Source organism: Emys orbicularis, chromosome 2 (genome assembly GCF_028017835.1).
Source record: "Emys orbicularis isolate rEmyOrb1 chromosome 2, rEmyOrb1.hap1, whole genome shotgun sequence".
Lineage (NCBI taxonomy): Eukaryota > Metazoa > Chordata > Testudines > Emydidae > Emys > Emys orbicularis.
The window spans coordinates 241,550,767-241,839,124 of record NC_088684.1 but is presented as its reverse complement, the minus strand read 5'-3'; the positions used below and the strand labels follow the sequence as shown (position 1 = coordinate 241,839,124).

The 288,358-nt window shown below is 42.2% G+C and overlaps 1 protein-coding gene across 2 annotated transcripts; it reads right to left on the bottom strand.

Moving 5' to 3' along the window:
• Positions 1-134,139: 134,139 nt before the first annotated feature.
• On the bottom strand, positions 134,140-287,162 carry SNX13 (sorting nexin 13). Of its 2 annotated transcripts, XM_065398804.1 has the most exons (27): positions 287,134-287,162; positions 243,769-243,881; positions 232,481-232,583; positions 227,627-227,716; positions 216,274-216,395; positions 213,155-213,276; positions 212,887-212,988; positions 207,978-208,066; positions 207,079-207,162; positions 199,450-199,588; positions 198,666-198,754; positions 196,841-196,940; positions 195,306-195,499; positions 185,733-185,837; positions 183,581-183,713; positions 179,871-179,908; positions 174,595-174,664; positions 167,689-167,828; positions 162,018-162,125; positions 160,163-160,273; positions 158,122-158,283; positions 149,175-149,246; positions 145,324-145,469; positions 139,932-140,000; positions 137,523-137,635; positions 136,059-136,302; positions 134,140-134,254 (listed from the first exon to the last, which is right to left on the bottom strand). In XM_065398804.1, exons 1-27 carry the CDS (start codon positions 287,143-287,145, stop codon positions 134,140-134,142), a joined length of 2,985 nt encoding a protein of 994 aa, XP_065254876.1. In that variant the 5' UTR covers positions 287,146-287,162. The 2 variants fall into 2 exon arrangements, with proteins under 2 accessions (XP_065254876.1, XP_065254875.1); XM_065398803.1 differs by lacking the exon at positions 287,134-287,162 and having other exon boundaries at positions 167,689-167,861.
• Positions 287,163-288,358: the final 1,196 nt, after the last annotated feature.

The window sequence follows — 288,358 nt, the reverse complement described above, 5'->3', positions numbered from 1 at the left end:
GAGGAAGTATCTGGAGTAGAACCCTTTCCCCCTTAGGTCCGGAGGAACCTCTTCCACTGCTCCTACTGTGAGGAGGGTCCGCGCCTCCTGCATGAGGAGTTGCTCGTGAGAGGGGTCCCTGAGGAGGGACGGGGAAGGGGGGTGGGAGGGAGGGGGCGAGGAGAACTGAAGGGTGTAGCCCGCCTCCACCGTGCGCAGGACCCAGCGGTCCGATGTTATATGTGACCAAGCACGGTAAAAATGGGACAGGCGGTCCCTGAAACACAGAGGTGGATCCGGAATAGAGTTTGGTACGCTGTCCTCGATCGCAGCTCCAAAACCCTTGCTTGTTTCCCGGCTGCGGCTTGCCTTGGCCATGATTCTGGCCCCGGTTAGGCGTGTTGTTGCATCTACGCCTGTTATCCCTGCCCCTTCGGCGGTACGGTTCCTGCCTAGGACGAGGGTGGTACTGCCTCTGTGGAGGTTGGGGCTTAAAGGGTTTCCTCTGTGTCACTGGGGTATGCATCCCCAACGACTTGAGGGTAGCTCAAGAGTCTTTGAGGCTATGTAGTCTGGCATCCGTCTGATCCGAAAACAAGCCTGACCCCTCGAACAGAAGGTCTTGGAGGGTGTTTTGCACCTCTGGGGGAAGGCCGGAAGCCTGTAGCCACGCCGAGCGTCTCATTACCACTCCTGACGCGATTGTCCTAGCAGCTGCGTCCGCGAAGTCAAGGGAGGCCTGTAGAGAGGTTTTGGCTACTGCCTTCCCTTCGTCTACTATAGCCGCGAACTCGGGTTGTGAGCCCTGAGGCAGGGATTCCTTAAACTTGGAGACTGATGCCCAAGAATTGAAGTTGTGTCTGTTCAGAATCGCTTGCTGGTTAGCGATCCTCAACTGGAGGCCCCCGGACGAATAGACCTTTCTCCCAAATAAGTCCAAGCGTTTCGCCTCCTTGGCCTTGGGGGCCGGGGCTTGCTGGCCATGTCGCTCTCGTTCGTTGACCGCAGAGACGACCAGCGAACATGGTGTTGGGTGAGAGAAGAGGAAATCAAACCCTTTGGATGGGGCGAAGTATTTCCTCTCCACGCCTTTTGCAGTTGGTGCACTGGAGGCCGGTGTTTGCCATACTGTCTTGTAGTTGGACTGGACCGTTTTTATGAGAGGGAGCACAATCCTGGAGGGGCCCTCCGGGCTTAGAATGTCGACCATGGGGTCCTCCTGCTCAACCGTGTCCTCTGCCTGCAACCCCAAATTGAGGGCTACTTGGCGGAGCAGTTCCTGGTGCGCCCGATGGTCAATCGGGGGAGGGCCGGACACTGTTGTGCCCGCCACAGCTTCGTCTGGCGAGGAGGAAGAGGTCAGGGCCTTTTGCGCGTCTTCCTCCTCCAGCAACTCCTCATCAGGTGGGCACTCCTCTGGAGTGCGTTCCCTGACGTGGGTCTGAGACGGTGCCGGGCTCGGTGCCGAGTCAGCCCTTTCTCGCTCCGGTGGCCTGGAGACCGTGGCCTCTTTGCGAGAGGGTGGGCACCACTGCAGAGAGCGGGACCGGTGTCCTGAGGGGCCAGATCTCAAGGTCCTGGACGGGGGGCCTTGCTGGTGGTAGGCCCAAGGGGTCCAGAATGGCCATTGTCCTGGCTGGCCCCACTGTGGGTGCCAAGTGGCTTCGTGCTCCCTACTGGCCTGTGCCCTGTGGGCATATCTGTTGGACCGGCCCGAGTCTGCATCCAAAACCACGGACGGTGATCTGGAAGGCCACGGCGGTGCCGTGGAACGGTGCCGGTCCGGAGTCGGAGAGTAGTGTTTCCGTGACCGGGACCAGGAGTAGCGTCTTGCTGACCTGGACCTGGATCGGGACCGGTGACCTCGGGACCGGGAACGACTGCGGGTGGTCGGTCTCAGGGATCACGTAACTGACGCGTCCCGGTGCCTACTCGAGCAGGGCTGCTGGGTCGGTGCCGTGCGCTTATTGGGGCCCGACGGTTGTGCGGCTCTCTGCGCGGAGGGAAGCCGGGAGTCCACCGAGGCGGAGCTCGACAGGGACCGGCGCCGTGAACGGTGCCGAGATGGTGACCGTGATGGGCGCACCATTGCCGGCTTGCCTCTGGATGGCAGTTTCGGCGGATTGTCCTTATCGCGGAGGGTGTCCTCAGCGGACAATTCAGTGAGGTCCTTTGCTGCCTCAAATGTGTCCGGGGTGGAGGGCTGTTCCAAAAGCTCCTCCAGCCCTTCGTCCTCACTCGACGCGCCAATCCCGGGGCTCGACGGGCCTTTCGGCACCGGAGCCACTGACACCGGGATCTGTGCTGGGGCCGCAACGGCCGTAGGCGCGCTTGAGGTCTTCGCGGGCGCTACCCTCTTATGCGGGGAACGTCCTAGGGTTGGCCCTTCGATTTTGCCGGCGAAGACGACCGGTGCCGGAGGTGTTCCCGCTGATTCGGTGCCGTGGGCTTAGGCTGCCCCGCCGGCGTCGGATCACGGACCAATGCCGGGGCACTCCGCACCGAGGTTGATGGTGCCGTCGAAGTGGAGGGATGTAACGCCGTCTCCATGAGTAGCTGCTTAAGGCGAAAGTCTCTCTCTTTCTTAGTCCTGGGCTTGAAAGCCTTACAGATCTTGCAGCGCTCCTTTTGGTGTGCTTCCCCCAGGCAACGGAGACACGAGTCGTGTGGATCGCTTAATGGCATAGGCTTGCGGCACGTGGCACAAGCCTTGAAGCCTTGGGCGTGCGGCATGCCCCGCCGCCCAGGGCCGGTGCCGGGGTTGACCAAACACCCGACACAAAGAAGTTTAAGTCTTTCTAAATAGCCAGGGGTTGCAGTTTAACACTAGCTACTAAAGAACTGATAACTGTAAGATAACACTAAGTACTATGCTAAGGGACACTCTCAGACGAGAGATAGAGTTGTTCCAACGTCGCCACGGACGGTAAGAAGGAACTGAGGGAGGGTCGGGCCGACAGGGATATATATATGCTAGAGCGGGGTGCCGCTCTGGCGGGAAGGGGACCCTGCCGGCCCGACGGGAGCCGCTGAGGGAAAAAGTTTCCGACGTTCGTGCACGCGGCGCGCGCACACCTAATGTGTAATGGACGTGAACAATCACTCGAAGAAGAATAAACATTTGCAGGAGGGTACCGTAATTTATGTCCTTTCCTTCTTCCTCTTTTTTGATCAAGATTACATTAGCACCTATATTTTTACCCCCATCTTGTGAAAAGTGACATACTATAAGATTCCTTGAACAACCCAATAAGTGAGACTATTGCTTTTGTTGAGTTTGTTCTTGCTGCTTGTCATCATTTCAGATAGCAAATATTAAATTAAGCCCAAAACAGAGGCAAAATAGTATGCTGGGACACAAATGCAAAGCCTGCTTGGGGGCCAGAATCTACCAGGGGGGACTGTAGGCATTGCAAATCTACTAACATGGGCTTTACACAGAGTAACTGAGACATGCCCCCTACCCCAAGAAGCTTACAAATGAATGACCCAATCCTGGATACATGCTGTGATGGATTGATATATGTATGTATATGTCTGTACCAAACTGTGATCTTCAATTGACATTCTAACCACTGTTTTGAAGAATGTGACCTACACATTCAGAATGTAGCTGTAACTGCTTAGAGATGTAAAGGACAGACCAAGACCAGTTTACTGTAACGCGTAACAACAACCTGAAGGTCTGACAGAAGAGTCATCACTGTGCTTATCTTCCAGTCAAGGGGGCCTAGAACACTAGTTTTTCTAAAGAGAAGAGCCAGGCTGAAGAGAATTAGTTTTCACAGTCTGAACTCCAGGAAGGCTGGGACTACCCAGCTAATCACTTGACCAGAACTCTCCCTCTCTCTTGCTAGGTGACCATTGCCTGACACAGAATGACTGAAGGAGGGGCCTAGCTACCTGACACACCAACTGGCCTAGGACTTTCAAGGGTGAGCATAGTCTTGCGGAGACAGCATATAGACTTTTGTTGTTTTGCCCAAAGATCTGGAATTCTGGTATGTTTTCAGGATAACATTTATTGTGGTTAAGAAACTCCTGTGCAAATCCTGTGTTCCTCTTTTTTACTTGCCATGTGGTCCCCAAAGAGTTAAACTATAAACCAGTGCACATAGGGAACTGGGGAGGTTGTGGGGTCTCGGCACTGGTTTCAGAACCAAGGGCAGTTGGACTGCAGAGTCCCACATCCCAAGGAATGGTGCTAGACAAGGAGTTTGCACCCAGGAGTATACTATGGGTACATCTACACTGGAATAAAAGACCTGTAGCACAGCTGCAACTGACCCAGATCAGCTGACTTGGGCTCAGGCTACAGGGTTAAAAATTGCTGTGTAGACATTTGGGTTTAGGCTGGAGCCTGGGCTCTGGGACCAGCCCCCTTATGGGGTCCCAGCCCTTAGGCTCCATCCCGAGCCTGAATATCTATGCTGCAATTTTACAGTCCGGCAGCCCGTGCACCGTGAGCCTGAGTCAGCTGACCTGGGGCAGCTGCAGATGTTTAATTGATGTGTAGATGTACCCTTAGCTGCTCAGATCTAGAAACAGTGACTAGATTCTGCCCAGACCAAGCTGGCTTGGAAGCAGGTGGGATCCAAAGGTTGGATCCAATTACGACAGACTAGTGACCATCAGCTAGGGGAACTCAGCCGGGTCTGTAACACATGCATGTGAGGAACTCTACTCATGGGAGTAGACCCACTAAGCACACATTCAGTAAAGCCATGTGCATGTGTTAGGGTTTCAAGGACAAGGCACTACCTGGAGTACAAGACAGGGGCAAGATGGAGGGAGGAAAGAAAGTACAAAATAAGGGTGTGCAGTGGCTGGTCTGGCACAATATGCATCTTAGTGCTTAGATACGATGGCAACAGACACCCTCGGAAAAAACCCAATAGCTGAGAGGAGAAATCAGTAGAAAATGTTTTCACCCCTCAGCTCACAGAGAGTATTGCATGTAATGTAAGATGTCATATAGATGACTGTATCTGGGGTGGGGGCTGGTCCTATCATTTGATATTTTAACATTCCTTCTCCTCTCTCAGGGACAGAGACACAGAGCAAATCAGCTGGAGAATTTCACAGAGAGAGAGAATTCCAGAGGAGAACCTGCCGGCCCCCTGGGAAGCAGTGATGCCCTGACAGGCCTGGTTTCCTTAACCCTATGCTGCCCTTTGACTGTGTGCTTGGGCGTGTGAGCATGTGCCAGTGTACTCGTGCATGCATGAGAGTTTTTGTGTAAGTGTGCATGCACATGGATGAGCGTGCGAGGGTGCCTGAGTGCGTGCAGAGACGTATACACTGTGACTCTGGAAGTCTGTCTCTTTCTCTGCTGTATAATAAGCCAGGGAAAAGAGGCTTCCAGTTGTTAGGCATTTCCCGCTGGAACCCGCTGTCCCTGGGCTGTGGCAGGTCCGGGCCGAGGCTCAGTTGGGCCTGGGGGAAGTTCCAAAGAGCTTACACTTGAAATCATGGGGGAAGGGATGCTCAACACCTCATAGCATTGGGCTCCTGCATCATTCATTCTAACCTTTAATGATCTGCTTTCATTGACTATTAAGGGCAAGATCTTGCAACCTCTTACTCACACAAGCAGTTCTATTGAAGTCAGTGGAGCTGGTCACACACACCAAGACTACTTATGTTAGTAAGAGTTTGCAGGATCAATCTTTTACTTTCTTCTGCCACTCTCAGGAGGATTCATGTAAATATTTAGTGTGGCTTCCTCCCTGATCATACAACGAAAACATTCCAAGGCTAGAACTAACTGGTATGTCTTTATTTTTTTTCTCCTTGCTCCTAATACAGTTTAAATTTACTCTGAACAGAGTAAGGCAGTTTGGTTTCTAATGGTTTAAAGGGAAACTTTTTGTTTTCTGTTTCCCAGAGAGGTGAGCAAGCACCCGTTTTGTGACCTACACCTGAGGTGAAAGGAGTGCCTGGACTGGGGGACTTGTCTTTCTGTCCATCACCTAGGACAGGCTAATTTATTTGGAAATATTTTGGCAGGCATAAGCACTTTCCCAAGAGTTGTACTTTTCAAACTGATAAGATCAAAATGTACATAGCAAAGAGCTAGATGAGTTTTCCCCAAGGCAGGACAAGACACAGGCCAACTGCAGTGGCCTTTGCCCTTCCTTAAACTAAATCTGACTGCTGCTAACAAGGAGTTCTTTTCCCCACCTGTGTGAAGTCTACTGTAATCTCATATTTTTGGCCTGTAAGTAACTTCAGAGTGTCTGGCTTGTCTAGCCCCATTTTTTCTTCAAGAAATCTGTGATATGGAAAGACAGATTATAGGCATTATTGCCAAACTGGGGCATCTGATTACAGTTATGTAGCCACGGGCTAGGATTTTCCATTTTATGTTCATGAGCAGAGTTGGGCACGTTATTTATTACGAACAACTTACTCAGCAAACTTTGGGGTTTCTTCAGATTGTGAATTGTTCAAAAACTGATCTGGATTTCTATGAACGTGTTTGCTCTATTTAAGTATTTTGCAACTGTATCGAACTTCAACCTGGGGGTTGTTTGCAAACAGTTGACTGACCTTGATTCTCCTCCCATGGAAGTTAATGATAAGGCTGCGACTGACTTTAGTGGAGCAGGATTGTGTTCTTCGGCTGTTCACTATTCATAGTGTGTGAATGGTCACCTACATCACATGGTGTTGGTTCTGTTTCCAGGACTGGCCAACTTTTTTAAACAGGAGAATGACTAATTAATGAACCATGACAAGTGATTAATGAACAATGAACTATAGCATGTGGTTTAGCTGGATAGTAATTTGTGATAAAACTCAAACTTTCAGGTTTTGCTGACTTTTTCATGAACAGACCAGCAGTTGTCTGATTACTTGTTGACTACAAATAACCGAGGACCACATATAATGAACTCATATTTATGTGAAACTATTTGTGACCTACCTTTTGACCCCTTCTGCTAGTCATTCAAAATCAAAGCTGGACTAGGATATTCTCAAATTTAAGACCAATCTAACAGCCAAACCTTGATTTTTGAAGGAACTGCAATTCCAGCAGTTTTTTTTCAAAGAACTGTACTTTTAAAATTACTGCAATTTTTAAATCCCTGTCAAATGGGTATTGCCAGGGGTGAAGAGAACCATGTTGCCAAATGAAATTAATATATTGGAATTTCAATATTTATTTTGAGTTTAAAGAGTCATTTCCAAATTACACCTTGTGGACCATGCAACCAGACTATGGAGTTCTTCCTGATGGTGTCCAGGCCCATCAGAACAAACAGAGAATGCTGGGGGGGAGGAGGAAGGGGAGGGGTGTTGTGAAGTTGGAACAGCATGTGTTTCTGAGAAATTCCCTTTCCTGCAGCATGTTCCAAAGAATGAAAAAAGCACTGAATCAACACACACAAATGGACTATAATGCAATACTCAATAGAAAGCAATCAATCCCTCAACATTTCCAGCAGGCTCTAAATTATAGCAGAATGAAATCCACTGGAACTTTCCCCAGTTTTCCAGGACTCTTTCTCCCCATTGTGGATTGCTGTCAAATGCTAAAATGAACTATTTGCAAAGGCAGTTATTTATACATGGTTTTAGGGGGTGAAAATCTGTAATTTTAAATATTAAAAATAAATATTTACTTTGGTTAAGTTGCTCTAACAATAGCTGCCTTTCATGAAAGATTCGGCTGATCACTGTGCTATAATTGACCTGGACATCCAATAAACACAGTTGCCTTCAGTTCAGCATGTGACGCATCTTTCATAATGTTTGATCAGCAGGCAGTAGAGCTGAAGGTGATAGTGACCTTTGCTAAAAAACATTTTGAGACTGCTTCGTTTACAAGATGGAAACTGAAACCTTGCTATACATTTCTCCACTTGAAAATTGAGGGAGAGCCATTGCTTCCAGACAGGATGTCATGGGTTTATCTAAATTATGTTCATAACATTCCTCAACAAAGATTCTTGCTTGAAGAAAGCAGTAAAAGTCAAAGTTAAATAGCTTTCATTTTTAATATAGTTGATCAGTTTAAGTTTATGGCTCAAAAAGTCCACTCCGGCCCCTACCATAAAATAGCCATATGGTTAGAGGCCCTCACTAAATAGTAGATTGTTGAAAGCTAAGAGGGAAGAAGTGTATGTATGATTGGGGTGGAGGGTGGATCAGCTGGCATAAATCAGCTTCACTCTACTGACATCATGAGAGTACTCCAGTTTGCACCAACTCAGGACCTGGTCCAAATACTGAGAAGCAAAAACTAGTATAGGAAGTGTCACCCTTAGGAATCAAGATAATGATCAAGGTAACTCGCACAAGCAACTCTTACTCTCACAGTTAGTGTCAGTGATTTTGATGGGACTGCTCACTAATATTAAATGAGAGGATCGGGACTAATGTGATCGAGATTTATAATTTCTATGCTGATTGCTAGAGTCAGTCTCCTGAGCTTTATAGTTACATTTGCCTAACGCTACATAAATGAATGAAGTCAGAAAAATCCTATTCACTAGCTAATACAAAGAAGAGGTAAAACCACAGGTCACATGCAAGGACCAAAGTGTAAGGAAACAATTATACATTTAAAAGAAAAGAAGAGAAACACTTGAGTTTGCAAAATAGTACGTCTTCCAGGGATAACTGAGAGAAACAAAATATAGTTCCAAATAAAGGCCAGTCCTCTGGCCTGAAGCATGGAATAATATTTAAACAGAGAGACAAAGATTGGATTATCATAAACTTTGCGGGTTTCTGGATTTTTCTGCAAAAGATACATCATCAGAATCAGTCATTAGTCACAAAGGAGATATTTTAAAATGCCATGCCTTAGGATTTCACTTTTGTAACCTTTGATTAACAGTGTGTTTGTCCCTATTTTCACCAAGATAAATAGTTTAAACAGAAGTGCAAGCTTTTCTACATCACATGTGGATTATGGCTCTAGCAACGAGGTTGTACTCATTTACAACAGCAGTGAACATGAGCCCTGGAGTTTTACTTTGATAAATAACATTTCTTCCTTTTCATTAACACTGGGCCTCATCTTGCCCTCAGTTTGTATCAAACAACTCTGGTGTGCCTTTTTGTCTGACCCGCAATTAAAGCCAGCACCAAGCCATCTAACCCCTAATGTGGGGGTTGGATTCAATGTGTATGTGCAACCTGAATATTACTGCAGCTGAGACTCAAATCAGAATCCTTAAGTCAGCAGCTCTACCATATGTACCAAAAGAGAGCAATGCTAAACTTGTCTCCGTTGAGAATCATCCTTTGTGTTTGCTACTGGCAGAAGACACACAGTCCTACCATTGCTATATTAGTCCAAATACTAATGGTTACACCAGTGTAAATGGGGAGTAATAGCTTTAAAATAGTTTAAAATGGAAATGGACAAAAATTGGGATGCCTCTAACGAATCTGCACTCCATTTTAAATTAGCCACCATAGTTCCAGATGGATTGGAGACCTCACATAAAAGGTTCCAGGGTTGTCCAATCTCTAAACAAGCGTGTTTGCTTTGGTCCTTCTAAACTAATGGACGCAAATTACATTTTATCTGAATCGGGGAAGGAGAAGGGTAGATAAAATTTGAGGTTTGAATCATCTCTTAACTAAAAGCTTCTTGGACATTGAACAGTAAATTACATCACTTTGCATTTATATAGTGCTTTACATCTTCAAGGCCTATATACCATTTATATAACTAGAAGGCCAAATTCTGATCTCAGGCCAGTGCTGTCACACTGATGTGAATGAGGAATACGAAGAAATAAATGTGGGAAGAATTTGGTCTAAAGTTATTCATTACAGCCTCCCAGTGAAGGTAAGGGGAGTCTTTCCACTGAATTCATTAACCGTTTAATCAAGTCCTTAAAGTTGTAGTTAGAGCCCTTCACTGATATTACGACTAGAGCATCTTGCTGAAAAATGACATGTGACAGTTCCTTATAGGAGATCAGTGTCAAATAATGCAAACCACTTTCCATCTTGATTTAACCAGCTTTCAAAATCAAAAATGAAACTACATTGATCATTTTGCCTGGTCGGGAGAGGTGCTGAGAACTCATCTCTCTCATTGACTTCAATAAGAAGCCCTTAAGCAGTAAATTTCTGCTTATTGGTAAATCAGTTTTAAAGCTGTATGGAAATTCATAGATTCATACATTTTAAGGCCAAAAGAGACTATTAGGATCATCTAGTCTGACCTCCTGCAGAACACAAGCCATAGATTTCTCCTGCTAGTTTGCAATGACATATAATTTATCATCTCACAGGCAGTGAGATGCTAACCTCCAGGAATAAAGCTCAGAAACTGCAATTTTTATAAATGGCCAGAGATGTTTCTCTTAATGTGAGCTATCTAAATATTTTCCTTAGTACAATGGGCCTAGCTTTCTTTTATGTCTCTCATGGTGGTCTGATTATGTGTGACCACAAACTCATTTAATCCTCTTACCTCATTGCTGCAAGAGCCAAGTAAATCCTGTTTGTAGATCTTCTGGCATGGATATCCCATTTATTGCTGGACTGTATAGCTATTTAACAATTAAATATACCTAGTGAGGCTCAGTAAACTTGGTTTGGCTGCCAGGAGTGGCTAGAGGGGAAGGAGGTAGGCTGAGGTGCTTAAAATTGGAGTGGCCCATAGCAGTTAAGGGGAGATTGTATACATCCAGGAATAGATCTAGGAATATGGGGGAAATGTTACAGTTATGGAAGAAGATTAAAGAGTTCAAGGGCAGCCAGAGGTTGGAAGAGGATTTTACTGCAAAAGGGCAGTAGAAGCCTGAAGAAACTGAGATGCTCACCTGACCTTACATTATAGTTTTTGATAGAAGAAAATCAGAAAAGCCCTAAACACTTGAAAAGAATATCTGAATGGCCTGTAGTGGATGCAGTTTTCACATTACAAAGGCCCACAGCGTTTGAGAAGGAGGAATGGAAAAAGTGCAGAGCAGCCAGACAATCAGAGATGTCCAGAATAGTTGAAGAGGAGACTCTCAAAATGATGATTAGCTGTGGAAAGAAGGAAATGGAATGTTCCAAAACAGGTGTGGGTGGAGGGAAATGGAATCCCACAAATAGTGGAGGGCAGGGGCAGCATAAAGAGACACTGAAGAAAACTTCTGAATAAAGATGGTTGAAATTTTTAGACAGAAAAACATTTCCTTAAAAAAAAAAAAAAAAAAGCAAAAAGAAGAGCAAGCAAAAAGAAAGGGAAATTAAAATTTTGACTGTTCAAATTTTTTAGAAAAAATATTTTGAGAACAAAGTAAAAAAATGTTCTAATTCTAATCCTGTGAAATGGAAGCAAGTTCAAATGGTATTTTTTTCACTAAGCTTCTTTTCCAACCTCTGAATGATCCAAGAGGGCTCAAAGGAGCAGCTAGAAAGGTCTGAAGCAGTAGAACATAGACTTGAAAGATCTGTATTTCTATGGCTGAGTGGATAAAATGGTTTAATACATAACACAAAGCAACAATAGTACCACATATTGTAAAATGTTTTTCCATGCAGCAGCAGTTACCAGCATCCCACCCACAAGGCTTAAAAGTTTATATGAGACATTCATAACCTGAGACAAAGGGGAATTGTTCTCTGTTAATGTTGGAAAGTGAGTCTTGTAAATTTTTCCAAGATTTATAAGTACCACTAAGAAAAAACTAAGGATGAACTCTTGTGCTTCTGGCTTACTGGTAGAACAATGATATTTTAATATGACTCTTCCATGTTTATTAGTCTTGGTCTCGATTATCAGCTTAATGGCACATTTATAGGCTCTGATTTAGCAGTCCATCGCTATTCACCAAAGCTCATCAGCATGTGTTGGTGTCAATGGGATGGAAGTACATGCTGAAAGTTATGCATATGCTCAAATTCTTTTCTGAACTGGAGCCATCAGGCTGTTCTACTTTTCAGTTGGTTATTGTATCAGTCTTTAGCTGCAAGGAAAAGATTGGCATGTGTTGTGTCCACAGCATACACACAGAATCATTAGATAAAAAATACTTTTGCCAGACTGTTGCAACATAACACTGCTTTTGTTTGTTAGGGTTCAGGTCGATAACACACAAGAATCCCAAAATAGAGCGAGACAAGCAGGCTGCTTCCTCAAACAGAAAGGCACAACTCACCCCCACCTTACTCTAGGTCAGGGGTGGCCAACCTGTGGCTCCGGAGCCACATGCGGCTCTTCAGAGGTTAATATGCAGCTCCTTGTTTAGGCACCGACTCCGGGACTAGAGCTACAGGTACCAACTTTCCAATGTGCTCAACCGCTGGCTCAACCACAGGCCCTGCCCCCACTCCACCCCTTCCTGCCCCCTCCCCTGAGCCTGCAGTGCCCTTGCTCCTCCCCCGCCGCCCCCCCTGAGCCTCCTGCACGCCATGAAACAGCTGATCGGGAGGTGCGGGAGGGAGGGAGAGGTGCTGATCGGCTGAGCTGCCGGTGGGTGTGAGGCCCTGGGAACGGGGTGGGGGAGCTGATGGCGGGCTGCTGACGTATTACTGTGGCTCTTTGGCAATGTACACTGGTAAATTCTGGCTCCTTCTCAGGCTCAGGTTGGCCACTCCTGCTCTAGGTGATCTGTCTATCTGCTGCTAGGCCCAGATCTTCCGCTTCCCTATAGAGCCCCCTAACCTACAAGCTGAACCAGGAAACCCTGAAATGTAAAGTGACAAGTTTATAATTTGAATAGTTTTCAATAAACCAAAGCATAGAAACTGTGTGATTTAACCTCTAGTTTTCCAGCACTGTAAGAGTAAACATTTATATTTTTTTCTTCACTAACTATATTTTTTATAATAGCAATAATTACCTCTGGACTGGGTATTTCCTAGCCATTAATGAAAATCTGGATTAAGAGCAATGAGGTTCACCTGGGACCCTGAACCTTCTTTCCTGGTCATGAATTGTGAGGCAATACCCTCTACACAAATCATTATTCCTTAAAGTGCAGTTCTACCCTGAGAAGTGATTGTAAAATTGGCATCACAGTGGGTTCCATGTTTATTGTCACTCAGTGACTCCAGATCAACTATTCTCAGTTTACAAGCACTATAAAGAGTGTGGAGGGGGTGGGGAGTTTGGGGGTCTAACCAGCAGCTCTGCAAAGCCAATCAGATAAGATATGAGAATAAAAAAGTTCTCTCTCATGCATCATCACTGGTAATAAAGATTCTGTAGGCCAGTTTATGCCCTCATCTATATCTGTGCAAACTCACTGGCTTCAGATTATGCCTTCTGTGACAACTGTACAATTCTAATGTTGTCAGGTGTAACTGATCGTCACTGTAGAGCAGACATGATTCTGAATAGACACAAAAACAACAAGGAGTCTGGTGACACATTAAAGACTAACAGATTTATTTGGGCATAAGCTTTTGTGGGTAAAAACCCCCACTTCTTCATATGCATGGAGTGAAAATTACAGATACAGTCACAAATATATATTGGCACATGAAGAGAAGGGAGTTACCTTACAAGTGGAGAACCAATGTTGAAGACCAATTTAGTCAGGGTGGATGTTGTCCACTCCCAATAATTGATGAGGAGGTGTCAATAACAAGAGAGGGAAAATTGCTTTTGTAGTGAGCCAGCCACTCCCAGTCCCTATTCAAGCCCAAATTGATGGTGTTAAGTTTGCAAATGAATTGTAGCTCAGCAGTTTCTCTTTGAAGTCTGTTTTTGAAGTTTTTTTTGTTGAAGAATGGCTACTTTTAAATCTGTTATTGAGTGTCCAGGGAGACTGAAGTGTTCTCCTACTGGCTTTTGTACGTTACCATTCCTGATGTCCGATTTGTGTCCATTTATCCTTTTACATAAAGACTGTCCGGTTTGGCCAATGTACATGGCAGAGGGGCATTGCTGGCACATGATGGCATATATCACATTAGTAGATGTGCAGGTGAATGAGCCTCTGATGGTGTGGCTAGTGTGGTTGGGTCCTATGATGGTGTCGCTAGAGTAGATATGGGGCAAATAATTGCCACCAACTATACACCACACCACAGAAACACTAACCCAGGAACCAATCCCTGTAACAAACCCTGTTGCCTTCTCTGTCCCCATATCTATATTCATTCTATGAATTCTCATTTCAAAGGGATACAGGTACACAATACAATAGGTAGATCATGGGTCTGATCTCTGGAAGTGCTGAATAAATGTATCTCCTATTGACTTCAACTGAAGTTTTGGGTGCTCAAACTTTCTCAAAATCAGGCCCCTGTTCAGGTCTGTGATATAAGGGAAGTACAATCTTCCAGGATGTTAGGACAAGCCTTGGGTAAGTATTCTAGAGACCTATGATGGTCCCCATTAACCTCCTCATGTTGTTGCTGCTCTACAAATGGCTTCTGGGGTTTAGCTCTTAACAGTTTTTAACTTATTAGTCATCTTACATAAAGCCATGATTCTGTGCTAAAGTTCCAAGTGCATGGATCAATCACACATGAACACACATGCATTGCACACTTTCGTTAATAGCTGAGAAGTCTAGCAGAACTTCTACTGACCCACCTGGAGGAGGAACTTCAGATATTCACCACCTTCACAATTTAAGCAGGCAGCAACACTCCAAAGTTGCTCTCAAACCTTAATTTTTCAGTGATTTAACACATCAAAGCCAGTTGACTGGCTCTCACTCACTATGATTGTAGTAGTTAGTCTTCTCATGCATCTATTGCTTTAGGGCATATCTACACAGGGGCACAAATTAATCTGAATTAATTAAAGATGAGAATTTAAAAAGTGGATTAGTTAAATTGCATTAAACCCCTGTGTGGATGCTCTTATTCAGAATTAAAGTGGCCTTAATGCAGTTTATTTTAACTCATTTCCAAAGTGAATTAAACTAAACCAAAGTAAGGCCACTTTAATTCTGAATGAGTGTGTCCACACAGAGATTTTATGCAGTTTAACTAATCCACTTTAACAATTAATTTGGATTAATTTTCCTGAGTGTCCCTGTGTAGACAAGCCCTTAGAAATCAGGCCAGATAAGGATCTCTGATACTGAGGGACATCTCAGCATCTGTGACTGAGCATCACACTCACGTGAGCCTATGTATATATGAGCCTAATTCTCCAGTACAGGAGCTGAAGCTGTACACATCTGAATAAAATATTGAATCTAGACAGGGTTTTCCTTTTGTTCACCACTTTCCACAAATTTCAGGAAGGTTACTTGGATGTCTTGATTGTTTTCTTTTCCTGTTTCCAATCTCTTTTTAAAGTGCTGTCATTGTTGACTCTCCAAGTCCAAACACTTACTCAATGATCTTCTCATTTAGCCTTACAATACCAGTTTTTCCATCAGCAACTATGCGTAAGATAAGTAGATATTTATTTGATTGAAAATGTATTTTGGCAAAGATGTCTTTACTGTTAAATACTGTCAGCTTTTCTGCTGAATGTTAGTGTTCTAACTGTCCTTTAAACTAACTCCAGAATGACTTTGTTCTTTGAACAGGTCCTTCTAATGCCAAGCTGTAAAAACAAATTAAATAAAAAACTAATTAAATAATATAGGCCCCCAGCAGATATGCAGAGGCCATAAAGTGAAAAGGCGGCTTTCTTTGAAGAGAGCTTGTGTTTTTCATCTTGCTGCTGGCTTCTACCACTTGCATGCGCTCCCTAAAGACAGACCAAGTGATGCGGAGCTATAATTAATGCCTGTTAGATAATAATGTAAAAATAAACAAGACCAGATTTCCTGAAGAGAAGCACAGGGCTGGGGAGGTGGAGGAGAAAAGAGAGCAGAAAAGTTTGAAGAACAAGAAATTGTGTGTATTAATTAGTAGTAGAACAGAAAGTTCACCTCATGGAATCTAAGCCAATAGTAAAACATTTTGGGTCATAGTCGCTGGTGAATTTATAGTCCCTTTACATTACTCATGTGGCATCATGGGGACATCATCTGGCTGCAAATGACCATCAGAAAGTTCACCTGGATAGGGAACGCTCTGCTGGGCAATGCTGAGCCATATCCCACTCTGTGGCTCTTCATCCCCATCCCACTCGCAGCATGGTAGGCTTGTTGGGAGCAGGGTGTACTGGCATAACTACAGCTACACTAGATAACTACATACATAACTACAGCTACACTACAGCTTAGCTATGTCAGTTACCCTTAAGTAACTGCACCACTGACATATGGCCCTTAATGAACCCAATGCCAATGGAGGATTTGTGGAGTGTTCCCCTCTCACACCTACCCTTTCCCTACCCTGCAGGACACAGCAGTAGCAGCTATACTTTAAAGGAGCCCACTCTGGTAGCCAAGGCCACAAAAACACCACTCCTGATCAAGTGTTACACTTGATTTTAATCAGATATTCTCTGATTACTGGATCACACCTTGGAAATGTTACTGGCCATGTGCAAAGTGGCTTACCAAACATGCAGTCCCCAGATGCTGCTGTCAGTTCCTCAGATATTGTCAATAGGTTGTTCCATTGTTCTTTCCTGTACCATCTAGAAGCAGCTTCCGAATGATGCTGATTTGCTGTAAAATAAATACAGGTGCCTGGAAAATTAATTTCATGTTCCCATAATCCGCATGAAAAGTTTGAGCAGTGAGACTCCTCACCTGGGTTTTTTATTTTTAGATGGTGCCACATGCTCTTCTAATCTAAATCAATGTGAAAGAAGCTAGATTGATAGCACCAAATCCTCTCTTTTCACAGAAGAGGTATAATAAGCACAGGCAGTGCACATTCCCTAGCTTGTATCCCATTCTCTATCAGGAAGAAACACTATTACAGGTTCTCTGTGACTCCCCAGCCACTCAGTCCTTAGCCTTTCTGCTGAGACTACCAGCAAAAGTGCTGATGGTCATTACGTGCAGACACCTGCTGATCAAGAATTAAATAGAGATCATTAACTCATGTTATATAGGCCACCAAAACAGTCACAATAAAGATGTTTGGTTACTACTAACCTGTACTGGATAAACCTGTCTGTAGGCTGTCACCAAAACCCTGCTAGGATGTAAACAGCCTAATTTAATTCAACACCCCTGGATGGGCCATTGGCAGAAGGGTTTGGACCTGGTATTTCCAGATCTGAAAGCATGAACCTCTGCTGACTGAGCTAAAAGATTCAGCTGTTAGCTCAAAGCCAGCAACTCAAACATCGGTGGTGCAACCACTAAAGGAGGACAAAAAAGCCGTCCTGTGTAAGTGTGGGTTAACCTAAGATACAACACTGCAATTTAAAGTATTCTAGAACATTTTTGTAATGCTGTTATGCATGGGTAAGATACAGTGCAGCCCATCCTCCTCTTTCTAGAAAGAAATGTGCATGTTCTGGTCCATGAAATAATTAACGTTTCTTCTTTTCTTCCTTTCAATTTTCCATACCAGTACACAAAGCAGAATACAATCATGTCATTGATTTGCTACTGGAGACCTAGAGTAAAAGCTATGATCCCAGCTTTAACAGGATTTCTCCCTCTCTCTCACACTATTCTATATAGCCATGCATTATAAGGACAGAAAGGACCAATGTGATCATCTTGTCTGACCTCCTGTATAACACAGGCCATAGGAGTTCCCTGAATTAATTCCCATTTGAACTAGAGCATAAATTTCAGAAAAACATCCAATCATGATTTAAACATTGCCAGTGATGGACATCACAGTGAGCCAATGAATTTATTCTTTTGAACACTTCCTGTATTTTCTCATTTTACAAGCAAATATTTGCTCTGGCCACAGAGTCAGAGTTAGTACCACAACATGAGGGGTGTGGGGGTAGATGCGAGTCCTTCTCCTTTTGCCAGCTAATACAAGACATACACTCATTTCTTTGGCTATCTACATTGTGCAAATCCCAAAAAAGGAAGTGAATCATGAACTTGTGGTTACTGCTTCAGCCTCTGAAGGCTAAAACTAGTGAAAGTGGACCGGCAGTTTTCAGGCAGAAGTGATCGTTATAACAACGTGTAACCCTCTCTCCAGTTCTCTTTTCAAACAGGCTAACTTCTCCTTTCATATAAGCATTTTATAACCAGACTTTCTCAAGTCAGATGCTGAGAAAAGAATCTCCAGGGAAAATCTTAAATAATTTTCCTTTTATTAAACAACTAGTTTAGTAGCAAAGTGTTGGCACTAAATCTGTAGCTTCAAGACAAACTAAATAATGTCCTCAACTAAACAAAAAGAGAGAAAATAGCATTTGGATATCCTCACAGCTGTCATTGCATTGCAATTTGGAACCTTTAACTAAACAGGATAATAAATAATGACTCTTCCTTTCAGTGTTGATCCAGTGCGGTTGATCTTTAATATCACTAGCCAAAACAGACTTGAGGACATAAGTACTAGCACTGGCTACTGGGGTCAATTGTGTAATGGATGAAGTACAGTACATGTGTGATGGAGGAGGTGGGATTTAGCCAGCAAACAAAAGATACACTCTTTTGTAATCATTCTGACCAGGAGGCATTAATAAAAAAATCCTCCATCCTGCAAAGTTTTAACTGTGGAAGCTTTACACACGCCAGCGGTAACACCGTGTGTTCAGTGGGAATACTTGCATGGATAAGGAATATTCACATGAGTAAAGGTCTGTGGGTTTGGGCCCAAATGTGTTCAGACAGAAGGGATCATGGATGAAGCATTTCAGATACTTTCAGATAAACTGTTAAAACAAATGTGAGGAATGGGTAGGATGTTAACTGCATTATTTTTGCAACAAGCATCAGTCTGCAAGCTAAACATATGTACATTTTACCCCAGATTGTGTTGATGGCTACTGACCTGTCTTTGGGTCAGTGGGAAAGCACACACTCCAGGAGAAGTTCTGGGAGGTATTGTGCCAAAGGGAAGCATAATAACTCGCTGAGATCCCTAGAGGAGCACTATGGGCATATCTACTGCACCTTGTATTAGGTGGGCGCAGCATATTTCCCCCTCCACAGTCACCCTGCTCCATTGACTAGTGCAGACATGGCCCTGCAGTCTCCTCAGCCATCCTCATCCTACTGGGGTAGTTAGTGCCTCAGAGGATGCTAGCAGAGACCAGTCCCTGTGCTTAGGAGAGAGACCAGACTGAAACGGTGTCTGGTATGTATGGAGAGGTCAGCCAAGGGTGGAGGAAGACTCCTCACCCTCCTCTGCTTTTGCACAGAAGGTCGAGGTACAGTCTGATTTCTTTCTGGCATTTGCTCCCCTGATCATATCATCAGTCACCACACAGCAGACCTGATTCTGTTACCTGGTGACATCTCATGAAACACCACTTAGTAACTCCATTTCACTCAAGGAAGCTACAGCAGGGGATTTCTCCCATAGTATATCTTCAGCCTAAGTAACTTATTGTACAGCAATATGACAGCAACTATTTATCTTTCACAATATCATATTATATTCTTTTGGGAGTTGCTGTGACTGAAGCAATAAAGTACCGTTGTGGCAATAGTCAACAAATGGTGCCATTAAACATAGTTCTACAAGTTTTGTTTCTTAGCTTATGAGCACCATTCAGTCTTTCAAGTACTGCTTCATTGTTGTTAGTCTTGTGATGCCAGAGCTTTGGGGACGCAAGCAGAAGGAGTGTTTGTTCTCTAAGTTAAGGTCTCCTGGGGCCCTGGGCCAGATCAAGTGAAGGGGGCCCCCCTGCGATGGAACCCGTGGCCCTGCCCCACCCCTTCCACCCACAGCCCTGCCCTGTGCCCCCACACTGTCCCCCCTCCCAGTACAGCCCCAGGACCGGAGAAGCTCTGTCCCCCCCAGCCACGGCCCTGCAATGGGGAGTGAGAGCTCCTCCAGCCCTGACTCTGCTGCCGGGGACCGTGATCCGGGTGCTGGGGTTTTCCCCATCCCGCCCACCCGGCGCTGCTGCCGGGGACCACGGTTGGGGCGCTGGGCCACCCCATGGCTTCTGCCAGGGCTCCGGGCTTCTGGTGCCCCACGGTGGATTTCTGCTGGGGTGCCCATTTTCCAGGGGCCCCGGGCACGGGCCCCGTGGGCCCACTGGATAATCCATCACTGATTACGCCAGCACCTTGAAGTCCCAAATGAGATTGATGCCTCAGTGTGCTAGGCATGGTACAGACACAGAGTGCAGTGACAGACGATCCCTGCCCCAAAAAACTTACGATCTAAATAGACAAGATAGACAAAGGCTGGGAGAGGAAATAGAGAGGTAAGTTACTTGCCTGAAGTCACACGGCTGGTCAGTGAGAGAGCCAGGAATAGCACTGAAGTCACTTAATGACCAATCCAGTGCCCTGTCTGTTAGACCGCACTGCCTCTCCTTTAACCAATTTTGAAAAATTAGGCTGGGAACAAACTCACTCTCATTGCATTAGTGGAAGTCCATGTTTGCAGGACTGAGCTCTATGATGGCATGGATTGGGTGGGCAGAAGGATACAGACAAATTATGAATACATTTCTACAGTCCTCAGTAATCAAAGAATACAGATCATCGGTACCTCATGCCAGGCTCTCTTCCCCTTCCCTATGAAAAATCCACTTCACCAAAACAATGGTTATTTATTATAGGGGTATAAGGCAAGGGGCTGCTGGCAGAGCTTTTTCCCGAAGGGCCACTCTCCTTTGGAAGGCTGTCCCCAACAAATCTCAATTTGTTGACCTTCCATGTAGGCTGCAAAGCCCATCTGTTTGAGTGGGCATTGATGGAGAGGGGGAGATTGCTGTCTGGTGGGGAAGAGCAGTGGGGTTTTAAATGACAGTGATCCCTTAATTTGGGTGCAACAATATGTGGGAGGGAGGGAAGAAGAGGGCTGAGTTTTTGTCTGGCATTATGTATGGAATTCCTATGTTACTGTATTTCAAAATGCAAGTCAAGGGTGCTCTTCGATTTCAATGGCACCCTTTGGAGAGGAGCTTCTTTTAGACTGAAATCAAAAGAAATGGATACAATTTATTACTACCACTACTACTACATTTTTCACAGTTGCAAAATTACCCCCAAATGTGGCAAGTCTTTGTAAAAATGCCATGGAAAAAAATTTTTTTTACTACATTTACACAGATCTAATCCAGAGGAAGTTTCATTTGCTTGTTAAAGATGATTTGCTTTTGAAAACCATGCCAGTTATGCTATTTGGGCTACGGGGAATGTTAAATGATGGTTTAAATTTTGGGAAAATACTTTGTTTCCCTTTAGAGAGCAAAATACAAGTATTGAATGTAAGAGGCCCCAAGTCCATCTGGATATACTGTACAGAAGCCTGAGATTCCTGTGAGGCTGCACTAATGGGATTCACTTGTGGTGGGGGTTTGTGTGACTAGGACACAAAACAACAAAGCTGCCGTGTTTTATTAAACATCTTCAAGATACCACAATGTCCCTTCCCTGCCCGGCCAGAAGGGAAAAGAAAAACTCTTGGCCCCTATTAAGATTAATACATCCCCCTCTCCTGCCTTCATGGGCTTGAGGAGAAGAAATTGGGGGAGCTCTGTGACTAAGACATGTAACTGAAAGCATTTCGAGGAAGACTCTTAGTTTAAATGATTAGACACTAACATTTGGTATACAAAGGAAAGATAACTAATGTTCACATGGGTACAACTTACAAAACCAAGAATGTTAGATTTGAATTGATCTTCACTTTTGCCCCGTGACAATTAACAATCAGGTAGATTAAGGGCAATGTGTTTCTCTCTGTAGCAAGCAGCATCTCACATGTTCATTGTAATGGTAGGACAGAGAGTTTTACGTTGGCAGTAACTAAGCCACGTTGAGATGTGTCCAGCTTTAGATTATGGACATTTGCCATGTAGTGATGAACCTAGAGAGCTCAGGTTATTATAGTCACATTTGGATCGGATACACAGCACCATTCCTGCTCTGATATGTTGTGCATACCCATGGCTCTTGGAAGTTATCCTGAGCTGTCATTTTGAAGAGAAATGGAAAATGCGTAGATGGTCCAGAAACTCTTGTTGTGGGCAATCTTTGTTTATTTTGGGCTCTTCACCCCAAAGGTTGTTTTGGAAAGTGCTTGCATTGGCTTTGTGGTTTTTCAGAAGAACAACCCTGATTTATGTTTATGTTCCTTTTAGGAGAAAGAGCAAAACCATTCATTTTGTTTTGAATATTTATCCTAGATACACTTTGTTTTCTGTCCTTTGTCATAATGTGCTATATCTTTTTGTTTAAACTTTATGCTAAAAAATGCAATGTGGATTACTAAGAGGTTTTATCTAGTTTGATTAATTTATTTTTTCTACTTGAAAGTAAAGAGTAAAAATTATGTTACCTTTAGTAGAATGGTTTTTCTGTTCCACAATAAACTTTATTTTTGTACAACAACAAAAAATGATATGGCTCCAGATATTCACAGAATTGGAAAGGATCAGAAAACACTGGAAAATAGTTGAAGCATGAATAGAAATCATTTTCTTAAAGAAAACAATCTGTCTTAAATATAGTGAAACTGTCTGAGCTCCTTGCCCGTCTATTTTCTGGAAAATATTGTGGACTATCTTCAAGAAGTTGCTCATATGCCCCAATAACATAGGAAGTACTTACATTCTACTTACTGTGCCCAGATCCCTGGGTTAGTTACACAAAGCCAGATCCAAAGCCCATGAAAGTCAAATGCCTTTGGATTGGGGCCACAGCTAGTTATTGTGTGGCAATAATCAATATAAGGCAACATTTTTTACCACTCTCAGTCTGGCCTCTAAATCTGTGCAAACTAATTGTGCATATGAATAAACCACGCTTACCCATGCACACAGGCTTTTAACCCTGACAGTCAGGAAATTATACATCTAATTACCAAATCTGCACATACAAATGTGTGTTTTGCATCTGAAAATGGATGCTCACACATTATTGCTTGAGCAAAATTAATGGTGATAGCTCAAATTTTGCCTGAAGTCCTATACTTGGTGCATTCATACTGTATGTGGTTGTCCAGCTCACAAGTAATAACTAACTTCAACTAACATACAGAAATATAACTTTGAAAAGCTGCGGGTAAATAATCTCATTGATTTAAACTGTAGATTGGTGACATGACAAACCTATACAAAAAGGACTGTAGCCTGGAGATTACTGGTCCCAACTCTCTTATGCTGCAGTCCCTTTATCCCACTCTGGCAGCATAAAATGGTGGAATCCCATGACAGAGACCTGGCGTAATAGCTTTATGCTGCCCTTCTCACAGTCCCAAGCACAGAAGACAAACAGGATCATGGTTGGAAGACAGTATGTGTCACTCTGCTACAGTTACTCAGGGCCTGGTGTGCTGGAACAATTTGTACAGTGGAGATGCTGAGAGCCATTGAACCAAACTGTAAACCCTGGATATACTGGAAACCCCTTCAAGCCTGGGGGTGCAATAGCACCCCCAACACCCCTAGTTCCAGCACCTATGCTTAGGGCTGCCACAACCATTTCTAGAGTCATTATAGCTGAGTGTGAATTAGAGCCACCCTAAGGCTGCTCCACCCTGTTCACTGAAAACAGTGAGAGTGAAAAAGTGCCTTAAAGCTACTTTTTTCTCTACTTCCCCACCATTTGTAGATTGAGTATGGCTTGGCCAGAACAGAGAGTCAGTGTCCACTTTTATTTTGACACAAGACAACACAGGTCATTTGGAGTTTGAAGAGGAGACATTAAAATCAAATGGATTTTTAGCACACGCTACAGGGAAATTATTCTTTAGTTAACATTGACAAGAATATGCATTCCCAGTTGAACAGTATTGGGCTCTGGAGAAGAAAGAGGTTTGTTAGTCTCACAATAAGGGCTTTTGAAATATTTTAATAAAACAATAAGGCTTTGTCTGAAAAGAGTCTTGACAGCCAGTATGCAATACTCCGATATATGCACAGTACAACTGTACTGCACTGCCATTGTATTCTGAAAAATCCCTGGAAAGGACTAGTGGGTGGAATTCTTATTTGCACAACTACACTGTATTCCAGGGGCTTTCCCCCGATACTTACCAAACGGGGTCAAGCTTCACACTTATCAGGCCCTTTTCTGTCTGCTCTCCATCGGATTATTTTTCACCCTGTAAATAACAAAAAGGACATGCAGCCTACAGTGTGTGAGAAAATGCCTCTGTGTTATACTTTGTATTAAAGAGATTAAAGAAAGGAAAGCTGACTGTAAGAAAGACATTAACAGCTGTTAGTTAACTGCTCTGATCCCAGTCTTAAAACATGTTTATCTCATAGAGTGCCATCAAAACTGTGTTTCATTTAATCCTTCTGTGTTCAGATTACACAGAGAAACCATTCATAGAAAGATACCTGCAATATACAATCTGTAAGATTAGCTTCTGTCTAATTCTTCTGACTACAAAAGACATATGTGTTAGACAAGCATAAATGATCCATATCAGATCCCTGCATTGGAAGAAAAGCCAAGTCTTTAGTCTAGCCTGTATATCAGAGGCAAGATACAAAATGGTGATGTCTTAGCCTATAGAAGATGGTGGATAATAGAGCCAGAGCTGTGGACAAAACAGTGCTTGATTGGTGGTTCACAAGCCAAAATGTTTCGTGTTGGAGGAAATACTCCATGTAGATGAGGTAGAATAGGTCAAAGTAGTAGATTTCTGGCCTTCAGTTAGGCGGAGGCTCAGCAGTAGGAGAGGAGCGGGTAAGTAGTTCAACTTGAGTGTTTACTCATGCAATTAGTCTAATGGAGCTTGTTGTGTAAATACCTCTCGCTGTGAGTAAGGCTTGTAAAATCAGACCATCTTTTTTAGCAGGAAGCAAACAGTCTAATTAAACATGAAAAAATCCTATGCCAAAAAGTCTGAATTTTTAAACAGACTACGTTCAGGAAATCACTACCAAAGTAATTAAATTTATTGGCAAAAATCAAGCTTGTTAACGTAATATCAATCATTTTTTCTAACTGTAGTATTTGTTCATTTAAAATGAACACGGAAATAAAGGCTTTTTATCTACCTTTGGAACAGCAGTGATTATTTTAATGGAAACATTATATTTCTGATTCAACAAAAAAACTTCAAAAACAGACTCCAACAAGAAACTGCATAACTGGAATTAATTTGCAAAATGGACACCATTAAATTAGGCTTGAATAAAGACTGGGAGTGGATGAGTCATTACACAAACTAAACTATTTCCCCATGCTAATTTCTCCCCTACTGTTACTCACACCTTCTTGTCAACTGTTTGAAATGGGCCATCCTGATTATCACTACAAACGCTTTTTTTCTCCTGCTAATACCCCACCTTAATCGATTAGTCTCATTAGAGTTGGTATGGCAGCCCCCATTTTTCCATGTTCTGTGTGTGTGTGTGTGTGTGTGTGTGTGTGTATGTATATCTTCCTACTGTATTTTCCACTGCATGCATCCGATGAAGTGGGCTTTAGCCCACTAAAGCTTATGCTCAAATAAATGTGTTAGTCTCTAAGGCCTGGTCTACACTAGGAGTTTATGTCAAATTTAGCACCGTTACATCGGATTAACTCTGCACCCGTCCACACCACGAAGCTATTTAGTTCGACATAGAGGTCTCTTAAATTCGACTTCTGTACTCCTCCCCAACGAGGGGAGTAGCGCTAAATTCGACATGGCCATGTCGAATTAGGCTAGGTGTGGATGGAAATCGACGGTAATAGCTCCGGGAGCTATCCCACAGTGCACCACTCTGTTGACGCTCTGGACAGCAGTCCGAGCTCGGATGCTCTGACCAACCACACAGGAAAAGCCCCGGGAAAATTTGAATTCCTTTTCCTGTCTGGGCAGTTTGAATCTCATTTCCTGTGTTTGGACATCGTGGCGAGCTCAGCAGCACTGGCAACGATGCAGAGCTCTCCAGCAGAGATGGCCATGCAATCTCAGAATAGAAAGAGGGCCCCAGCATGGACTGATCGGGAAGTCTTGGATCTGATCGCTGTGTGGGGCGATGAGTCCGTGCTTTCCGAGCTGCGATCGAAAAGACGGAATGCAAAGATCTACGAGAAGATCTCTAAAGCCATGGCAGAGAGAGGATACAGCCAGGATGCAACGCAGTGCCGCGTGAAAATCAAGGAGCTGAGACAAGGCTACCAGAAGACCAAAGAGGCAAACGGACGCTCCGGATCCCAGCCCCAGACATCCCGTTTCTACGAGGCACTGCATTCCATCCTAGGTGCGGCCGCCACCACTACCCCACCACTGACCGTGGACTCTGAGGATGGGATATCGTCGACGGCCGGTTCCTCGGACATGTTAGCGGACGGGGAAGATGAGGAAGGAGATGAGGAGGACGAGGCAGTCGACAGCGCTTACAATGCTGATTTCCCCGACAGCCAGGATCTCTTCATCACTCTTACAGAGATCCCCTAACCAACCGTCCCCAGGCGTTAACCCGGACACAGAATCAGGGGAAGGATCAGTCGGTAAGTGTTTTAAACATGTAAACATTTATTTTTAACAGAACAGGAATATTAACAATATTAACAATGGGTTTTTCATGATTACTTTGCCCTAGGCGCTTAACGTTTCAGTCCTTGGCAGTGCAACTACTGAAAAAAAATCTAACAATGTCCGGTTTAGCATGATTGTTTTGCCCTAGGCGCTCTACTGTTTAGTCCCTGCCAGTGCAGCTACAGTAAAATCTGGTCTATATGTCCGGGGATAGAGCAGAAATCCTCCTGGGACATCTCCACGAAGCTCTCCTGGAGGTAATTGGAAAGCCTTTGCATCAGGTTCCTGGGGAGAGCGGCCTTATTGGGTCCTCCATGGTAGGAAACGTTTCCGTGCCAGGAGACAATCAAGTACTCGGGTATCATTGCCTTGCAGAGCATGGCGGCATACGGCCCTGGTCTTTGCAGGCTTTCCCGAAGCATCCGTTCTTTCTCCGTCTCTGAAATCCTCATCAGAGTGATGTCGCTCATGGTGACCTGCTTTGAATTAGGTACGGGAATGTTAGTATTGGGACTGCTTGCTTGTTCCTTTACAGAACTGTAACCGGCGGTTTACAGCCACGCGGTGGAGGCGGGAGAGGAGCAGCATACAGGGATCTTTCCCTGGGACAGCCGCGAGGGGGTGGGACAGGGGCAGAGTTCATGCTTGCCGGATTGCTGGCAGCAGGGACTGGCATTGCTTTGAACGTGAAAGGAGGCCAGTGCTATTATTAAAGTTTTAAGCAGCCACAAGTCTACGGCTTACCATGTCAGCCTGTTACCCAAATTCCGCTGTCCTGTCCCGCTTGTCTGATCTGCACTGCAAGACCCCAGGCACTGAATGCGAAGGCCGAAAATTCGACCTTGTCCTGAGTGCGCATGTGATAGGTGCTGTGCATGGTCTTGTTCACAGAGAAAGACTATGTTCTTTGTTCACCCAAAAATTTATCTTTCTGAGGAATTCACTCCCTTTTTCCCATCCCACAGCTGCGACTGTCTCCCGAACTACCCTGGCAACACACTCCCAGAGGCTAGCGCAGATTAGGCGTAGGAAGAAGAGGACACGGGAGGACATGTTCTCGGAACTTATGGGCTGCTCCCGAGCCCAGGCAGCCCAGCAGACCCAGTGGAGGGAGAACTTGTCCCAAATCCACCGATCACACATGGAACGGGAGGAGAGGTGGCGGCAGGAAGACCAGCAGGCGACTCAAATGCTGCTTGGACTAATGAGGGAGCAAACGGACACGCTCCGGCGCCTTGTGGATGTTCTGCAGGACCGAAGGCAGGAGGACAGAGCCCCACTGCAGTCTCTCTCTAACCGCCCTCCCCCGCCACAAAGTCCCATACCCCCCTCACCCAAAGTCCCAAGAAGGAGGGGCGGCAGAGTCCGTGAAAACTCTCACTCCACCCCTGCAGACTGCTCAAGTACCAGAAGGCTCTCATTCCCCAAAATTTGATAAGTCCTTTCCTTCCCGCCTCACCCAAGCCCCCGTCCCAGTTTCATCCCCCAGTTTCATGTGTAGTTGCTAATAAAAAATACGTTTCTGTTAATTACTGTTTCCATCATGTTCTTTTAGAGGAGAGTCTGTTTGAAGGGGGGGAAGGGAGTTGGTAATTGGACAGGACAGTCACCTTTACCAGGGTACAGACACGGGGTCAGGTTCAGCAGCAGGGCACACACACATTGCATTCACTAGTTACCCTGGTCAGTCTGGGAGGTGGTTTTCATGTTCTGTGTGTGTGTGGGGAGGGGCTATGTGACTTTGTGGCGGGGGAGGGCGGTTAAGGATCTTATGCAGCGGTCCTTATCCTGGATCACAGAGCCACACAGCAGGGGATCTGTAACCGTCCTCCCCCTGCCACAAAGTCACATAGCCCCCACACACAGAGTCCCGAACAGGAGGGGTGTCAGGCTCTGTTGAAACAACCAGTCCACCAGTGCGGAGCCTGTCATTCCTGGAGTTTAGAAGCGTCCTTTGTATCACTACACTACACCCGCTCCCCACCACAGTCTGCGTCCCAGGTTCAACACTTTCCCGCGAAAACAGTAATAAAGAAAACGGTGTTCATTAACAAATTTCAAGTGATTTTATTTTTAAACGTGTGTTGGAAGGGGGGGGAACGGGATGAACGGGGTATGTAACTGGAGAGGATAGTGAACATTTACTGGGTAAAGAAACGGGGGCAGGTTCAGCTTCTCTGTAAACAAACTTAATAGTCACAGGTTACCCTGCTCACTCAGGAACCTAGCTTTCAAAGTCTCCCGGATGCACAGCGCGTCCCGCTGGGCTCTTCTAATCGCCCGGCTGTCTGGCTGGGCGTAATCAGCAGCCAGGCTATTTGCCTCAACCTCCCACCCCGCCATAAAGGTCTCCCCCTTGCTCTCACACAGATTGTGGAGCACACAGCAAGCTGCAATAACAATGGGGATATTGGTTTCGCTGAGATCAGAGTGAGTCAGTAAGGTTCTCCATCTCCCCTTGAGACGTCCAAAAGCACACTCCACCACCATTCTGCACTTGCTCAGCCGGTAGTTGAAGAGTTCTTTTTCAGTGTCCAGGGCGCCTGTATAGGGCTTCATGAGCCAGGGCATTAGCGGGTAGGCTGGGTCCCCGAGGATGACTATAGGCATCTCCACATCCCCAAGAGTTATTTTGTGGTCCGGGAAGTAAATACCTTCCTGCAGCCGTCTAAACAGACCAGAGTTCCTGAAAACACGAGTGTCATGAACCTTGCCCGGCCATCCGACGTTGATGTTTGTAAAACGTCCCCTATGGTCCACCAGTGCTTGCAGCACCATTGAAAAGTAGCCCTTTCGGTTAATGTACTGGCTGGCCTGGTGGTCCGGTCCCAGGATAGGGATGTGAGTTCCATCTATAGCCCCACCGCAGTTTGGGAATCCCATCGCGGCGAAGCCATCTATGATGACCTCCACGTTTCCCAGGGTCACTACCTGTGAGAGCAGTAGCTCAACGATTGCGTTGGCTACTTGCATCACAACAACCCCCACGGTAGATTTGCCCACGCCAAAGTGGTTCGCGACTGACCGGTAGCTGTCCGGCGTTGCAAGCTTCCAGAGGGCTATGGCCACTTGCTTCTGGACACTCAGGGCTGCTCGCATCCGGGTGTCCTTGCGCTTCAGGGCAGGGGACAGCAACTCACAAAGTTCCAGGAAAGTCCCCTTCCGCATGCGAAAGTTTCGCAGCCACTGGGATTCATCCCAGACCTGCAGCACTATGCGGTCCCACCAGTCCGTGCTTGTTTCCCGGGCCCAGAATCGCCGTTCCACAACATCAACATGACCCATTGCCACCATGATGTCCTCGGCACGGGGTCCTGTGCTTTGTGACAGGTCTGTGCCACTCTCAGACTTCAGGTCCTCACCGCGCTGCCGTAGCCTCCTCGCCCGATTTCTCAGCATCTGCCTCTGGGAAAGGTGGATGATAAGGTGCGAGGTGTTGATAACGGCCATAACTGCAGCGATGGTCGCAGCGGGCTCCATGCTCGCAGTGTTGTGGCGTCCGCGCTGTCACTGACCAGAAAAGTGCGCGAACTGATTTCCCGCCGGCGCTTTCAGGGAGGGAGGGCGGGAGTGACGGTTGGATGACGACAGTTACCCAAAACCACCCTCGACACATTTTTTCCCCCAGAAGGCATTGGGGGCTCGACCCAGAATTCCAATGGGCAGCGGGGACTGCGGGAACTGTGGGATAGCTGCCCACAGTGCACCGCTTCTAATGTCGACGCTTGCCCCGTTAGTGTGGACTCACAAAGTCGAATTACTGTCCTTAGTGTGGACACACACGTTCGACTTTGTAATATCAATTCCACATATTCGATTTAAGTAAAATCGAACTACTCTCGTAGTGTAGACATACCCTAAGGTGCCACAAGTACTCTTGTTCTTTTTGCTGACACAGACTAACATGGCTACCACTCTGAAACATGATTTCTGGTTATGTTCCCCACATATTCACATATCAGCATTACCCACATTTTCTTTTTGGATGCAAAAAAATAACTCACTGGGTGATTGGTATCATTTTAAATTATGTGTGTGTGGCAGACATTTTAGCACATCAGCCATCTCTATAGTAGGGTTTTATGGCAAAACACTTTAATCAGAAACCACCACTTCAGCTTCACTAGTAATAGCAGCTATGGGAGCAGTAGTGTAGAACAAAGCCCTACAAACCACATTATATAGACCTCCTTAAAATTCTGGCAGCCACCTGGACTCAGATGTTAGCAACAGTGGGAAATTTTTGCCAAAAACAGCCTAATGCAGACACCTCCATTGCCTGATTCTGCTCTAAATTGCTCCAGTAACAACTCTCCCCTACACCAGTTTAATTGAGAATGCAATTTGACCTATAATCTCTAAGTGGCACTATTACAGGGTCATCTGGTCATGACTGCTGCCTCAGCTCCCCCAAAATGCATGTAACCTCACCAGTTTCAACAACAGACCAGACTCCAAGAATGGGATATTTAACAAAACAGAACCATTCTACTCTACTCACCACAAAACTTCCAACTGGGTTTCACAGTCCTTTCAAAGCCAGGCTTCCTGCCTGGCCTTTTCTACTCCTGGGATCTTCCACCAGCCCTTCTGCCTAACTAGTGTAGATAGCCCTTTCCCCAGGTCTCCACTAAAAAAAATTGACAAAAGTGAAACATTTTGGGGCAGAACCAGAGATCGGAGAGGAGCTGGGGCTAGAGGTGGAGCTGGCCTGGGTGTGGAGTGGGAATGAGGACAGAGCTAGGCTGAAGGGCAGAGTGGAGCTGAGGCCAGGACTGGAGCTGGGCTGAGGGCGGAGTGGAGCTGAGGCCAACTCTCTGCTGCCGGCCCTAGGATACTGTCCGGCTGCCAGCCCCAGGGTACCATCCAGCTGCTGGCCCCTCGCCCGGGGGCTCTGCTGCCGGCCCCAGGGTCCCAGCCACTGCCCTCCCCTCCAGCCCCGCATGCAGGGTCCTGGCCGCCAGCCTGGGATCACGCCCGGCTGCTGGCCCTGCAGCTGCCCGCCCCACGCCCACGATCTGCACCCATCCCTAGCTGTGGCCCCAGCCTCCGCCGTCTGACCCCTGTCCGCACCCCCCCCTCCTCCTGGAGCCATGGCCCTGCTCCCAGCCCCAGCTCTAGGGGGCGGTGACGGGCACGGACAGGGGTGCAGCTCAGCACCCCCACTCCAAAAAACTGTTCCAGCACCACTGATCTAGCTATCTTTCCCTAGTTTAAGAAAAGGTCATGTGAGATAGTATCAAAAGCCTTACTAAAGTCGAGATATATCACATTGGTTGCTTCCCCCCCATCAACAAGGCTTGTTACCCTGTCAAAGAAGGCTGTTAGGTTGGTTTGACATAATTTGTGCGTGACAAATCCATGTGGACTGTTACTTATTGCCTTATTATCTTTTAGGTGCCTACAAATTGATTGATTGTTTATTTATTCCATTAACTTTCTGGGTACCAAAGTTAAGCTTTATACCATTATGGCCTGCTGCAATTTCCTGTTAATATGAATTCACTCATTGTTTTATATATTTTTGCTCATATCCTAATGAGCAAGTTTTATAAAGGGAAATTTGTTTCGCTGAGACCAGAGCTCTGCTTTGTGCATCTCAGATAAGGCTTTGTCTTACTTCTGGTTCTGGTAAACCAGAGAACTCTGCCACAATTTGAGAGTTCACACAGGCACTGGGGAAGTTGGGTCCATTCTTTTTAACTACAAAGCATACAATCACTTCAGGAAACAGATCTTATGCAAAAATTCACAACCCTTTCCAAACTGAACTTGGAAGGGTTAACACTATTCTGGCTCAGGAAGAAGCCAGGCACCAAAATACTAATAAAATATTGTATTGTATGGCATGTCACTCAATATTATATGCAATAGAAAATGGTAAGATTTACTACTACAGTCCACAAGCAACCTCTTGGCTGCTTCTAAACAATTCATCATTTCACATTAAAACCTGTTACTTCAGCCTTTAAGCACATTTTTTTTCTGTGTCAAGAAATATTTTGCGCCAAAGTGGACATTTTAATTAATAAAAAGTGCCCAACATAAATTGAAGCATGTTTTTAAAAGAAATGTGACCTCACTACATTGTTCGAATCTTAAGAGGAAGGGAGATCGCTTTTAATGTGCCTTAAGGTAGCTTTTCATCAAAGTAGATTTTTCAGTTTTACAGAGGCATGCATGGCAGCACCACTATAGTAAAGGTTGCATCACAACTTCTGTTTAAAGGCCAAACTTTTAAAGTCCTCTAAAATTGACATGCTTAGTCGGAGTCCTTGGAATATGGTGTGCCTCAAGAGTGTGCAGGGTAAGGTTAGTGACCCAAATTTGGGGTCATTTGAGCTAGGGGTTGTAGAGATATAAGCCCTGGGGGGAAAAAATTGCCATTTCTCTCAAACATAAAACTGCCAGTATTTTGGAACAGAAACCTTGTCTGTGTTTTCTCTCACCAGTCCTGCCACAAACTCATCTTCCAACCATTCTGAAACACAACCAGCAATACCATTCTTTTGCAGGTGTCTGAATGGTGGGTCTCACCAAGGCTCAGGATTGAACCGATCACCATATTTGAGCTCAGGAAGGAATTTTCCCCCAGGTCCGATTGGCAGAGACCCTGGGGGTTGGGGGGGGGGGGGGGAAAGAGTTGTCTTGCTCTGCAGTCTGGGGCACAGGTCACTTGCTGGTTTGATCTAGAATAAATGGTGGATTCTCTGTAACTTGAAGTCTTTAAATCATGATTTGAGGACTTCAGTAACTCAGACAGAGATTATGGGGGTGGGTGGGTGAGGTTCTGTGGCCTGTGATGTGCAGGAGGTCAGACTAGATGATCATGATGGTCCCCTCTGGCCTTAAAGTTTTTGAGTTGTCCTTTGCTCCAAGCACTGCATGTGAGTTGGATTATAAGGCAGGGGGCGGGGGGAGGGAGTAACAGCAATAGAAACATTTGTATATCAGCGAGTGAAGACTTCCAAGAGATGTGTTCCCTGCTGGAGGGTTTGGGGGGTGCTGCCTGGGTGCAGTAATAGGGAGGGGGTCAGGTTGGAGCAGGGAATTTAGTGAATGGGTCCGAGACATGGCTGTTGAGGGTACATGCTGAAGCAGAGCTGGTGCAGCCCAGCTGATATGTTTGTGGGAGGGAGGCTGGCTGGCTGGGTATGTAAATTACAGAACATTATATGTACAACTGCCTAAATGACTACTAACTTCTCCCAGCAACACATCTTTTCCTATTCAAAAAGCTAGGAAATTCAGTGGCAAAAAAACCTACATGAATGCAGAGTTATGATTACTTGGGGGTAGGTCAGCCCAGAGCCGTAACTAGGTATTTTTGCGCCCGAGGCAAGAATATAAAATTGCGCCCCCCCCCCAGGGCCGGCTCTTTGGCGGCAATTCGGCGGCGGGTCCCTCAGTCCCTCTTGGAGGGAGGGGCCTGCAGCCAAATTGCCACCGAAGAATGAATGAAGCGGCGGCGGTAGAGCCTGTGATTTTGGGGGGTCTAACTCATGATTTTTGACTGCTTGGGCTGGTAATGTTGCTTCCAAGATAGTCTTTGGTTCCAGTCCAGTTCCAATCCAGAGAGGGACTCACAGGTTAAGAGAGGAGGGAGGTGCTGGATATCAGCAGTGGCCACTAGGGATCAGCATGTGTCCTGAGAATGCTGGGAGTTCAGGTTTGCAGGGCAGGATCAAAGGTGGCAGGTTTGTAGAAATTTTGGTGGTGCTCAGAACCCGCCCCCACCCAAACTCCGCCCCCCCCCACCCGCCCAAGGCTCTGGGAGGGAGTTTGGGTGAGGGAGGAGGTCTGGTGTGCAGGCCCTAGGCTGGGGCATGGGATTGGGGTGCAGGCTCTGGGAGGGAGTTTGGGGATGGGAGGGGGTGCAGGTTCTGGGCGGGGTGCAGAGGGATGGGGTGCAGGGGTGAGGGCTGTGGGGTTTGGAGTGTGGGAGGGGCTCAGGGCGAGAGTAGGGGTGTAGGGGGTGAGGGCTCTGGTTGAGGCTGGAAATGGGAGGGTTGGGGTGTGAGAGGGGCTCAGGACTGGGGCAGAAGGTTGGGGTGTGGGGGTGAGGGCTCTGGCTGGGACTGGGGATAAGGTGTTTGGGGTGCTGGAGGGGCTCGGGCAGAGGGTTGAGGGTGCGGTGGGGGGGTGAAAGCTCTGACTGGGGGTGTGGGCTCTGGGGTGGAGCAGGGCTGGGGATGAGTTTGGGGTGCAGACAGGCTGCTCCGGGACAGGGGCCAGAGAGGAGGACTCCCCCCAGCCCTTTCCCTGCTGGCAGCAGCAAGTTCTGGGGGAGGAGCCCCCCTTTCGTGCCCCCCCAGCAGCACACTCACCCCACCACTGTCACTGCAGGTGCTCCTAGGGCCCCTCTCAGGTCCAGGAATCTCCCTCGCCTCCCCGTGGTGGGTGCCAGGGGGTGCTGCGTGCGCCTCCTCCCCTGCTGTTGCCCCTGACTGTAGCCTCACTGGAGGTGGGGGATGGGGCTGCCTCCTTGCCCAGCATGGGGCAGGAGCGGTGACTGCAGGCGGGGGCCCCCCCTGTGCTGCTGGAGGGTCCCATTGGAAAAGGGAAGGGCAGCCTCAGAGTCAGTCTGCCCTGGCAGTGGAGTTGGGGGCACTAGGACCCAGGCAGCATGGAACTGCTCTGATCCGGGGCCAGGAAGTGGCGGGGAGCAAGTCGTGGCCAGGGGACACTCGGGGGAGGCACGGGGGGGGGGCGCAGCAGGTGGGGCTGGGGAGGAGATCACCTGGGTTATAAATATCTCCGTGCCGGCAGCTTTTTTTCTTCTTTTCTCCACCGCTTTCTGCGCCCACCCCCCTCACCCCCGGCTTTGTGTGCCCGAGGCAAGTGCCTCACTTGCCTCGCCCTTGTTAGGGCACTGGGTCGGCCCCTTGCAGAATGCTCAGTTGAGCAAGACAAACTTCTGAAAACCAGGAAATGCACAGTTAAGGTTGCCCGTGCAAGCTTAACCCTGCCTTCTTTCAGCAATGCCCCAATATGCCCCATTAAGACACATACCTTTACTCTGCCACCCCCACAGCTGTTGAAATGTACAGGCTCTTCACCTCCTTTTACAATCCATTCACTCTCACTCACAGGATTCCACCAACCACTATGAAAGGGCAAAAAGTTAAAAAGAAAAGGTTGCCCACACCACCCTCCCTCTACCCTCTTCGAGCAATGCTTCAATATGCACATACTTACACTGGCCCTCAGCTCTGTAAGAGGCAGGAGGTTCCAGATCCTGGCATACCATCACACAAGTAGCAATTGAACTCAATAGGAATAGCAGGGGTTGAGAACTTCTGAAGATCAGGCACTTTTACTTCAGTGCCTAACTTTACACATTTCTCTCTCAATCCTTTGGTCCAAATTCAGTAGCAGTATTGTAAATGACACATTTTGAAGAATACCCAAAGCAGTCTTTATACTCTATAGTGTACTACAGATTCCTCAGTGTAATAGCCATAGAGACCCATTATGGTTTGTTTTCTAGTGAACTGCTCAGTAATCAGGAGAGAGGGGAAGGGGTGGAAAAGGAGGGAATAAAGATATAGCCCATTTCTTAGATACCATTTTATTTCTGAACGTTTTCTCACCGTGCAAGCGAACCAATTATACCCTTTATCCTTCTATATAGATTGTGATGCCCCTTTTCATTATGTGACTGCCTTTGCATCTCTGATTCCAATGACCTTTCCTGACCCTTTTTGTTTCCAAAAGAAGAATGTGCAAAGCATGTAATTATTTGAATTTCCATGACCATATTTAGGTGGAAATTAACAAGTGATCTAAGCTGCTGTCAGCAAGTCTGGAAGGAAAAATATTAGAGGACCTGTGGTTTGAGATACACACTTCAGCAACAGTATGTTTGACATGATTCTGAGAAAGAAATAATGCAGTATAAAACATCCAAAGAAAACAGATGAGAGTTTAGGCATGGTGTCATGGAGTATTAGTATCAAGTGGAGGCTCAGAGCACAGATTATTGCAGTACCCATGAACCTATGGTATCACAGTATCAAGATGCAATTTTTAATGAATCAGAACAAGTAAAAATAGATTAAAAAAATACAGTGGACAACTTACTGAGATATACCACTCACTATATCAATAACTTTATTATCACACTATCAATAACTCTCTTTAAATAGTTCTTTTTGAAGCAGCATCAGGGCAAAATATTGTTAAGTGCTAACACCACTGATGTCTTCTCTATGCTGGGAAAATGCAGAATATTAAAAACTTTATAACTAGCACAATGTTAAACACTACTTTGCCCTTAGCTGGGCCAAATGGTCGTGTTTAATGCACTAACCCTGTTTTCTAACACAATGCATTTTCCCATCATAGACAAACCCTGGAAGAAATCCAGGAGATCTTGCTGAAGGATACTTTACACCAGGGGTCGGCAACGTTCGGCACGCGGCTCGCCAGGGTAAGCACCCTGGCGGGCCGGGCCAGTTTTATTTACCTGCTGACGCGGCAGGTTCGGCCGATCGCGGCCCCCACTGGCCGCGGTTCGCCGTCCCGGGCCAATGGGGGCGGCGAGAAGCGGCACGGGCGAGCGATGTGCTGGCCGCGGCTTCTCGCCGCCCCCATTGGCCCGGGACGGCGAACCGCAGCCAATGGGGGCTGCGATCGGCCGAACCTGCCGCGTCAGCAGGTAAATAAAACTGGCCCAGCCCGCCAGGGTGCTTACCCTGGCGAGCCGCATGCCAAACGTTGCCGACCCCTGCTTTACACTTTTATATTGAGCCATTCAAATTATCCATGAAGCTTAAAAAAAAGAATGGGTGACCTTCTTTGGATACACTACGAATCGACCTAAACCTTCACCCAAAACTCTGTCCAAACCCAAACTAAGATTTTGATGTTCAAAAAAATTCATGTGTGCTGCTTTACAACAACAACAACAAAATCAGTATTTCTTAGTTTTCACCAGAAATAAGAAGTCAGAATTTCTTAGTTTTCACTAGTAATAAAATTACAACTGAGGCTAATAGAATGGGTCATGGATAATGAATTGAGAAAACTGCTTTAACTGGGTAGACATCAAAGAACTCTAAAATTCCATGTGTGTTCTGTCACTCTAACAGGATGATCATAATTGTTCAAACTGTTCTGTTAGGATTTTTTTGCCTAATTCTCCTAGATGTCAGTTACAATTAGAAGTGCTATTACCCTGGTTCAAGGTTACAACAGGCTTCCATTGCATGAATTGGAGCAGAAAAATGTGTGGTTACATGTTGAGTAACGCTTACAAAACGTTAAAATGAGATAGCCTTTTAATTTGGATGTCCCAATTAAGCAGCTTCTACTACACAAAATTATCACAGGATCATGTTCTAGTGAGTTTTTCAGCATAGTTTTAAGAGCAGGAGAGACAGTACATTATATACAGTTACATACCAGGACATAGCTGGACAAGTTTCAGGTAAACAAATGTTTCAATGCACATCTGAACTAAAATAAACTTCCACACCACAGAGAGAAGTTTACGGACATTTCCACAGGGAGGAAATGATGCTATAACAACTAGTGATGGATCACTGGCTTGAATAAAATAACCAACCAGAGCCTTCAGCCAAATCTTCAAACCAAAATGGATCCCAACCTTTTGAATTTGAAAAAGGTTATTTTTTCTCTTTAACTTTCACATTCCTGTTCACTGCTTGATTCCAGAGGGAATCACAAAGCTGATATGATTACAAGAAAGGCTTTGCTTATGGCATTCCCTACCCAGCCTGGAGCAGGAGTATTGCGAATCTCATGGGAAAGCTTATTCACACAAGCTTCCAAAGGCTAGAATAATTCAGATCCATGTTGGAGCATGTTGGTGCTGCATATGCACAGTGAACTAAACATCTAAGCCTGCTTGAAATTCACCCTGCATTAATAATAGTGAAGGTAACACTGGGGAAGGAATCAACATTGTCAGTGGTTTCAGGGTTTGTACTTCCCCCTGATTTTAGAAGATGCCCTTTGTTTGCCTTCCATATTCTTGTTCCAGACAAATGTTGATATTTAATTGTGAGACAGTATGACCTAGTGCTTGGCAGATGTGGGGTCAATTCCTGACTCTGGCACTGGTCTGCTGGGTGACCTTGGGCAAGTCATTTCCCCCACCCATGCCTCAGTTTCCCCATCTGTAAAACAGGGGTAATGATACTGACCTTCTTTGTAAAGTGCTTATTACCCCTTATTGTGAAAGCTGATCATCTTGGGCCTCGGCAATTTTCTCTGGATTCCTAGAGCTGTGTCCTAATTTATCCTTTACAAGCTGACCATTCTAAGGGTATGTCTACACTACGAGAGTAGTTCGATTTTAGTTAAATCGAATATGTGGAATCGATATTACAAAGTCGAACGTGTGTGTCCACACTAAGGACAGTAATTCGACTTTGTCAGTCCACACTAACGGGGCAAGCGTCGACATTGGAAGCGGTGCACTGTGGGCAGCTATCCCACAGTTCCCGCAGTCCCCGCTGCCCATTGGAATTCTGGGTCAAGCCGCCATTGCCTTCTGGGTAAAAAAATGTGTCGAGGGTGCTTTTGGGTAACTGTCGTCATCCAACCGTCACTCCCGCCCTCCCTCCCTGAAAGCGCCGGCGGGAAATCAGTTCGCGCACTTTTCTGGTCAGTGACAGCGCGGACGCCACAGCACTGCGAGCATGGATCCCGCTGTGACCATCGCTGCAGTTGTGGCCGTTGTCAACGCATCGCAGCTCATCATCGACCTTTCACTGAGGCAGATAGAGAGAAATCAGGCGAGGAGGCTACGGCACCAGGGTCAGGACCTGAACTCCGAGAGTAGCACACGCCTGTCTGAAACCACGACACCCAGTGCCGAGGACATCACGGTGGCAATGGGTCTTGTGGATACTGTGGAACGGCGATTCTGGGCCCGTGAAACAAGCACGGACTGGTGGGACCGCATAGTGCTTCAGGTCTGGGATGAATCCCAGTGGCTGCGAAACTTTCGCATGCGGAAGGGGACTTTCCTCGAACTTTGTGAGTTGCTGTCCCCTGCCCTGAAGCGCAAGGACACCCGGATGCGAGCAGCCCTGACTGTCCAGAAGCGAGTGGCCATAGCCCTCTGGAAGCTTGCAACGCCGGACAGCTACCGGTCAGTCGCGAACCAGTTTGGCGTGGGCAAGTCTACCGTGGGGGTTGTTGTCATGCAAGTAGCCAAGGCAATCGTGAAGGTACTGCTGTCAAAGGTAGTGACCCTGGGAAACGCGCAGGCCATCATAGATGGCTTCGCCGCGATGGGATTCCCAAACTGCGGTGGGGCTATAGATGGGACTCACATCCCTATCCTGGGACCGGACCACCAGGCCAGCCAGTACATCAACCGAAAGGGCTACTTTTCAATGGTGCTGCAAGCACTGGTGGACCATAAGGGACGTTTTACTAACATCAACGTTGGATGGCCGGGCAAGGTTCATGACGCTCGCGTGTTCAGGAACTCTGGTCTGTTTAGAAGGCTGCAGGAAGGTATTTACTTCCCGGACCACAAAATAACTCTTGGGGATGTGGAGATGCCTACAGTGATCCTCGGGGACCCAGCATACCCGCTAATGCCCTGGCTCATGAAGCCCTATACTGGCGCCCTGGACACAGAAAAAGAACTGTTCAACTACCGGCTCAGCAAGTGCAGAATGGTGGTGGAGTGTGCTTTTGGCCGTCTCAAGGGGAGATGGAGAAGCTTACTGACTCGCTGTGATCTCAGCGAAATCAATATCCCCATTGTTATTGCAGCTTGCTGTGTGCTCCACAATCTCTGTGAGAGCAAGGGGGAGACCTTTATGGTGGGGTGGGAGGTTGAGGCAAATCGCCTGGCTGCTGATTACTCCCAGCCAGACAGCCGGGAGATTAAAAGAGCCCAGCGGGACGCACTGTGCATCCGGGAGGCTTTGAAAGACAGTTTCCAGACTGAGCAGGGTCACCAGTGAATTTTAAGTTTGTGGACTCAGAACCTGAACTTGCCACCGTTTCTTTACCCAGTTACCGTTGACTATCCTCTCCAGTTACATACCCCCTTCACCCCCTTCCCAAAAAATAAAATCTGTTCTGTTTTGTTAATGAACACCGTTGTCTTTATTACTGTTTTCGCGGGAATGTTTTAAACCTGGGACGCAGACTGTGGCGGGGTGCGGGTTTAGTGTTGTGATGCAAATGATGCTTCTAAACTCCAGGAATGACGGGTTCCGCAGTGGTGGACTGGTTGTTTCAACAGAGCCTGCCAGCCCTCCTGGGCGGGACAGCGTGTATGTGTCGGCTATGTGACTGTCTGGCAGGGGGAGGAGGGTTACAGCTCCCCTGCTGCGGGGCTCTGTGATGCATTAGATCTGTAACTGCCCTCCCCCGCCACAAAGTCACAGAGCAACCCCCCCCCCCCCCCCCCCAGAACATGAAAACCACCTCCCAGATTGAACAGGGTCACTAGTCACTGCACTGGGTATGTGTCCTGATCCTGGACCTGACCCAGCCTCTGTACCCTGGTAAAGGTGACTGTCCTGTCCAATTACCATGCCCCTTCCCCTCGTTCAGACAGACTCTACTCCAAAATAAAATCATGGAAACAGTAATTAACAGAAACGAATATTTTATTATGAACCAGACATGAAACGTGGGGGTTGAAACTTGCACGGGGGCTTCTGTGAGGTGTGTAGGAAAGGACTTTTAAAATTTTGGAGAATGAGAGCCTTCTAGTGCTAGAGCAGTCTGCAGGGGTTGACTGAAAGTTTTAACGGCCCTTGCCGCCCCTTCTTCTTTGTACTTTGGGTGAGGGGGGTGTGGGACTTGGTGGCGGGGGAGGGCGGTTAGAGAGAGACTGCAGCGGGGCTCTGTCCTCCTGCCTCCGGTCTTGCAGAACATCCACAAGGCGCCGGAGCGTGTCCGTTTGCTCCCTCATTAGTCCAAGCAGCTTTTCAGTAGCCTGCTGGTCCTCCTGACGCCACCTCTCCTCCCGTTCCATGACTGCTCGGTGCATTTGGGACAAGTTCTCCCTCCACTGTGTCTGCTGGGCTGCCTGGGCTCGGGAGCAGCTCATTAGTTCTGAGAACATGTCCTCCCGCGTCTTCTTCTTCCTCCTCCTAATCTGCGCTAGCCTCTGGGAGTGTGCTGACAGGCTGGGTTGGGAGACAGTCGCAGATGTGTCTGTGTGAATGAGAAAAATGGAGTGAATTCCTGAGACAGATAAATGAAGTTGTGTACAAAGAACCTAGTCTTTCTCTGTGAACAAGACCATGCACTGCACCTCTCACATGCGCACTCAGGACAAGGTCGAATTTTCGGCCATCGCCTTCAGTGCCTGGGGTCCTGCAGTGGTCTTGCAGTTATCTGAGAAGCGTGGCAGGACACCTGAACTTCTGTAGCGTGCAATCATGGTAAGCCGTAGACTTCTGGCTGCTTAAAACTGTACTAGTAGCACTGGCCTCCTTTCACATTGAAAGCAATGCCAGTCTCTGCTGCCAGCAATCAGGACAGCATGAACTCTGCCCCTGTCCCACCCCCTCGCGGCTGTTCCAGGGAAAGATCCCTGTATGCTGCCCCTCTCCCTCCACCGCGTGGCTGTAAAGCAGTCCCAATACTAACATTCCCCTCCCTAATTCAAAGCAGGGCGTAATGAGCGACATCACCCTGCTGAGGATCTCGGAGTCCCAGAGGGAAAGGATGTTTCGAGAAAGCCTTCAGAAACCAGGGCCGTTTGCCGCTATGCTCTGCAGGGCGATGATACCAGAGTATCTGATGGTGTCGTGGCGCGGTAACGTGTCCTACCACGGAGGGCCCACTAAGATCGCCCTACCCAGGAACCTGATGAACAGGCTGGAAATGTACCTTCATGAGACCTACGAGGAGTTCTCCTATGAGGATTTCGCCTCCATCCCCGGCCATATTGACCGGATTTTCGCGTAGGTGCACTGGGACTAAAGAGTGGAGCGTCTTGGGCAGCATAATCATGACTTACCGGACATTGTAAAAAAAAATTTAAATACTTGGGACTAAATTGTGAAGAGCCTAAGGCAGACAAATCATGAAAAACCCTTTGTTACTATTGTAAATATTCCAGTTTTTTTGCAGATAATTGTTTACATGTTTAAGCACTTTAATAAACAGCCATTGTTAATATTATAAATATTCCAGTTCTTGTAAAAATAAATGTTTAGATATTTAAAGCACTCACTGCTTGATCCTTCCCCTGATTCTGTCTCCGGGGTAAGGGATGGGGACGGTTGGTAGGGGATCTCGGTAAGGGTGATGAAGAGCTCCTGGCTGTCGGGGAAATCAGCGGTGCCAGCGCTGTCGACTGCCTCGTCCTCCTCATCTCCTTCTTCATCTTCCCCGTCCGCTAACATGTCCGACGAGGAACCTGCCGCGGACAATATCCCATCCTCAGAGTCCACGGTCAGTGGTGGGGTAGTGGTGGCGGCCGCACCTAGGATGGAATGCAGTGCCTCGTAGAAACGGGATGTGTGGGGATGGGATCCGGAGCGTCCGTTTGCCTCTTTGGTCTTCTGGTAGCCTTGTCTCAGCTCCTTGATTTTCACGCGGCACTGCGTTGCATCCCGGCTGTATCCTCTCTCTGCCATGGCTTTAGAGATCTTCTCGTAGATCTTTGCATTCCGTCTTTTGGAGCGCAGCTCTGAAAGCACGGACTCATCGCCCCACACAGCGATGAGATCCAAGACTTCCCGATCAGTCCATGCTGGGGCCCTCCTTCTATTAGATTGCACGGCCATCTCTGCTGGAGAGCTCTGCATCGTTGCCAGTGCTGCTGAGCTCGCCACGCTGTCCAAACAGGGAATGAGATTCAAACTGCTCAGACAGGAAAAGGAATTCAAATTTTCCCTGGGCTTTTCCTGTGTGGCTGATCAGAGCATCCGAGCTCGGACTGCTGTCCAGAGCGTCAACAGAGTGGTGCACTGTGGGATAGCTCCCGGAGCTATTACCGTCGATTTCCATCCACACCTAGCCTAATTCGATATGGCCATTTCGAATTTAGCGCTACTCCTCTCGTTTTGGAGGAGTACAGAAGTCGAATTTAAGAGAGCTCTATGTCGAACTAAATAGCTTCGTGGTGTGGACGGGTGCAGGGTTAATTCGATGTAACAGCGCTAAATTCGACATAAAAGCCTAGTGTAGACCAGGCCTAAGTTTCCCTGTTGAGCTCAGACAAGAGTGCATGGTGACTGTATCTAATTGCCATTCACAGAAACCAGCCCTACCAGAGACAATCATGAGATTTCAGAAGAGACCCTGTGCATAACTACAGAACAATACCAAGTAATCCTGTGGATAAGTTTTGCCTGTCCTCCAACAGCCTTGAAACGCAAAATATAGCAACTCCATCCACATAAAATACCAGATTTGTGCTATTAAGTCACAACAAGAGATTTTCTTTCTGTGATCTTAGGGGGAGGTATCATGTTCTCCTCTCTGTATCTCCATCTGGCCCCCTCCATCTCTTTGTGTGGCCTTTGGCCCTCTAGCACTAATAGTCCCTGAGTTTGTCCAGGAGAGCTTGGGGTCAAGAAGTGAGGCAGGCCCTATGAGGAGGACACAAAAGGAAGGGAAAACTCCTTGCACCCGCCTACATGTGGGCCAAGCACAATCTGGTCCAGAACTGTGATCCAGAACTCTTTTTGGCCAGGAGAAGGCAGGGACCTCAGGGAACTGCTCCCAGTTCCCTGAGTCTCAGGACCAGTCCCAGTGCTTATCATACTTACAACTGCTTCCAGGCAGCTCTAAGTTCTGCTACTAACATAGGGTCCTTAACGGACCCTACAGCAGTGGTGGACAGATGGAGTGGAGTGGACCTTCATCACACCCCTCTCTCATTCCCACCCCTGCACAGAGTATGGAACAGATATGGAGCCCACAGAAATTGCAGCCAGCATATGGAGCCAGCATCCTTGCAGCAGCAGGGAGGTGCCTTTCAACAGGGGAATTCTCCATTGGGTGTTGGTCAGTTCCAGCCAATTTCCGGCTCTTTTGCCTCTCCTGAGTAGCAAACTGGCCTATGGTATTTTCTTAGTGCTAGGCCTGGTGTTTGCTTGCTGCCTCACTATAACAGGGAAGAATTGGTAGGGGAAGTAGAAGTGGGTGGCAACCTGGGCAGCAATGACCATGAGATGGTTGAGTTCAGGATCCTCACAAAAGGAAGAAAGGAGAGTAGCAAAATACGAACCCTGGACAGCAGAAAAGCAGACTTTGACTCCCTGAGGGAATTAATGGGCAGGATCCCCAAGGAGCAAGTTCGCAGATGACACTAAGCCGGTGGGAGAGGTAGATACACTGGAGGGCAGGGTCCAGAGGGACCTAGACAAATTGGAGGATTGGGCCAAAAGAAATCTGATGAGGTTCAACAAGGACAAGTGCAGAGTCCTGCACTTAGGATGGAAGAATCCCATGCACTGCTACAGACTAGGGATCGAATGGCTAGGCAGCAGTTCTGCAGAAAAGGACCTGGGGATTACAGTGGATGAGAAGCTGGATATTGCGCCCAGTTTTGGGCCCCCCGCTACAGAAAGGATGTGGACAAACTGGAGAGAGTCCAGTGGAGGGCAACGAAAATGATCAGGGGGCTGGGGCACATGACTTATGAGGAGAGGCTGAGGGAACTGGGCTTGTTTAGTCTGCAGAAGAGAAGAGTGAGGGGGTGAGGGTTGATAGCAGCCTTCAACTTCCTGAAGGGGGGTTCCAAAGAGGATGGAGCTCGGCTGTTCTCAGTGGTGGCAGATGACAGAACAAGGATCAATGGTCTCAAGTTGCAGTGGGGGAGGTCTAGGTTGGATATTAGGAAAAACTATTTCACTAGGAGGGTGGTGAAGCACTGGAATGGGTTACCTAGGGAGGTGGTGGAATCTCCATCCTTAGAGGTTTTTAAGGCCCGGTTGGGATGATTTAGTTGGGGTTGGTCCTTCTTTGAACAGGGGGTTGGACTAGATGACCTCCTGAGGTCTCTTCCAACCCTAATCTTCTGTGATTCTATGACTGCCTCTGTAGGTTATTAACCAGTAGCAGTAGCCAACCACAACAACATTTCACCCTTGGACCTTTTGTAGCAGATTAAATCTGTGTCCTTTCTGCTTGTTTAACTGGAAAGTCACCAAATCATACCATGGCAACTTCCAAAAAGAGCTGCAAATCACTCTTGATTGTCCTGATCAACATTCATTCAATAAAACATACTCTGAAGTCCATGTGAGAAGAGCGAATAAGGACATCTGTTTCCCTATATAATGACTGCATTATCAGTATCCATTTTGTAGTGAGATTTAAAACCTTGAATATGAAAGGTACTATGTGAAAACAAATTGGATCCTGTTCTCAGAAGTATTGCCAGGGACAATACTTCCATGAATGTTCCAGTGCTGGTAGATGGCCTTATAGAAACTCCTATAAAAATTAATAGGAATGGAATCAACAGCATTCTATAGAAAATTAATAAGGTTCTAATTCTATGATTAATGGAGGAAGAGGATATTCTTACAGGGTTTTTTGGTCATCATTTCCTATCAAATTCTATATGATTGGTCAAAAAATAATGCACGGTTCAATATTTCTATTAAATTCTATTCATAAGGGAGGGACCTATGGCAGTGGCAAAGAGTGGAGTTTTCTGTCCATTTAGAAAAATGTCTAAAATACCACTGTACATTTCATCTGTTCCAATAAGGCAGCAGAATGATTTAACTGTCAACTATGCACAAATGTAGATGTGGGATCCCCTGCGCAGTGGGGATTACTTCAGCATATGGAAGATTGAACAATGGAAGGAAATAGTGGAAACCAACACCAGGATTTCCTTTGACAATTCACTTATTCCTTCTCCCATAAAATCCTTAGACTCACCTAGTAAAATATTGTGTTCATCAATGGCAGCTGGAAGGAATGCAACTTCAGCCCTGAAAACACTTTAATCAGTCAGTGCATAGGTGTGGCAGCTGATTGCTATGTTGTCACAAAGGAAAAGAATTCATGGCCTTTGTTTCCAGAGTCAGTAAGAAGCAAGGAGGGAAATAGCTGTGGTTAGATAGAGGGGAAAGGAGAAGTCAGGTTTTGGAGGAAAGATTTGTGAGTAGAAAAATAGACGTTACTTAAAGTTTACAATTACCCATAAAGATTTGAGTAGGGCTTATGCTGAGAAATCAGGACACAGAGGCAGTTTTTCCTCTTATCATTCTGCTGCTGTTCAGCTCTTCAGATAATGGATATGCCCTGAGTCAACATCCTGAAAACAAGCATAAAGTCTCCAACTCGGACATTAATACCATGATATAAGTAGTGCACAAAATATCTATATCTGTTCATATGTTTAAGCCTTACTAGTAAAATTAATCTTTTACATAGGATAGGTCAGGGGTCAGCAACCTTTCAGAAGTGGTGTGCTGAGTCTTCATTTATTCACTCTATGTTAAGGTTTCGTGTGCCAGTAATACATTTTAATGTTTTTAGAAGGTCTCTTTCTATAAGTCTATAATATATAACTAAACTATTGTTGTATGTAAAGTAAATAAGGTTTTAAAAATGTTTAAGAAGCTTCATTTAAAATTAAATTAAAATGCAGAGCCCCCCGGACTGGTGGCCAGGACCCGGGCAGTGTGAGTGCCACTGAAATTCAGCTCGCATGCCGCCTTCGGCACACGTGCCATAGGTTACCTACCCCTGGGATAGGTAGTGCTGGGAGCTCCTCTGATGGAGTGAGACCATATGTACTTGTGAGTATGTGCATCTTACAGCTCCCCTCTGCCAGAATGAATCAGAACAGCTCAACTGGATGTCATAACCCTAATTCTGGTACAGCTAAAGGAGATTGTCCTTCAGCTGATGTGGTAAGAACCTCTACTTTTGGAGAGAGAGGATCTGAATTCAATTCCCCAGTGTCACTGTGAAATATTGAGTGGTGATGGCCTGGCATGGAATGACAGAGCTGTGAAGTCCTAGGTAACTGTGGTTCTGCTAAATTATTGCCATGACATCACTGTGACAAAGTCCTAATTCCATTGGGGGGGAAAAGAGCGGAAGAGAGCTTCTTTCTTGCATATGCTCTGCAGCTACTTTCTAAAGTTAAGCTTCTCAGACATCTTAAAATAACCTGCAGTGTGTTGTGTGAGGCCATTGCTTCTTCACTTATGTGTGGCTCTGGTCTTGATGGGAAAATTTTAGCTCTCGCTCTTATGTGAAATGTCAAGTTAAGAGTTTGAGAAAACTAATGCCCACTTTCCTTTCTGGTTTACTGCTCAGTGTTTATAATGCATCAGGATAGTACAAGCACATTACATGGTCTGCTTATGCAAAAACCAGGTCTTTGCAACTCCCCAGCAATTGGCTGTGCAACGTGATTTAAGGTATACTGTATCAGCTGTTGTTTGGACTGCTGGCTGGCTGTGAGTTAGCATTGAGCTCCAAAGAAAACATGTCCAAGAGAGCAGAGTGCTGTGAGGGAAAAGAGCAAACTTCATGTCATAGAGTTTTCTACCTGCTGCCAACCAGTAATGGAATCCAACCATAAGGCACTTTCCATCTGTTTCTTTGGAAGATCCCATTATTAAGAGGATCCTTACTGAATTAAGTCCTCTCTCTTTACGTTACCACAGTCATATGTACTTATAATTGACAGGAAAGTTTGACATTTTACTACCATCATATTTCTTTCACAGCATTAGACCTTCTAAAATCTTCCAAAATGGAAATATTTAATTGTCAGTAATACAGATTCTATGGTCCTGAGGCCTTCATATCTGCCAGAGATGATATCCTGAGCATTGTCATTTTAAATTCTTTTTCCAAACCACACTGAACTGGGATTGAAAAAAACAACAGCATAGGGAACTAGACCTATCACCCTCTAGCATTTGTGCGCGCGCACACATACACACCCTCTCTTTATTGCCCAGTCATTCTCTAAATCTGATAACTGAAAGCTTTTTTCTTCCATCCGTGACCAAAGCTTTCATCAAAACTAAATGGCTTATGTCAAATCAGATGAAATGGCAATCCAAAGCCACAAGGAAAACAAGCTCCAGAAACAAAGTACACACACCAGTAGCTTTGGAAATTTGCTAGTTGACTGAACTCATAGCAGTCTGGTGGATATATTTAACCTGACATCCCTGTACTGCAACTGTAAACTTCTTAATGGAACAACTAGAACTGGGCACGTGGGGCCCATCTCTCCTCTCACACTTATGCAAATCAAAGGCAACTCTGCCAAGTTCTGTGGTCTCTTATTACATCAGTCTGACACTGATGTAACCCCAATGTTGAGTAAATATTTCAGTCAATTGCTCAAGCCCATCCAACATGAACTAGATATAAGGAAAGCGATGCAGCCTTTCCTCTGGGATAATATTTCTGTTTAAATTATAAACCCTAAAATCAATTAGTTTTCCTGAATGATTCCTCGTTAGATATTGGAAAACATCTTCAGCAAATTGGATAAAGTATTTAAAGATTGCTTGTGCATGTGTAAGGGGACTGTTGCCCCTTACTAACATTCAGTGGGGGGGGGGGGGGGTTGGTTGCTAGCTCCCAGCACTAAAAGGGGAGGGGTCGATGGCAAATCAGGAGCCTGAGACTGACAGTCCCCAGGAACAATGGCGAGAGGCCAATGCTCCAGGTCAGCCTGATTGACGGGGCGGGCAGGCTAATCAGCATGACAGGAGGCCAGGGTGGGTCCCGTCCTCCGTGTGAGTTGGAATTGCCTGGGTCAGACTGAGTGGGGCCGAGCTAAGGAGAAAGCAGGGGCCCAAGCTGAGCTGGAGAGCAGAACCGTGCCAGATCCAGAGGGGCCAGAGCTGCAGCCACAGAGCCAGAGACGCAGCCCAGGGAGAGCAGATCCTGTGCTGGGAGCAGAGCTGCAGCCACAGAGCCAGAGACGCAGCCCAGGGAGAGCAGATCGTGTGCTGGGAGCAGAGCCGCAGCCACAGAGCCAGAGACGCAGCCCAGGGAGAGCAGATCCTGTGCTGGGAGCAGAGCTGCAGCCACAGAGCCAGGTGTGGTGAGCAAGTGGGGCCAGCCAAGGGGGGACCTTGGGCAAAGGGCCCAGCACAGAAAGACACCCCCAGACAAGGGCCCTTGCAGGCCAGACCAGGACGGGGGGGACCTTAACCTGACGGGGGGCTGACGCTGGGAAGAAGGGTCCCACCACTCAAAGCCCGGAGGTGTGTGGCCACCACCATTGCAAGTGTCCAACCCGCAGCATCCCTGCAGCACAGCCAGGGCCTGCGAAGGAGCCTGGGACCTACAAGGAACAGCCTGTGAAGTGCCCTGATGTCCAGAGACACTGTTTGTGATGTTCCCTGCCACAGAGCGGTGTGATGTGTTTTCCTTTAACCTTTCCCATTTTTCCTTGTTCTTTTCTTTAGATTAATTGTTAATTAAACAACTTGTATTTGCTTTAAATTGTATGGAATAATCAGTGGGTCAGGGAGGTGCCCAGTGCAGAGAGGGTACCCCGGAGTGGGGATACCCTAGCCCCTGTCCTAGGTGACCACAGCAGGGTTGGGGGTTGAGTCCCCCAGGAGTCCTGGGCCCAGCCTTGTTGGGGTTACGAGGACTCTGCCAGACAGGAGAGTGGAAGGGGAGTCCTCAAGGGCAGGGAGGCCTCTGGGTAAAGGAAGTGGGAGCGAGGACTCAGATCCTTTCGCTAGCCCACTTCACCGGGGTAGTGCAGAAGCCAGGAAAGTTCCCCACAATAGCGGGACCATTCCCCCGCTTAGACATGGAGAAAATATATTAAAATTAGCTTTACAGAAGCTCCAGACACTCACTTGGAAAGGAGAAATGGGTCTTTCTGATTAAACATATAGCATAGCTAGGCAGGCCAAAAAAAGAATTTGAAGAGCAACTATCAAAAGACTCCAAAAGTAACAGCAATATTTTTTAAGTACTTCAGAAACAGGAAGCCTGCTAAACAATCATTGGGGCCACTGGCCATTGGCAGAGGATGTGAGGAAAATTTCCACACCTGAGCCATTCTTTTTAGATGACATATCTGAAGCTAGGTCTATACTACCCGCCTGAATCGGCGGGTAGAAATCGATCTCTCGGAGATCGAATTATCGCGTCTCGTCGGGACGCGACAATCGATCCCCGAATCGACGCTCTTACTCCACCAGCGGAGGTGGGAGTAAGCGCCGTCGACTCGGAGCCGCAGAGGTTGATTTTGCCGCCGTCCTCACAGCGGGGTAAGTCGGCTCCAATACGTCAAATTCAGCTACGCTATTCGCGTAGCTGAATTTGCGTATCTTAAATCGACCCCCCCCCCCCCCCCGTAGTGAAGACCTGCCCTGAGAAACAGTCCCAGATTCAAGTGTCATGAGAGGTGGTTTTGGAACAAATAGATAAATTAAACAGTAATAAGTCACCAGGACCAGATGGTATTCACCCAAGAGTTCTGAAGGAACTCAAATATGATATTGCAGAACTAACAACAGTGGTATGTAACCTATCATTTAAATCAGCTTCTGTACCAAATGACTGCAGGATAGCTAATGTGACAATTTTTAAAAGGGATCTAGAAGTGATCCCGGCAATTACAGGACGGTAAGCCTGACTTCGGTACCAGGCAAATTGGTTGATGATCTTAACCAGATTTGGGATCGATACAATGCCCAATGATCTGGACATAGCCATAGTTTTTGAAGATGGTTGTTAGAATAATTTCCTTGGATTCTAGAATAAGAGGAACTGTAATGAATAGTAATTCTATTGGCAGAAGTAACTGAAGCAGAGAGAGGGGGCTTTCTTGGCCAAATGAAACTTTTCCAAGTGCACACAATTAAAAGTATAACTGGGTTCAAAAAAGAAGTACATAAGTTCATGGAGGCTAAGTCCACCAATGGCTATTACCCAAGATGGTCAGGGATCCAACCCCATCCTCTGGGTGTCCCTAGCCTCTGGCTGCCAGATGCTGCGACTGGACTACCTGATAATAGCCCTGTTCTATTCATTCTCTTTGAAGCACCTGGCATAGGTCACTGTCAAAAGACAGGATACTGGGCTAGATGGACTACTGATCTGACCCAGTATGGCCATTCTTATGTTCTTCTTATGTAGGCAATATTAATACCATTAGTCCTCTTACAGTAACTGTTTTTACACTCTGATGTGCTCCCCAAAGATAAATTTCTCCAGCATTTGAAAGAGATACTTCCAAATGTACTCAGTTTTTTTTTTCCCCGTGAAGAAAGCCACAACTAGAGCATCCAATACATCAGCTTTTATATCAGAACAGAGATGCTGGCTTATGATGTATGCTGTTTATTCTTTAGGAAACCTGACTGATGTGGGTGAACTAAGCAAGGAAAGTAGGTTTTCAGAGCACCGTTCTAAGAACCTGATACAGTATCCATCAAAGTCAATGGAAAGTTTCCCTTGACTCCAAGGGCAATGTATCAGGCCTCTAGCCAACAACTTGTAGTCTTGGTTGATGAGAGTGATGGGTCAATAATCATAAGCAATGTTTGAATTTTTTCTCAATTAACGGAAAAAACCCCAACCAAACCCTATATTTAACAAATGAGTAATATGTAAAATATTGATTATGTATATCATCAACTTATCACTAAATAAGGATGTTGCATTCTTCCTCTTCTGGGCTATGTACGTAAGTGTTATGACATTTAAGGATCATGGATTCCTTCATATGTGGGCTTGCACAACTGTATCTCTTGTAAACTAAACAATCAGCCTTGTGTTATGTCTAGAAGCTGAGTTTTAAAATATATAAGGGAAAAGGTGCCAGCATGTTCCATGGCAGGAATGGACCTAAAGTTCGAATTTAGAAATTTATAAAGTCTTAGCAGAACAAGGGACTAAATTGCTCAGGCTGGGTCTACACTACAAGTGCTACAGTGATGCTGCAGCTATGCTGCTGTAGAGTTGTAGCGTAGACACTTATTACAGCGATGGAAGGGGTTTTCCATTGCTGTAGTAAATCCACCTCCAAGAGAGCCTGTAGCTAGTCTGACAGAAGACTTCTCCTGTAGACCTAGCAGTGTCCACAGTGCAGGTTAGGTTGACCAAACTACATTGCACAGCTAATGAAATTTTTCATAGCCCTGAGCATTGTAGCCAGTCCCACTTAAATTTTAGGTGCAGACAAGGCCTCGCTGGAAAGAGGATTGGATGCAGAATCTTTTAAGTTGGTGACATAGAGGTGAATCAGCCTTTGACTGGTAAATTCTGGAAGTCACGTGAAATGAGTTGACCACTTAGTAGTTCAGTTCCTGCTCAGGAAGTTCACATCACAAAGGCTGCCATCACAGTCGGCACTAATTCTCAGCAATCTCAGCTGAGGCACCGAAGTTTGTGCCAGATTGTATAGAGTCATTTACCCTTGTATCTTGAGAGGTCTCCAGGTTAGGTTTGAAACACATTAGCTGATTTGTGTGTGTGTCGTCACAGCCCATATGGTTCCTGCTGTGTGACTGGAAAAAGGACTTCAGTCCTGAAGGCTTTCAATCCAGCACCTCTTACGAGTACTTAAAAAAAATCACGTACTATTTAAAGAAAAATAAAGTTTTGTTCGAGCTGCAGTACATTTCTCTCACAAAGATGAACCAGGAAACGGAAGTACAAGGAAATTAGAGGAGAAATGTGAAGGAATGGAAAGCTCCCCTGGATCTTAACTAGACACTGTGAAAGATTTCTCTTTCCTTTCTCCTTAAAAAGCCAAATAAAACCAAGCTGTGTAGTTGGCCGAAAGGTACTAAATCCTCCCTGGATGTACCCAGCTCTAGTCAAAGTACAAATTATTCACATTTGGATGTGATTACCTGAGTTCTTACCCCACAGGCAAAGAGTCTGAAACACCCTAGCAACCTGCCAGCAAGAAGGAGAAAAAAAGATTATAAAAATTGATCTTAATTTACCTATCTATAATTTATTTTAATGGAGTTTCAAAATGCTCTAATCATTTCCAAAATCATCTGAAAAAGACTTTGCTTCAGTCTCTTTCTGTTCTCCTTCCTTCTGAACAAAAAGCATTTGCCCTCGCTATGTCTGAAATTATTATTATTTCTATTCCATCCTAGTCACCTAATGAAAACTGTAATGAGTCTGAAGTTAGATCATGTCAAAGCTTCCATTGACTTAAACGGGCTTTGGATTGGGCGTCCCAGAAGGAAAAACAGAACAGTTTGTCAAGCTTTCACATTTACCAATTCTTTTCACAGCTACAGGGTATAGGGAAGATCAGACATTTTTAATTCCTCTCATTCCAACTCTATTTAAATGCTAAGACATACTTTTCACCCTTAAATCCATATGGACATGGTGTTAAGAGGTTTTTCTCCATGCCCCCCAAAACTGAGGTTATGTAAAAATAGAAAGGGGATGAGTTATATGATTACAAGGGAGTTTAAAGGTTTTTTTTTTTTTTTTTTTTTTTCCCCCCCATGTAAACCCTTTTGGGAGGAATTTAACACTTCCCTGCAGTATTAGGTATCCAAACACAACTGGCCTGATTCTCATTTACACTAAGGCCCCTTTTATACCTCTGTAGCAGTGCACAAGGGACCTTAATGTAAATAAGAATTAGGCCCAACTTCACTGGACTAATGCATGAGGACAAGAAATTGAAAGTGACTGCAAAGCAAAAGTGAAATTAAGGCCTGACCTGCTCTTACAGAACCCAGTAGAAAAACTACTATTGAGTGCAGTTGTGACAATTGGGCTTACAAATTTACCTGAATTGTGAGCTCAACCGTAAAAAGTATGTAAAAGTTTTTGCAATATTAACTTATAATAACAAATGTTTATGAGAAAGTACAAAAGGAAGACAGAATAACTGAATTAATCTAAACAAAAAGGCTACATTAATATACTTTAAGTACTGTGCTGAAATTATGCTTGTTAAAAACAAGGAATGTAAAGCCGGAAGTTAATAAGCCAAAACTGGTATACTGGATATTAGGCCTAGTTAGTAGACAAAATAATGAGGGAATGAGCTATCCCATCCATCACTCCCTTTAATTTTGTGGGGAAAATATGAAAAAACACCACCACTGCCACCAACAGGAAGGACAGAAGCAAGCTTCACCATCAAGGCTCCAACTCTCACTGTTTCCTAGGACCTGGGACTTAATCATCCTGATCCTGAGAGGTGTCCTGACCAGAATGGGCCAGAGAGAGAGACCCAGATGACACTGCCACTCCTACCAGCTCCAGCTGAGTCCCAAGCATAGGCACCGACCTCCCCTCTTTGCCGTGGGTGCGCGATCCCCACCTCTGCCCTCCCCCCACTCCACCCCTTCCATGAGGCCCTGCCCCAGCCCCGCCTCTTCCTGCCCCTTCCCCACCCCCATTCCAACCCCTTCCCCAAAGTTCCTGCCCCAACTTGGCCCCCTCCCAGCCCCTATTCCAACTCCTTCCCCAAATCCCCGCCCCGCCTTTTCCCCGCCTCCGCACACCACGTTCCCGCTCCTCCCTCCCCCAGTGAGGGGAAGCACTGGGAGGTAGGCGGAGGAGCGGGGACGCAGTACGCTCAGAGGGGGAGGAGGAGGAGGAGGTGTGGCTGGGGGTGAGGAGAGGTTGGCTGCCGGTGGGTGCAGAGCACCACTAATATTTCCCCGTGGATGCTCTAGCCCGGGAGCACCCATGGAGTCGGCACCTATGGTCCCAAGCACCACCTGGAATGACCCGTTACTACCACCTAAGAGACTGTCAAACAAGGGGGCTTTTCCTTCTAACGTTAGACTTTAACAGCAGCAGCAACATCCCCAGGCTATCTGATCTACTAACTTCTTATATTTTCCCCAAAAGGACAGTTATTACCATCTTTGATGCCCTCTAAAAGACTGTCAAATAAGGGGAGTTTTCCTAAACCCTAAAATTTTCTCACAGCTCAAAGGAAAGGGAACAAAAAATGTGGTTAAAATAAAAACCTTATTTAATACTTTATATTTCAAATGTTTCCACTGTTTTCCCTTCTTTTCTTTATCTTTAATAAACATTTCAAAGAATTTTTAATGTGTTTGACATGGTTCTAAGCAGGCTGAAGTCTCTCTATACCAAGCCCTGGACCTTGTTTAATATTAGATAGTAACTAAGTTATGGTAACAACTTTAGCCTATATATCCCATCTAAATTAATACAACAATGCAGCGGGACAAGATCAAGCCCAGGATCAGATATTTTCACTACATAAGCCGTTAAATAATGTTAAAAAACTAAGCAACATAAATGATGAAATGTAAATTGCATTTTTTAGAATTCCTTCAGTGTTAGTTATCTAATGTGTTATTAGTAACTAAGGGAAGGATGGATCTTCTAGAGTAATTTTTTTTCTTCAGAGTATTCCTTTGTATGCAGTATAAATGCATATGCATGTGTATATATATCTCTGCCATTTGTGTCTATGCAGAAGGGAGGAGCTTAGATGTAAATGGTCAGGAAACAGAAAGTGTTCTGTTTTCCAAGTTTATCTCTGCCTCCAACCACTACTCCGCCAGATTTTATCAGGAGCACTTGTTTAAAAAAAAAAAAAAAAAAATTTAAGTTGCAGCATTTAAATCCCAGATGCACACTACAGTGATTGCTATAAAGTTTGTATAAGGAACAGAAAGTGTAACCATATGTGCCATTTTTGCAGTGATGGGTTAAATTAGAGTAAAACTCTCCATATGCTCTGAAAGTTGTAACATGGGCAGCAGTGTTTTCAGACCTGGATAGATATTTTCCCATACCTTGTGAGTTTCCTGATTTTTACTTCCACTTCCATAGATTCATAGATTACATGACCAAAAGGAACCATTGTCAACATCTAGTCTGGCCTCCTGTATAACACAGTCCAGGGAACTTCCCCAAAATAATTACTGTTAGAACTAAGAGCATATCTTTTAGAGAAACATCTAATCATAATTTTAAAACTTCCAGTGATGGAAAATCAACCACAACTCTTAGTAAATTGTTCCAATGGTTAATTACCCTCACTATTAAAAATGTGTGTCTTATGCAGCTAGCCTGAATTTGTCTAGCTTCAGTTTTCAGCCAGTGGCTCGTTATAGCTTTGTCTGCTAGACCAAAGAGCCCTCTTATCAAATTTCTGTTCCCTGTGTAGCTACTTATAGACTGTGATCAAGTCAACCCTTAACCTTCTTCTGGATAAGCCAATAATATGTGCCATATTGATTTTGTATCATTCTAGTTTTCTTAATCAAAATATCATGAAGTACCAGGTCAAATGCCTTATAGAAGTTTACATATATTACACTAACATTATTACCTTTATCAACCAAACTTTTAATCTCACCCCCAAAAATCTATTTTCTATAAATTCATGCTCTTGGGCCATCTCTTTGTAGCCTTAGATAACAACAGATTCTTTACTCAGGCAGCTATGTCAGAAATTATATTGAGTTGAGATCGGTGGAGCACACACAGAGACTTTGTGATGTTTTAGGTAATAGAAACAAATATATTTGAAATAATAGAATAAGATAAGAAATCAAGGTAAGTATAAGTACAGTGAAATGATCTCCTGCATACTTACAGCCTTAGGCTGGCACAAGATAAAGCAATCCCCCAATGTTGACATATTTACAAACCTGTGCATAGTTACAAGTTTATGGAGACTGGTAACAACAAAGATAGAAGGAAAAGTAAGTGGAGCTCATCACAAGAGGGCTAATTCATACTCAGACTCCCAGGTCTCAGGCTTCGGTCATCCCTGACATCCCAATTAGGCCATCTTTTACACACCTTTTTTTCATTCCACGCATATGCATTTGATCAGATATGGTCCCAAGTCTCAGTCCCCTATTCATATTTGGTATTTCAGGAGACCAGTTTTAGGGTTTCCAGTTGGTCATAACTACATTTTTGACAGTCCAGTCATTCATGTCAGTCCTTTTCCAATATTTTTGGTATGTCAAAGCAGTTAGCTGTTAATGCAAAAAGCCCCTAAGATGCTACCATCTATCAATTCGTGGTTTACCTATTTATCAGAAGATGCAATGCTAAACTATCACAAGATACATATTGCTAACTTCTAGGCCTCACTCTAAACTCTTAATGCTTAATGCTTAAGACCTATAGCCAAACCTATTTTTAATACATACATTTTGGTTCTTCTACTTGCTGTTACATCTTCAATACCTTTCATTATTATTTTACCCAAAACTATAGACCCTTCAAGAGCAATTCAAGTGTCAACATATTTTTAAAACTCTTGGAATCATTATAACCTACTGATTTAACAAAGTCTAGCTTGAGTAGCTGCTGTTTAACACACTCCTGAGTTACTGTCAGACTGAAAAGTATTTCATGATCATCATATGATATGAATACATCTTCTGGCATTTTTCCAAATACAGAAGTATTTATTGAACACTCCTGCCTTTTCTGCATTATTATTGACAACTCTATCATTTCCATTTAGTAATGGAACAATGTCATTGTTAAGATTCTTTTCTTCCCAATTAACAAACCACTTCTCATTGTCCTTAGCTCTGCTGGCCATGGAGTTCTCCTAATGTGCTTGTGTGTCCCTTATCAATTTTCTACAATTACTAGCTTCTAATTTATATTAATTACTATTAACTCTCCCTTTCTTCTAATGATTATATAGACTTAAAAAAAAAGTTTGCAGTTGCTTTCACTTCCCCTCTATGCCATTTAACCAGTGTGGCATTCTTTCTCAGTTGTGGTTTTTTGGGGGGCAGGAAGGGGAGTTGGGAGGAGAGATCTAGTAAAATGGTCTTAAACCATTCCAAGTTATAATTTACATTTTTCTGTTTACATTCTCTCCCAACTGATTTGGCTCATAATCATTTTCAGCTTTGTGAAATTGGCCCTTTTAATACATCAGCACACACACACACACACACACACATATATATACACACTGGTTTGGACTTTATTCTGTTTTCACATAGCAAATGTAATCAAGTCATAATCCCTTTTACCAAAGCTACCACTAATTTTTAGTTCTGTGATCAACTCCTCTTTATCTATAGATAAGGACTAATATAGAATTCCCTCATGTTGGATGCAACCCTTTTTGAGTTAGGAAATTGTCATCTATAATATTTAGAAATTCTGAAAATGTTTTAGTACTGGCAGTCTGAGACCTCCAGCATATGTCACTTAGGTTAAAAAATGCACCTCATGATAAGGTAGCTTTTTTTCTATACCTTATAGATGAGTGCTTAAGGAGAGGGTCATCCTGTTCTCCAGTGTGATTTAGTAATCTTGTGCTTTGTATGTTAGAACGTTGATCCTAAGCATTTAAAGTCACTTGCTTCTGAGTGGTCAATGAGTCAGAAAAAGATGCCTTTTCAACGTAGGGTGCTCTCCCCTACTTCTTTTGCTCACTTGAATCTTTCTAAATAAGTTACAACCACTGATTTTAACATTCCTTTCATGCAACTCTTCCTACCAGGTTTCAGTAATACCTTTCAGGTCGACTTCATGTTTACAAATGAGCAATTCCAATTCCTCTTGTTTATTATCCAGGCTCCCAGCATTGGTTTATAGGCAATTTAAAGGTGCTAAAAAATTATTGGAAGGGTCACAAATCTGCTTCTTCTAGGAACAGTTGTACACACAATTGGAGTAAACTGTGCATTTAAGAAAACAGACTCCTTTTTTTATCCAATTGAAGGAGCAAATTGAATTGATTGGTCAAGATGTCAAACCTGTAAAGTAAGAGACAGAGCTTCTTGGGGAGAATCTAAATATGATTTTCCATCTACATACTAGGTCTACTCACATGAGTAAGTTGAGCAAGATTTGACTTGTAATTTGTAACTGAGTGTGTGTATGCGTATTACTCCTGTAAGGGAACTATAATACTCAGATCTCCTCTAGTGAAGTCACATCCATGGTACTGAACATTTTCAAATTTCCCCTGAAACATGGCTGAGTATTGTAATTCTTAATGAATTCTGTGACATGCCACGGAGAGGATTTTAAATGACAAAAAGCAGAAGCTCTAAGGTGTTTATGTGTGCGCACATGCATGTGTGTATATATATATCTGTATGTATATGCAGAGGTGTATTTATGTACAGGGTGTGATTTTTCAAAAGCACTCAGTGTTGGCCTAACTCTGCTCCCATTGAAGTCAATAGGAGTTTTATCATTTACTCTGATAAGAGCAATATTAGGCCACGTTAAGATCGTTTGAAAATCACACCCCATAAAGGCAGGCTACATCATCAGACCAAATTAATCCCTGATGTAACTTCAATAGAAATACTACGGGGAATCAGTTTGTCTATAGAGCCCATCCAACCACAAACGTTGAACCTTATTCAGTGGTAACAGTTTAAAAAAAAAAAGGGGGGGGGGGGCTTCCTTGTGTTCATGACCAAAATTACATAGGCTTGAAACTTTGTTAGTTGCTGACCTGCTAAACCTGGCACAGAAATTCCTCCCAAGTGTTAAATAATTCAATTAGAGGCTTTGTTTAGTGATTCAGCATGAGCTTTAGATCATTTTTCCAATGAACTCTTTAACAAACTAATCATTGTTCTCTTCTTAACAGGATTAAAAGATATGTAGGAACTCACATGAATTACAAGAGAACTAGTTGAATTAATCACTTCAGAATACCAGTATGGAATAGGTGGAAGTAATTCAGATGCCAAGACTGAATTGGCATTATTATTATTTACAACAATAATTTCCTTATTATTGTAAAAGAACTGGTGTTTTTAAAACTAAATGACACTGAAATTGAAAGATTGTCAAGATTACACTGTTAAACCATTCCAATAAATTAGGTGGGAGAGGTTGTGGAAAATATACCAAAACAAGTAAACTTCAGATGTATTGGAATACCAAAAATGTTCCCAAGCAACATCTAAGAATATGTTTTAGGCTCCCTTTTTGCTATCTTGATGCCATCTCATTATTTAGTTCATCCCTAATCTGCAATAATATATAGTTGATGACATTTTTGCAGTATATGGATGGAGTAGTATTATATTTTCAAGTTGCAAATTTATAAGCATATTAATGGTTTTGTTTAACCTTGTCAGCACTTACTTGAAAGAGCCACTAAGGAAGAGGCAACCTAGCTTGCTTGCTGGATATAGGCCCAAATTTTTAAGGTATTTAAGCATTGCTCTGCTCAGTGGTTCAATGCCTATGTGATTTATATGGCTAAATCCCATTTCCAAAAATTATTTTGTCACTTAGGCACCTAAGTGTCATTGAAAGTGCATGGGATTTAGCCATCTAAATCCCTTAGGACTTGCACTGCTGAGCAGTGCGATCATAGAATCATAGAATATCAGGGTTGGAAGGGACCTCAGGAGATCATCTAGTCCAACCCCCTGCTCAAAGCAGAACCTAATCCCCAACTAAATCATCCGAGCCAGGGTTTTGTCAAGCCTGACCTTAAAAACCTCAAAGGAAGGAGATTCCACCACCTCCCTAGGTAACCCATTCCAGTACTTCACCATCCTCCTAGTGAAAAAGTTTTTCCTAATATCATATCCAACCTAAACCTCCCCCACTTCAACTTGAGACCATTACTCCTTGTTCTGTCATCTGCTACCACTGAGAACAGTCTAGATCCATCCTCTTTGGAACCCCCTTTCAGGTAGTTGAAAGCGGCTATCAAATCCCCCCTCATTCTTCTCTTCTGCAGACTAAATAATCCCAGTTCCCTCAGCCTCTCCTCATAAATCATGTGCTCCAGCCCCCTAATCATTTTTGTTGCCCTCCACTGGACTCTTTCCAATTTTTCCACATCCTTCTTGTGGTGTAGGGCCCAAAACTGGACACAGTACTCCAGATGAGGCCTCACCAATGCCGAATAGAGGGGAATGATCACGTCCCTCGATCTGCTGGCAATGCCCCTACTTATACAGCCCAAAATGCCATTAGGCTTCTTGGCAACAAGGGCACACTGTTGACTCATATCCAGCTTCTTGTCCACTGTAACCCCTAGGTTCTTTTCTGCAGAACTGCTGCCTAGCCACTCGATCCCTAGTCTGTAGCAGTGCATGGGATTCTTCCATCCTAAGTGCAGGACTCTGCACTTATCTTTGTTGAACCTCATCAGATTTCTTTTGGCCCAATCCTCTAATTTGTCTAGGTCCCTCTGTATCCTATCCCTACCCTCCAGTGTATCTACCATTCCTCCCAGCGCATCTACCACTCCTCCCAGCAATGCCTAACTGCCTTCAAAAAATCTGGTTCTGAGCTGGTGGGTGGACCAGAAACCTAGGCTTGTGAGGAAGATAGAGGAACAGGATGTCTTGAAGAGCTGGACTCTGGGGACCAGGTCTGTCCTATAGGGCAGTAGCTATATGGAACAGGGAGAAAGAAAGAGATACTGTTTGAGTGAGAGAAGGAAGAGGAGACAAATTGGGAAGTCAGAGGCAGAAAAAGATGGGGAAACGAGTGGAATGGAGGAAGAGAGACATGGGCTGAAAGCGAGGAAGAGGAGTGAAATAAGAAGAGAACAATAGAAAGGAAGTACAAAGGGAAATAGTAAGAAGACAAAACTGAGATGGAAAAGAACAGAAGGAATTGAAGAAATGGAGAGGGAAAAGAAAGGAAGAAGGAAATGGGAGGTGAAAGAACAATCAGTCACACTGAATAGAAATAATCTGAAAAATATCAACAAAAAGCTTTTTTGTCAAAAAGACATTTTTCTGGAAAAACTGTTGATTGTCAAAAATTTCATTGTTTGTAAAAAAAATAAAATAAAAAAAATGAACGCCTTTTTTCTCTATTCCTCCCCCCACCCCCAAAAATTTTATGAGAAACGTGTTCAAAATGGATATTTAATTTCACATGGAATGAAAGCACGGAATGAAATCCTGGCTCCATTGAAGTCAATGGCAAAACTCCCACTGATTTTAATAGGAAGGGGATTGCACTCCTGGTTTTTAAAAAGGGATAAATGCATTTTCTGGGCTGATTTAGCCACTAGGAGGTGAAGAGGTGTGACAAAAATTGAAAACAATTAAATGAACTGAAAAATTGAATTTGGGATCGGGATCGTGGAAGGATCATGTCAGTTCTTATTTTATTCAAAATCATCTCTAATTTACATTTTAAATTGGACTGTATGCATTAATAAATAGTGGTCAAGAGAAAGTAGATCATCTACTCCACATCGTTAAGTGAGCCAGATGGCACTCCAAGAAATTAAACACCAAGAGAAGTGACAGTAATTCATGTCTAAATATGACAGCCTTTTCAAAAATAGAGGAAAAATAGAAATCCTGTTTAAAAAAATGTCAGCAACTTCTAAATGGTAGAAAATATCTGCAAGACAGAGCAAATGTAGCCAATATAGTTGAGAAAGTGAAGCTTTTCATTTGAAAATGCCACCCCTCTAAACAAATATGACATATATATCACCTCTTTACTCTGCTGGCAATGGGTAGAGACAGGAAGGCACTACATCGAATCTGTCTCATGTCAACGAGGACAGTAATGCTGTGGATGAAGACAGTGTTTCCCTTGATGCACAGTGTATCATGTTGCCAGGTAAAAAGGAACTGTGTCAATGAACCGATAGGTGTGCTGAGAAACGTTGACAAAGAGAATGAAAAGGAAAAAGTGGAATAGAGAATTTAGGTTCGAATTCATGGCCCCATTGAAGTCAGTGGCAAATTTCCCATGCCTGCCTATGTCAAGCTGCTTGCTCACACTGACATTTCAGTATAATTGATTATAACAAAAAACACTCATGTACTCAGAGACATTTTAATTATCAAGGGGTCTAGTAATTTGTACCATCATTTGGCTTCTTTAACACAAGATTGGATGTCTTTCTAGAAGATATACTCTAGCTCCCACAAGTTGTTGGGTTTGATGCACTGGGTGAAATCCATGGAGTTATGGAGAAGGTCAGACTAGATGCTCATAATGGTTCCTCTGGCCTTAAAAATCTATGAACCTATGTTCATTTCATCCTGAGCATGAAGTATAGCCCCACAGTACAGTGGAAATATGTTGAGAACAGCTGGTCAGAAAATCCCCTTTTAGCAATTCCCCCAACTGGGGATTCTCGTTTTCCTGAGGGACACTTCAAATACGTGGAAAGTGTCTTTTGTTTTGTTTCCCCCCCCCCCCCCATAGTACCTTACTGCTTCCAAACGTTTTCTATTTGGGATACTGCAAGGGAATGTGGGGGAAGTAGGAAATTTTTTTTTCCGTTCTTAAAAAAAAAAAAAATTCACTTTAAGTGCTAAATTAACATATGAAGAAAGTGTGACTTTTTCTCTGAAAGTAACATTTTCAACACTTCTTTGCCAAGTAGCAAAAGTTGGAAAACAGTTAAAAAAAAAAAAAAAAAAAAAAAAAAAAGTGGGGAAAACCCACAATTTCAAAATGAAAATTTGAAAAAAAAAATTCTATTTTAAAAAAATTCATTTCCAAAAATTTCAGTTTCCCATCCATTTTTTTTCCATTTTAAATTTTTTTTTTTGGAAAATCAAAGTGTTGGCAAAAATGACATTTTTCCCATTGAAAAAAATCATTTTGACTAGACCCTATTTCTTGACCAAAAAACAAATTTTAATTGGAAAATTTTGTCATCTCTAATTCTGGAGCTCACACTGACAAAGAGAAAGGCAGAGGGGAATCACGTAAACCACCAACACTGGGTTGGTTTACCCAGCATTTGGTTAGCACTGATAGAAATGTGCAGCTGTTCCTTTGTTAAATTATTTTGCCCAAAGCACTACGGTGATCAATGAGAGGAAGCCTATAGCTCTTCTCACACTGACCTCATTACAGCTGTAGAGGGAAATGGATGGAGTAGATTAAATATCTTTAAAGTGCTATTGGCCTGGTTTCAGATATGACAAGATGACTTGTGAAGGACATATTAGCTGGTAATAGTACTCAGTTTTAAATAGGAATCACTTAACCATATACTCAAATGTTTAAGTGAAATTTAGCAAAACACTAGCAGTAATTCTCACCAGCAGTGATAAGTAACTCTAATATGGGATAGCCTTCTGTACCATTAAAGTGAAAATGCCATAATGATCCCCGGCACACAATGCCTAGTACAGTGGGCCTCAATCACAGAGAGGGCTCTAGGTGCTATTATAATACAAGTAATCACCAGTTATTATATATAATACCCAGCCCTATTCAGGATAAAAGTATTAAATACCCTACCTAACCTACCAGTAAGATAAACACAACCACTGAAAGACAGTTTGGGATGCAAGTATTAGATTCTGATTACCCAAGAGTTAACTTAGCTCCTAAATGAATTCCTAGTGGCAGTTTTAGAGAGCTAAAATCCAGCACCATTTTTCTACTCTGCTTCCTCCGACCCCCCACCCCCCACCCCACTGAAGAGATAGTGATTGATGTCCTCTCCCACCCAAAGCATGCTGTGGTTATTGCTCCTTATGGTTAGAATTAAACCCAGCAAGACCAACAGCCCAATTCAAACACTCTGCCATTTAAATGAAGTATTTATTAGCCTGGGATCCCTCTGTTCCTACACCACCTCAAAGTTTTTGTGCACGTCACTGAGAAAAATAAAAGGCAGGATTCTGGCATTCAGCTGGAAAACTCAACTACCAAACTCTCTAATAAGGCAAACAGACATAAATTGACTCCTTCAAGCCAGATGTTCAAAAAGCATATAAAGCTGCGGAAGAAAATAAGGAGCAGCTGAATTACATAGGAAGGAAGGCAAGATACAGTCATTGTCTGTGATTAAACTACTATACGTTTTGAAATCTATATTATGGAATCTATTATAAAACACATAACTGATTTAAAATTAATAGTCTTAAGGTTTACTTCTCTGTTATTTATGGTATAATGATAAAGCACTTTACTAGGATCTCGCACAGTAACTACATGGATTCCATTAGTCCTGCCCTGTTGAAGACTAAAATTAAAGGGAAAAGGAAATACAGTTTTTTTTACATGGCAATTTATTTTCATTAAAAAGCTTTCAGAAGCAGAAACTTAGAAACTATAAAGACAATGGGAGGCTTTTTCATTTGTTCAGTAGTATAGCAGGGAACAGGGAAACGACCCATTTCCAAATGCCACCACATAAAGCGCCTGCCCACATGTTCAGGACATGCCTGCGGACTCAGAACAAGGTACTAATTTGATTCGGAGTAGATTTGTCAACACATTGGTTAAATCTGATTCAGACTTTTACAGCTAAGAATGCATAGCTGAAATGACCTCTGTGCCCTCCACCCTTCCCCGCCTGCATCCTTTCTTCCCTCCATTCAACTTAGGGTGACCAGATGTCCCGATTTTATAGGGACAGTCCCGAATTTGGGGTCTTTTTCTTATATAGACTCTTATTACCCCCCACCCCCGTCCCGATTTTTCACACTTGCTGTCTGGTCACCCTATTCCAACTGTGTGCCAAGTCCAATTCCCTGCTCATTCCTGTCAGCCGTTTCCTCCCTCTACCCCATTCCTAGAGCCTGGCCTCCTTTCTTTCAGAGTCCATGCATTAAAAAAGATTATGCTTTCAAAATGCTCCGTCATTTTGGTGATTTCATACTCTCACACCCGTTAAAATGGAAAATGAGAGAATGGATTCTGATGGGATCTTATGGGGCCCAAGTAGTCTGTAAATTCAAGTTATTGGAAAATTTTGATGTTCCCATTTTACATTCCCCTTCCAATGTTTTTATTATTTTTAATTATTTATATTTTTATGTTGATTTATTTGGAGTTAGCTTATCACCACTGAAAGCAAATAAGGGTCATAAAGTCAAGGTCCCTTTTCACACATTTATTTTTTAATCTACTAAAGTCTCCCTCAAAAACTTTCTGAACAGCACTGTTACAATGACACCTGCTGGGAGAAGCTGGGAATGGAAAAACCACAAAGTCCACTCAAAGTAGAAACAGAAAAATCAATGCATGCCTATTTGCTGATTCTAAAATGCCTGTTTCTAACTGGAAGTTCTGTGTATTAAAAGAAAATCTCCCTGTATGATTGGCCTGGCCATATTCACTTTATACAAATAGAGAGACATGTATCGCAATACCCTTGACTCACACTGAGAAGTGCTTTAAACTACAAGGAGGCCTAGTGAGGTCAAAAACTGACCTGAAATTCTTTTTTTAATTGGAATCTTAAAAAAAAAAAAAAAAAAAAAAAAAGATTAAAAGTTTCCCCTCAAAATAATTTTTTTAAATGAGAAGCTCTAGTCAGAGGGTATTAAATGACTTTGTTGGGGAAAAGCAACAGGAATTTGTAGGTTGCAGATCTCAAGTTTTGCTGTTCAGAAGAAACAATCAGATTTTAAGACAAAACATGATGAAAACACACAAAGGGGGAGAGAGCGGAGACTGGCAGGAGACAGGAAAATTCAACTTCTCTCTTTGGGCTACAGTTCAGTTGGTAGAAAACCCCCTGGCACAGCACACAACATAATTAGCCACTCCATGAACTTCTACCAGAATCAGGCTGTTCCAAGCATTATTTCTAGCTCGCTACTCTGGTCACAACAAATTTTTACAAGTATAGAATTGTCCTGACTGGCTAAGCTAGACTCTTATTAGAAAAGAAGATTAAAAAAAAAAAAAAAAAAAAAAAGGACAGAAATGGTTATACAAGTAAGATTTGGGATCTCAACCATGAACCCATCATGGATGGCAATAACTTCATTAGCTAGCAACCCTGAACTGAACAGTACTTTGGGGGACGTTTATTACAAAATCTGGCATGTATAGGTGATAACTATCAGTTCATAGAGAACTGTGCTACTTATAAACAGAACCATGGGGTATTTATTATCAGAATTCTAGTCTAAAGTATGTAACTTACAAATAGGAATTCCATTGTTTGTTAAAATTCCTACATATGATCTCATTGATGAATCCAGTTCTGTGAGTTTACAGGCACTTGTACAGTAAGAGAATGTGATTATCTATCCTAGAATTCTGGGCTAGATGCTCAGCTGGTGTAAAGTCAATGCATCTGTGCTGATTTATACCAGCTGAGGATCTGACCTGTTTTTGATACAGAATGAAGCAAGAAAAGAAGTGGGATTATATGGGAAAGAAACATCAAAATCAACTGCCTAGCATTTTATCTCAGTACTATTCCCAGAGAACATGACCAAATCCACTAACATAGGTGGGACTAATTGTCAACCTATCCGGCAAGCTGAGCAGAGAGCACAAATATTCAATGGTCCAGTCTGGTAATGATCCTTCTGTTGTTATTTGTGTTTCTATAGTGCCCAGAGGTTCCAATCAGAAGCAGGGCATTGTTCTGGGATCTATACACACATTATAAAAGATAGTCCCTTCCCAGAAGAGCTTGTAATTTAGAGTTAGGTCCTGAAACTGGGTGAGGAGATGCTCCCAAGCAGGCAAGATAGACAATAGCTGGGGGGGAAAGGATGCAACATGCAAGCAGAGTGATTAGGGAGAATGACAAGCATCATGTGAATTCCACATTTTTTAAATTGTTCTTTTTAATAGATAAAGTAACAGTGTTACTGTGTCGATGAGGTGAATTGCTGGTCCATGGAACACCCACTAACAGCCCTAAAAAGGTGCAGGTTCTCCCTGGTGGAAAGTACCCCTCATCCCAGGAAATAATTCTGAAAGGGAGTTTATGGGTATGCCTGTTCTTCCTGCCTGGGAAAGAAAGTGAAACTGTTTGGTACAGCAACACCTGCTCAAGTAGGGGAATTGCCTTGGCACCTTCGTCCAGTGACAAGAGTATTGCCAACCTCAGTCATTCAAAAATATCACAAGATTCATGATAAAACCATGAGAGAACTGGCAAAACTGTTAGATGGGGATCTGTTTTTACTGGGCTCATGTCTGTGTCATTATTCCAGGGACTCTGCCTACGTGCCCATACCCACTAATAAGGAGACCATGAGATTGTGTAACACGGGGTAGCTATATAAGGGAGGGCAGTGCAATGTGGGAAGGGAGAAGGCATGAGTGAATAGAAGTAAGGGGATAGGAAAAGAAAAGAAGGAAAGGGAGATGAAAATAGGAAGAGGAGGAAGGACAGAAAGAAGATGTAGTGGAAAGGACTGAGTGCAGGGGTGGAAGCAACCAACCAACCAGCAAAGAGGAAAACATATCAAGAACCAAAATATACTAGATTTTCCTTTTTTTTAAATCTGATGTTCAAACGGTCATTTGTCATAAGCTCATATTATTTCTATAGACATGCTGCACCACCAATTGCTGTAAGCTACATAGACCCTTGCAGAATACTAGCAAACTCAGAGAGGCAGGAATACCAATTAAAATTGAAAGAGAAAAGGCTCCTGTAGGGACAAACTTAAACAATAATTTTTTTTTAAAGATTAGTTTTTCATTCCATGAAATAAATGAGATTTTGCTGAACATTAAGGGGGAGAAGTTATTCCAAGTGCTGTACAGGGTTTTAGCCCTGTGGTTCCCATTGGCGGGAGGAGAAGTCATGGGGTTAAACTACTAGCTGTTGATTTCAAACTAGATTTAATCTGTGGTCCTTGTAAACCATGAAATTAAAAAGGGAGGAAGGGAAGGATGTGTGTATGTATTTGAGTGCACATGCAAGTGCTAGCCTGCACTGACTGGAAATGGACAAGGAGCCTTCTGTACTGTATAGTAACTATAATTTCTCCCTTTTTTTTTTAAACAAGTTTCCTTTGATTTCCAAAGTAGCTATCAAAAAGCTTTCTTTTGCTGTAACACTGAAGCCAGATTCATTTACTACAACAACAGAAGTCGCTTTCCCAGTTGTTGTTTTGCTTTTACTATAAAGCTTGAAATGGAAACTGTGGCCTTGATGAAAACAGTAAAATTCCCGTAAATGGGATTAGTCACCCTTTTGTGTGCTCCAGCATTGGATATCAAACAGTGAGCAATGATTCCCTGAGCTAACAAGTGGAAGCAAACATTCCTAGGGAAAAAATAAAAAAGCCACAGAGAGGATGAGTAACATTTGACATTTTCATGTCCGGAATTTCTGTAAATGTCTCTCTCCCAGAGGAGAAATATCTTCCAAAATATTTGGTTCATTGTGGTATCACTCTTTGATATAGGAACCATAAAGTCCAGAGGGGGAATACACTTAATGAAAACATCTTTGTATTTAACTCTTTGTAGCCTGGGAACTTTTAAGGCATTTTAAATCAAGACTATGATTTAAAATGCCATCTGCTATCCTAGACAGGAAATGGGAATGGATTTCATTCTAATGGATTCCTGATGGTCTTGGATCCTTCACTACACACTCTCCCTGTCTATGAGTCTCATGAGGCTTTTAATTTCATTCCCAAGAGATTAATTTCATCATTACTAAGATCCTATTTTTCATGTGAAAAATTCCTCTCACTCCTTTGTCTGTTATGGCTGATGCAATCTTTATTCTTTCAAAAGTATTAATATCCCATCATTAATCTGAAGATCAGGTTTAGTTTGGAATGGATGATATTTCCCATGGAACCCCTAGAATAACATTCATGTTCTTTGAAGTCTGGGTCAGGCCATATATTGGGCCAAATCCTGTGTTGATCTACAACCTGTGCAATCCCAGACAGAGTAATGGAATTGCCCAAGTTGTATATTATGGTGCCAGTTCAACAGTCTGGTCTTATTGAGCAAAGCACTTAAGTACGTGCCTAACTTAAGGAACATGCAAAGTCCGGTCAAAGCCAATGGGACTTGAAGCACATGCTGATAGTTAAGCACGTGTTAAGTGCTTTGCTGAATAGGGATGGGCTTAAGCACATGCGTCAATGCTTTGCTGAACTATGGGTCTAAGATTTTGGTCTATTGGTAAGTTTTAGGCCAATAACATTATATTAAATTTTTAATGCTAATTTCACAACTTGTCTAAAAATACAGATCAATTGCAGAGGACCCAAATCCTTATGAATACTCAGGGCTTAGAATGACCATACTACTCCCACTAGATGTTCTGAATTAAAGAACACATTTTTGCAAGTGATGCCTCATTAGCCTCAGTTAGTTCATCTCAGACTCTCAGTGATTGGTTTGGAAGAGTCACTGTATTGGAAACACTAGGTACAGAGCCTTTGCTGTCCAACAAGTGCTTTTTTAAGAGGCTGTGTGAAATGAGTTGGTGATTTCAGACATGTTCTACTAAATAGGGGTCCAGAGCACAAAATCCAGCAGTTGATACGCTTGTTGGGAGTCTCAGTACAGAGATCAGTAAGTTCAATTGCGCAAGAATCTTTGACAGGTGATCAACAGACTTTGATGGTGCTGAGCCCCGCTCAGGAAATGCTCAGTACACTGCAGAATAGGGGCCTAAAAAGGGCAAAGGAAATGACTTCACCCCTGCAGATCAAAGCGAAGGCACAATGAATGTCTAGGGAACAGAATAGCAATGGTCTGAACTGCTCCTATCATGCAGAGGGAAAAGGCGGGGGAGGGAGAGAGCGCATTTCCATTTCCAGTGCTGTTTATCTGGCACTTTTCATCATCTGATTTTTTTTTTAATTTTAATAAATAGTTGTCTCAGGAGTGAGACTGCTGGAAGCTTAACTACCCTGACACATAAGTTACAACTTGATAATGTCTTAATATAACTGTTGTATTAACCCAGCAGCAACGCATTAGCACTGCAGCCACATATCCATTAATACTTCCTGCAACACTCCTCTTCTCTCTAGTTTTTTTTTTAAAGTAGAGCTGGTAAAAGCATACAGCCTGATCCAACCCTTCCAAGCTTAACTGCAGCCTGACTGTGGGATACTAGGAGTTTCACACTGCTGCATTTGAAGGGCTGGGCTTGGGAACACAAATCCAACAGGTCTTATGTCAGCTCATTAACACCTTTTTGAAATCAGTGTGTTACACTAATGCTCGTAAACAAATCTCCTGTAATATTTACTGCTAAATGGCATTTGTTTCCATGCTGCCAGACCGACTTTGCTTAGACCCTGTACAAATATGGAACAAAACTCCAGTCCCCCGACCCAAAGAGGTGACAACGTAAAAGTCCAGCTGTAGACAAGGAAAGCAATGATTTTCACCTGCTGGCCTTATCCCTGCTTGAAATGGCTAATCTCAACCTGAGCAAGTCACCTGGTCTATACTTGGTGTAGCCATAGCAAACTCCATTTTCTGGCCAATAATAGCAGAATGGGGTCTAATTCCTAGTATATTCAAGGCCTACAAACCATTCCCAATCACATGGAATATCTCATCCTTTCATGACCACATACGCTCTTTATCATAGTTACAGCACTGCTTGCATGGAATATTAGGGAAGTATTTCATTTATATATTTTACCTTGACTTTTAATGTAATTTGAAAGCTGGAAGCACAGAGGGGAGCCAAGACAGTGTGACCAACCAGCCCTCTGCAGGCCACCAGCAATTGTACTGCAGACCACAGACAACGGGGGGGGGGGGGGGGGGTGTCTGCATCCTATAGAGGTCTGCATCTTCCATTTGACCTCTATAGGAAGTCTCTGACAAGGAACAGCAAGCCAGGTGCAGGAAAGTTAAGGCATCCTTCATTCTGGTCACTCAGTTACCGCTGTATATATTTGCTTGTGGAGGAAAAGTCCCTCCTGAGTTGTTTCAAGCATTAGCTCTGCTGGCACAGCTCATACATACTTTTCCTGTAAAAGCCCATAAGTAAATATGAAAAAGGTGTGTCCTCAGAACTGACAGGAATTGCTGTGTGAGGGAGAGAGAGCAGGCAGAAGGTCAGCAGCTCTCCATGGGGTAGCAGTCCAGACATGCCACCACAAAATCTCATGCACGGTCACAACTCTCAGAGTTAGTTTCTCAAGCTATGGATGGCTGCCAGTGCCACTCAACAGCTACGCGCAGAAGAGGAGTGAAGGAAACTTTACCCATTTCCCATTTAACAATTTATAGCTGTGCTGCAAATAATTTTGGAGAACTAATACAGGAAGGAAGGAAATACATTAATGCACCTTTCAACTTTAGGTTTTTGGGGGGGTTTCCTGAAAAAGATAACAAAGAGTTGGCGCAAATGAAAAAGGCATTTACGAACATGGTCTGTCTGCACCAAATGAAAACACCCAGCAGTAACAGCCCAGCGCAGCCCAGCCAGTACTCTTTGATAGATGAAATAAGGGTTTGGAGTTTAACTACCTTGGAAATATCCAAATGGAACTCTTCTTTGAACCCCCAAAAGTCTCTCACCCACTTTTTTTTTGGTAAACAAAAATAAAGACAAGAAGCAGGGGACTCATGTTATGAATAAGTGCAGACAGCAGAAGAACTGTATTCATTCATAGTTCTATGCGCGTATCAGCCACCCATGGGAAGACGTATCACCTACCACGGGTATGGCTATACTTTAATCCAAGGTACGACTGCATCTCAGGTACATAAGAACATAAAGAATATAGGAACTGCCATACTGGGTCAGATCAATGGTCCATCTAGCCCAGTATCCTGTCTTCCAAAAGTGACCAATGCCAGATGCTTCAAAGGGAATGAACAAAATGGGGCTATTATCAGATGTTCCATCCCATCACCAGTTCTAGCATCTGGCATTCAGAGGCTAGGGACACCCAGAGGATGGAGTTGAATCCCTGACCATCTTGGCTAATAGCCATTGATGAGCCTATCCTCCAGGAACTTATCTAGTTCTTTGTTGAACCCAGATTTGGCCTTCACAACATCCTCTGACAACAAGTTCCACAGGTTGACTGAGTTGTGTGAAGAGTACTTCCTTTTGTTTCTTTTAAACCTGCTGCCTATTAATTTCATCGGGTGACCCCTGGTCCCTGTGTTATGTGAAGGGGTAGATAACACTTCCTTAGTCACTGTCTCCTCACGAGTCATGGACTTTATAGACCTTTATCATATCCCCTCCTCCCCCTTAGGTAGACATACCCATGCAAGTACTGGTAAAAATAACAGTGTAGAAGCAGTGGCAAAGGTTTCAGCGCAGGCTAGCAATATGAGTATGTACTGTAGGGTCCCCAACAGGCTTGTACAGCTTGTGCTGAAGCCTGTACTACATCTACGCTACTATTTCTAGCAATGCTAGCATGGGTGATGCTAGAATGGCTTTGTCTATCCAAGCTGCAATCACACCTTGGACTGTAGAGTAGCCATAAGTTAAACTGTATTCAGAGGCAGTGGCTCCAGAGACACAATTTCCCTTATAGAAACCTTGGCACTGGAAATATAGACTGGATAGCTCTGATACAGTCAGAACCCCTTCTGCCATAATAAAATGTAATATTAACAACCCCAGAGTGAAAGATGAACAGTTTCATATTCCCTAAATCGGCTAATAGAGAAATACTAATGGGAAAGACCAATGAGGGAAAAACCTGACCACAGCAACTTATTTATTTTTACACACAGCTATTGGACATAATTTTAATTTAGGGTCAGATTCTGATAACTTTACTCATATTGAATAGGCACCTTATTCCATAGATGTTCCCATTGACTTCAGTGAAACTATTTGAGAAGTAAGGCTCAGATCCACAAAGGTATTTAGAAACCTAAACCCAGACTTAGGCACCTATGTCCCAGTTTTAGACACAACTGTGATCCACAAAACCCCCACTCAGTTGTCACATAAGCCTGACGGTACCTAAGCTCACTCATTCTCTCTGTAAAAGGTCCCTAAGCACCTCTGGGCATGCACACAGCTACCCTCAAATCTAGGCCTATCCCCTGCCTATCCCCCCCTCCCTGTTGCAACCCATGAACTGGGAGAAGATAGGTGGACAAGCACCTATCTCACCTGTGGTGCCCAAGCTAGTAGGCATGCTCAGAGGTCACTGTGACGTGACAGTCCATATTCTTTATAGAAATATGCTTATGATATGAATATGGCATAACTAAGATATATTTCGTGCAAGAAGACTCATGTAAGATATCATTGGAAAGGTTATGATTTACTGAATGTGATTATCCATTTGTATGCATGTATCATTTCTGTATCTGGAGTTAGGAATACTGACTATGTAACAATTACAACTGTGGTTGTACTTGGAGACGCCCACTGGACAGTTAGCAATCAGCCTTAATGGGCCATTAGGGAAAAGACAATGAGGCTTTGAAGATGTGGATCCCCCATCTTCTGGGAGTTCCTTCCTGTGGATATTGCAAATAAACCTAGTTTCATGGTTGCTTTGACACTGCAAGGTCAGGTGATAATGTCACCTGGTAAAAAGTACCTCCTTGGACACTTCTGGTACTTTTCCACTGGAAAGAAAGGCTTCCCGCCTTATGTAAATTCTATTTAAGGCTGGGGAGTAAGGCAAACAGGACTCTTCTCCATTGCCTTCCTGCTCAAGAAGAAAGACAGCTACCTGAAGAGACAAAGGAACTGAGCGGTGGGAAAGGCAAGGGCTGAGTCCAGACTTAGGGCACGTCTACACTACCCGCCGGATCAGCGGGTAGTGATTGATCTATTGGGGATCAATTTATTGCATCTACTGTAGACGCAATAAATCGATCCCCGATCGCCCTGCAGTTGACTCCTGTACTCCACCGCGGTGAGAGGCGGAAGCGGAGTCAACGGGGGAGCAGCGGCAGTCGACCCCACACCATGAGGATGCGAGGTAAGTTGACCTAAGATACGTCGACTTCAGCTACGCTATTCTCGTAGCTGAAGTTGCGTATCTTAGGTCGATCCCACAGTGTAGACCAGGCCTTAGGGTATGTCTACACTACCCGTTGGATCGGCGGGAAGCGATCGCTCCAGCGGGGATCAATTTATTGCGTCTAGTCTAGATGCAATAAATCGACCCCCAAGCGCTCTCCCATCGACTCCTGTACTCCAGCTTGGCGAGAGGCGCAGGCAGAGTTGATGGGAGAGCGTCAGCCGTCGATTTACTACAGTAAGTAGATCTAAGTACGTTGACTTCAGCTACGTTCTTCATGTAGCTGAAGTTGCGTAACTTAGATCGATCCCCCCCCGCCCAGTGTAGACCAGGGCTAAGACAGGAGTCTAGTCTGTAAAGAGAAATAACTGGAACTCTAAGCTACAGAAACTCAGCAACTTGGCTAAAACAATATAGAGGGTGAGAAATTACATTTTTTTAATCTGTTTCTTGAGTGTATTAAGCCTAGTTTGTGTATTTTGTTTTTATTTGCTCAGTAAACTGCTTTGTTCTGTTTGCTATCCCTTATAATCACTTAAAATTTACCTTTTATAGTTAATAAACTTATTTCTTGTTTATAACATAACCCAGTTTGTGAAATTCATATCTGGGGGAGGGAGGTAAGAAGCTGCGCATATCTGTCTCCACATTGAGGAAGAGGGCAATTTTTATGAGCTTGCGCTGTGCAGATCTTTCTATACAGCACAAGACAATATTATTTTGGGTTTACTCTCCAAAAGGGATGTGCACGTGAGTGCTGGGTGAATCCCCGAGCTGCTTCCTCCCACACAGAGCTGAATTCAGTCTGTGTCTGCAGCTGGGTGTGGTCTTACCTATGTGCCAGAGAAGGGCCCGGCACAGCTAGAACAAGGTGAGGAAACCAAGGCTGGTGGAACCAGTGGGACCCCAGCACATCCTGTGGCATCCCGGATTGGGGCGGGAGGGAGTCATCTACTGAATCAGGTCCCATTCAAGATCTGTCCAGAAGGAGGAGGCAGTGCCACGTCTGTAACTCTTAGCTCAGTGGTTAGAGTGCTCACCTGGGATGTTGGAGACCCTGGTTCAATACCCCTTTCTGGCTGAGGTGGAGACAGGAACCCCTGTTCAAATCTTACCTCTCAGGAGAGGGCTCCAATCACTGGGGTAAAAGCTATAAAGTGGGCAGCCCCACCACCAATTCTTCCTCCAGCCATTGTCCCTTTGACTTTCTAAGCACCCAAAACTGAGGCATTGCATTGCCGAGCACCACTCCATCACAGGCCCCATGTGGATCCAGGCCTAAGTTACTGAACAGCATGAGCAAGGGGCTCCTAATCTGGCTGTTAACAGGAACATATTGATACATGTTCCACCATGTGGAACAAATTAAACATAGAACTTGTTTTTGTTTTTAGAAGTCTATGTAATGTCACAAAAAACAAAAATCCCACAGACTCTATATCAATCACATTGGCTGATCTCTGGAGAATATTAGTGCACTTTGAAGTCTGTCTGTTGTGCCAAGGTGCTATCAGTTGAAGGCACACTCTTCCCATCATGCTTCTGGTGTAAAATTACTTTATCAAAATGAAGCAAGTTTAGGAAGGAGGGGAGATGCATTTTTGTATTTGCTTCATCATTCTAGCCTACAGGAGGTCATTGTGAAATGTGATTGGATGATTGATTCCACCTTGAAGTCACTTCCTCCAACCGCTGAATCATCTTTTCCACCCAGTCACCCCCACCCCAAATATTTCAAGAATCATTCTGCAACACAGGAAAAATGTTTCAAAAGCACATATCCATCCCATAATAAATCACCAGATCACGAGCCAGACATGAGGCAGTAATTCACCTTTAGGAGTCTATGTTCATAAAAGCACTTGAGATTTGCTTGGTCTCAGCATGTGTAGTATATAATTAACATCCACGCCGCCCTCCCCCCAAGTGAGTATCTATTGTGCATCTGAATACAAATCATACATCTGTTTCTAGAGAAAAAACTGATTGTTAGAATAAGTGTAAGAAGATGTGTCAATAAAACTGTGCATGACTAGACCATCCTCTAACAGTTCCTGGCTTAAAGTACAATGCCATCTAGCACCTGGGAAAGGGATTAACCCTCTGCAGTTAAGTGGGCTTGTGCCTACCCAATTGCTGTCCAATAAAAGAAAAACAAAATAAAATAAGTTGATCCAATAAAAGATATTTCCTCACCCACCTGGTCTGTCTGCCGTCTATCTAGGCATTTATATGGTCCCTGTATTTGTTGATCCTCAGCACCACTTGAGAGCCTCACTCTAGGTATCCAAACCTGAGAGAATTTCTGAGCCTCTAGCATGAAAAACATTGACTGGAAGTCAGTCAAAACGTATCACAGCTTGATAAGGACGAGGTCAGGAAGGTCACGCACTTCTTAAAGGTGCAGGACAGAATCTCACCCTGGAACGGGGACCCTCACCATTTTTTATGACACCAAAGGGACATGAAATTCCCCATTTCCCTTTGGGGATGTTATGAGGCAAACACAAAAACCTGAGTTTCAGTGAATTTTTCTTTAGAAAAAACGAAGAAAAAAATCACATTAATTTAACCTTTTTGCCATATCAACATTGAACAAATGTGAAAAACTTCTAATCCTTCTCTTCTGCCATCCTAAATACCTACACACACAGTGGAGGGGAAAGGAACCATACAAGGCTCACGCTTACAAAATGAAGAAGTATGTCACATTACTCACTGTTATATGATCCCATTACGAAGGACCCTGCTTTCATAACACATGCACAGTATGAACAAAGGGTGATGGTAATGTGACCACGTTAACTCTGAACTTGAGTTTAAGAGCTGAAATTTAACCTGGCAGCAATATGATTTATTGCATTAAACAGAATGTTTTCATAAAAAAGATGCCCGCCAGCTCTTCCATTTTTATTTTGTATATAATCATATACCTGTACACTAGGGTGACCAGACAGCAAGTGTGAAAAATCGGGACGGGGGTGGGGGGGGGGGGTAATAGGAGCCTATATAAGGAAAAGACCCAAAAATCGGGATTGACCCTATAAAATCAGGACATTTGGTCACCCTACTGTACACACACATACACACACACTAAATAGAGTTAAAACATAAGCATCCCTTTTGAATGGTTCGTTTTTTATTCTCACAAAAAAGTTGGTAGTTACTTATCAGGGCTATTATAAAATGTAAAGCTGGCTCTCTGTTGAAGCTGTAAGGGGCATCTTTCCCAGGCAGGGAAAGAATGTTATTTAAAGAGTTCCATTAGTCACCAAAGTATTTTGCTGTACATTGCGCAATTCTGTGACCTCAGAGATCAGTGACAGACTATGCTGCTGCTGTTGTTGGGTGGCTTTCCTGGGGAGTCACATCTAAATGCTCAGGCTGATGGTTCCTTAATTGCATTTCCTTTTAGAATAGTTTACCATGCCCTCATTTGAAAGAGGTTCAAACTGGTTTGTAAGTGCTTTCTGAAGGCATTCAGGGAGTGCAGTACTTCTCTAATACTGCTGGCTGAGCTGGACATGCCAAACATAGCGATTACAATTTGTTAAACTCCAATAAAACCAGACAGGGGGATCCTTCCTGAGATGAAGAAAAGAGGTTTGCATAATAGACCATCAAATCACAGTAGTCTCAGATTAGGGCCCAAATAACATATACTGTGCCATGAGGAAGCCTCTCTTTCCACTGTACTACCTGCAAAGGCCAGTGGTTATTTGTCGGATGAGAAAGAGACCCCCACCCCACCCTTTCCTTTTTCTGGCGTTCAGCCAAAAGCCTTATTGCTGTAATTACAGCAGCTGTATCTACTTGCTCTGAGTAGATATGGAAACATTCCCAGACAAGACGGCAGTATAAAGGCTTGAGTGACTGCAACCAAGTAGTTGCTATTTCAGCACACTAGAGGGAGTGCAGGAAGCTGCTAATCATGCTCAGAAGCTATTCTGAAGGCACTGCAGAAGTTTTCATTAAGGGCAGACATTCCTGTACACACATTACACCCTTAGTTAGACGCTGTAAGCTCCTGACCAATCAGTGGCAAATTCTATCAGATACACAAAACTGATAACCATGTTGAACCCCAGTAAGATCCAACCTTGCCCCGCATGAAGATGATAGAGCTACCCCAGGGGTAGTCGAGACTGAATCTGAGGGTACAGTTCTCAATCTCAGTGCAGTTTCCAGTAATTTTACAGCAATCAGTGGCATTAAGAGTGAGAAACCATCATAAAGGAGAAATCATAGACTGGTGGCCGGATGTCTTTGAGAGTTTTGTCACATTATTGAACCAAAGAAACCATGTGAGCCTAACAGTTACATAAATTGTCAGGGTTTTTTCATTAGAAGTTGTGTATGTGCTCAACATTGTAGATGCTGAAACAAGTGGTTCTGTGGGACAACTAAATGTTTTATCTAGTTGTCAGTGTAATACCCAGAGTGAGCCGACGTGAAAACAAAAGACCTTCAATTGTCAAAAGTCCCATATCCTGTATTTATTTTGTGAGGTTTAAAAATATATATAAAGAAAAACAACAAAATCTCTAGTTAAAGATGTTAGTCTAGCTAGGGTGTGTTATAACTGACGTACTGTAATGGTTTATCTTCTGCAGTGTTAATCAGTAAAAAAATGTGAAACTGCTAATATTGTGTGTGTCTAACTTTCTTATGATAAAGACTGGTACAGAGGGGTAAGAGAGGGGACAGTGAATCCTATTTTAATTTCTATCCTTTAGCATTTAGAGGGTTCCTATAGAAAATCCAGCTGTAGTCCCTCGCAAGGATACACATTCATGGTCTGTGCAAATACCTTATGTCAGAATTCTGTAGCACAGAATTGGTAAGTAAATTGCAACCAATACAAACTTAGACTTACCTTTCCTCTATGCAGGTTACACAGAGAGGGAAGCGGGAGTGGGGGGTAAGAAAGAAGGAGAAAAGCAGGATGGCAGAAAATAAGCATTACTATCACCAAAAATCGTCAAAAAGAAAAAAATTACTTCTCACCCTGTCAGGTGAACAAAATCATAGAATATTTACTTGCTCCATTGGGCATCCATTTTGGGTCAAAAGACAAATATGTCAGAGAAGGGGGCCAACTACACAACAGATCAAGTTACTGATGGTTTCTGTTTTCAATAACTTTTTTGACATTACATAGATGGCTTCCTGCTTCAGATGGTTCCCATACTTTATAAAATCAGACCAACTGAGAACAGATAAATGTTTAAAGAGAAACATAGTGACATGATTCCCCTCCCCTCTCCAGTTTCATCTTACACAGTTCAGAGACCAGTTCATTTGCACAGGAATTCTAAAGCAACCCATCATCAAAGAGCTATTTTCTCTGACAGTCCAGTGAATCAGAAGGTGTTATTGAAAGAGAGAGGGAAAGATTAAGCATCCTGTGTGTGTACTCTGGCAGTGATCGATACCTGATGCTTCAGAATACAAAACCCCACTATGCACCTAGCTGGAGTGTAATATAATTGGAACAAAGTGGAGACTGTAAATTCCTCTCTAACCGGCACAGATGAGCATTTCACAATTAGCCAAGATAGACCTTAAGATATCAGACTGTAAATCTGTCACTCTTATAAGAATGACTATTCCTGTTTCTGATCTCTAGGTTAATGTCATTTTGGAGATGAGTGGTCAGTGTGGAGGTGACAAATACAATGTAACCCAGGAGTGTACATCTATTAATATATTAGGCACACAATTTATTTTAAACAATTGATAAACTATCGGTTGTAATGAATCCCTGTGTCAGGCAGTGAGAGCTGTTCCTTTTAAAGTACACCTTGACTTCCGTATTGAAGAGGTTGAAGAGAGTGTTCTTGAAGAAGAACAAATGCACATACAGTAGCAGAAAACAGATTTCATAGATAGATGGGGTAACTTTTCAAAGGATGTAATTCCCATTGACTTCACTGAGAGTCATATGCCTAATGCTCTGATATTTATCACCTTGCTGTACATATCCAAATAGCCAAAGAAGAACCCTTTTGTAGTGGTATGGTGAGTCGGTCATTAAAACTATTTTAGCTTACTGCCCAGGAAAAAACAACTTTTGAAAAGGTTACAAAGGTGTGAACTTGAATTATAAGGGGGGAAGAAATTATCCTAAGAAATTTCAAAGTGCAGTTTAATACAAATGTGATCATTAATTTCAGCACTCACTAGGTGGCAGTGTTAGACTATAAATCACATCCCAGCCAATTTTTAAACACACTCTTTTAATCACGTTTTCACTTGTAAATTGCCGTGGCTTTTTGAAATGTGAAGCGAGATTTGATCCATTGCATTTTAATTCTCTCAATATTTTGTCATTTTCTTCTCCTTTCATTAATGAAAAAATGTACTTGCGTTTCTGTTAAACAACTGCCTGCCAAACTAAGTTACACTGAAGCTGTCCAAACACTTCAGCAAAAGAGCAGCACTTCAAAAAGACCAAGTAAGTTCAAACAACAAACGTCATATTTATAATCAAGCAGGATATAAATCACTTTATCTCATATAAAACAAATCTTGGTGATCCAAATCACACATGTCATAAGATCCAACATAGCCTATTGGGGAAACGCCCTGAAGAGGAGTATGTTTGAACCTTGGCTTTAAGCAGCACCCACTATACACTTGTATGTTATTAAGACAATCCTGAAAAAAAAAATGCCTGCATAACAGTGGCATTTTTATCCCACTCTTGAATGTTCAATTATTCAGAATTAACTACAGTATAATAATATGTGATGCCTATTCTGTTAGTAGTCATTTGGTTATTGTTTAAAATATGTAACAAAATAGATTGTATAATAAGGCTCTGCTGACCTGTGTCACTCAAGAGAGCTCAGGGATAAAACAGAAATAAAGGTAAAGGTGATGGAGTGGCATTATTATTGATGAGGTAGACTGTAAAGAAATTACAAGTGATGGAATGGATAAGAGAGTCTGTTCGGATCAAAATCACTTTGGGGAAGAAAGCTACCAGAGGTTCTCCTGGGATAGCACTTGAGGTATGCTGCAGACCCCCACATCCAATCTGGATATTGATAGAGAGGTCTTTAATGTTTTTAATGAAGTAAATACTACTGGGAATTGTGTAATTATGGGAGACTTTAACTTCCCAAATATAGATTGGAGGACAAGTGCTGCTAATAATAGTAGGGCCCAGATTTTCCTGCGTGTGCTAGACAGATTTCTTCACCAAATAGTCGCTGAACCAACAAGAGGTGATGCCATTTTAGATTTGGCATTCATGAGTAGTGAGGACCTCAGAGAAGAGCTAGTTGTAGGAGGCAACCTTAGTTAGAATGCTCATGAGCTAATCCAATGGAAAGCTAAACAAAACTAGGTCTGCAACTAGAGTCCTTGATTTCAAAAGGGAAAACTTAAAAAAATTAAGGGAATTAGTTAGGGAAATTGACTGGAATGACAAAACTCAAGGATCTGAATGTGGAGGAGGCTTGGAATTACTTTAAGTCAAAGTCAGAGAAACTATCTGAAGTCTGCATCCCAAGTACGAGAAAAAATTTGTAGGGAAGGGTTGCAGACCAAGCTGGATGAGCAAGCATCTCAAACAGGTTATTAAGAGAAAGCAGAAAGCCTACAAGGAATGGAAGATGGCATGGATCAGTAAAGTCAAAAAGTATAGAGCTAAAGTGAGAACTGCCAAAAGCCAAGCAGAGTTGGACCTTGTAAGGGAAATTAAAACCAATAGTAAAAGGTTCTAGAACCAAATAAATAAAAATAAAAAAAATCACGGTAAGAAGTGGGGCATATTCGGGGCATGATGAATGGAAGACAATGTCAATGCAGATATGGCTTGAGCAGTTTGAATCTGGGGGATGTTGTTTGGGGGGGGGCGCGGATACGTTTATAAGTATTTATGGAGATCACTATTCATAGCTAATTGATGTGTCATGGAAAAAAACTGTCAATTTACACACACACACACACACACACACACACACACACACACACACACCTCTTTTCAAAAGACAGTTCTACTGTCACTCAGATGTAGGTGCTGGAACTAGCAGTGCTGCCGCATCTCCTGGCTTGAAGTGGGTTCCATTATATACAGGGTTTACAGTTTGGATCAATGGCTCTCAGCAACCCCACTATACAAATTGTTCCAGTGCCCCTGCTCAGAGAGCGCAATGAGCCAGAGTTTCATATGTGCTCAGCACCCATTTAGTCTGGGAGTATAATGCAGTAAAATCTCACTCCATGGGCGATTTGATTTATAAAAATCTACAGAATCAGGATTTCAATGGTGTCACTCTCCGCAGTTTAGTAGCACCTCTCTCTGCGGCATTGATGGCATACGAAATAATTTTAGTGTCAGCCTCCTCGTGGGAACGACAAAGAAACTCCATTGAACAGTGTGAGGTAGCAGCTTCATGACACCATGCATTGACTAAATTTTTTTAGCAATTCTTCGCATGCTGGAACATTTTTCCTGTGAGTTAACTCAGCCTTCGTGTGAGTATGAGACAGTAGCTTCTTCACCGTGATATTGGAGATTTATGTGGAATCAATGATTTTTGTATTAGACAGGTGCAATACCATGGAGTCTCAGCTTTCTGGTAATATTTTTAGTTGATTCCTCTGCATACATGTCAAACACAAGATGGGCTTCACCATAGGGCCAGTATTTTCTCTGTAGCCTCCTAACAGTGTTCAGCCAAATCCCAGCGGGTGTTAACAATTTCTGCTTTGTTGAGAGTTTGTGCCTCAGCCATACCATCTATGCTGAAAGGCCTCTGCTGGTATAAGATGCAAGTCACATTGTTAATAGGGGCTGGCTTAGGAAGATCATGAAAGATGGGCATTAGTTTGCTTTTCACCTGTCACATATGCCGTATTCCATTGCATTTGGACATTTATCGTGGTACGACAGAGAACTTGTACTTCCCCACAGTCTCATGTAAATCAACATTATGCTGAGATCTGCATGAAACTAGGAGATGGGCAAACATTGACACGTCTGCAGTGAGCTCTGTAATAATCCCTGCCGCCTTCTCTCTGACTTTCTTATTTGCATTCAAGCACAGCTTTAGTCTGTTCTTCTTGATTAGTGGAACCGTAGATAACTCTTTGGGTTTTGAAGGCTTCATACAAGTCATGATCCAAAGTATCCATTCAACTGACATCTTTAACTATCTCATCACTGAGGACTGCTTTTGTCATATTAGTGAGCCCCAGTCCGTCACATGTGAATGAGTTGCCAGTGCAAGTAAGTTCATCCTGTAGCTTTGAAATTGCCTCTTCTTGACATTTAGCAGCAAGCAATAAGTCTAGAGGCTTCTCGGTTACTTCAGAAAAAATGGGAAAGAGCATTTGGATGCCATGTTCTGCCCATCAACCCCTTCCCCCAAAGACTTGTCTTGCTCTGTGACCACAATGTGCCACAAAGTAGTAGTAAGGTCAGGCAATATTATTCTGTCAGGTTTGACTTCCGCTATGGATCCCTGAAGCTTCCACATACTGCAGGACAAAATGCTTTTCTGCAAAATTTTAGCAGCTGCAAACAGTTTTCATATTACTATTGACATCAGCACTTTTTTCCACTTTTGATAGCGCCATGTCTTTTGCAGCTTTTAAGGATACGTGCCGTAGGGTTTCCAGGTGTCCGGTTTTTGACCAGAACGCCGGGTCATAAAGGGACCCTGGTGGCTCCGGTCAGCACTACTGACGGGGCCGTTAAAAGTCCGGTCAGCGGCGCAGCAGGGCTAAGGCAGGCTCCCTGCCTGCTATGGCTCTGAGCAGCTCCTGGAAGTAGCAGCATGTCCCCCCTCTGGCTCCTACACATGGGGGCAGCCAGGGAGCTCCGCACGCTGCCCCTGCCCAAGCGCCAACTCCGCAGCTCCCATTGTCTGGGAACCGTGTCCAATGGGAGCTGCGAGGGTGACGCCTGTGGAAGGGGCAGCACGCAGAGCTGCCTGGCCATGCCTCTGCATAGGAGCTGGAGGGGGGACATGCCACTGCTTCTGGGAGCTGCTTGAGGTAAGCGCCACCCAGAGCCTGCACACCTGACCCCCTCCCATGCCCCAACCCCCTGCCCCAGCCCTGATCCCCCTCTCACCCTCCAAACCCCTTGATCCCAGCCCAGAGCACCCTCTTGCACCCCAAACCTCTCATCCCCAGCTGGAGCCCTCACCCCCCCACACCAAACCCCTGCCCCAGCCTAGAGCCCCCTCCCACACTCTGAACCCCTCATTTCTGGCCCCACCCCAGAGCCCTCACTCCCAGCCCAGAGCCCATACCCCCCTCACACCTCTCAACCCTGCCTCAGTCCAGAGCTCCCTCCCATACTCCAAACCCTTCGGCTTCACCCCCGCAACCTGGAGCCCCCTCCTGCACCCCAAGCCCTTCATCCTTGGCCCCACCCACAAGCCCACACCCCCAGCCGGAGCCCTCACCCCTCCCGCATCCCAACCCACTGCCTCAGCCCGAGGCACCCTGAACTCTTCATTTCTGGCCCCACCCTGGAGCCTGCACCCTCAGCCAAAGTCCGCACCCCCTCCCACACGCCATCCCCTGAGCCAGCCCAGTGAAAATGAGCAAGTGAGTGAGGGTAGCAAGAGCAAGTGATTGGGGGAGGGGGGAGGCTCAGAAAAGGGGCAGGGCAAAGGTGCTTGTTTTTGTGCGAGTAAAAAGTTGGCAACCCTAATGTGCTGTGATTCATTTCTGTGGAGAGGATTGCTTAAAAACTATGTCCATATCCCACAGTTCATCTTCAATAAGTGCTTTAAGATTCTCCCTGCTACGCTTTTGTTTCTTTTCAATCCCATTCAAAGCACTATTTCTCTGTAATTAGCCTCTGCATCAGCCATTAGTGCCTCTGCCAGGCAAGTTAAGAACTCCAACTGAGTTGCACAGTTTGCAGTAGTAAAATCAGTATTTTCCTGTTACTTTCACCTTTTGACGCAACACATTACGTACATTCTCGGTGTAACACTCAATGCAATATACAGTGTATGCGTGGACGTCTTTTGCATCAATGCACCTTAACTTTACTTCCATGCAACGTTCTCACTCAGTGTGACTGCTTCATACTATTTCTCACCTGTCTCAGATATTGAAATTGCGCTTAATGGATGCCTTCATTCTTCTGGCTTACCACAGAAGAAGCAGGTGGTGTTCTTGAAACCCATGCTACGGAACCTTGTATAAGGTGAGTCTCATCTCACAGCTGGCATTTGTCCCGGCATCTTCAACTTTTCCTTAATTCTCAATTTACTTCCTCTCCAACCTTGCCACATTCAGTTTATGGGTACACTTCTTATAGCATGTAAGGTGCCATCAAGCATTGCACTAACCATGTCCTCGGCAGTGGTGTTCCCCAAAGATTCAGTTACTCTTCATCTCCAAATTGATGTCTAAAAATGGTCAAGACCCAAAAAAAAAAAAAGAATTTTATAATAAATTATTTTGGGATTGTAATTATGTTACGTTGTGTAACTATGTGCATACCATTTGGGGATGGATTCTACTAATTTCTGGCTGGATTCTTAGCCACTGCCTCATTACAACTCTTTTGGCATAAGGAACAAAGCTGATAATCAATACCACTGAACCACTTTTTTGAAGATGATGCTACTCATTCTGAAGCACTCCTTCCATTTATGGTAATCTGTAACATTAAACAAATTAATCAGGTATCATGTTCTGAGCATTAACTGCTAACACAGTACTATCTGTCGAGGACCACAATTTAACTGGGCAAGGGCTGCCTGTTTGACATGCTTAAGAACATAAGAAGAACGTAAGACTGGCCATACTGGGTCAGACCAAGGGTCCATCCAGGCCAGAATCCTGTCTGCCAACAGTGACCAATGCCAGGTGCCCCAGAGGGAGTGAACCTAACAGGCAACGATCAAGTGATCTCTCTCCTGCCATCCATCTCCACCCTCTGACAGACAGAGGCTAGGGACACCATTCCTTACCCATCCTGGCTAATAGTCATTAATGGACTTAACCTCCATGAATTTATCTAGTTCTCTTTTAAACCCTGTTATAGTTCTAGCCTTCACAACCTTCTCAGGCAAGGAAATCCAGAGGTTGATTGTGCGCTGTGTGAAGAACTTCCTTCTATTTGTTTTAAACCTGCTGCCCATTAATTTCATTTGGTGGCCCCTAGTTCTTGTATTATGGGAACAAATAAATATCTTTTCCTTATTCACTTTCTCCACACCACTCATGATTTTATATACATCTATCATATCCCCCCTTAGTCTCCTCTTTTCCAAGCTGAAAAGTCCTAGCCTCTTTAATCTCTCCTCATATGGGACCTGTTCCAAACCCCTAATCATTTTAGTTGCCCTTCTCTGAACATTTTCTAATGCCAGTATATCTTTTTTTGAGATGAAGAGACCACATCTGTACTCAGTATTCAAGATATGGGTGTACCATGGATTTATATAAGGGCAATAAGATATTCTCTGTCTTATTCTCTATCCCTTTTTTAATGATTCCTAACATCCTATTTGCTTTTTTGACTGCCGCTGCACACTGCGTGGACGTCTTCAGAGAACTATCCACAATGACTCCAAGATCTCTTTTCTGATTAGTTGTAGCTAAATTAGCCCCCATCATATTGTATGTATAGTTGGGGTTATTTTTTCCAATGTGCATTACTTTACATTTATCCACATTAAATTTCATTTGCCATTTTGTTGCCCAATCACTTAGTTTTGTGAGATCTTTTTCAAGTTGCCTGTGTTAAAGCATCATTTTTAAAAGGTTGATTTTAAAACATTTTCTTAAATATGTAGCTACATAATTGTTCTAGGTTTGTCATATCTGGTACCACTGTGTTTGTGGGAGAAAGGGCTTTTGAACGTGACCAATTTCCAATGACATTGTATTTATCATAACTTCCCACAATCAGAGGACCTGGAGCTGGGAATCAGGGATGGTGGAGAGGGGGAGGGGAAGTGAAGGAAGCAAGTCCCCCTGCCGCGCTGCAGATGGTGACATCATTGAAATCATGATTCTGTAGATTTTTACCGATCAAATGACACCTCCCTTACCTTTCCATCATTAACTTGCCTATGGAATTACACGTGGTCCCAGACTGATTATTGGGGCCAGATTTTCATAAGGGTTTAGCACATTGGCTCCTGAACACTTCTGAAACTCTGGTCCTTATTTAGGTGATTAAATGGGAGTTGAGTAAATCTGGTTCTGAGCTCTTTTAAAAATCGGACCCTAAGAAGGTGTCAGAAACTTAGAATAATAGAGATGGAATACCCTCAATAAATCATCCAGTTACTCACCCTGGAAATGAAGGACTCTATCCTATAGTATATTTCCTAGGGTTTTCCCTGTTATTGATTTTTTTAAACAAATTAATATTTCCAGGAACAGGTGCCTTTAAGCATTCCCTAAATTCTTTTAAAATATTTATTGGAATGTGCTTTTTCCAGTTCATTCATTGCTCACATATCTGAAGTTCAGTAAAAGACAGAGAACACTATGGCATTTAGATCTAACTCTTTCAATATTCCCAGTGGAGTCGTAACTCGGCAGGAATGCTAAACTGCTGGTCTGTGTTAATTAGCTGGCAGCTTTCTCCAAAGCTTCTAAATCCAAAGAAGCAGTAATACGGAGTGGGTCTGCATGTCACAGAAGTTTGTTCTTCAGTCTAACCTAACAAATCCTGGAAAAGGAGAAGAGATTTAATTTAATAGGCATTAATTCACTAATTTAAAGCTCATCCAAGGACAAGGAAGGAAAATCTACCTTTTTGTGATGTGCTTGATACAGCTACAAGATGCTAGTAATGACATTAGCAAAATTGGTTGGGTGGACATAGAAAAATGTCTGCAAACTACCACAAAAGCCTCATTGGCAATATCTGTAGCGAGGCCAAGGATTCAATAGACATGGAAACTAAACTACTTTTCTTGCCCCTAGAAGTGGTTTGCAGTCATTCCATGCACTGTTCACAGGCAGCTTGGTTCGATCGTGTCTTTCATACACTAGCTGTTTGGGATTTGTCACCTAGGGTCACGTGGGATTGTTTCTGCTCTCTTTGCACATGACAAAACTTTTCAAATAGGAAAATTACTAATAACTAAGGGAAGCTGTGTGGTCTAACGGATAGGGCGATGGACTAGGATTTGGGAAACCTGGGTTTTATTCCTGGATCTGCCGTTGGCCTGCTGGGTGACCTTGGGCAGTTCAGTTTCCCTCTGTATCACAGTTTTACTATCAGTAAAATGCGGATAATGATACTTACCTCCTTTGAGATCTGCAGATGAAAGCTCCAAATCGCTACCACAATAGAAATTTGAAAAAGTATTATTAAATAGCTCACAATGTACTTGTAGCATAAACCATCTGTACACTAAAGTCCATTAAATGTTTGCCCATTGGTTACAGACATTTCCTTGAATAAACCAGCAGTCATCTGTAAAACAAATATTATCCCACGAAGGACAGCAGAGCAAATTTGCCACATTAATTGGTGACAGTATTCACAAGTCATTTCTTGTGCTGCTGCACCAGCAATTCTGCACATACCACACTTATCCGGGGACAGCTTGCAACATCCTTATACTTACACATTTATGTCAATAGGCCCACTCAAGGAGTAAGGTACCACTCAGCAAAGGTATCAGGGTGTCAGGGTCTGGTCCTTTGTAACAGGCATGTCAGAATCCAAATCCATATAATTTCAGTCTGTGATAAAAATTCATTCTACGTCTTTTTTAAATTGTGGGGTTTGTTTTATACAGTTGAGTTTATTGAAAGGCTCAGGGCGTGGGGAGAGCCGCTGTCACCCCAAAGCTGCTAACTACAGTGGCCAGTTCTCCAGGGTGAGGAAAGAGCCTAAGAGGGAGAAATGTACAAAAATGGATTTTAAATAATTTCCAGGGTTGTTTTCGGCACAGATCCTTCTTGGCACTGTGTGTGTTTCTGACTGAATCTGAGGCTCAGTATTGTGGATGTCTGTTCAGGATAGTCACACATAGCACCGTTTAGTACTGGGTGGGGCTCTCCCACCTACCCCTATGTCATTTGAGATAGTTTTCCACTTACTACAGTGACTCCAGGAGAGCAGCACAGGAGGAGAAGGCAAATAGGACAAAAATGTAGTTCACTTGTTCCAGTTCATGGACATATTGCTTGGCACTGGTTGCCACCATTTAATTGCATTGCCTTCTATTATCACCGAATACTTCCATACGCAGATAAGAGAAGCAGCTACTTTTCCTTTTTGCTGTCATGCCAACTATGAGTGATATCCGAGGCTCACTGAGGAGTTACTGTGATGGGTTCTCCCCAGGATGCCACCTGGAACTGGGGTAACACTGAGCCCCCCTGATCCACCAGCCTGGGCTCCCTTTACACTGTATTGCTGTGACCAGTCTGCATTTTCTCCAGCACACACACAGTTTCATGCAGACACTGATCAGCTCTGCATGGGAAGGCTCCAGCTAAGGAACTTCCCAGCTACTCAGGCACACACTCCCCTCTGGAATGTAAACCCAAAATTATACTGTCTTGCTCTGCACAGGGAACTGTACAGTGTAAGGTCATGAAATTCGCCTCCTCCCTCAATGAGGAGAGGAATATACAACAGCTTTCTGCCCCGAGTTATGACCCCCCCCACTGGTTTTAGACAAAGTAAAAACTAATTTATTAACTACAAAAGATAGATTTTAAGTGGTTAGAAGGAATAGCAAACAGATCAAAGCAGATTACCTAGCAAATAAATAAAAATGCAAACTAAGCTTAATATACTAAAGAGATTGGATATGAATAGCAAATTCTCACCCTAAGGGATGATACAAGCGGATTGCAGATTCTGAAGAGAAAAGCTGCACTTGCTTACAGCTTGGAATCCCCAAGTATTCTATTCATAAGCTAAAAATCTCTTTAGCCTGGGTCCAGCACTTCCCCTAGTTCAGTCTTTTTTCCTCAGGTGTTTCCAGGAGTCAATTTGGGCGGGGCGTCAGCGAAGAACCACAATGATATCACTGCCCAGCCTTATATAGCTTTTGCATATGGCGGGAACCCTTTGTTTCAAAGCTTGGTTCCCACGCCAGTCAGTGGAAAAATACTGATATCCCAAGATGGAGTCTAGCACCAGGTGACCTGGTCACATGTCTCTGTAGTGTAGTAGCCATTATTTGGAGGCTGTCATCAGCATCCCTGGGAAAGCTCCCCCGGGTGAGAGAAGCTTCTCCTAAGGCCTATTGTTCTCCCTAATGGTTCATTAACTTGAATGGGCCCTTCCCAGCCAGCCATCTAGACTGAGAGCCTTTTGTCTAGTAGGCATTCCCCAAGTGTAAATGCATTCCCATTTGAAATGCAGATACATAGCCAATATTCCTAACTTCAGATACAAAAATGATACATGCATACAAATAGGATAATTATATTCAGTAAATCATAACCTTTCCAATGACAGATGTTTAACATGTTTTAAAGGCATAGTGCCTGCCTACATTAAGCTGCTAGCACATGTTGCCTACTGTGTGTTAGATTTAGAAGGTGTTAGCTAACACACATTAGCCAGCACATGCCAACATCTCAGTGTAGACAAGGCATTGGATCTTTAACAGATATTACACATAAACCTTCCAAATCTTACTCTAGACAAGGCTTTCGTAGGTGCAACTACACTGATTGCTGACTCAAGGCTATCACTGAGCATTGGAAATGTCTGACTCTGTAAAGCTTTATTGTTTTTGTTTCTTTACTAGGTAGTAGATTTATAAGGGCTCCTGGTATTATTTCTGCCTCCACTTTGATGAAGACCATAAGGAAAGTGTTTGTTCAACAGGTTTCTTTCACAAACATGTTCTTTCTTGCTATAATTTTGTATTACTACATAGCAACATCTTGGCAAGTTTTCATTCTGTATTGTCACATGGGAACTGATGTGGCTTATTCCCACAGACAGATTTATCTAAAGAAGTGTTCTCGTGTACAATGTTACCTCCCTGCAAGAGAGAGAGAGAGAGAGAGAGAGAGAGAGAGACAAAAAAGTAAATGCAACACAAATTACAATTATCCACCAGTTTTTAGGCACCGGGAATAATGTTACTTAAGAAGCTCTATCTGTATGCATAGTGTGAAGTGGCAAAAGCAGCATTCCAAATTAAAATGGAACTGCAGACAATGGTAGCTATAAAAAGAGTGCTGGCAAAAAGTTTGGCCCTAAAAGATAATAGGGCAACTTTTTTAAAAAAATATTCAGGGCAACCCAACAGTAGCACAGGGGCCTGTGGAGTTCTAACCTGCTTCCCATCCCTGCACTCACCCTTTCTCTGTACAGAGTGAGGGGAAAAGATAATCAGCTACAAATTTACAAGCCATTGGTTGTTTACACGGTGTATCAGCAAATACAAATGTGATTTAGTGTGGTTGTGTACTTTGGTTTTACTTTAAAAGTATGCTCATGAACATGGAAGATGGTAGCCATTGGGCTTCTGGCAAGTTATTCATGGGGCTATCAGTGCGGCAAAAGCCAGACCTCAGTCATTTTATCAGAGCTCCCTTCTGTACAGTTCCATAAATAAATTTTGTATTAGCCCTCAGCTTCAGGGTGTCCTGTCTGTTTGCTAAGATGAATTTTAAAAATATGACAAAGAGTCCACAGTTGGTTCGCTACTAACAGAGCGTCTGCTCAGTGCTTTTTAAATGAGATGTGGCTGAATTTGAAATAGCCCCTTCACAAGTGCATCAGGTTACAAGACATGCTTTATGTGCAGTGGACCTAACTAAGGCCTTTACTCCATTTTGGCTCAGGCAAACTCAGAACAAGCATCAAATACAGATTAGCAAGAAACGTCAGCAATAGGTAAGTTACCATCTTATTGCTCCTTATGGAAGCTTACATCTGCTTCTGAATCCTCTTCTACTGGACCAAGTCAGAGTCAGAATATCAGACCAATTGGTCCATTGAACTGATCCAGGACTGAAATCATCATCAATCAGCCATCATCATCATCATAATCATCGCAAATCCCAAAGAGATGTATGCTCCTTGGAAATTGAGCACCTCACCCAGATGAATCCCTGGCAAGGTGCTTAAGATTGTCTGGTTGTAGAGTCCTCATCGTCATCACTGGCAATCTTGGACTGAAATGACAAAGCCTAACTCTCACTGCAATCATTGGGAGTTTTGCCTGAGTCAGGGCTGAATAGGGATTCCAAGATTGTATCTGCTTATCTGTACATTCTTTTTTATTGCCCTTTAGCATTCACCTTTGAGTTGTACCAGCATCGGAAACAGCCTTTGCTACACTCATCTTCAAGTAGACGACAAAGATTACGTAGATTTATTTATTTATTAAATAACTACAAAATGTGTCATTTGTGTAAGATAAAAAACGGTTGCAAGGTATGTGCCACTGTTTGATTTGCCACAGCCTACCCAGTGAAGGAGATGTAACAGACACTTTTCTTTTCTTATATCCAAAGGGGATATTTAAGATTTAGCATCTCATTTTCAGTGGGTTTCTAAGAATCCAAGAAAGGCAACACCAAACACAAACAGCAATAGCAAATTACAGTTACCAACAGGCTAAATTAACAATTTTAGGCAGTGATCCTGCAGGGAGCTCCAAATGGGCACAAGACTGGACTAAAGCAACTGGGTGCCCTGCTCACACCATGACAGGGACCCCATGGCTCTCCCCGAGGCTCTACCCCACACATTTTGGGTTTGTAGAGGAAACTCAGGATCAGTCAGCAACAGAAATCAGTAATTAACTAGCAACCAGTGGCACATTAGTGTTTACCAAGCTAGCTCAGACCTGAAGAAGAGCTCTGTGTAAGCTCAACAAACACCTGTCAGGGAGGGTTGAGGATGGGTATTTTTGATCTTACCTCAGAACAGGAGGCTGGACTTGACGATTTCTCAAGGTCCCTATGAAAACTTGTGTCTTTCTCCAACAAAAGTTGGTCCAATAAAAGATATTACCTCACCTACATCATCGACAATATCACTGCATTTTCCAGGAGGTGGCACTCTTGCTTCACAATTGTGCACATTCACATGTAATCAGCGTTTCTGTACTAGATAAAGACTTGGTGTATAGCTTGCAGCTATAGCATAGCCACCCAATATGTGGAGGAGTGTAGGTGATAATCTCTCTCCCACTTGGGTACAGGAAAGGGTAGAGTATACATTAGTACTCATTCTCTGAGGGCCAAATCCCAACCCCTGTATCTGCTAATAGCAGTGGTGAATTTGCACCTTCAGGGAAAAACTCTCATTGAAGTTATATGAGAGGTTTGCCTGAGAAAAAGACTTTACGACTGGATCCCAAGAGAACTGGAAAGAAATAGGCATATATCACTCAACTATGACGGACCTTGATACTCTTTAATGACCAGCACGGGGGGGGGGGGAGGGTAGAGGGCAGGAACAGCTCTTCTGCCATCACCACCCTCCATAATTAAATATACGATTTTGGAATTGTTCCATAAGCCTGCAGATAGTCATGTGAATGGAGCACTGAACCAGCCAAAAGTGTCATTATCTGACTGCCTCTTCTAAGAGTAAAATATCAGAAAAAGGCACTTCTAGGAACATTTGAGTGACATGAACATCATTAGGATAGTTACATTGGTCAGAAGTGAATATTCCCTAGGGATAACTCACAGATTTACCCCATACCTCTTTGCCTGTTTATGAGGCACGCTGAATACAAATTAGGTGTCATCTACAAACTATGGGCCTCTGCATGAAAAAATCCTATTTGAATTCAATAGGAGTTTTATGTAGAAATCTGTGGGATCAGACCCCATATAAACCTGATTAGAGCTGCCTTAAATTGCAGGAGATTAAAATAGGGCATTTAAGTACTAAGGAGAGAAACTATTCTGTCTTTTCACTATATAAGATATCTTGCTCCTTCTTGTCCTCTTATGCAATGATCAAGGGTTAGTCCACTGGCAGCAGTAGTAAAGATTTCCCCTAACTGAGTATTCATGCATTTGCAGTTAGGGTACAGAGCTAGGAAATCCTAAGTGCACTTACTGTCAAGATTTCTGAATGCTAAAGCATGTCCATCTGTAATGGTGACAGCTGAAATAGGCTGTTTTCTTTAGATCCTCAGCTGCTGACTCCCAGCAGACTTCTCTGTCGGGGATTTGCAGAAAATTGAGGCTAAGAGATGCTTTTCAACCATTCAGATTTTAAAGAAAATCAAATGACATTAACGGAAAATGAGAATCTTGGTAATTTCTAACCAGCAACTCTGCATTAGGCATCACGAATCTAAGCCAGGCTCAACAGGGCAAAGTAGAAAAGTTCTTCTCGCCTGCTCCAATAAATATCATAGGACTGGCTGAATCATTGGCATTGCTAGCACAGGCTGATATTAGGAAGTCTGCAATAGTATCAGTCTCTCCTCTATGAGAGCGGGTGTTGTTTTCCACATCAGTGCAAGGCAGTCAAATACGTGGGACTGAGTTGAGAATGATGTTGATAAATCACACATTCCAGAGCAAAAAATAAATTATATTGCACAGACCGGTTAGCTGCTATTTAATGAATTGGGACTGAAGGCCAAGAGACTGAGGGGTGTAAATATTCTCCATCTGCCTCAGATGTTTATTAGTGACAACTTTTAATCATCACAATGTCAGGCCAACATAAATCACTGAGATAAAGGAAGATTTTTCTCCTTAAGAGTGAAAAACACTGGGACATCTGGACTGGAAAAAGATTCAGTTGGATGTGTATTTTGGACATTGCATGGGAAAATATGTGCAAGAAAAGAGAGTGTCTTGTCTTTAAGCAATCATCATTGAGGCACAAGGCCTTTTCTGGGGATTAACAACTAACTGGGAGAGTTAATGACCCAAGGCAAAGCTGAGGGTCATTAAATCCAGCCAGTCATCAATTCATCAGAAAATGCCCTTTGCTTGAGATTGTTATGATTGCTTTTATAACCCCTCCCTCTTCATTAACACAGACAAAAATGAATTGATGATGTGTCTTTCTGCATACCCAGTGGCTTTGATTACAAACACTGCAAGGAGACACTTTCGGGGTACTACCATGATGCCAAGCATTTCAAAGATGCCTGTCACAGCCTCCAGGAAAACACTGTCCTTTAAATTGCATGTTTTATCTGGGTTATAAAAACAAACCACATGCCTCAGAGTTACAATCTGACAAAACATCTCAGTGGTGCTGGTGAACTCATAAGCTGCCAGAAGCAGATTTTATCAGCACTAAGTACAGCATATTAAAAATACTGGCAGAAGAAATCACGTCATCCCTTGCTAATTATTAAATCTACTTTAAAAAAAAACAAAAACACTTGGGAAGAAAAGAGTCCCTCCGTCTCCGCCCCAATTTTGTCTGTACCTTAAAAAAATTAAGGGACAGTGAGACTCAAATTTTGGCCAATTTTAATATCTTATTACTGTCCATTTGAATTTTTATAAGAAATCCTCAACATTACTTCTCACTTTCCTTCTTTAAGAGCAGAACCCACTCTTAACACCACACAACTTAATTTAAAAAGGGATTCTTCTCCACACTTACCAGGTGCTCTCAACTGTAAGGTGCAGTTGGCTGCTGGAATGCACATATGTAGCTGGTCTTGCCATTAGTTTATGTATTGGATGATCAAAGGGAAGCCCGTGAATTCCAGGTCATTTCAACCGGTTCTGTCTCACACTAGGATTATGACACAAGTATGAAGTGGAGACCTGAATAGCTGAAGCAGCCCAGAGCTCGTGTGTGACAGAATTGACAAAGAGCTGACTGTGATGTGGATTGCAATGGATCCAACCCTAATTTGATCATCATAAAGAGCATCCAGGCAGGATAACTACAGAACAGCCTAACACAGTGATTCTCAACCTTTCCAGACTACTGCACCCCTTTCAGGAGTCTGATTTGTCTTGCGTACCCCCAAGTTTCTCCTCACTTAAAAACTACTTGCTTACAAAATCAGACATACAAATACAAAAGTGACCCAGCACATCATTACTGAAAAATTGCTTACGTTCTCATTTTTACCATCTAATTATAAAATAAATCAATTGGAATATAAATATTGTACTTACATTTGAGGGTATAGTATATAGAGCAGTATAAACAAGTCATTGTCTTTAGTTTGTACTGACGTCACTAGTGCTTTTTTTTGTAGCCTGTTGTAAAACTAGGCAAATATCTAGATGAGTTGATGTACCCCCTATGAGATCTCTGTGTACCCCTCGGGGTCTGCATACCCCTGGCTGAGAACCATTGGCCTAACACATATGTGGCACTTTATGTTTTGTCCAAAGTGCTGGACAAACGGCACTCCATCCTCAACACCCTGTCAGTAAATCAACATTGTTAGCCATATTTTAGAGATGGAGAACCTGAGACAGTGAGATTAACTGCCTGATTTTCAAAAGTGAGAGTCCCAATGAATTCAGTGGCATGCACTGAGGTAAGCAAGCACTTAAGTCTTTGTAGCAATGGGGCCCCCATCTTTCTTTCCTTCAGTTTCCTCATCTGTACAATGGGCTTAATATTTACTTACCTGACCAGGGCATCAGTCATGACGTTACAGAGCACTTTGAGATACTCAAATGGAAGGACACACTGAAATACAAAACATTACTACCCCATACTCATTATTTATTGATAGCACCTTAACAAGCTGATAGGATCGTGCCCTGAAAGTTTCTCTAATCTTTTTGGTCAATAGCGGGGGGGGGGGGGAGGGGGAGGTGGAAACACACTGTATTTTCCTATTTCTCGGTTATTCCTTTTCAGATGTTTCTTTTATAACTTTACCCTATTTTTAGTTTCCATGTAAACACTGTTATAAACAAAAACCCCTTGTTTCTGGGTAACCACCAAGCATGTTGCTGTCTTAAAAGACTCAGAAGCTACGCCTCACCTGAAATATCTATTTGTGCGCTATGCTGGATTAAAGGGATACAGTTAAAGTGAACATTTCATTTGCATCTGAAAATGCTGGATCCGTCCTAGTTGAAAGTAACATAAGATGACAGCTGGTCACTTTGTACTTTAGGTGTAGTCAACTTTCACCATTTAGGGGGATCAGAAAATCCCTTTTTCTAAAATTGGCAATTAAAACTACCAGTCAGGACCTACTCTGGAAAAGGTGTTCTGTCAGAAACTGGATTTATTTTTTTAAATGAGTCAGATGTTAAAGAATTCAGGTTGACAGTGTCCTTTTCAATGAAGGTCGGAATGTATTAGGTATTTTTATCTTCCTCTGAGCAGATCATGCATGAGCAACAACATGTAAGGCCAGGGCTACACTACAAAGTGTCGCTGGCATAGTGATGTTGGCCAGGTGTGTGAAAAAAGCACCCCCCATAACCATGCCAGCAAAACTCCCTGTGTAAACACAGTTGACTGGCTTTTTTGCCAGTATAGCTGATGATGTTAAGGGGGATCAGGGGAGGGAGGGAGGTTAACTATACTGGCAAAAACTCCTTTAGCCAGTACATGCTGCGTCTCCACTAGGACCCTTGGCCAGTGTAACTGTATTGGCGAAGCCTTTGTAGCGTAGGCCAGCCCTAGGACCTCGTTTGCCAAGGCCCAGCCGGTAAAGGAAATGTGACACCTTCTTTCCTTTTCTTACAAACAAGGGGGATATTTAAAATTAGCATCTTATTTTCAGTGGGTTATGAAGATTCCAAAGGCAACACCACACACAAACAACAATAACAAGCTACAGCTACCAACAGGCCTCAAGTAATTAATTTTAGGCCTCAATCCTTCAGAGAGCTCCAAGTGGACATAGGGCTGGATTAAGGCAATTGGGTGCCCTAGGCACACCATGGCACAGGGTCCCCCCCACAGCTCCACCCGTTTTTCCTGCATTGTGGCCAGGCCCGAAGGTGGCAAGGAGCCTCCCTCTCTCTCTCTCTCTCAAGGAGGCAGGGGCAGCAGCATAAGGGTCCCTTTTCCTTCTCAGGATCAGCCACTGAGGGAACCACAGTATAGATCCCAGCAGCTGAGGTGAACCAGGTCCATTGCACTCTTCCCCACCCACCACACCAAGTCCTCTGCTGGGCTGCTATGGCTAGCGTCCCCCAGAGCTGTGGGGCTTTGTGTTAACAACTCACTGAGACACATGGGCAGCTCCCACCTCTCGAGAAGACATCGCTGCAGGGATTATGTTCAAGTCACATGCTCAAGCATTTTCTTTTTTTAATTTTTTTTTTTGGGCGGGGGGAGAAGGAGTAAGTGAAAACAGATTCTGATGTAGCTGGAGTCCTGGGCAAGGGCCTATCCCTGACTATGCACCAGAAGAGCCTCATCAACTTCAGCATGGGTGCAGGGGGCTGCCCATAAAAGCTCATTTTTGGATCAGGGCCTTGGTCTCAAACAAAAACAGACATTTGCTAAAATGTAAAGCAGAATTCCATGCTACCACTGCTCAGTATGAACAATAGTTTGACCAATATGATTATTAGAGTGACATACTGGAAGAAGGTTGATAGCGCAAAGATCTCAGCACATCCATGGGACCTAGTTATGAAGCAACCACAACTCCCATTGAAGTCACCAGGAGTCACGGGGTACATGCCAGTTCTCAGGATGAGGCCAATAGTTTGTTCCAGACTAGGAACCTACGGCAGTTGGTTGGGAAGACGAAACTTCAGTGACATGCAAAAATGTGCAACAAATTGCAATGACAAGGTATGAGCGTGTGACCTTGGAAAAATGAAATCTCTGCTCAGACCATATCAAAAGCGCTACTTTACGCACGCTGAACACCACTAATGTTGGCCCATGGACGGGCGCAGTCAGAAGGGACTACCACAGCACCCACATTCCTAGTCAACCAGACTGTTTTACAAGCAAACAATGGGAAATACAAAGAGGGCGGGGGAAGCCGTAAGTATCCAAAACTCAAAACAAGCTCTTTGCGCCCAAGCACAATGAAAGGAAGGTTTGTTTAGCTTTTCAGATGTTGATACTTTTTCTCCCTCCCACACATGCACAAAAACACAGACCTTATTTTTCCTGCCTCTATCAAAACAATTTTAGAAGATTGATTTTTGTTTTAAAAGAACCTGAGAAAGCCTATCTGAGTCACTACTCAAAAAACCCTTCAACTGGCTGGATAAGGGCCCAGTCTGCGTGGGCTTTATCTTTACAATGCCTTGGCCTTGAAAAATAGTTACACTGGGGCCATTTTTTAAAGGTGACCTGTAAGAGACTTTAAAAAAGGGTACGTGCCCATTTTTGATTCTTATCAAATATAAGAGAGACTGAAGGCTTATTTATTTTTATAAGGTTTTGTTTTCCTGCCTGTATAACCTAGAAATAGCAGGATTGTCACTTCTGGTCTTTCCCAGTTGTAATGAAAGAATTCAAGGGGTCTCAAAAGAGCACGGTTTGCAAACTCTCATATGAAAGAAGTAAGACTGCTGAATTTTATCATAAGCACTCTGTCTCCAAAGCATTCTTTAAGCATTAGAGTTAAAAAGAAGTTAAACAAAAGAATTTCAAACTAAAATTCCCTTCCCCTCTCAGTTATTCAATTTTAGTCTCGTATGGTGCCAGAATTTCACTAGTTTTCCAGTTGCCTTCCCAGGTACCTAAAACTTGAATTTCTAAAATTTCTAAAAGTAAAAAGCTAGCCAGGCTTCCAAACCTACCCTCCTTTATCCCTTCTCCCCCCCCCCCCCCTGCACCTTAACATTTATTTTAAAAGATTTTTCTCTTTTGTAATTCATCTTTAATGTCGCAGTAAGAAAATGGTATAAAAAAATCTTGATTGAGAGTCTTTTTGCATAGATCCCAACACAGGATTGGATTTTAAACCAGATTGTGTGTCACAAAGTAGGTATAATGGGATGGCATAAAGGTTTCATTAGCACTTTTGGGATGACCCACTTAAAACCCATTTGGGGATTAGTCCTGATGAGTAACTCAGACATTCATGCCAAGAAAACCTAACTCCCCTCGACATGTTTGCTATCATATGGGTGGGTTTGTAGACAGAATGAACATTTCAGGGGGAAACACACTTTGAACAAAAACGTCAATAATTGCTTCTAATGTAATTTAGAACAAAACTGAAATCATCATCTGACAGAGAAGGAAATTAACATGCATGCCGCAGGGTCAACAATATATCAAGAAACAATTATATATTCTGTAGTAAGGAAACAATTCCATTCATCAATGTATCTCATTTTATTTGTTTAGCATTTGGATGGCTTAACCCAGTGTTACCTGAATTATTGGCACCTGGGATGGATGTGTATTTTGTCCACTGCAAAACCTTGCTGTACTTGCAGGTACGGAAACACCTCGTTTACTATCTGTTTCATTGAACTTTTGACTCCTCCCAAGTGAATGTTTCCTCTCCCACGTTAAAGGATACAGCAGTGCTTTGTGTCAGATTCTGCTCTGACAACCACAGCAGCACTTGAAATCATGACCTCTCTGGAAGAAGCATGCCTTTTGGGTGTGCTCAAGGAGTTAACACTTCTTTTTCCACCCTCAAAAGTCCTGTAATCAGTTTCTGGTGGTCCCAGTTCTGAGCCAAGGTTGAAAGCTTACTCCTTAATCATATGGCTTTATTACAGTCATCTTTGGTTTTAGAAAAATAAAAAAATTGCCAAGAGCTAGAGTGACCTTTGACCCCAGAGCTCTTGTGAATACTGACTAAATAAATGCATTTTCCCAATGCTTCTCTCCCTCCTACCCCCACTTCTAGTCTCTCATCTTTTGTCTTGCTGTGACACTCTCTTAAACAGCAGCGTCTCCTCCTAAAAGACAAATGAAGGAAAAATTCAGCTGCTTTCATAGATTAAGCACCACATCCGCTGGGGTTTTCCCAGACACTTCTGTCATCAGCAGTTGACTATCACAGTATGAGAAACATATAATTAGACCAACTCACAAGCCTTTTTTTGAAGGGATCACTGAAAGGATTAAAATAAGCAGTAGGGGTTGGGGTGGGGAAGATGACCCCCCAAATTTGCTTCAGCACCTTATGCAAATTTTTTGGCTAGGAACCTAACTGGAAGCCTTTCAAAAGATGCTGTTCTCTTTCAAAAGATGCTGGCTCAAGATGGCTGCAATCAGATTCTTGTGATATTTTGGTACTTTTGCTTCTACCTGAAACCAGAAGTCACAGGTACAAGAAAATATAAGTGAACAAAAGGTTAGCCAAACTTTTTCAAATACCCCCTTTTCCATTAGCTCTATTTTGTAAATACTCACTGGAAAGAGGGGGTTCCTCATGATTTAAAATGTACAGGTAACACTGCTCTACAGCCAAAATGCTTCTGAAATAAATGTAGTCAAACTTTACTAATTCTGGGTCACTGAGAACAAAAATGATCCTTAAAATTGTTGATTGGCTCTAGTTTTCAAGATATGCTATTGGGTCAGTATATACGACCCTTGACTTGGGAATGGCGGAGGATAAGTGAGTTATAAAGGGAAGGGATCTCCATTTAAACCAGAAATGACTAAAATACATCTTTGACTGGATCTATGAATAAATCTATGACTGGGTTTGGACAGTACTTGCTTTTTAGGCAAAACAATGAATGATGCAATCTGAAGCTGGTATTGCGTCATACATGATATGAATTGCATCATGTTATTCCTAGAAGTCATGGATGATGCAATCCTAACGAAGCTTACATCACTCTGCTGAACAAATTGCCCTAGATCAGCTCTAGAAATCATACAGTGTCGTGCTCTCTTATTTGTCAGTGTTTGATTTTGCAAAGGGACACATTTCTGTTTAGCCAAAGTGAGCAGAGATGCCTCGTACTTGTGTGAACAGTGCAGATAACTTCTGCTATGTTTGTGGTGAAGTGACTTTTGCATCACAAAAGCGCAGTATAACCACTATGGTTAAGAAAGCCTCTCACCTTTATTTTGGCTGCAAAATTGGAGGTCAGGACAAGAGGTGGGCCCCACACATATGCTGCAACACTTGTGCAACAAATCTTCGCCAGTGGTTGAACAGGAAAAGGAAATCTATGCCTTTTGCAGTGCCAATGATTTGGAGAGCCAACAGATCATACCAGCAATTGTTACTTCTGCATGGTGCCTCCAGTTGGGAAAGGTGTGTCAAAGAAGAAAAAGTGGACTGTGCATTATCCAAACATTCCATCAGCTATACGCCCAGTACCCCACGGAGGAGGACTGCCGGTTCCTGATGCACCAGAATCATTCTCACTTGAGTCAGACGAGGAAGAGGAAGAGGATGAAACTTCTGGTCCTGAACCATCAATGTCACAGGACCCACATTTTCTCCCATCCTCCTCCTCTGAACCACACCTCATAACACAAGGTGAACTGAATGACCTTGTCAGGGATTTGGAACTACCCAAGAGTAAGGCAGAGCTGTTGGGCTCCAGACTACAGCAGTGAAATCTCCTGGCAGGTGATGTTAGGGTTTCCATGTTCCGTGACCGTCAAAAGGATCTTGTCCCATTCTTCTTCATGGAAGGTGATCTTGTAGCCTGCAACAACATCGATGGTGTGATGGCAGCCCTCAACATCGTTCACGATCCAGATGAGTGGAGACTGTTCATTGATTCATCGAAGACGAGTCTTAAAGCTGTTTTACTGCATAATGGCAATGTTTTGCCATCAATTCCAGTTGGTCATGCAGTCCATAGGAAGGAAACCTATGACAACATGAAACAACTTTTGAGGTGCATAAACTATGACCAACATCAGTGGCAGCTTTGTGGCGATTTGAAGGTTGTTGCTCTCTTGCTTGGTCTGCAGACTGGATACACAAAGTACTGCTGTTTTCTCTGCGAATGGGATAATCGTGCAAGAGATTCCCACTACATCAAGAAAGATTGGCCACTCCGACAGTCATTGGAGCCTGGGAGGAAAAGTGTTCAGCATCCACCACTTGTTGAATCAAGGAAGATTTTGTTACCACCCTTACACATCAAGCTGGGTCTGATGAAGAACTTTGTCAAGGCCATTGACAAAACACAAGCAGCTTTCAAGTACCTCCGTGGAAAATTTCCAAGGTTAAGTGAAGCTAAGATAAAGGAAGGTGTCTTTGTTGGTCCTCAGATTCGTGAACTTCTTCGAGATGATGCATTTGACCATGCACTGCGTGGCAAGGAAAAGACGGCCTGGAAAGCCTTCCAGTTAGTGGCAATAAATTTTCTCGGAAACAAGGCAGACAACTACAGGTTGTTGGTGGAAAACCTCCTCAAGGCATACAAAAGCCTTGGTTGCAACATGTCACTAAAGATACATTTTTTGCACTCTCATCTAGATTTTTTTCCACCGAACTGCAGAGCAGTGAGCGACGAGCACGGCGAGCCATTTCACCAGGACATTGCAACAATGGAGAAACGCTATCAGGGTAAATGGAGCCCATCAATGCTTGCAGACTATTGCTGGACAGTGACAAGAGATGCTCCATTTAATGAATACAAGAGACAAGCCAAGAAGCACCGAGTAGACACTGAATAGGACTAAACTATGCACATAATAGTTTTTTGCCTTTTGTTTCATAATAAATTTTATTTATATAACCCTTTTGCTGATTTTTAAAGTGTTACATAAACAGGACAGGTCAAATATTATCATGTAAAGCAACCATAAACACATGAAAAGACCTAGGTTTACAATTTATGATTAAAACTCTATCTACACAATATACATAGACATAAAATGTAAAAACTTAAATATCTTAGGAACAGTAGCCAATCAGTTGTTTTAATTGTCATATTTGAATTCAGCACATCAAAATACATAATAAATAGCACATTTTATCTCTGAAGCAGACGACTTCTCAAAAATTGTAGACCAGTGTAATTTTGATTTTTCACTTGAAGCACACAGTCAAACAGCTGGGGTCAAATGTGAGACAGGAGGCAGCAGAACAATGAACAGGCAATGAGCATGATCATTTATCACTCCCCAAATGGGCCTCAAATGCCTTCACCGCAGTGGATAAGGGACAGACTAGATGATAGGAGTACACCTCTGGTCTCTATTAATTATACACGGCTGGATACCCACGCACTCAAGAATTATATAGACTTCTCTTGGTTACCAGAATCCCTAATTTCAGACTTGTTTAGAGAAATGTCTGTTGTAAATGTACTGAATTTATGCTCATTCACTCAAAAAATATACTTGGAAGGTCTGTTACCTGAAAAATCCAATTGCGGTGGTAGGCTTTGGGGTTTTTTTAGGCCACAGATGCCAATATCTTGGAGACTCAGGGTATGTCTACACTACGAGAGTAGTTCGATGTTACTTAAATCGAATATGTGGAATCGATATTGCAAAGTCGAACGTGTGTGTCCACACTAAGGACAGTAATTCGACTTTGAGAGTCCACACTAACGGGGAAAGCGTCGACATTGGAAGCGGTGCACTGTGGGCAGCTATCCCGCAGTCCCCGCTGCCCATTGGAATTCTGGGTCGAGCCGCCAATGCCTTCTGGGTAAAAAAATGTGTCGAGGGTGCTTTTGGGTAACTGTCGTCATCCGTCCGTCAGTACCGCCCTTCCTCCCTGAAAGCGCCGGCGGGAAATCAGTTCGCGCACTTTTCTGGTCAGTGACAGCGCGGACGGCACAGCACTGCGAGCATGGAGCCCACGGCGACCATCGCTGCAGTTGCGGCCCTTGTCAACGCCTCGCAGCTTATCATCCACCTTTCCCAGAGGCAGATGCAGATAAATCAGGCGAGGAGGCTACGGAACCGCGGTGAGGGCCTGAAGTCTGAGAGTAGCACAGACCTGTCAGAAAGCATGGGACCCAGTGCCGAGGACATCACGGTGGCAATGGGTCATGTTGATGTTGTGGAACGGCGATTCTGGGCCCGGGAAACAAGCACGGACTGGTGGGACCGCATAGTGCTGCAGGTCTGGGATGAATCCCAGTGGCTGCGAAACTTTCGCATGCGGAACGGGACTTTCATGGAACTTTGTGAGTTGCTGTCCCCTGCCCTGAAGCGCAATGACACCTGGATGCGAGCAGCCCTGACTGTCCAGAAGCAAGTGGCCATAGCCCTCTGGAAGCTTGCAACGCCAGACAGCTACCGGTCAGTCGCGAACCACTTTGGCGTGGGCAAATCTACCGTGGGGGTTGTTGTGATGCAAGTAGCCAACGCAATCGTTGAGCTACTGCTCTCAAAGGTAGTGACCCTGGGAAACGCGCAGGCCATCATAGATGGCTTCGCCGCGATGGGATTCCCAAACTGCGGTGGGGCTATAGATGGAACTCACATCCCTATCCTGGGACCGGACCACCAGGCCAGCCAGTACATCAACCGAAAGGGCTACTTTTCAATGGTGCTGCAAGCACTGGTGGACCATAGGGGACGTTTTACAAACATCAACGTCGGATGGCTGGGCAAGGTTCATGACGCTCGCGTTTTCAGGAACTCTGGTCTGTTTAGACGGCTGCAGGAAGGTATTTACTTCCCGGACCACAAAATAAGTCTTGGGGATGTGGAGATGCCTATAATCATCCTCGGGGACCCAGCCTACCCGCTAATGCCCTGGCTCATGAAGCCCTATACTGGCGCCCTGGACACTGAAAAAGAACTCTTCAACTACCGGCTGAGCAAGTGCAGAATGGTGGTGGAGTGTGCTTTTGGCCGTCTCAAGGGGAAATGGAGAAGCTTACTGACTCGCTGTGATCTCAGCGAAACCAATATCCCCATTGTTATAGCAGCTTGCTGTGTGCTCCACAATCTCTGTGAGAGCAAGGGGGAGACCTTTATGGCGGGGTGGGAGGTTGAGGCAAATAGCCTGGCTTCTGATTACGCCCAGCCAGACAGCCGGGCGATTAGAAGAGCCCAGCGGGACGCGCTGTGCATACGGGAGGCTTTGAAAGCTAGGTTCCTGAGTGAACAGGGTAACCTGTGACTTTTATGTTTGTGTACAGAGAAGCTGAACCTGCCCCCGTTTCTTTACCCACTTAACGTTGACTATCCTCTCCAGTTACATACCCCCTTCACCCCCTTCCAACACACGTTTAAAAATAAAATCACTTCTATTTTGTTAATGAACACCGTTTTCTTTAATACTGTTTTCGCGGGAATGTTTTAAACCTGGGACGCAGACTGTGGTGGGGAGCGGGTGTAGTGTAGTGATGCAAATGACGCTTCTAAACTCCAGGAATGACAGGCTCCGCAGTGGTGGACTGGTTGTTTCAACGGAGCCTGCCACCCCTCCTGATCGGGACTGTGTGTATGTGGGGGCTCTGTGACTTTGTGGCAGGGGGAGGACGGTTACAGATCCCCTGCTGCGTGGCTCTGTGATCCAGGATAAGGACCGCTGCATAAGATCTGTAACTTCCCTCCCCCGCCACAAAGTCACAGAGCAACCCCCCCCCGCACCACAGAACATGAAAACCACCTCCCAGACTGAGCAGGGTAACTAGTGACTGCACTGTGTATGTGCCCTGCTGCTGGACCTGCCCCCGCCTCTGTACCCTGGTAAAGGTGACTGTCCTGTCCAATCCAATTACCAACCCCCTTCCCCCCCTTCAGACAGACTCTCCTCCAAAAGAACATGATGGAAACAGTAATTAACAGAAACGTATTTTTTATTATCAACAACACATGAAACTGGGGGGTGAAACTTGGACGGGGGCTTGTGGGGGGCGGGAAGGAAAGGACTTGTCAAATTTTGGGGAATGAGAGCCTTCTAGTACTAGAGCAGTCTGCAGGGGTGGAGTGAGAGTTTTCACGGACTCTGCCGCCCCTCCTTCTTTGGACTTTGGGTGAGGGGGGTATGGGACTTGGTGGCGGGGGAGGGCGGTTACAGATAGACTGCAGCGGGGCTCTGTCCTCCTGCCTCCGTTCCTGCAGAACATCCACAAGGCGCCGGAGCGTGTCTGTTTGCTCCCTCATTAGTCCAAGCAGCGTTTGAGTCGCCTGCTGGTCTTCCTGCCGCCACCTCTCCTCCCGTTCCATGTGTGATCGGTGCATTTGGGACAAGTTCTCCCTCCACTGGGTCTGCTGTGCTGCCTGGGCTCTGGAGCAGCCCATAAGTTCCGAGAACATGTCCTCCCATGTCCTCTTCTTCCTACGCCTAATCTGCGCTAGCCTCTGGGAGTGTGATGCCAGGCTACGTTGGGAGACAGTCGCAGCTGTGGGAATGGGAAAAAGGGAGTGAATTCCTCAGAAAGATAAATTTCGTTGTGAACAAAGAACATAGTCTTTCTCTGTGAACAAGACCATGCACAGCACCTATCACATGCGCACTCAGGACAAGGTCGAATTTTCGGCCTTCGCATTCAGTGCCTGGGGTCTTGCAGTGCACATCAGAGAAGCGGGGCAGGACACCGGAATTTGTGTAGCAGGCCGACATGGTAAGCCGTAGACTTGTGGCTGCTTAAAACTTTAATAGTAGCACTGGCCTCCTTTCACATTGAAAGCAATGCCAGTCCCTGCTGCCAGCAATCCGGCAAGCATGAACTCTGCCCCTGTCCCACCCCCTCGCGGCTGTCCCAGGGAAAGATCCCTGTATGCTGCCCCTCTCCCGCCTCCACCGCGTGGCTGTAAACCGCCGGTTACTGTTCTGTAAAGGAACGGGCAAGCAGTCCCAATACTAACATTCCCCTACCTAATTCAAAGCAGGTCACCATGAGCGACATCACCCTGATGAGGATCTCAGACACAGAAAAAGAAAGAATGCTTCGGGAAAGCCTGCAAAGACCAGGGCCGTATGCCGCCATGCTCTGCAGGGCAATGATCCCGGAGTACTTTCTTGTCTCCTGGCGCGGAAATGTGTGCTACTACGGAGGACCCAATAAGGCCGCTCTCCCCAGGAACCTGATGCAAAGGCTTTCCAATTACCTCCAGGAGAGCTTCGTGGAGATGTCCATTGAGGATTTCAGCTCTATCCCCGGACATATAGACCGCATTTTACTGTAGCTGCACTTGCAGGGACTAAACCGTAGAGCGGCTTGGGCAGAAGAATCATGCTAAACCGGACATTGTTAGATTTTTTTTGAATAGTAGCACTGGCCAGGACTGAAACGTTAAGCGCCTAGGGCAAACTAATCATGAGAAACCCATTGTTAATATTCCATTCCTGTTCTGTTAAAAATAAATGTTTAGATGTTTAAAACACTTACTGGATGATCCTTCCCCTGATTCTGCGTCCGGGTTAACGCCTGGGGACGGTTGGTAGGGGATCTCTGTAAGGGTGATGAAGAGATCCTGGCTGTCGGGGAAATCAGCGTTGTAAGCGCTGTCGACTGCCTCGTCCTCCTCATCTCCTTCCTCATCTTCCCCGTCCGCTAACATCTCTGAGGAAGCAGCCCTCGACAATATCCCATCCTCAGAGTCCACGGTCAGTGGTGGGGTAGTGGTGGCGGCCGCACCTAGGATGGAATGCAGTGCCTCGTAGAAACGGGATGTCTGGGGCTGGGATCCGGAGCGTCCGTTTGCCTCTTTGGTCTTCTGGTAGCCTTGTCTCAGCTCCTTGATTTTCACGCGGCACTGCGTTGCATCCCGGCTGTATCCTCTCTCTGCCATGGCTTTAGAGATCTTCTCGTAGATCTTTGCATTCCGTCTTTTGGAGCGCAGCTCAGAAAGCACGGACTCATCGCCCCACACAGCGATCAGATCCAAGACTTCCCGATCAGTCCATGCTGGGGCCCTCTTTCTATTCTGAGATTGCACTGCCATCTCTGCTGGAGAGCTCTGCATCGTTGCCAGTGCTGCTGAGCTCGCCACGATGTCCAAACAGGAAATGAGATTCAAACTGCCCAGACAGGAAAAGGAATTCAAATTTTCCCGGGGCTTTTCCTGTGTGGCTGGTCAGAGCATCCGAGCTCGGACTGCTGTCCAGAGCGTCAACAGAGTGGTGCACTGTGGGATAGCTCCCGGAGCTATTACCGTCGATTTCCATCCACACCTAGCCTAATTCGACATGGCCATGTCAAATTTAGCGCTACTCCCCTCGTTGGGGAGGAGTACAGAAGTCGAATTTAAGAGACCTCTATGTCGAACTAAATAGCTTCGTGGTGTGGACGGGTGCAGGTTTCATTCGATGTAACGGCGCTAAATTCGACATAAACGCCTAGTGTAGACCAGGCCTCAGACACTGCAGTCCTGCATATGGGCTCTCCCAGCAACTTTATTTTTCCCTTTAAGGCTTCACTAGTGGTATGACAAAACAAAAATTACTTTCCAAAAAACAAAAACAAACAGGACTATTTCCTGGTGCATATTTCCTCACTGGGAAAACCTCCTCCATTCATCATCATCTGGAAAGACAAGCTGAGATTCACATTCCCTTTCTAATTTGAAAGAGGCTTCTGAAAGGTTCTTTACACATATCAGTACTATGTCCATTAAACACTAGCAGAATAGTAGTGACTTCCCAACACATCCCAACGCTTGGCAGCGGGAGGGTTAGTGGAAAACTAGAATCAAATTTGAATACTCATGAACTGAAATGGAGAGAGAAGGGTTTGAAAGACGGACCCTACTCTGTATTCAAGTTTCACATTTAGTTCCTTCCCTCTAATATAAACAGGATTCTCGTTTTTTATGGAGGACAAGTTGTTCAGCATTAGAGCTTCCCCACACTACGTGCTTCCTCACCTGGTGGGACCTGAAGCTCAAGTTGTCATGGCCATTCAATCCTTGACTTCTCTGCCTAAAGGGTCACAAGTGATGGGGTCTGCCTTACAGAAAGCACCACCCATGACTAGGGAATGGACTCAATAGAGCTGCTGCCAAACTGAATGCCTCTCAGAGTTTCCCCATGAAGCTGCAGTAGCTCTTTACCCTCCATCTCTCCCCCAGTTCATCAGTCCAAAGCCCATTTCCAAAAGCAGGTGCTGTACGCAACATATCAGCCAAGTGTATATTTTACAGAGGAAAAGAGATGATTTACTGCTCAGAGGTAATAGATGTAGTGTGTGTGTGGCTTGGTCTACACTACCCGCCTGATTCGGCGGGTAGAGATCAATCTTCTGGGATCGATTTATCGCGTCTCATCTGGACGCGATAAATCGATCCCAGAAGCGCTCCCCCGTCGACTGCGGAACTCCTGCTCGCCGAGAGGAGGAAGCGCTGTCGACGGGGGAGCTTGCCTGCGCCGCGTGGACCCACAGTAAGGGTATGTCTACACTACGAGAGTAGTTCGATTTTAGTTAAATCGAATATGTGGAATCGATATTACAAAGTCGAACGTGTGTGTCCACACTAAGGACAGTAATTCGACTTTGTCAGTCCACACTAACGGGGCAAGCGTCGACATTGGAAGCGGTGCACTGTGGGCAGCTATCCCACAGTTCCCGCAGTCCCCGCTGCCCATTGGAATTCTGGGTCGAGCCGCCATTGCCTTCTGGGTAAAAAAATGTGTCGAGGGTGCTTTTGGGTAACTGTCGTCATCCAACCGTCACTCCCGCCCTCCCTCCCTGAAAGCGCCGGCGGGAAATCAGTTCGCGCACTTTTCTGGTCAGTGACAGCGCGGACGCCACAGCACTGCGAGCATGGATCCCGCTGTGACCATCGCTGCAGTTGTGGCCGTTGTCAACGCATCGCAGCTCATCATCGACCTTTCACTGAGGCAGATAGAGAGAAATCAGGCGAGGAGGCTACGGAACCGGGGTCAGGACCTGAACTCCGAGAGTAGCACACGCCTGTCTGAAACCACGACACCCAGTGCCGAGGACATCACGGTGGCAATGGGTCTTGTGGATACTGTGGAACGGCGATTCTGGGCCCGTGAAACAAGCACGGACTGGTGGGACCGCATAGTGCTTCAGGTCTGGGATGAATCCCAGTGGCTGCGAAACTTTCGCATGCGGAAGGGGACTTTCCTCGAACTTTGTGAGTTGCTGTCCCCTGCCCTGAAGCGCAAGGACACCCGGATGCGAGCAGCCCTGACTGTCCAGAAGCGAGTGGCCATAGCCCTCTGGAAGCTTGCAACGCCGGACAGCTACCGGTCAGTCGCGAACCAGTTTGGCGTGGGCAAGTCTACCGTGGGGGTTGTTGTCATGCAAGTAGCCAAGGCAATCGTGAAGGTACTGCTGTCAAAGGTAGTGACCCTGGGAAACGCGCAGGCCATCATAGATGGCTTCGCCGCGATGGGATTCCCAAACTGCGGTGGGGCTATAGATGGGACTCACATCCCTATCCTGGGACCGGACCACCAGGCCAGCCAGTACATCAACCGAAAGGGCTACTTTTCAATGGTGCTGCAAGCACTGGTGGACCATAAGGGACGTTTTACTAACATCAACGTCGGATGGCCGGGCAAGGTTCATGACGCTCGCGTGTTCAGGAACTCTGGTCTGTTTAGAAGGCTGCAGGAAGGTATTTACTTCCCGGACCACAAAATAACTCTTGGGGATGTGGAGATGCCTACAGTGATCCTCGGGGACCCAGCATACCCGCTAATGCCCTGGCTCATGAAGCCCTATACTGGCGCCCTGGACACAGAAAAAGAACTGTTCAACTACCGGCTCAGCAAGTGCAGAATGGTGGTGGAGTGTGCTTTTGGCCGTCTCAAGGGGAGATGGAGAAGCTTACTGACTCGCTGTGATCTCAGCGAAACCAATATCCCCATTGTTATTGCAGCTTGCTGTGTGCTCCACAATCTCTGTGAGAGCAAGGGGGAGACCTTTATGGTGGGGTGGGAGGTTGAGGCAAATCGCCTGGCTGCTGATTACTCCCAGCCAGACAGCCGGGAGATTAGAAGAGCCCAGCGGGACGCACTGTGCATCCGGGAGGCTTTGAAAGACAGTTTCCAGACTGAGCAGGGTCACCAGTGAATTTTAAGTTTGTGGACTCAGAACCTGAACTTGCCACCGTTTCTTTACCCAGTTACCGTTGACTATCCTCTCCAGTTACATACCCCCTTCACCCCCTTCCCAAAAAATAAAATCTGTTCTGTTTTGTTAATGAACACCGTTGTCTTTATTACTGTTTTCGCGGGAATGTTTTAAACCTGGGACGCAGACTGTGGCGGGGTGCGGGTTTACTGTTGTGATGCAAATGGTGCTTCTAAACTCCAGGAATGACGGGTTCCGCAGTGGTGGACTGGTTGTTTCAACAGAGCCTGCCAGCCCTCCTGGGCGGGACAGCGTGTATGTGTCGGCTATGTGACTGTCTGGCAGGGGGAGGAGGGTTACAGCTCCCCTGCTGCGGGGCTCTGTGATGCATTAGATCTGTAACTGCCCTCCCCCGCCACAAAGTCACAGAGCAACCCCCCCCCCCCCCACAGAACATGAAAACCACCTCCCAGATTGAACAGGGTCACTAGTCACTGCACTGGGTATGTGTCCTGATCCTGGACCTGACCCCGCCTCTGTACCCTGGTAAAGGTGACTGTCCTGTCCAATTACCATGCCCCTTCCCCTCGTTCAGACAGACTCTCCTCCAAAATAAAATCATGGAAACAGTAATTAACAGAAACGAATATTTTATTATGAACCAGACATGAAACGTGGGGGTTGAAACTTGCACGGGGGCTTCTGTGAGGTGTGTAGGAAAGGACTTTTAAAATTTTGGGGAATGAGAGCCTTCTAGTGCTAGAGCAGTCTGCAGGGGTTGACTGAAAGTTTTAACGGCCCTTGCCGCCCCTCCTTCTTTGTACTTTGGGTGAGGGGGGTGTGGGACTTGGTGGCGGGGGAGGGCGGTTAGAGATAGACTGCAGCGGGGCTCTGTCCTCCTGCCTCCGGTCTTGCAGAACATCCACAAGGCGCCGGAGCATGTCCGTTTGCTCCCTCAGAAGTCCAAGCAGCTTTTCAGTAGCCTGCTGGTCCTCCTGACGCCACCTCTCCTCCCGTTCCATGACTGCTCGGTGCATTTGGGACAAGTTCTCCCTCCACTGTGTCTGCTGGGCTGCCTGGGCTCGGGAACAGCTCATTAGTTCTGAGAACATGTCCTCCCGCGTCTTCTTCTTCCTCCTCCTAATCTGCGCTAGCCTCTGGGACTGTGCTGACAGGCTGGGTTGGGAGACAGTCGCAGATGTGTCTGTGTGAATGGGAAAAATGGAGTGAATTCCTGAGACAGATAAATGAAGTTGTGTACAAAGAACCTAGTCTTTCTCTGTGAACAAGACCATGCACTGCACCTCTCACATGCGCACTCAGGACAAGGTCGAATTTTCGGCCATCGCCTTCAGTGCCTGGGGTCCTGCAGTGGTCTTGCAGTTATCTGAGAAGCGTGGCAGGACACCTGAACTTCTGTAGCGTGCAATCATGGTAAGCCGTAGACTTCTGGCTGCTTAAAACTGTACTAGTAGCACTGGCCTCCTTTCACATTGAAAGCAATGCCAGTCTCTGCTGCCAGCAATCAGGACAGCATGAACTATGCCCCTGTCCCACCCCCTCGCGGCTGTTCCAGGGAAAGATCCCTGTATGCTGCCCCTCTCCCTCCACCGCGTGGCTGTAAAGCAGTCCCAATACTAACATTCCCCTCCCTAATTCAAAGCAGGGCGTAATGAGCGACATCACCCTGCTGAGGATCTCGGAGTCCCAGAGGGAAAGGATGTTTCGAGAAAGCCTTCAGAAACCAGGGCCGTTTGCCGCTATGCTCTGCAGGGCGATGATACCAGAGTATCTGATGGTGTCGTGGCGCGGTAACGTGTCCTACCACGGAGGGCCCACTAAGATCGCCCTACCCAGGAACCTGATGAACAGGCTGGAAATGTACCTTCATGAGACCTACGAGGAGTTCTCCTATGAGGATTTCGCCTCCATCCCCGGCCATATTGACCGGATTTTCGCGTAGGTGCACTGGGACTAAAGAGTGGAGCGTCTTGGGCAGCATAATCATGACTTACCGGACATTGTAAAAAATTTTTTAAATACTTGGGACTAAATTGTGAAGAGCCTAAGGCAGACAAATCATGAAAAACCCTTTGTTACTACTGTAAATATTCCAGTTTTTTTGCAGATAATTGTTTACATGTTTAAGCACTTTAATAAACAGCCATTGTTAATATTATAAATATTCCAGTTCTTGTAAAAATAAATGTTTAGATATTTAAAGCACTCACTGCTTGATCCTTCCCCTGATTCTGTCTCCGGGGTAAGGGATGGGGACGGTTGGTAGGGGATCTCGGTAAGGGTGATGAAGAGCTCCTGGATGTCGGGGAAATCAGCGGTGCCAGCGCTGTCGACTGCCTCGTCCTCCTCATCTCCTTCTTCATCTTCCCCGTCCGCTAACATGTCCGACGAGGAACCTGCCGCGGACAATATCCCATCCTCAGAGTCCACGGTCAGTGGTGGGGTAGTGGTGGCGGCCGCACCTAGGATGGAATGCAGTGCCTCGTAGAAACGGGATGTGTGGGGATGGGATCCGGAGCGTCCGTTTGCCTCTTTGGTTTTTTGGTAGCCTTGTCTCAGCTCCTTGATTTTCACGCGGCACTGCGTTGCATCCCGGCTGTATCCTCTCTCTGCCATGGCTTTAGAGATCTTCTCGTAGATCTTTGCATTCCGTCTTTTGGAGCGCAGCTCTGAAAGCACGGACTCATCGCCCCACACAGCGATGAGATCCAAGACTTCCCGATCAGTCCATGCTGGGGCCCTCCTTCTATTAGATTGCACGGCCATCTCTGCTGGAGAGCTCTGCATCGTTGCCAGTGCTGCTGAGCTCGCCACGCTGTCCAAACAGGGAATGAGATTCAAACTGCTCAGACAGGAAAAGGAATTCAAATTTTCCCGGGGCTTTTCCTGTGTGGCTGATCAGAGCATCCGAGCTCGGACTGCTGTCCAGAGCGTCAACAGAGTGGTGCACTGTGGGATAGCTCCCGGAGCTATTACCGTCGATTTCCATCCACACCTAGCCTAATTCGATATGGCCATTTCGAATTTAGCGCTACTCCTCTCGTTTTGGAGGAGTACAGAAGTCGAATTTAAGAGAGCTCTATGTCGAACTAAATAGCTTCGTGGTGTGGACGGGTGCAGGGTTAATTCGATGTAACGGCGCTAAATTCGACATAAAAGCCTAGTGTAGACCAGGCCTAAGTAAACTTAATTCGATCTAGGAAACGTCTTCAGCTACACTATTCTCGTAGCTGAAGTTGCGTTTCCTAGATCAATCCCCCGCCCCAGTGTGGACCAAGCCTGTGTGTGTAGGGGGGGGAAGTCACGTACAGGGGGCTTGCATATTAATTTCTATAACAAATCTCACAAGTCCCTCCCCAGTATAAAAGTGACAATAATGTAACGCTGTTTTACAGGCCTATCACAATGGAAATATCCCGAGCAAGTTATTTGGCTGCCGTGACAGAAAGAGCTGTTGGTTTTGAATACTTATTTTTGCAATGCAGACAAATTAGCAACCTATTTAATGAACCACTGCTGCTTATAAACTTCATAATCTCTGCAAAGTCACAGGACTCACAGCACATCAGAAATGTTGGCTCAGAAAGAGAACAGTCAGGCTAGTTTGTCCGCTATTGGCCTGGAATGCTCTGAACCTCCATAGACAAAGCATAGGGGATTTTGTTGGCTTCTGTAACTTGCAAATTCATGATCTTTCAATCGTCCGTCTGTTAACTTCTCCAGACAGTCACACATCTTACTTTGGAAGATAGCTGTGGTAGAGAGGAGGGATTAAGTTATCACAGCCTGAGGCCCAAGAAATTAAATTTGCTACTGCTCTGTATCTCACTTTGGGATTGCCTTAAACTTTCCTGGGGAACTAGAGTGGAATGTTCCATTTCTCCAGACCTGCAGCTCTTTTTGTTTTGTTTTGACGTGTCAAATGTAACTCTTACACACCACACATTTCAACAGTACTGCTGCAAAGCAGCCTGTTCCTCAGATGAACTATTCTGCAAATACCATTAGGAACCCTTATGTTTAAAAAACAAACTTAAATCAACATTAGCATTGTAATTATTGCAAAGCCACTGAATGGGCCACTTTGTTACCTAAAGTCTTTTTTAATCCCAAAACAACATAGTTAGGATGGGAAAGACTTTCTGGAGGTATTTGAAATATGCTTACTCCATTTCAGATCCTGAGACTCAAGTTACCAGCTTGTTGTGAGATAAGGCAGTGAGTGCTGGGACCCCAAGGTTCTATGCAACTTCGGTAATTTGCTTGGCTCAGTACATGGGCCATTTAAGCCCCTGATAACACCAGCTGGAATGTGTGCTCTATAGCCAGGGACAGCTGGGAGGAGAAAAGGTTAGTCACAAATTAAATTAAGAGGTGTAAAATGCTGTGAGAAGAAAAACAAATTGAGATGGTGAAAACAGGTGCCAACTGACATTTACTCAATACTCAGTCACACTTTCCTTTCTCTCTATGTAATTAGCAGCTAAGCTGAATTAGGGCAGATTTCATGCTTCTGTGACCTCCATGAACTGCTCCCCCCACCCCCCTCCTGAAAAAGGAAAAACACCTGCAGCTATAAGATTTTCCATAGGAGTAAAATGAGAAAAATCCCAACTACTGTGGAGCTGGGTTGGTAACAATGAATTCTTTTGAAAAGGATGAAATTGGCTTTATCTGAGGAATTGCTGGTAAAGTCAAATCATTATTTGCCTTATTATTACATTTACCAAAACATAGCAATGCATTGGTATGCTGGGATGGGGGCAGGAGGGGGGAGGGAAAGAGAGAGAGGAAAAATACTAAAAAATTGACAAATAATAGGCTGGTAAATATTTAGAGGTACAATCTAATTACCAAGAATACTGTGAGGTAGGAACTCCCAGCTATCTTGTTCATGTCTTCAGCCTTGAACAAGCCACTGACTTCAGAGAGCTTTGGATCAGGCCCATTAGCTCTCCACTTCCTGGAAAATGGGGGTAACATTTTCTTGCCTCTCTTGCAGGGGTGCCAGGGGGATTGAACTAGTTAACACTCAAACTATTTGAAGCTGCAAAGCACTATGTAGTTCTAAACACTATGTTTGTATTGGACTTGGCTCCTAATGGATGTAACTGCTCCCTTCCACTTTAAAGACAACCTTAAATTGGGGAATAAAATGAAGACGGCCAATCAGAATAAGCATTATGTTAAGTGATAGTAATGGTTTAAAATCCATGGGTCCAATCCTGCAGCTTTTGCTCATGTGAACAATCTAATTGAAGTAAATAGGCCCAATCATTCCCCTGTAATTCAAAGGGTGTTTCATATGAAGTTCCAGTTTTGACCCATTTCTGTTTTAATTATAATGTTCACACTTTGATTCCTACACATTTCTTAAAGATTCCCTTTCACAATGGCCTCAATGGTTAGACATTTAGAAATAGACTCTATATCCCTTACATTATACACTGTAATCTGAAGGCCTGCAAGAACAGTGCATCATCACATGAGCCAGCCAAACCCTAGAGTGGTAACATGGACGTAAACTCCCTCAGAATAAATTAGCTTTTTGAAATGTACTACAGTGGTCACCATTTAAAAACAACATTTACCCCCAGGGTAAATGAGACTAAATAATGAGTTTTAAACAAATTCGCTAAAACAAACCATAGTTTTTAATATATTATCTTAGGTATAACTTAGGTAGAATTCAAGTGAAATAAATATTTTGGGAAATTTACTTAGGTTAACAAAACTGTTTATTACATACTGCAATATTGATTGCAGAACAATTTATTGCCCACGTCAATCCAGACTACGTAAACTCAAAAGAAATATACAAAGCATTTTCTCATGCATCTTATCCAGTGCTGCTCTCAATGGGAAGTTTTGTGTGCAGGTAATTTCAGTGAGACCATGTTCAAGTCACAGAACTTAGTGATGGAAGAAACCAAGTGGTTCACTTAGACTTCTCCAATTTAGCATTGTTCTCTGCAATATATTCTTATAAGTGTTCAGTCCTATTTTAGTTGGCTGGGCTTTACCATGCAAAAAATGTTTAAGTAAGAGGAGAAGGGACCAGAAAACTCGCATAAGTGTGCTAAGAGCATTGATTTATATATGAAAAACCTGGAATGGTTTCAAAAAGTCAGGTGTATAAATGAGACCACTGAAGGTTTCAGTCAGGCAATTAGCTTTGAAGTGGAAGAAGAATTAAGAGGATAAGGGGTTTCTGAGGGGGAGAAATGGAGAAAAGAAAAGGGGTTAAAATGCTAGGAATCAGGGCCGGCTCCAGGCACCAGCTGAGCAAGCTGGTGCTTGGGGCGGCAGATTGTTCGAGGCGGCATTCCGCCCAATCCTAGGGCGGCACGGCCGCTTTTTTGTTTTGTTTTGTTCCGCTCCGGTCGCCCTGTAGGGGGCAGCGGCGCGGAGAACCAGAGCGCCCTGCAGGGCAGTCCTCTTCCTTCCCTCCCCGCCGACCGGCAGGCGGCGGCACAGTGGGAGGGGCCGCGTGGCAGCGCCCCTGCTGTAGCCCTGGCTGCCCCCTTCTCTCTCTCTCCCGCCCGCTCCCTCCCCCTCTGCCCCCCCCCCCAGCCGGTCCCCCTGCACCCGTGCCACAGGTTTTTTTTTTGCTTGGGGCAGCCAAAAAGCCAGAGCTGGCCCTGCTAGGAATGGTGCAGGAATCCTCTTCCCTCATCCCCCTCCTAGGGTTGCCAACTTTCTAATCCAACAAAACCAAACACCCTAGCCCCACCCCTTCCCCAAGGCCCTGCCCCCCACTCACTACATTCCCCCTCCCTCGGTGGCTCGCTCTTCCCCACTCTCACTCACTTTCACTGGGCTGGGGCAGGGGTGCAGAAGGGGGTGAGGGCTCCGGCTGGGGGTGCAGGCTGTGGGGTGATGCTGGGGATGAGGGATTCAGAGTGCAGGAGAGGGCTCCAGGCTGTGGGGTGGGGCAGAGGGGTTTCAGGGTGTGGGAGGGGGCTCTGGACTGGGGCAGGGGGTTGGGGTGCAGGGGGGTGCGGGCTCCATCTGGGGATGCAGGTTCTGGGGTGGGGCCAGGGATGAGGGCTTTGGGGCTCAGGTGGCTCCCGGTCAGTGGCGCAGCGGGGGGGCTAAGGAAGGCTTCCTGCCTGTCCTGGCACTGCGGACCGCGCTGTACCCCACAAACGATCAGCAGGACTGGCTCCTAAGCGGAGGGGCGGCAGGCAGCTTTGCACGCTGCTCTCACCCACAGGCACCATCTCCGCAGCTCCCATTGGCCAGGGCTGCTGGCCAATGGGAGTGCGGAGCCGGTGCTCAGGCCGGGGGCAACGCAGGGAGCCCCATGTCCCCCCCCCCGCCTAGGAGCCAGACCTGCTGGCCGCTTCTGGGGCACAGCACAGAGCCAGCACATGTAGGGACTAGCCTGCCTTAGACCCACAGCACCAGTGACTGGAATTTTAATGGCCCGGTCGGTGGTGCTGACTGGAGATGCCAGGGTCCCTTTTCAACCAGGTGTTCTGGTCAAAAACCGGACACCGGGTCTCCCTATCCCCTCCTTCAGTTCACACTGACATCACATAGGCTACTACAAAGTCTTACTAGCATAGTAATGCTGGTTGAGAGAGGGAAAAGAAGTCACACCCCGGACCAAGATAGCTATGCTGGCAAAAGCCCTAGAGTATGCGTATGAGCAAAAAGTCAATTTATCGGCAAAAGAACTGTCAGTATAAACTGTCTCTCCATCAGGGGGTGTTGCTGGTATACCTAGGCTGGTGTAACTATACTGGCAAAGCCATTCTAGTGTAGACAAGGCCAGAGATTCCTGCTTTTTTCATACAGAATATAAAATTACAATAGATTTAAGTATCTTTAGCATGAACAGTTGGACATGACAGAGCATATTAAGAGAGCACACCATCTTGGGTAAGGAGCCCTCTCCAGTGTTTCACTACTTTAACCTCTCAGCAAATTAAAATGGTCTGAAAGAAGTGCCATGATGTCATAAAAAAGCACGTGTCCTGTGCGGCAGGTGACTAAGTATATCATAAGCCTCTCCAATCTATCTATATTTAGTTTTTATAAAGCACCCAAGAAGTCAAACATCTCAACCAAATGATAGACTTTTTCCTGAACTGATTAAAGAAAAATGCATTCCAATGACCTGCTGGAATCCATAGAACTTCCCTGACTCTTTTCAGTTTGTGCCAACATGCTCAAATCTGTTTTTAAGACACTGAGTGAAATCCTGAACTCCTTAAGTCAATGGGAGTTTTGCCAGAGACAGGATTTCACTCTATGTACTTACCACCATTACCATACTGAAATGAGATCCTTGTCTTCTCCTAATATGCTGGACTTCTTACTTCTTTTCTTACCACCACATATATTTGGGTCAGCCTACCACTTTTCAGTGCTTGAACACCTGACATACCCACCAAACCCAATTCTTTCATAAAGCCTTCCCACACCCTTTCTCTGAAAACCTCTCCACACCATCTTGCAGCTGATCCGTTGCTTAATAGCATATATAATAGGGCTGTCAATTAATCGCAGTTAATTCATGCGATTAACTCAAAAAAATTAATCACGGTTAATCACAGTTTTAATTGCGCTGTTAAACAATAAATGACCAATTGAAATTTATTAAATATTGTGGATGTTTTTCTACATTTTCATATACATTTTATTCTGCGTTGTAATTGAAATCCAAGTGTATATTATTTTTGATAACAAATATTTGCACTGTAAAAATGATAAGCAAAAGAAATAGTATTTTTCAATTCACCTAATTCAAGTACCATAATGCAATCTCTGTCATGAAAGTGCAATTTACAAAAGTAGATTTTTTGTTACATAACTGCACTCAAAAACAAAACAATGTAAAACTTCAGAACCTACAAGTCCACTCAGTCCTACTTCTTGTTTTGCCAAATCGCCAAGACAAACAAGTTTGTTTACATTTGCAGGAGATAATGCTGCCTGCTTCTTATTTATAATGTCACCAGAAAGTGAGAACAGGCATTTGTATGGCACTTTTGTAGATGGCATTGCAAGATATTTACGTGCCAGATATGCTAAACATTCGTATGCCCCTTCATGCTTCGGCTGCCATTCCAGAGGACATGCTTCCATGCTGATGATGCTTGTTAAAAAAAAATAATGCATTAATTAAATTTGTGACTGAACTCAGTCTCAGATGATGGCCCAGCACATGTTGTTCATTTTAAGAACACTTTCACTGGAGATTTGACAAAATGCAAAGAAGGTACCAATGTGAGATTTCTAAAGATAGCCACAGCACTCCACCCAAGATTTAAGAATCTGAAGTGCCTTCCAAAATCTGAGAGGGACGAGATGTGGAGCATGCTTCCAGAAGTCTTAAAAGAGCAACACTTCGATGCGTAAACAACAGAACCCAAACCACCAAAAAAGAAAATCAACCTTCTGCTGGTGGCATCTGACTCAGATAATGAAAATGAACACGCATCAGTCCGCACTGCTTTGGATTGTTATCAAGCAGAATCAGTCATCAGCATGGATGCGTGTCTTCTGGAATGGTGGTTGAAGCATGAAGAGACATATGAATCTTTAGCGCATCTGGCACTAAATATCTGGTGACGCCGGTTACAACAGTGCCATGAGAACGCCTGTTCTTACTTTCAGGTGACATTGTAAACAAGAAGCGGGCAGCATTATCTCCTGCAAATGTAAACAAACTTGTTTGTCTGACCGATTGGCTGAACAAGAAGTAGGACTCAGTGGACTTGCAGGCTCTAATTTATTTTTGAATGCAGTTTTTTTTAATACATAATTCTATATTTGTACGTTCAACTTTCATGATAAAGATATTGCACTGCAGTACTTGTATTACATGAATTAAAAAATACTATTTCTTTTGTTTTTTTACAGTGCAAACATTTGTAATAAAAAAATAAATATAAAGTGAGCACTGTACACTTTGTATTCTGGGTAGTAATTGAAATCAATATATTTGAAAATGTAGAAAACATCCAAAAATATTTAAATAAATGGTATTCTATTAAAAGTGTGATTAATTGTGCAATTAATCGTGATTAATTTTTTTATTGCGTGATTAATTGTGATTGATTTTTTTTAATCGCTTGACAGCCCTAATAAATATATGAAAGCATGACATCAACTAATCATGAAAATGTCTGATACCCAGGCTTCAAGAGCAAGTTCTGCAGGCAAAGAGTTTCAAAATCACTATAAGGTTTTTGTGAAAGTATTCCAGAAAATCCATCATTTTGTGTCATTCCTGATCTGTCACTTTCAGCAGACAATAAAATACCGTAATTTTATGCTAAAACATAGGGACCTCTTCAAAATTGTTTGTTATATATACATATATATGTGTATTAAATATAGTTTGCCCCATATACATGCCCGAAGAATGAGTGACTTTAAGACATGCCAAAATAATGTTTTGTTTATATTATCATTAAAACAGAAGTCACACTATTGACCATGCTCTGTTTTTTGACCTAAGAAGTTGTATATAGAGAGGAATGGCTCAGACTGACCAAGGAGATACCACAGCACAGTCAGAGGGTTGATAGCAAATAAATCCAACAAGAAATTTTTGAATGGTGCCATTAGAGACAGCAGTCTCTGGAGGTTAAACTTTGGTGGCAAGCAGGGCCGGCGCTTCCACTAGGCGACCCTAGGCGGTCGCCCAGGGCAGCAGGATTTGGGGTGCGGCATTTTGCCGTCCTCGGCGGAAATTCAGCGGCAGGGGGTCCTTCCGCTCCGCATCTTCAGGGCACTTCGGTGGCGGGTCCCGGAGCAAGTGAAGGACCCGCCGCCGAAGTGCCCCGAAGACGTGGAGCGGAAGGACCCCTGCCGCTGAATGCTCAGAGGAGGAGTGCTGCCGCCTAGGGCGGCAGAAACCCTGGCGCCGCTCCTGGTGGCAAGATCAGTGAAAAGATGCCAAATACCACTCCAGTTTTGGGTTGCGTACATAAAAATATGTCCCATATTATGGGGGAATATACGTCATCAGTGAGATTACATTTGTCAAGACTGCAAACAAAGGTGTGATTGTAGCGCAGGTAGGCATATTAGCCTAGGTAGGCATAGATTAAATCTAACACAAATATGCCTACCTGCGCTACAATCACACCGTCACTTGAAGCACAGGCATACTGTTAGATATTCTGTACAGTGCCAGACACCACCAAAGTAATTCATAGCTTTTTTTAAATTTATTGTCAAAGCACCATACTAATACTATTCATTTTCACAGTGTTCTTGTGAGGTATTGCCCTGATTTTACAGATGGGGAAAACAGGCAGAAAAGTGGTAAGTGACTTGACTAAAGCCAAAAGGAGAAGTTGCTATCAGAATCAGGTTTAAAACTCAGGAGTGGTTGGTTCTACTGTTTGTCAGTCCATTAAATCACTCCTTTCAAAAATAGGTATGGGAAATATTTAACAAGTCTTATTTCTATCTATTAATACCACATTTTTTAGTATTTTGATATTACTATTATCTCAGAACCAGAGAAATGGTGAGGAACTGCAATTCGGGGAAAGGCAAGATAAATGTTTAGGCTGGAATTGTCAAAGGGGCCTAGGGGAGTTGGGTGCTCAGCTCCTTCACACAGACGCTGTAATTTTCGAAGAGGAATTTGCTAGGAAGGGAAAAAAACACCTAAATGTGTAGAGCTTGATCAAACAGCTAAGAACTGCTGTGTGATAACTCAACTATCTGAGGGGTGAAAATGCTGGACTAGTCAATTTGTATAAAAAAAATAATGTAGATAAAATGGCTTCCTGTCAAAAACAAAACTGTGGAAAAATTCATTTGAGCCTATTTTCTGGGGTTTTTTTTTTTTTCAATAAAAAAGTGAAACCATATTTCTTCATTAAAATTGTTCAGGATTCTGGTTTTCTATTCTAAATCTGAATTTTTTTTAAACACAGGAAATTGACAATTATTTTTTAAAATTTCCCTTGAAAAATAATTGACAATTTTCTACCATCTTCACTGAACATCAAAGAAGGAGAATAATGGACTTGGGTTGAATTTTTTTAAAAAAGTCATTTGACTGTGGAACAGGAGAATGATAGAAGCCCTGTCTTTTGAGTTATTTGATTGGAAAAAGCAATGGAAAATATACTATAGAGAAAAACTGTATGTTGTCAGAGGCAAAGGCTTAAATGTCTTGCTTACTCTTTACTATCTTAATTTCTCATGAAAAGACACCAACTTTGCTCAGCTAAGAAAGCCAAACTGGCCAACTGAGTTGCAATTCTAACCGATCTCCCTCAAGATGATCAACAAGAGTAATTCTGAAGAGTCCTTGGGCCTGAAAACAGATGACAGAATATTTGAATGTCAAGTGTGTTTAAAACATGATGCAACCCAAAATGTGTGTGGGTTGGTTTTTTGGGGGGGGGGGAGGGAGAGGGCGGAAAGGGGGGGGAAATCAATCAAGAAATACTTAATCTTGAATATTTTTCTGATGTAGAATGTGTCTAACAGAACCATAATCAAATTGCTGAAAAAACTAGGAACTCTATTGACCTAAAATTTCTGACTCAGCAGGTGCTAGCCCCAAACACTCAAACTCAGTGCTTGTAGATCCTAATTGTTTCATATTAGTGATGGGCAAACTTCAAAAGATTTAGAAGATCAGTAAAGAATCCAAAAGTTCAGTAATTTGTCTGACCCATGTCATACTACTTAGAGCCTGTGAATTGAAGTTTGAATTCTGTCTCCTATAAGTTTTTCTGCTTTACAGTGTTTCAGCTAGAACAAGGGCAAGCAAATGCCCCTCCAAGATCATTTTCAACCCCAAGAAAGATCCAGTTTGAATTTGGGGCAAAGATTTGGGTCCATTATTTCACAAACCCACCCCTATTAACATCTTATTCTGCATGTCTCCCTCCATCACATCTACAAAACCTCACAACAGATTTGATTCAGGTTGTGGATAGCCAGGTTAATCTAGACTCTTTACTCAATGGATTCAATTCTTTCCTGTTTTGAGGAAATTTCATGTAATGTTGTAGCTGGATTTGAAATGAACTCTGCACCCCTGGGAAGGGGAAAATGCTAAGTTTGCTCTGCTTGAGTTGCTCCCAGGGTACTGGAGATACTGGGAACATCCTGTGCCAGAACCTTCACCTCCACCAAGAGCACCCAACCCATGCATCTATTGGATGTCGAAGGCCAGTGGGAAAGACATAGGTCCATTGTTGCTAGAGACAATAATGTCTCTTAGAGTGGGCTAGGGCTTCATCTCCGGAAACTATTGCTTGACCCTAACAGTGCAACCAAACAACACCCAATATCTAGTCTTCAGTCTTAGTGCTGAGATGAGAATGGTATGGGGGTTACACGCATCGCAATGGTGAATGTTCTCTTCCTAGCTGCAGATTATGAAAGTGGTCTGAAAAAAGTGGGGGTACCTCATCACCCCCCAAAGCTGCCCATCCCCCTGGCCAGCATTTAATTCTGCCCCAACTGCCAAATCACATCCCCCGCTAAATTCTGCTCCCACATCTATTCCGCTCCTTGCAGCTCCCCCTTTAATTCTGCCTCCCAGACTCACATCTGCTCCTCCTGGGTTTCCTCATCCCTCTCTCCCAGCTTGAGTGGACTGCACTAGGGTCCCCTTTGCTGCTTTCCAGGTTGGGTGTTGCAGGAGAGGGGCAGAGGAGGCTGAGCTCTTTCTCATTCCCCTTTCCTGCCTCTCACGAGAATGGGGTCTGCTCCTGAGGGGACCAGGAGAGCACTCTGCATACTTCCTGCAGCAGCCCTGACTCGCTGTTCATCCCCAGGAGGCAAGCAAGCGGGGAAAGAATCTAGAGGGGTTTCTCCCCCCAGACTGTACAAAACATACGCACCCTCAGCAACCCAGGTTGCTCTTTAGAGCTTTTATTTGTTGGGTCTGAGACAGCACACTTTAAACATTGGATGAAGATCAGGGCAAAGATTTTTTTTTAAATGAACAGCTGCAGTTAGTAATCCATATGTAGGCACCAAAATAAGTGGCTTGATTTTTCTAAACACAGATTTTAGCAATTAACTTTAGACATCCATTTTTGAAAATCTTGGCCCAACAGTCCATGCCAGTATTAGACCTACCTGTTCCTATTGACAACTGGTCATGAGATATTGCTGACTTGCTTGCATATGTCAGCAAGAGTGAATGTATAGGTTTTGGGATAACTCTGTTCCTTCCTGATGAGCATCCCCAAAGGGCATTTTTATGCAATTGTTTGTCCTCCTTAAGGACATTCTCATTTGGTCTGCCCTCTTAGCCAGCATATATAGGGCTGCTAGAAGAACTAGTGAGGAAATGTGAGCTATGGGGGCTTTCAGTATGCTAAACTTGTTATTAATCTGACCTAATCCATCTGATTCACTTAATGTTTTACCATATATATAACTGCAATTGACATGGCTGGCTACGGTCCAGACTGGATAAAAGATCCCGGTAGGATGGAGGGAAACTGGAAGATGGGGTGAGGATTTTAAATGCTCCACTGACATGGGTTGCATGTGGCCACCTTTTGTTACTCAGGTTCCTAGTTAAGGAGCCTAGCTAGATCCCCAGCTGTTGAGAGATGATCAGGTCAGCAGTAGCCAGTTTGAGATTTCCCCCTCAATCTATGTCTAGCTGGGCATTTGCAAGTTGTATACAAAGATTACTAGGGTCGATACATTTTTGTTTGCTCAGCACAGAGTATTGTAGTGAATTATGCATGGAGCTGCCTCTAATTCATTCAGTCCATTTATTTGCAGGTGTTTTCTGTTAGGAACACATGATGCCTCTAGTGCTGGCTGCCTGTTGGTTTGGTCCTATACGCCCTAGATCACTTGGGTTCTGCCAATGAGCGATTGCCTCTCTCCCCGTGTGATAACTGCAGCAGTTTCCTCCAGCAGAGGTGCTTAGGACTGGAGGCCTCTTGGTTTATAAGAGGGGGTTAACACCTCCAAGGCTGGCTCTCTCTGGTTTCACTATTCCAGTTGGTTCAAACAACCAGGACATGCTGCAAAACCCTTCTTCTATTTTCCCCTGCTTTCAGGGAGGGAAGGATGTGATAAAGATACTTGTGTATGAGATGGTCTATTGTTTAGCTCTGAGTTTCAGTTGCTGCTTGGTTATTTCCGTTTCTGAGAATGCTGCTGGTTTCACTGTTTGACAGTTGTGATTCGAATATATATTAGAAGTGTCTAAGTCTTTGTAAGATGGTTTTGTTATGTTTAAGTCAAAACAACCAATACTTCTTGTTGATTTTGCTAGGAAACCATCTCCTTTAATTAGCATGAGCCTGCTTTTCCTTCATAACAAAGAGTGGGACTTCCCAGTGTTAGAGATGGCACTAATACTCTTCCCTTTCTATTCATTACCTTTTTGTAAGAGACAGATGACATATTATAGAATTGAGATGGGCATTGAAAAAACAGCCTACTAATATTCACTGGCTGAATGAATTTGCTTCAGCCATCTGCATGTCCTTTATTCACTTTCCACAAACATTTGTATGATCAAGTTTGACTGTCACGAATGTTCACAAAAGTTTCAAAAATGACACGCATGACAATTTGCGTTCAATGAGAGAGAAGTATCATGTGATTGATCTCACTGATCAATCAAAACTAAGCAGCTCAAACAGATAAAGAGATCTCAGGCCGTGGCTACTCTCAAAACTTCAAAGCGTTGCCGTGGGAGCGCTCCCGCAGCAGCGCTTTGAAGTGCGAGTGTGGTCGCGGCGCCAGCGCTGGGAAAGAGCTCTCCCTGCGGTGCAGGTACTCCACCTCCACAAGGGGATCAGCTTACAGCGCTGGGAGCGTGGCTCCCAGCTCTGCGGCACTGTTTACACTGGCGCTTTACAGCGCTGTAACTTGCGCTCAGGGGAGTGTTTTTTCACACCCCTGAGCGAGAAAGTTGCAGTGCTGTAAAGCGCCAGTGTAGCCATAGCCTTACTGTGATCAATCCATTGTAATAACATTCACGAAACAATCCACCTAATATTGACAGTAATGGCTAAATTTTAAAGATTAAGGCGCCTCATATTTAACCTCATTCTGCAGGTAGAGGCTACATTCATACATCATTTAATATTTGTATTGTGGTAGCACCAAAAGAGATCAAGTATCAGAATCTCATTGTACTAAGCACTGTGGAGATGTGTAATAAAAAACGACAGTCTTTACCCTAGAGAGTTACAATCTAGATTATGACAACACAGGTGGATGAGAAACTATGTCAAGCAAATTACACAGAGGTCTCAAATCACTGTCTAGCCAGGTAAATAAATTAAGTTAAGATTCTTCCCTCATCTGAATTACAAACTTATTTATAAGGTAACTAAATCAAACTTTTATGTCTGAGTATTAAGAGAATTGGAGTGCTTTCTGTTTAACAATTAGACAAATAATTTGTTAATTCTTTACATCAATCAGTCTTCCATTTGCCAGATGGTTAGATAAGCAATTGGCAGAACAGATGCCAATGACTTCAGCCTATGCCTGGATTAGCTTCTTACATCTAAGCATTCATTATATGACAGTGGATGGCCAGTTCCAACCTATCAGGTGGACAGCCATTTGAAACTAGAAATTGATTCAAATGAAAACATAAGGACATAATGTCCATACTGGGTCAGACCAATGGTTCATCTAGCCCAGTATCCTGTCTTCGAACAGTGGCCAATGCCAGGTGCTTCAGAAGGAATGAACAGAACAGGGCAATTACTGAGTGATCAATCCCGTTAACCCAGTCCCAGTGTCTGGCAGTCAGAGGCTTGGTTAAATAGCTATCTAGCTCTTCAACCTTTGCACTACTCTGTGCAGCTTATGGTATTTTCTAAATTAATCTATGCACTAAGCCCATTATGTTTTGTTTTCTCCAAGAATCTGTTCCTTGAACTATCAACATTATTTACATAAATGCATAATGTACCTTTCATAGCAAGCAGTCTGTGAACCAATGGACAAACGATTCCATCATTCCACAGGGAAGAAGTTCAACTCTCTCCCCCAAACTATTAACATATCCACATCACAGGGACATTGAGACTTCCATAAAAGCCATAAAAAATATCACGTTGAAGAGTGCTAGAGATGTGCAGAATATTACTAGAAACAGGTTATCAAAGCCACTTTAGCCAAAAAAGCTCTCACATCTTAAATTCCTGGTTTTATTATGGTTCCCAACTCATTGATTTTACTCTGGGACAATGTGCTGTGACTCCCTAATGAGACTCAAAAAGGGCAATTAAGCAGACACATGGCCGAACCATCTGGCTGGACTCTTATTTCTTCAAGCACCTGACATTAAAATACCTTGCTTGCCCCTCACCTCAGGAGTTGTGGGCATGGTCACTGAATTTCTCCCTTTGCCCTTTTAGCAATTTCTCCCAGGCTAAAAAACTGCTGCCTTTAATCTATTCCCAAAATGTAACGTGTCTCTGTTGTCTGACTAGTTTAACGGCTCAGGCACTTTTGGAAGTCAGCCGTCGTAAAATAGACCCATCTCACACATTTTGTTCCTGGAGATTCACTTGTTTCTGGAGGACTCGCACTAACTTTTCCTGGGTAGCCAGCTGCCAGTGAAATTCTCTTTCACTGGTTGCATTTACCATTAGCAGAATGTTTGGGACATAATACCTAACAGATCCTCAGGAGGACTGGATAAAATAGAATTCATTCTTAGGATCACTTAACAGTTACTGCCAAGTGGAGAGGTTTTTTTTAATACTTTGGTGTGTGGTATGTGTCTGGGACCCAATTCTCTGTTGCCCTACACTCTGTATACCAGAGTAAAATGGGTGTAAAACACGTCAGAATGGTAGTATCCTACAACCACCCTGCACTTGTGTAAATGACTACACAAGGTGGAAGGCAACAGAAAATGAAGCACCTAATTTTTTCCAAGTTTTTTCTATTGTTTCTACATTAGAAATCTAAGGCTTTGTTTATCCTTGAAGGACTATAGTGGATTTAAGACCGCATAAGACCTGAAATCTGAGCAAGGGAGAGGGAAAGTGGATTTGTAGACGAACAATGTTTTGCTAAATAAATAAATGGACGTTTTGTTATGATTTTGATGTTTTGTTACTTAAGCTCCTGCCACTTAGGAGAATATTCTCTTTTATAAAGATTCTAAACACCTCCACCCCCTTCACCTGAGGCTCAGAAAACTTCCACTCCAGTTCACTACTCTTCCAAGGAGTCATCCAGCTAAAAGGTTTGCCTGAAGTTTGTTTTCCTATGTCTGCATCCTTTAGGTGCCAAACAAGAAAAAAAATCATTTTCTCCTATGCGCTGCCCATTTGATATAGCAAAACAAGATGTCATTCACAGTTGAGGGCATGTGTGGGATCAAAGCCTTAATGAACGTAACAGCATTGCTAACTCACAATATTATGAATCTAATGATATTTGGGTATTGTCTTGTAGCCCTGGTAATTCTATGAGAATCTCTGCTTTCCTTTAAGCAAAGTAAATCTCTAGCTCCCATGGTTGCAATGAAAAGCTTGAAAACATGACTTCAGTGCTCCCTAAAGGCTCAAAAAAATCAGCAGGCCAATACCCCCTCTTGTCAACACATACACTTTTTTTTTTTAAAGTCATGTTTTTATAGCCAGTTTCATTATTTATTTTGGGCCAGACTCATGATTTTTTCAGTACTTTGAATTGGCAATTCTGCATAAACACAGGGATCTAATTGTATAATTAAAACTATTCTTTGGAATTAAATTGTTCCCCATTCCGATCCTAAAAGTACATCAAGTGAATACTCCAGTTAGCCCCTCCTGAAGTAGGGTATCAAAATGATTAACAGAAATTAGTCTATGAAACTGTCGTATGTGAACAATTCCTTATCTCAATGGACCATAGTAATTTTAAAAAATCTTTGCAAGAGAAATAGTTATTGGAGATACTTAAATACTAAAGTATCCAAATATAGTGAATTGGGGAGGAAAAACTAAAATAGTACAGATGGAACATTTCATGAAATTAAACCTTAATTGGTTTTGAAATATTTAGTAAAAGTAGATTTACACTGTTTTCATTACGTAAGTTAATTTCCTTTTCTCTGAGGGATACAGCAAGAAGTTTGAAGTTAGAAAAGTCAAGATAAGTGCATAATATAAATACCAGCTACCCTCCCCCTTTGCCAGAGATCAAAGACCATATAAATTAGACATACTGTGGTATCTTGGAGGGTAAAAACTAAATAAAATACATACATATACCACCTTCATGTAGCAACTAGCAGATGCATAATTTTGTAGATTCAACAGAAGGAATATTTTTTAAAGAAAACAATTCTTGGGCAAGTTTTTTTATTTTGAGTAACCTAAAATTATTAAAATTCTTCCTGTGAAGTATTACTATTAGTAGTGGTAGCTGAAATAAACATTCATATAAATTCCCAGCTAATGAAATCCCTGAAGTGTACATATATTCTGTAACAAAAGTGTAAATTAGCTGAAAATAGCCACAGTAAATAATTTACCACAGGGTAAAACAAATGATATCTTTGTGGCTTCATGATCTCTGAACATCTTTATGATGAATAAGGAACAGCTAGAATATATCTATCTATCTCAAAGGTAACAATTGTGCTTCCATTGCAGACTCAGCTGATGTGAAAATAAACCCAAGGGAAAAAGCCAAAGGGTAAAGATTTTTTTTTCTAGTATAGGTCCAAACATGTAGAATAGTTTGAGGAAGGCCTGCAGCTATTTGTATCTCACATGGCTTTATTGCTCCAATCTTTTTAGAATGCAGGTGCGAAAATGGAACTGTGTCATGAACTTTTTTTAAGAATTGAATCTGTACCCAGTATTTACCAATGGAAATGACTTTGCAGACTTCTTCAGTACTACCTTTTGCAATTGTAGCAAAAATATTTCTTTGGCAGATATTTACAAATTATTCAAGCTCCTAATGCTACTTGGCAAAACAGTACCGAGTTTTCAGACCTGACAGTTCATCTTCTGATGGGAAAGTTATTTTGAAACAAACCAATTACAGACTCAGCAAAAAATATTGTTAATTCTTTATTAGTGTAATATTTTTTCAGCTTTTCTGTTGGACAGAGCATAATGCAAACTCCAAATAAAAATTTAGAGTCCTTTGCCGTTCAGTAAAAATGACCATGACATTCTGATTCATGTTCGTTCTTTGTTAGCCAAAAGGAGGGGAGGGGAATATCATTAGAACAATTAGGCACACAGTTGACACTTACTGTACAATGATATGCACAAGTCATTTATTACAGCTATATTCATAAGATGTGCTCTTTAGATTTTCCCTTGTGCTATACGAGCCATGCTCAGTTGAGCAAAGATCACTGATAACAAGAGAGATTACAAGGAGTGTCAAACAAGACTTTTAAAACAAGTCCTTAAATAAATGGATGCAACCACAATAGAATGTAAGTTGTTGGGTTAAGGAGACAACTTAACCTAGATCTCGGAACATTAAAAATGCATTTATTTTACAATTATTCAAATACACATGCGTTAAATGAAAATATTGCACAAAATTAAAATTTAGATTGAGGAATTTATTTATTTTTACTTCTTAAAAAATTTGGTACACATTCTGGTAGTATTAAAGTTAACTGTTTTGTTCTAGCAAACACCAGCAACACAAGCTTAAGATGAACCAAATGAAATGTTCAACTGTTCATTTTCTCTTAAAAATAATTAAGGCTAAAATAAGTGCATTTGTTGGACAATGGCACAATTATTTTCAGCGGCTAGTAGCAGCACGCAAATGCTAGGAGATAGCCAGTTAAGTGCTGTATTTTAACATTCAATTTTGGGGCATTTACAAGGTAATATATCACATAGATTGGCAGGGTTGATTATTTTAAATGGTCAACATGTAAACCATTTAAACAACACACAAATATTGATAAAAATTATTTATCTTTGATGGTTCCTGCCTACAGTTAAGAACCACATTCTGAAATAAAATAGTAGAAGACCAAAGCCTTTTATATATATATATATATATGTATATGCAGTAAATGCATTAAGTGTAATGACTTTATTAAACCTGGTACATAATGTACAATTCGTGTTCCTGCAGATGTATGTACCAAGTAATTGTAAAATCTCCTACAATACAAGCATGACCATTGTTCTTCCAGAAGTCTAGCCTGGGTGCCCGTAGAGAAGAGGCACCACAAGTTTCACAGACTACCATATTATCTTTCTGATGTCAAAGTACTACATGTAATTATTAAGTGATTTACAAATGTAACTCAAAAATAGAATTTGGTATGGTTATACAATTATTTTTTAGGTCTCTTTTCTAGTCTGTATTTCCATACATCACCTTCCAATAGCTGATGTATTGTGTGGACCACCAAACACAAAGCCTGCATGATATCTTGTCCTTTAGATTTCAAGTATGCTGATACATACTGACATAGGGATAAGATTTAGACTGACATGTAAGCAACAGGAATTTCAACCATGGCCATATCTATTACCTTATATAAAAATGTGAGGAAAAATGGTTAATTCCAACAGCACTTAGTTACTATGTTTCTTTAGAACCTGGTGAAATATACATAGATGGGGCTATGGGGAAGGAATCTTCCACATGTGCTGTCTTTGCCTTCCTGGAAATCATAAGGGAAAGGACTTAATTTACAGTATGTAGATCTGCAAAAAAGAAAAACAAGTGCACTTGAGCACATGTATACCATATGACAAATGTCAGTGATACCCACTACAAGAGAAATATGATGAAAAAAATATCTGATTGGAATCTAAGAGAAAAAAGAAAATCTGTATGGAAACTTGATCTGTTTTGATTCCAGATCCAACCCTTGAGGGCCTGTTTGGTTCCTCCCCTCAGAATGCTCCCATAAAAGTCCCCTTCTCCATCCCTCAGACAACGGAACCATCTTTTGTTCTCATCTGGGCGTGGATTGCTACCTGAGAACCTTGGTTCAGTGATCCATTAAATATCCTATTTAAAAGATTAGTATTTAGAAAATATTTTTTTAACATTTAAAAAAATGGAAAATAGACAATGGAGTGTGTATGGTTCCCATCCTTTGCCCTAGATGGTGGAGCTCAAGACAGAAGGGGAGTCCAAACAGGAGGATGCAAACTCTGCCATATACTAAGGCCAAATAAGTGTAATTAATCTTTATTCTTGATCAGACACTAATTTTTATGGAAGTAAATGGATAGACTTGGGGCCTTTGTGTAGAATAGGTTTATTTATTAAAATTTTACATTATGCAAAAAATAAAAAAGATTGTTATTTAAAAAAATATTGTAGTTGTGTTTCCTTTTTCTATTTTCATATATACATTGTGATGCATTCAGGAATTTCCAAATGTTTGCACATGACTGTTTAATGAAGTCTAGAGGAATCTTGTGTAAGTCAGGCACCAAGAAATTCTAGCAACTTTTCATGTGAGGGGTACATAGCTATCCTAGGGCTATTTTAAATGAAGTACAGTGGGCTTTTAAAACAATTCTGAGTTTTACTGGGAAAAGTAGTGTGTAACTTGCTTTTTTCACTGCACATTTCTACTCTTAGTGTGGTGTCTATCTTGCTTGGAGCATGTATCCCATCCTTCTGTCACTGCCAACCTACTTGAGATATGCTTCAAAGATGATACCAATTGCACAATTTCAATAAAAATTGTATGCACCTTTTCCATTTAAACTGCATGCAAACTGTATGCCATGTGCCATAAGAACAGAAGAGGGCCCTTACAGTTACAAATTCATCAGAATAAAGGGTCTATTATTTTCTACTGCACCTCTGCCTTGCACCACTGAATAACAAAACCAATCAAGATACAACGTTAGTTTATTTTTTCAAAATAAACGAAGGTGAAGTTAATTGAGGTGTAAAAGCCATGTTAGCTCAACCTCTACTTAGTGAATGTACTTTTTGGGACATACTGTAACTTTTTTTTCCAGAAACAGCTGCTCCAAAGACTTCTATTCCTGTTAGCTGAGCCTTTACATGAATGTTGATCAACACCCACAATGCCTCAACAATCATAATGCAAAACAAACCTCCCCTGATTCTCACACATTGCACAATCTCCCAGTGGTAAACTAGCCAAATCCCTCATTGTCACTGTAGTTGTGCTTTGCTTAGCCCTCAGCAAATATAGCCTGGCACTTTTCATTGCTTGCAATCACTGATTCAGTCAGGAATGGAAGAAACTGACACTCCTTACATAACTGGCCAATATTCTTCTCAATGTTGCATGAAGATGCACCAAATCTTTTGAGACACAAATCCCTTTGTGGTAGTGGTTGCAATATAAGTGAGGATGAAAAGATCCACAGGTCTTATGGATGTATTAATAATCTAATGTGTGACACTAAAAGACTAGTGCAAAAACAACAGCATGTGAGTTTTAAGCCCCAGAGAATATGCCTTTGCCACTAGTCCTGGACAAACAAACACCAGCTTAATAGTTTGGAGTGTCACCTTTTCTGTAAGGAAGGCGCTTGAGTAGATTGTAGTCTCTGCTTGTATCTCTGCATCTGCTCTGACCGTGAATGCAGTTTGCTGAAGAGCTCATGGAATTTATATTGTGGAAATAAGGTTTCCAGGAAGCCCTCCAGAAAGACATATACCATTCTCTTATTTAGTTGAGTGTGCTGAAACATTTCAAAGACCCGAAGAATGCCTTTCCGTGTTGTCTCAGCACCTATGATGTGCTTCAGTTCATCTACACAAATGACAAGAGTTATAAAGTAGTTTTATACATATTTTAAGTACATATAGGTTAACTAATAGGAAAGGTAGAACTCCTTGTAAATCAACCATTGCAATATTCAGACAGAATTTTATAGAAAAGGTTTTAAAAGGAATGCAGCTTGGAGGCAAGAAAAATTAGAACTAGAATAAAACAGCACCATAAAGAAAAAAGTTGTTTCATTACAGTAGTACAGATCGCTGAATATGACATGCAATTTTATTTACTGGTCATACGTATGCAAAACAATGTTATACATTTTACTGTCCCTTGGTATCTACATGCAGCATGCACGTCCAAGACTTAAAAATTAAATCTTTAGTTTAAGTTAATACTGAACTAGTTCTAAGAGAAATCTCAAGCTGTCAGACTAAACCAAAAATATTCAATCTTATGATAATCAGTTAAAAATATGGGTTTAAATCAGAGGTGGGCAAACTACAGCCCGTGGGCAACATCCTGCCTGAGGGGCCGTCCTGCCTGGCCCCTTTCCTGCTGTCCCCCCACCCCCGCCACCTCATCCAGCCGCGCCACCAGTGCTCTGGCCCGCCGCTCCTGCTGGGCAGAGCAGCAGCGTGGCTGGCTCTGGCATGGTAAGGGGGCGAGGAGTCCCGGGGGGCAGTCAGGGGACAGGGAGCAGGGGGTGGTTGGATGGGGCGGAGGTTCGGGGGGAGAGGTCAGGGGACGGGGAAGGAAGTTGGATAGGCGTGGGAGTCCCAGGGGGCCTGTAGGGGTGGGAGTGTGGATAGGGGTCGGGGCAGTCAGGGAGCAGGGGGAGTGGCTGGGGGGGGGGGGGTCCCTGGGGGGTGGTTACGGGCGGAGGGTCCCGGGAGGGGACGGTCAGGGGACAAGGAGCTGGGGGGGTTGGATGGGTCGGGGGTTCTGAGGGGGGCAGTTAGGGGGTGGGATGTGGGAGGGGGCGGATAGGGGGTGGGGGCCAGGCTGTTTGGGGAGCTCAAAATGTGGGTTTTACATACAGTTTTGAAACCCTGATGTGGCCCTCGGACCAAAAAGTTTGCCCACCCCCGGTTTAAACAGACATTTAATTACTCCATGGATATTAATTTCAGTACTTTAGCTTCTTTCACTCTTAAATAAAGATTGGGACCCCCCTACTTCAACTTTAGTAACAATATAAAATCCAATAATGTGCAATACTAGTAAAAATATTAAAATATTCAAAGCTTACTCACCTGGCATTATCTCCAGTAGTTTAGTTTTCCCTGCCACTCTCGTTCGCATTCTAATATCTTTGTCTCTGCGTGGAACAGTTTCTGCTAAAATGCCATTGGGCCAAAAGGCATCTCTGTAACAAATACAAAAACAAGCCTATCAAAACAAATTCTTTAAAAAAAAAAAAAATCAAATTTTTAAACCCTGTGAGCTCTCTCATAGCATAATGTGAACAAACTGAAGGCATTCAGAGATTACGTTGACATGCAAAAATCTTTAATACTCAAAATGCTTCTGTTAATCATTTGAGGTGTATTTCAGAACTGGTAGAATAAGAAAATAAGAATTTCTTACTTGTCAATTCTTTTTTTTTTTTTTATAAAAGGAACATAACTCAGCAATGTTACTAACAGTTGCAGACTACTCTCTATGTACTCCAGTATGGGAATCTGTTGCTTGAGCCTCTTGGGGAAATTTACACACCCACACCCTTCCTGCCAAAAACATCCAAATACACCTGAATTTATTAGCAATATGTAACTTATCTACAAATCACTTTATATCAATAAGTCTCTCTCTCTTTTAATAACAACTTAGGCTCAAATTTTTTCGTAGTAAAACTCAAGATGACGACTTGCTTTGGAATGTTTGATCTGTGTGACAACAATGCTGCTTGCATTTTTGACTTTTAAAAAGGATCCAAACATTGGGCTTCTTTTTATTTCTATTTACAATTAGAGGACATATAGACTCTCAGTATTCTTAATTGGACAATTCAAGGAGAGAAAGGAGGAAAATTTAGACAATCCTGCTATCCTATCAATGAAAACTGTCTTAACATTTGGTCTATTAATAACTTTTTAGTTTCAAACATGTACATTATCTAAGGAAATGTATGGACTGAAAGTTCCAGTCTCTGTAATTGTCTGTCTTGCTAGCCAATCTGCCTTTACTCTATCTAGTCTATCTGCAATTGCTCTGTTGGATAAATGACAAACGCTGAAGTTACTTATTTGGAACTACTGTTTTGGAAAGGTATTCAATAGAGCCTCACAGTTGGGCCCATGCCATATATTAATGACTAGAGTCAGAACAATGTAAAACCCACATTTTGAGCTCTTACATTGCTGGGAAAGCAGTTTCAATTTGATACATAACTGCACTCATCCACATAAAACATGGATCACAGTCTGGAGATCTATTCTACCTTTGGAGAAACTATGAAATTCACTCAGTAATTCCAGTGAGAGATGAAACCTCTGCAATATCCTCACATATAGTCTTGTCCATATCTACACAGACTGGAAGAGAGTGTCCAGAAGACTAATGTCACAGACCCTTTGTTATGGGGTCTGTTAGTACTATCCTTTGCATCTTTAGGTACTTCTCTCTTCAGATGAAAATACCTGTCAGATATCCATCTTCTTTGCTAAACAGGCAAGCTTGTGAACCATGTTTCTCAAGAGCTCATCCTACATATCTTATGACTATTTTAGCACGTTCTTGAGGCTTCTACAAGGACAGCATTCTAAAAGTGATGTAGTACAAATAGATTCCTTTAGCTCATACTTTTTAAAAAAACTGATGATTACTCGATGGGCTGAAAGTTCCAAAAGAAAGTTCAAGTGTTATGAATGTATAGACCAGGGGTAGGCAACCTGTGGCATGCGTGCCAAAGGTGGCACGCGAGCTGATTTTCAGTGGCACTCACACTGCCTGGGTCCTGGCCATTGGTCCGTGGGGCGCTGCTTTTAATTTTAAATGAAGCTTCTTAAACATTTTAAAAACCTTATTTACTTTACATACAACAATAGTTTAGTTATATATTATAGACTTATAGAAAGAGACCTTCTAAAAACATTAAAATGTATTACTGGCACGCGAAACCTTAAATTAGAGTGAATAAATGAAGACTCGGCACACCACTTCTGAAAGGTTGCAGACCCCTGGTATAGACAAATATTAGTAATAACCTGTGGCAAGGTTTTAACTACAGTAATTGTTGCTGCTCCTGCTATAACATATTATACACTTGCATGAAAAAAAACAAGCCACTTCACCCATCATTGAAGTGAAACTTAACTACTGTTTAAAAGTATACAACAATTTTGCAACAGTTTAGAACAGGTACTGAATAACTTACCCCTTTCCAAAAAAGAAAAATTTAAAAAGAGAGACTAGCCACAGAATATTCTCTATTCAAGTAATGAATAATTTATATATCATAAAATCTTTACAAAGCAGGATATAAACTACCTATCTGAATCTTGTATAGAGGCAGAATTTCTGGTGTGAAGTGGACTTACTGTCTCTGACAGCTTAAACTGATTCCATTGCTGAGGTAGGACGACAATCATTAAATATCAGTTGGCCTATACGGGTATCAGTTTATATATTTTTTCAATAAAAAAGGTATATATAAAACACACCTGAAGCGTTTCACTGCATCTGCTACTTGCTCAGGAGACGTCATCGAGTCAACATGATCAACTATTTTTCTAAATTCAAAGTGAGACGGATCAGTGATCTCTCTCATTTTACTTTTCAAAGGGCATCAGGAAGCAGAGTTCTTTAAGTAAAGCATGCTTTAAAGTAGTTAAAACTTCAAACAATATTCAAGAAAAACAAAAAAGTGCATCATCTCTCCTTTTCACCATTCCACAGATAGATTATATCAAGTTATCACACCAGAAAGCCGTGTGTTCATTCTCGGTCTCACTTAAGGTTTAAATTCACCCATTTTCCTTCCTCATTTTGAGTACTTCTAAAGTTAAATATGTTTACCCCAACAGAAGTAGGAAAGAAAAAGGATGAAGAAGGGTGGAGAACAGAAGAAGCCTACAACCCAGATTGCCATTAGGTAATTTACCCTCTTTCCCATCCTACAAATAGAACATTAGATCATTACATCATATCGATGCAGAAAGGAGAGCAATTAAACAATTTTCAATTTTCAGCCACTCGATATTATACCTTTATTTGCTAGACTGAAGAGACCATTATCAAATTTCTGTTTCCAATAGGTATGTATGGATTGCAATCATCAAGTCACCCCCTAGACTCAAGGAGCTCAATCTATTTATCTTATCAAGAGAAGGCTATCTATATTAAGGCATGTTTTCTAATCCTTTAATCATTGCCGTGGCTTTTCTCTGAATCCTCTCAAACTTATCAACATCCTTCTTGAATTATGGACACCACAATGGGACACACTATTCCAGCAGTGCCAAATACAGAGGATAAAACCTCTCTACTCCGACTCAAAATTCCTCTGTTTAGGTATCCAAGGATAACATTAGTCCAATTGGCCACAGCATCTGACTGGGAGCTCATGTTCAGCAGACTATCCACCATAACCCCAAAATCTTCTTCAGAGTCACTGCTTCCCAGGATAGAGTCCCCATTATGCAAGCATGGCCTACATTCTTTGTTCCTAGATGTTTACATTTACACACATTGTTTGCTTGTGCCCAGTTTACAAAACATCCAGATAGCTCTATATCAGCGACCTATTATCTTCATTATTACCACTTCCCCCAATTTTTGTGTCATCTGCAAACTACCAGTGATGATTTTCCATTTTCTTCCAGATCACTGATAAAAAATGTTAAATAGCATATGACCAAGAACCACACCCATTCAATGATCATTCACATTTACAATTACACTTTGAGACCTTTCAATTAGCCAGCTTTAAACTACCGGTAACTTAATTTGTGTTATATTAATTTTGTATTGTTCTAGTTTAATCAAAATGTTGTGAAGTACTAAGTCAAATGCTTTACAGAAGTCTATTCCATCAGCCAAACTAGTAATCTCACCAAAAAATGATATCAAGTTAGTTTGACAAGTTCTATTTTCCATAAACCCATGTTGATTTGCATTAATTATATTACCCTCCTTTAATTTTTTATTTATCAAATCCCGTATCAGGTGTTTCATTATCTTGTCTGGGATAGACGTCAGACTGACAGGCCTATAAATACCTAGATCATCCCGTTTACCCTTTTTAAAATAATGCCACATTAGCTTTTTTACAGTCTTCTGTAATGTCATGTTCCAAGACTTACTAAAAATCAAAATTTGTTAGTCTCTAAGGTGCCACAAGTACTCCTGTTATTTTTAAAAATCAACATTAACCATCCAGAAAGCTCTTCAGCAAGCTCTTTAAATACTCTTGGATGCAAGTTCCCTGCACCTCCTTATTTATTAAAAAGTGTCTAATTTAGTAGCTGCTGTTTAACATCCTCCTAAGATACCAATGGAATGGAAGGTGTGTTATCATACAGTATGACTTCATCTGGCTTGTTTCCAGAACAAAAATATGTATTGAACAATTCTGACTCTTCTCCACTAGTAATAATTCTCCCATTTCCATCTAGTAATTGACCCATACCATTGTTAGGATTTTGTTGTTCCTAATATACTTAAACTCCTTATCATCCTTAACTCTGGTAGCCATAGATATCTCCTTGTGTCCTTTTGCTTACTTTATCAATTTTCTACAATTCCTAGTTTCTGATTTATTTTCATTACTATCAACTTCCCCTTTCTTCCATTTGTTATATATTCTTTTTAATGTTTTATAGATGCCTTCCATTCCCTTCTAAACCTGGTTCGTTTTAACCAATACAGCCTTCTTTTTCGATTGTAGGACTGTGGCTTTTAAAGTGTTCTTAAACAATTCCCAATCATCAATTAAATTTTTCTGATTAAATTCTTCTTCCCCAATTGATTTGGCTTAATTGTTTTCAGCTTTGCGAAATTGGCCCCTTTAAAGCAGTGGTTCTCAACCAGGCATCCGGCGCCCCCTGCAGGGCCGTGAGCAGGTTTCAGGGGGGCCGCCAAGCAGGGCCAGTATTAGACTCGCTAGGGCCCAGGGCAGAAAGCTGAAGCCCTGTCGCATGGGGGTGGAGCTGAAGCCTGATCAATATAGCTTCACAGGGGCCATTGTGGCATAGGGCCCAGGCAATTGCCCAGTTTGCTATCCCCTAATGCCTGCCCTGGCTTTTATATGCAGAAAAACAGTTGTTGTGACACAGGTAGGCCGTGGAGTTTTTGTAGCATGTTGGGGGCAGCTTCCCGCCCCCCATATTATAGGCAGGAAACAAGTAATACCAGTTTTAATAGAGTGCCACTCCTCTTTCCCTTTTGCCCACTCAATCCTTTTTAATTAGATTATAGTGATTGATTTTAACATTCCAGTCATGTGAATCATCTTACCTGGTTTCAATAATACCAACTACATTTAATTTATGCTCACAAATGAGCAACTTCTGTTCCTCTTTTTTGCTACCCAGGCTCCTAGTACTGGTGCCCAAGCAATTAAAAATTCTCTTTTCTTCATGTTCTTTGATTCCTTAATTAATTTTGTTCTCAGCATCTCGATTTTGTAATGAGTGTTCATATTTCCCCCTTTCTTCTTCTTTACCACACTTCTGAGTTCACTGAAGTCATCTTATCTGCGAGATATCCTGTGACGCAGTGTCAATAATGCTGATATGAACCATCAGTAATGGACCCTTGCTGGTCGACTTCAAAAGCCTATCCTATCTTAACTCCAGGAATGCAGCAAACCATCCTGTAGTCCACCTCTGCCTTGCAGAATGTGCTTCCAATTCTTCTGAGTACTGAATCCCCAACAAGGATCATTTGTTTTGCTTAGACGGTTGGTGATCTCTGTGGGCAAGTTTAATTTTCTTACAGATTTGCATCCATGTCCCCCCTATCTCTCTCCGTTTCCTTGGATCAGCAGGATTTTGAGAGATATATTGCACAGTTTCTACACTGAGCTGGCCACTATGGAATTGGAGAGAGGCAAAATCAGAGAGGAGGTTTGGCAGTTTATAACCACCAGAGGTCAAGATGGCATGCTATACAGCTGGAGACAGATGAGATGGCAGGCTGTGGCCACCAGAGAGAAGAGAATCAGGAGGAATTCCACACAGCTAGAAGGTTCCAATTGATTCTAGCTGCGTGAAATTCCTCCTGATCCTCTTCTCTCTGGTGGCCACAGCCTGCCATCCTCATCTGTCTGCAGTTGCGTAGAATGCCACCTTGACCCCTTGCTTCTGGTGGTTATGACCTGCCCAACCTTGTACCTGGGAGTTAATTTATCAGCTTCTCTGATTCTCAGTAGCATTTCTATTTCACCTTCCAATCCAAGAATCTTTTCTTCCATTATAGCCACCAACTTCATACAGAGGAAGAACCTCCTGGCTTCAGGTAGGCAAGAAAATATGGCACATCTGTTGCAGGTCACCACCACTGCTCCATTGCTGGCCATTGTGGAATCATACATAGAGCTGTAACTGGAAGGAAAGCCTCACAGGGTCCCTCTCCAAACTTCCTCTGAAACTCTCCTGTTATCTGCCTTTGTTTGCAGCTCTCAAGTTTGCCTAGCAAGTGACTTTTTATATTAAGTCTCCCTGTTTAGCTCAGCTCCGCCCCGTAACACCAGGGTGTGATTAACCACTCAGACTTCAAACATCAGGGTTGATCAAAGGTCCAAGGGTTAAAGCACACAGCCCTTGCCAAGGCACCAACAAACACCAGTCTCAGCTGCTTACTCAGGGGCCCATGCCCAGCTACACAGACCATATGCAGAGAACAAACACATCACTCACCAAGTCCTGCTACCTCCAAGCACATAAAAAATGTTTGGAGATAGTTATAGTCTCCTCCCTTCTAGGCTGAAGAGGGTAAGTGAAGTTATTCCTTATACAAGATTAATAATTTACAATTTGCTCTGTCTCCTGCTTCTGGGTGGGTGGATTCATGGAATTATGTAACAGTGTCCTATTAGTGGAATGGGGAAATGGGAGATTAGAATAGTGCTACTTCGCCGCAATCTTTGAAACCATTTGCGAGACAGAATACGGATTAAACAGAACTGCGTTTGTCTCTAAAGTGATCATGCTTTTTAAAAGAAGTATAACAGTTCATGTACATTTTAATGTAATTATAAATCAAAAGTCTTGATGGTCTTAAATAAACCGCTTAAAATGCTGAAATAGAAAAACTAATACAGTAAGTTCCTATATCATTACTTATTAGAGCTGACAGGGAAAGTTTTGCCATCCAACAAAAATTGGACATATCAAAACATTTTCCCATCCAAAATCAGATGAAAAGTCAAAATCTCATATTTTCATGAATGGAAAAATCAAAAAACATTCAGTTTGGGCCAAGACATTTTGTTTCTATAATTTCTAAATACTTTGTTTTGACTTCAACCATTTAATTTTCCCCCCTATATTAAATTTTTCCTATATTAAATTTTTTAATGAATAGCCATTTAAAATGGGAAAACTGGAATTTTTCAAAATGAAATGGTGACAATTATGATTTATTTTTCCAAATAGTTTTTGAGTCTCAAAGTTTATCAAAACCACCCCTTTCCCATGAAAAGTTTGAGCTTTAACAAATTGGCATTTTCCAACAAAAAACATCTTGTTGACACCAGTTCTAATACATACTGTATAACTATGTACAATACATCCAGTCTGGTAGATTGTAGGGCTTCAGTTTTATGGCCATTGTATTGACTCAAGTGTTTAATAGTGCAAGAAGTAATAAATCTTATAAACAGTTGCACACTATAAAAAGTAAAGTTTACACAACGCTTAAACGTCAACATTAGTTGATAGTTATAGAAGTATGAATTCATTATATTAACATATGCAAGAGCTTACTATTTTCTTGGAAATTAGCAGATGTACAATGATTATAACATTACAACTAAGTAATAGAGGATAATTTTCTAGACATGAGTCACAAACTCTCATACAACTATTGAGCATGAATTAAAAAACCTGGTACCTATTGATCGTGTCTCCATATGTTGCTCTAATAAGCTGTTGAAGTAGATTTTTTATATTTCTTCTTAACCACTGATTTCTCTCCTTTAAATCAAAGACTTCATCCATAAGGAGCAGCATTACTCTAAGAGGGATATTGTCATCCACCTAGATATGTAGAGTAAAAGGCAAAGTATAAACAGAAAACCTGTATTCCAGCTCAGGCAATTAAGGTAGCATCTACCACAATTGTTAAAGTTAAGAATCTTAGTGCTTCCACACTAAGTCACATGCACTGTCTTTCTGAAAGAAGTCAATAATTAAAAGAGTTTCCTATGGTCTGAAATCTCTCTTTCCCAGGATGGAATCATTTATGGCTTTTAATTTTTAAATTAAACTAGGTTTAAGTATGGTCTTTTAAAAATATGTCCGAAAACAGAATCTACTGCAGGGGTCGGCAATCTTTCAGAAGTGGTGTGCCGAGTCTTCATTTATTCACTCTAATTTAAGGTTTCGTGTGCCGGTAATACATTTTAACGTTTTTAGAAGGTCCCTTTCTATCAGTCTATAATACAATAATAGTTTAGTTATATATGTAAAGTAAATAAGGATTTTAAAATGTTTAAGAAGCTTCACATTTAAAATTAAATTAAAATGCAGAGCCCCCCGGACCGGTGGCCAGGACCCGGGCAGTGTGAGTGCCACTGAAAATCAGCTCGTGTGCCATAGGTTGCCTACCCCGATCTACTGCATTACTGAGGCCAGTTCAGAACCAGATACAGAAGGTGGCAGCAGTATTACTTAGAGGGGTTTCTTATTCTTTTCTTCAGATAGCAAGAGAGCTTCCAAGAGCGGAGCGGAAACTCAAGGAGTGGCTTTTGTCTGGATACTCTTTCTTTTGAATGCAGCAGTAGCAACAGTGGCTCTGAAAGGAAGGTGCCCAATTGCAGACCACTCTTCCATTGCTACAGAACCCAAACTTTTATTCTTTGAGTTCAATCTGAGCCTGATGCAGAAGTAAGCTGTCAGTGTTAGATGATTCCACAGGACCTGTGTTTTTAACTTAGCAGTGGTGGGGAGACAAAGTTCTGTTGTCTTCAAATGCTTCACTGTGGTTCTGTAGTAAAAATTGTGTTTATTTTTAAAAGTTGCATAGGCTGCTATTTTACAGTGACACTATATTTACAGAGAGATTGCAAAAAGATTTATAGCTCCAAATACTAGATATTTAACTTAAGAGACTATTGTGAAATTGCAGTAACTGTTAATCTTTATATTGATTTTTTTCAATTTTTATCTTAGCATTTTATATTGATATCCATCACTATAGTATCCGACCATGTCAAAAACAATCTGAAAAATCTGGTAACAAATGTCTCTTTATAGGTGAGCAGTAGGGTCTATTATCCATGTGTTGTATGGTACATATATCAAAATATAAGTTTACAGATTGACTGACACTATTAGGTAAATAACTTCATTTTTATCAAATACATTTACATGTAAGACAATAACTTATCTAGAGCAGCCATTTCAACATATGAAATCAATTCATGCTAGATTGTGAATCAGCCAGAAGTGGTTATTAAAAAACAAAAGAAATCCACACAAAAATATTAACTGAGTTTCTTGGTTTTTATTCCAATTAGTATTGTTTTAACAAACCTGTACCCACATGGAACATAAGAAAAGTCTAAGAAAACTTATTGTGCCCTCTGTAAATCTCTGATGTAAAGGGTGAATTCACTGCTTCAGGCAAAAATTTCAAACTAAGCATGCTATTCAGTTACATTTAAATATCTTACAGTAAGGCTTTACTCTAAAAAGCGACTAAAATGGAATCTACTTCCTTAACTGATATTACAACATTACTATATTTTACTCCTGTAAAAGTCAATTGCAGAGTCAATACAACTATGGGAAAAGTTAGCTCACAAGGTTCTAACTGCAGAGACAAACTGTTTTTACTTGTGCAACTCCATTATATTCAATGAGATAGTAAAGGTGTTTCCAGGGCTGGCTCCAGGGTTTTTGCCGCCCCAAGCGGCAAAAAAAAAAAAAAAAAAAAAAAAAAAAGTGCCGCGATTGGCAGCAGCTCCACCGCGCCGCTTTCTTCTTCGGCGGCAATTCGGCAGCAGGTCCTTCCCTCCGAGAGGGACAGGGACCCTCCGCCGAATTGCCGCCGAAGAGCCCGACATGCCACCCCTTCCCCTTGGCCGCCCCAAGCACCTGCTTGCTCAGCTGGTGCCTGGAGCTGGCCCTGGGTGTTTCAGAAGGCATAATTTGCCAACAATGGAGTTGCACAACTATAGTTGAGAGCAGAATTTCCACATGCAATTGGAATAAAGCCAAGATTTGAAAAATAGTTCCCTATACTTGAACGGAGCCAAAAAGGACTTGGTGCCTAATTCCTACTGAATTTCAATAGGATTTGGGCACCTAACTCTCTAAGGATCCCTTAAAAATCCCAGCCTAAATCGATATACTTAAGTAAATGGCTAGATTTTCAAAAGTGCTCAGGATGCAACACCAATTACTGAAGTTGGGTGCTCAAAATCTGGTTCATATTTAGGAACCTAAATATAGACTTTGAAGCCTAATTTCTCTTTTTGAAAATTTTAGCCTTAGTTCACAATTCTGTTAGTGAGATATAGGCCAACTAAATCTTCCTTATACTATTGATTCTTTGCAATGCTAACAGAAGAGAAATGTAGTAAAATTATATTATCTAAAGGTTTGACTATGAATTTCCTGGCATTGTGTGAAGTTCAGGAAAAGTTCTAAATGTAAAATATCCTGAAATATGGTGCAAAATTCAAATGTCCAAACACTACTCTTTCAAAATGAACTTTTAAGACTAAGTAGATGCTATACTTTTTCAGAAAAGTTGAACTGCAGAAAAAGGGATGTATAGTAATTCTAACTTCTGCTCATTTTAGTACTAAAATGGTATATATGTACTTTCTATGTTAATCTGTTTTGGCTGAGCTCAGTGTCTCAGAATACAAGAAATTCAAAAGTAATCAAAATCTACAGATAAACAATTGTATTAGATGAAATCATTGCAAAACAAAAGAACTGAAGCCTTTGTTACTTGAGCAAAACGGCATTTACCAGAGCCCTGGTAGCAGTTATGCACATGAAGACAAACTGGAATGCTTTGATGTGACAAATAAAAATGTGAAGTGTGGAACAGGTGCAGATTTATGACCATGACAAATCTGCATATAATCACTAGTAATCTTAAGGGCCTTCAGTCCTAGTTACGGATAAAAGATTTTATTCAACTATGTTTCACACATATGATCAGTGTATCAATCAGAACACTGGGAAAATACCATAGCTTATGAGAACATCAAGAGCTTAACATTTTAAACTTAACTATTGCGTTTCTAATATTTTTTCCTTTACGTACTTCAGGGTCCACAGATTGAACATTGATTGTTTAGGATTTTTTTTGTTAAGTTGTCTTTAAAACAATTCTCTCTGATCACCAATACTGACGACGTTTGCTAGTTTTAAAGATGTCAGAATCAAATTTAGCTGAATACTATTAATATTGCAACCCTATTCTATCTTTGAGGATAGTCACAGAAGTAATAATAGATAGGCAACATTTACCACATTACCATGCAAACCATTTAGTATTAAAACAGCTTCTAAACATTTTAGAATGAAATGTGTCAATTTTATTTCAGAACATTTTTAATTTTTTTACTTTAAAGTGCTGTTTCCAATTTCCCCTCTGGTGTAATTTCTGATGCCAATAAACAGCATAGCATAGAGCAAGTAAACAATACAAATTGAAACAAAACACAATTGCTACTTTAAAATTAAGTAGCTAAACAAATCTAAAATAAAAATCAGACTCACATTGTCATCAAGCTGTGCGGCAACACGGCAGTGTTCAGGATCGGAATCAGTTTTCTGCATTAAAGGAGGCACCTATACTCAAAATAATAAAAAAAAGACATGATTATGAGGGAAAAATTACAGGTCTCAAGGAAACCACCAAAGAGAACCTCTAATTACGACAGAACCAATTTCAAAATTTCAGATACAATCTTCATTACTGACTATCAAGCATTTTGATTCCAAGTTAGTGACATATCAAGATATATCAATGGTTGCATATTGAATTATCTTCCAGCACAGCTTGAAACATGTTTCCCAATATAGTTATCAAAACTGTATGAATATCCTCAAGAAAAAATCCCACATACACATTTATATTAAAAATTATCATAGGAACTATCAAACTGGAAGAAACTGATGGTTTGTCTAGTTCTATATGCCTTCTCAGATAATGGCCAATTCTTCAGAGAAAGATGTAAAACCCATCAATCCATATTGTAGAGCCAACAGTGGACATTTCTTCCTGATCTCAGGCCTGAAGCATGAGGATTCATAATCCTAGATATCTCTCTTTGTGAGTATAACTGTGTTATCCTTAGTCATGTAATTGGGAAGCTTTCCAAAAAGGGAGGCTCAGGTGAGGCCCAATCTTTGTTTTTTTACAAGTAATAGTTTTATATTTTATATGACCCCAGACTCTCTCTTCCCCTTCCTGTTTTGAGGAAGAAGGGCCCTCACCTCAGCTATTGGTATAGCTACAGCTATAGTAGAGGTGAACCTTTCAGACATAAAACCACAAAGTATCTGCTTTGAGAAGCTAACAATCTTAATTATTTGCACACAACAAAAGTGGGAGAGTAGAAAGGATAAGGATGCAAGAGGGAAAACAAAATATTTTCACAGGATTTATGGTTGGCATTCATCTTGTTCCACTTTTTATTTATACTTTTAAAAATGTGCTATATTTTAGGGGTATTAGATCACGTGTGAACAAGAGTAGATAAAGAGGAATTTGGTGGAAAACTGGGGAAAGAATTGTTCCAACAAAAGCAGAACAGAAGCGGCAAGCTAAATTTAAGGAAAAGTCCTGTATTAAACTTAATGTAGAATTGTTTCTCTGATAGGGTGACCAGATGGCAAGAATAAAACATTGGGATACACGGCTCACAGCCCCCACTGGAGCCATGGGGAAGGGGAGCGCACAGCCCAAGGAAGCTGCAGGTCAGGGGTGCACAGCCCCAACAGCAGCCCCACTGCAAGCCGTGCATCAGTGGGGGATGCAGGGCCCCGTCTCTGGCCCTTCTGCAAGGGGGGAGTCTCAGGGCTTGGGCAGGGGTAGTGGGGGGGGTGTTCAGGGTGCTGACTCTGGGAGGGAGTTTGGGTGCAGGAGTGGGTGTGGGCTGGTGCTTATCTCAGGCAGTTCCCTGGAAGTGGCGACATCTCCCACTGGGTCCTAAGCGGAGGTGTGGCCGGGCAGCTCTGCGCACTGCCTCACCCACAGGCGCTGCCTCCCGCAACTCCCGTTGGCCGGGAACGGGGGGCAGCATGCAGAGCCCCCCTGGCCGTCCCTGAGCCTAGGACCCAGAGGGAGATGTCACCACTTCCAGGGAGCTGCACAGAGCCAGGTAGGGAGCCTGCCAGCCCCACACCAACCGGACGCCATCGCCGGGCTACCTTACAATATCAGGACAAATGGCGTCCAAGTCATACATCCGTCAGGACATTATCGGGTTAAATATTGGGATAGTCCTGATTTTTTCGGGACGTCTGGTCATCCTAATCTCTGATAAAGTCTCTATATTATTTTTAACAGACCCTACAGTAAGCATCTTTCCACTGTTAAATTCTACAGGTTTTTAGAGTAATTCCTATAGAACCTCATTAAAACATTTAGAAGATCCTGTTGATTTTATCCCTTTTGAATACTTTTCCATGAGGTTGAAATTACATGGGGTTTAGGGTGGAAAACACAATCACTAATCTGTTCCTGTTGGGACAGCTTGAGCATTCCACTGCCGTGCACTACTGCGTGTAGACATGAAGGGTGGAGCTGGCCCCAAACTCCCTCAATTCCTTCTTGTCAGAAAAGCTCCCAAGCAAAGGGGTAGGAGGGCAGGTCATATAATGGTCACATGCAACACATTTCGAAGCACAACAGTTACAGAACAGGTAAGTAAGTTTTTTCTTGAGTGATTGCATACGTGCATTCCACTCTTAGTGACTCAGAAGCCATGAAAGGGATGGGATTGGAGCCTATCTGAACAAAGACTGAAGGACAACTCACCGAAATCTGGCATTATTTCTAGCTTGTTGAGTGATAGCATAAATGGGAAGCAAATGTGCACCAAAGACCAAATTGCTGCCTTACAAATATTTAGGATAGCAACTTTACCCAGGAAGGCCACAGAAGCTGCTTGCGGTCTTGTCACACTGCTTGGTGGGATAACATTAGCTAAACGGAAGCACAAGAAAATACACGAGGGTATCCAAGATTCTCTCTCTGAGAAGGAACTGGGAGCTGCGTCACACTGTCTTTGACTGCCAAGAAGAGCTGAGAATACTGATGTAACTGCTTGGACCTCACAAGCCAATACTCTCTTACTATCCAGAGTATGCAGCAGCCTTTCCTCATCTTTATTCAAGTCTGGCTTGGGAAAGAACGAAGATAGGTAAATCACCTGGTTGATATGGAAGTTAGATACCATTTCCAAGACAAACTTCGCATGAGGACACAGGTAAACTTTGTCTTTAAAGAAAACAGTATAACGCAGAGCAGACATCTGGGTCCGCAGCTCACCTACCCTCCTAGCAGAAGCAATGGCCACCAGAAATGCTACCTTCATTGAAAGATGCAGTAAACAGGTAGATAAAGGCTCAAAAGAAGGACCCATACGCTTTGACAATACCAAGTTTAGGTTCCATGGAAGAACAGGATCTTGTACCTGAGGGTAAAAACGAGGAGTCCTTGTGGCACCTTAGAGACTAACAAATTTATTTGGGCATAAGCTTTCGTGGGCTAAAATCCACATCTGATGAAATGGGTTTTAGCCCACAAAAGTTTATGCCCAAATAAATTTGTTAGTCTCTAAGGGCAGGTCCACACTGGGGCGGGGGATCGATATAGGAAACGCAACTTCAGCTACGAGAATAGCGTAGCTGAAGTCGACGTTTCCTATATCGAACTAAATTTACTTACTTCGGGTCCACACGGCGCAGGCAGGCTCCCCCGTCGACAGCGCTTCCTCCTCTCGGCGAGCAGGAGTTCCGCAGTCGACGGGGGGAGCGCTTCTGGGATCGATCTATCGCGTCCAGATGAGACGCAATAAATCGATCCCAGAAGATCGATCTCTACCCATCCTCGTTGTTTTTGCTGATACGACTAACACGGCTACCACTCTGAAACCTACCTGAGGGTACAATCTTTCCAGGCCTTTCAAAAAATCTTATTGATATTCTATTAGAAAAGACAGACTGTTATCCACCTGAGGATGGAAGGCCGAGATATCTGGTAAGTGGATCTTGATGGAACTAACAGCCAACCCTTGCAGTTTCAGATACAAAAGATAGTCCAAGTATGCTGGATTGAAGAATGTATTGGCAAAACTCCAGACTAATGAGACCAGATAGAGAAACGCTTTCACTTAGAGAAGGAAGTAAACCTAGTAGATAGTTTTCTGCTATTCAACAGCACATCTAGAAGCTCTTTTGAACATGACTCCTTCCCAGCTCTAACCATAGAGCATCCATGCCATTAGATGGAGTGCTTTCAGATTTGGGTGGAGCAGGCGACCAGGCAAAGCATACATGAGATAAGAGGGAAGGGCTCCTCATGGATCAATAACTGGTTAAAAAATAGGAAATAAAGAATAGAAATAAATGGTCAGTTGTTGGAATGGAAAGCAATGGAAAGCGATAAATACCAGTATCCGTACTGGGACCTGTGCTGTTAACGTATTCATAAATGATCTGGAAAAGGGGGTAAACAGTGAAGTGGCAAAGTTTGCAGATGATACTAAATTACACGAAGTACAAAGCTGAGTGTGAAGAGTTACAAAGGACCCTCACAAAAGTGGGTGACTGGGTAACAAAATATATGAAATTCAATGTTGATAAGTGTAAAATAATGCACATTGGAAAACAATCTCAATTATACATACCAAATGATAGTATCTAAATTAGCTGCTACCACTCAAGAAAGATCTTGGAGTCATTGTGGATAGTTCTCTGAAAACATCTGCTCAATGTGCATAGGCAGTCAAAAAGCTAACAATGTTAGAAACCACTAGGAAAGGGATAGGTAATAAGACAGAAAATATCATAATGCCATTACATAAATCCATGGTACACCCCCACCTTGAATACTGTGTGATGTTCTGGTTGCCCCATCTAATAAAAGATGTATTAAAATTGGAAAAGGTACAGAGAAGGGCAACAAAAATGATTAGGGGCACAGAACAGCTTCCATATGAGGAGAGATTAAAAAGCCTGGACAACAAGAAGCATCCATTAGGGAACCCAGACTGACTTTGTGGGGACCAAAACTGTGGGCATTTTCTGTTGTACCTCACTGCAAACAGAATTACTTGGGAATCCCCCAGAGGTGGAAAATAGACCACTCCTGGTGACTCTCAAATGACCTCCTTAGGTGATCTGAAAGCTCTATCTGCATCCCTGGAAGGTAAGAGACTTTGAGATCGATTGTGTTGGCAATACAAGAATCCCATAGATAACTGCCTCATAGCAGAACAGGGATGAGTGGAGATAGAACATTGACTGTGTGTGGTCTGTGAGAGTGAGCAGTTTTTTCCCCTTGATATGGGTTAGGAAAACCTGGCATGCCAGCTGGCTAGCTCTCAACTCTCTGACATCTATATGAAGAGTCATGTCCTTTGTGGACCATAACCCCTATGACTGAAGGGAATCCAGATGAGCCCTGCAGTTCAGGGCAGACATATCTATTATTAGCATTAGCTATGGTTGAGGAGGGACAAATGGAACTCCTATGCAAATTTGACAGGGTTTGTCCACCAGTCTAGAGAGTAAAATGTGAGTGGGCACTCTGAGCACAGTGTTCAAATGGTGATGGCTCAGCAAAAATACTGCGGCCAGCGAACTTTGTAGAATCCTGAGACACAATCTGGCATACCAGACCACATACTTGCAAGAGACCATATGTTCCAGAAGCCTCATACAATTCTGTGCAGTTGTGACTGGGTAAATCTTAAGATCTAAAATGATGGATCAAATTGTCTGACACCTTGACTCTGGAAAGAAACTCTGGCTTGGATGCAATCCAGTACTGCTCCTATAAATTCTATCCTCTGAACTGGTGAGAAGATAGATTTTTCTGAGTTAATCAACAGACCCAGTGACTTGAAAATTGACTGGATGAAAGATACACTGGAGAGTACCTGAACTGTGGAATGGTGTCTCTCAAACCAGTCTTCCAGGTAGGGACAGACATGTACTCCTAATCTCAGAAAAGGCAGCTACCACTGCCATACATTTTGTAATAACCTGGGAAGCTGCCCACTGGCCAAAGGGCAACGCTGCAAATTGGTAATGAGATTAATTTATCAGGAATCTGAGATACTTCCTGTGGCCTTGATAAATCACCACATGGAAATAGGGGTCCTTTAAGGACAGCATTCAAGTCTCCAGGATCCAGGGAGAGAATAATGGAAGCCAGCATGACCATGCAAAACTTTATCTACTTGCTTTGATGTGGGAGGGAGAAAGGAGGAAGTTTGCCAGAGAGCCTTGATGGGTTTTTAAATTGCCTCATTTATTTGCAGTGCCACCAGAGATGGAGCAGCAGAGGCCAGAATATCAAGAGGGCTGTGAAAAGATTCCCTAACCTCTTCTACCTGAATGTCCAAGCGCTTTTTAAGCGCTCTTGGTGAGCTCTGTAATCATCAGACAGGGCAAAGACACCCCCAAGGAAACTGCTTCATTTGGACCAGGTGGAAGATGAAGCTAGCACAGGTTGAGGTAGATGAGCCTCCTCTGTTAGTTGTCCCACCGAATGCTCCTGAACATCATCTTCCTGCTCGGTACCAGGCTTGGGATCAGGAGATGCTCAACAATCTGACTCCCAACTTCAAGCCTAGGGAAACTGAATGCTACTGATGCAGTGAAGATCTGGAAACGGGAAAACCCTCATGGATTGCAGAAGCACCACTGAAAAGATGCTGGAGCCCAATGTCATGCAGCCCACATATGCAGGCCAGCACTCGACACAGGGTCTCACAATTACCCCAGGAGATAAGATCTAGGAAGGGAGTGGCAAGACACACTGCAGCTGGGAAACACAGGAGGCAACCCCAAGTTAGAAGAAGAATTGCCTTCTCCTAACCATTCCAGTCAGTGCCAGGGACTGGTGCTGAGAGTCCTGGAAAGAGCAAAGAGAAGCCATCATTGCTGGCTTCTCTCGACAGTACAGGAGGGCATAACTCCAGGACTCAGGAGGTTGACTCAGTACTGGGCCCTCCACTAGTGCCAAGTGGTTTACCAGTACTGGAGGAATGATCTCCTGCACCGCTGGGGACACTGGCACCAATAAGCTTAGCAAGTCCCTTGCAGCTTGAAATGTCTCTGGCATGGATGGTACCAGGAGTGTCTCTGACCGGTGTGCAAGGGAGTTAGATGATGCCACAACCATGAAGATACCGCTTCGGGCTTCAGACTTGACAGTGCCTGCCTCAGTGCAGGTGTCAATGGGTCGATTTAGCTGATGAATAAGTGGAGGAGTGCTTCGATTCTGACTGCATTCTACTCACTTTGTCTCCTTTCCTGGCAGACTTCGGGTCTGAAAAGCTGCCTCTCCCAGCAGTTTCTTCCTGGACACAGCAATTCAGTCTGTATCAGAGGCACACATCTCTCAGATTCTGATGTACTTAATACCCTCTCTGACCAAGAAGGTTCTGAAGGTGGTTTCAGAATGGCTTCCATCAAAAGAAACTTCAACCTGGCTTCTCGATCTTCCTTGGTCCTAGCCTTGAAGTTCTTTCATCGATCCCGAATATGAGATTCATCCAAGCAACTACAGTGTGGGTTCCTCACAGGCATGGACTTAGAGCATGCCAGGCAAGATACTGCCAAAGGCATTCTTCGGTACTGATAATGAAACTCCAAACATGGGAAAAAACTAAGACACTAAAACTAACTCAAACACTAACTGACCCTAATAACTATATAAATATGTAACTACATATATGAAAAAAACATGCTGAGAGCACTTGCTAAAGCAAGACCAACAAATTCCAACATTAGTCACAGGTGGTAAGAATGAAAGTGTGTGTGGGGGGGTGAAGCATCTGTGCCCTTTATACCTACACACAGCAGTGTGCAGCAGCAGCAGAAGGAGCTCAAGCTGCACTGACAGGTACTAGTGAGAGAATTTTCCAACAACTGTGGTTCGGGATGCACACACACCAAGAGTGGAATGCACACGTGCAATCAGTTGAAGAAAGAAGTGGAGCTCCCACTCCCTCCTTAAAACTTTAGATATCTGGTACACTACAGGTGGGTGAGATCAGGAAAAGTTCAAATTATCCAAAGATATAAGCTAGCCAAGGAGAAGAAAGAGAGCCCTGATAGGACCAATGCCAGCAAGCAGGCAATGACATCACTGTTGAGTTTTCCCACTTCTAGTGCAGGGTCAGATGAACAGAATACTTTCCTCTATTCCCACCCTTTCAGTTGTCAGGGCAGCCCCTCTGAGGAAGAAAAATCATTTGCATGCCTGATGGGAGATTTGGTCAAGAGTGGGTGGTGTACAGAAGACCACCACCACTACTACTTCCCTCCCAGCAACACCAAAGACTTGGGCCAGGTCTACACTCACCCCCTAATTCGAACTAAGGTACGCAACTTCAGCTACGTGAATAACGTAGCTGAAGTTCGAAGTACCTTAGTTCGAACTTACCTCGGTCCACACGCGGCAGGCAGGCTCCCCCGTCGACTCCGCGGTACTCCTCTCGTCTAGCTGGAGTACCGCAGTCGATGGCGAGCACTTCCGGGTTCGACTTATCGCATCCAGACAAGACGCGATAAGTCGAACCCAGAAGTTCGATCGCTCGCCGCTGAACTACCGGGTAAGTGTAGACCTACCCTTGGTGGGGAAGAGAGCAGAGCCAGCAGCTTAGGTGACGGTGGCAGGCAGCTATCATAAAACCTGGCAGCAGAAGCAGGAATGCCAGCACTGGACTTAGCTCCTTATCAATGCTCCCTTGTCTGCTTTCAATATCTGTGGAGCCTAGGATTTCTTCACCTCTTTTCTGATGCTCAGCTGCCAAATGTAGGGGAGAAAAAGGCAGAGGATCGCCTTTTGCCCTGTAGATTTTCTGTGTGAAGCAATAGCACCTTCCTGCCTCCTCTCTTCAAACAGCAAGTGCTGCTTCCTTGCTGAGGGACTTCATTAGCAATTTCAGCAGGGAGGGGAGTGGGGAAGGGTCTTCCTAGAAACAGGAAGCAAGAGTGAGTCGGGGCCATCTAAAAATTGATTTGGGTCTTTAAAAGCACTTTTATTTACCTTAACCCTTATTTCGAAGAGTGTTAGTAAAAAACGGGATGCCAGTTGTGCTTTGGGTCTACTCCTTTTTCAGATTTTGCTGAGTTGTTGGCTTAAATAAATCATGGGGCAATATGTAATTTTTTGCATAATATTTCCATCAATTTGAAATATGATGCCTTTTACTTTTAAAATAAAGTTTAAAATTTAACTAGGTGTCTGTTTTATTTTCTCTACATCATTCATTACCTTGTATATTGCTTTCTTTTGGAACTCCTATTACTCTTCAACTTTCCAAAGTAAATAGAACCCTTGAATAATAGTTGTTTCCCTATTCTTAGCCTTTTCTATTCAATAGAGTGTTTAACATTTGTTTTTAGATAAGGGGACCCAAACCTGAATGTCATCTCCTGTTAGACTCTACTATATATTACCTCACCAATACATTCTTACCTTGAAAAATGATTGCTTTATGTCTTGTCCCAATCTTTCTGACATTTTGCCCATGTTGTCTGACATTTTAGTCATCCCCTCTGCCAGGCTGTCAGGCAGGGACTTGACTGCATTTGAAACATTTCTCATAGAGTTACGCAGTGGATTTACAAATGTGTCCATCTGAAGGGGAAAACATTTACCACGATTGCATAACCTATGGAGGACACTAGTACAATCATCCAGTAAGAAAAAAGTCACACTGTTCTAGTGAATAAACTGATGTATAGTACAACTCTTACTTTGAATATAAAAATTCAATTGATACAAGCACTAGATTAAGTATTTTTACTTCAGGATTTTCACTCAAACATACTGGAAACACGATCTAATGTGGACAAAAATTAATTGGCTATCAACGCTTAAAATTTTGGAACAATGTGATAAACACAGAATAAGGAATTGCACCAGCTGAAATCAGACATCAGGCATGTTTTACTGAAAGGTCTTCAAGGTTCTGCCCCAAGACTTATTTGTAAAAAATAAATGCAGAATTCATTTTAACTATTATGTACATTTGAAATGTTTGGGAAATCTATATACAGTTGTTTGATACCTTTGTATCATATCTTAAAGTTTCCCCGTGTGCATATCTAAACTATACTTCATGGCAACACATAGAAATGTTGCTTAAAGTGCTGAAGTTTTTGTTTCTCACTGAGTTCAGAGGACGTTTTAGCTTCATTCTCTGATCTATATTATAGTTTCCATTTCTTCACATTCCCACTCTGCCTACACCAATCTAATCCTCATTTATTATTCCTTTGTCAATCTCAGCTTCATACCTTCATTCCTAGCACTCCCTTATGCTTTGAAGGGTTTTCAATTTTTTGCCCACTAATCGTCCTCCAAACTCTCCTCCAAACTCACTTCTTCCCAAAGCACTACCTTCCTTGTTCTCATCTCGTCTCCTACCTGACTCACTGTCCCATGTCTTGCCTAAATAGCATCATGGTGATATGTTAAGTCTAACATGTCCAGCATTAGGCACACACATTTAAATTATTTTTAGTATAATATTTAATGGAGACTAAAAAGTGTTCTGATATTTTCAATGTACACTTTTTTAAAGTATAGTGCAAGTAACAAAAGCACATCATCTAGTGTAATAGTCTACAAAAGGAAAAGATAAGGTTATGAAAGATCCAATACATTTGGAAAGCTGAACATTAAATCTTTATTTTTTTCTGGACATTACATAAAGCTGGATAAATTCAGAATGATGTTTTGCAGTCAACTCTACAGACGTAAATTTTTGAAGAACACAGTTTAAATAACTGAAAAAGTAACTTTTAGAATAGTTTAAGATGTTACCCATGTCAGGTCACTGGAATATTGCAAATTAGGTCCTGGTTGTCATTCCCAAAAGCAGCTGCCCATGCAAAATGGGCAATTGTAAACTGAAGTATCTATTTGCAGACACACCAATTTCACAAACCCACAACTGAGTTTTGTGCAGGCTTAACAGTGGATGCACGATTTCGGTGCTTAGCTCCGTGTATTCTCTGCTGGCTGAATGTGAAACAGCATTAACAGCAGCCTTAGAAGGAACGCACATTCTATATTTTGAACTGGAGAGTGGAAGTCATGATAGCAGCAGCCATGTGTTGAGTTGGAGGTGGGTAGGAGATTGGGAAAGGAAAGGGAGAACAGGAATCTTTAATGGGAAGTTAACTTGTCAACAATAGAATTAAAAAGCCTTTTGTAGCACATACAACACTCACTCATTTCTTGGAAATTTGGTTTCCTTGACTTACAAATAAAGATATTTAAAAAATGGCTAAGTTCTTAATTCTATACTGGTCTTATTTCCGGATATATTATTGTCACCTTCTGACAACACACATTAATACAATGCAAATTCAAAAATTGCTTGCACATGAAATAAAACACTGTGGTTTATAACTGTCTGCAGTCAGTTACTGAGATGTTCAATTCATTTACTAAGTTATGGCACCAAATGCATCACTAAAATCTGCTAAATATTAAATGCCATTCTTACCTTTCGAGCAAAATCTCCTTTTCCTTTGCTGTAAGCTTTATTCTCCAGAAAGTCACACACACAATGGGCTAAAGCTGGGGAAGCTTTCATCATTTCAGGATTTAACAACAACTAAGAAAGAAAAGATTAATTGTAAACTTTCAGCTTCTTCCAAAATACATATCATATTTAGAAAAAAAGTCATAATTTCATTTCATATGATAAAGGTTTTTAATACTGTATTCAGCAACCAAATTTATATATTTGTACAAAGAAGTGGCAGTTTTGAATGCATTTTCTTCATTCTCTCACTAAACATTACTTCAAGATGAGTATTGTTACAGAGAGGGAAATAATCAAAATTAATTATGAAGTGCTTAAGAAGGATCTATAAGTTCCACACTATTTGTAAAAGGCATCTTTTTTTGATTATCTTGAAACTAGAGTCTAAAATCAGTAGTCACACTGTAATCAACACTTAGGAAAAATATTGAAATAAAATAAGTAACCATACATATTACAAATGCAGGTTGTTAGACAATCTAAACAGCTGTTAGATTTCATAGCATTTTGTTTACTCTCACCCCCTCTTAGAATTTTACTTAGGCCTGGTCTACATTAACACTATAAGTCGATCTAAGGCACACTAGTTAAGTTACGTAACTAAGGTAACTTAAGTCGACGTGCCTTATATCGACTAACAGTGGTGTCCACACTACAGTATGTCGATGGGAGATGCTCTCCTGATGACAAAGCTTCCGCCTCTTGTTGAGGTGGATTATAGACATTGACAGGAGAGAGGTCTCCCATCGATTTAGCATGTCTTCACCAGACCCGCAAAATTGACTTTGCTGCATCAGTAGCAGCAGCGCCGATTTAGCGTGGTAGTAAAGACATGCCCTCTGAAACAAAAAAACTTCTCAGACAACTGTTCCCTGTTGAGCCAAAAATTTTAGAGACCAGCCTTATCAGTGAGTCACTTAGAAATGAGACAACTGAATTCAACATCAGAATAATGGAAGAAAAGAGTGGTTAAACACTTAAAAAAAAATGACCAAAAGACAGGAATATTGTTTCAGTCAAGCTGAGCACAATTAACAGGACTACATCTTTGCTGCAGCTGGAAGTGTGATTTGCAGCCTTATGTAGCTGTACCAGGCTATATTAAAGCTAGCTAGCTCACTAAAAATAGCAGCGAGGATAGGATGGCGTGGACTTTCATGCAGGCAGCACAAGCAAGTATATACCCAGGGGAGTCAGGCAGGCTTGTGCAGCTTGCATTATCATGTCCTCTCTGATATTTTTAGCAAGATAGCTAAAATAAAGGTAGCATGGGTACATCTACACAAGCTACAAATCACACCCCCAACTGCAGTGTAGATGTAGAATAAGTCTGAAAGTTGAGCTGGGAGTGGGGAAAATGAAGAAGGATGCTGAGCTAACAGTGAGAGGGGAAAATTTAACAACTAGAATAAAGTTTTACTGTTCTATTTATAGTATAAGAGGAGGGATACTCTTCCTTAAGCAGTAAACCACTTTCAGTCATTAGGATAAACTACTTCAGTTAATCCAACTCGAAACTGGGTTATTAACACCTTATAAAACTGAGCATCTGCATCCCCCCACTTATACTTCAATTATTTAAGTTCTGGTCACTGAAACACAGATGATCCGAGTTAAATTTAGCATTTACCTTCAGCTGTGACATTTACAACATACTTGTGTTGTTCCAAATCAGGGTATTTTATTAAGAATCTCATGGTGACTGAATTAACATTTAGTGGAATTCACTGAATAGTTGATGGAGAACTATTAGTTCAGGCAGACAGCCATAAGCATGAAAGAAAATTTGAAACTAGACTAGTCAAGAACTTACCTGCAAATATGCATTTAAATCTTTTTTCCTCTTCTCTAAAAATTCTCTGTCCATGTTGTTAAATGTCTTTTTGCCAGGAAGCTTCAAAATACTTGCTAGGTTTTCAAACTAGAAAAAAAAAGTTAATTTTTTTTTAATAGATTGGAAGGCCAGAAGGACCCATTATATCATCTATTCTGAACTCCTGCATAACGTGTCAACTTGAAGCACCCACTTATTTTTAAATTAGAACTGTACAAATTATTCACATAGAATAGATCATCAAATCTGCTCAAACTGAGCTTGGGTTTAGGAGTTAATATTTTGTGAATTAGTCAGAAAGAGCTAAAATATGGTTTGCACATTGGAAGCATCTGCAAACCCCTTCAAAACGTCTTCCTGCCTCCTCTCCAAGTCAGCCAGCTTGCTGCCATTCTCCACAAGTCCTCAGAAGCCCTGCTTACCACTGTAGTCTTCTGGGGAAGTGGCCTCCTTCCTACTACTGCTGCTTCCATTCTGTAACTGTCTGGGTCTATGCCAAGGTCTTTTGGGAGGTCACATAGTTGACTGCATACTGTATCTTTGGGGGAGCAACACCAGTTAGAGAAGTGAAACACTCCCAGACCTGAAAGTGACCACTGTCACATTAAATCCAGAGCAAGACAGGCATAACCATAACACACAGTACACTTGCAAAGGAATCCACGGTTTCTCTAGCATTCACATGCTAGGCAATCAAGTCTCAATTCTTAGCATGTGGATTCTGGGAATCAGAGTTACCCTTCGTTATCGCACTAAACCTCAGAGGCCATTATCTGCTCTTGGGCTTAGGGTAGCAGCACATATTGGTGAGGCTAAAGTGCCTTTCTGTCCCACTGCTTTATACGGAGGAGAGTTTTTTTTTAAGACTGTTCCTGCCTCTCTCCTCCAGAGAGAACTTGTATTTTAGGGAGATAGTCTCTTCCCATGGCAATACCCTAGAATATTCAAGGTTGTAAAAACAGAACCTGAAGACTCAGACAATGCTCTTCATGCTCAGCAAGCCCAGATTTTCTATTAGAAACATCTAAGAGACTGGTAGTAACCTGTGTCTTCTGAAGGGGTAAGTGGAATTTAGTTAAGAACCACCTGTGGGAGTGAGGGAATGACTGTTTTCAGGATGTGTGAACTCTAGAGTCCAATCAAACAGGGAAGGGTTGGTTCATTTCCAGTTCCTGCAAAGTGAACTCCAGGGTTTAGTCTATGAAGACCACCAAACCCTGCAAGGTTCCCACAGCTCTAAACTAATTACAATGTGTAGGAAGAGCTGTGTAGAAACATTTTCCCTTTTGGCTTTAAGTCTAGTTCACTCTAAAAATGTGTGTCACATAGGAAGACTACTAGAGAGGCAGACACAAAATACACCTCTACCCCGATATAACGCTGTCCTCGGGAGCCAAAAAAATCTTACTGGGTTATAGGTGAAACCGCGTTATATCGAACTTGCTTTGATCCGCTGGAGTGCGCAGCCCCGCCCCCCCGAAGCGCTGCTTTACCGTGTTATATCCGAATTCATGTTATATCAGGTCGCGTTATATCGGGGTAGAGGTGTACCCTGTTAAAACTAGACTAATCAGAAGCCCTGGAAGTGGAAAATAGGCTATCAAGCATGGTTAGTTGGTTTCAGTGGCACTTCCCAGAATTTATTAAAACACTAACTTCTAGAAACTGGAAGCAACCCTATAGTATTTTCAAGATGCAGCACGAACCTCAGAAAACAAAAAATGCTAACAGAAGCTCAACACAAAAAACCCACTAAAAAGTAAATATCTACACTATCTTGTAGTCTGACAAACTGTTTTAAATTAATATCAGAACTTTAAGCACTTTTTTAAAAACAAAGACATCTTTATAAATTTGTCTCTCATGTACAGCAATTTTCTGATTCACCACTTAGTTACATTTCAAACAGACACCTAAACTATCTCTATTGGTCTAAGATGATGTTCTTATTAATGCACCCAGAAAAGCTGGTTTCAGTAGCAGAAGAATTTTGAGCTCCCTCTTCCTGTCTTACACATCCAGCCATTACAAATCCTCTGCCCCTTGCTTCTAGGGTGGGGGTTGCTCAATCTGAAACCAATGCCACAAGCCAGCTTTGTGAAATTTGAAGAAAAATAAGAGTTACCAAACATCCCAACCCTCCTTTATGAAGGCACAAATACTTAACTCATTTCTGGGCTCTTATTTATAATAAAATATTGGGCCTAATTCAAAGCTACCACATGGAAGTGTAAAGTACCACGCCCTGAATCAGCTAAGACCATTGCACTACAGAGGAGATTAATTGTCTCAGGATAATTAAAGCTTTACTTCTTCCTCGCTATTCAACCCCAGCTCTGGATGTTATTTGTTTTTAGAGAGTCTATTAATAATGTGGTGGTTCTTTCTGCTAACTAAAAATAAAATATAAAAAGGCAAAAGCCACAGGACTAGGTTTCCTATGTGTACAAGCTGTGCTTGTGAATCAGGGTGCAGGGGGGCTGCAAGTCATTGGCTATGGCTCCCTGATCTAGCATTGGCAAGCCCCTGCACAAGTGAGAACACCTGAGGGGCTGCTTTAACTTATGCCACTGTTGCAAAGTCCTTTAAGAACCTTGCACTAGCGTAAGAGGATAGATGTAATAGAACTCTTGTAGCATACTCCCATATTGAAGAGCACAGGAGATACATCAACATCATAGGTACTAACAAGTTACTTACCACACAATGGCATCTAAGATATCTCACTTTTTCCAAAGGTCTAAAATAGGAAATCTCACTGTGTGGTAATACATGGTAGTGTTGCTTTTTAAATCTGTAGATTCAAGATTTTAGATCGTTGGTGTTTGTACCAACTTTAAAAGGTTAAAAAGGGGATTCAAAAGAAAGGCCACAGTATGCAAATATTTATAGTTTATACAATTGGAAGATATGCAGATTAATGAAATACTCCGTGAAAGAGCAAGATTTGTTAGCTAACTTTAATACACAATAGCATTGAACAGAGGTTTACAGCCTATTCTGTACACACTTCCATAATTACATTTTATGGGTATTTATCTGCAGCTTCGAGAAACTCAATTAAAAAATAAATGAAGAATTTATAAATATCAATACTGTTGCTTTAAACTGTAGTCCAAACTATGGTGATCCAGAGCCTAAGGCAAAACCCACTGAAGTGAATGGAAAGGCTATCACTGACTTCACAGGGCTTTTAATCTGTGTGTCTATATGTACAAACTACACTTTTCTAGAATACATTTTATCAGCATGGGGACAACATCAACTACACATCTTTACCCACTGCTGTAAGAGACCTAACACAGCTGTTTCAGCTTCATGGATTCCAGGGTGTGGTATGTCTTTTTTTTTTTTAAATAGATATTAATCCTGCAGAGAGGAAGGGGTGCAAAATTGATATACTGAAATATATTATTCTACATCCTCTGCTAGTCAGTGAGTCAGAGATGTCCAACTCTGATGATAGTTTTTATAATCTAAACAAAATATGTAATCTATGTACATATACAAATTATTAAATATAAATTGTATGAGTATGAGTACATTATATGTATGTGTTTATTAGGGATGTAAATAGTATGTAAAAAAAGTAACTGTGTAACCGATTAAAATTCTATCAGTTAAAGGTTTAACCAGGGAACTAGAGGTGCGGGGGTGCTGCAGAACCCCCATGTTTTCGTGGGGTCCCAGCAGCCAGGACCCCAGGCACGCGGGGCCAGCAGCTGAGTTTAATCGTTAACTGAAACCGATAAGCATCAAGCTTATCGGTTAACCAGTTAAACTTTTACATTCCTAGTGTGTATATATATGCTTACTCTTCAAGAAGTTGGCCATTTCCATTTTAAAATGTTATTTTGACCCTATAAAGGCTGACATGGCCACAGAGAACTCTCATTAGAGTATTCAAACCTATTTACACTTCTGTTACCAAAAAATAGAGTAAATGTATGCTACAGAGCAACAGTTTTGAACAGTTAAAGGATTTATATAGTCAATAATCTCAACTGCTACTAAGATGTGGTTCAAAAGCATTTGACTCCTTTAAAAGCATTGTGTTGTTAACACTTATTCATGTGAGCAGGTTCTACTTTGTACCAGCTGGTGAATTACAAGTCTTTGCATTTTTTTCTTTTATTTTATGGGGGTTAAGAGTATGAGAATACAGGCAAAGCAATAAAAGGCAGATTGTCTAATAGTATATAGAACTGCCAACAGCTGTCCCCTTCCTAGACCTCACAGATCCTTAGCATTTCACTTAAAAACCTAAATGGCCCATTTCCCAAGCTCAGTTTTTATTTCTTAAGCTCTGTGACAAATGCAACAAATGAACTAAAGAACTGTTCCATATCGACTACACTTCCACTGTGAACATTACTTAACTTTCTATAGAAAAATTATTAAAACATGTCAACCAAATAATTCTGAAGATAATACAATTTTTTTCATTATTCTTTGGTGGTTAATTCTAAAGACACCTATAAAAAGCACCTCTTTACTTGACCAAATACAAAAAAAGGCTTCAATCACGAATATACAAAAAACTATTTCCTTTTTAAAAATATGTAAATATAAGGCTCAGTGCAAATCTTTCTTAACATTAATCATGAGAAAATGCAGTTATATATTACACAAGAGCACATAAATTCAAATAGAAATTCATTGTCTAATACAATTTTCAAGAGTTTTCAATAGTCCTACTTGAAGAACACTTGTTTTGCCTGACAACATATTGGGGGCACGGGTCTGGGGCTTGCTGCGCTCCAGCGCTGTAGCCAGGAAGCAGGGTCGGGGGCCGCTCCACGTGGATCCCAGAAGCAGCGGCATAGCCCCACTCTGGCTCCTACGTGTAGGGGCAACCAGGGGGCTCCACTCTCCACACTGCCCCCGCATCTCCCGTTGGCCGGGAACTGCAGCCAATAGGAGTTCCAGGGGCGGCGCCTGCGGATGGGGCAGCGCACAGAGCTGCCTGGCCACGGCTCCACATAGGAGCCAGAGTGGGGACATGGCCGCTGCTTCCACGAGCCACTTGAGGTAAGCACTGCCCGGAGCCTGCACTCCTGAGCCCCAATCCCCTGCCCCAGCCCTGATCACTCTCCCGCCCTCTGAACCCCTCAATCCGAGCCCGTAGCACCCTCTTGGACCCCAAACCCCTCATCCCCAGCGCCCACACCCCCAGCCGGAGACTGCATCCCTTCCCATACCCCAACCCCACTCCGAACCCCTCGGTCCCAACCCAGAGCACCTTCCTACACCCTAAACTCCTCATCCCCAGCCCCACCCCAGAGCCCGCACCCCCAGCTGGAGCACTTACACCCCCTCCATACCCTACTCCTCCGCCCCAGCCTTGAGCTCCCTCCTGCACCCTGAACTCCTAATTTCTGACCGCACCCTCAACCAGAGCCCGCACCCCCTCCCGCAGCCCAACCCCAATTCTGTGAGCATTCACGGCCTACCACACAATTTCTATTCCCAGATGTAGCCCTTTGGCCAAAAAATTTGCCCACCCCTGAATTAAGGCCACACAAGTGACAAAGTTATATCAACTTTTAGTGGCCAATTCTAAAACAATGTTATAGCTGCTAAGACACAATCATGCCTTTCAAAGATATAAACAGTCATAAGATTAAACAGTCTCTATGGGATCAGTAACCTGTTCAGTTATCCTCATGTGGAAGTCATGGAAGTCACTGTAGCGACGATACGTTTTCCATATCTCTTCACTAGTTGGATTTCTCCGATGTACAGTGATCGCATACAGTGCATATGTCTTGCCATGGTCGTTGCATACTCCTGCCACAGTATATGGGTTATAGTCAGCATAGACTAGTAATTTAAAACAAAAATGAAAAGGGAAGAGAAGAGAAACACAAACAAGGAGGAAGACGAAAGGACACAAGAGACATGAAATGGAAACATCTGAAATGACAGACCTGGACACAAAAATGGATGCAAGCAATAAACCCTCTGTAGGTGGCATCCTCCAGAGAATCCCATATTGTGTAAGCATGAATCTTTAGCTTAAAAGAAAGTTATACAAGTTATATATATATATATATATATTATATATATATATATATATATATATTATATGCCTCAAGCTAATTAGTCAAGTAGCTCAAGATGAAACGCAATTACAGGCGGGGTGCAGATAGTGATGCCTATAGATAAAGTTGCTTGACACTTTCCATTATAAGACCCTGTTTTCAGTTACTTATAACTTTGCCAAACTTAGACCATCTGGGTTGGAACTTTGTTTTGTTTTAAGTTTCAGCTAAAACAGCTCAGCTGAGTCTGAGAACACAGGTAGTGAAAAAATATTTTGACCATGTTAAAAAAATACCTTAAAACCATTCATCAAGAAGCTCTAACATTGCCATGCCATGGAACAGGGACCTTAAATTTGGCAGGGGGTAGCACTTGTGTCAGGGAAGCAGTTTTTGTTATCCTCACAAAGATTCACCCAAATTTGGCTGCGTCATAAGCCTTTAGAAAAAAATCACAGTTCATACATGATCAATAGAAACCTGTTAGAGCTTGGAAGCTAAATTGTATCATTTCATGTGCTCCATCCCCTCAAAGCCCCGACAGGCCTAGTGGACTGCACATGTATCATTCCCACAGAATACGCGAGTATGCCCCATCCAGAGAATATAGGGGCTGTACAGGACTTATCCTGCAATTGCTCCTCCCAGCTGCCAGGAGCCATTGTGGCACTGGGCACAGGAACTAAGAGAAGGGAGATTGTCTTTCCTGTGCTCTCAATGAAGTGGGGGAGAGGGGGGCAGAGATAGGGCAGGAACTGCCCTGGGGACGGGGCAAAAGGAGAGAGATGGGGAAGCTGGGTGAAGAGGGGGAGAGACAGGAGCAAAAGGTCTATTACCACTAAAGTACACTCCCCTGCAGAACCTGGACTTGAACGTACTATTCCTGAGTCTCAACATTTTTTTGCTGTCTAGAAAACAACTGTGAAACTGGCAAATCGTGCATCTCCAACCCACTTTAGTAACAGGTACACACAAGACAACAGCATTCTTCTGCTACCGGTTATCCCATTACCCCAAGTGTTAGAGAACAGTGTGGTGGATCTAAAGATTCCAACACTGTTGAAGGCCCATACGAGGGTCAATATGTTTCCACATGATGATGTTTCTTTTTACAATTTTTAAAATTAGAAAATTAGATTTAAAAAAACAATGTAAGAAAAATGTTTGGGTTGCAAAAAGTCAAGCACTCAAAAGCAACAAAATATCAGAATGAAGGTTACCCCTGCAACTTTAATTTTGCCTCCTTATGTATATGTATTAAGATAAAGTCTTTAATTACATGATTACATACTATTTATTTCACAGGACTGCTGCCTCATTCAATGAGCAGAAAGGATGTGCTTACTGAATGGGAAACTCTTCAATATTTTCTTTTATCCTCATCATTCAGTATGTAGCATTATTTACTGCACGCTATCCAAACCCTTCTCTGAATATAGAAATATTAATTTCCTCATGGGAAATTCTTTCATCATAATGTCTTAATTGTGAATTTATTTTCACTACAACCCTGTGAAATAAGGAGGTATTATTCCCATTTTATAAACAGGGAACTGAGGCACTGAGATTAAAGCCAATATTGTCAGAAGTGTCAACTAATTTTGGGTGCTCTACTTGAGAAACCTTATTTGACATTTTATAGAAATTCATATGTTCAGGACAGAGCTTCTATTGACCTCAGCTGCAGTTATGAGTACTCAGGTTTCAGACGGTTGAGTTTTGCTGAACTTGATGTTCTGAAACAGCACAACCTATCACCCAGCAACCTTAACTCTCTGTTAATGATGTTTTCTGCCATTGAATTTACTAGCTTTTTAAACAGAAAGAGAAATGTTTGTTGGTAGGAGTCAGTGGTCATTTAAGCAGCTGTAGTTCTCACTTAGTTTGTAGCGGATATGCTACTGTGGCGAGATAATAATCAAAAATTCTTAGCTTTAATATTACTCCGGAGGGAATTCTGTGCCAAAAATATAAAAAATTCTGCACACAATATTTTAAAGTTCTGCAAAATTCTGCAAATTTTATTTGTCAATAAATAAATGTGGAGGCTCTGACATGGCAGTGGGAAGCACAGGACTCCGTGCCAAGCACACTAGGCAGGCAGGCTCAGCCTAGCAGGATCCAAGTGTGGAGGGGCTTAGTGTGGAGAGACCCAGGTGTGGCGTGATAGCCCCACACAGAACCCTATCTGGGTGCAGCTTGATGGAAGGTGCGGAGAATCTGAATGAAGCTCGTTGGGGGGTGGGTTCTGAGTGCAGAGGCAATGGAACTCTGCAGGGGGGTCCAGGTGAAGGTGGTTGGGGCTCAGCGGGGGTAGTCTGGGTTTGGAGGGCTCAGTGAGGACGGGGGTGTCGGGTGCGTGTCTGGATGCTGGCTTGCTGGGGCTCAGTGGGGTGGGAGGAGCGAGTCACGGTGGTCCAGGGCTTGTTGGAGAGGAGGGGAGTTCGAGTGCAGGGTTCAGTGGGGGGGCTGGGTGCAGGGGGTCGGTTTCTGGGTGCAGGGGGTGAGGATTGGCAGGGTGATCTGGGCATGAGGTGGGTCCAGATGCACAGGAGTTGGGTGGATGGGGGAGTAGCTCTGTACAGTGACCCCTCCCCCCGACGGCTGAGGAGTGATGGGGACAGGAGGCATGGAGCTTCCTGCAGCTGGAGAGGTTTCTGGGGTGGGTCTGACTCAGCCCTGGTCACTCCTTGCAGGGGAAGAGGAAGTCCCGTCCTCCCCAGCCCAGCTGGGACTAGCAGCTGAGCCAGGCATAGGGCAGGAGCCACTGGCCGGGGCGCCCCATCCCCTCCTCTCCCCTCCCCCCAGTGATTTACTTCTCCGCTGGCTGCTCTGGATACCTGAAACAACACACCTGCGCTGTTGAGAAGTGGTACATGACTGCTTTTGCGGCTTCCTTTGCTTCCCCATCAGAAAATCATTTTTCTGCAGGGAAGCAAAGAAATCTGTGGAGGACAAGAATTCTGTGCACGTGCAGTGAGACAGAATTCCCCTGGGAGTAATTTAATATAGTGATTTTCATGAGTACGTCACAAAGAATTTTACATCATTATCCCCATTTTACAGATGGGAAACAAAGGCACAGAGAGGTGAAATGACTTGCCCTAGGTCATCCAGCAGGCCAGTGACAAAGCTAGTAATAGTCCCAGTTCACACTGTTGCTATGTGATTCCTCAATACTCCTCCCCCATCCTGTACATTTTGTTTGAGTGAAAAAAGGGATAATGGTTATGCTTTGAAATGTTTGCAATGTGTAATTGTTAACAAGAACGGTGAGAGAAATCTCATCCATAGTTTATGTCCCAAAACCTTGACAGTTTTATTACATGGCAGTTACAATAACTTTAAGCAACTGAGAGAAGACTGATTTGTGTGTCTCCTTCTCTATCTCCTCCCCCACCATGCACCCCATCCTCAATTCCAGTTCACCTTTCCATCTAATTAAACCAGTAGTTGGCACTCTAGAACAGGGGTGGGCAAACTACAGCCCAAGGGCTGGATCAGGCCCCTCAGGGCTTTGGATCCGGCCTGCGGGATTGCCACCCCCGTGGCACCGCGGGCCCCTCACTGGTCCCAGAAGCGGCTGGCACCACGTCCCTGCGGCCCTTGAGGGAGGGGAGACCATAGGGCTCTGCACACTGCCCTTGCCTGTGGGAACCTCCCCCGAAGCTCCCATTGGCTAGGGCCCTGCCCTGGCCCCGGTGCACGCCGTTGCCACCCCGGAGCCACTCCAGGTAAGTGGCGCCGAGCCGAACCCCTCCTGCACCCCGCACTCCAGCTCCCTGCCCTGATCCCCCTGCTGCAACTCACACCCCTCCTGCACCCCAACCCCCTGCCCTGAGCCCCCTCCCACACTCCGCACCCCTTCTCTGCTCCAACCCCTTGCCCTGAGCCCCTTCCTGCACACCGCACCCCCTCCCACACCCCACACTCCCCAACCCCCTGTCCCAGCCCTACTTTCATGGCCCTGCATGCAATTTCCCCAACCAGATGTGGCCCTCGGGCCAAAAAGTTTGCCCACCCCTGCTCTAGAAGCTATTACCATTTAAGAAGTTCCTCCTTGCTGTCCCCTTCCCTATGCTACTGTGTACACACATTACAGAGAGCAGTTTACTGGAGGGCCACAAGCTACCTTGGCTACGTGGCCTGAGCTGCACACAGAGGTAGGCCCCTCACTCCCACTGCCCACCCTAGCTGGGACACTCCTGCCATTGTTTCTGCCAGGCTTCCCCAGCCATGTGCCAGGCCCACCCAGTCCGCCCCTCCTCCACACATTACAACCAGCCCTTCCCACCCCACATAGGGTGGATGTGCATCTTAACTACTCATCTTCTGGAATTCAGATATTTAAATCTGCATCACCTTCAGCCTTTCCCTTCCAAAATATTTGCTTATATAGTGGCAAGGAGAGGGGCTCAGAGATCCACTGAGAGACAGGACTGTCCAGACCCCAGCTCACAGAGGTGGGGCAAGGAGAACTGCTGACACCCCCAAGAGGTTAAGTTCCCCCATATTGAGGCTCACATGTGGGAAGACTGGGAGTGGGGTGGGGGGTCAGATCCCCTCTACGTGGGCTAGGGCCTCCAAGATCGTGACACACTCAACGGCAGTCAGAGGGGCTCAGACCACCCCAAGTGATACTGACCCCCAGATCCTGGCACACATGGGAGGGGAATGTCAGGTTGACAAGTGCCCCATCCCTATTCTCCCCAAGCCACCCCACTCACCCTCACGTTCTCACTTCCCAGTGTCCCAACGCCCTCCCATAATCCCTCTCTCCTTGCTACACTCTAAATACTTCCCCCCATTCCCCAAAACTCTTCCACCCCTTCACTTTCTCCTCCCAGCAAATATTTGCATATGTAATTTATTTTTGTTTCAAAAACAGTTTCAGCACCTTCTGAATATCCTGCTGTACTTTGATTACATTTCCTCAAAACAAAAACTTTGATAGAACCAGATGCCTGCTTTAATAATTTAAGATTTCTGCCAATGGTTAGATTTGAACTCTCAGTGCCTGGTTTGATGGTTGGAACGTTCCCCCTTTGAGCCATTCAGTTCCTGTGACTCAGGCATTAACAAGTTAATTAGCTTCGCTCTCTCTGCATGCACAGCATAATCTTTGTGGTGTGCCATCAAGCACTTATATAGCTGACATGCTCAAGAACCAAACTCTTTGGGTAATAATGTTGTAATTTGATTTTCCCCGAATGGCTAAGTGTGGCTTGCACTATGTTGGAGTGACTCAAGTGTTTGGGACACTGGTGCTATGGAGACCTAGTTTATCTCTATCCGTGCACAAAAAATCATCACTAAAACATGACCACTTTAAGAAAAAATATTTTTTTCAGGAGGCTGTACCTCAGGAACTCCCTATTCAAATGGCTTCCAAACTGGATCACTGACCAATCCCTGTTCTCCCCATGAGGAAATCAAAATCTCAAGGCAATCTCAGTAACTGTGAGGATTTTAGAGCACTTAGAGAAGTCAAGAGAAATCTTAGAGAAGTCAAGAGCTGGTGTTCTTGTATACTAAAAGGGGAGTTTCACTAAAGTCTACATAGGCACACAGAAAAACCTCCCAACCCAATAACCAAGTCTAAAAGGCATACAAAAATACACACTTGTCATCTCTGGTTTTAAAGATATCTCACTGCAAAAGTTTTAGTATCCATATAGTGAAACCGTCAAATGCACTGAGGGAACTGTTGTCTGCAATAATGGCCAAGAAAGAATAAAATACTAACAGTTTTCCCAATAGCACCCTGATACCAGGCCAAAAATCAAATATTAATATTGTAATAAGATCAAATGAAGAAACAATGACAATCTTACCGCTGTAGCACAACATGAACAGAAGATATGACGCATTTGATACCACTAAAGAGCAATCCTATTGAAAACCTACATTTTAATTGTAACAGCAATTAAACTTTCTTTAATTTTTGAAGAGCTGATATGAGAACCATTCTTAACACTTACTGCAGCGTAAGATTTAGCTCATTCTCTAGCTGTGACAGTCTGTCTCACTTAATCTTTACAGCAAGATTGCTGAAGATGTTATAGTACAGAAGAGACTACTTAAGAACAGGATTTGCTGGATTGAAAAAGGGACACTGCTAGAAGTGGATAAATTAAATTTTAAAATCAAATCAAATCGAGAGTAGTAAGGTACTGTGCATTAGTCAAGTGAATTAAAATTAATGGATGATCTTCTAATTATTAGTGGTAGAGAGACTTTGAAATGTATGATATGCTGCACAACTAAGTCTCCCATTTTAGTACATTAGGTGCACTGTCTACAACTACAATATGAATTTGATGAGGCTCTGGATTACAATGATTTCATCAGCAACAAACATGAAAACAAATGTTTAAGACACAGAAAGGAAAGAGAAAGGATTAGGATTTAAGGGGGCCTATAATTAGTTCACTAACATTAGAACACTAGAATTAAAATAAAAAACAGGGGAAAAAAAGAGAAGTAAGCATCACTACAATAAAATCACTTACCAGTATCTGAAATGTATGCATGTAGTTGTGCTGACTCGTCAGAAGAGACATTTGAAAGGTCATCTAAGGACTGGAGGGAATAAAAAGATCATAGGTATATCCCTCTATTTGGAAAGAAATTTTTGCTTATTCACCTACTTATTTAATTTTAAAGCTCTTAATTCACAGTTTTGAATGGAACAGTTTTATAAACAAATAGTATTAAAATTATAAATATTTCCAATATCTGACAACTACAATTTCTGTTTTCATGTTGAGCCCCTATTTAAGAAGTTTCACTTCTACTAATTTCTATTAGATCTTCGCTATCTTTAAAAAAAGAACACCACAAAAAAACAAAAAACCCTCACAATTTGATGACTACCACCACTACATTTGTCACACCTTCATCTACTAGCCTTATTCCTGGCCAAAAACAACAACAACACAGATTTAGGTTTTCATCTGATAAGGCTGCGAGTTTGTCACGGAGGCCACAGATTCCGTGACTTTCTGGGACCTCCGTAACTTCTGCAGCTTGCTGGTGCGCCTGATTCTAGGTCCAGCTGTACTGCCCCTCAGGGCTAGCTGTACTGCCCCCGCCCCAGAGCCACCACCCACAAACAACAGCGGGAGCCCTGGAGCACTCAACCCAGCACCAGCGGGTGTCCCGGAGCCCCCCAGAACACCCAAGATTTAGTCATGGGTATATAATACAATCCATGGACAGGTCATGGGGCAGTGAATTTTTGTTTATTGCCCATGACCTGTCCATGACTTTACTAAAAATACCCATTAAATCTTAGCCTTATATCTGATCTACGTGTACCCTCTTTTTATAAAGCATTTGCAAATGCAAAATAATATTATAGACATAGTAGATATTGGTATCAAGAATTAATAAATGTTATATACTGTTGCTTCACATGATTGCACTACTCTCTTTTCTATCAAAATAAGTAAAAAATATTACATAAGTTGATGAACTGGATGAAAGAACTACATACTTTTAATTGAACTAAGAGTAGACAAAATATTCCTCAGCAAGAGATTTTTGCCCTTATGTCATATGTAGGAGTACACTGTCAGTTGGGTTGATGCCTTGTCTCCCAGTTCACAATCTGTGATCCACAAAAGTGCCCATGTGTATTGGGGTATGCAACCCACAATGATTAGTAGCTTGGGACCCATCTGGCCTTGCAAGCATTGGGTGAGGCCAGATGGGTCCCAAGCTACTAATCAGGCTGCAAGCCAAGGAGCTAATTGAGGAGGAATGGGCTCACCTGGGCAGGAACAGGCAGGGCCTATAGAAAGCCAGGTAGCTAGCAAAAGGGTAGAGATTGGCAGCTAGGGAAGGGCAGTTACACTCTTCCCCCTTTCCAGAGAGTATGAGTCTGCAGGAAGGCAGGCTGCACAGACTCTCTGAGAGGAGGGAGTGGAGAAGCTGGCAAACCCAGAGAAAGGGAGAACCAGTTAGGTAGAAAAAAGCCCAGGGAAACAGCAGCAAGGTCAAAGGCAGTTCAGGCCTAGGCTGCATGTTATCAGGTCCCTGGACTGGAACCCAATGTAGAGGGTGGGCCTGGGTTCCCTTACCAGCCACTGGGTAGTGGCTCAGGGTGCTGGAGACACCAGACAGTTGGTCTGGAAAGATTGTGATTTCCCTAGAAGGAAATAGTGACCTGACTGGAGGACCAAGCCATGGACCTGAAGCGGCAGTACCGAGCGTGTGAGAGGACACATCCAGAGAGAAGATGACGGATGAAGAGACTACTGAGGAGGGCGCAGCACAAGACAGATCTAGTTGTCAGAGCGACCAGCAGGAGGCATCATGAATGGAGAGGGAACCCCATCACACCATGTTTTCAGGATTTTTCATTAAGAACACATTTTACAGCTATTTGATATTATTAATTACCCAGTTAACTTATTTGTTCTTGGATAGATTTCTAATGAACTAGATTTGGGGCTGCAAATTATCTGCAAGTGCAAAAAGTGTGGGGACAATTGTGTTCACAAAAAGAGAGAATGGAGCTCTAGACATTAAGTTTTAATGTTACTGTATTTTTTAAAAATAGGGAAGACAGAAACAGTAAATTAAAGGTATTTACATGTATTAATGTCCAAAGGAGGCAAGGGATACCATGTCCAGATTTTCCAATCCCTAACTAATAAATGTGCACATTAGGTGTACATGTGTAAGTGCATATTATTCATCTATACAAACCAATAACCAGTTAAACTTCTGAACAGCTTTATGTGTGCACAGACATCTAGTTTATGTTCACAACTGTACATTTCTAGCTTTGAAACCTGATTCAGTTCCATTAAGCTAATATTTGTGCAATTTTTATAGGCACAAGAGCATACACCTCTGGAAGAGATATGATGTGAAAAAACACCACTACCACCACCACCAGAGTAAATTCTATATTATGGACCCATTTAGATAATATCTGTATAACAATTTGCAGTACATGCACAATAACTATTGATCAATGGTTCTGTACATCATCTCAAATCATTAGACTATATTTCAATATATCAGGTAGATTCATCTACAATATAAATCAACTGCAAAAAGTTAAGATACATCAGTATTGTATTTTAAAATTATCTTAAACATAAGGTACAAAAATATACTTTGCTTTAACCATCTAGAATCTAAAACAACTGATTTACAAAAATTAGCTCTTAGGCTCAGATTGTCCTCCAAATAAGTCTGAAATACATTCTTATGATCAAGTTATAAACTGCTAAAAATGTACTTTTATAATGGAAATGGTAGCAACCACTTAACTAGATTGGCCATGCTGGGAAGTGCATTGATTAATGAGTAAACCGAACACATTATGGTTACTCTATGATTATTTACCACAATAGGTAAGAAGGTGTGGGGGTGTTGGGTGGGGTTATTTGGGTTTTTTGTTAGAGATATTAGGACATTTAAAATTAGAAATAGTTTTACATAAAAACTTTTTATACAAATTACATTTAGTGAAGCACAAATTAATCCAAATGCAAAAAAATATTTTGTCACCAAGACAGTTAATGTATTGCCGTGAGCTACAAAATATTGCAAGTCAGCGACCTTAGAAGTAACTTTTTTCCTATTTATAGATTGTTCTGCTTTATGTAACTAAGTGACACAAGGGAGCTGTATTATTTGAGTAGACATATTCCACGCATGGAACTCAGCCAGAAAAAAAAAAATCCACCGGTATTCAAACACCTGCACAAGCATTGCAAACCAGAAATAGCATTAAATGTTACAAACCTAAGAAAGTAAAAAGTTTCTCCACATATGCAGACCTTTTTTAGAATAGCATATCCCACCACTAACATGTCCCTGACACACTGTGAGCAAATCATTTTTACAATGAGATTATGAAATGTGGTAATCAAAGAGTAAATGATATCTTAAAAGTTTAATATTGAATTCACATACATACAGATAATACATAATTGTGTAACTATCGAGGTTTTATACCTGCTTTAGTTTGGGGTGGCCGCACTAATTATGGTTGGGGAAGCTATGATTAAGTTATGCAGGTAAGCATAAAGACTAATAAATTCACCATTCCTTACCCCCATCAAATATTCAGGATTTGCCAATAAAATAATACCACCACTACCACACAGAAAAACTATTGAGGATTTTTTTTTTTTTTTAAAGAATCAATATAGAAATCATAATTGTGTGAAATTTTATAACCTACACTGTACACGCTACAGTAAGATTACTTCAGCTGAATTATTTTTCTCTAGTTTTTATTTTATGTATTTGATGGCACTTTATATATAGACCATTTCCTTTTAACAGTTGATTAGTCAGTTTCCCCTGTTTTTGTGTGTTTTACATAACAGATGAGAAGAAAAAGAAAATAGGATTGCAAAATCACAAAAATTGGCAGGGGAACTCCAAGATACGTGTAGAATGATAAACTACTTTCAATTCATTTTTTAAAACTGACTAGCTGTCAAGTTAATTGTGGGGACTAGTGTTTGTATCCCTCTGCCTTTACAGCCAGGTAACTAGGTTATGATGAATCACACTGTAGAGACTCGGAGAGAGTCAAAGAATTCCCTAAAGAACAACCTAGAATATTTGCTAGCCATGAAAAGTAATGCCTTCAAATTCAGATTTCAGACCTTTCCAGACTTGAAGTAAGGGCTGAGCCCCAGTGTATAAGGTTCCCATCTCTTTCCTTGAGAACAGAGATGGGCTTCAAAGTCACCACACTTACGTACAGAAAACGGTCACAGGAGCACAGCTGAATCTTGCTTGGGCCTCAGCCAGCTGTAATTTAGGGGAACACACCGAGAGGAAAAGGAGGAAGCATACTTGGGCAGGCTGATTTTTTTTTAAAATGGCTGTGGAATGTGCTTAGGGATTTGGAATGTTAGAAAAGTCCTGTTGGAAAAAATTAGTGGCAAAAGGGCAGGTAAGGGGCTCAAAAGTGTATGATAAACAAGTTTATCATATAACTATTACCTTCACATATGTGTTTCAAAGTGGCAGCCGTGTTAGTCTGTATCCGCAAAAAGAACAGGAGTACTTGTGGCACCTTAGAGACTAACAAATTTATTTCAGCATAAGCTTTCGTGGGCTGCAGCTTGGAACACATACAAACTTTATGGCTACAAATATTTATTAAAAATTACAGAGGAGTCAAATAATTGAACTGGTTCTTCGGTTCTGATTAACTATTTCAAAACTTTTATTCTAAAAGGAAACTACTGAAATCTGCAAGATTGATATTTATATATTTTGAACAATTATTTGTATAACTAATGTAAATCAGAATTTAGAATTTCATTTACAAACTTCTAAATTTGTTCAAGCCATATCTTGAAAGCTAATAATCTCTAGCAACCTTACAATTTCATAGGTGTATTATTTTTCAAAAAATTATTCCTTGTAGATTTGCATGGTTTCAAGGTGCTCCATCAATGTAAAAGGTATTTCATTTTCACCTAAGCTCATACCTATTTAAGAAATCATTTAGGAATGAATGTATTTCTACATAAATTAAAATAATTGTAGATGAATGTGTCCCATTTCCATGAGAGACAGAATAATAAATTGTACATGTTTTAAAACACAGGGAAAGGGCTGAAAAGTAAATCTGTATTCTGTGGATAAATGAACAGTTTTAGGTTTGCTTAATCAGTTCAACAGGAAGGTAGGCTTATGTTTTCAGAAAAGCAACTGCAGTAAAATCAAAACCCTCATGTCTACATACTTTAAACTATTTTATAAGGTTTCTATAATGTTGAAAAAAGCCCAAGGCACTTACCAAATTTATGCTGCTTGTAGGGGACCCATTAAAAGATTCTGCAGGGAAAAAAATCAATTTAGAATTCAGAAAATACTTTCTAAACTGTTGCTGCATCTAAGAGTCATGCAATAGAAATAAAATGATCTCAGCTGAAACACAACAAAACATTAAAGAAAAATAAATAATTTGTGGCACACACCCAATTCCAAGTGTCTAAGCTCCTAAAGGCTCCAACCACAACATCTAAATGAAAATGTGTGTGCACCTGGAGCTAGAAAAGAACAGAGTATTCATACACTACAGAACAATTTGTGATTTTAGGTTCAGGGTATCACATGGAGTCATCATAGATGCTCAAGCATTAAAAGTGCAAATATGAAAGTAACCTTAAGTTTGACTAAAATCCCTATATATTTTACATTAACTATTGAATTTAGTCTCCAAAGATAACATACTAACTTTACTTGGGACAACAGAGCTGCTTTTCTCTACAAACAGTTAGTGCATGACAAGTTGCGTTGTAAAACTACCTTGCACTAGCCTGCTGCATGCTAATTGTCCAATTGGAACCTTGCTACCACACACTAAAAGTTCTGTTTTGAAATGGCAGTAGATCAAATGGCAGCAGGCTATGGTAGATTTACACCCCAGCTTATCACTCACTAATTGTTTGTGTAGTCAAGCCCTCAGTGACTTGCCCAAGGTCTCAAAAGGAAGTCTGTGGTTGAGCCAGGAACCAAACCTTGGTCTCCCATGTTCCAGTCCAGTTCCCTATGCATTAGGCCATCATTCTTACAAGGGTAGCACAGAGCAAGGAAACAGGGCTGGGGGGCTGAAGGCTATCCTTTAAGTCCCCAATTTCCCGATCCATTTCTCCCAACCCCCATCCTCCCATATGCTCACAAACCCACGTCAGCTCCCCAGGTACAGCATACAACAGCACACAGAAGTACTGGCAGGGGTGGGGGATGCAGAGAGAAACTCCGCTCAAATATCCAGTAGTTGCTCAGGACAGATCTACACTTACATGTAGCAGCACAGCTGCACCACTGTAGTGCTTCAGTGAAGATGCCACTGGGCTGATAGGAGAGCTTCTCCCATCAGCGTAATTAATCCACCTCTGCGAGAGGCAGTAACTATGTCTCCCAATGATATAGCGCTGTCTACGCTGGGGATTAGGTTGGTATAATTTCATCGCTTCTGGGTGTGGATTTTTCACAAAATTGAGCAACATAAATTATACTAATGTAAGTTTGTAGTGTAGACCTGACCTCAGAATTCCTCTTCCCTTTTCATCCTTTACCTGTCACCCAACATAATGCACCACTTCCCCCTTTGGCATGCACATTTGTGGTTGGTTATATGTTAGAAGTGAAAGGGATTTTATCATGAACATAAATAGCCAAACGTACTTGGATTCATGTGATGTTTGGTTGTTATGGCATGTGTTTGAAAGTTGCATTAACCTGCTATTTACTTCATGTAAAAACTATGTTTGCTTAAAGTTTCTCAGTGCACATCCCACCAACAAAGGATTTTGTTTGGGGCTAGCATACACACAAAGGAAGCCCCACACGCATGTCTACAAGGAAATGTTAGCTCTTCTTTACTTTGTTATTCTTGCCTCATCATAAAAGGACAAAAAAGCCACCTTGTTTGTACCATGAGAAAGCCACGAATTGGCTTTCATTATGACATATCTGGACAAACAGTCGGCTAGCAGCAAAAACCAAACATGGAATGTGATTCAATGAATGCCAAAACAATATCAGGACATCAGTTAAAGGAAATTTCTGTAATCTATTCATCATTCTAGAGCTTACAAAGAAACAAAGATTTTAAAATAAAGAATTTTATTCTGGAACCATAGAAAAAATGGTATTGTCCAATTTCTCTCATGAATGGAACTAAGGTGTGGTAATCATGGTAATCAATTTTATCACTAATTTTTATTAATACAAAATAATGAGAAATATCAAAATAAAGAGAATAAATGCTAGCAAAACTGCATTCAATATCAAATTTGGAGATAACATAGTTCCTTGTTTATATGGCACTGTGAGACAACACCTAGAACACTACATTCATTCATGGAGCATTTCAATAACAGAGAGATGTCCACAAACGGAAAAGAATTCTGAGGAAACAAAATTATTAATGGAACAGAGTCACTAATATGAATTGTAAGAACTAGATTGTGAAGCTGGGTCAAATAACTAAAAAGGATATAATAAACATGAAAACTCTAAATCACAATAATGGGTAGATATAAAGGTATGTCAAATAGTTTGGGGATGAAGCAGAAAAGTTGACAGAATACCCTGGGTTGTGTTTGACTGACACAACCTTCTCAAAGACAATAGGGAAAGCCCCATCAACTGAGCTATTTAAAACTGGACAAACATTGGTCAATATATTGTAGTGAAAAACTATTTTGGCAGAAGTATAAATGATGACATCAAACAGGTCTCCAATTTATTCTTCTATAGATGTTGCTACAGAACACCACTAGAGGGCAGAAAAGTACACAATTACCTCTTTCATCTTCAGCTGTTTCTCTACTTTGTTTATATGTATATACATTTTAGCATCTAGATTGGCTTTTTTTAAAAGCCTCCATTATATTGGTAAGGATCAAATGTGATATAAGTTTAGTTATCCTCGAACCCTGTATCATTTTGTGTAAGTCATAAGAGAAAAACGGGGCTAAATCTGTATAATCTAGAAAAAGACAACTCAGGAAACAGGATCATAGTCTGAGATAAAAATATAAAATAAAAAAGGGAGCTATTCCCAGGCCAGATGATACAGAGATGAGGAACAATGGCCCGAAGCTATAAAAAACAAGGTTTTAACTAGTTATTGAATTAAGACCTTTATTCCTCAATGGAATCTAGCACTTTCTGTTTAGAAGTGGCTATAGTAGTGATAATTTTTAAATTTTTAGAGAGCCTTCAGAACACTCCACATCTCATGCATTTTCATTTTATACTCACAAATAAGTGGTACACACATAATCTCATGTGTACTCATGTGCACAACAGTGTACACACTTTCATAAAATGAGCCATATTGCTTAATATGTCAGGACATAATGACATCACAATAGAGATTACATTTGGAAGTGAGTTGGCAAACTTCATCACTTCCCATCATGCAACGTATCTGGAGAAAATCTGAGTTAAAGCTATATATTTATTTTACTCAGTGCCTCTAGTCGGAAAGTTTTCACTCAGCCTTATATAAAATCAGCTAAATCAGGAATCTAAATGTAAAAATCTCAAGCTTCAGTTCATCACAAGGATTAGTGATAAAGATAGCTATTAAATATATACCAATAACTGGATTACAATTTATCTATAAATTTATCATCTGTGACATACTGTATACATTTAATTTAATAAAATGAATCTAAATACTGTTTAACATCAGTTAATAAAGTTAAATAAAATGTGTAACTCTTTCAGAACTCCACATATAGTAGGAATGCTTGTTTTTCTCTTCCATTCTATCAATAAAAAAACAAGTCCAAGAGAATGAGATTTAACTAGTTCTAAAATCTTGAAGGACATGGTGACCATGTAGAACGGAATGTGGGAAGGAAATACAGCAAACCAATATACATTTATAATTTGAAAAGTCAGACTGAAAATTCTGATTGCTTGACTGCTTAATATTTAAGTGGAAATACAAGGCTAAAAAGGAGAAGTAATAGTTCATGACCTTACCTCCTTCCCCATCATCTGATCCTCTGAAACTAGGATCCTTCAGCATATCCAGTTCAGCTAACATGCGCACATACAGAGCATTTTGTTTGAATGAAGGGTAAAATCTTTCATCCCGCAGCATCAAGTCATACACCTTATTGATTTAAAATACCAACATTACCAAAGCTAATGGTTAACATAAGTTTCTAAACACACATTTTTATTAAAATCTACATGACAAATTGTTTATGTGAACACAACATCTCTCACACGCACTGCCTTTTTGGGGGTTTTCTTTAAATCCTGTTGCTGTATTATACAAATGCTTTGGTTCACATGAAGCACAGTTAACAATGCACTTTTAAAACAAGGTGTGATATTACTCGTTCTAATAATATTGCCCTTTGAAAGTATAGAGAATATCTGCTCAACCAGACAAAATCTTGCTTACCAGTAAAAAGATTAAAAAATGTCTCCCCCTTTGTTGTAGATATATTTTCCCTTTTTTCACATCTAATAGCGCCCTAATATTTTAACAGCATTTCTGGAAGTTATTCATTGCAATAGCAACATACACCTCTACCTCAATATAACGCTGTCCTCAGGAGCCAAAAAATCTTACCACTTTATAGGTGAAACCGCGTTATATCGAACTTGCTTTGATCCGCTGGAGTGCGCAGCCCCGCCCCACCGGAGCACTGCTTTACCGCGTTATATCAGAATTCGTGTTATATCGGGTTGCGTTATATCGGGGTAGAGGTGTACTTGCAAAAAAAATTGCCTAAAAATTTCCTAGCTCAGGCACAAAAATATACTAACCCATCCTTACCTTGATGATATTATTAAAAGTAGTGGGACTTAAGCACATGTTTAAATGGGTCCTCAATAAGGATGCTTTCTTAAACTGGAGCTTTAACACACAGATATCAATATCACCCTAATTATAACAATGCCAAAAAATTACTATCATATGTACATCTTTTTTCCCACTTGCTTTTAAAACAATGAACCAGTTATGAGGTCTGTGTACTGGAACTGTACAACAGCATAGGATGACTAATCTAAAATTGAAGAAAAGTTTGATTGTTGCCAATAAATCTGGTAGAAGGGCGGGGGGGGGGGAAGGAGGGAATAAAAATCAATGATTTTTTAAATTTAAATTAAATTACAGACTTATTTAATCAAATAAAGTTATTCAAAATTAAATTTGATAGCCTATATTAAGGCCTAAATTTATTATAATCTATTAAAATCATTTACATTAAATACAAAAATAAGTATTAAGCAGTATGTTTGCCACCCAGTTGTAAAGAAAGTCAAACCCCTGAACAGGTGGAAGTCACTAGTTAAGCACCTGGAACCAGCCTTTAATGAAGGGCTAAACCAGCTTTTGATAGCACTAGCTTCTTCTGCAGGGGTAGAAAGAATATTTTCTTCATGTCAGATTATTCAACTACTTCAGTTCAATGACTAATCCATTCAAAGTTAAGAAACCAATTGGGATTTGAAAAAGCAGGAATGCTTGTTTTCTTCTTCTATTCTATGAATAAAAAACTAGGCCCAAGAGGATGAAGCTAACCCAGTTCTAAAATCTTGAAGGACATGGTGACCAGAAACAATCAGTTCAATTCACTATCTACAGATAATATTTCCTTTAATATATCAGTTTTTGATCAACTTTTATGTATCCAGCATAGTTAAGGTAGTTTTATTTAATTCTTCAAATTAAAATGCTGTTTTGACAAAACCACAGGAAATAAAATTTATTAATAAAAATGAATCATTCACCATTTTCTAACAATAAAAAAAGTCAAAATTAAGAATTTGAATAAATGTAAGTCAAGCTACATAGCTACTTAAATGAGTATAGATATATTATATCTTCCTGGTTAGTAACAAGTACCACCAAGTTTAGTGTAAAGGCTATATTCAATTGTCCATATGTTTTAATGGTTATCACAAATAAGAAACAAGGTGGTTTTTTGTTGTTTTCATCTTAACTAAAAAATACAAATGCAAAACATGATTGACAACTATTTAAATCAAGGTTTCCTGCTTGCTGATTTAAATCATTATTAAATTCAGCAATTTAAATCATTTTGATTTAAATCAATCCACCTTGTTGTAATGAGTCTCAATAATTCCTATTAAATAAAGAGTGAATATGTTATACCTTTCTCTGAATGTCATCGAAGATTTCAGGTGTTGGTTCCTCATGGTTCAATGTTTCTGCCAGTTTTGCTACCAAGGAGTCATCAATATTAACTCTCGGAGATGCCTGTCACAGAGATCTAAATCAATGTGTGTAGGGTTTAACTTAAAAAAACCAACACCACTCCATTTGAAAAAATTAAACCCCAGCCTTAATACAAAATAGGGCTATAAATAAGAAACACACAAAGCAATAACTCTGCAACAGTTATTGAAATCAAACCTTAAAATGCCCTGTGCATACAGCTGCTATTCAGTTAATGAGAGTTATATGAATCAAGGGGATCACAAAGAGAGGAGTTTGAGAGGGAGGTTTGTGGGAGGAAGACGGAATATAATCGCTATGGTTAGGAAGGGCTGCATTGCCAGTGCCAACGCTGCTCCTGTCTCCTCCACCTGTGCCTGTACCCAGACAGACAGCCTAACCATGGATGCCTCTACCTAGATCCTGGTGTGGATTTGCAGAGACTGTGGCCTGTATTTCCCACTCTCAGAAAGCCAGACTGGGGGGAACCATCCAGTGTGAAAGGTGCCTGCTGGTGGAATCTCTCAGGAAGCAGGAGAGCTACATTAGGAGGTGGCTAGGCTGAGGAGCATTTGTGCCCATGAGCAATTCCTTGAGAGTATTCATATGGAGACATCCAAGGCTGAGGAAGCTGCCAGTGTCCTCCCTGTGACAGAGCCATATCCTCTTCACCTGGTGGTGTGACAGCAGTCCTCTGTAGCTGGTTACCTCTGGCAGCAGGGAGTGCTCCACCCCAACTACCAACCCACCCACCATGGTGATGGGAAACCATTATGGTGCCCTGGCAATGAGCAATGAGGAATCACCCCCCAAAGATTGAAGAGGAGAGCCATGTACCCCCAAGGCTGGGAGGATTGCAGCCACCATTCCCAGGGGAAACGTTGGGTAGTGATGGTTAGTGACTCTCTTCTGAGGGGGACGGAGGCCCCCATCTGTCGCCCTGACAAAGCAGCCCAGGAGGCATGCTGCCTGCCAGGGGCCCGTATCCGAGACGTTACAGAGGGATTGTCGAGGATCATCCGGCCCTCTGACTAGAACCCCATGCTACTCATCCATGTGGACACTAATGATACTGCGAGGTACGACCCTCTGCAGATCAGAAGTGACTATAGGGCTCTGGGACTAAGAGTGAAGGAGTAGGGAGCACAGGGGTGTTCTCTTCGATCTTTCTGGTCAAGGGTAGGAGCCCAAGCAGAGGCAGATGCATCCTGGAGTTGAATGCCTGGCAGCATGGATGGTGTTGCCAGGAGGGCTTCAGCTTCCTTGACCACGGGATGCTGTTCCAGGAAGAAGGACTGCTAAGCAGAGATGGGGTCTGCCTATCAAGAAAGGGAAGAGCATATTTGGATACAGACTGGCTAACCCAGTGAGGAGGGCTTTAAACTAGGTTTGAAGGGGGCAGGTGACCAAAGCCCACAGGTAAGTCAAAAACATGGAGACTTGGGAGAACGGTCGTAATTTGGGGGGAGCATGGGCTGTTATAGCAGGGATAAGGTGGAGCCAAGACAGAACTGAGGGGGGGGGGGGGGGAGAGAAATCAAATCAGTATCTTAAAGGTCTCTATACCAATGCGAGAAGTATGGGGAATAAGCAGGAAGAACTTGAAATGCTAGTAAATAAACACAACTATGACATAGTTGGAATCTGACTTGGTGGGAGAATACGCATGACTGGAATATTGGTATAGAAGGGTACAGCTTGCTCAGGAAGGACAGGTAGGGGGAAAAAAGGGAGGAGGTGTTGCCTTATATATCAAAAATGTACACAATCAGATTGAGGTTGAGACAGAAAGAGGAGACAAACTGGTTGAAACCTCTGGGTAAGAATAAAAGGGGAAAAAGCAAGGGTGATGTCATGGCAGGGGTCTACTACAGACCACCTAGCCAGGATGAAGAGGTAGATGAGGCTTTTTTTAAGCTAGCAAAATCATCCAAAACACAGGACTTGGTGGTGATGGGGAACTTCAAGTACCCAGACATCTGTTGGGAAAAATCACACAGCAGGGTACAGATTATCCAACAGGTTCTTGGAATGTATTGGAGACAATTTTTTTATTTCAGAAGGTAGAGAAAGCTAATAGGGGAGAGGCTGTTCTAGATTCAAAATAAAGACAATGGATTTTAGGAAGGCAGACATTAGCAAACTCAGGGAGTTGGTAGGTAAGATCCCATGGAAAACAAATTTAAGGGGAAAAAACAATTGAAGACAGTTGGCAGTTTTTCCAAAGAGACATTATTAAGGGCACAAGAGCAAACTATCCCACTGTGTAGGAAAGATAGGAAGTATGGCAAGAGACCACTCTGGCTTAACCAGGAGACCTTCCATGATCTTAAAAAAAAAAAAAAAAAAAAGTCCTACAAAAAGTGGAAACTAGGTCAAATTACAAAGGATGAATATAAACAAATAACTCAAGTATGTAGGGACAAAATTAGAAAGGCCAAGGCACAAAACGAGATCAAACTAGCTAGAGACATAAAGGGTAACAAGAAAACACTACAAATACATTAGAAGCAAGAGGAAGACCAAGGACAGAGTAGGCCCATTACTCAATGAGGGGGGGGAAAACAAGAACAGAAAATGTGGAAACGGCAGAGGTGCATAATGACTTCGTTTCAGTTTTCACTAAGAAGGTTGGTGGAGATTGGACATCTAACAAAGTGAATGCCAGTGAAAATGAGCTAGGATCAGTGGCTAAAATAGGGGGGGAAAGTTAAAAATTACTTTAACAAGTTAGATGTCTTCAAGTTGCCAGGCCCTGATGAAATGCATCCTAGAATACTCAAGGAGCTGACTGAGGAGACATCTGAGCCATTAGCGATTATCTTTGAAAAGTCATGGAAGACAGGAGAGATTCCAGAAGACTGGAAAAGGGAAAATATAGTGCCAATCTATAAAAAGGGAAATAAGGACAACCCGGGGAATTACAGACCTGTCAGCTTAACTTCTGTACCCGGAAAGATAATGGCGCAAATAATTAAGAAATCAATTTGCAAACACCTAGAAGATAATAAGGTGATTAAGTAACAGCACGAATTTGTCAAGAAAAAATTGTGTCAAACCAACCTGATAGCTTTCTTTGACAGGGTAACAAGCCTTGTGGATGGGGGGCGGGGGGAAGTAGAAGATGTGGTATATCTTGACTTTATTAAAGCTTTTGATACAGTCTTCCTAACTGTCAGGGTGGTTAAGCACTGGAATAAATTGCCTAGAGAGGTTGTGGAATCTCCCTCATTGGAGATTTTTAAGAGCAGGTGGGACAAACACCTTTCAGGGATGGTCTACATAATACTTAGTCCTGCCATGAGTGCAGGGGACTGGACTAGATGACCTCTTGACGTCTCTTCCAGTCCTATGAGTCTATGATTCTAAGGGGGAGAACAGACCATTCAAATTCCTCTCAATATCTTCATTCATGTATCGTGAAATTTTCTGAATTATTATCCAGCATTAAATGTGGAGAATCATCTCAAGAATACATTTGAATGCTTTCAAACTGTTTTTGTAAAAAGTAAAGTAATACTAAGGCATACTTTAAAAAAATTAAAATAATACATATTTGTTTTCATGTGTTTTGTGAATTTGCTGTCTGTGAAATATCCCAGTTGGAGGATACAGGAAACTGAAGTCTTCTTAATAATTATTGTACAACATGGTCAACAAGAATATAAATATACTCCATAGAGAAAATGTGTCTCACCTCTGAAGGAACCCAGGAGAAAGACTACCAGTCTCCAAGTCAATTCAATCGTTGATTTCTACATGAAAGGGTTCTAATTAGGGCAGAGGTATTTTTTGTTTGTATCCAACCTGGACTACAGCTACCAAACCATATCTGCCCACCAATCGGCTTCAAAAGACAACAATTTCAGGTCAACACCAACCTGGCATGTATTTAAAACAAGTGAAAGACTCATTATATAACTGAAGGAAAAATGTGCTGATAAAGAAATATTACACAAAAGATTTGGATAGAAATTTGTTGAAGACATCTGTGTGAGACGGGGTGAGTGAATTTTAGGAGCACATAAGAAGAGTTTACTCATAGAATCATAGGACTGGAAGGGACCTTGAGAGGTCATCTAGCATTCATGGCAGTACTAAGTATTATCTAGATCATTCCTGACAGGTGTTTGTCTAACCTGCTATGATAAATGAAGGGAAGGGGGGAGCTTTTATGGACACCCAGCCAGCCAGTTAGCTATAAAGTCCCTCTTGGTGGCTGTTCTCGGCTTGCTTTACCTGTAAAAGGGTTAACAAAGGCCCCCCAGGTAAAGGAAATGGAGTGGGCACCTGACCAAAAGAGCCAATGGGAGGGCTAGACCTTTTTAACATTGGGAAAAAACTTCCCTTTGTCTGGGTGTTGTGGTTCTCCGGAGAGCGGAGACACAGAGCAGCAATGGTGTAAACAGCTTTAAGCCAGGTATGATTATAGATTATCAATTCATACCTCAAACCTACTTACCTGAAGCCTCAGATATGTAAGTAAATTAGGGAATGTCTAGAAAGACACGAGTAGGGTTATTTCTTTTATTTCTTATTGGCTTATGGACTCCTCTGTGCTAAACCCAGATGCTTTTGTTTGCTTGTAACCTTTAAGTTGAACCCCAAGAAAGCTATTTTGGGTGCTTGATTTTTGGAACCGCTCTTTTAAAATCTAGCAAAAGCCTAAGTTCCAGATGTATTTTTCTTTCTTATTGTTTTTAATAAAATTTACCTTTTTTAAGAACAGGATTGGATTTTTGGTGTCCTAAGAGATTTGTGCATATGTTGTATAATTAGCTGGTGGCAACAGCTAATTTCCTTTGTTTTCTTTCTCAGCTCTTCCCTGGAGCGGGGGTGAAAGGGCTTGAGGGTACCCCACAGAAAGGAATTCCCAAGTGCGTCTTCCATTTGGGTGGTGGCAGCATTTATCAAGCCAAGGTCAGAGAGAAGCTGTAACCTTGGGAGTTTAATACAAGCCTGGAGTGGCAAATATTAATTTTTAAATTCCTTGTGGGCCCCCACTTTCAGCACTCGAAGTGCCAGGGTGGAGAATCAGCCTTGACACCTACTCTTAAAAATCTCCAATGATGGAGATTCCACAACCTCCCTAGGCAATTTATTCCAGTGCTTAACCACCTGGACAGTTAGGAAGTTTTTCCTAATGTCCAACCTAAACCTCTTTTGCTGCAATTTAAGCCTATTGCTTCTTGTCCTATCCTCAGAGGTTAACAACAACAATTTGTCTCCCTCCTCCTTGTAACAACCTTTTACATACTTGAAAACTGTTATCGTGTCCCTTCTCAGTCTTCTCTTTTCCAGACTAAACAAACCCAGTTTTTCCAATCTTCCCTCATAGGTCGTGTTTTCTAGACCTTTAATCATTTTTGTTGCTCTTTCTCCAATTTGTCCACGTCTTTTCTGAAATGTGGCGCCCAGAATTGGACACAATACTCCAGTTGAAGCCTAATCAGCACAGAGTAGAGCGGAAGAATTACTTCTCCTGTCTTGCTTACAACACTCCTGCTAATATATCCCAGAATGATGTTCGCTTTTCTTGCAACAGTGTTACACTGTTGACTCTCATTTAGCTTGTGGTCCACTATGATCCCCAGATCTCTTTCCTCAGTACTCCTTCCTAGGCAGTCATTTCCCATTTTGTATGTGTGCAACTGACTGTTCCTTCCTAAGTGGAGTGTTTTGCATTTATCCTTATTGAATTTCATTCTATTTACTTCAGACCATTTCTCCAGATTATTCTGAATTATAATCCTATCCTCCAAAGCACTTGCAACCCCTCCCAGCTTGGTATCATCCGCAAACTTTATAGGTGTACTCGCTATGCCATTATCTAAATCGTTGACGAAGATATTGAATAGAACCAGACCGAGAACTGATCCCTGTGGGACCCCACTCATTATGCCCTTCCACCATGACGGTGGACCACTGATGATTACTCTCTGGGAACGGTTTTCCAGCCCGTTTTGCACCCACCTTATAGTATCTCCATCTAGTTTGCATTTCCCTAGTTTGTTTATGAGGTCATGTGAGACAGTATCAAAGCTTAACTGAAGTCAAGATATACCACGTCTACTGCTTCCCCCCATCCACAAGGCTTGTTACCCGGTCAAAGAAAGCTATCAGATTGGTTTGACATAATTTGTTCTTGAGAAATCCATGCTGACGGTTACTTATCACCGTATTATATTCTAGATGTTTGCAAATTGATTTCTTAATTATTTGCTCCATTATCTTTCTGGGTACAGAAAGATAATTGTGCAGTAACTGGTTCTTCAAGATGTGTCCTTCTCCCTCCCTCAATGGGTGCTCCACATTAGGTGCCCAGGTGCCTCAAGCCCTTGATTGGAGATTTTCTGTTAGCAATGTCCATTCAGCCCATGCATGCAGTATACACAACCTCATGCCGCACTTCAAGGGTATATAGGCTGTGTGGGTGAACCATCCTCAGGTCCTTCTCTATCTGAACATCCAACAAGAACAGTCCAAAGCAGAGGGGAAAGAGGGTGGGTAGTGGAGCACCCACAAGGTCAATCATCTTGAAGAACCACAGTTGCACTACAAAGAGAGTAACCTTTTCTTCTTCAAGTAGAATACCTGTGGGTGCTCCATTTCAGGTGACTCCTGAGCTGTATCCTCACAGAGATATATCTGCATCTCTCAGACACGGAAATGTTTTTGAGTAAAACTGTGGAAGTTGCTTTCAATCTTTCTGTGATGCAGACAAAATTTAGGTGATTTTTTGGTCCTATCCCAATAAAAGGCCAAAGCCCAGCCTACATCTAACGTATGAAGGGATGTCTCCTGCTGAGATTTATGTGGTTTAGGAAAAAATAATAGTAGATTAATAGACTGGTTAAGATGGAAATCAAACAGCACCTTAAGAAAGAACTTTGGATAGGTCATAGGGAGACGTTGTCCTTGAAAAATACAAGTGGGCCGTCTGCCATCAAGGCTCCAATTTCTCCAACCCTGCGAGCTGACGTGATAGCTTCTGGGAAGGGTGTCTTCATATATACGTGAAGCAAGGAGTAGGCTGACATAGGTTAAAACGGAGGCTCCATAATGTATCTAAGTACCAGGCTGAGATCAAGTCAGTAGTATCCTTAACCTGAGGGTAAAGATTCCCCAGATTCTTAATAAGAACATAGGGTGATCAAAAATAGAAAACCCCTCTAGTGGGGAATGAAATGCTGATATTGTGCAAGATGAACTTAATAGAGCTGATAAACCTGGTTATTTTTAACTCCAGCAGATAATCCAAGATGGCTGAGAGCAGAGACGATTCAGGGATATGGTGGTGATGGTGACACCCGTGGTTGAACCTTTTCCATTTCTGAAAGTAAGTAATTCAAGTTGACTCCCTTCTAATGTTTAGTAATACTTGTTCTACTCCTGTCAAGCAGGTGGATTCTATTCCCGTGAACCTTCTAGGAACCATGCTTGGAGATGGAGGACTCCTGCCTAACCTTGTTCATCGCTCTTAGAATTAGTGGTGTTGGAGGGATTGTAGAACAGGCCCTTTATCCAAAGAAGGAAAAATGCTTCTCCCAAAGAGAGGCAAATCCATGCCTTCTATTGAAAAAGGGGCACTTCCTGTTGCTGGATGTGGTGAATAAGTCACCTGTAGAAGTCTCCACTTCTGGATATCCCAAGAAGGATTTGAGAGTCCAACTCCCATTCATAGTGCTGAGAGAAGCATCTGCTGAGCATATTGTCAGGGACATTCTGGATTCCAGGAAAGTAAATGGATGATATCTGAATCTGATGGGCTATACCCCAGTTCCATAATATTACAACTTCAGTGCACAGGGAGGGGATCTTGATCTTCCGTTTGTTGATCTAGAACATGCAAGCCATATTGTCCATCAAGATTCTAATGGATTTGCCCTTGATGAGGGGTAGGAACTAAAGGGAGGTGATGTCTGGCCAGGGAGTAGACTGCCGCTAGCCACATTTGAAGGGGGTGCAGTCTGAGCTTCGCATGGCGGACAACATAAGTGCATGCTGCCATGTGACCCAATAGTCTGAGACAGACCCGGGCCATGGTGAGTGGATGTGCTGTGACACTGGCAATTAGATGAGACATTGCCCTGAACCTGGCCTCTGGCAGAAACGCTCTGGCTCGGGTAGAGTTGAGTACCGCCCTGATAAACTCTATCCGTTGGACCAGGACTAAAGTTGATTTTTGTTCATTTCTCAGCAGGCCCAGAGCCCGACAAATGGCTTGCAGCATTTCAATGCTGTGTTAGACTTGGGCCCTGGAGTGGCCCTTGATGAGCCAGTCGTCAAGGTATGGGTAAACCTGGATACCCCAACGCCTGAGGTAGGCCACCACCACTGACACACATTTCATAAACACGCTTGGCGCTGTTTCCAGGCCAAATGGGAACACTGCAAATTGGTAGTGGGCGGTCCCAACTATGAAACGTAGGAACCATCTGTGAGTGTGGAATATCGATATGTGAAAGTAAGCTTCTTTCAAATTGAGGGTGGCATACCAGTCTCCTGGATCCAGGGAAGGAATGATGGAGGTCAGGGAGACCATGTGAAACTTCAACTTCTTGAGATACTTGTTGAGGTTCCGCAGGTTGAGGATGGGCCATAGACTCCCCTTTGGCATCAAAAGTAGTGGGAGTAAAACTCCTTGCCCCTTAAATGCAGTGGGACTTCGACGGCTCCCACCTACAGAAGGCCTTGCACCTCCCGAACGAGCAGATGCTCATGAGAAGGGTCCCTGAAGAGGGAGGGTGGGAGGGATAGAAATAAACTGGAGAGTATATCCCCCCTGCTACTGTGCTGATGACCCACTGGTCCGATGTTATAGAGGCCCAGGCAGGGAAGAAGGGGGACAGACGGTTGGAAAGTAACAGGGGAGCAGGACACAGGCTATGTCACCCTCAAAATGCTTGCTTACCACCTAGCTGGTTATGGGTGGAGCTCGAATGAGCAGAGGATGCCGGCTTTTAGGTTTTCAGTTTGTTTTTCTTCATCTAAGTCAACCAACTTTTGAGTACCTTATATGCATTGCGTTTTACAGGACACGCAGTCATCAGCGCTGATGCCAGCATCCCTTTACAGACCTGCTAGCAGGAACTACACCTCTACCCCGACAGAACGCTGTCCTCGGGAGCCAAAAAATCTTACCGCGTTATAGGTGAAACCGGGTTATATCGAACTTGCTTTGATCCGCCGGAGTGCACAGCCCCACCCCCCTGGAGCGCTGCTTTACCGCGTTATATCCGAATTCATGTTATATCTGGTCGCGTTATATCGGGGTAGAGGTGTATTTACCCTACGCTTGATGCAAGTGAAATCATTCAGGTATCAACTGCAACATATCTGTTTTCTTGTAACAAGTTTTTTACCAAATCTATTTCACAGGAAGTTAGCTTCTGATTGTTCTAAATTTAACTAAGAGTTCTGACACTGCAGTGTACTTTTTAAAAAAACATTCCACAAATACTTACCAATTCAAAAATTAGTAAATTATTTCAAAAAGAATATTCCTACCTTCTCTGATAAGTACTGCTCATAAATTCCAACTGCCGCTGCTCTTAATAGGCCTTTGGTTTGATTAGTCTGATGTTTTCCATCTCTCTGCCGGCTTAGTAACACCTCCAGCTGTTGCTGTGCTGTAACCCTGTACCCTTCCACTGTCATCCAGAAGAAGAGATGTGCTTGGCCTCCAGTCTGCTGCATGTAATCTACAAAATCAATCATCATTATTGTAATTATACCTGTTAGGATAAAAACACATCTTAAGAACTCACGCATCCTGATGTAAAAAACGACTAGGTCAGAAACATTAACTAAATTAGGAATAAGCTTCAGGATTTGATTATGGTTTTGGATAAGACTATAACATTGACACTCAGAGTCACTGTAAGAAACGCCCCCCAACGCCCTATAGGATACTCATAAGACTTCATCAAAAAGCGAAGTCTGGAGGAAAGTATAGAACTAGGGCTGTGTTTTATATTAAAAAATGAGCACATCACATCTTAATTGTAGCCACAGCCATATGAGATATAATAGGGACTGTGCGCAGCATGGTAGGAGCCAAGAGGAAATTGAGCCTGAGGTAAAATTGGGTCCCTTCACAGAAGTCTAAAAGTTAACTTTTATTTAATCCTTGCAATGTCAGGACACAACAGAATAAACTGACATTATGTGAAACTTGTAAATGAACTTCACTCCTTTATCAATTTTGTAATTTACTGAAGATGCCAACAATCTAAAGACAGACATTCTTATTCTTGCATATGAATACATTTTAGAGATATTAAAACTAACGCTTTTTAAAAGTTTCTTTAAACAAAAGGACATTTTTGGCGCCTTCTACAAGGATTTGCAATCCTCCAAATTCTGGCATAGTGGATACTACCATAAATAGTCTCAATAGGACTACCTAGAGTATGAGGCAATGCAGAGGCGACACGTGGGGTGCATGTGGGGTCATGTCCCGTCCCCCCAGATTTCGCTGGCTGGGCCCCTTCCCTGTGTGGCAGCTCCACAGGGAGAGGCAGCAGAAGACACCTGGGAGTTGCAGGGAGGGGCCACTAAGGGTAAGAGGGGATGTGACTCAAACTGTTGAGGGGGTGGAAGAGAACCTTTAAATTGTGCCCCACCACTATCAACAGGTACCAGTCATCTCTGAAGCAATGTGGTCATAATTTAAGAAATTTGTTCAATTTAAGAGATATTACCAGCCAGCAATATTCCTATTCCAAAAGGAAGGAATCTCCAGACAGATAGAATCTTTCAAAAAGAAACTTAAGTGACACCACTGTAAACATTCACTGAATCAGTCTTGTGGTTAAATCTCTATGTCTGAAAACTCTTTCAAGCTGACTTTAACATGAAGTATGAAGTTAAGAATAATATCAGTTTAACCTGAACTCATCATGGCAAAGACTAAGTTTCAATTTATCTGAAAAGTATCATGTATAGTTATGGCACAAGACACAAATGTGTATTAGTTCATATGCATGTTCTTACCTCAGAAAAAATAATCTTTTTTCCCCCCAAAGTTAGAATTTTCTTACCCATAAAAAATTGTAGTGCAACATTGTCTACCAGAATGTTGTCCAGAGGGACTGTGCAAAGTTTTCCAAAGTTTGCTGCCAGTTTCACAGTATCTATTTCCTGTACAATATAGGATACAGCATTGATAAGTTAATATATTATTTTTATTAACTTTTTATATTTTTTAAATTACTATCAAAAAGTGTTTATATAATGTAAACAGATTTACTTTAACTACAGCAAACTGTTTGGGGTTTGTTTGGTTTGGTTTTTAAAATGCTAGTTTACAGGATCACTGCTATCGCCACAATTTTTTGTTTGTGTAATTACTTATAACAGTGTTTGTTTACAGCATAGATGATTCATGCCCTCTGGAGAATTGGATTCTACCCCTGCCCCTGCCATAGAATTCCTGTGGGCAAGTATTTTAAACCTAACTGTTCACAAGTGGCCACTAAGTGTGTAGATAAGAAAATGTTCATCACAACCTTCTGAAATATTTTCTAAAGAAATTAGAGCCATCTTAAAAATGATCTGACAACCTCAAATTCTGCAGTCAATTCATCAGCACTCCATGATATATAATATGATATAGATCTGTCTGCACTGATATCTGACTTCCATTAGTTATTTTATTGATTATATTACAGTAGTGTCAGGGGCCCAAGTCATGGACCAGAGTCCTACTTGTTAGGTACTGTGTTGGTCAATAAGCACAACCCACATCATCTTTATGCCCCATCCAAGCTTAAAGCTCAACTAATGGAGTCCCAAGAAACAGGACAAAGTCAGATATGCTACAGTAAGAATGCCAACAGTTTTTCAAACGTCACAAGAAGTAGAGGCTGGAGACTAGGTGGCAACTGGAGAGGCTGTTAGAACAGAGGAAGCAAGTCAGATGAATTTCTGATACACAAGAACTTCCAAGCAGTGCAAAATACCATTGGTACTTTTAAACAAGTGACAGTCTGAACAACAAACTGTACTTCAAAAGAGAACACTACTACCAATAAATAGGCAGCAACATTACGAACTCCTACAGCTGAAAAACAGGGACTTGATCTAAGGGCCTCCAGACTGAGCTGCTTGCTGCATGAACTTCCTAATCAGAGGCAGGAATTCAATTGATGATGTAGAGAAGCTAAATCCCAGGAGATGAACTCATGTGTCAGAGAAACTGTTTTCTCTTAATTCTTAACTTCATTAGTCAGCTATGCAGCTTACTTCAGTTCTTTTCTAATTGGAAGAGTTTAAAACCAAGATCATTTAAAAATATAGTCAAGATTTTGAAAGGTTTGAAAATAAATCTGAAATATGCAATAGTTATATGTAGCATAATAGCTATATATTTATAAATATAGCACTACATAACATTTTATAATAAAATAATAATTAATGGAGATATCCTATCTCCTAGAACTGGAAGGGACCTTGATAGGTCATCGAGTCCAGCCCCCTGCCTTCACTAGCAGGACCAAGTACTGATTTTGCCCCGGATCCCTAAGTGACCCCCTCACGGATTGAACTCACAACCTGGGTTTAGCAGGCCAATGCTCAAACCACTGAGCTATCCCTCCCCCTCTAACAGAAGCTTTGATAGGTGAATTTTCCATATAAAGTTGAAAGTATGAAGGTGCAACTTTAGCTACACAATTATTCAGTATATAGTTCAATATATTCAGTATATATACTAAACAGTATAAGCTCAAGGGCTATAGTCATATTTTTCCCTTAATGAACTACAGAGATATTGTGACAATTTCTAGCGTCTTTGACAATTTCACATTATCATTTACAATTAAAAACAAACATCAGAAAGAGTATTAATAGAAAAATAGTACTTACTTTTCCTGACTGCAACCTCTGTATTCTTGAATCACATACTTTAACAACATATAATAAGCTGTTTATTTGATTTTTTATAGTATTGATATCTGAAAACAAAACATCACAAGAACTAAGACTAAAGAGGATTGAAGTAGAAACAAACTAGTGATTAAACAATTGATTTGAAGTATATCATCAATTTAAACACACTTTTAAAAGATACATATCATTTTTTCTTGTTTTGTTCTTATGTAAGGACACCTACCAGAATGGATATCACTGTCAATATTTACAGTGAAGTGGGATTTTTTTTAGTTTTTTTTTTCCAATTTAATTTCTACTGGAAGAACTGAATTGCAGTTAAGTAGTCTTTTTCCTTCCATCCTCAATATAACTTTCAGTTATTATTTAAAAAGTTGAGAGTAATCCATCATCAATAGATGAAGCACTACTGAAAGTCAGAACCAGTCAGGCAGATTTCAACCAGGACATTTGACTTTTATTAAAATATTAATTTTGTTAGAACAAAACCTATCAAGACACATGATTACTGTTACAAACTATGATAATGGCCACCACAGAAAGGGGAATACAGATGGAGGAAATCAGTCTTTGATCTTAAGCATCAAAGAAAACTCAGGTTTGAATCTTTCACATAACATTTTTAATAGCACTCATAATTAACACTATTTAGTAAGGTAAGAGTTCACATTTTAACACTCTTCCTGTAATTACCAAAATAAAACAAAAAATCTGTTAGGCAAAAGCTATTTTATTTCTTCATTAAAATAAAAATACTAACCATCTCCTGCTGTATCTAAGGATCGAAGATATTGCAGTTCTTCTCCAGCCTTATCTCTTACTGCTTCCAGCTCCCCTACATTGTCACTTAATTTAATAACATTCATGAAGGCCTCATAGTTACAATTGGAATCACGAATCTGAAATAGCCAGAAAATGTACAACCCAAATTATGCAGAAGAGAAAAAATCTATGCATAGTGTATGCTTTTTCATGGTGAACTGGAATCAGACAATTAAGGGAAAATTGTAATTTTAACATATACTGTATAGTGCCATCACTTTAAAAGCATCACAGTTCATGGCAGCCATGAAATTCAAACTGCTTTCTTAGGATTGTGCCGTCTATGGAGAAATAAATCCTTGTGGCAGTTTAAACCTCTAAACTTGGTTTTCAATTAGGAAATTCTATTTGAACCTGTAGACTTTTTAAATTAAAAGCTAAATTTTTTAAAAGAAATTGTAAGAACTTTCTGTTCTGAACAAAGACCAGATTGTGGGGGCCCACAGTAATTATGTGCCTGTCATGTTTAAAGCAACAGATTCTGTCATTTTGCTATCACATACAGATCCACACTTGGGTGTTTTGAATTGTTGTTCCTGGCATCAGGAATGGTATAAAGACCCTACAGCATTTAAGGGTTTCCCCACATTCTATCAAGGAAAAAGGTCAGAACTGTAAGGAGTGGGGATGTGTATAATTGTTTATTAAGACAGGAATGGTCCCATGGACAACCAAGACATATTTCACCTCAGAACACACAAATTCTGAAAGTTTAAGACCTCACATTTAAAATCCCCTTCTTGAATATTACAGATCTAGAGGTCTCTCTCTACACGCTAAAACAAAAGGTCAGACACTGAGAACTTGCAGTTCATGGGGAGTGTGAGCTAAGGCACCTTTAAGCCACCATGTTAAAAAAGTCTGGTGACGTTTTCTTTGAAAATCTCTCATGCCCCCTCCACTTGCTTTGGAGCAGGGACTTGAAATTCGCAGGGGCAGACATTGTTTTAGGGATGTGCTCTGGGTTGTGTCTGTGAAAATCTGCCTAAATTTGACCAAGTTATAAGTCCTGAAAAATGAAAGTTTGAGCACATTCAGTAGAGACAACTTGGATTTCAGCAGCTAAATTTCCCAAAGGTTTTGTCTACATTGCACATGCTCTAGCTTGAAGCTAAGCAGGGCTTTCCCTGCAATTGCAGCTCTGAGCTGCTGTGCTAGGTCCAGACATTTGAACTGAGTCCAGGGAGACTCTCTCTCCTGTGCTGTCAATGATCCCTCTGCTGGCCCCAGACAGTATGCAGAAGGAAGCTGCCTGATTAGAAAGTGGAGGGGACAAGAGCCAGACCTGCAGGAAGAAGAGGAGAATGGACTGGGACAAGGAGTCAGAAGGGGCAGGGCAGAAAATGAGACTGGGAGTCTGGCTGGGCAAGGAGTCTGGGGACAAGGAACCAAGATATGTAGGGAACTGGGACTGGCTGGACAATGAGACTGGGACGGGGAGTTCGGTGGGATGATACAATGATGAGACACCTGAGGAGTAGAGACTGGGGTTAGTAAGATGATGAAAGTGGCACTCACTGGGACAAGAAATGAAGAGAAGAGAGGAGGAGTGGAAGAGTGAGGACTGGGGAGAGGTTTGGGGGGAGCAAAAAGAGTTGAACTTGGAGGGAATGGGCAGAAAAGTCTGTGGCAACACTCCCCTCCTGGAATGGAATCTAAGATTCCTGAGTTTCACCATTCCTCTGCTGGGAGCAAACATCTCCAAAACCCATCCCCATCTAGTGCTGTTCCACATAAAAGATGACAACTTACTACCACTACCAGTTACACCATGACCTCAAATGGCTGACGATCTGAAAGATCAGTAGGTTCCAATGCTGCTGATTACTTCTGACTGTCAACAGGACATGATGGAATTTCTGTTTGTCTTTGCTTTTTTAAAATCCTATGATTAAGTTAAGATTTTGTCACGGTTATTTTTAATAAATGTCAGGGACAGGCTGCAGGCAAAAAACAAAAATTCACTGAATTTTTAACCTTTTATTAAAAATAATGGGGGGAGGAGTGTGCTGCAGAAGAGGCTGAAGCCGAAGAAGTCATGGACGTTCGTTAAAGTCATGGAATCCATGACATCCATGATTAAATCATATCCTTACCTATGACATTACACAATAAAACTGTACTAAAAGGTTATTAAGTTGCAAAGTCCAGCACTCATAAGTTAGAAAATGCCAGAATGAAGGTTCACTGTAAAACCTTAATTTGGCTCTCTTGTGTGTGTGCATGATACAATCTTCAACTGCATGATGATTTTTTTTTTGGAAGATGTATAGTGAATGAAGCAATGGTGCCCAATCTTATTACACAGGAGGGCCACATAAACCTAAGCACAACCTTAGCAAACCTAAGCAAAACTGTGTGGGCCAAACAGATTCTACAGATTTTAATAAGATTTAAAGTCACCTAACCTAACATCAATCCTGCGCAAGATAATAGAGTGGCTGGTACATTACTCGATTAACAAAGAATTAAAGGAGGAGAATATAATTAATGTTAATCAACATTAATAAGATTTTAATTTAATTTTAATAAGATTTAAAGTCACTAGTATTGATTTATATTTTAGGTTCAGCTTGTTTCATATGTAGATAGATTACTGTACATAGAAACATTGTCTATTTACAACTTGTGTAAACTAGAATGATGTAAACATGATGACAAAATGCTAATGAATCAGCCATTCGTATAATGTGTTGAAGCAGGCCGTGGGCCTTATAAAATGCTCTGGTGGGCGATGTACAGTCCATGCACCATAAATTGAGCAACCTTAAAGTAGGGATGAAAGCAGAGAATGGGCAGTCTAATGCTTACGGAAGTTGAATACTGCCTTTGAGAAATGGATTCAATCCCTGCCTCTGCCACAGAGTTCCTGTGTGATGCTTGGCAAGTCATTTAAAGAAACTTTTCACAGGTTGTTACTAACTGTATGTCCTTCATTTTTAGGGTGCCTGACTTGAGAGCCTGGAAGAAGTGTTAAGTACTCACAGCCACAAGTGAAGTCAATGGGAACTGTGATTTGAACATATAAAGTGCTACGTCTTCTGAAGAATCAGGCTGTAGGTGTCTCAAACTGGGCCCCCAAAATTAGTGGATACTTTTGACTAGAGTGGATCAAAAAAATTTCAGTGGAAGCTGATTACTTTGAAAAAATGCAGTTAGTTGAGACTGAAACATCTTGCAGGACTGAAAATTTCTGTCAAGAAAAAGGCAAAATGTTCGCAACTGACAGTGCTGTTCTAATTTTTTGTTTCAAATTATATTAAAATTTTATTTTATAGTCAAATACTAAATATAATATAGAAAGTCTATACAAAATGACAGTACTGAAATGATGCATTTTGACACTAAACAAAACATTTTGATGGTCCCTAATTGCATTTTTTAATTTTCATTTTGCCAGAAATTTCAGATTTTCATTCTGAATCAGAATGAGATTTCTTTCAAAGTGTCAGAATTCCCATGGGAACCAGAATTTCCATTCCAAGCTATTCTATTTTTGACCATAAGCTCTTTATGCTGCTACTCCCCATCTATAAAATGGAGATAGTAATTCCACCTCATCTCACAAGGGTATTGTGAAAAGAAATTAATTAATATTTGTGATGCACTCGAATGCTATTGCGATGAGCACCACAGAAAAGTCCATGAGGAAATTAATAATTCTGACTTCAGCACAGGTTCTGAATAGCATGCAGTAAATAAAGCATGGAACCATGCATTGAACAAGGAGTTAAAACAAACATTAAATAGCTGCATAGGTGTGAATACCATCCATTCTGCACTGAGTTATGTGGGGTCCTGTAGAAAAATAATATGTGATCATGAAACTAAAAACTGTCATAATTCATATGAAAGCAACCTTAATACTGACATTTCTTAACTTTTCAGTGCTTGACCTTGGAACCTTAATGTAGTTTTGTGTGTGTATGTGTAACATATGTGTAGCATGGAAGACAAGCTCAGGAAGATTTTCATTTAAATCTGCCTGTCTTCATAGATGACACCTTACTAAGTAGAACTGAAACATCCATCATGAACTTCCATCATAATCCAGAGTAAAAATATTTTGAAGTCAATAAAATCCCATGGATGAGCTTTCTAACCCTATTAGAAAGTGGCAGCACAACTTTGGTCTCAGAAATTGGAAATTCTTTTTAACCTGATTTGAATCTAAACAAGTCAAAATTTCTCAGAAAGCATGCCATCTAGTTATTTTTCGGAAATACTTATTTGGAAAGAGTCCAACTTCGGACAACTATAATATAGGCCTTTCTGCCTTACATCAATCCTGGGCAAGACAATGGAGTGTCTGGTACATTACTCGATTAACAAAGAATTAAAGGAGGATAATATAATTAATGTCAATCAACATAGGTTTATGGAAAATGGATCTCGTCAAACTAACTTGATTTTTTTAATGTGATTATACAGGTGGTTGAAAGAGGTAATGGTGTTGACATACTTTGTACCACATGACGTTTTGATAAAAAACTAGCAAGATATAAAATTAACATGGTATACATTTTATAAATTAAAAGTTGGCTAACTGATAAGTCTCAAAATGTAATCGTAAACAGGGTCACCACTGAGCAAGTGTGTTTTCAGTTGGGTCCCATAGGGATCAGTTCTTGACACTACGCTATTTAACATTTTTATCTATTGCCAGGAAGAAAACAAAATCATTACTGAAAGTTTGCAGATAACACAAAAATTGGGGTAGTGCTAAATAATGAAGAGAACAAGTCACTAATGCAGAGCACTTTTGATTGTTTGCTTGGACGTAAGCAATGTGTATTTTAATACAGCTAACTGTAAATGTATACATCTAGGAACAAAGAATACAGGCCATACTTATAGGGTGGCAAACTATGTTTTGGGAAGCAGTGCCATTGAAGAAATTTGGTGTCATGGTAGATAAATAAACTGAACATGAACTCTCCCAGTGTGATGCTGTGGCCAAAATAACTATACAGTCCTGAGATGCATAAACACGAGAATATTCAGTAGGAATAGAGAGTACCCTTGATTTATATAGTGGCATGATGATATTTTCTGTCTTATTGTCTTTCCCTTCCCTAATGATTCCTAACATTCTGTTAGCCTTTTTGACTGCTGCTTCACACTGAGCAGATGTTTTCACAGAACTATCCACAATGACTCCAAGATTTCTTTCTTGAGTGGTAACAGCTAATTTAGACCCCCATCATTTTGCATGTATAGCTGGGATTATGTTTTCCAATATGTATTACTTTGCATTTATCAACATTGAATTTCATTTGACATTTTGATGCCCAGTCAGCAAGAGATCCCTTTGTAACTCTTCACAGTCAGCTTTTCACTTAACTATCTTGTGTAATTTTGTATCATCTGCAGACTTTGCCTCCTCACTGTTTACCCCTTTTCCGCATCATTTATAAATATGTTGAACAGCATTGATCCCAGTATAGATCCTTAGGGGACCATGCTATTTATCTCTCTCCATTGTGAAAACTGACCATTTATTCCTATAATTTATTTTCTATCTTTTAACCAGTTACTGATCCATAAGAGGACCTTCCTTCTTATTCCATGACTGCTTACTTTGCTTAAGTATGAAGTTGTGTTGTAGTCATGTTTGCCCCACGATATTCGAGAGACATGGTGGGTGAGGTAATATCTTATCTTTTAATATCTTTGCTTAAGAGACTTTGATGAGGGACCTTGTCAAAGGCTTTATGAAAGTCCAAGTACACTGTATCAAGTGGATCACCCTTGTCCATGTTTGCTGATACCCTCAAAGAATTCTTTGATATTGGTGAGGCATGATTTCCCTTTATAAAAGGGACTCCTTTGTTGACTCTTCCCCAACATGTTGTTTTCATCTATGTATCTGATAATTCTGTTCTTTACTATAGTTTCAACCCATTTCCTAGTACTTAAGTTAGGTTCACCAGCCTGTGATTGCCTAGATCGCCCCTCTAGCATTCCTTAAAAATCATCCGTACATTATCTATCCTCCAGTCACCAGGTACAGAGGCTGATTTAAGCAATAGGTTAAATACCACAATTAGTAGTTCTGCAATTTCATATTTGAGTTACTTCTGGTCCTGGTGACTTATTACTATTTAATTTATCAATTTGTTCCCAAACCACCTTGAAAGATGTATCAACCTGGGACAGTTCCTCATGTGTGTCACCAAAAAAGAATTGCTCAAGTGTGGAAATCTCCATCACATCTTCTGCAGTGAAGACTGATGCAAAGAATTAATTTAGCTTCTCCACAACGACCCTGTCTCCCTTGAGTGCTCCTTCAGCATCTCAATCGTACAGTGGCCCCACTGATTGTTTTGCAGGCTGACTGCTTCTAATGTACTTAAACTGCTATTAGTTTTTATTTCATCTGTCATTCTTAAAGCCCTTAAGAAAACTACTTCATTTGGAGGCATGCTATGAGAAATATTAATAATGTTACTGAATTCATCTTTATCATAGTATTATGATCTACTGTTACTGTTTTTATCTTCCATGTAACACTAAAACAATTCCCAAAATTCTTACAAATATAGTTTTCGACCAACCAAAATTTGTTGCTTCATTAAAAATGTCTGTCTACTCTCATTCCATTAAAAATGATTGAGAACATTCAAGTTGCAGTTAAACACTTAAAAGTCACGCAACTAAAAGTATACGGTTGCATATGCACTTTACCTCTGCCCTTTTGTGCATAATTTAGGTGACCTCTTTACTGTGAGCCTTAGGAACTGTGCAGCTTTAACCTTTAACAGCAGGATGCATGTTAAATTATACATCAGCTCACAACTAAATGTTTCACTGTGTTGTGTGCAAGTGCAGACTTCCTTAGCTGTGCATCATGATTAGGAAAGTACTGTGCATGTGCAAAGTGTGATTTAAGATGTGTCATGTCTATTCCAACCCAAAACTAAATTTTTGATGCAACTCTCACAAGCATTTTTCAATAAAGGCATTTCCACAAGAAATACTGCAGAACTAGACCCCTCAAAACACTTTACCAGGGGTCGGCACCCCATGTTGCACGACGGACACTTAACAAAATTACCGTACTTAGTGACGGACATGGGGGGGGGGAGGGAGAAGAGAGAGGGGGTATGTCATTCAGTCATTCAATTTTTTGAAAAATTAACATGGACCTCAAAATTTTTACCACAGACACTTGTGTCCATGTACAGCTACGTTGCTGACCCCTCCACTTCATTATAACAAAATTAATTCTTGAAGACAAATTACTTTCCTCCTTAATTTGACTATACTCAATTTTTACTCAAACTTTTTGAAAAAGTTCACCTGCATGTAGAGAGCAAGCTTAGAAACTATCATCCTGAAAAAACAAAGTTTGAGAAAGTTATAAAGCCACCAAAGCAGGGAATTAGAATGGGAATTCTTATGCAACATTAACAATAGCATCACTACCACTTTTAGTCTAATGATGTACTATTACAATTTGTATTTCCACTAAACCAACCATGCTTAGAGAGCACAGGAAAAGAGAATAGGAATGTGTTTACAGATGAATATTCTGGAAATACTACTGAAGCACTAAAAAGCTTACCATCCATATGACATACTGATTAATATAATCAGGATCACTGAGCTGGTTTATTAATGGAAGAAGAATTCCTCGGGCGAGGATTTCCTGAAAAATGAAATGTAATACAATTGAAATCTGTCCTCTATATCTAAAAAGTGACAAATGGTTTACTCAAAAAACTATCAAATTTTACTATGAATTCAACTTAAAGCTTCTATTTGAGTAACAAGTGAACCTTCAAGCATATTAAGAACAAACTTAAAAACAAATTATGAAACAAAAAAAATTAAAGAAAATTAGGTTTATTTCTCAGGACTCACTCTCCACACCCAAAGGTAAATTCTTGTGATAAATAAAGAATGTTAGCTCTCTTAGTCTGCTGTGTGCCCAGTACAGAAACTAGGCATCTGACCTCAAGGAAGACAGCCTAAATATCACAGCGATAGGAACCTTAGAGAAATATGACAAATGAAACACTCATCCCCGTAAGATTTTAAGAATGTTAGTATTAGTTGGACAAGAATACAATGGTGACCATTGAAAAACATTTACCTTCTATAGTATCTGCAGTCTCAGTTATTTCCCATTTTAAGTATATCAGAGTTACAGTATCACAAAAACCATTGAGTGATGTCAGTAGGTAAATATTGACTTTTTAACAGTGACTATTGCACATCCAAAAGTCACTCATATCTCTAACAATGTCATCTAGAATTGTTCACCAATGTCATATAAAAAGTCAACACCTCCATATGAAAACATGTATCTAACCTATTATGTTGAAAAGTATCATCTGGTATTAATATAATAGCTGATGATTGCATTTTATACAACACGCAAAATCAGTGACCTAGATCTAAATCTCTTTTATAATATATATGACTGGAAGTCTTAGGGTGAAATATAAATCCTAAATTTACCCTGACAAAGTATCGCATGATCTTGTTCTGGAAGTCTCCAGGAGGTAGCAATAAATACAGTAACACCTCACACAGATCCCTTAGGAATCCTAGGGAAAAACAACAACAAAATATCAATCCAATATAGAGTAGTGACAACACTACATGTTCCCTTCCATTATTCTCATGTAAGAAAAAAAGCTTTAGTTTATGGACTGAATTTGAAAGTATTAAATATACTTTTCAATGATTCTCAAACTTTTAAGTTTTATTTTTCTACTTTATATAAACATATGCAACTATCTTCAAATCTTACAATGCAAATGACTTTACTGATTTTATATATATTGACTAGAATGGATGGATGTGTGCATGGTCTTAACTTTCACAGAAACAGCTATTCCCCTTCAGTGCATTTTTTTCATACTTATGCATAGAGCAATTCAGGATTTTTTCAACAAAACAGGTTTTTGTTGGAAAAGGCAAGCTAGTTGAAACAAACTCTTCGTAGGAATGAATCAGTTTCCATTAAACTTTCATTGGGAAGTTTCTCCGGTCCAGGATATGAGAGAAAGACCCAGAATAGCTAATGGTCCAGTGGTCAGGGCACTCATGTGGGATACCCTGATTCAAATCCCTGCTCTGAATCAGACAGAGCAGAGATGTGAACCTGGAGGAGAATGCCTGGCTGTGAGGATGGAGTTGACAGAAGGGCTTAGGCTTCCTTGACCATGAGATGCTATTCCAGGAAGAAGGACTGCTAAGCAGAGATGGGGTCCGCTTATCAAGGAAGGGGAAGAGCATATTTGAATACAGACTGGCTAACCTAGTGAGGAGGGCTTTAAACTAAGTTTGATGGGGGCAGGTGACAAAAGCCCAGAGGTAAGTCAAAAAACATGGGAGAAGGGTTGGAATGTGGGGGAGACCATGAGCCATTATAGCAGGGATAAGGGAGAGAGATGAGAGAACACAAAGGGAAATCAAATCAGTATCTTAGATGTCTGTAAACCAATGCGAGAAGTATGGGGAATAAGCAGGAAGAATTCAAAATGCTAGTTAATAAACATAGTTGGCATCACAGATTAATACACATGACTAGAATATTGGTATAGAAGGATACAGCTTGCTCAGGCAAAAAGGGAGGAGGTATTGCCTTATAAATTAAAAATATACACTCTTGGACTGAGGTTGAGATGGAAAAAGAAGACAGACTTGTTGAAAGGATAAAAGGGGTAAAAAACAAGGGTGATTTCATAATAGGGGTCTACTACAGACCACCTAACCAGGAAGAAGAGGTGGATGAGTTTTTTTAAAAAAACAACTAACAAAATCATCTAGAGCATGGGACTTGGTGGTGATGGGGGACTTCAACTACTCAGACATCTGTTGGGAAAATAATGCAGATTATCCAACAAGTTCTTGGAATGTATTGGAGACCATTTTTTTTTATTTCAGAAGGTCGAGAAAGCTACTGAGAGAGGCTGTTCTAGATTTGATTTTGACAAATAGGGAGGAACTGGTTGAGAATTTGAAAGTGGAAAGCAGCTTGGGTGAAAGCAATCATGAAATGGTAGCATTCACCGTTCTCAGCAACGGTAGAAGGGAAAACAGAAAAATAAAGATAATGGATTTCAAGAAGGCAGACTTGAGCAAATTCAGGGAGTTGGTAGTTAAGATCCCATGGGAAGCAAGTCTAAAGGGAAAACATGTCAACAGAGCTGGCAGTTTTTCAAAGAGACATTATTAAGGGCAAACTATCCCACTGTATAGGAAAGATAAGAAGTATGGCAAGAGACCACCTAGGCTTAACCAGGAGATATTCAATGATCTGAAACTCAAAAGCAAGTCCTACAAAAAGTAGAAACTAGATCAAATTACAAAGAATGAATATAAACAAACAACACGAGTATGTAGGGACAAAATTAGAAAGGCTAAGGCATAAAACAAGATTAAACTACCTAGACACACACAAGGTAACAAGAAAATATTCTTCAAATACATTAGAAGCAAGAGGAAGACCAAGGACAGGGTAGACCCATTACTCAATGGGGGGGGGGGGGGGAAGGAAGGGGGCAAGGCATGCAACAATAGAGAATGTGGAAATGGCAGAAGTGCTAAATGACTTTTGTGTTTCAGTTTTCACCAAACAGATTAGTAGCAATTGGACATCTAACAAAGTGAATGCTAGTGAAAATGAGGTAGGATCAGAGGTAAAATAGGAAAAGTACAAGTTAAAAATTACTTCAACATTTTTTCAAGTCACCATTTGCCCAATGAAATACACCCTAGAATACTCAAGTAGCTGACTGAGGAGATATCTGAACCTAGAGATTATCTTCGAAAAGTCTTGGATGTCGGGAGAGATTCCAGAGGACTGGAAAATGGAAAAAAATACTGTTGATCTACAAAAAGGGAAATAAGGACAACCCAGGGAATTACAAACCAGTCAGCTTAACTTCTGTACACAGAAAGATAATGGAGCAAATAATTAAGAAATCAATTTGCAAACACTAGAATATAATAAGGTGATAAATAACAGCCAGCATGGATTTGTCAAGAAAAAAAAATCACATCAAACCAACCTGACAGCTTTCTTTGACAGGGTAACAAGTCTTGTGGATGGGGGGGGAAGTAGTAGATGTGGTATATCTTGACTTTAGTAAGGCTTTTGATGCGGTCTCTCAAGACCCTCTCATAAACAAACTAGGGAAATACAACTTAGATCAGAGGTCCCCAAAGTGTGGGGCGTGCACCCCCTGGGGGGGGGGGGGCACGGAGCAATGTCTGGAGGGGCACAGCAGGGAGGGAGCACCACCCAGCCCCTCCATGTCTCCAGCTCTGCTCCGGTCCGGCCCCCAGCTGCATTCCCGGCTCCTGACCCTGCACCTGGCCCCATACCCAATATCAGCTCTGCTCCGCTCCCGGCCCCACGACAGTCCCCAGCCTCGGCCACTGGCCGGGGCTCCATTCCCAGCCCAGGACCAACGCTGGGGGCAAGGCCAGGAGCAGAGCTGCACCTGGCCGCTGGCCCAGCCGCGGCCCCAGACCCACCCCCAGTTGCAACCCCCTTACCCAGTCCACGTCCCCCTCACTCCTCCACAGCTGCAGCCCCGCTCCCGGTCCCAGTTCTGGGGGGACGCAACCCTCAAAAGTTTGGGGACCGCTGACCTAGATGGATCTACTCATAACTGGTTGGAAAACCATTCCCAGAGAGTAGTTATCAGTGGTTCACAGCCAAGCTGGAAGGGGATATAGAGTGGGGTCCCACAAGGATCAGTTCTGGGTTCGGTTCTGTTCAACATCTTAATGGCACAGAGAATACACTTACTAAGTTTGTGAACGATACAAAGCTGCTTTGGAGGATAGGATTAAAATTCAAAATGATCTGGACAACCTGGAGAAATAGTCTGAAGTAAGCAGGATGAAATTCAATAAGGACAAATGCAAAGTACTCCACTTAGGAAGGAACAATCAGTTGCATACATACAAAATGGAAAATAACCACCTATGAAGGAGTACTGCGGAAAGGGATCTGGGGGTCACAGCAGATCACAAGCTAAATACAGGTCAACAGTGTAACACTGTTGCAAAAAAAGCAAACATTCTGGGATGTATTAGCAGGAATGTTGTAAGCAAGACACAGGAATCTATTCCATGCTGATATAGCCTCAACTGGAGTAGTGTGTCCAGTTCTGGGTGCCACATTTCTGGAAAGATGTGTACAAATTGGAGAAAGTCCAGAGAAGAGCAACAAAAATGATTAAAAGTCTAAAAAACATGACCTATGAGGAAAAATTGAAAAAATTGGTTTCATTTAGGCTGGAGAACAGAAGACTGAGGGCAGGCCATGATAACAGTTTTCAAGTACATAAAGGGTTGTTACAAGGAGGAGGGAGGTAAATTGTTCTCGTTAACCTCTGAGGATAGCACAAGAAGCAATGGGCTTAAATTGCAGCAAGAGAGGTTTAGGTTCGACATTAGGAAAAACCTCCTAAATGTCAGGATAGTTAAACACTGGAATAAGTTGCCCAGGGAGATTGTGGAATCTCTGTCATTGTCTAACCTGCTCTTAAAAATCTCCAAACACCTGTCAGGGGTGGTCTAGATAATACTTAGTCCTGCCATGAGTGCAGGGGACTGGACTAGATGACCGCTCAAGGCCCCTTCCACTCTACGATTCTCTGATTCCTACAACCCAAAAGTGCCCTAATCACTAGGCTACACAGTCAAACTCTCTCTCATTCTAACCCAATGAATAGTTATTTATTCAAAGTGGAATGGTTCCAACGGGAAAGAGAGACCCACCCCAGAAAAGCCAATAGCATGACGTTTAGCGCACTCACATGGGAGACCCAGATTCAAGTTCCTGCTCTGAACCAGGCAGTAACTGTACTATTAATGACATAAAATTTCTTGTAACTATTATTGATTTTTTATTTTTTAAACAAAACAGATCCTTGTTTCTTCATCCAGATGACGGTCTGATGTTAGATGTAGAATTAACTAGCCTCTCCCTCCTCCCACCCTCCACCTATAAAGGGAAACCATGAACTTGAATAAAGTCACATTTCCATCAGATTCTTTCAGCCCTCATTACATATATTGTCACTGCCACTAAAAGTATAATACTGACATGCACCAATCAAGAAATACATGAAATATGTCAAAACTGGTTGCAACGAAGTTAACAGCTTAGCTTTGAGTATCAGAGGGGTAGCCGTGTTAGTCTGAATCTGTAAAAAGCAACAGAGGGTCCTGTGGCACCTTTAAGACTAACAGAAGTATTGGGAGCATAAGCTTTCGTGGGTAAGAACCTCACTTCTTCAGATGCAAGCTTAGCTTTGAATCTCTTCCATGTTATTGGCTGATGCCGTAACTAATATAGCTTAATGTAGCAACACAACCCTTAGAAAATAATCATTAGAAAAACCTTCTTCATCTTTGGGAGAAGTGCAGACTAGATCACGACAGACTTCCTTCTCCATTTCAACTTCAACCTTAAAGAACGTATCTACAAGGTCTTCTGCTGTACCTACACAAAAGACATTAGAAGATATTTGTGAACATGAAAGACTTTTGTAAGTCACTAGTAATTCAATACAAATAAAAAAATTGTTTGGATGAAGTGAAGAATAGAGAAATTTGCTATGCAGGGTCAACAACAAAAAAGTCAAATGCATTTTAAATTATGGCAATACCTTTCATTTGATCATCTTTTTCTGTTATCCTTTGTTGAGCTTTTCTGAATACTCGAAGATGAGTGGCAAAATCATCAACAAGTCGTGTGGTGAAATAAGGCTGCCAGTCCATTTCTTTTGACCTTACAGAAAACAGACTATACATTAACAAAAAATTTTAAAGCAGAATAAAATGCTAATTTCTTTTAATGTTAATGTCAACAGTAGTTATCTAAGGACTTGAGAATTATAATTTAGTATTACATTTCTGAAAGCCTGTACAATTACTATATGAACAAACAACAGTATGGTCCTGCTGTAACTTATCAGCTCAGGGAGGTCTACAGAAGGCTACACAAAAGGGTTACTTTGACACACTCAAACACACGTTTCCATGTTTAGATTGTTTGTTCGTACAACACTAGAAAGCTTTATATCAACAAAAACAACACACATGGAGGACGAGAAAAAGCTTAAATGATGTATGATTTCTTACATACTATAAATGAATTTACAAAATCAACTATAAAGTATATTGTACAACAGTAATTTCAACATTTGCATCAAAATGTTAAAAATGAGCATATTTGCATTTTTCATAAATTGTATTAAGCATAAGAAAACAAAGGTCTAATATTTGTAGTGTCTCAATGTAATACTAATAGACCTCTGACAGATTTGTGACATTACTTGTGAAAACATATGTTCTCACACCTTGCAATACGTAATCATATTAGAAATCACATTATAATATTGCACTTGCTTATAGCTAAACAAGCAATCATTTAAAAAAAAAAAATCACATGAACTGTGAGGAAGCCAGTTATATTGATGACATATTATACATTTGGTAAAATAGCAGCCACCATTTTATTATATTTATGTATCAACATTTCATTAGAGCTCTTAGTGAAAAAAACACTTTCTAATTGTGTAGACTGAAGGGTGTTCCTCCCTTTTGCTTTTAGTAAAGCAGGAGGCAGGCAATCACAGCTCCTCCTTCTTGCTAGGCATTCCCATTGTGGGTTCTTTCTTAACTGAAAAACAAGAGTAAACCACTCTGGTACCTACTCTGCCTAAAAGGGCCCCACTACTCATAAGTAAAACCACCTTGGTTTCTGAACAGCTTTCCCACCAAGATAGGCAAGAAACTTTACAAATGGTTGAGCCTACAGCAAAGTCTAGTCTAGAAGCAGGAACTGAGGGGAAAAGATAAACAGAAAGCATTACACCTTGAAGAGTATGACAAAGCTATGATTCAGTAGACAAACTGTTCACTTGTAGTAAATACCTAATAATCACACAAAGAACACTAGGTGGCAGCCTTACATAATTCCTCTGACAAGCATCTCCCAACAGAGTTCTGCAGAAAAATAATCCACCTACCTACAACAGCTGTATACCAAGCTATAACCACTGTAACAAACTTGAGCAGCTTTTTTTTTTTTTTTTTTTTTTTTTTTTTGGAGTTACAGCCTATTGATGGCTTTGCACCAATTCTATGAAATAAAGTTCTTAAAAATAAGATATGAATAAGTGCAATCTTCTTAATCTTACAAGGATAGCAAGTTCTACTTTAACGTCAAAACAGGTCAATCTAGTTATAACTAATTAATTAGCACTCCTATAAGCTGTTACATTTTTTGCCTATAACCAAATAGCACTCAAAAATCTGTGAATTTCTTTCTTCCCTGTAAAAATAAACCAATGAAGTAATTGCACAGAATCACAGTAATTAAAAGATGGAAGCAAATAGCAGCCCATCTCCTGCAAATGCAGGATTATTTCCCACAGTACACAGCCTCCCATGTTGCTTAGTCTAGTTTTAAGTGTCCCAAGTGACAGCATTTGCAAGTTTCCACTATCCTATGCCCTAACAGATTTCAATGGTATGACGTCTTCTTGATATTAAGACAAATTTTCTGCATCTATTTCACCCATTATTCTAGTTACATCCCAATGTTCACCCTACATTATTTTTCACCACCACTGGCTACTCCTCGGGGCATTCCGCACCAAAAAATTGAAAATTCTGCGCACAATATTTTAAAATTCTGCAAATTTTATTTGTCAAAATAACATTACATAATCATGCCAGTTTCAATTAATTTGATAATTTATTTAAAAATACCTGTCAGCAAGTATGTCTGTAACAATACAGACACACACAAAAATTCCCCCAGGAGTAGAGTTAGAGAAACCCCTATGACAACCCAGTTCCTGTTTCTCTGCCCCTTCCCCCCCCACCGCCCAAGAGCCCAGCTGGGGGGCCAGACACACAACCCCACCCCCACAAAGCTCACCTGCAGGGGCCCCCCACAACCAATACACCCAACCCCCCTCCTCCCCAGAGTCCAACCGCAGGGGTTCCCCAGCCCAGATACCCGCACCCCTCCCCCTGCAAAGCCCAGCTGCAGGCCCCCCCCCTTGCCCAGACACCCGTCCCCCTCCCCCTCAGGTCCCAGGCTTACACAGAGTTTCCTGCACACCACCCTCTCCTTTCCTCAGGGCATGCTGTGAATTGCAGCTAGAGGGTCCCTCTCTAGCTCCTTCTCCCTCCCCCCAGCAGTGTCTTCTATGTGCAAGCTGGCTCTGCTGAGTCCACTGGCCCATAGTGGCTGCTAGCAGCACTGCAGCCCATTTCTGTGGGGGAAAGGAAATTCTGCACGCACAATGTTAATTTCTGCAAAATTCTGCATTGTGCAGTGGCGCAGAATTCCCCCGGGAGTAACTGGCAATAAAACCCTTATTTTCGAAATGTTGGCAAATTAAATAGAATTATTAATCTTTCCTCAAGTCACTATCACTACCACTAGATTCTTTATATCACTGTTATCTGAACTTGCTCCAGCTTGATATCTACCCAGTATCTTTCTGGTAAACACATTGCTAAAATTTAACAATATTCCACTCGATTTACTCAGATTAGAGGATGGTCAAATGGCTGCAGCTGTCTTGAACTATTATTTTTAAAAGCTATTGGCTCTCTCCATAAAATTCAGATACTTCTTTTTGTACTATGCTTAAGAATAGTTGAAGTTTTTTTAAAAATATATAAACTCCAGCTGTTATACTGCAATCTACAGATGATATTTTGTACTTGCTTAAACTTATGTTTATATAAATACAAACAGTCTTACCTAGTAGAAAACTGAATTAGTGCATTTTGAAGAGCCTGCCTGATTTCAAGAAGAAAGGACTCATCATCACTTAGTGTATAATACCAGTACTGGACATAGTCCCTCAGTGAAAACTGGATTACCTAAAATTTAAAAAAAAGGTTACAAAATAGCTTTTAGAGTGTGAAGATGCAACAGCTGTGTCATTTAAAGTTCATGTGATAAAGAATGCTCTCTCATATCCTTTACATCACGGTGATTGAGACACTGCTATACAGATAACTAAACCACAACGTTGTTTATGTTTAACTCAGTCTCTCTACAGTTGACTAACATTCACCCTTCTCTATTGTTACAATGATGAAAACTCCAAGGCATATTTCAAAACACACAGAGACAAGGCTGAAACAATCCCTGAAATCTTTGCTTTTACCAATATATTTTTATGCTTATACCAACATGAAACATACCTTAGCCTATGCAAATTTACTCACAGCTACATGAAATTCTCAGACTTCCTGCAGTTGTGGAAGGCCCCAAACACAGTGAAACAACATTGTACTGCTTGGCTGGGGGGAATGATAAGCAGAGAAGCTACGCAGAGGGACTCTGCAGTTCCTTGGAACTAAATAGCTACTCTCTCCATATTGTTTGAGCAATGGGATGTTGAGATGTTCCCACAAGGGATTTACCAATTACAGAGATCTACTGACCACAAAAAGGAAGGATGTGCAAACCACAACCTCTACTCATCACAATTACAGCTGTGGCTCAGACATTCAAGTACCATGCTACAGGGATGCAGGAAGGTGGAGGAATATTTCATCTGGAAATCATAACTCTTATTCTCTATGACCTTTGGGTTGCAGACATGGTTAAAGGCATGGTGTGACACTGGCAGATGAGGCTCTTTCCAAGGCTGCAGGCATTAGCTAAGAACTGAAAAACTCATAGTTGGAGACCAGACCAGCTCAGTTGTATGTTAGTTTTGCTTAATAGGTATTAGTCTTATAAGAATGTATTTAATGTTTAGACTATGAAATGCTTGAAAATTGTTGCATGCATTAATCTCACTTCTAATGTCCATATTCCATGCAATAAGAAAATATATAAGTTTTGCTTTATAGCTTTGAAAATGTTTGCTCTGAACTTGTGAACCCAAGCATGGGAATTCCATCCCCCATCCGGGACAACTATCCAAATTTAAGTGAGCCGTTATCAGACAAAAGCTTTCATCCACCATGGAGAAGTAAATGCAGAAGGACTCATCCCATTGCTTTGAACGCTGGAAGGGGGAAATAAAAATAGCTGACGTGAAGATTTTTCATCTCTGTGGTTTGAACACTCACAGGTTCAAGAGACACCAAACTGCAGCCAGAGATCCCCGGGGCTGCCCTTGGGTCTGCCCTGAACAACACTTTGAATTGACAGATCATTACAACTCTGTCTCTCTTAGAATTTAGATTGCAACTCATTTGTGCATATTTGCTTGCTTTAACCTACCACACATACACACACCTCTTATTTCTCTTCCCTAGTTAATAAAACTTCAGATTGTTTATTACAGGATTGGCTAAAAGCTTTGTCTTTGGTGTAATATCTACGGTACCAATTGATCTGGGGTAAGTGACTGGTCTCTTGAGACTGGAAGCAACTGAAATATTGTGTGATTTTTGGTGTAAGTAACCATTTATCAGTAAGTCGAGTTTGTCTTGGTGGCAAGATAGACTCTCCAGTCTAAGAAGATTGACTGTGACTCCATGGTAAGACTGGTATAGTGATCCAGGAGTTCACATTTGTGACATACCACCAGTTTGTGGTGTCTGCCCAGAGGTAGGCACTCTCAGTTGTGAGCTACTACAGACAACGTGACATGCTATAATCTTTAAATCTTCATCTAATGCTTAGTGGGAGTACTTGGCAAGTGCACAAGATTTAACATGTATTAAAGTGTATGATTTTGCCCTGCATCATCATAGCAAAAATTGTGTCAATAGGGATTATAATATCTATTTCAATGAGAAATTTAAAGAGTGAAAAACTGGCAAGTTTCCTCTTTTCATATTGTCAGCTCTGCATTCATAGCAAGTAATGGATTTTGCATGAAAAAAATCAGTAACAAAGCTGGCAATCCATTTGTGTCTCTTGCAAAGCTCACACTACTTTTACTTTTGCTGAGCAGCCACCACCATTTTTTTTGATAGTATAGTTCTATACTGTAGTTTATTGACTCCTTGCACTTTTACAAAGGAGAGAGAATGCCAGGAGTCAAACTGCACCAGGAATGAATCCATAAACCATAAATAAGGCTGTGATTTAGTCATAGAAGATACAGAAGTCACAGATTCCGTGACTTCCAAAGACCTCCGTGACTTCAACCAGCCCTGGCTGGGAGCTGCAGGGTCCCTCCCGCCACTCCCAGCCACGGGCAGCAGGGGGCCCCCAGAGCTCTCTGCCACCACAGGCAGCAGGGGGAACCCCCACAGCAGGAGGCACCCCCGGAGTTGGGAGCCGCCAGCAGAGGGGGACCCTGGAGCTCCCAGCCCACCCGCAGCTGCCCAGGCACCTCATTTTATCATGGATATTTTTAGTAAAAGTCAGGGACAGGTCACATGCAATAATGAAAAATTCACAGAAGCCCAAGACCTGCCCCTGATTTTTACTAAAAATATCCATGACAAAATCTTAGCCTTAACTATAAATACAAATATTATGAAATATAAAAGTATGGTTTTTAATAAATGCATTATCATTCAAGAACTATTTTCATAGCCTCGACAATCACATTCTCACAGCTATTTTACATGTATAAAAATACAGCAAGCTGGCAATAAATACAGTTTCAAAATGAGTATTCCAGGGTCACAACTAATCTTGTAAAACCTTTTATCTCCTCTCCCCTCTTTCTCGCTCTCACTCACACACACAGACACTTTTAGCAGGGTTTAATACAGATATAAAAAAATATCTCAGACAAACAATGGAAAGGGGAAGTGAAGACAGCCTTGAGCCTGGGCTCAACATTTGAGAAAAGATGGTTACTCACCTCTCGAAACTGTTGTTCTTTGAGATATGTTGTTCGCGTCCATTACAATTAGGTGTGCGCGTGCACGGGTGTCGGAAACTTTTTCCCTTAGCAGCTCCCATCGGGATGGCAGGGGAGACCCCTAGAGTGGCGCCCTTATAGCGGTGTATATATTACCCTGCTGGCCCGACCCCGCTTCGGTTCCTCCTTGCCGTTGACTCCAACAAAGGGGAATGGGGGTGGGTATTGTAATGGACGTGAACAACACATCTCGAAGAACAACAGTTTTTTCTTCTTCGAGTGATTGTTCACGTCCATTCCAATTAGGTGACTTACAAGCTTACCATTGGAGGAGGGTAGGAGTCATGGAATGATTGATTGAAGAACAGCTTTGCCGACCACTGCATCATCTCTGGCCTGTTGGTTGACAGCATAGTGGGCTGTAAACGTGTGCACTGAAGACCAGGTGGCTGCTTTACAGATCTCCTGGGCAGGGACCTGAGCCAGAAAGGCTGTCGAAGATGCCTGCGCTCTGGTTGAATGGGCCATAATTGCTGGGGCTGGGACCTTGGCCAGCTCATAGCACGTGCGAATGCAGTCTGTGATCCAGGATGATATGTGTTGCGCAGAGACAGGGAGACCCTTCATTCTGTCAGCTATGGCGACGAACAATTGGATCGACTTGCAGAAAGGTTTCGTGCACTCTATGTAGAACGCCAAGGCTCTCTGGACATCTAGCGTGTGTAGGTTGCGGTGTCTCGGGCTTGTGTGGGGTTTTGGAAAGAACACCGGTAAGCAAATGTCCTGACACGTGGAATTGGGAGACCACCTTGGGGAGAAATTTAGGGTGTGGTCTAAGCTGCACCTTGTTCTTATGAAACACCGTGTAAGGTGGTTCGGAGGTGAGGGCTCTCAGCTCGGATACCATCCTTGCCGATGTAATGGCCACCAGGAACGCCACCTTCCAAGAAAGGTAGAGGAGGGAACAAGTGGCCAGGGGCTCAAATTGAGCTCATGAGTTTGGAGAGGTTCCAGGTTGGGACTGGTGGGCGAGAATACGGGAACACCTTCTCCAGCCCTTTGAGGAATCGCCCCACGATAGGATTAGAAAACACCGAGCACCGAGACTCTCCTGGATGGAAAGCTGAAATGGCCGCCAGGTGTACTCTGACGGAGGAAAGGGATAGACCTTGATGCTTAAGGTGTAGGAGGTAGTCTAAAATAACTGGGATGGAAGCCTAGAGCGGTTGAAGGTGCTTGGGTTCACACCAACAGGGAAATCTTTTCCATTTCACCAGGTAGGTAGTCCTAGTGGAAGGTTTCCTACTGCCGAGGAGAACTTGTCTCACCAACTGAGAGCACTGGCTCTCCATAGGATTTAGCCATGGAGTTTCCACACCATGAGATGTAGACATTGCAGGTTTGGGTGAAGGAGGCACCCATGGTCCTGCGTGATCAGGTCTGGGTGGAGGGGCAGGGCAATCGGGGCGTCTACAGACAGCTCTAGGAGGGTTGCGTACCAATGCTTTCGGGGCCAAGACGGGGCGATCATGATTACCGTCGCCCTGTCTCTGCAGATTTTGAGGAGGACCGGGTGGATGAGTGGGATAGGAAGGAAGGCATACTTCAGACCCTTGCCCCATGGTATTAAGAATGCATCTGCAATTGAGCCCGGACTGTGGTTTTGGAATGAGCAGAACTGAGGGCACTGTCTGTTGCTCTTGGTGGCGAAGAGGTCTACTTGGGGATAACCCCACTTTTGGAAGACTGACTGTATGATGTCCAATCTGATTGACAATTTGTGCATGTGGTATGACCTGCTGAGGTGATCCGCCAGCTCGTTCCGTACTCCTGGAAGGTAGGATGCTTTGAGCTGAATAGATCGGGCTATACATAAGTCCCAGAGAAGAAGAGCCTCTCGGCAGAGAGGTGAGGAGCGGGCTCCGCCTTGTTTGTTTATATAGAACATGGCGGTGGTGTTGTCTGTCAGGACTGTCACGCTGTGACCTTGCGAAGTGGCGTGAAAGGTTTGGCGTGCCAGACGAACCTCCCTGAGCTCCTTCAGGTTGATATGGAGAAGTATCTCGTTCCTCGACCACAAGCCTTGTGTCCTCTGATCCCCTAACTGTGCTTCCCAGCCCAGATCTGACATATCTGTTACTAACGTTAGAGGAGGTTGGGGCTTGGCGAAGGAGACCCCTGCACAGACCACTGGTTGGTCCAGCCACCAGCGCAGGGATTCTAGAACCTGTCCCGGGATCATCACCATGGGTCTCTGTACAGACGGTAAGACAGTGCGAGCCACGCTTGCATGGGTCTGAGTCTAAGTCGGGCATGCTTGACTATGTACGTGCATGCTGCCATATGCTCTATTAGCTGCAGGGAACACCTGACTGTGGTGATGGGATACTGAAGCATTGATTTCACAATCTGCTCTATGGCTTGGAACCTGGGCTCTGGAAGGCTAGCTTTCGCCCATACATCACATGGAACTGGATCTCGTCCTTGGAACAACCTGTGAGTAGCCTGTCATCAAGTTATGGGTACACTCGTATTTGCCTTTTCCGCAGCAAGGCTGCCACCACTGCCATGCATTTCGTGAACACTCGGGGGGCTGTGGACAGGCTGAACGGGAGAACCATGAACTGGTAGTGGTATTGGTTTATGACAAACCAGAGGAAGCATCGGTGCGCCAGATGAATGGCAATACGGAAGTATGCATCTTTCAAGTAGAGGGCAGCGTACCAATCCCCCGGATCTAAAGATGAAATGATAGTGCTTAGGGAGACCATGCGGAACTGGAGTTTGACCATAAATTTGTTGAGTCCGCGAAGGTCTAAAATGGGTCGAAGACCCCCCCTTTGCCTTGGGGATTAGAAAGTAACGGGAGTAAAACCCCTTTCCCCTTAGCTCCTGTGGAACCTCCTCCACCGCACCTATTTTGAGGATCCAACGAACCTCCTGCATAAGGAGTTGCTTGTGAGAGGGGTCCCTGAAAAGGGACGGGGAAGGTGGGTGGGAGGGAGAGGAGGAGGAGGAGGAGGAGAACTGGAGAGAGTATCACACCTGTACTGTGCGTAGGACCCAGAGGTCCGATGTTATATGGTAGAAGTGGGATAGCAGGTTTAAAAACCATGGGAATGGATCCAGGAACTGGGTTGGTACACTGTCCTTGGGCACGCCTTCAAAACCCTTGCTTGTTTCCGGGCTGGGGTTTATTCTGGCCTTGGGTATGTGCGTTGTTCTGTCTACACCTGTTATTTCTGCCCCACTTGCGATATGGCTCCTGCCTGTGTTTGGGTTGATACTGCCTCTGCTGTGGAGGCTGAGGCCTAAAGGGCTTTCTCTGGGTTGCTGGCATATGCATCCCTAGCAACTTCAGGGTGGCCCTAGAATCCTTAAGGCCATGCAGCCTGGAATCTGTTTGCTCTGAGAAAAGGCCCGAGCCCTCGAAGGGAAGGTCTTGGAGGGTATTCTGGACCTCTGGAGGGAGGCCCGATGCCTGGAGCCACACAGAGCGTTGCATGACTACCCCCGAGGCAATGATTCTGGTCGCAGAGTCAGCTGAATCGAGGGAGGCTTGTAGCGAAGTCTTAGCCACCACCTTCCCTTCCTCGATTAAAGCCGCAAACTCAGAGTGTGAGTCCTGGGGAAGGCCATCCTTAAACTTGGATACAGCCGTCCAAGAGTTGAAGTTATGTCTATTAAGGATCGCCTGCTGGTTGGCTACGCGTAGCTGGAGGCCTCCAGAGGAATAGGCCTTTCTACCGAAGAGATCCAAACGCTTGGCCTCCTTGGCCTTTGGGGCCGAGGCTCGTTGGCCCTGTCGTTCCTTTTCGTTGACTGCTGAAACGACTAGAGAACAGGGAGTCGCATGGCAGAACAGAAACTCGTAGCCCTTGGAAGGAGCAAAGTATTTCTGTTCTACCTCCTGGCCGTCGGCATGATGGAGACCGGAGTCTGCCATATAGTTTTGTAATTCATTTGTATGGTCTTTATGAGAGGGAGCGCGACTCTGGAGGGACCCTCGGGCGTCAGGATATCCACCATCAGATCTTCCTGCTCAACCGTTTCTTCCGCCTGGAGGCCCATATTGAGGGACACCCTGCGGAGTAGCTCCTGGTGAGCCCAGTGGTCGATCGGTGGCGGTCCTAGACTGATGTGCCTGCCACTGCCTCGTCTGGGGAAGAGAAGGAAGTGAGGTGTTGCATGTTGCCCTCATCTAGACCCTCCTGTGTGTCCCCATATGCCTGGGTCACTTCAGGGCCATGCAGGACTGACACCTCTTTAGGTGTCGCAGAGCTTGGCACTGCCTCGGGCATTAGGCCTGGAAGCGCCGGTTGCTCTTGTGGGTCCGGGGACAGCCTAGAGACAGTGGCCTCCCTTGTCCTTGATGCGCGCCTGGGTGGCGACCTGGAATGGAGTCGCATAGATTGCCCAGACCTAGAGGCTCTGGAGGAGATGTCCTGTTGCTGGTGGTAGGCCCATGGGGTCCAGAAGGGCCACTGACCCGAGGAGGCCATTGTGGTTTGCCATGCTGGCTGGGAATTCTCTGTTGGCTACTGTTCGATGTCTGCTGTAGCTAGAGCGACCGGAGTCAGCCTCGGAGTTGGAGGATGCCGACAAAGAGGACCAGCGAGTGCCGGGGAGCGATGCCTGGCTGACCGGGACGGTACCAGGAGTCTTGAGACCAGGACCAGTGTCTCACACTCGGTGCCGGTGAGGTTGTCGGTGCCATACTCCGGTGCCGGGCGACCGATGGCATCATGGACCAGTGTGCAGTCGACGGGGATGCCGCTGGCTGGTTCGCGTCCAGTGCCGTAACCTCATGCTGGGTCGTGGTTGCCGGAGAATAGCAGGACGTTGGGCACCACTCCCTTTTGAGCTATGAGTGGTGCCAAGACGGTGACCTTGAGCGGCGCACCATTGCTGGCTTCCCTCTAGACGGCACCTTTTTCGATGGTGCCGGAGGCTTCTCCCTGCATGGGAGGGGGTTTGGCGCTGACAACTCAATAAGATCTTTCACTGCCAGTGTCGGGTGTGGAGGGGTGTTCGAGGACCTCCTCCAGACATTCGTCGGCACTGAATCCGCTGGGTACCGGACTCAACGGGGCCTGTAGCACCGGAGTGGACAGTGCCAGTTCTTGGCTCAGGCCCGCAAAGTGTCTTTGCGTGCCGGGAGCTTCTTTGAGCGGCTTAGTAGCTCTTTGGGGAGAGCGCCCTCTTTCCCCTTTCTTGTGACACTTAGTTGGTGCCAGAGAGGTCGACCGGCGCCGAGATTGGTTGGCCCGTCTCGGTGCTGGCAATTTGCAGTGCCTGGGCGGTGCCGGGTCGCGCATGGATGCCGGGGCACTTCGCTCCGAGGAAGCCAGGGCCGGTGGTTGTAACGCGGCCTCCATGAGCAACTGCTTAAGGCAAAAGTCTCTTTCTTTCTTGGTGCGCGGCTCGAAGGCCTTGCAGATTTTGCAGCGCTCTGCCTGATGAGACTCTCCCAGACACCGGAGACAGGAGTCATGGGGGTCGCTGTTAGGCATAGACTTGCGGCACATGGCGCAAGCTTTGCAACCCTGGGCTTGCGGCATGCCCCACAGCCCAAGGCTGGTGCTGGAACTAGCTTCCAGACACCTGAAAACAACAGTATTTAACTAACTGATAACTATCTAAGAACAACTCTAACTAGAAGACTGGAAGGCTAAGGGGTCACTCTCAAGCGAGAGAAAGAGAGAACGTTCCAACGCCACCACGGACAGTAAGAAGGAACTGAAGGGGGGTCAGGCCAGCACGGTATTATATACACCACCATAAGGGCGCCACTCTAGGGGGCTCCCCTGCCATCCTGACGGGAGCTGCTAAGGGAAAAAGTTTCCAACGTCCGTGCACATGGCGCGCGCACACCTAATTGGAATGGACGTGAACAATCACTTGAAGAAGAACTGTTAGGTATATGTGAGGGTGGTAATAGCTCTCCCTTACTTTTTCCCTTCTAAGCAGCTTTCTGAATTACTGAAGAGTGCTTCAACTGCAATTTGGTTAGTTTGAATTTTGCAAGGAGATCAGAGCGAGGAGGCAGAAGGATATACAATTTATCTGTTGCACACAATCCTTGTTGTCTATGGAAAGCTAAGCATTGGGAATAGAATTCTGAGAGTACTTAGTGATTTGGCATACAAAGAATCCAAGCTGTGAATTTTTCCTGACTGTGCTTTGTTGCAAGTGAACTTCTCCATGGTCAGTCAACAGCTGAGGAAGATAGGGATTAAGTTTCATTTATCAGCTCCTATAAAGGATATAGGGGAATGAAGGTGAACTAAGTAAATTTACACAGAATTTAAGCTTTTTTTTTTTTTTTTTTAAATGAAAAGATTCTTAAGCCTACATAGTTGCAAAGATAATGTCCAAATCCGAACAGCGTGTAAACAGATAAAGTGTTGCCTTCCTGAATCTTAAGGCAAACAATTCTAGTGCCTGTTCTGCAGTTCAGAAGACTTCCCAAGCAATAAAAAAATGAAGATTCTGAGCAGCAATGAAAACACACAACAGTATCAAATTCACTCTTTCGGTTTGAGATGACTATGAGCAGTAGAGGTAAGCCCTGGAGATATTCACAGATAAGGAACATTAAAAAAAAAAAAAAAAAGATGATGATGATTGGGAAGGAGTAGAGCACCATCGGTCATCCCTCCAGAATCAAAAGTATTCTGGAGGCAGGGATTGATGGGGGAAAAAAGGAGTTAGAGAAAATGCTCCACACCCTGGCTGAAAGCCAGATCGAAAGAAATCATGGAATTTGAGGACTCCAAATGATTCCAAAGTTGCCTCTCACACTTTCTCAACCTGCTGCAAAAAAGGCAAAATTTAGAGACATGCTCATAATTGGTATAGTTGATATGATAGCGATCAGGATGACAATTTTAACTGTGTCTTGTAACATACTAGTTTGGTACTATACATAATACTAATTTGTACTAATTTAGACAGAGAATGGTGAGTTGTACAGTACCATTAAAAGATGAGTTATAGGGAGGAATGGATATAGATAATGTAAGTACTCTCTGAGAATTATTTGCTGTACAGAGCTTGAGAGCTAGTACTGGGGTTTGAAAACCACTTTTATCTTTTTTTTAAGAGTAAAAACTAAACTTTTAATCAGTCACCCTTTTTTCCTCTGTTGCTACTACTCAATATTAAGCACAGGATCCAAAACTTTTGAAGAGCTGTATGTTATACCCAGGCTATGTCAGCTATCATTACATTTACTTAGGGAGAACAAACATTTTTAAAATAAGTCACCTTAAAAAAAATAAAGTAAAAAAAACACCTCCTGAAAATGAGATTCTTAATTATGTAGGTAGCACCAAAGCTATGCTAGAGTCTTAACCTTATTCTGAGTATTTAACATATTGTTAGAACAACTATTTCACTTGAGTGTCTGGGTTTGTAGCAGAGAGTTTGTATTCAGAATTCAAGATATTTGTAATCTGATGCCTGAAGGATAGCCTGTGTGTCTCAGGTTTATTATAGCAAGTATATTTTCTAAATATATTCAGCATTCTTTGGGGCAGAAAACATTGCTTTAGCTAAGCTCTAAAAGTGAAATGTACATAATTCTGTAACATTTTATAATAAAATCACTTTAAATGCAGCTTATGACAGTTATAAATTTATAATTTACTCTTTGCTTTCTTCACTGAAGAAACCAAGATTAGATCACTTATGGGGATTAAATGAATTCTTTTAAACATTTAGTCTTTCCTCTTACAGCAGAGGCATATAGGCAAGGCAATGTAGGGAAACTTAAAATGCCACTGCCCGTGTCATATTTGTTCAGTAAGTAAACAAAAATGTCAAAGGAGGCTCAATTGAACACCTCTTAGACTTGTTTCCTGTTAAATATTGTGAATAATGTTCAATCTGCACATCATTACTGTGTTGACTTTAACCACTACTCAAAAGACTTAAACAACTGAAAATGCTGCATTTGTCCACATTCATCATTTTGAATAAAATCTGCCAAATAAGTAACACAGTCCAAGTAAAAATTAAGGATTTAACAACACATTCTGCAACCATGTAAGTATAAAATTAAATTCAGTCTTCCACACAGAAAATGTTTGATATTTTAAAAGTGAGCTTTCCAACCTGTAAATGAGGCAGGAATTGTTAGAGTTATTTAGAATAGTCTTCAAGTGGGTTTAACACTGTGCAATTTATATTAAAGCAGTATTCAATTATTGCAATTACTGCAGTTACCAGTTTTGTGGATTATGTAAATATTTTAGTTATGAAGGCCACAAAAATACCACACCCAATACATGAAAAAAAATTCAAATATTTTATATTAAAACTCACTTGTTGCAAAGGTTCATCAATTATATTGGCACCTGTCAATCTTCTGTCAATCTTAATAGGCCTGGCTTCACATTTCATTTCTTCTGTACACTTAAAAATAGATTAGACAATTTTACTAAACAGATCTTCATTATGAATAAAAATAGCCGCACCTACTGTTCATGGTATATGAATATTTCTTAATGAGGAAGTCTACACTACAGTATTTCCCTTATAATCATTAGTTATATAGTACATAAAATCATTTGAAAATATTTACACACACACACACACACACACACACACCCTCCCACCCCTTGTACTATGTACTGAATCGAGCTGAGGGACTGATATTAGAAAAACTCTGCCCATATGATGAAAAAATTGGTTCCTTTGAAATGTCATAATAGTCAAAGGAGACAGGATAGTCTGTGGGTAAGACAGGACTGACAGTAAAGACCTGGGACTTGTACCTGACCATTAGAAACTGCAACCTTGTGCAAATCACTTCACCCTCTGTGGTGTGTTGAGCACACAAAACTAAACGTATTTGGAAAAGGACTTAAAAGAATGTTGAACTATTATATAACAAACCCCGGAAAGCCTGTAAGTCAAAAATAAAGATGTCTTTGTTAAACAGAGTACTATAAAATGCATATAAACTTTGCACAACAAAATTTCAGTACACAGATCAACTAACAGATTATAGGAGGACATATATGCACAACCAACCAATATACAAACCAGTAGTAAAAGCATCAGGAAAGGTTGTGAGGACTGACCAGACTTCAGTCATAGAAATGTCATTTATAAGGGGGAAAAGGTGCTCTACAAGTCAGGTACACATACAATGTCTACACATACAATGATCAAAGTAGCAATTTAAACAAAAAACGGAGGGTGAGATCAGAGAAGGCAGAATTTCTCAAAAATCTGCTCACAGAGGCAGATTGAGAGAAGCAGAGGTATTGCTTACGCAATACCATACAGTATATGCACTGAAGATTAGACAGCAACTCTGCACCCTCAAACATTAGAACTTCCCTTTTTTTCAGCCTACGGTAATATAAACATAAAACTTCTATTGACTGTTTGCCGTGCTTTTGTATTGGTCCAATAAAAGATTTTACCTCACCCACCTTGTCTCTCTAAACTTCTATTGAGACAGAACTTCATAGTCTGACATCTAAACATCTCTGCATCATTGGAGCAGCAGACTCAAAATCTCTTGGTTCAGATAAAATATATTTAGAAACAAACAAGGGAACTAGGCAGAAACCAATTTATCTTAGTGAAACACCTTGTTGGGAGGCTGAGTGGACTGCGTCACTAATTTGCTGATTTGTCCTTCAGCAACAGCAGCAACTAAAAATAAAATCTTATGGTTTAACATTCTCATGGAAACTAAACAGAGGCTAAAAAAAGGAGACACACACAGAGTTCTGAGCACTAGGCTCGTACTTCAGGCTAAGATGATATCTCCATAGGTTTAAATAACTTTGCCACAAGAGGATAAGCAATCAACTGGCCAACGACTCAGCTTCTGAAGATGCTAACAGAAGTTTATACCCTTAAAACACAGACCTGCTAAAACCCCACAACTAGTTTTTTATTTTTAAAATGTGCAATCTTGATAGCCATGGAATAAGCTTGTGTCTCCACTGAAGCATTGGGAATGAGGAAGGACAAGTCAAAAGAGGAACAAGGAGAAAGCAGCCGTCTCAGATTTCTTCTTAGTGTGTGCGCAACATGCCTCAGGCACATAACCAGGATTCATCACCGAATTTGGTCCACTGTTTGGATCATTAGCTCCCTAGCCCAGGCACTGATAGGGAGTGTGATGTGAATGCTGATCCATGTCCCTGTCTCAAACTGAGGAGTTAGAACTAAACACAGGTTGTTTAAATTTGGCTGGAGGCCTTTGGGCCACCAAGGATCTTCTCTGTCTTGAAGTGCACACAATCAATAGGCTGAGATTTGTTTAGGCATCTGAACCAATGAGACCAATGGCTTTAAGCATTATGAGGCAAGGAATACTTAATATTTGCACTATATGAGGGCCATTTACAATATTTTCTGTTTTGCTTCTCATTATTTGCATTACAGTGGCATGCAGAGGCCGCATTCAGACTGAGGTCCCATTGTGCTGGATACCATACAAACACCTGCTAAGAGAGAGCTCCTGCCCCACAAAGTTTGGTTTAGAGACAAAACAGAACAAGTGCATGCACCAGAAAGAAAAAAAGAATAGGAAAAGGGAGAATGAGGGTAACAGTGATGGGAACACCTGGTATCACAATCCACTCATGTGCACAGTTTTCTGGTTTCTTTATTTTTAGAGATATAAACAAACAGTAATCCCTGCTGGCCATCTGCCTAAACATTTCTGAAAGGAAAGAAGAAGAAAAGCAACTCCTGCTGTAAACCCTATGCAATGCATGGAAAACATTTTTTTGGGTGGAAAGAAGATGGCTAGGGTTGTATAGATTGGAACTATAAAATTCTGCAATTTCATAAACACTCCCCTTTCTTTGTTGTGCGGGCTGATCTATTTTAAAACTAAAACATGCCTCAACACACAGACACACAAGAGCCTAGAGTTTTGACTAACCTGTATGTAATGAATAGACAAAATTAACCTGAATGTGCAATGTGTGTTTACAGCATTAAAAGTCAGTAATCACCTCCAAAGAAAGAAAATTTGGCATAACTAAGTATTAGAGCAGTAGAAGGACTTTTGAAAGTATATTAGTGACATAGCAATACTTACTTAAGGCACATTTTTAGTAGCTAATTGTTTTCTATCTCTCAATCAAGACAGCAAAGACTCTGGGGTTCCTCCTCCTCATTCCTTCTGATAAACAGAATGACAACCAACCACTACCCAGGATTCTCCCACTCTCTTAGGCTCACTCATCACTCTCTCTAGTTTGATTCCTTCTGACCCAAAGGGAATCTGTCTGCTCTACCTCCTTAACAAAGGAGAATCTATTGCTGAAGCCTGGCCTTGGAAGGCCTGGTATGGTGGAAGCCTTCACTCTCTTGCCAGAGCCACAAAAAGCAAGTTGGCTGATAAGTTAGTATATAATGCTTTCTGTGGCTCAATTTGCAATAGAAAACCATGAGCCTGAGAGCTGAATTAGACAAGAGCCTGAGGCAAAGGAAATGGCAACCTCTAGTCCCATATCCCACTCCCTTCAAAGGAATGATAAACCGATGCCCTGCTCTAAGCACTCATCCGTTGTAGAATAGCATGTGTAGGTGCCTGCACATTAAAATAGTGACTAGTAAAAGCATGGAATAACAGGTATCAGTTTTGCAAGGCTTCCCCACTGATACTTATCCCTCTTCAGCCCAGAAAGTGGCTCTGACTCTAATGGAATGGACTCTCTAAACCTCATGAGACAATGAACTTCCTTCTGTGGCCTTACAAGCCTTCATCTGGCCATGATGTATACAGAAGCCTAGATGCCTCTCCTTGAAACCTGGAAGAGGATCCAGTCCCCTGAAGGCTGCAGATACATTTAAACACATTTTTGAGGCCCAGGCTTCAACATTCCTCACTTAAGGAACAAACTCTGAAGGGAGGTATCTTTGTTAGGTGGACAGGATCTTAGTTTTTAACAAAGACAAGTGTAAAGGAACACTTATCACTATGGAAGATCAAATATGGAGAACTACTTGAGAGCATGAAATACCTCTTCCATTGTTCTGACTGAGGTATTTGTTACATTACCTTCAAGGTAAGGAAATGCAAAAATCTACCCAGTGAAGAGTCTTCAAAGGAGGCTCATACAACCAGAAGACCAGGTTGTTAAACAGAGCAAAGAAAGGTCACTAGCTTCAGGAAACATGACAGCTGAGGAGATGGTTTAACTATTTCCCTAATTGTAACCCATTTACCAGTTTGCTTTCTATGACTTGGCCAACACAGACTCCCATTCTATCAAGCTTTCCATACTCAATCTTCGACAAGAGTATCAACTTAGTTAGGCAAGAAAAGTAGACTAACAGATGCCCTTCTGATCAGAGGGAATCAAACTGAAGAGGCAGAGAGGAAGATCCAAGGAATGGAAAAATTCCAAACATCAATGGTCATTTTGTTGGGGTGAGTGAGTGAGTAGCCTCAGTCTCTGCACTTTTGCAGACTAAGACACAAACATTTATTAAATGAATACATAGGAAACTATAAATGTTAATCAGAGAAAAACTATACAGATTGCACATAGGAAGAAACTACTTAGGGCAGGTCCACACTGGGGCGGGGGATCGATCTAGGAAACGCAACTTCAGCTACGAGAATAGCGTAGCTGAAGTCGACGTTTCCTAGATCGAACTAAATTTACTTACTTCGGGTCCACGCGGCGCAGGCAGGCTCCCCCGTCGACAGCACTTCCTCCTCTCGGCGAGCAGGAGTTCCGCAGTCGACGGGGGAGCGCTTCTGGGATCGATCTATCGCGTCCAGATGAGACGCGATAAATCGATCCCAGAAGATCGATCTCTACCCGCCGAATCAGGCGGGTAGTGTGGACCAGCCCTTAGTATATATGTTATTCTGCTTCTCACACTATAGCCAGAAAAATATAATCAAAATAAGCTATTTCTTTAAAGTAGCACACACTTCGTAAAAATGTTTTTTTGAGAAGCCAGTGCAGTTTGCCCATTTAGTACATTTCTTTGTAGCAAAAGAAAACCTGGCTAGAACTCTGAGAATAGAATTGTTTATCTTGGGAAATATGCACTTAAACTGATACATTTCAATTTTTTTTTTTTTTATAGTACAGCATATTGAAAGACTCACATGGGAAAGTCTGAAGTTTATGGATTCTGATCTTGACGTTATAATGCTTCGTAAATTTTCCTTATGCTGCTTACCTTAAAAATCCCAACAGACGTAGGAGGAAGAAATGAGTGTTCACACTGTTCAAGGTACTTTTCTGAATTTGTTTTTCCAAATAAGAGAGTAACCACAAAACCCCTAAAAAAGATAAAAAATAAAATAATCAGCTTCCATGTTCTAAATGTTTAACGACAATCTAAAACTTAAAAATTCAAAGGCATCTGGTAAGCAATATTTTCTAGCAAAAGTTTACACACATTGTGTAATGCTTGCCAAAGGTGACTGTTCACCACATACAATGCTGGATCTCTATATTTTTCAAGAGAAATTTAAAAAAAAAGAACCATGAAAACTCTACTTCTGTGTAACATCCTGTTTAATGTCACCAATATACTTTGTATTGGTAAAATCTTTAGCCCCTATCCCGCACTGGGATCTGTATTGATCCCTTCCACATGGGGATTCTGCACAGGGCAGATGTTTATACTAGTGGATCCTGATGCAGGACCAGAACTAAAGATGGTAAATTTACACATACTATTTATGTTCACAGAGATGTTAGCAAAATGAAGTAGGTTTAGAGGCAGTCAGGCCATTATAAATAAATACATATATTATGTATATATTTTCTTTAAATGATACAAAGCACTATACTCTTTAGAAATGCACTCAAACCGCAACATGAAAGCATAAGACATGGACACACAAACATTTAATGTATGAAAAGAACTCTTTGTAGAATAACTTTTACCAGGAAGAAACTATATTATGCTATAGTAACACTGAACTGATTACTTAAATTAGCATAATGACAGCTGAAAAAGAAAGGAGCAGTAAGATAAGATGTAAGGTCAAACAAGTAGACTTATCAGGTAGCTTGGGTAAGAACAGAAAGCTAAGTTAAAAGCCTGAGGTGATATTGAAAGAATTTAGTAAGCAAGTGGTTTTATTACTATTCTTTTTATTTAAATATACAATTTAATCAATGAAAGGAACACTGTAGAGCTTTTTTGAGGGGTTGGCAGAAAAGGGGATTTTATCAGAAATTAACTTTTGGCTCTTCTTGAGCTTCTACAATAAGATGAATAGGAGTGCAACTAATTTTATTACTGCACATTTTCATCCTGGTAAAAATGAAGACCGCAGGGAAAAAAATAATGGTTTCAGTTGTGATTATGACAAATTCAATTGCTTTTTATGACGAATCAACTATTTAACCCTGGTGGATGATAGCAGAAAGACAAACACTGCTGCTTTTGATAGGAAGTGGATGAAACCCAAAAAGCTGTATTGTATGTTCTCTTTCCACTTCGGAATGGGTGAAATAATAAAAAGCAGCCTTTGAAAAATAATTATGCTGGAGGAGAATGAGAAGGTGAAAGTTCTTATTGCTCATGTTAGTCATACACACAGAGGTTTAATGGCAAATTGAAAATTTCAGGTAAACTAGTTGGAGGCTTTTAATGGCCATATGGACAACCTGAACTGCTGCTCTACACTGAAATGTAACTATAAAAAATAGTATACTATTATTGAACAGATCTGCTCGGTCATATATGGTATGCTTACTTTTATGAATAAAATAGGGGCTGATTAGTACAAATGGATCTGTCTGAACACATGAGTACACTGAAACAGATCTATTTGCAGGTTCTAATCCCAAAACTGTAAGGCTTTTTCCTCCTGCAAGCACTCCAGAAACAATACAACTAAGAAGCAGGGAGACTGATTCTATCCCTTTTTGCAGATCATCAATATGATGATTTACTAAGTTCCAATCAGTTACACTTGTGAAAAGTCATGGAGGACAACACAGTTGCACAGCATAACTATGGATATTTGGCAATGCAGAACCTTTATTATTGTAGATGATACAAGGGGTGGGGGGCAGTACATAGCTTGATTTATAGATCCCAGGTGGAGTTAGCAGCACTGGCAGTTAGAACATATCTTTTTACTCCCAAAGAAAGCATATTTGATATGGAAGTCATTGAGGGCCAATAAAAAAAAAAACCTGAGCTCTACAGTGCCTTGCTTTCTTCATGCAGAGATAGTTTCAGAGAACTGTACTTTACAGCCACTGTCAATGACAATTAGCATAATTAACAGTTGAAATATCTTTCTTAGCACCTTCCCAAATTTGTTAGACTATCTTAAAACAATTTCCCAAAAATAAATTTCACAGCATAACTGAAATGGTAACTATATAAACAGACAACTTTTGCTAATCATGATTAATCAGTTATCCATCATCAATCCTCTCTCCAAAAAGCATATTTGCAGATATTAATTTTAAAGCAACATTTTATAAAGGAAGGGAACCAACTAGTTTTTTTAAAGATGATGCATATAAGGTTTTATGCATGATAAACTAGTTTTAACATCAAAAATAACCAATTTCTCTGTTATACTGTATGAAAAGAGAATCAAAATTAACAGTTTTCCATGCATGGAAGTAACCGACAAAATACATATATTATAGCTCTGTTTCAAATCTGTTAGAAAATCCAAGATGACACATTAAAGTAAGCTACTAAGATCATATGACTATCATGATATTTTCAAACTGAAAAAAGCGTTAATACCATTTTATAATTAAAAATATCCTCTGAGCAACTTTGTTACCATAAATAATAATTTTTAAACCCAGAAATACTACATGTTTTAAGCAGGGTAGATTAATTTAAATCAAAGTGATTTTAATCATGATTTAAATCAGCAAGTAGAAAACCTTGATTTAATAACTGATTTTAATCTTGTTTTTCATTGTACTTTTTAATTATTTTCCTAAAGAAAGATTGGCTTCTCACTGGCTAGTATAAATTGGTATTACTTTTTGTTAACCAAGATGATCCACTATATATTAACCCATTTATTTAAGCAATTATATAGCTTGATTTACACTTATTCAAATCCTTAATTTTTACTTTTTTTATTACGATAGAAATGGTGAATGATGCATTTATCAATCTTTTATTTGTAATTGTATCAAGCTGCATTTGGATGGAAATTGGAATTCAATTAAAATGTAAAAAATACAGCATTTTAACGTAAGTTTTATCTATTAAAACTACCATAAATGTACTGGGATACATAAGGGAGAAAGAAGTTAAATGCAAAGCATTTTTTGTATTTGAAACTAACCGATTTATTAAAACAAGGGAAGTATTTAGTAAATTGAACAGACTGTTTCTGGTCACCATGTCCTTCAAGATATTAAAACTAGTAGATATCATCTCTCACAAAGTTTTTATTCATACATTAGAAGAGGAAAACAAGCTTTTCTATTTTTTCTATTCCAAACAGTTACTCAACTTTGAATGAACTTGTCACTGAACTAGGTGAATAAACTGAAATGAAGACCATGTGTTCTCTATGCACCCGCAGAAGAGGAAACTGTTGTCAAAAACTGGGTTAGCACTTAAAGAAACTCTGGTTCCATGTGCTTGGCCACTGAATTCTACTAGTTCAGTGGCCTGCCTTTCTTTAAAAACTTTAGCAGCAAATATAGATTGCTTGAATATTTCTGAATTTACAGGCACCTAAGGATAATTATAAACTTTTGTAATGGAATTTTGAGATCCTCACAGATGAAAGCTGCTATATACACAGAGAGTAATAACCACCCCTCGTTTATTTTTTTATACTGATCTTCAGGTAAATTTGTAGTTTCTTTTTCTCAGAAGTTAAGGCACTGCTTTAGAGAATTTGGCCCTACGTACTGTACCAGAAGGAGGATGCAGTAGACTGTAGTTACTCATCCAAACATACTCTTATCACTCATTTCTAGAAGTTAAGATCATATATATAGCTAAAATCTCAAACTTCAGGAAAATGAGATAAAGAATTGGAAAGAAATCATGTCTATTCACACCTACATGAAGTGTTGAATAAACCTATTAGGTGCACACCGATGTGCATTCTTATCTTTTTCTGATGCATCAAGTATTGGCAACTGCCTGTGGCAGTCAAAATGTCAGACTACGAAGACCACTGGCCTGATCCAATAAGACAACTCCTATGTGACTAAGTTGAATGCACTTCCCAGTTAAAAACTTCAAGCATGAGAGAGGCATGTGGGCAATAGACTGGAAAATAAGGATTATGAAAGAGCATTTGTACCACAAACTATTGGTAACTGCGGTTTTTGTCTTTTCTTTTCAACATCAATATGCCATAAACAGAGAAGGGAACTCATCCATTCCACAGCAGTTTGAAGCTTAACAGCAAAGGTAGAGGTTCACATGCCCACCTAGCTGGGGACAGCAAATGGTGTCCAAAAGTGCCCACATTGTGTTACTAAAGATGCAGACTGATAATTTCAACCTTTTATCAATATGAAGCAGCCATCTTTTTACATAAAAGTTAAAAAGGACACTAACTGATGCACTGTAAAAATAGGGTTACCGTATTTCCACAAGCAAAAAAGAGGACACTGGGGGGGGGAGGAGCCCCGCTCTAGCCCCGCCCCTGCCCTCATCCACTCCCTCCCACTTCCCACCGCCTGATTGCCCCCCTCAGAACCCCCAACCCCGCCCTGCTTCTTGTCCCCTGACTGCCCCCTCCTGAAAACCCCCTACGACCCTACCTGTCCCCTGACTGCCCCGACCCTTATCCACACCCCCACCCCATATTCACACCCCCGCCCCCAGACAGACCCCCAGGGACTCCCATGCCCTATCCAACTACGCCACACCCCCTGACAGGACCCCCAGAACTCCTGACCCATCCAAACCCCTCTGCTACCTGCCTGCTTCGACCCCGGGGTTGTGGGGCTTGGGGCCGGGCCGGAGATGCTCGGCCAGCGCGCTCGGCTGGAACCCGGGCCGGCGCTGCTGGGGCCCGAGCCGGGCCGGGGGCCGGGCCGGCGCTGCTGGGGCCCGAGCCGGGCCGGCGCTGCTGGGGCCCGAGCCGGGCCGGCGCTGCTGGGGCCCGAGCCGGGCCGGCGCTGCTGGGGCCCGAGCCGGGCCGGCGCTGCTGGGGCCCGAGCCGGGCCGGCGCTGCTGGGGCCCGAGCCGGGCCGGCGCTGCTGGGGCCCGAGCCGGGCCGGAACCCGGGCCGGCGCTGCTGGGGCCCGAGCCGGGCCGGTGCTGCTGGGGCCCGAGCCGGGCCGGAACCCGGGCCGGCGCTGCTGGGGCCCGAGCCGGGCCGGGCCCCGGGCCGGCGCTGCTGGGGCCCGAGCCGGGCCGGGCCCCGGGCCGGCGCTGCTGGGGCCCGAGCCGGGCCGGGCCCCGGGCCGGCGCTGCTGGGGCCCGAGCCGGGCCGGGCCCGGGGTGCTCGGCCGGCGCCGGGCTGGCACGCTTGGCCGGAACCGGGGTCGCCGCCCTGGGGCCGGAACCGGGGCCAGAGCCGCTGGGGCCCGAGCTGGGCCGGAGCCGCTGGGGCCGCCGGGCGCTGCTCGGCTCAGGCCATGCCTCCCCAGAGCTCTCCTCCTCGCGCCCCCCCGCCCCAGCTTACCTGCTGCTGCCTCCCACTTGCCCCTGCTTCTTTTCAGACTTCCCGCGAAGATCTGATTCGCGGGAAGCAGGGGAGGGGGAGGAGCAGGTGGGCGGAGCATTCAGGGGAGTGGAGGAGGGGGAAGACAGCTGCAGTCCGGACAGCATGGTAAGGCTGCAGGGGATGGGGGGAGCCGGGAAGGGGCTTTGGGTGCCCAGCGGCGCTTGGCCGCCGGTTTTCTGTCTATAAATAGCCGACCGGGGGGAAATCCCGGACATTTTTAGATTTTTAAAAATCCCCCCCGGACGGCTATTTATAGACCGAAAAGCTGGACATGTCCGGGGAAATCCGGACATATGGTAGCCCTAGTAAAAAGTAATGTTTGCCTCAATTCCTTAACAGGCACCGTAGAAGACACACTGATGAATACAAAGGGGGAGACCAAAAGTATTAGAGAGTTGTAACACTGTCAAAAAGGCAACTGTTTAAAACAGAATAGTGATGGGAGCTGAAGTTCTCATCCATCTAGCTCCAGATTTATCTGGACTATTCTCTCTCAAGGAATTATAGCCCTAAAGGTGATAGCAACAAATTAAGACTATTTAAGGATCAAAAGCACCTTCAGCATCATTCCCAATTTGGGCTGCATCTAAAAACGTAGGCAAACAGTTGTAATTTAAGATCCCAGCAACAAAAAGGGACACATTGATAAGATATTGATAGGTAGGCATAACAGGCCAGAAGACATTTCCTGCAGCCACAAAATAAGAGTCAGATGGTCTAAGCACGTGAGCAAAAGAAATCTAAGATGTTACCTTCAAAGCCTATTCTCTATGGCTACACAATTAAAATTCAATTCCAGCAAATAACTGCCATTTTGCCTAGCACCACTTAGGATCCAAAGGAAAAAAAAAAATGATGAAAGATGTTACTCCTGGGGAAATTCTGCACCAAAAAATTAAAATTTGTGTGCACAATATTTTAAAACTCTGCAAAATTCTGCATATTTTTTCAAAACAACAACATAATCACACCAATTTCAATTATTTTGGTAATTTATTTCAACGTACCTGTCAGCAAGCACGTCTGTAACAACACAGACAACAAAAAAGATTCAGAAAATGTTTTTTGACAAATAGATTCCTTACTAGGCATACTAATATAGAACTCTGAGTATTAATTTATATAAACTAAAATACAGAAATGTATTTCCTGCACCCCTCAGAAGCAGTCCAAAGGCTTAAGGGAGTCAGGGGTAATGGAGGAACTGTATGAGAGGGAAGTAAATTGCTGGGAAGGAGCCTGGGCGTGAACTAGGAGGGCTGTTGGGTGTGGGTGGCAGAAGTATGGGACAGGTTTTATTTGGGGGGTGAGGAGGCATTGTTAGGGAGCTGGGGAGCCTCCTGCATGCAGATCCTGGCTGACCTCTGCCTTTCCCATTCAGGCACATCTGCACATATCCCCATATCGCCCTGCACTCCCATTCTCTTATCCCCATGTGGCCCTGCACCCCCAAATCCCATTCAGCCGCTGGCTCAATATTGTCACTAGCTCATATGCCCCCTCCCCAGTCTGTCATTCCTTCACTAGCCCTTCTGAAGCCCCGTCTGTGACTTCCCAGCAACCCCGTGTGCCCCGCTCTGTTCATCCCCCCCATATCCTATGCCTCCTCACCTAAATCTGAGAAAGGTAGCCTCTGCAACCCCGTGTGCCCCGCTCTGTTCATCCCCCCCATATCCTATGCCTCCTCACCTAAATCTGAGAAAGGTAGCCTCTGCCCCCTCCCTCGCCGCAGCTGGATGCTCCAGCCCCTGAGCCAGCTGCTCTCTCTTCTGGCACCACACCAGCCCCTGGTGGGCAAAAGGTTTAATTACAGCATGACCCCTCTCACGGCTTCCCTTTACCTGCCTGTCAGAATCAATTATTCTGCCGGGGAGGGGCGGGGGGGAGAGAATATGCAGGGACATTAATTCTGTGTTTGTGCAGTGACACAATTCCCCCAGGAGTAAAGATGTTCACATGTTGTTCAAAGAAAGGGGAGGTGGTAGAATTAGGGTCCAGCACACAGGTCAAAGGAGTTATCAATACTTGAAGTAGAGGCAAAAAATATTTCATGGAAACTGAGATGTTCTATGGTTTTATGTTATATAACTTGCATAAATGATACCAATATTTTGCCTCTTGCTTCTGGAAATGCCAAATTCCCTAATGTGATAGCTTACCTGATCCTGAATTGATGAAGAGATGTACTACAAAAAAAAAGCTAAATGTTTGTAAATCAGTCTCCAAATAAAAAAATAAATATCAAGCAGAAAAGGATTTTAGACTTCAGACTTATAGCTATGCAATATCATTCCACACATGTGCTGAAGAACAACGGTTGTAAGCTTACTTCAGCATACTAAAATAAAATAAAATGTGCAGTTAGCTAGAGTATATCTATCACATTTAAAAGGAAACTATTTCCATATGATTTAACAAAGCATTTTTGTTTAACTAGCATATACAATGAAGAAATAGACAAAGATTGATACTGTTCTGGTATCAACATTAATGGGACATGAATACATAAAATAAATAATAGTACTGCTTAAATATATAGGCTTTGAAATACTGGTGAGGAAAAAACGATACAAACTGGTAAGACTGTGCATGCCAAATAGGAAAACACACAGATATAAATATACAGGTATCAAGCAACGATCCATACCCAAAACTGTTGAGTGCTATGTGTTTTGTTCAGGATGATAAAGATGAATTGGGTGTAGGGAGTCCTCCCAAAGTATTAAGGTTTGTTTCTTTCTGGTATGAAGGTAGATATGCTACACAGCATATTATTTAATTGCTAAGTATAGACAAGTAATTTACCTTAAACATCAGCTTAAAACTTTGTTTGCTTTAATGAATCATGACAAGTACTTACATACCTTTGTATCAGAGGAAGAGTATTTGGAATCTTACATAATTTGTATCAGATTAACGTGACAGATCAATTAGTGAAGAAAATGCAGACAGGAACAATTCAGATACAACCTAGCTTCACCTGTTCCGTATACATAGCTCTGTTCCTCACACATTGATACAGTTTAGATTAAGCAAGTATCATGCTCCTGAAAAGATTAACAGCACTAAGTAGTGATAGGGAGGAAGGAAGGCAGGAAACCTCATGCACATTAAATTCAAAGTAATAACATTCCACTTGAGATTTAACATCTACCAACATCAATAAATAAGTAACAGGAGGATGGCTTGAAAATCTGCTACAACGGTATAGAGTATATTACCATAAAATTAAATTAGCTTAAGGTGGATATTGATGAGGCTTGGTGAAATGGACAAGATGTAGCAGCCAAGCTACCTATAATAATGAGTAATCAAAGATGGTAAATTGACTACATGAGGAGCTGTCTTTGGTTCCTCAGTCTGATAGGTTTGACAAGCCAAGCAATTCAGCCTGGGAGCAGAAATTGAACACAAACTAGAGATTAGTGCAGTTTCCAATAGAATTTATGGGAATTTCTTAGACTACATTGTAATAAGGAAGTGGTAATGAATGAAAGAACTCTTAACGTGCTGCAAGTAGATTTTTTAAATGAACTAGTTTACACATTTTGTGCTCACCTTATCAGTGGTAAGGGGAAAGCTGGCACATACATGATTTCAAACATTCAAAGACAAAGTTGTCAAAAGCAAAGACATGCTACCTCAAAATATTGATAAATTACTCAAGTGAAGGAGCCATACAGCACTTTAAGAAGTACTGGCCCACAGGAAAACACATACTCATTGGATCAACATCCTTAATATTGATAAGACAATAGATTTAAGATATTGACCGCACCGTACCTTTAAGGGGGAGGATGTTTTCAAGCTGACCAAAGGAAAGGGAACAGTGCTCTACAGGGGGCATTACTCTAGCCACCCCTTTTTAAGGGGGCTGGAAGGAATTTTTCTCTCACCACCAGATTGGCCTTGAGGGGGGGTGGGGAGTGGTTCACCTGCCCAACAGCAGGTTCAGGGAGGGCTTTGCTGATGTGAGGCATGAAGGGAGTTAGGCTATATGTCACAACTTATTATATAAGCATGGAGTGAATATTCAGTGCAGGTACTCCATAGGAAAGGTATACAATGAGTGGATAAATGCCTTGGTAAAAGACTTAAAAAGGAGGCGTTGGATAAAGGAACGGAATGGGGGGAGATTTGGGGCTCCTATGAATGGTTTGGCAGGGAGCCAACCCTCCTTCCTTATAGCCTACCTTAACTTTTGTATGGGGGAGGGGGATGGTAAGGTCCCAGCAATGGGTTGGCTGGGGGACCTGGATGGAAAAGAGGGGCGGCTGGCAGAAGCCCCTCAGGTACACTTTTATCTGCCAGTTTGTCCCAGATATCTAATAGTAGAGTTGAGGCCTCATTAAAACCATATCAAGTGTCTCCTGTCCTCCTTTCGGTATAGCTGGACAAAGAACTTTTCAGATCATCTGACGCATTGAGCAGTGAACCCATAACAAAACTTAAAAGTATTAGCTTCTTTACATCAGCGCTCAACTGGAAGTACCAATAAAAAATACCCTAGCCATACATGTCTAAAATCCCACTCCTTCTAGGGATGTGTTTGCTGTGAATAATTCAGTTTTAACCAGGTTGTACAACTCCATAAAACTGACCCTTATGGGCTCTCAGAGAGTCTAGACTCCAAAATGGTTATGAGAAATACTGTGCCCTACTTTTAACTACTCTAGCCACGAAGCACCCTCTTGGAAGCTACTACACCTGTCAATATAACCTACTAGCATAGCATCCTGCAGAGAGATTACTAGAGTTGATAATATGCTAAGCAGACTAAAACTCAATACATACTGAAGCCCAAAAAATATATAGCACTAATGCAACATCTTAAATTGAAAAAGGAAGGGGGAATTGCCTGGCTGTTTACAACAGATAAGGTTACTCCCACAACACGTATTATGTAAAGATATACATTAACAACAAATAATATAATTTTGGTTTACATACAAGGATAGAAATAAAAACAAACTGCAACCTTAATTATATCACACGCTGTAGTGCTGCTATAATACTGGAGCTAAACACAACTAAAATATCACCTGCTCTTTCCTCAGACAAAATTACACCCTCATGCCATCTCTTTGGATATGCAGCTGAAAGTGTGGTTGCCAAGGAAGACTGACATTCAAACAGTTAACTAGCATATACATAAGAAAACAGGGAAATGGGATTTTGATAAGGAAAATGGACAAAGTACAGTTATCTCCTGGTTCTTGGCCAAGTAATCAGTACAGTAATTGAAGGTAATGATCAACTGAAGATAGTAAAGTCAGTCATTGCATGCCTATTTATTTTCAGTTTATTGCTAAAATGTAAGAAATCAATATGACAAGTCATGAGTCAGGAAAAAAATGGTTACTGCTCAAACTTGGGTGGAGATATTGAAATAAGCACCATTCAGTGGATAATAAAGTTCTGTTTGTTTTATTTCCAACTTCCCTTTTTCATAGTAGTTTGTACAGAAATTTTCAAGAAGGGAAATAAATATTACCTTGTCTGATTAATTGTTACTTAACATGTAAAATACTGTAATAAAGTAAATAAGAAAGCAGCAAGCTGAGGATAATTTTATTTTCTTCACTTATTTAATAAGAGAAGTAGGATACTTTTTGCATTAGCCAAAGAAAAAATGCTAGATCAAAGAAATGTACTCTGCTGTGAACACATGAAGCATCTGAGAAAATGTAGGATATGCTTCATGTCTTGATAGCTTCCTATTGGTGTACTTCTACCCTTTTTCTCAGTTTTAGTTCTCGTGTTCTTTTTTAATGGTAAATTAAACTTACAAAATACACTATAATCCACAGTAGAGTATACTTACCCACCCACAAAGCAGAGGATATAAAACGCAAAGTAAAATATAGCAAAGGGTCCAAAAGTTACTAGAAAGAGCACAACACCAAGGCTTCCCCATCCCCATATGGAAAGACTGGTCTGAAATAAAAAACAGAACAGGAATAATTAATGTAATATTTGTACATTTTGGAGAATTTTTAGTAAATTAAATTTAACATATTTGTAATGTCTTAAAAGATATCATAATGATTGCCCATTTTGATTTAGTTTTCAGAGTTTTAGTTTTATTTTACATAAAGAGAAGAGGTTCCAAAGTATCAGAAAGGATGTTTTTATCATTGAATATATTTGGGCTAACAATCCCATTTAAGCAACAATCAGATTGCACAATTCTTTCAGCTACTAATTCTCCCTTTCATGCAAAAATTAAATATTACACATCCTACCCTCCTTTACACACTGTCACCCCTACTCTAATTATGCATTTGTGCACTTCTCTTCCTTGGGTCCTCTTATTTTCATGTAACTTTCTACTTCCTCCTCTGTTACAGTCTTTACACCTCTTTTGATGCATCTCAGACTTTCTGGAGAAGGGAAGCGTGATGGTTCTCTGGTAACCCAGGACTGTGAGTCACCCCCTTCCTCCAGCAATAGGAAGCCTTGGCCATGGTGGCTGGATATTAGCCACTCATGCTCTCTCCTCCAGGCTATGCCAGCTCTGTCTTCGTCTTGCAGATTAAAAATAGGTGCACTCCAGTCCCTGAGTCTCTTTGAAGTGTTCTTCTGTGATCTCCAGCCAAACACTGGCTACTCAGAAATCCCAGATCCTCCTACCCCAAAAGGAGCAGTGTACACCAGAGTTTTCCTTAAATCACTGCTTCTGTAAAATCACACAGCACTTGTGAGCACTTATAATAAAACAAGAGTGGGTTTATTTAAGAAAGAATGGCGAGTTAATTGGAAACAAGAGAGTGCAGTGGAAACAAATGGTCATAATACAAAACCAAATAATAAAATGCAAACCTGGATCTACATTTATTAATAGTTAATTTCCCCATCTAATAAAGTGAGCCTCTCCCCCCCCGAGACACGCATAAAGTTCAATCTGTTGCAGAGCTGGCTGGCTTCACAGGAACCAGGATCCAAACTCATGAGAAAAAAACCCTTGTGACACCCTGGCACCCCAATAATCACCACTGTCATGTAATTAGGATATGTTTTGTACGAAGTATGCCTTGTGAAGTATCATTCTAAAAGTCTTGATCTGCTAGACAATAATATCTCACTGGATTGTATGTGCTATCATTGTATGTGAAGTTATGAAGTTTGGCTGTGTATGTGTTACTAAAACATGTTGTGAGGTTGAAAAACACCCACAAGGAGACTTTCAGGTACAACAGTAAAAAGGCCAAACAATGTTAACAGCTCATTGAGAAAATATACACAAGCACAAGGATTACCCCAGGAACTTTGTACAATAGAAACCTCTCAGAGATAGCACTACACAATGGGAACTGTTTGACCCAGGTCACAGCAAAAGAGCTTTCCAGCAACTGGGAAGAAGATATAAAAGAGGGACAATCACATCATGATGGCACCTCACTTTCCCTACAACACACCTGGAAACACCTGAGGGACAAAGACTGAACTGTGGGAAGTGATGGTCCCAAGCTAAAGGGATTTTTAGCTAGTGTATGAAAACCTGGGAAAGCCAAGGCAACTTGTGCCTAAAGAATCTGCCAGCCTGTTTACCACTCAAGGTGAGAATTTGCTAATTCAGATCCTACCCATTTAGTGTGTTAAGATGAGTTTACGGTTTTATTTACTAACGTCATCTGCTTTGATCTGTTTGCTATCTGTTATAATAAGGCTGCGAGTTTGTCATGGAGGTCACGGAGTCTGTGACTTCCCGTGACCTCCGTGACTTCTGCAGCGGCCAGTGTGACTGGCTCAGGGGCAGCTCCAGCAACCCCTGCGCCAGGCGCACCAGCTGCTGCTGGGGCAGTCTCGGCCCAGCGTGCCCCTGCACTCCCTGCAGCAGAGTTTGGGTGTGGGAGGGGGTTGGGGCACGGCAGAGTGGCGCTTACCTGGTGGCTCCCCAGAAGCGGCAACATCCTCCTTGCTCAGCTGCTAGGCAGACGCATGGCCAGGCAGCTCTACATGCTGCCTCTACCCAGAGCGCTGGCTTTGAAGCTCCCATTGGCCGATGGAGCTCCCACTGCCAATGGGAGCTGCAGGGGCGGTGCCTGAAGGCGGAGGCAGCATGCAGAGCTGCCTGGCCATGCCTCCGCCTATCAGCTAAGCGAGGGGAATGTCACCGCTTCCGGGAAGCCCCCCAGGTAAGTGCCACCCAGAGCCCACCTCACCCCATCCCTGAACCCCCTGCCCCCTCCCACACCATAACAATCATAACAATGATAGTTATGAATCATTACAAGTTACGAGCTTTCTGTAGATACCTTATGGATACATATTTCGCAAAATATGTTTAGCTCAGTAAGTTTGTCAGGTCTGAGGTGCGAGTCTTTTGCCAAGAAGTCTGTGTCACAGTAAGTATATGCTCAGGTCACACAATAACCATCTTTCCACTTGTGCACTACCTTCCATAGCCAATAAGTGCTGCTCCTTCATTTAGACAGAAGGAATTATACTAAACTAGAGACCAATACAAAATGGCCCAGGATGAAGCCTCCCTGCCCGGAACAGGGAAGGAGGTACAGCGGGAGGTCTCTGTGGAGAAATGGGGGCGGGGGGAAGGAGAGACAGTTGGGGGTTTGCCACAACTCTGCATCACTGTTGCATGGTGACATGTGGAACTCTTATGTAGAGCCCTGCAAATCTGCTGATATCTGCAGCTAATTTAAGTGGATCGGATGTGGATACAAATTTTTGTATCCGCACAAGACTCTACAAACTGTACTACACGAGTCATGACTTTTGCAATGCTGCAACATGGCCTATGAACACAGTTAAAGCATAGTTCAGTCCAGTCTACAGCGGAATATGGAAAGAATGCTTTAACCTGATCCCAAGCATGAAATAAATTAATACAGGCAAGAATTTAGAGGCCTTCCAAGAGTTCTGCAATACTGAGGGGTTCTCAAATTTTTTTCTTGGTGTGGACTACAACTCAGAGTGTGTGTAATTTACCACCTCTCCTACTAGTTATTAAATAACATCCCTGTGGGAATTCCAGCAATTGCTTACGTGGAAGAATAATATTAAGTATTTAATGTACTTGTCTTCTAATGTGGTTTGACAGTTGTAAAACAAAAGGAGATCCAGCACTATGTTGTCAGCCAGCTCTCCTCGGAAAGTGATGAAAAGTCTACCTTTAATTCTTATTCTCTGAAAGGAGTGATTAGAATATTCAGAGCTTACACACTTTGGCTTCGACTTTATGCATGTAAGTCAGAAAGCTCACTTTCTAGAAAAGGTATTTAGACCCTTAGGATAGGCAAAAGCCATATGACCCAAGGGAACAGATACAATAAAGTGGCCTCTGTGCCTTTCTGGGGGGGAAAATAAAACATTTTCACCTCTCAGATTGAGACACACCTACTCACCCAGAAATATATCCTATCATAAGATATGAAGAATTATATGTGATTCTAAATCCTATTGGAATGTTAAGAGTGAAGTCCTGCTTTCCTATTGATTAAAATTACTTGTTTCTTCCCAAGAGAGAGGCTAGTCCCCTAAATAAGTGCCCCAATATCCATAGTAAAATGCAGTCATTTGCAGAGGGGAGAGCAGGGGGAGCTCAAGAGTTGGAAGACATTTTTCCTTCTAACATCAGAGATTTTTATAGATAAATATTAATTAAAACATTAATACAATTCAAAATCTAGTAGCTGAAAATTGAAACCGCTAGAGATTTTTTTTGGCTGTGAACTGCTTTGACCTTACTAAATGAAGTTATCCTTGTCACAGAAAATGACAAGCTATTTTATCGCTCATTCTCCTCTTGACTCTTCGGACCATACACACATCTTTTTATCATGAAAAATCCACAATTCCAGCTCCCAGTCAGATCAACTTGAAACATAACTTTTTTCTGGTTATTAATCTACAATTTCAAAACCACTGCTTTTTCCAATGTTTTCTAATGAAAAAACATTCTTCAATTCTTCTGCAGTTCTCACCTTGCAGCATGTCTTGTGTCAGGAGACTAGAATCTTTTACAAAAGCTTAAATTCTGCAGAAAATAACAAATACCAAAGATCTCTGCCACCCTAAAAGTTGGCATTTCCAGTGGCCCTTATTATAAGCAAGCTCCTGTGTGCACCATAGCAAGGTGGACCAAAATTTTGTATCACAGACGCAGCAGTCTGGAAATTTTACAACAGCTTCACTTAATTAAAAATAGAGGTTTGTTAATTTCTTCCTGTATTACTTTCACTTATATTAAATTCTCTTTTACACTGTCATCATATTTCAATACACCTCATATTTTTGCATGGAAGTTGCCACATTTTGGAATTGGGGCCTTTGGCAGACTAACAGAGAGTTTGGGATTGTGGGATAAAAAACACTGGCCAATATTCTCAACTTTAGTCACCTACAGACTTGAGCATTTGGTTGCCTCTTCTACTCATTATTTCTGTACAGATTATTCCTGTATATCTTCCTGTACATGTTTTCAGTGGTATCATCATCATATTTCACAAAAATATGACAGTTCAAATTTTGAAGAACAGAACAGTTCTGTGACAAGAAATAGATTTCCTGGCCACATAATACATAGGGCACTGATGCTAACTAATCATGGAATCTTCTTCTAGCCAAATCAGTTCAAGATGTAATTGTTTTCTCTTTGGGCAAAACATTATGGCCTAGCAGCAAAGTGATAAATAAATGTCTTAAAAATAAGAGCACAAAAACAAAAGTTTCCATTACTCAATATGACAAGACAAGGTTCCTCCAATTCTAGGTACTCCCCAAGTTTACAGAAAAGGAAATGTATTCACTGTTTCCTCAAAAGCGTGCTAGGTGCCATAACTAGAAAACAGACATGGCCCCTACTCCAAATAGTTTACAGTCTAAGCAACAACAAGAGAGGGCAAGGAAAGACACGACAGATGGAAGTCAGGGTATATGGGGACCAAAATTTATAAATACAAAAATCACACTAGATTTTCTCTATAATTTTTGAAGTCATACAGAATGCTTATACTGAGGCTTTATTAAACGTGTATCGCAAGATCTAATCTTAGAAGTCTGAGGGGAAACTTCACATTGAGAAGATAAGAGACTTTCTCTATAATTATCAAATACACCTCCCTCAAAACTTTCTGGGTATCCAGAACAGTGAACTTCTCTACCCCATACCATTTTTGGTAATTTAGCATACAGCTGCAAAGAGAGTCAAATCTCATTAGGCATTTTAATCAGCTTTCTTAAGACTAAAATTTAACTGACCCAATTGTATAGCTCTCTCACTACTTGGTACTACTGTATTAATTTTAGCTGAGATATTCACCCAAATTCTTCTATACTTTATGAAATGGTACATAATCCTATTGTTTTCTAGCTACTCAAAAAAGCTACTCTTTAGAAAGGTATTATTTAGGCTTCTTGATAATGGAATTCCCAAGAACAATTTTAGACAAAGTTTGCAGCAATTAAGACTCACAGCTACATCTTTTTTTTTTTTAATTTATATATTAGCTACTGAAATTTTAAGAGTTAATGCAGGGGTGGCCAACCTGTGGCTCCGGAGCCAAATGAGGCTCTTCAGAAGTTAATATGCGGCTCCTTCGATAGGCACCGACTCCGGGGCTGGAGCTACAGTCACCAACTTTCCAATGTGCCAGGGGGTGCTCACTGCTCAACCCCTGGCTCTGCCACAGGCCCTGCCCCCACTTCACCCCTTCCCGCCCCCTCTCCTCAGCCTGCAGTGCCCTCGCTCCTCCCTACCCTCCACAGAGCCTCCTGCACACCATGAAACAGCTGATCGGGAGATGCGGGGAGGAAGGCGGGGGGTGCTGATCGGCGGGGCTGCAGGTGGGTGGGAGGCGCTGGGAGGGAGCTGCTGACGTATTACTGTGGCTCTTTGGCAATGTACATTGATAAATTCTGGCTCCTTCTCAGGTTCAGGTTGGTCACCCCGGAGTTAAAGCAAGGAACGTCCATAATTCTACTGGGCTAGCATAAGGAGTCACACTCCAGGAAAATTTGCCACAAACACATAAATAGCTTAGTAGAAAATGCTGTAAAACTATTTACTTTAGCGTAAGCAGCTAATATTCCAATGTCAATATTTTCCAACTCAGACCCAAATGCTGAAGATGGACATTTCTGCTAATGTTACTATAAATAATCAAAGTAATTTAAAATTCTGCAGATTTTTTTAAATATTTCCAGTTCTACTATATTTAGTTTTAAAGAGAAAATTATTCATTCTAGAGGGACCTGTGAACTGATTCCCTGAGGAAAGGAGGGTATGCTTTGGTTGTTAGGTGGAGGCATTTCTCTAGGAGTCTTGGGGTACATCTACACTGCAAAAAACCCTGCAGCAGCAAATCTCAGAGCCCGGGTAAACTGACTTGGGCTCACGAGACAGGGCTAAAAATAACAGTGTAGACATTCCCATTAAGGCTGGAACCCAGGATTCCCTTCTCACCAGGTCTCAGAGCCTGGACTCCAGCCCAAATGGGAACATTTACACTGCTATTATTAGCTCCATAGCATTAGCCCAAGTCATTTGACCCAGGCTCTAAGACTCGCTGCTTCAGGGTGTGGTTTTGTTTTTTGGGGGTTTTTTTTGGATTTGCGGTGTAGACATACCCTCAATCTCAATAAGAGAGAATTTTTGCTGTACCTTTTTTGTAGACATGTAACTCCTATAGAAAGCTACTTAGACTCCAGCATATAATTTAGGCCTCAATCCCGCAAAAACTCAAACACACTTAATTTGAGCAGTTCAGTGGGATTACTCACTTGCTTAATATTAAGCATGCAAGTGAGGTTGTGGGATTGAAACCTAAATTATGAAAAAAAGTCATGAAAAAAGTCATAGCTCAGCTACAGAAAGGGGGTTTCCATAAACATTATTTCTGCCACATAGCTCAAAGTTACACATAATTCTGTATTGTTCTATAGTTTCTTCTTTTTCTGGGTCCCAATTTAAGAACATAGCATGATCCAGCTCTCCAGGGAAGGAAGATGGGTCAGTTTTGCAATTATAGATAAGTAATTCCTTTCTAAAATTACAGAAGACATACACATCCTGCCACTGGCTCCATCAGCAATTTGTAAGGGAGGGGAAACAATAAATTGTTTCCCCCCTATTTCCCTCACCTCCACATAGTGAATAAGCTAAATAAGGGTAAAGTTGCTATAGACAGGAGAAGGGACGGGCCAGGTTAATGGTTGGCACGGACAGGACTGATAGGACAGGGCTGTTTAGAGGCACTCCTTGATAGTTCAGCTCTGTCTCCTGGTCAGATTACTCCATGTTTCTTTTTCAAGGACAAGAATGGTGACTGGTACTACTTTCTCCTAGTATGAAACTAAGATGCTCACTGAGAGGTTAGTGGGTGGGGAGGGCTGTGCTTTTTACACTGGGTAGCCAGCCTTTGAAGGAAAGCATTTGATATACAGGTGCAAGTCTCATGAAACTGATTAAGTTGGGGTTGTGCCCACTTCCCTTTTTGAGAATAATAGCAGAGCTTGTTTATGGATTCCCTCTTGCCCATGAAAGGCTTGTATGGTTTGCATCCTGCCTGGGGTGTCATTTAGGTGGAAAAAGATTCCAATTTCTGACTAGGAGGTTGTGGCCTTCTCTCTTGCTACCATGATTCATTCCTTTGTCTCCACACAACTGGATTGCTGCAATGCACTCTATTGGGAGCTACATCTTAAATTCATTTGGAAACTAAGACTGGGCTGGTGCATTCTATACCATTTGTTAAGCAAGGTCTCTCACCATGAACTTGTTATTAAAAAGGGCACCGTAATTTGCATTGGCTGTCTGCAGGTTTCCAGGTGGAATTTAAGTTGATGGTTATGGCCTATGGTATGAAACCCGTAATGGCCTTGGGCACACCTTCTTAAGAGACTCTTTTCCTGTGCCAGAATGACACAGTTAAACCAGCAGAGGTACACAAGCCAGACTCCCTTAATAAAAAGGGAAGAAGATGCTAGCATGATGGACCCATACATTCAGAATCTGCTCCAAAACAGCCCATATTTGTTGATTTTCATAGCATAATGCAAAATACACCTTTTTACACAGTGTTTTGGGTAGGGAGTTTTGCAGTGTTGCTTAAGACAATATTTAGCAGATGTAATGTCTCAATTTTCCACTGCTAAGTTTAGTTATTGCTTTACACAGAGTTTGCTCCTGGATTCATCTTTAAGTTTTAAAAAATTTGGAAGGGCAATGGACACCTAGGATAAAGTGCCTTTTTATTGTTTTGTTCTCATAAAAGCAGAATAAAATACTCACATTAAGACCTTGTTCCATACCACTGCAAAGTGGTAGACTTAATTTCTCAGAAACCTCCAAATAGCTAGATTGCAAAGAAGGATATTTCAAAAGTTTAGGGTTATTAAGGGAAATGCACCAACTTTTTAAAAAGGTACATTGTGAAAATTATATTCCTTGTATTAGAAGCTGAATATAAGAATTTCTGGATTTGAAGAATGATTCATGTTACAAGTTAGTAGTAAAAATCAGCAATTATGTTTAACATATATTTTTTTCTGCAACATGCTAGTTTTCCACATTTTTGAACTAGCAAGTTCAGAGGGAAGGATATTTTAAGATGTACATGTAAAAATAGAATTTTTTGTTACATTTTTAGAATGGCATAAATCCCATGACAGGAGTTTTTATTTTTCCATATCAGTGGGAGTAGGTAATTCTGAAACTGAAACACAAAAATGGCAGACTAGGTTACTGAATATTCTGCTACTATAAGAATATATTCTTTATTAAGTGAGAAGTGCACCCTGAAATGGAACTTTCCTCTCTTTAAATAGCTGCACAAAGAGGAACACAGGGGGCATATAAAGCAGCGATTTTGAAACTGTGTTTTTCAAGTTACATATTTTTTAATTACATAAATTCAGTTGGACCTGAAGTTTTGTAGGAAAGCCCTGCTTCCTTCAAGAGAGAACGACTCAGCAGCATCAGCTATTTGTTCCAGCTCTCAAATTCCACTAGTTCCAGATTCTGAGGGTAGAGACAGGCTTGTTTGGAAGGTGTGGAAAGAAACAGGTAAGTGGATAGGGAGTCTGCCATATTCAAAACGAGCCAAGCAGTTAACAATGTTGCCACCTCACAAATAATATGATTTTGGACCCTACTGCAACTGGTCTTGGGAAGACTGCAAAAGCTTCAGCCTTCACATTATTTCATGACACTCAGGTGGAACAGTTTCATGCTTTTATATCCCGATCCCCACAGACAACTTTCACAGGAGCATAGATATATTAGCTATGTTGCCTAGCTACTAACACCACACTCTACTCTTAGACCCAAGTAAAAAAGACCAAGGATCCTGACACCCAGAGTGTCAGGATCCTGACAAGGGCAGTTGGGACCAAGAGTCAAAGCAGGGTGAAACCTGAGGCCAAGAGTAGCAGAAAAGTTTGTAGTCATGTTCCAACCTGGGATCAATACCAAGGATCAGAGTCCAAGTTAGAAGCCGAGGTCCAAATCAAACTTAGGTCAGAGCCCAGAGTTAAAGAGCAGAAAGCAGGAATGGATATGGCAACTACAGGACATTTACGCTGTTGACTAGTCTCTTCCTGGAACACCCTTTGGGTTTATATAGGGCGGGGAGCCAATCAGGAGCCATGAGGTTACTTACTGTCTGTCAGACCCCTTGAGGAGGAACTTCCCGTAGACTGTGTCCACAGCAGGTCGTGGGTAATGGAGCAAGAGTTGGCTATTGCTGCTGATGGATGGCAGAGTGGAGGTGTTTGTTGCAGGCTCGAGTTTGAGACTCACAATGCCTTACACCAGAGGTGGGCAAACTATGGCCCGCAGGCTCCTCCTGCCCAGCCCCTGAGCTCCTGGCCCAGGAGGCTAGCCCCCGGCCCCTCCCCCACTGTTCCCCATTCCCCACAGCCTCAGCTCACTGCGCCACCAGCGCAATGCTCTGCGTGGCAGGGCTGTGATCTCCTGGGGCAGCGCAACTGCAGAGCCCGGCCTGGGTGGTCAAGGGGCGGGGGTGTGGATAGTGGTCAGGGCGGTCAGAGGGTGGGGAACAGGGGTTGAATGGGGGCAGGGGGCAGTCAGGGGCAAGGGCTCTGGGGGCAGTCAGGGGACAGGGAGAAGGGGAGGTTGGATGGGGCAGGAGATCGGGGGGGGTGTAAGGGGGCGAGAAGCAGGGGGGGTCGGATAGAGGGCAGGGTCAGGCCATGCCTGGCTGTTTGGGGAAGCACAGCCTGCCCTCCATACAATTTCTGAAACCCAAGGTGGCCCTCAGGCCAAAAAGTTTCCCCGCCCCTGCCTTACACAGAGTATACTGCTGTGTCACAAATACAGCTGAGTGGATAATTAATTTTTTGGTTTTGTAGCTGAACCAAAAAAAAATACAAAAAAGAATCCAGCTCATTTTGAACGGACTCGTGAACTTTTTTTTGACTGAAACTAAATGCATTTTTCACTGTATTTACTATTTGCCAAAAAAAATTTTGCAAACACATTTAACCCACTGGCAAAACATGTCTCCTTGTTAAGCTCTAGTCCACATAAAGAACAGTAGTATGCTTACTTCCACATCAGCTAAAAGAGTAACTGTTGGGAAGAGGTTTGTGCTGTGGATCTGACAGCTCGGTGTTCAAACTCTGCTGATGATCCACCACGTGGGAGTGGGAAAAATATACATATCATATAAAAAGTTAATGTAAAAACCCCACAGTAGTTGCTGGAATTATTTCATATTGCAAAACGTATTTAGAAATGAAACTGAATGTTGTGATACTACTCATATTACTGTTGTATTTTTACTGTTTGTGTTTTAGTTAATTGGAGCTATCCTTTTAAGAATAGGGTGGAGCACCATTCTAGAGCGTATATGAGATGCAAAGCACTGTGAGAGACATTTTGCCTATGTCCACAGAATGGAAGGCTCTGTGTGTGTAAGCTCCAAGAAGTTCAGATTGTGATTTAATAAACTTGCTTTTCCAAACAGCAAGTCTCAAAGATGTAACAGTAATGCTTATGAGGGACTGGATGCCTTTATGTATTACTCCTGCAACAGGGACCAAAAATCACATTTTGTAATCGATAAATTTGTGACAGTTGACAAGACTAGCTGTCTCCTACATGTTGGGGGTGAGTAGAAGGAATTTAAAAAAAAAATAATCAAACCAAAAACATGATTTAAAGCCTTTTAAAAGCGTTTTGTGATTTTTGAGGGATCTGACTCATGTTTTTTTTTTAATCTTTTGTTGTTGGCAATACTGAGTTAAAGTTTCTTTTGCTACAGTAAGTCAGTGGAGAGTGATGGGCATGAGGATTAGGAAGCAGGTAGTGAACAAGCGATCAAGGGTTGCAGAACAAATATAAGATTGAATCAAAGGTCAGGGGCTTGAGGGACAGGATGTGGGGGGAAAAGAAAAAAACTACAAAAATTGTGGACTTATTTCAGTTATTTGCTTGTATGATGGCATCCCTTCCCCTATTTGTTATATGTCTAAAACACCCAGCACGTTTGGGCATTATAAAACAATTTTTTTAACACACAAAATGGCAGTTATCAAAATTTTGAAATATTAATAACGTCCATGTTTCTGTGACTGTTCCATACTCTTGCATTGCCAAAGGGAGAGTAGGCAACTAGGTGCCCATAGAGCAGTTTGAGATGGCCATCTTCATACTAAAATAGGAAATGAGGAAGTAAAACCACTTACATGGAAAGAACTGTCAGATGTACAGGGAAAGGGGAAAAGAAAATCCCTGATATTGTCATTTTAATAATATAGGCATTACTTATAATAAAGAGTAAAAAAAAATCTTTCTGACAGAAGCATGAATTTTGTTGACAGCATCTCTAAGTTGCTGTTTTTTTAATAAAGGGAAACAAAAATCTAAAGGAAGTTGGCATAAAGAGACAGTTCCAGAATCATTTACCTGAACCACAAGACTTCAAGAATGGGTTACTCCCACAATATTACAGTTGTGGTAACCCAAGACTTGTCCTGCCACCAACAAGAAACAGACTGATTCACATAGATAGTTCTCCTTTCCGTGCAGTGGAGTTGTGAGAGAGTGCAGGAAGGACGTATCTACTCACTACAGAGTGGTGGAAGCAAGGGTGTTTCTTTGAAACACCTACATGACGATCATTTATTTTGTATAATCAGCTCTATTATAATATTTAAATTAAATTCCATTTAGACAATGGTTTTATTTAGTGTAGTTTATGAGTAGCTACTATAGAGCAATTACAAAACTACTCAGTTTACACAAAGAATTATCAAATCAGTATATTAGTTTTTAAATAAGAAATACACTGCTAAACTTTGCTTAATATATTTAGCATCACTGCTGGAGTGATAGAAAACTGTCAATGGATGGGTAAATAATAGCATATACAGTAGTTATCAGACATTGTATGATAACTAACCTATACACTTGAGTTTAAATATTTAATTCCAAACACATCTGCCTTTTAAGTTTTAGTTTCCAATTCTGAGAGCAATTGAAATTTGTTCATGTATACATATACCTTTATATAATTAGGGTAGAGGTCATTTTAGTGATTAAGACACAATTATTTTGGGATTCAAACTACGGTACTTCAGCTAGCATGACAACTAGAATCTGGAATGTTGTAGGTGGAACTAGAACTCTGATTCACACAGCATATAACTTTAAAAAAAAAAAAAATAGTGAGGCACAACAATCATAACACATGAAATAAACTGCTGAAGTCTTTACACCTAGATGACTTAAGATCTTGACAACAAAATGAAAATGATGTCAGGTGGAGCTTTGCAAAGTCACAGCTCTGCAAATTACTTATTCCCATCTTCCTAATAGCATAGAGAGGCTAGTAACTGTGCTAATCTGTAGTAATATAACACAACTATCAAGATTTAACAGTTTGTCTTTTTAAAAGTCACTTCTGTGATCCATTCTCATCCTAAGAAGCTATAAGGCTATGAAAAATTACAGCAAGGCATGCACAATAACCCAATTCTCTCGTTACGTTTTTCATATTGCAAAGGAAACCGGGGGGTGGGGGTGGGGGGGAGGCCTGGTCTACACTGGGGGGGGGGGGGGAGAGAGAAATCAATCTAAGTTACGCAACTTCAGCTACGTGAATAACATAGCTGAAGTCGACGTACTTAGATCGACTTACCGCAGTGTCTTCACCACGGTGAGTTGACTGCTGCCACTCCCCCAGCGACTCTGCCTGCGCCTCTCGCCGAGCTGGAGTACAGGAGTCAACAGGTGCGTGCTCAGGGATCGATTTATCGTGTCTAGACTAGACGTGATAAATCGATCCCTGCTGGATCGATCGCTGCCCGACGATCTGGCCAGTAGTGAAGACATACCCAAAGTGACATCAGGTAAAGAGACTTAACTAATTCCCTTTGATCTTTCAAGTTACAATCATTTTAGGTGTTACAACAGTAGGAAAAGTGTTTCAGATAGTAATGGCACGGAGTTGACTGTGTCCCTTTAAACACTGATTTTTTCAGTAGAAGTATCAAGATTATAAAATAAATTAGACCCATCTATTTTCACAGATCCTTTTAAATCCATTATAATCTGACAAGAGACTAAAAGTAGTGTAATTGGGTTCTATGTTTACTATCCTAATAGCTTTAGACTGCAAGCTCCTCAGGACAAAGAATGTCTCTTTTCTGTTCCGAAAGGACCTAACACATTGGTGGGTAGTATCAAAAATATTAAATAATTTCCATATCAATTTTATTAGCTTGTAAGAAAAAAACTCACTCCCCTCTTTTATCGTCAATTCTACCTAGGATCTAAGAGTCAAACTTTGTTCTGACACATACATCATCCTCAGTAAGAGAAACTATGTAAAAATGGCACCTTTTCACTTAAAGCAACTATTCCTTGCATATGGAGGGTAAGTATTTTGATCCATATTAATTTTATTTTCTAATAAATAAGATATTTACTGATATTAGCACTGCAGAACCAAGAGTATGGGAAAGAGATCTTGGATTTTTTTATGCCTTATATCAGCAGAATAGTTATTCATGTTCCAATTGAAAAAATCTCTTTTCTGATCACAAACTGCACTATGTCCCTGATTCAGGAAAACATCCTTATTTACAAAAGAGCTTGAAGATATGCCAAATCCCACTGAAAACAATGGGATATAAGCATATGTTCAAAGTTAAGCACTTGCCCAAATGCTTCCCTGAATTTGGGCATAGGAGACCAACTTGTAACCCATTCAAAAATGGTATTTTCCAGTTTCATAGCACCAGATGTTAAAAAACTAACCTAAATGTAAAAAAGGTTGGATAAAAAAAACCTGACAATTTTTTTAAAAATCTTTTTTTTTTTAATTCAAATTAAATTTTTGATTGTTATTTAAATTATGTTTTTCTTTTCAAATATAGATTCATTTAAAATGAAACCTGATTTTAGTACAAAATATGTTAAGGCTTAAAATTATAATCTCTTAAAACATTTACATAAAAAAATAAATATGCTGACTTCATGAGCCTCTATCAAAAACTGAATTAGAGAGGCTACTTTTCTAGATAAAGAAAGCCACCTAACTTTTGAAGTCAAGCTTTATAAATATGGCACAACAGGTCATGTACTGTATTAAGGACATGATCCTGTGGGAAATCCAGGGGCTGTGCTACTGATTCCGTGACCTCCATGACTTCTGCAGGAGCCCTGTGCAGCTGGCCCAGGAGCCGCCTGAGAAGCTCGGGAAACCCCCCAGGTCAGTTGCACTGGCTACTGCTGGGGCAGTCTCAGGATCCCCCCAGCCCCCAGCAGCAGGAGTTTGGGGGGATGGGGGGCTCAGGGCTTGGGCAACTGCTTACCTGGGGGGGGGTGCTCCTCTCCTTCAGCTCCCCTAGCTCCACCTGCTGCCTCTGCCAGCAGCCAAGCACCGCTCCCGCAGCTCCTATTGGCTGCAGTTCCCAGCCAATGGGAGCTGCAGAACTGGGGCTTGGGGCAGAGCAGAGGCAGCACATGGAGCTTCCCAGGAGCTAGGTATGGAGCCCGCCCCAGCACCCATGGCGCTCCCCAAGTCTCCCCCCCCCCCATTTTAGTCAGGGCTATTTTTAGTAAAAATAAGTCATGGGCCCGTGAATTTTGTTTACTGCCAGTGACCTGTCCATGACTTTTACTAAAAATACCCGTGACTAAAATGTAGCCTTAGTCATGACAGATATTGGGGCCCAGTCTCTGACTCCAGGAGACACCATCATGTATCTCATCTGGGTGGTCTCATATTCCTACTTTACATCGTTTCCCTACCTGAGCTCTGATCATCCCAAATGATGAATATTTTTGATTCCACCCAGCATGGAAATGTACACGCCAACTCATGGAAAAACACCGATCTGCCCTGTAACTATAAGCACTTGCTTCTGGACGGTTCTGGGCACTTCAAGGAAATGGCCTTGCTTTGTCTCCTTGCAGAGATACAAACAAACAGAAACCCATTAATTTCTCAACTGCCTCCCCTCTCCGTCTCTAAACAAATAAAATACTGCAGTGCAAAAGGCATGAGAATTACACAAGCAGAAGTCTTGGATTGCTGTTAGCTTTTTTGTTTTTCTGGAGGTGAGGTTAGGCTGGTGGAGTTATATAATAAGGGAGAAAGAGCAGAGTGTGAAACCAGAAATGAGTAACACTGGTGTCAAAGCAGGACACTGTAGGAAAACTGGCCTATTCTTCAGAGTCCAACCTTTAGTGTTGATTTCAACACCTGGGAACTGGTGGGAAAAAACTGCCATGGCTGCAGGTCATAAAAAAGATCCAATCTGGGATATTTTCAAGAAATTCATGTACCTCTGGGTAAAAAGGGAACGTGTGCCAAATGTAACCGGTGCAACAAAGATGCAAGCCTGGTTGTCAGAATGAAACAATATTATGAAAAATGCTCTTTAGAAGGCAATAACTTTGAAGATGAAGATGATGATGATGACGACGACGAGGACATGTCTGAACAATCTGGATCAACTGGTTAGTAAACTTATTTTCCTATTATTGCTGGATTTCTGAAATTATTTTTTATTGCTTAATACACCGCTACCTCAATATAACGCGAGCCGATATAACACGAATTCGGATATAATGCGGTAAAGCAGTGCTCCGGAGGAGCGGGGCTGCACACTCCGGTGGATCAAAGCAAGTTCAATATAACGCGGTTTCACCTATAATGCAATAAGATTTTTTGGCTCCCAAGGACAGCGTTATATCGAGGTGGAGGTGTATAATCAAACATGATAGGTGAAGACTTCCTGTTAAAAATAAAGCGTTATTAGGCATTTATGAATTGTAACATTTTTTAAAAGTTTTTTTTTCCCCCAAAGCTGTTTGGTATGTTGCTAAAGATCAGGTTTAAAATAGATTTAGATAATCTTTATGATTTATTATTTTCCCTATAGAACTGAGTTTAGCAGTAAAAGTTATAACAAACTGAACAAAAATTCAAGTTTCAAGCACTTAGATTTGTCACACAAAATGCTGCAAATGTAGCAAAGATAAGAAGAAATCTAGAAGAAGATAACGAAGGGAACCTGAAACTAATAACAAACGGTTGCAGTGCTCATTTAATGCATCTTTTAGCCAAAGGGTTAAGTACAACTCCAAAAATAAAGGGAAAATGTTGTTGAAATTGGAAAATACTTTAACAACCACTTTGCTTCAGCTTCACTGACGAGAACAGGAAGATGTACAATGGAATTCAGTGGTTGACTGTTTTGAGATGTTTATTAAAAAGTGGCCTATTCTGATGACAATTTGTGAAGAAATCATGACAAAATATATGAAACTATCAAAGCCAAAGTAGTCAACATTGGATCAAGAAAAATGCAGAAGATATGGTGAATATACTAAAATCTATTTCCCTATACTTGGACAAACTGCAGAAAGTTTGCTGCTACAGTATTTTTGATGAAATTTGGAAAGAACCTCAAGAGACATTCCAAGGAATACCCAACAATAAAGTTAAATTGAAGGTGGTAAAGAAGCAGGCGGATCAAGTACTATACTGCACCTTACTTTCATGCCAATATTCTCAACGCAAAGTACCAAGGTAGATGCTTAGCAGCTAAAGATGCTGCTGTTGCACATGAGCATCTAATAATCACCCTTCAACCATGCTAACTATAACTATGACAACTCTCAGGGCTGGAAATGAACCATTCAAGAGGAACATGTTTGCTGATGTTTTAAAAGAAAGTCATACCACCTAACTGGTGGAAGTCACTAGCTAAGCACCTGGAACCAGAGTTTGTTGAAGTGATAAACCAGCTTTTGAAAGCAGTAACCTCTTCTGTAGACACAAAAGGAATATTTTTTTCATTTGAACTAATTCACTCAATGTTGAGAAATCAACTGGGTGTTAAAAAAGCAGGAATACATGTCTCTCCCAATCTGGGAATAAAAATGCAAAGGGAGGGGATGAGTTCTACTAGTTTTCAAAGACTGAAGGACAGCCTAAGTAACTTAGGTGACAGTCTCATTTTCAAGAGACTTTGGCAAGTAGGGACTTAAGCTCCAGTCACTTTCACGTAGGCATATTTTAAAGTTTTCCCAGGCTGACCTGAAATCAGTTTAATTCACTGTCTACAGTTTTTCCCACTGTTTAATAAATCATTTAGTTATAAATGAGAAACACGTTTTGATCAGAAAATATATATATATTCAAAACGTTTAAGGTTGTTTTGTTTAATAAAAATAAATTTTGCATGCTATTGCATGCATTTAATTCAATTCCAGTTACCATCCTAATGCAGCTTGACACAAATCATGAGCAAAATTTAATTAATAAGAAAGAAATATATCATTCACCATTTTCTAACATACTAAAATGTACAATTAATATAAGTCTGAAAATATTAAACTATATAATTGCTTAAATAAATGCATATAGTTATAGTCGTACCCTTGTAGGGATCAAAAAGATAACAAATATAGTGTAAAGGCTCTGTTTAGTTGTAAATCAATGTTACATTGATTTACAACTAAAGAGAATGCACCTCTTTAACTGAAGTACAAATGGAAAAGTTTATTAAAATTGATTTAAATCAAGACTTTCCACTTGGTGATTTAAATCAGAACGGTGAAAACAGGAAGAAAATAAGTAAAATTAATGGGGGTATAAAGAGAAAGTATTTTGAACCACACTAGCATGGGGAAAGTTTACCCACCCACTCAGCGTGGGATAACATAGTGATCCTTCCACCTCAAGGCTGAGTTCACGTCAATGAAATAAACTTGTATTGTACCTGAACTATCCTGTATTTGGCCTTTGGATAAACAGATTACATCTATTTCGGGTTCTGCACTGAAATAGAATTCCCAAAACATAAAACTCTTCAAGTAAATATAATACTAAGGCTATTTCTACATTTCCTACAACAAAAACACAAAAAAGCCACATTTGCCAACCTTAAGCTTTGTTCTGCTTAAAAAGCAACTATATGTTTGAAACTCTACTGCTTTCATGTTGCAATATATTGCAATTCTGTATTAATTACTTAATAGTTTATTTCACCTATATTTTCTTAGTTAGTCCTGACAGTCTGAGCCACTTAAACTTCCTCCAGCTTCCAACATTCAATTCAGCACCAATTCATTAGGTCAGCCTTCGTTTACAAGAATCATTTCTAGTAGACCAGGGGTAGGCAACCTATAGCACGCGTGCTGAAGGCGGCACACGAGCTGATTTTCAGTGGCACTCACACTGCACGGGTCCTGGCCACCGGTCCGGGGGGCTCTGCATTTTAATTTAATTTTAAATGAAGCTTCTTAAACATTTTAAAAACTTAATTTACTTTACATACAACAATAGTTTAGTTATATATTATAGACTTATAGAAAGAGACCTTCTAAAAACATTAATATGTATTACTGGCACATGAAACCTTAAATCAGAGTGAATAAATGAAGACTCGGCACACCACTTCTGAAAGGTTGCCGACCCCTGTAGTAGACTATTTGTATTCTACCAGGTTTAAAACTTGAGTGCTAAGCTCAGTCAGAACTATAGCAGCACCAGCAGTCATACAAGATGACTTACAACTGTAACAAACTTTTCTTCATAATTTAGTAGCTGTACTTCTTGAAGATTAAAAGTGGCATTGTAAAACGAATGTTGGTTACGTTTGTGTTAATGTGCCCTGAGGATGGAATGCCAATAGCAAACTAGCTCATTCCCCTATAACACATGTGCACTGCACATCTCATTTACCATTCTGCTTAGTAGCAATAGCCACCTGCTCCCTGAACCCATTTCTACAGCATACTGCCCTGTCAGTCCACACTCTCCCTGACAAGTTATTAGATATATGGATACCAGTTGGGTACAGCATATGGCCAATTCCTGGGGGGTGGAGACTGATGGTTGGCAGGTCTCCTTAAACTTGAATTTTTCTAAGTTTACAGACTATATATATATCTCTCCTTTAGAAAGAAAAATTTACAAAGCCATAAGAATATGGAAAAAAATATTTCTTATGTTGGCACGGCACACAAGCTGCCTAACTCCAATGCAACAACCTTGATGCTTTGCTTTCTCACAGCGTGAGCCAGATTTTATCAGAGTTTTCAGCACAACTATTGAAATGGTGATAAAGAAGCAGGTGACCAGGGAGGAGGAGTCTTGACTTAACTGCTATTTGAACAGGCCAACCCAGATGATTCGGTAAAAGTTGACAAGCTGCACTACAAAAGTGAAAATCTAGTCCTCTTATTGATATCTAACATGCTGTTTACCAAATCAAGAATGATGTACTTATTTCATCTAAAATATCCTATACTGCTATACACTGTGACAGTGATACGATGATTTATAAATTGCCTCAACAGTGTACGCTACCTGCTAGCAACAGTGTAGCTAGTGCAGATGACTCCTATTGCTTTTAAGAAGGTAAACAGTCTTAGCTACTATATGCAAGTTGTTACATAAATTCCCAGGTACAAATAATTTTATCTTATTTCTACATAATGGTAGGCACAGTCAATAGTTTAATCTATGCCAACAATATATACTTTACATGCCTCAAAGGACACACAATGTATTGAGAGCTGTATTGTCCAAGGAATAAGTGGTATTTCCAATGATTATTTTGCTATAGCTTTCTTTCCTTTGGATCATAAAGAGATGACAATCTCTCTTTAAACTTAAAAAAAAAGAAAAAGAAAAATCCTCCACCGGGGCTTAGCAATCCCCATTCACTACTGAAGAGCGTAAAGCCTAAGCCACCTGTTTCTGTACAATTTTAAATATCATTTAAAGTAAAATTAGGCTTCTAGGCCGTAGAGTTGCAAATTTAGAATTTTAACCCAATATAACCCAGTGTTTTTCTCCACGTCTGCAAGTACTCCAGTTCTTTGCAGCCAGTAATAGCTTTGCTATTTAGAATACCAGGCACTGATTTCTCCTCACACACACACACACACCCCTGTGCTTCTCTTGTACCTGATGTTAAGGTAGGATTGTTTGGTTTTGATGCGTTTCACAGGTAGTTACAATCTATGCTATGGAAACATCCCTCACAACCACCTGTATGCCAATCAAGTAAGCCAGCGAGAATAGTATTTAATGTTTTCATCCTCTTAAGACTTTACAATACAAAATTTCCCATTTTAAAAAAAAAAGTTAATTAAGTTGACATGACATTTTCTTTACAAAACTCCTAAAATCTTAGAAAGTGACAGTCCCACAAAGTCAGACAGTAAATTGTGACAAATTAGCTGAGTTTTTTAAACAAATAAGGAAGTTTACAGGGACACTGAAGTAGTATGAAGTTTCCATTCTTAGTAAAATTATGGAAATTTGAAAATTGCATATAGCACAAGAGAAGTGCATTGCCTCTTTTTTATCATATATGAAGATACAATGCTCCAGAATACCTCATGTTTAGTTCAGTGATTATTTATTAAAATAAAATTTTACATAAATTTTAGAACGTTAAAATATAAGACATTTCATTCTCTCTCTCAATTAATTTGTTGGTTTGTGATTAAGATTCTTTTAACATACAACTCTCAAACTGTTTATAAGAGGCTTCTCTTTTAAATATTAGATTGAGAAATCATCAAAATCTAAAGCCAGAAATACAGTTTCTTATGGCCAGAAAACATTATTGTGGATGTGAACAGAGCCCCCCATGCAAATGCTGCTACTACAATATCTTTAGTTTTTAAGATGGTAAGCTGCAAAAAGTTTATTCATGAATTACGTCTATTCCTTTAGCAAGTGTCTTGGTTTTAATTACTGGTTAACTTTATACTACATTATGTGAAAGTCCTGTTTTATTTCTTTAGTATCCAATTTGTTTGTTACTGCAAGAAGCAATTACCAGAATTGCAACATAACTGTCAAATGAAAACTGAGTTATTGAGGCATTCATTCATTATCATATCCACCTGTATAGCAGTCTTAACTAGTGCTTAGTTGTGGTAACTGCAGACTTCACATTTAAAAAATATCTTTGAATTCATTCACCTATGAAAATACATTCAAGGTATAATAGTTCTATGATAGGATATTAGATGCTATGTTTTAACAGTTCAAATAATTGTGTGTTCCACTACATAGATGAACAAGGGTCCAGTCCTACAAACACTTACTTTGCAGAGTAAAGTGCTTCAATGTCATTGTCTAATCATGTTAGCCAGCATGTCTTTGAAACAAAAGTGCTTCAATGTCATTGTCTAATCATGTTAGCCAGCATGGTCTTTGAAACAACCCTTAACACTTAGGATAGACATAGTTTAACACCTTTGCAATGGTGTTATTTGGTCAAGTTGTAGCCTACATGTTAAGGGATTCAAGTCATGTTAGCTAAATCAATTTTTTTTTAAAAAGCACTGCCCAACTATATATCTTGACATACCCAGTGAAACTGACACTAGTAAACATTGTAGTTCATAATAAATGTTTGTAGGATCAGACCCTACTACAGCAGTCAAGAGGTTTTCCTCCAGAACAAAATTTATAGAATCCAAGTCAAACATAACTAAGTATTCAGTGTCTTAAATTCAAACAAAAATTGTCCAGATTATCACACTATGGAAAACTAAGTACCAGGTAGCATCTGTATGGTCACTTTTAGTACTAAGAATCCTGTCTCACTGTGGGGACTTTGTTTGCAACATTTTTTTATTTTCCTTTTCCCCCTAAAAGTTCATTGAAAGTTCAACAGTTTACAGTAAAAGTTTATACAGCACTGTTTACAGAGTACTGCAGCACTTTACAGTGGGTAATAAACCAACAAAGGGGAAGGCTTAAAAATATATTTAACTAAACACCAAGCCAAACAACATGTATTCATTTAAGTCAAATGGAAATTCAGAGTACCCACAACTAAAAGACAAAGGACGCCCAGAAACAAACATAAAAAAGCCATGACCTTCTCACATGAATTTAAAGGGATGCAGTTAACTAAAAAAATTAAGTGAGATTTTATAGCTATTGCTAAAAATACTACATAAGATTCCTGTAGCTGAGAGAGTAAAGAAAAATACCTATTTCTTCAAAGATTACCATGTCCATATGACACCACTTTGTGTACTGTCATTTTCACTCTTTACCGTCTGTAGCCCATTACCTAGTCCAGTTTTCTATTTATACTAGTCATTCACAACCCAGAGAGAAAAAGCATTTCATAGTTGTGTATTTGACTTTTCCTTCCTAAATAATGTACTGTGCACTTGTCTTCAACAAGATGAAATCAACAAAGACAAGTGCAAAATACTTCACTTCGGAAGGAAAAAAATAAAACACACAACTACAAAATGGGGAATAACTAGCTAGGTGGTAATACTGAAAAGGATCAGGGGGTTATAGTGAATCACAAATTGAATATGAATCAATGTGATGCAGCTGAGAAAAAGGCTAATCTCCTTCTGGGGTATATTAAGAGTATCATCTGTAAGAAATGGGGGGTAGCTCTACTCAGCATTGGTGAGGCCTCAGCTAGAGTACTGTGTCCAATTCCAGGCACCACATTTTAGGAAAGATGTGGACAAATTGAAGAGTCCAGAGAAGAGCAACAAAAATGATAAAAGGTTTAGAAAATATGACCTATAAGGAAAGGTTAAAAATGCTGTGCATGTTAAGTCTTGAAGACTTAATCAGGTCCCCCCTCAGTCATCTTTTCTCAAATTTGTTAAAGGCTGTTATAAAGAGGATGCTGATCAATTGTTCTCCATGTCCACTGAAAGTAGTACAAGTAATAATGCACTTAATCTGCAGCAAGGGAAATTTAGGTCAGATATTAAAAAAAACTTAAGTACCAGGGTAATTAAGCTCCAGAAGAGGCTTCTGAGGTCCATGTTGTAGAATGAAGACTTCAACCCTCTGTGGTCATCATTCTACAACATGCCTTAGGAAACAGCCCTTTTAAATATTAAATCTTACTAGAATATTTACTTTAATATTACCAATGGACTAACATCACACACATTAAGTTTTAGTGATGTCTGAAACCTCTGTCATTAACTCTGCCATAGTTGCAACCAGCACACATGCTATATGCATAGGACGAGAAATAATACAAGGCACCAAGGGAAAAAAAAGATTAAAAAATTGCAGAATAATGATATTCAACTGGAGAATATTGTACTATGGAAATACAAAAGACAAATTTACTGAATTCCAGTTGTCTCTGGGAACTTGTTAAATTTATTGAGAGAATGCTCTATACTTATTACTTTTTGTTTATTCTATGAAAAAAATACATCAAAGTGGGGAAATGAAGTAATAGTGTATGTTAATGAAGCTACAACACTAACACAAAATAGATCTTAAAACAACAAATAAAGACAAGTCAGGAAGACTTCAAAACTGAGGGGTAGGGAATATACCTCTTAGTTTCAGGATTAGTAAAGGTCCTTGTGTGACTTGTTAAATGATTTTGCTGCTTAGCTATGCGTATGTAATACCATTTTAAGTAGATGCTGCAAAAATCAGTTTAAAGGCAAACAGTTTTAAAAAGCTATTTTATTTTAAGTGTTAGAGGGCCTGTAAGCAACTTTGTAAACTATCCTCACACTCTTCAGTTCTGAAATTCAGATTATATATTTAGCCAACTCTCACTCTGTGGGAGGCCCCGAGACAGACTGCTTTTGATATCAGACAGCCCTACCACTCTCCACTGCAAGAGCTAAAAGATGTGCCCACAAGACAATGACTGGCTTCACCACGTGTGTCAAAACATCAACAATGACTGATTTTCAGAGATGTACCGATTCAAAGGGAGCAGTCACTTTCAAGTTTTTAAAGGTTCAATTTCTAGTGAAAATTTCTTTGGTTTTATCTACATTTTAAGTAAAAATCTGTAAAGAAAACATTTAGAGGAAACATCCCAAAATCCCACAACATTTCAAAGAAAAATAAAGCACACATTAAGTAACATGTCAATTGTAGTCTATTATCTTCACCCACCCCATGTTTAGGTACAGATGTTGATTGTATCCATCACGGTCTCCTAGAAAGAAGCATTTTTTATTCCTTCTTCCCAAATCCTTCTGACTGACCTCTTGAAATAGTTCATCAAGAACTTTTGTTGACAGCAGCCCTCCAGCAGCATTCTCCTTCTGCCAAAATGACTTGTGCTCTGATTAATAAGGTCTTTAATCAGTAGTGCCACTGACTTTAATGGGACTACTCACATGCTTAAGAAACTTGGTGAATCAAGGTCTTCTTGGATACACTTTAAAGGGATGGGGGCAGTGCACAATAGAGAGGAAGAGAGTATGTTGGATTGCAACACATTTCTCTCCTTAAAGAAGTATACCAGTGAGCCTTGACGATATGCATATTATGTTTGTTTGTAACCAAACATTTCCTTGTACCCCCTCTCAAAAACACCAAATATGTATTAATGCAGTGTATTTTTTTTATTATTTTAAATTTATATCAAGAATCCTACTTTCCCCTCATGGATCATAAAAAAATCCCATTAATGTTAACCAATAGGATGCACCTACTTTTAAGAGTTTATCTAGGTTCCTAGCTGTCGTCAGCTTCACTTTACTGAAGTTAAATACTTAATTACAAATGTGACAATGTATGTGCCACTTATGTACATCATGTTTCCTAAACACATGAAGCATCAACGTTGCACAGTCACTTAATATTGAAGCAAGAAACTCCTACCATTTCCTGTGCCTTAAGCAAAAATTCCTGGTTGAAAAAAAATTGAGCAAATAGTAACAAATGTTACACTGGGCATATTGTTGAAGAATGACAACAAGGTCATCTTTATGAATAGAACTAATCACTACTCCTAGACTGCCAGGCACCAATATTATCTAACAAACAGAGCTCCTACCTCCCCTCTTCTTTATGAGAGGGCTAGATTAAGGGCCCCAAAGCTGCAAACATGCTTATGAGTAACATTACACAGGTGAGCAGTTCCAGTTAACTCAATGGAACGAATTACTCATGCTGTGTAAGTGTTCACAGGATCTGGGCCTTATACCTCTCCCAAGGATTTAGATTCAGGAAAAGATCATGAATACTGCATTTTCCCATGCCACCTGCAGTCAAACATTATGCCCGTGATGCTGCTTCTGTTTAGGGACACAAACTGAGATTTTCAAAGCTACCTAAGGTATATGGGATCCAGTTGCCGTTAAAATTAAAGGAAATGTGTGTGGACAGCCAGTTCACAGAGTATCTTTGAAAATCTCAACCACAGTGCTTGCCCAGCAATGTTTCTAGTTAGTTTCACTCAGAGCTCTACAGGCATAGTAACCTGAAGTAGTGGCAGAGTCAAACAGGAAATTTCCTGCAACTGCTGGGACACTCAAAGAGATACTTCACTCTGCCACTCTGCTCATCCTGCTGTGTTAAAGGAAACTGACTAAACAGAGTGAAAGATTTCCACTCTGCAACTTTTCCTGCCATACTCCTGGGTGAGGGAAAGGAAAGAAGAAGAAGAAAAAACAAGAGGAAACAAAAACATCTGGGGGGTGGCGAGAGATGCACACAGGGCCATCCCTAGGATTTATGCAGCCCTACGCAGTATTATTAAACTGGTGCCCCTATGCTCCACTGAAGGCGGTCTCCAGCCGGCACCGCTGACCCCCAGTGTGTTGAGGGGCCAAAGCCACCAACCCCGCCCGCAGACCCCCAGAAACCTCCCCCCCATTGCTGACACACACCAAGCTTTGTACACAGCAGACGCTGCGGCAGTGGCTCAAGGCAGGCTTTGCTCAGTCACATGGGGGCTGCAACTTGCCAGAGCCCATGGCCCTCCTCCAGCCCGTAGCCATTCCTGGCTCACCATGAGCATTTTGACAGGAAGTACCAAGCAGTAATAACAACAATACAAGTGCGTGTGCGTGTGACAGCGTGTGTATGTGTGAGAGAGCCAGAGAGACCGCGCGCGTGTGTGAGACAGAGACTGTGTTGGGGGACTGTGACAGAATTTGTGTTGGGGAGTGTGAGATTGTCACACACACACACAATCTGTACTGGGGGACTGTGACTCATGAGAGGCAGGGTGTATGTGGCTGTGAGAGCCAGTCTGTGTGTGAGAGAGACTGTGTGTGTGTTAGGGAAGTGTGAGAGACAATGAGCACACTGTCACTTTAAGTCCCCCCTCCCTCACTCCCCGCAGCCCCCCACTGACTCACATGGAAGTTTTGCTCCTCCTGTCCTGCCAGGCCCTGCCCCCACTAGAGACCGAGCAGCGCAGACAGGCATGGTCCAGGAAGTGACTCTGCTCCGGGTGGTGGTGGGCCAGGGCGCCGCAGGCCAGCTGAGGAGCTAATGAGGAAGGGGGTGAGGTTGGGGAGAACCCTGCCAGCCCAGCACGGGGGACGGGATGGAGAAGAGAGGATTCCAGCCACAGCCAGCGAGGGGAACGGTGCCCCAAATTTTCCAGTGCCCTACGCAGCCGTGTATGCTGCATCTGCCTAGGGACGGCCCTGGATGCACAAACTGAAATGCTCCACCATCAGCAGAGTGGAAGCACCCACCAGTATGGAACTAATGCAGTCCATATTCTGTGGGTCAGCACTGTAGAGTCAATTCATTCTGTCTCTAGAGTGAGAGGTGGGACATCTTGCATCACTAATGATCCATACACTCTGGGGAACTGAAGCAGCAGTACTGCTATGCTATTTAGGGAACCCCCAGCTGGAGGAAGCTTGGCAGCCATGCAGAGCCTTGAAAGAGGGTGAGGGAGGGAAAGAGGAGAGCTATCATGCTCTTTCAATCTGAAACAAACACAAAAAAATCAGCAAAAACAAAATCTGAAGAGAGGTTTCTGCTGTGAGATTTCATCCTTCTTGCAATTGGATCATGCAGCTCCCAACCGTGCTGTTGTGGTAGCAGTCACTTCCACAATAATAAAGGTAGTGTACTTATTCTCACAGTGGGTTCAGACTTATCTGATTTTAACATACCAATGGTGAGCTGATGTGCCAAATTTTCACACCTGGATTAGCATGACAACCAACATGAAACATAATAGTTTGTTATTTCTCACTGTATTTAGCTACTGATTTTAGATATGTATAAAAGAAACCCATTCCAGTGTCAAGGGCTGCTATACAGAGGATGATGAACAATTGTTCTCCACTGAAGGTAGGACAAATACAGTAGTAATGGGCTTAATCTGCATTAGGTTAGATATTAGGAAAAGTTTCTAACTATAAGGATAGTTAAGCTCTGGAATAGACTTCCAAGGGAGGTTGTGGAATCCCCATCATTGGAGGTTTTTAATAATAGTTTGGACAAACACCTGTCATGGATGGTCCAGGTTTACTTGGTCCTGCCTCAGCACAAAGAGCTGGATTCAAGGATCTCTCAAGGTCCCTTTTCCAGCCCTACATTTAAGATTTCTAGTAACTAATTCAACCCAGAAGTCTGAGTCACTATATCATAGCCAGTGGGTCATCTGCAACAAGTCTGATAATGAACTTCTGAGCATTTTCTGCAGCCGATCCATGTCTGAGAGAGTCAACAGGAAGCATGGAAATTCAGAATATCCTAAAGGATGTGTAGCAACTTCAAACTTCCTGCTGAAGCTCATTTCTTTACGGCAAAAACAATGGCCTTGCTAACCTGGAATGGCCTTAAGGTACCAGCAGAAATCTTTAGCACAGCTCATTCCTTAAAACTAGAGGGATATGCCACACAGTCTGAAATGGATGGAATTTAAAAGAATACTGGCATGACTGTGACCACAAATATATTATAATCAGCGCTTATAATAAAACATACTCCAGTAAAGCCTTACTCCCATAATCATGGAAAAATGCAAAACCCAAACCTGTCTGCAGCATTTCATAAACATAATTAAATTGTCACAAGCTCAGAAATGCTCTTAGAAAGCAAAAATTTTGAGTATAGCTTCCTTACCCACTGATGCAAAAATCTAGTTAACCATAAACATGTGGACGTAAAATAAGGAAGTGTTTTAAGAATCTAATGACATAGCCAATACTGACGTAAAGAACATTTAACAGGATTATCATCCAGAACTTTCCCTATTAACTATGAATCAACCCTAGCAAGCTATTGAACACATGTAAAAAGCACTATAACAACAGTAGTTTGGCGTGTTTCCTGAAGTAAAAAAGTAATCTGACAAAACTCATTTTTACATATGCACAATTGGCAAGATGAAGCAACTCCTGATGATCCCCAACAATTCTCCATATCAGAAACTGTTCTAACCCTCTTCTCAACCCATGGCACACACTTCCTTTAAGTATGACAAAATTGATGGTGATGGTATAGTCAGTCAATCCTTTAGTTTCCAATATGAGGAACTACTAACCTAATCACTATGGCCTGATCCTATAATGTGTTCTGCCTGGATTGATCACTACACCTCTGCAAAACCCCATTAAGGCTCAATCTGAATGGAACAGTTGTTTGCAGCTCTTTGGGGGAAAGGGACTGTCTTTATTTCATATTAGCATAGTGCCTAAGTGCCTATATACATGATGATAATGCAAAAAACAGCAAACAACTTTGGGGCCTATATTTAGTCCAGTTATTTGAACTGTAGCATTGAGGTTACATTTCAACCACAATAAAAAACATGCAGCTAATTAACACAAACCATACAGGACTTGGTGTTGCCATGTGGCAACATACTTGGGAATTTTAGTCAACAGCTACACAAAACATGAAGAAAAGCAAGACAACTGATTCATAGATATCCTTCAATGCTCATATGCATGATACAAAAAAGCTCTGAAAATTATTCTAAGCACAAAGATTTAGTTACTGAAAAAGGCAACTCCGCCCAACATGCCTACCCATCTATGCTACCTCACAATGCTTGGTTTTGGTGTGTATTTGCAAGTACTGAATCTTATCCATAATAAGATCACCATCATGCTATTGAAATAGTGGTCATTTTTACTCTCATGTGTGTTTATATGATTAAATTTAACAACTACATGAGAGCATCCATACTAGCCCTGCCAAGGTAAATTTCAAAATGTTTTCAAAGTGGGACAGCATCCCAACACTGAAGATAGGGATCAAAATGTTGAAAAGATTCAGACACCAACTGCTTTATCACTAGCAGAGGTCAGGTGATTCAACCCTTCCTTGTGACCCCTTCTATGTCAAAACACCTGAAACAACTTTTCTAGAGGCAGTGCTTCCAACCTATGACCTACAGATCAAATGTTTCCAACCAGGAACAGTGCTTTTTGGGACTCTATCACTCCTATTTTCTATCTCTTTCCTCTACTACTTTCTCATCTCCCTACCATACCAACCTTGCAACCTCCACCCAAGCAATAGTGAGAGATGCCAGAAGTACCTTAATTAGCCAATGCTTTAAGTGCTACCAGTAATATAATTACTACTAGTATGTTGTGTCTAAAGCTAAAGCTAATACTAGCAGCTCTCCTCATGGTCTCTGCTAACACAGCATGCTATGTCATCTTTGTGTGGGGAGGGGAAAAGAGGAGCAAAAATTAGGATGAAAGGCATAAGGTCTCTGTTAGGAGCCAGTTCAGTGCTACAGACCACCTGGAATCATGGTCCAGACAGCTTTATCAATTTGCTCCCATCGGACTGAACTAACAACCATTTTAGTCCACTGCTCACAATTTTTACATTTGCTTTTTCTTCATGGGGATCACAAACTATACATATAGGTTGCTCTATTACACCAGTCACCTCAGAATCTGAACACATCAAAATACCATGTTTATTGTATAGCTTATAAGCTATTTTGTATGCACTTAGTTCATCTGTGTTGTGCAGTAAGGCCAAGTGCAAAAGTCTACAGTAAGGTGGCTACACTGCAACCAAATGATTTTAAGGCCCACTATCTATTCTAGGCTATTCTTTTGGAGATTTCAATCACTGTACTTTAATACAGTTGTAAAATATTTTTAACATATTGTGTAGCAAGGATGTAAATTATGTCTGACACTTAAAACTCTACCTTTCTTAAAATTGTCTAAGAAATGGTAGAACGAATGGGACTGTAGAATCCAGTGGCAGCTTACAGAAGATAAAATCATTAAATCCTTGTTAAGGTAGTACCCAGGAGTCCCAATCAGGAACAGAGTCCCACTGTGCTAGGCCCCGTACAAACACTCATGGAAAGAAACTCCCTTCCCTGAAGAGCTTACAAACTAATGCCTTGGTTCTGTAATCATATCTCCACAAGTGGATCTTTGAACCTGCACAAAGCCCCAATGAAGTCACTGAAATTCTACAGAGGGTCATTCTGCCTATGACTTCAGGATCACAGCCTAATTGACTTTTTTTCATACTTGAAGATGTCTCTATTGTTGGGGGTTTGGGGTTCCCCCAAGACTGCTTCCACTCAGTTCATCAAGAACTCTGTTCAACTTCAGTCTCATCACTCAGAGTCCTTTATTTGGCATACAGCAAAGCTATGCTGAGTTGATCAGATGCAAGTGTAGGGTATGAGTATAGGACATATCACACATCCAAAGTTACACAGCAAACCTCTTCCTTTATATACATTTACGCATTACATTGCACTTACTACACATTGCATCATGTTTTGGGATTGGCTTGGTTACTTTGTAGGGACCAATCCCTGCACAGCATGCTCTGTCCATGTATAACTTACTCTTTACCTCATCTTTACATTCCGCACTTATCTTATCCATTGTTATCTTGTCCATCGTAAATGATCTTAGCTAGTACAGACATTCTGTTTCCAACCTGCTAATCCATTTATCTCCCTAATTCAGACTCCCAAGAAATGAGGCCTCGCCCACTTCCAATTACTCATGTCAAACCAGACTTACATTCCACTGCTTTTGTTTTTCTTTTCTATATTAGCATGGGTTTCATTTGCAGTATATCTATTTTTCTGTGCTTTCTTTTTTAAGTTCATTGCCCAGCAACACATTCCCAAGATCACAGTAATTGTAATTATTTGAACCACCACTGATACTAGGCTTAAAGTACAAACTAGGGGGTACAAGCTTACCTCCTATGGTATAGCCCGCCAGGGTACAATTCCACATTATAAGCTTGCACTGCCTTTAAAGCATCCTTCTATAATTTTAACTTTGCTTTTATTACGTTGTAAAAAAAATGCTAAAAATATAATCTTTCATTTTCTAGAGAAAATTTAGGTGTGAAAGAAAGCATAGGCCAATTAAAATAACATTCCCTGGGCCCATAACAGAAGTGGCCCTCTTCAGACACCACCGAATACTTATCACCGGCATATGTAATGTTTATTTTACAACATCCAATATCTCAACTGTACTGTACAATTTGGAGACTGTTCCCCCAGCATGAACCCACTTGCCAGAATCTGTCTCTAGGACATTACACCTGCACATGTAAGTGTCCCCCAGGTGCAAATGGCAGTAGAAGGCTGTGGCTTTCCAGACCTTGCATTGTCTTTCAACAGTACTTGAGGAGAGAAAACAAACTTCTTCCTCATCATATGGGTTACAGTGGTTTCACATTTAACTTCATGGTACTGGACCCTTGTTAATTTTCCTACCTTGCACCAACTGGCATTACCGCTCTTATACCAAAGTTTTAACTTTTCTGTGGTGATAAAAAGCAAGTTTTTTTGCTTCATATAACTTGGCCACTTTTACTTTGTATAGCATGTATCTCCCACATACTACACGATATTCCTATTAGAACATATTGACTTAATGTTGCCATGAGGAGAGATTAATAAGACTGGGACTTTTCAGACTGGAAAAGAGACAACTAACAGGGGATATGATAGAGGTCTATAAAATCATGACTGGTGTGGAGAAAGTAAATAAGGAAGTGTTATTTACTCCTTCTCAGAACACAATAGCTAGGGGTCACCAAATGAAATTAATAGACAGCAGATTTAAAACAAACAAAAGGAAGTGTTTTTTTTCCACAGAAAACAGTCAACCTTTGGCACTCCTTGCCAGAGGATGTTGTGAAGGCCAACACTATAACAGAGTTCCAAAAAAAAAAAAAAAAAACTAGATAAGTTCATGGAGGATAGGTCCATCAATGGCTACTAGCCAGCATGGGCAGGGATGGTGTCCCTAGCCTCTGTTTGGCAGAAGCTGGGAATGGGTGACTGGGGATGGATCACTTGATGATTACCTGTTCTGTTCATTCCCTCAGGGGCACCTGGCATTGGCCACTGTCGCAAGACTGGATACTGGGCTAGTTGGACCTTGGTTTGACCAAGTACGGCCGTTATGTTATGTTAATGTTATACTTTTTTAAAACAATTACAATGTTATGTTTATTATATGCAGTTAACAAGCTTTATTAATGAGTTCTTGGTTTTGCTCATTCAATGGATGCACTACTTTGTCGCTATCTTCTGTTGAAATGCTTGGTTATGTTCCCACAGCATTTCTATGTCCGTTTGGTTTTAAACAGTTTAGTTTTGTGCCAGTCATATTAAGCTTCTTTTATGTGTCCACTCCCCAACTCTACCAGTCTTACACATTTTTAAACATTTTGGTTTAGAAAGTTTTTTTAAAACAGTTTTAAATTATATTTTACTAAATTTTAGTGGGCACAATTTTTTCGGTAAGTGCAGACTGGTAAAATTTAATAACAGTGACAAAAAAACAGAACATTTTTGTGCATTATTTCCCCCTTATCTTAGCTCCTAAAGACATTCTGTTTCCAGCCTGCTGATCCATTTAACTCCCTAATCTTGTCTCCCAAAAAAATAAGGCTTCACCCATGTCCAGTTACTCATGTCAAGCCAGGCCTACATCTACCAGCAATTTATAACCCAATCATGATGTCAAACTTCAAAGCTTTCTTTGGAAAACCTGGTCTTCAACTTTTCATAGCTGCAAATCAAGGAATAGACAAAAGAAATTAAACAAGTCTGTACATTAAACTTGCTCCTGAATATTTCTGAATCGAGCAAGTATTATAGCAGTGAGGTAGTAAACTGCAACATATTCATAAAGGTGATTATTTCAAAGCAAGTTAATAGGCAATGAGGCTGGTTGCTTGACACAGCAAAAAATGGTTGACATGGTAAATATTGCAAAAACACACAGTTATGGGGAAAAGTCCCACAGTAATTATTTTCAGTTCAGTATCAGTTATTCCACAATAAATATGTAAAGCCATCAAAATGCCAGGGTCAAAATCCTATACTCCATTACACAGAAACCAACTATAAATGACCCTAAGACTTTTCAGATTTATGGAGGAAAAGTTGTAGTTTTGCAATGACAGTCCTTTTTTATCATATTTGAGAATTGATAAAACTACTGTGCTTCCCTAACTTTGGCATTTCTTGATCTGAACACTTAATTTTGCAAGCTTAACATTTACTTAATATAGTTAATAAATATATTATACTTAATATAGGGACTTCTGAGGTTTGTTTATTTTTTAAAGACAAATTCACATAAAAATGAGATTCACTCCCTTAGATACAGTAAAGTTGGCTTTAAAGAATATTCTGGAAGTTTTGGCTTGTTGTGATGGGAACTCTCTCACATACTTAGGAGGTCCACAAAAGTCCCCTTCTACTTTCAAGATGCATAACTGGGAATGGTGCATTGCTCTATTGTGAAACTCTCAAGGTGCTTCAGATCAGCAGTTCTGCTAGATCCTTTTGCACCCCCAGTACACTTTTACCTAAATAACTAAGGGCTTTGCTTTAGGGCTTGGCTACACTCGGGACTTCACAGCGCTGTGAAGTGCGAGTGTAGTCGCGCCGCCAGCGCTGCGAGAGAGCTCTCGCAGCGCTGTATGTACTCCACCTCTCCAAGGGGAGTAGCGTGCAGCGCTGCGAGCGAGCGTGCAGCGCTGCAGGCACTGATTACACTGGCGCTTTACAGCGCTGTACTCGCTGCGCTCAGGGGGGTGTTTTTTCACACCCCTGAGCGCAGCAAGTTGCAGCGCTGTACAGCGCCAGTGTAGCCAAAGGCTTAGCTTAATTCACTTCGGGCTTGTCTACACTGGCAACGCTTTAACGTGGCTTGTGTAGTCACAGCGCTGGGAGAGAGCTCTCCCAGCACTCTTAAAAAAAACCACCTCCACGAGAGGTGTAGCTCCCAGCACTGGTGCACTGTCTACACTGGCGCTTTACAGTGCTGAAACTTGCTGTGCTCAGGGGGGTGTTTTTCCACACACCCGAGCAAGAAAGTTGCAGCGTTGTAAAGTGCCAGTGTAGACAAGCCCTTAGTGAACTAAGGCCTTTACTTCTAAATGAGATCATCCACTCAGGAGTTTAATGTACTTTAACGAATACACTTTGAAGTCACATCTTTAGGCCTGGTCTATACTTAAATTTTAAGTTGACATAGCTATTGTGCTTAGGTGCATGAAAAATCCACACCTCTGAGCACCATAGTTATGCTGACCTAACCCCTGGTGTACACGCAACTAGGTCAACAGAAGAATGCTTCCATTGACCTAGCTACCATCGCTCAGGGAGGTGATGTTCTTACAGCGATGGAAAAGCCAGTTCCATCACTGTACTTCACTACAGAGATATTCCAGCATAGCTAGGGCACCCTAACAATGCCACTATAGTCCCATAGCATAGATACTGTTTTAGTTAATTTGGCTTAACTTCCTGTGTAGAGAAGCCCTAAGGCAGGGGTCGGCAACGTTCGGCACGCGGCTTGCCAGGGTAAGCACCCTGGCGGGCCGGGCCAGTTTTATTTACCTGCTGACGCGGCAGGTTCGGCCGATCACGGCCCCCACTGGCCACGGTTCGCCGTCCCGGGCCAATGGGCGCGGCGAGAAGCCGCAGCCAGCACATCGCTCGCCCGCGCCGCTTCTCGCCGCCCCCATTGGCCCGGGACGGCGAACCGCGGCCAGTGGGGGCCACGATCGGCCGAACCTGCCGCGTCAGCAGGTAAATAAAACTGGCCCGGCCCGCCAGGGTGCTTACCCTGGCAAGCCGCGTGCCGAATGTTGCCGACCCCTGCCCTAAGGGTATACCTACACTGCAATGCAAGCCCAGGGTTAGAAGAATAGCAGCTACACTCATTTGTAACCCAAGAATCGTTGAACCCTTGGTCCCTACCTGGGATTCTATCATAGACTTCCATAACTGCATACTTCACAAGCTTAGTAAGAAATCTTGTGAAAAATGTGAAGCACACAAGGAAGCATGCAATTTTCAGAGAGTCATAATTCAGTCAAATCAAACCTAATCTTCACCAGAACACTTCTCAAAAAGCATTATTTTCAACCACGTTTCAATTTTCTGTGCCCAGGTGTTTCAGCTGAAGAGCTGTTCAAAAATTATTTATCAAGAATTTGTAACGTCAAATCCCACATACGCCCACACACTTTTCACAACTGAATAAACAGCTCATCTGTTTTTGCACAAACTTTAAATAAAGGATCCCTTTTTGGCAGAACCCAAGCCTGGAAAATTTCATCCTGAAATAATGAAGAGTTTCAGAAAGTTGTAAGAAACTATAAAGGAGACTGGAATGGAAACCACTGAATAATAATAATAATAATATAATATATAGAGATATACCTATCTCATAAAACTGGAAGGGACCCCAAAAGGTCATCAAATCCAGCCCCCTGCCTTCACTAGCAGGACCAAATACTGATTTTGCCCCAGATCCCTAAGTGGCCCCCTCAAGGATTGATCTCACAACCCTGGGTTTAGCAGGCCAATGCTCAAACCACTGAGCTATCCCTCCCCCTGAAGTACTCAAACTGTCAATATGTACAAGCTTAATTGGGACTACTATACTGAATAAAGTTAAGACAATGGAGCTACTCCCAGTACAGAAATTCAAACATCTGCAAGTCTTTGCAGGATTTGGAGCCACTCTAGTCACTGCTGCTCTCACTAGAGCACTTACAAATTATATAGTGCTTTGCAAATATTAAATACATTTTAAGATATCTGCAGCACAGATTTAATAGAAGGAAAAAATGAGCTACCGCATTTAAGTCTACAGCATTTAGATTCCAAGATTCCAAGGCTAGAAAGGAACATCGTGATAAACTTGTCTGTCCTCCTGTATAACACAGGCCATAGAACTTTCCAAAAATAATTCCTACAACATAGCTTTTAGAAAAGCATCCAATCTTGATTTAAAATTGCCAGTGATGAAGAATCCACCACAACCCATGGTAAGTTGTTCCAAAGGTTAATTACTCTCGCTGTTAAAAATGTATGCCTTATTTTCAGTCTGATTGTGTCTAGCTTCAATTTCCAGCCATTGGATTATTATAGCTTTCTCTGCTAGATTCAAGAGCCAATTATTAAATATTTTACACTGTAATCAAGTCACCCCTTAACTTTCTCTTTAATAAGATAAATAGATTGAGCTCCATGACTCTTACTGTAAGGCAGTAGTCTCCAAAGTGGGGTGCACAAGAGGATCCTTCGGGGTGCGCAGCAGTTCGGGCGGCTTTTTTTTTGTTTTTGCTTGAGGCGGCAAAAATGGTAGAGCTGGCCCTGCGGCGCGGTAGGGAGTGCGTGCTCAAAAAAAGTTCGGAGACCACTGCTATAAGGCATGAAGTATCAGAGGGGTAGCCGTGTTAGTCTGGATCTGTAAAAAGCGACAAAGAGTCCTATGGCATCTTATAGACTAACAGCCGTATTGGAACATTCGACGAAGTGGGTATTCACCCACAAAAGCTTATGCTCCAATACGTCTGTTAGTCTATAACAGGGGTCAGCAACCTTTCAGAAGTGGTGTGCCGAGTCTTCATTTATTCACTCTGATTTAAGGTTTCACGTGCCAGTAATACATTTTAACCTTTTTAGAAGGTCTCTTCCTATAAGTCTATAATATATAACTAAACTATTGTTGTATGTAAAGTAAATAAGGTTTTTAAAATGTTTAAGAAGCTTCATTTAAAATTAAATTAAAATGCAGAGCCCCCCGGACTGGTGGCCAGGACCCAGGCAGTGAGAGTGCCGCTGAAAATCAGCTCGCGTGCCGCCTTCAGCACGCATGCCATAGGTTGCCTACCCCTGGTCTATAAGGTGCCACTGGACTCTTTGTCGCTTTTTACAGATCCAGACTAACACGGCTACCCCTCTGATACTTGACACCCACTGCATTTAGCCGTATGGAGTGGAAATCCATCAACCTCATGAAGAAACTTGCTTTTTTTGACGAAGTGGGTATTCACCCATGAAAGCTTATGCTCCAATACGAGTTAGTCTATAAAGTGCCACAGGACTCTGTCACTATAAGGCATGTTTTCTAATCCTTTAACTGTTCTCTTGACTCCTCTCTGAACCCTTTCCAATTTATCAATATCCTTCTTGAATTGTGGACATCAGAACTGGTCACAGTATTCCAGTAGCAGTCGAACCAATGGCACATATAACCTCTCTACTCCTACTCAATATTCCCATTTATGCATCCAAGGATCTCAATAGCCCTTTTGGCCACAGTGTCACACTGGGAGCTAATGTTCAACTGATTATCCACCATGACCACAAATCTTTTTCAGAGTCTGCTGGCACAGTTGAGGGCAACTGCACCTGTATTTCCCCTCAGTGGACCAGCCAGGTCACCCACTCTCAGGCTTCCAGCTCCGCAGCTGTTGCCTCTCTTGAGTGGAGACACACATTCCTCTCCCTTGTCACCAGGCTATTTCCAGGCTGCCCAGTTCCCTCCTTCACCATGTATTTCCCAGCACAGGTTTCCCAGGGATGCCAGCTTGCTTTCTCTTCAGAGACTGTTAGCACTTGTACTCACTACAGTGATAAGGTAACCACACAGCACTTCCTAGGAAAGCCGATTTTATTAAGTTAAAAAGCATTACCGAGAAAACATATTAAAAACGTTAAAAGAATGTGCATGCATGCTAATAAGCTTACCAGAATTAACCCCAACCCTAAAAGACTGGCAGGAGCGAGGATGACCATATTTCCCAAAGGGAAAATGGGACATCGCACAGTGCTGGTCCGACGGCACCCTCCCACCCCACATGTAGCTGGTCCGAGCTCTGCTTCCCGCGCCCCCCCGCCCTACACACACACACACCCCTAAGGCTGGGGCTGGCATCGTTGCTTACCTGAGCCCTGCCTCTCTCCCTGCACGGGGCTGACATGGCTGCTCAACCCCCTCCTGCATATTCCGCCACACCGCACTCCACTTTTGTGTTAAAATAAAATAAAATTAAAAAAAGTGGGCATTTGTCCCATTTGCTCTTGCCAAATGATCAAGTCAGCAAGAGCAAACAGGACAAACACCCACTTCTGCCAAAAAAGTGGGGACAGCCAGGACAGGGCTTAAAAAAGGAACTGTCCACGGCAAAAGAGCCCATATGGTCACCCTAGCAGGAGCAGTCCTTCAACTCCCCTATCTAATGGGATTCCTTGCCGTTACCACTTCATCACAGATTCAATCTCCTGAGTATCAGTAGGCCCAGTCCTCCAAACCTACCCTAAGCACTGTGGTCTTTTGTGGATAAGAGGTCCTGTCTGATCAGGAAGAAGGCCATGAACAAGTTTAAATCCAGGCTATTTATCCAAAAACGCTTTCGGTGTCTGTTGGTCCCTGGAGAATCCAGTTTGAACTAGTATATGCATACCTTTCAGGAAGTGTGGGGCAGATGTAGAGGGCTCTTCTCTGAAGATATTACCACATCTCCCCTTAATCTCCCCCTGCTGTTCTTTTTAATCTTTCCATGGAAATACACACAATTGCACCACAACACAGACCATTGCATTTTTAATAATTCAACATAGTTAATTCAGGATACTGCAGGAAGTTGTCAGTCTGCCACAACTGTTTCTCTGGATAGAGTTCCCCGATCCTATAAGTATGGCCTACATTCTTTGTTCCTGCATGTATATATTTAGATGTAGTAGTATTAAAACACATATGGTTTTGTTGTACCCAGTTTACCAAGTAATCGAAATTGCTCTGTATCAGTGACCTGTCCTCTTCATTGGACAATTTTTGTGTCATCTGCAAACTTCATCAGTAATGATTTTGTTTTCTTCCAGGTTATTAATAAAAATGTGAAATAGAGGGCCAATAACCAATCCCTGTGGGATTCCACTAAAAACACCCATTCTATGATGATTTCCCATTTACAATTAAATTTTGAGGCCTACCAGTTAGCCAATTTTTAATCCATTTAATGTGTGCCATGTTAATTTTATATCTTTCTAGGTTTTTTTTAATCAAAATGAGATGCAGTATCAGGTTAAATACCTTACAGAAGCATGACTATATTTGTCATTACTAGGCCAAACTATACAGAATATTTGTTTTCCCAAAAGAAAAGGCATATGGGTACATGACTGTCTAAATAGCATCCACATGAAACACATTTTATAAAGCAGAATCTAGTGTCTGCTTAAGAAGAGATATACTATACTTGGGCCACATAAAGAATCATATTTTTACAGTAGTATCTATAAAAAGCATCATGAGTGTAGCAACATAATCCCAGAAATGTTAAGGAAACAAAAAAGCAACACTAACAATAATTTAAAGTGGGTCTGTTTGGGGAAAGTAGGGGGGAGAAGAGGGTGCTCACTGACAAGCTGATAGTTTTCTATTATTCTTATAAGTATTATTTAAGAACATGAGTATATGAATGCAAATTGAGCCTTAAAAGTGTTTTTATTATTTTGATTAAATGTAAGTAACTATGGACTATTGAAATTGAAGGAGGAATGATGCTTCTACAATAAAAAAAAAATCAACCAAAGGTCAAGATGAATCATCTACATAGCACTTACAAACATCTCCTCTGACCCCAACATCAAGTCATATGTTTGGTTCAAAGGTTATGTTTTGTTTACTTAGCAAAATAATTTATACTTTTTAATTTTACACACTAACTTCACTTAAGGTGAGCTTCTCTTAAAGTTCCCAATTTTTGATACTGCCTGAAAATTTTAGGGAGTTTCTTTTGGCAAATAAAAAGGCACAAAACATTGCTGTCACTTACTGATTTCCTCTCCAGTTAGAAGTCTTCAGCAATGGCCTCTTTATGAAACTGATTATGAGCAGCATGAAGCAGCCTGTGGGGAAACCTGGAGCTGTATGAATCTCTTTTAGTATATAGTATTTGTGAATAACTCTTTTGCTGGTAGGATTTTAATCAGTAAATCACATTTAAACCCGAAGCTTGAAAAACTGATAATCTTTATTCGTTTTGGGTTGCATTCTTCACTTCACAACTCAAACTGGAAAATATTATAAGCAACTATTAGTATGAATTCTGATGATGTACCTTAAAATATCACCAAGAGATACCACAAAAATCAACAGAACAAGTTTCAACCTCAAAGCAGCTCACTGCTATTATAGGAACTCTTCAGTAAATCCTTTTAGATATAAAGCTCCTTGGATATAAGAGCATGCTAAATATGAACTTGGTACTAATCATTCACCCAAGATTGTTAAAATCTGTGCTAATTTAAAATAAATACAATCTGAGGTGATATGGTTTTACTGCTGAAATACTGCACATAACGTATTACATATACACATCACTTATTGACCATTACTCAAAGTAGTCCATTTACTCCAAACAAAATACCACCAAATAGTTCATGTTCAAACTAGGATTTTTATTTTACAGGTATTATTTAGTCTGCAAGTTCTTGTCCTGTTACATTAACATGAACACGTCCCACAAATACTGCACTGCACCTTCCCCACCCAGGAACTTACATTTCAATGAGATAAAAGGATATGCAAATCAGAAGCTTAAAATGTCCGTTTGCCTTCATGACCAATAAAAATCAGATGCTTCAGGTGTCAAAAGGCAGCATCACTTTCCTTTATACCATTTTCCCTCACACACAAGAACATGTGACAAAATTTAACTATATATTGTGTAGAGGAATTAGCCTCTATCCCAGGGGCCTCAAACATGTGGCCTGTGGAGTTATTTGCTGTGGCCCACCAAGCTCCCCGCGCCGCCCCCCCCCCCAAAGTTATTTCCTGGAGCGCCAAGTTCCCCTCACCCGCTGCCCCCCAGCGCGCCACATCCCCGCTCCTCTGCCTAACTCCAGGCGCGTCCCACTGCCAAACAGCTGTTTTGTGGCGCTTAGTGCTTTCCAGGAGGGAGGGGGGAGGAGCGGGGAGCCGCGCGCTCAGGGGAGGAGGCAGAAAAGAGGAGGGGATTTGGGGAAGGGGTTGGAATAGGGAGGGGGTGGAGTTGGGGTGGGGACTTTAGGGAAGGGGTTGTAATGGGGGCAGGGAAGGGGTGGAAAGAGGCGGGGCCTCATGGAAGGGGTGGAGTGGGGGCGGGGGCGGGGGCGGGGGCGGAGGCGGGGGAGAAGAGGGAGGCTTTTGTACCTTTATATGAAAAGGTGTCAGTGATGCAGCCCTCGGGCCAACATACTAGTCCTCATACAGCCCTCGTGGTGATTTGAGTTTGAGATCCCTGATCTATCCCTTCTTTGCAGGTAGGTGTACTTAAATGACAGACCAGAATATGAACAGGGACTATGGAGAGGGATCATGCCTTATAAATGTTTGTACACTAAGCACATTGCTGGCATTCAGATAATCAATAATCCTTTAAAGAAAGGAAACTTACAAACATATGAAACCTATATCACTTAAAGCATTTGATAAACTATGCCAGACATCAGATTGCACTCCCAGCCTCTTGGTGCAGCAGTCATATCTTTTCTGTGTTTTATACAACACCAAGCACATTAAGCACAGACTTGCATCTGAAGAAGTGAGGTTCTTACCCACGAAAGCTTATGCTCCCAATACTTCTGTTAGTCTTAAAGGTGCCACAGGACCCTCTGTTGCTTTTTACAGATTCAGACTAACACGGCTACCCCTCTGATACTAAGCACATTAATGACACTCAGGGCTTGCCTGCACTTAAAACTCTACAGCAGCATGGCACCACAGTAGCACTTCACCACAGACACTACCTACACATCAGCATAGGTAATCCACCTTCCTGCAAGGTGGTAGTTAGGTGATGGAAGAATTCTTCCATTGACCTAGCACTGTCTACATGGGGATTTAGAGTGGTTTAACTATGCTGCTTAGGGCTATGGATTCTTCACATCCCTGAGCGACGTAGTTACGCTGACCTAATTTTCTAGTGTAGACCGGGCATCAGATACTTTGGATTTACATTATACTTTACGTGCTATAAAAAACATTACCTTATGCGTCAAAACACACATGTAAGGAAGGCAAAACTCCCCAAATTGTCACAGGGAAACTGAGGCAGACAAGTTACAGTAAGTGCCTACAGCCATACACCAAGGCAACAGCAGAGCAGGATTGGAACCTAGGAATTCCTGCTTCTCAGCCCTTTACCGCAATCAGCCGCGATGTCCAATTAATAAATACAAAAGTAATTAAGGCAAACCGTGTACTAAGCACACAGTGCACCAGGGATCCAACACACGGTGCTTAACAGAGATGGGGTCCTATTGAAGCTGAAGACCAATCGTGTGGGACTGGGGGAGGCACTTTGATTTCTGGACAGACTAGGCTGAGGGATCTCGGCCTCTTGAATGACTAACGCCCAAAGCAGGGGCGACTGCGCTTCATAACAACACAACACCCCAGCCCAGAGCGGGGCCGGCCCAGCGGCTCCTCCGTCCCCCAGCCGGAAGGGACTAATCGCCGTTACTGGTTACCGAGATGATTAACGATGGTCACGGGCTGAGGGGGCCCAGCTCCTGTGCCGGGCAGCGCAAGGGGACGGGAGCCGCTGTCTGGGAGGGGCTCTCAGCCCAGTCCGGGGCTGGGGGGTGTGAAGGGGGCCAGGCCCCGGGGAGACCCGCACAGCGGGAGCTGGGGAGGGGGCTGCTCCTCCCGGCCTCGGTGGGCTCTTACCTCTGCTAACATTATTGCCCCGCTGCGGACTCCCCCGGCTCTAGCCCTGCTGCATGGTGCCCACAGCAGCCCGGGAAAGACTCCCCCGCTCCGCTGCACAGCGGGCGCTGCCGGCTCCCTGCCGCCCTCCTCAGCGGCCGTTTGCTTCCCTCAGCCTCGCCGCTGCCTCCGCAGCTCGGTCCGGAGCGGCCGCCATCTTGGGAGGGCTACGTGAGCCGCCGCCGCCGCCGGCGCGCCCGCCCATTGGGGCCGCAGGATGCGGAGACAGGGAGCCGCCCCCACCTGGCCTATCTCCGTCCCGGGCCTGGCCCTGCGCTCCCCACCTGGGCATGGGCGCGACGTGACTAGAGCAGTAGCCACCATAGGGGTCGCTCCCGTGCGGGGAAGCCTGGGCTAGTCCGTCAGGGCAGTGGCTGTGAGGCAGCAGCACTAGCCGGGGAACTTAGGACCCAGCTTGGAGCCAGGGCCTGCGCTGGGAAATGCACCTCAGTGAGCAGCGCCGTGTTCGCCCCAGCCTAGCCCAGCCCAGGGGTTGAATACAAACAACTTCGTGGATGATGATGGTATATGGGGGGTCTTGAAATGTCCCACGTGTCAGCAGCTGGTTGGGGGCGGGAATGGTTTGATTGGGGGCTTGCTCTCGCTCCAGAAAGTGGGTCTTTGTTTTACTAGCTGGCTCCTTTTGGGTTTGGTCCTGTTCCTGCTGAATTTCGCTTGCTCGCTTAGCTCACTGCTGTCTGCAGGTGCAGCTGGATCTGATGAGAAACGCCTAGGTCAGGACAACAGATCTCCTATGGGGTTAACTGCTCTCTGGCATCAGTTTTTAGGGCAGCAAGTATTTTCTTAGTTAGATGATCAGCACACGTCGGGAAGCGGGGAGTAAATTGTGTAAAACTTTCTTAGATTTTGCTGCACTATTAGGAAAGCAGAAATATAAATGTATAAAAGTATTGATATCTTGCTCTTGCAAAAATACACACGTGCTTAACTTGGCCCATGTTAATAGTCTCACGGAAGTCTGTGGGAATGATCCCCAGTTCCGTGCATCAGTCTTTGCAGGATCAGGATCTTAAATTTCAAACAAAGACAGCATGTCCCTGCTTACAGGGGAATCTGTCTAGACAGTTCAGTATTTATCCAGTTTTATATGTACTAAAATTAAATTATTAAAACATTCAGTTTGTACTGAAAGCAAAACTCCATGATCCCTGGCAGATCTTCAGGT

Bases quoted from the DNA above. Each gene is read 5' to 3' on its own strand.
- SNX13 (XM_065398804.1), bottom strand. The intron at 208,067-212,886 runs GTTTTTCTAATG...GTTTTTCCCTAG, and splicing joins TTCTCCCAAAGATGAAGAAG to GATTCCTAAGGGATCTGTGT. The intron at 140,001-145,323 runs GTACCAGGTTTT...CTTTGAATTTAG, and splicing joins TATGGAGACACGATCAATAG to AAAAATAGTTGATCATGTTG.